General features: G+C 34.9%; 1 protein-coding gene and 1 non-coding gene across 4 annotated transcripts; both read left to right on the forward strand.

The window, feature by feature from the left end:
* Positions 1-71,591: 71,591 nt before the first annotated feature.
* CDH10 (cadherin 10) lies at positions 71,592-185,117 on the forward strand. Of its 3 annotated transcripts, none has more exons than XM_045888108.2 (11): positions 71,592-71,868; positions 128,948-129,242; positions 130,873-130,992; positions 131,420-131,587; positions 158,164-158,351; positions 159,918-160,171; positions 164,889-165,025; positions 170,434-170,555; positions 175,455-175,563; positions 181,540-181,791; positions 184,627-185,117. In XM_045888108.2, the coding sequence occupies exons 1-11, from the start codon at positions 71,638-71,640 to the stop codon at positions 185,115-185,117; spliced, it is 2,367 nt and encodes a 788-aa protein (XP_045744064.1). In that variant the 5' UTR covers positions 71,592-71,637. The 3 variants fall into 3 exon arrangements, with proteins under 3 accessions (XP_045744064.1, XP_045744071.1, XP_064451681.1); XM_045888115.2 differs by having other exon boundaries at positions 184,633-185,117; XM_064595611.1 differs by lacking the exon at positions 130,873-130,992.
* Positions 185,118-265,024: 79,907 nt separating this feature from the next.
* Positions 265,025-265,215, forward strand: LOC123836880 (U2 spliceosomal RNA). The gene has a single exon (XR_006789104.1). It is a non-coding gene; the product is annotated as a U2 spliceosomal RNA (small nuclear RNA).
* Positions 265,216-288,358: the final 23,143 nt, after the last annotated feature.

Here is a 288,358-nt window from a genome sequence, read left to right on the forward strand (position 1 = left end):
GGAGGAGGAAGCAGTGTAGACAATCTTTACATTCATCTCATAGCCATAGAGAGAGAACTGGGTTTGATTAATTTCCTGTGATAGTGGAAATTGATATTATTTCTAATACCAGGAGAAGGAACCCAGGAAAGGGTGGCTGAAAAGCTATTGATTTTAACAAGTACGTAGCTCTTTAGTAAGTGACACCTGAAAAATTGACATTTATTGTCTAGCAACAGCATGACAACTTTTAGACATATAAGTCCACACAAAATAGATGGTTGTTTTATTTAACTGGTTTTAACAAAATTACAAAATTGAGTATTTTATGCTTGCTGAAGGGGGTCAGCCTTCAGAGAGTCCCATTATTATAATGACAGAACGCTCTTCAATTTCTTGAGTGTTTTATGATTAGAGTAAGGTGTCTTCTGTGCAATTTCTCACTTAGTTTTAAAAGTATAGAAATACGGGCACCTGGGTGGCTCAGTTGGTTAAGCGTCTGACTCTTGATTTCGGCTTAGGTCATGATCTCAGTGTTGTGAGATAAAGCCCTGCACGGAGCTCCACATTGGGCATGGAGCCTGCTTAAGATTCTCCCTCTCCCTCTGCCCCTCCCCACCCCTGACAAAAATCTTTAAAAGAAAGTATAGAAATACATTTTTTTCAAGTTTTCATCAGCTTTTGTTTTCTTACAATGGACATGTGACCTCTCCTTACAATGAAGGACACTTATGAGCCATGAGTCATTCATCCCATTCATACAGACCTTACTATCTCTTTTCCTGACTTTTTGAGGCCTACCATTTTTAACATTGGTGACTATAAGAGTTTTATCTAATTCACAGGACTAGTTTACATAATATTTCTAGAAAAAACACAAAAGAAATAGAGGAATTAGCAGAATTCCAAGTTAACCCATTTACAGAGTGAAAAAAAAATTAATTGAAAAGTGATATTATTTAATAAAACAGAACTCCTTATCGAAGGTTTTAATTTTTAGGTAATGCTCTGTTCTGTATTTTAATTGTTATTACTAAAGCTTATATTCAATAAGATAGCATATGAGGCTCTATTTTAAAGGAGTGCATTAAGGAAAATAGGATGAGGGTTTTTTTTAAGATTTTATTTATTTATTTGACAGAGAGAGAGATAGCGAGAGCAGAAACACAAGCAGGGGTTGTGGGAGAGGGAGAAGCAGGCTTCCTGCTGAGCAGGGAGCCCAATGCGGGGCTCAATCCCAGGATCCTGGGACCATGACCTGAGCCAAAGGCAGACGCTTCAAGACTGAACCACCCAGGCACCCCCAAAATGGGATAAGTTTTAATCCATTCATTGTTTGAATGCTCTCTCTGTTTCTCATATCTTTATCTCCTGAACTTTGGAATACATAGATGTTTTATCATTTACTAAATATATTACCTGATCCTAAAACAAAATGCAGTAACAGGCAAAACCACTGTTTCATATTTTAAAATATTATTACAATCATTTTGCACAGATACCATTCTCCAATATCATGACAAATTTTAATTTTAGACAAGAATAACATTTTGTTTTTTTCTCTAAAATACCAGAAAATGTACTACTATATGATACATTGATATGACAGCACTGCCATTATTTGTATCCAATTCGGTTATCTCCTCCTCTAATAGTATCAATGACCTTAGCTGGGCAAATGGCTTTCCAGAAAAAATACTATTTCCAAGTCTTTCTCACAACCAATTTGTGACCAAGTATCTAGTTTCCAGCCAATGAAATCATAGAAGAATCCAGGGGCACCTGGGTGGCTCAGATGGTTAAGCGTCTGCCTTCGGCTCAGGTCATGATCTCAGGGCCCAGGGATCGAGCCCCACATCGGGCTCCCTGCTTGGCGGGGAGCCTGCTTCTCCCTCTCCCTCTACTGTTCTCCCTGCTTGTGCTCTCTCGCTCTCTCTGTTAAATAAATAAATAAAATCTTAAAAAAAAAAAAAAGATCATAGAAGAATCCAATGGAAGGGAGCATCCTTTTCTTCTTCATTTTATTCCTCATTCTAAAAAGCAAATGGGGTGGTGACCTCTCTTGAATCATATGTATGAGTTCAAGTCCTTAAGAATATTTAAGCATGAAGACAGAAGAAACCTGAGTTTCTGATGACTACCCAGAGCACCGCAATGATATCAAGTCAGCAATTTATGTAAGAGAAGAACAAACTTCTATCTTGTTAAGAAGCGTCATATTATTTTAGGAATTTTTCATCACATCATGTATTTTCATGAATAAAATAGCATTTCACATCTGATCTCAGCCTTTGGTTATTTTTTAAACTAGATCCATTTAAATGTAATCCAAACAGCTCCTCACATCATGCAGCCATTTATTCTGAAACTAACAACAAATGTATAAAATAGTTAATCTAATAAGAGGCCTTCATATGTGTGCACACCAGCACCCCTGCATTTAATCAAACACTGTATAACATATGGAGAATATGATATTCTATAATTTTTCTTGACAACCAACTTTAATATGTCCATGGCAGTAGTATAAAAAATACACACGTATATTAATGTATATTAACAAATACATTGCAGGAGAAAAATGGAATATTTATTTACATATTTATTTTATTTTTACCTGACTCTAAAGTCGAGGCACTCTGTTGAAAACAAAAACAAAACAAAAACAAAACAAAACAAAACAAAACAAAACAAACAAAAAACTATGCGTAAGCAATCCAGAGATGAGTTTTAGAATTCTAGCTCTATTGTCACACACGTTACAGTTTTCCAGATTTTTGTGCCCTCATCTGTGAAATCAAGAGTTTCAAAAAGTCTCTTTCTGCTCTATCATTTCGTTGAGCAGAAATATTTGGTATTTTAAAATACAAAACTAGGGCGCCTGGGTGGCTCAGTTGGTTAAGCGACTGCCTTCGGCTCAGGTCATGATCCTGGAGTCCCTGGATCGAGTCCCGCATCGGGCTCCCCGCTCGGCAGGGAGTCTGCTTCTCCCTCTGGCCCTCCTCCTTCTCATGTGCTTGCTCTCTCTCATTCTCTCTCTCTCAAATAAATAAATAAAATCTTAAAAAAAAAATAAAATAAAATACAAAACTAGTTGGGAACATGGGTCATATAATAACATTTGCTATAATAAAACTTTTTTGAAGTCTAATTTAATATCTCCCTCCCCGTCTCTGTTCCCCCCAGATTTTCTTTCCTTTCTCATTATGCTGACTGTATAAAGGAGCTACTGATGTTGCAATAACCAAATATGTGCCTAGGAGGTGATATGACATCTCAGAAACAGTACTAAACTGGAATTATAAATATATGTAAGTATGTATGTTATACTTATATAAACATATTTACATAAATATAAAATATCAACTCATTACAGTTTTAACTCTATCACTAGTTAGCTTTGTCACCTTAGGCAAGTCATTTAACATTTTTCAGCAGTATTATCTATTCTTATGAGAGTCATCGCTAGACAAGATTATCTTCCTAATCCTTCCTCCAGCTTTAAAATTATTTTATAATATATTATTATATCATAGTATGTGTAAAAAATTTATTTACTTTAAAGAGAAATCTACATGTAGCCAGAAAAATATAAAGGTGTTCATTATTTTGTGGAGCTATACTGACATCCTTTGGTAAGGTTTTGACTGAATACAACTTAATGTAGAGAGAGATGAATAGAGAGATGGACAATTAGATAGTTAATAAATAGAATCGCCCAGATGTATTTACATCTACCTCCATACGCATTTGGGCATGAAACTCAAATTTCTGAGAAAAAAAAAAAGGAGATTGTGGCAAGTCCAAAGTCTAAATATTTTAATAGCATTAACTGCATACTTAAATCATGAATACAATATTTTATCTATAGAATATAAAAATGCAAAGCATGTAAGATTAAGGAGACAAGGCTGCCTCACAGACATCCCAAAACGGTCAGTAAGGTATGTTCTCGTATGACAGTAAGTAATAAAAATAAGGTATTTGGAGAACCACAAAGAAAGTTCACTGCACGCAAAAACAAACAAAAGTCGTAAACCTCCACCAAAAATCACTCCGGAAACGCATCCGATCTGTTGCAACGTGACCTGGCACTCCGTTCATACTTGTATTTCAGTAGTCTGGTGGAAGGATGGTGCAGGAATATGTATGTCAGAAGAAGCATCTATTAAAGGATTGCAAGCCGCAGTCCTCTTCCTGAGATTGCGTTGCGGACGCAGCCGGATTAGATTGGGCTGATTACCTTAGCCTCCAAACAGAGAGTCTTTCTGCCCTGCGGGGGAGGGGAAGCCTTCCATCCACAGCCCTCGCCCCAGATGCGCCCTCCCCTCGCATCCACTTGCAAAGAGCTGTGTGCTCGCTGGAGCCGGCGCGTCCCCGGTCTCTAACCTTCCCAGGGCGAGTGCTGCAGCTCTAGCAGCAGAACCTTTCTCTCCCCGTGAGGAAGGGCTTCTTCCCCTCCCCTCGCTCTTTTTTCTTCCCCCCCTTAATCAGAAGCCCTGAATGAAAGCCAATCAGAGAGAGCTCGCCCCCGTGTTCTTCGGTTCCCTGCCGTCCAGAGTTGAAAGTGATGCTGAGAGAAAGCTTGAGTTAGATTGAAGTAGCATCAGTGATAGAAAATAACAGCCGAAAACAAACAAAAAGGGGACGTAGTGACAATTTCTCCAGGGTGATTTTGGCTGGAACCAACTTCGGTTATCCAGAAGCTGATAAAAAAAGGTAGGAAGACTTCATCCCTCTCCCCCACTCCTCCTTTTTTTTTTTTTTTTTTCCCCTAACCCCCGTAAGGTCTTTTATTTTCTTTCCTTGGGGGTGGGGAAATGTTTGTTTTTAAGTTGTATTTAGCAATTATTTTCTAGTAATTATCTTTAACACATGAGAAATCAATAAGCATAAAACTATATTAGATTCTAGAAACAACTGCTTTGAATATCTGTAAGAGGTAATGTGAAACTAGATAAATTGTATATTATGTTCCACAGTGGGTCTTGATATTAGAGTTTGTGAATTCATTCACTCTGAACAAATGCTAAAAATGTATCATGGAGTGTAATTTGTCATGCTTATACTTGTTCGTCTTTATTTTAAAAATCAGTTGAAGAGATAACCTTGTTGCTGTGAACTCTAACATCATCTAACATTACTTTGCATTCCATATGAATGGATTCACTCTGCACTTATTCATAGTCGTAGTTCATTGTACGTTCAATATAAAGAGAAATGACAGGCGGAAGACAGATCCCTTGAAACTGTCAATGGTCACTAAGCATCTACATAAATAAAATAGATTGACATTCATCAGAAATAGAAGAGGCATAATTCCTGCATTCACATTTTGTATCTGAGTCAGAAGTGAGAGGGGAAAGGGGAAGAAGGGAGACTAAATGCATGTAGTCAGCAGTTGCAGCATTTATTGTCTCTGCTGCAATAAAATCCATATTTTATGTGGTGTTAAATTAATGCAGCACATTGCAAGTCTAAATGCTTGTCCCCAACAAGTAACAACTGATAGCACTGTTAAGTATGGGCAAAAGCAGTAGTCCGAAAGTGTTTTTATGTCGCTACAATAGAAACCTACCATCTCCTTATCATTAAAAAGAGGAGGGGGGGTCTACAGGTGCAATCAAAGAAAAACATCATTTTAAAACTGCCCTATTATCTTTGCTTCATAACACCCCCCACCCCAGAAATCTCTTTCCTATAATAGTGGTTCTTCATTCTAGTAAAAGCTTCTGTTATCTAAAACTGTACATCCATTACTCTCAGTTGTTCAGAGATGCATTATTTCTTCTTCTTTTTTCTTAAAGGATCGATATTAAAAATCATCTGTCCCTCCGATGCTGACAACTGTTATACTTCAATGCATATGTTAGTAGACTTTCTCCCTCCACACCATCCCCCTCTCTATCCTTCTTTAAAATGTGGCTACAAGAGCTTCTCTGTGGTGAATAACACTTGGCAAGAGTGTGCTCATTTTTTAGGTCTGGTATGGTGAAGATTTTTAATTAGTAGAACTTTCATGAAAACATTATGTCATTGACAAGAGCTCTAGGTTCATTTTTAGTTAAAGTGATGAAGAAAAAAGGAAGAGGTTGTATCATAGAGAGATAAGTAAATAAGTTGCATAGATCATCTACCTCGTCCCCATTCCCTGGGGTGTAGTAAATGAGGCACTTAAGTATTCAGTGTGTGATGCATAAGGAAATAGTAATTCATGGGGTGGGGGGAGGACACAAATATAAGCAGAATGTGTCTGTGTTTTAGGAACCTGTCAAATACAAATCCATTCTGATGATAAAAACATAAAGAAATGCTTCTTTCATTTGCTTTCACTTTTTTTCAGCTGTTATTAAAGTATGAGTCAATGTCTGTTTTCATGAAATCAGATACTTTTTTGGTCAAATACTTGCTGCTAACAAATGACTTTCCTGGTGAATGTATATATTCCCTGACCCCAATCAAAGAATAGAATTCCATACACTTATATGTCTTGCGGGGGGAAAAAGCCAGGAAAATAAGAAAGCAACATATAATGTGTATGGCATCCACATGCATATGTATGTTTGTGAGGTCAGTGGTTAAATTCCGTGGTACCTGATCAGTGGTTCAGGTGATATTCCTAGATGTTGATAAAAACTAGCTATTTGGTGATACAAGTACTAGACAGGTATTCAATTTAATATTACACTGTTAGATTTTTTACTACACTGAGATTTTCCTTAAAAAAGAAAAAAAAAAGGATAGAAAATTAATTTTCTATCTAGGGAGATATATATTTCTGGCACAGTATTAAGAAAGTAGTGTGATCTGAAAGAGGTATGATTTTTTTTTTTTCTTGTTGAAAAAGAGTATATTTGAAACTGAAAGGTTAATTCCCAAATATATGAACCCTGTTCAGACTCTAGGATTCATTTCATGATCTTCACTTAATTTCCCATATGAATAAATAACTGAGGCAGAATATATATTATCTAGGGGATTTGGGGACATATGACTTATTCCCTATGTTTCTTAACCTACTTTGCAGCGAGTGATAACACTGTGTCCTCCTGGAATATGTCATTTTTATACCAAATCATTCCGCTAGGCTGCAGCACAGGAACAGCCTTAACTCCAATGATGCTGATTCAGCAGCAAAGTGAGCCATGTTTTTGTTAAGTGTTATTAGCAGTAAGAGTGTTGCATAGTAAGCAATTAATACAAATCATGGATATAAACCCAGCTATCTCTAGTCTAGCCCTTGGGTTTTAAAAGTATCGGCCATACTGCATTGTTATTTTGACTACGCAAATTGCATTCTAATACTGTTACCACATTAGAAGTGTTTATAAAATACTGAAAAAAGAGTAACAAAGTATGAGCAGAGAAATACAAATATTATTTATACCAACCGTAAGTAATTTTATGCAGCTATTTGACCTCCAAACTTCAGGTCTATGTTTGAAAACTCTTCTTTGATTAACCTAAAATATTATCTGGTTAGGGTTTCCGAAAAGTCACTTTACTAACCATATTATATTTAGCAGTCATGTCTGAAATAGGATGAAGTTAAAAACCCAGTAGCAAGAATGGAGCCCTCATTCCTGTTAGGCTTATACTGAGCAATGGTGATATTGATGAAGCATTGTACTAAGTATATATGGTCCCTCTTACGAATATTTTGAAAAGAAAATCAGAGCCCAAGAAATATCATCATGAACACATATTTGAGAAATGAAAGCAAACATAGCAAAATATATTTTCCCTTTCTTGACACTTTGTTCAGACCAATGAGTTCACTGAGAAAATTTTCTTTTGTCATAATTAAAATAATTTGAAATATGCAGGTAGAAAGAGATGTCCTATATTTGAACATTTTAAAATCTGCCCTCTTTTTTTCTAGTTGAAGCATTTGGATTATGTCCACAGAGCACTAATATAACATTCCCTGCTTTTATCTCTAATAAGTCCAACACTCAAAATTACAGATCTTTTTCATGCATAAGAACGAGAAAATTTCAATCAACAAGGAGTGCCTGTTTTCTGAGATAACAATATCAGCTCAGGGTCACCTCTCTTCTCTTCTTCCTTTCTTGCTATACAGCAGCCTCGCTTCACTTGACATTTTAGTATGAGACGTGGAGCCCTTTCAAATTCAGTTGTGTTGTCTTTCGTAAGGATATCTAAAGCATGAGGTCATTTTCGCCTTTGCCATACCTCCTTTGTCACTGCTCACTTCAACTAACTCAAGAGGCAAACATTGTAAGAAAGCATCTATCACATTAAAGTTGTAGATTGCTGGGAATGCATTATCCTTAATGTTATGTTAACATTGATCGTTAAATAATCTGACAGTTTCATAAAAATGGTCTCAAAAAATAACTTTCACTTAACTCTTTACTATCAGTGCAACTTTTTGCAAAAAAAAAAAGTAACTTGATTTTTTAAAGAATAAAGATGCTTTGTTTTCAAAAATGTCTTTATATTTTTATCCCATTTCTCTCTTGCAGTGCATGTGATGGTCTATCCTCTATATTACTAAGAGACATTTGTTAAACATTACCACATTGGTGGTGGATTTAAAGAAAGGGGATACTAGAAATTGAGTAAGAGTGAATAAAATAAAATTACCTTTTACCCCATTTTAAGAAATCAAATGTAGCATTCCTTGAAAATAATGACTGTCTTTGGGAGTTGAAATGCCTTCATATAAAAATCCCTTGTAGTAGAGGGATGTAGTAGAGAGTTTGTCAGTGACATTATAAAGCACTAAGCCACGTGATCTCTGTATGCTCCCCCCTTCTTTTAGAAAGCAGCCTTTATTCTCCATACTCTACATGATGCACAAATATATAAGTTAAGTAACATTTTGACTTCAAGACAGAATTAAGCAATAGGCTATAAGGTATAATACAATGTTGCTTCACAACAAGGGATTCAGCGTTAAATGACATGTCTAAGCACTTCAGAGACCTGCTGATGCTCAGAAATTTTGCAGTGCACACACTCTCTCTCTCTCATCCCCCCTCCTCCCCTTTCCCCTTCTCTCTGTCCCTCTCCCTCCCTCCCTTGTCCCCTCCTTCATTTATGGCAATTACCAAGGTCCTTGAATGAGTGTTCCATGTGCTTTTAAAAAATACTACCTTATATGAAATAATATTTCTGTAAATCCTGTGATTTTATAGCCAGTAATATATCATTGTCACATTATATATTTGATTTATTACATTATTAGCATAAAGTGTTATATATAGCATATAGCATAAAGTGTATGACAGTTCAGTTGGCTGATTCATGTCCTTTAAAACGAAAGCAATTCTTTTAGATGTCCTAACACCTAGGCTTTTAAGAATTGAAATTGGCACCAATGTAGTTTACTGCACTAGCAAGCCAAGTATGGGAAATTCAGCATTTATTAATGAACTTCTCCAAAGATTCAGAATGTAGAATGCATAGACATTAGTTATTATATTCAGTACATCAGTTTATTGATTGGGAATCTTTGTTGATTTACTGTAACAGAAGATATTGAAATAGTTTGACAGTCTTGGTTTTAAAAATAAGTTAAACATAAATTGCACTTTCCAGGAAGCAGTCTTTCATTAGACATGTTGATTCTTCTTTGTTGCATGATACAAATATTGCCAATTTGTAATGTAAGAATGTAAACTGATATATAATGAGCAAGTGTCTATTGTAGATATTGTAAAGAACTATCATTGCTCCTTCTCATTTTCAGTAGAAAATTTGAGAAATGTAAACTGTAACCATAATCAAGTTAAGCAGAATGTATGGGAAATTAAAATAATCAATAAACTGAATAGAGTAAATGTTTTAACTTGGGTTATTCTGGTAATTCTCTGCAATGTTGATGCAGGACTTATAAATACAAGAATCAAAGTTGAAATTTGACATAGTTATATGAATAGATCAAAGGCAATCAATATATTTGCCTAGGTTATTGAGTAAATTTTTTGCATAATGCTAATATAAATTTTTAAAATGTGACTGATTCTCTTTTTGTATGTAACTCTACTCCCAATAAAACCAAGTTAAATCAACTCCATTTGAAAACCATGGTAACTTCTGGGATCTCTAAAAGTAATGCATGTTTCCATAATTCTTGAATCAGACTTTAAATTTAGATAAAGCACATATTTCTGGATAATTTAACTTACAAGCATTGGTTTTAAATTAATAGTGTTTCATTTAGGTAGATTTGAAAATATTTGTACTATCTGAGAGACTTTACTGATTTTGTGTTTACCATGTAAATCTAAATGTAAAATATATTTATTATTTTATTTAAAATATTTGCTTTAAATAAATTAAAATATTAAAATTTTACTACCTCTAACTCATTGGTTAAATCTATTGCTGATAAAATAAATAATATGAATTACATGTACTTTTAATACCAACAGTATAGTATTTATTTGCTTTATCAATTACATAAAGAAAAGGAAAGAAACCATTGGAATAAAATATGTCGACTTATTTAATCAAATAAACAAAAATTGAGTACACAATGACTAACAATTAGCCTACTCAAGTATAAAATTTTCTTCTTTTCTTTTCTTTTTTTTTTCTTTTTGGACTTCTTCCTAAATAATGGTAAGTTGGGGGTTATTCTTGCTCTGTAGTCTTGAGCAGTATTTTGTCATTAGAGTGACTTTTTGAAGTTTAGTCTCTGGAGAGAGAAAACCACTAACATGCACATTTATTCTGTCTACATCTAGCTTCCTAAATTTGAGTACAGTGCCCCCCCGCATCCACAGTTTTGCTTTCCACAGCTTCAGTTACCCACAGTCAACTGTCATCTAAAAGCAGATTATCCTCTGACATATCCTCACAAGGTCACTAGTAGCCTAATGCTATGACACAGTGCTGACGTCATTCACCACATGGGCATCTTACCACCTAGAAGAAGGATGAGTACAGATATTTTGAAAGGGAGAGAGGGAGAGACCACATTCATGTAACTTTTACTATAGTATATTGTTATAATTGTCCTATTTTATTATTCAGTGTTAATCTCTTACTGTGCCTATATAAATTGGAATTTATCACAAATATGTATGTATCAGAAAAAAACAGTATGTGTAGCGTTTGGTACCGTCTGCAGTTTCAGCCATCCACTGGGGGTCTTAGAAAGTTTTCCCAGCAGGTGAAGGGGGACTGTTGTAAAAGCCTTTGCCCATAATTAAAAACCTATGGAAAGTCTTATTTCTTGATCAATTCCTTCACCAAGGCTTCAGCTATTCTTTTGGTGATTTGTTCAACATTACATCTTAAATACAAGCATGTACCTCGACTTTTTCTTCGTGAGTGTGTGTGTGTGCGTAATATGTATACATATATTATGTGTGTATATGTATACGTATGTGTATGCATACATATATTACACACATATATGTACATATACATACACATATACACACATATATGTATGTACTATATATATATATTCCTTCTGAAATAAAGAGTGGAGATTTTCTATAGCATTTCTCTATGAAACAAAGGATGGGGTTTTTGGGTTTTTTTTCCTACTGACATAAAACTTTTTGGATGGATGCAAGTAAAAAAATGAGAACTCTCCATGTTGTCTAAGAATCTCTTCTGTTCTGGCTATTATGCCTTTTAAAATATATGCCCAAATTTTCTGCATTTAATATCTAGGTAATTCTACATTTTGAAAATTAATTTGTAAAAGTTCACTATCTTGGGAATAGACACAAATATTCTTTTCAATACTAAAAAATACTAAATACTAATACTAAAAAAATAAAGGCTGGGAAATGAATTAGCCCTAAAATCTAAGTTACAATGAAACATTTCTTCACTGAACTTTTTTTTTTTTTTTCCCCTAGAATTGGATTAGCATCAGGGCACCTGGGTGGCTCAGTCGTTAAGCGTCTGCCTTTGGCGCAGGTCATGATCCCAGAGTCCTGGGATCGAGCCCCACAACGGGCTCCTTGCTCAGCAGGAAGCCTGCTTCTCCCTCTCTCACTCCCCCTGCTTGTGTTCCCTCTCTCTCTGTCTCTCTCTGTCAAAAAATAAATAAAATCTTAAAAAAAGAGAAAAGAATTGGATTAGCGTCCATCAGAATATGAAATCTGAACAAAGTGGGGGGAAAACATGTTTTCTTTTTTAGGACAAAGCCATCTGATTGTTAGGTGTACAACCTCTACTGGGCGTCCAGCCCAGGGGAGATATGAATTTAGAGAAATGACAACCATAATCTTGACTTCAGATCAAAGACATCAGTTCACTTTATTTTATAGGTAGGGTCTGGATCAAACCCATTTCTGGGCAAGTCCAAGATTTAAAAAAAAAGTGTCTATGAGAAGAGCCTTGTCCTTTGTAGAAGCAAACTAAGATGTCCCATATAAACCATCATCCTCAAAAAATCCTTATGGGAATTATCAATTTTTAATAGTGGCAACAGGCTAAGCACTATGATAATGTAAAATTCACAATCATTAATTTAACTGTCTTTGGTCTTAGGCTATCATATTCTTTTGCATGTTATATTTTTCATTTTCATTTTACTTTATAAATTTAAATAATTTCCTAGAATCTAAACAATAACTTACTCAATTTTCCCTCAGCTTCTAATTGATTTTATTCATTTTGGAGGAAGTTTCTATGAGCCAGTCCCCTAGTGCCACATCCAGAGATATAAAGATTAACCCAATGCTAATTTTGTACTTGAGGAGAGGTGGTTCTAATGTAAGATATTCACAATAAATATTCACAATAAATATATTCACAGTAAATATTACATGAGTTATAATAGAAATATTAGGCAGTTGTCTTAAATGTTTCAATTTTCATAGAATAGCAGTGAATTAGGTACCAGATTGTCATTTAGGCAGTCACCCATTTCTCCACCTAACACAAAATCTTCAGTTTTAATTTTCTATTCTTTAAACTACTAAAGAAACCTCTCAGTATCTTGTTTAATTCATTCATTCTTTCATTCCTCCATTTGGCACATACACTTTAAGTGCCTACCATAAGCCAGACACCACAAGCATCCAGAGATACACACATGGAGAGAGAGAGAAAAACCAAACCAAACCAAACAAGACGTCTGCTACAGTGAGGCATGAGATGAATAATCGCATGATTTGTTATTATTGCCCAGTTTTGATTAGAAGGATGAGTACTACATACTTTTAAAATGAATGATATGGGGCTCCTATTTTTTGAAAAATTGTGTTCAAAACCACATGATATCTTTCAAGAAAATGTCAGAATGCATTAGATTAGTTTCAAGAAACATTTTTCTGTACCCTCAGATTCATTCAGCGGACTCCTGAAAGTGGATTCTGAATTGGTGCTTCAGTTAGGAGCCACCATCTTGGTTGGTGATCTATGTTATACTTCACGTTTACAGTAGCCAATTGTCATCTTGCATCAAGGACTCAAATTTGAGACTAATATGCCCAACCCAAACAAGAAGCCTAATTGAAAGGATATATCTGAAGATCAAGTAGACACCCAAATTCTGTTGCTAAAAATTGTTAACAGAAGCTCTCACATCCCCTCAAGTAATTAAAATATTCACTGCCAGGGAAGCCTTCGAGTTTGAAACTTGGTCACTCTGTGAAAAAGTTTTTCTGATATGATATTCTGTTTTTGTGAGGACACCTGATGAAGGTCATGTTTAATAGGGAGACCGCATAGTGATAAGGCTACATGCCAGAAGCACTGAGATTGTCTTTCTTGGAATAATAAGATTGGCAAGATTGCCTTTCCTAGAATTTCTTTGATGAATAAAAGCATGGACCGTGGCACCAAGCTGTCTGGCTACAAATCCTGTCCCTTACTATGTATTTAATATTTAATATTCCTGATAGGTTTTCATCTGTAAAATGAGGTGAATAATTGTACTTACATAATAGTCGATTGTTATGATTTTTAAAAATTATACATGTAAAATACAATCCCTGAAAATAGGTGTTCTAGTGCTACATATTATTGTGACCTATTATTTTTACTGGTATTCTTATTACTATATATAAATTCATGTGATCTATGCTTTTTTTTTGAAAAATTTTTTTAGAGATTTTATTTATTTGAGAGAGAGGAGACGGGGAGAGAGAGCAGGAATGAGGGTGGGAGGGGCAGAAGGAGAGGGAGAAGCAGACTCCCAGCTGAGCAGGGAGCCTGATGCGGGGCTCCATCCCAGGAGGACCCTGGGGTCACGACCTGAGCCAAAGGCAGACACTTAACGCACTGAGCCACCCAGGTGCTTCTAGTCTATGCTTTTTAAAATTAGTATCGAAAGCACTTATTTTAAAGCATAGCATACAATATGACTTGGGTTACCACTTTTTCAAAGTTCTTGAAAGTTTTAACTTACCTCATATAATAATAATTATGTGCTTGAGTTGAAATGAAAATCCTTGGTGTTTTAAATCAGATTCTGCCACTAATTCTACTGATAACATCATAAACTCTTTATTCCAATTTTTTTTTTTTGTTTGTGAAATGGAAGCTGTTAGGTTCATTCCCTAATGATTGTGAAAATGTTGGTTGCATAAAGAGATAAGGTAACCTGAAAACTTAAATTACATTCTCAGAATCACATATAGTAATTGCATGGACTAGGGAATTAATGGATATGAATTTTGAAAATGGTGTTAAGGACCCAAAAAGGGGACAGAGGAGGGAGAAAGCATTAGAAAGATAAAGACTTACAGTTATGAGTTCCATAAGCCACATAAACTCATTCAGGTGAAACAACCATTTCTGAATACACTGCAGTAATAGTTCTTTTCACAGATTCTCCTTCTTGGGGTCAGAGTAATGAGAATTAGAACAAGAATGATGAACAGAAGCAGTGCATTACAGAAATAATCCCATTAAAGTTTGGATACCCATAGATCTCAAGAGTAATTCTGCAGTCTATATTACAAGCTGAAAGGTCAGTGGACTACCGCTTTCTTAGATGAGGTTCCAGAAACTGTCTGATGAAAACATAGAGTCTGCAGCAAAACGTGAAAATTTTAACAGGTTTTATTTAGATAATTCTTTCTTTTCATCCTTCATATTTAAGGTGATATGAAAATCAACTTAAAATCACTTTTTTTTTCTTCCTGTCTTGGGGCTCTATATGGTAATTTAAAAAGCATCTGAAATGAATTTTATGGATTACAAAAATAAACCAGAACATTAAGGTCATAAAATATATATTTCTGTGAGTCCACAAATATCTTCCATTTTAAAACTTCATTTTTAAAATCTAACATTATATCACAGTTTTCATTTTTTTAAGGTTTCTTTATAACCTGGGACTAATTAATATACTTATTTTAGAAGTTTACATGTTGAAAAAATATACTTAGTACTTTATTATCCAACCACATATGAAGGAGAGGTGAGTCATCATAGAGACTATAAAACCTAGCCAACAGATGTAATTTTCTGAACATGATAATCTTCATTTTTTGTCATAGCTATAGATTTATATTTATTATATATTTATTTTACTTATTTAATCAAATTCACTGTCTTCTTATGTCATCATTATTAAATGCTGTGATTATTTAATAGCATTCATTTTTTTCCCCTGACTTCATTATATTTGGCTAAGTGATTTAATTTTATGGCTGATTAAGATGTCTAACTTAAAATATGTTAATGTTATACATTTTAGTTTACTAGATTTTCTCAAAGTATGTACTTTTAGAATTAAGCCTTCCAAAGATTAAAAATGAGACCAGCTTCCTCTTCAATTTTAAAATTCTTTATGCTAGAGAAAAATTCATTAACTTGCAGGTATTTTCATTCAGTTGGAAATCAAGTGAAAATCAAATTGTACAAAATTAGATGAGACATTAATTATAAAACCCAAACAAAAGGGATGTTGTCGAATAATTAACTATGCAGGCTAAATAATCATTTCCCTTCAAAATCCTTCAAATTCTTCAAGGTTTTCAACAATCTGATGTGTTGTTTTGAATAGCTACATTTTAAAATACTATAAATTATACTTCAAAAATTAATTAGACAGTTGAAATGAGTTTATATTTCTGAAGTATTGTCCCATTTATAGGGTAAATTATTGCTGATATTTCCGGTAAAATTCTATTCACCGCTCAAGAGGTAAAATAATATACTTAGGTCTTTGGAGACACCTTGTGGCCATATCATAGTATTTTAAGGAATGCTCTGGTTTCAGATTCTTTTCCAACTAAACATTGCCTTGGAAACGTTGAAACTGATGTGAACCTAAAGGTTATGACCTAGCATTAAAAATGGATCCTTTTAGATGAATCCAACTTAGTTTTTACATGTACATGTGAGGTTATAAAGATATTGTTTTGTAAAAATCCAAACAAGATATTTTAAACGACATTTTTGAAGCAAGATATACTTTTTAACCTAAAATATATGCTGTTGTGTAGCTGCAGATCTACTCGAATGACTCCTTAAATGTTTAACTTTCTCAAGCAAAATTTCTTCCAACATCTTCTGGTGTGCAGCATAAAGAAATCAGAGACTGCATTATTGCAAAACTTAAATGTAAATATGCAGACTGCATGAAAAGCAAACATGATTGCTACTGAATGTGCTTTTCAATTGAGCTCATTGGAAGTTTAGGGAGACAAATTTGTTTGCTTTCATTTTCCTTAAATACTAGAATAATTTGTACTTTGTGTGTCATAATGTAACCTCCAAACGTCAATCCTTTTTTACTTTTTTTTTTTTATAACCTAATAACAAACTTGGATGAGAGCACGACCCATAGTTACTGTTTCTCTTATTTACAAGGTAATACCTACACTTAAAAACAGAACAATACAATTATTTTCCAGAAACTAGAAATAAGCACTTCTAGATTTTTAAATCTGGAACGGTCATCACTTACACGGTCTTACTCCTCATTGTTTACTTTATTCTCTACAGGTAAAAATAAAGAAATTTGATTAGAATAAATTTTCTTCACACATTGCCTATAGCAAAATATGAGAAAAAAAATTTTCCTTTGATTTATTTCTATGTTTAGAACTATATCTATAGTTACCTCTATTTCTCTATTTATCTGTCTCTCTGGGCACATTTATGTTACCATCCTGAAGTAACAGTGTTCATCATCATCATCTTCATCGTCATCATCATCATCATCATCACCACCTGACTAAGACTTCAATTCCAAGACTGGTTGTGGGATAGCATATTCACATTTACAGCCCACAGTGTGAACAGTTCCTGAATTGTCTGTCTTTGGGTCACCGGGATGATTAACTTTAATTAAAAGAATAGAGCTCAATGAGAACTGAAGACAAACTCATAAAATTACAAAAAAAAATCTTATGACGGTTATCTCTATGTTACATCTTTTTTTTTTTTAAGATTTTATTTATTTATTTGACAGAGAGAGATAGCGAAAGCAGGAGCACAAGCAGGGGAGTGGGAGAGGGAGAAGCAGGCTTCCCGCCGAGCAGGGTGCCCGATGCGGGGCTCGATCCTGGGACCCTGGGATCATGACCTGAGCCGAAGGCAGACGCTTAACGACTGAGGCACCCAGGCGCCCCTCTATGTTACATCTTAAAGCCATAAGGTGTCCATCTTTATAGAGCAAATCATTTTCTCTCTCTATTTTGAACATGCCAGTTTGCCTCTTAATGTAAATCAAGTGGTCAGGGCATGTCATTTCTCATGTACAACCCAATAATCTGACTGAAAACAAAGATTACTTTGCTTCCCATTAAGCTATATTCCCTCTGTCAACAAAAGTGCTTCTATTCTAAGAGATATTACTATTGATTTGCTTTTATTCCTAAAAGACTGCTAGGGTTTGTTTTTTTTTCTGTGCAATGCCGCACACTGTGTTATTTCAGATAAACATATGAAGTATTTATTCCAACTCCAAAAGGGAGACAGAAATTGAAATGTTGTGTTTAAGAGTTTAGAAATGTTTAAAATTTAAGTTAAAACTTTTGATCGTGTCATATTCACATTTAGTGCTCTTGATTTGGGCAAAGTTTTTTTTGCAGAATGGATAGTAAATGGATAATCATAAATATGGAGAGAGACTTATAAAAACACCTGCCCTGGTGGTAAAAACCAAGAAACAACCCAAACCACTTTGAGTTAAAAATTTCTAGTTCCTTCTTAATTTTATTTTATTTATTTTATTTTTTTTTAAGATTTTATTTATTTATTTGACAGACACAGCGAGAGAGGGAACACAAGCAGGGGGAGTGGGAGAGAGAGAAGCAGGCTTCCCGCTGAGCAGGGAGCATGTTGTGAGGCTCGATCCCAGGACCCTGGGATCATGACCTGAGCCGAAGGCAGACGCTTAACGACTGAGCCACCCAGGCGCCCTCCTTCTTAACTTTAGTGTAAAACATAGCATACCTACTTACCCTAGATAATTTAGCCTCAAGTGATAAGAGAGATGTCCATCATTAACCATTGTTCCTAAGACCATATTGAAACATTTTATCATTTTTACTTAGGGCTAAAAATAATTGTAAATCTTAACTCTCCCCGCAGTATGATTATTTGATTAATCTTTTTAATTCTAACTCTATAAAAATTATAAAATTGATCCTTTTTCTGATTCCAAATCAATGCTACAGAAGAGGTTCAAATTACATCTTTCCTTCTCAGTTCAACCATGTATTTTTTAGAGCTTTTAATATGTTTTATGGAGTTTGCTAGGAACTTGGGAAACAGTTATGGATAATTTGGTCCTTTCCTCAATGAGATGAAATTATAGTAGAAGAAAGCAATATTTAAAGTTAAATACAGGGGTGACTGGGTGATGCTTTTGGTTAAGCATCACACTCTTCATTCCAGCTCAGGTTGTGATCTCAGGGTCCTGAGATAGAGCCCTCATGTTGGGTTCTGCACTCAGGGTGGAGTCTGCTTAAGACTCTCTCTCCGGGGCACGTGGGTGGCTCAGTTGGTTAAGCGACTGGGATCGAGTCCCACATCAGGCAATTTAATCATAGAGGAGATGAAGGGGAACTTGAAAGGTGTTATTTCATTAATATCATTCATTATTTAATTGGTTATTAAAGGTGAAACTAATGAAATAAGAGACATGAGTATGTGTAGATCCAAACGTCCTACGTGATTTCTCTCTCCCTGTTCTAATCGTTCTTAAAATATATTTTTCTTCATTTTTCTTATAATTATTCAGTTACTATTACTGATTTTTCATTATGAAGAAGGCAATAAATTGGGTACCAAGATGTGATGGAAAATAAGTAATATTCAAACTTTCTAACTCAAATGCCTTCTGGAGGCAACTTTAACAAATATGTATTTAAAGAAAGAAAAAATATTATTGATTCTATAGAAAACCATTTACCAACTGTAAGGACATTGAAGTCTAGCTCAAGACAAAAGCTGTTAGAGGCCCTGGCAGTCTGTCTGTCCATCCTTCCCTCCCTCTGTCCAGGACCCCTGGCCCAGTAGCACAAACAGGAGGCTGGGGTCCGGGAGGGTCCACGCTCCCCTAGGGCCTCTCCTCCCTCTCTCTCTCTCTCCTAACTTCTCTGCGTCTCTCGAAGGATGTGCCTTGCTTGCTGCTGGGCTGTGTCCTCCACACCGCGGAGCTAGTGGGGAGGGCTCCCTGCTCTCCCAGGGTGCTGGTGGGAGGTGCGCCTGGGCTTTGGGGGAGCTGTGCGTGCAACGTGGGCACACCAGTGGGGTGACGGCGGTGGGTGCAGGGCGTGCATGCCAGGCTGCGTGTGGCCCGTGTGAGGGGGTGCCTGACCCTCCCTCCCCAGGGCCCTCCCCCATCCAAGTTCTCGCGGCCGCTTTTTTTTTTTTTTTTAAAGATTTTATTTATTTATTTGACAGAGAGATAGCGAGAGCAGGAACACAAGCAGGGGGAGCGGGAGAGGGAGAAGCAGGCTTCCCACTGAGCAGGGAGCCCGATGCGGGGCTCGATCCCAGGACCCTGGGATCGTGACCTGAGCCGAAGGCAGACGCCCAACGACTGAGCCACCCAGGCGCCCCACTGCAGACGCTTCTGCTCATGGTCCCAGGCCTGTGTTGTGTGGTCCTTCTTGCCCTCTCTCTCTCCTCTCTCTCCCCTCTTTCCAAAAAGTACTGACTGGCCTCTTCTATTGTGTTTGCTGATCCACGTGTGTTGGGCACAACTTTGACATTTCTTAAAAAAAAAAAAAAAAAAAAATTCCAGGAGACAATCAAAACAGAAATCACAATATAGTCTGATAATTGCAAGGAACAGTATCAGCACAGGGTACCATGAAGTTAAAGAGGAGGGCATAAATGTTAGATTCTAAGAAAGACTTCCTTCAGAGATGAGGTTAAAGCTAAACCCATAAAGCTGTGTCACTCATTAGCTTAAAAATTTTCCTGTACATTTCCATTTTGACAGACACTACCATGGAGTAGTAAATTATTCTCACTTCAGAGTTGAGAGTTCTCACTACTTAGTTTTACCTCTGCCACCAAGGAGCATGGAAATCTTGGCCAACGTATTTAATCTAGCTAAGGCTCAGTTTCCTTGTCTAGAAGATGGAATAATGATGGCTACTTCTTACACCTGCTAAAAGGATATGAAGCTGAACTTGTAAAACACTGAGAGATTTGTTTTGCAATTATAAATTCCTAGTAAATATCACCAACATTATTACTGCATGCAGGGTGAAATCCAAATTCTTTAACCTAATCTGATCTATTTCACTCTTCTTTTAAATCACTGTAGGTCCTTTTGCATGCCCCACCCTGCCCCCACCTAATAACTTGTCTCATCAGTACAGACAAATTGACCAACTCTCAGTTCTAGAATTCTCCTTGTCCTATATATTATTTAATTATCATTAGTTTCCATCACTCTGACTTCATTTATATTGATCACTCTGCCTCAAGGTTCTGCTTACTAAAACTCTTACCATTTAGGTAGATAGGCTTCAAATGTTACTTTTTTCTTGAGAGGCTCTTTGAATTCTCCTGCGAGAAAGTCTCTCTAGCTTTAGAAAAATCTTAAGTCTTGGGGCGCCTGGGTGGCTCAGTTGGTTAAGCGACTGCCTTCGGCTCAGGTCATGATCCTGGAGTCCCGGGATCGAGTCCCGCATCGGGCTCCCTGCTCAGCAGGGAGTCTGCTTCTCCCTCTGACCCTCTCCCCTCTCATGCTCTCTCTCTCTCAAATAAATAAATAAATAAAATCTTAAAAAAAAAAAAAAAGAAAAATCTTAAGTCTTCATTTACACTTCTTTTTTAGCATGGGTCATCATCTGTCGAGTTATTTTTTATTTTTTTTTTTTGTATATGCCTTCTTTCTTTTTTTATATATTATTACTTAAAACCGGGATCATTTTGATTTTTATCTACAACACCAACACTCAGCTCAATAACTCCCACATAGTAGCAAATGTGTGATAAGGAAATTCATGCATCAGATAAGTAGAACATATATTACAGATCATAATTTAAAGATCAGTGTACTACCATAGAGTAACTGAAAGACTAATTCATTGAAGATACAAAAGGTGTTTTCCTTTCCAGTGGATAATATTCACTATCTCTTCTTTTTTTTTTTTAAGATTTTATTTATTTATTTGAGAGAGAGAATGAGAGAGAGAGAGAGAGCACACGAAAGGGGGGGGGGGTCAGAGGGAGAAGCAGACTCCCTGCCGAGCAGGGAGCCCGATGCGGGACTCGATCCAGGGACTCCAGGATCATGACCTGAGCCGAAGGCAGTCGCTTAACCAACTGAGCCACCCAGGCGCCCCCACTATCTCTTCTTTAACCAAAGGCAGTTTTCTCTTTTAGAAGCACAAACTCTAAAGCAGTTTTTTTCTCAAATTGATTGATTATCTTATTCACTTAATATGCAAAACTGACCCCATCCCAGACCTACTGCATTGGAATTTTTGGACTTATGGTATGGCCTTTCATATTTTAAAATTCTTGCTGGATGATTTGAGCGTGCACACCAGATAAATAATTGTAACTAGAAAACACTGTGTTATTTTTATGTCTGAGCCTATAGACGGATGACAAAATTAAAAGGGAAAGTTTCATAAATACTTTGAAAATAACAAGTATTTTTTTTTCTTGAAACTAACCACATTGAAGGGGATATTACTCATTTTGAAATATACACATTTTTATTTGATTATTTTTAATTGATTATTGCTTTATAGCCATTTATTGTTTTAAGCACCTATACTGAGATAAATATAATAGAAAAAGTAAGAGACATAGTATGTTATTTAGAAACAAAGTAGCACAGGCAATACTTGGTGGTATATAATTAAGCACTAAAATGACTCTAAATCGCTAAGTATTAGGAATCATTACTATAATTTCGAAAGTTGAAGTAATGGGGGAGATAGATTTGTTATTTGACCTCTGCCTGGAGGATGTATAGAATGTATGCAAAAGGCAGTCATTTCACAATTTTTATCACTGTGAACTAAAAACAGGACTGAATATGGAAAATTGGTTGGTTGCTAAGGAACAAAGCTGGGTTTATGCTGAGAATACTGTATGTATGAAGAAACTTGCAAACAAGGGGTTCAGACATGATTAAAAAGTTCACAAAAGATGTACTATTTTAAATCTCTTTTAAGAAAGGTGTTGTTTTATCCCGAATTCATTAGGACAAATAAGGTTGAAAAAATAATCAACCATTATTCTTGGCATTTTAAATGACTCAAATGGTGGTGTTAATATCAACTGAGTGCTTCAAAGTCAACCAGCAAACGTGCCGATGGAATTATGCTAATAAATAGTATGTCTTGATCTATCTTCCCATTCTCCATCACTAGCAGTTTTCTTGTATGTGCTCTCGAACACATGTATGCTCTGAGTCACGACGTGATGTCTGAGATTTTCCTCCACTCCATACATGGTTCCTTATGGCTTGGTCGCTGTTTAGCACATTCTACCACTAATAGAAGTATAATTTTCTCTAGTCTATGTGTGCTGATGGGATCTGGTGTTCCAAAGCTATTAAAACTAGTGATAGTGACAGTAATGAGTTAGCATCTTTGATGTGTCAGATAGCTTCTGACAATCAATTAAAAAATAAGTAAAAATGTGTATATTTCAAAATGAGTAATATCCCCAGCTTGCATTCCCACCAACAGTGTAGGAGGGTTCCCCTTTCTCCGCATCCCCGCCAACATCTGTCATTTCCTGACTTGTTAATTTTAGCCATTCTGACTGGTGTGAGGTGGTATCTCATTGAGGTTTTGATTTGGATTTCCCTGATGCCAAGCAATGTTGAGCATTTTTTCATGTGTCTGTTGGCTGTTTGGATGTCTTCTTTGGAAAAATGTCTGTTCATGTCTTCTGCCCATTTCTTGATTGGATTCTTTGTTCTTTGGGTGTTGAGTTTGATGAGTTCTTTATACATTTTGGATACTAGCCCTTTATCTGATATGTCATTTGCAAATATCTTCTCCCATTCTGTCGGTTGTCTTTTGGTTTTGTTGACTGTTTCCTTTGCTTTGCAAAAGCTTTTAATCTTTTTTTTTTTTTAAAGATTTTATTTATTTATTTGACAGAGAGAGAGATAGTGAGAGAGGGAACACAAGCAGGGGGAGTGGGAGAGGGAGAAGCAGGCCTCCCGCGGAGCAGGGAGCCTGATGCGGGGCTCGATCCCAGAACCCTGGGATCATGACCTGAGGCGAAGGCAGACGCTTAACGACTGAGCCACCCAGGCACCCCAACAAAGGCTTTTAATCTTGATGAAGTCCCAATAGTTCATTTTTGCCCTTGCTTCCCTTGCCTTTGGCGATGTTTCTAGGAAGAAGTTGCTGCGGCTGAGGTCGAAGAGGTTGCTGCCTGTATTCTCCTTTAGGATTTTGATGGACTCCTGTCTCACATTGAGGTCTTTCAACCATTTGGAGTCTATTTTTGTGTGTGGTGTAAGGAAATGGTCCAGTTTCATTCTTCTGCATGTGGCTATCCAATTTTCCCAACACCATTTGTTGAAGAGACTGTCTTTTTCCCTTTGGACATTCTTTCCTGCTTTGTCAAAGATTAGTTGACCATAGAGTTGAGGGTCCATTTCTGGGCTCTCTATTCTGTTGCATTGATCTAGGTGTCTGTTTTTGTGCCAGTACCATACTGTCTTGATGATGACAGCTTTGTAATAGAGCTGGAAGTCCGGAATTGTGATGCCGCCAGCTTTGCTTTTCTTTTTCAACATTCCTCTGGCTATGCAGAAAACAGTATGGAGGTTCCTCAAAAAGTTGAAAATAGAGCTACCCTACGATGCAGCAATTGCACTGCTGGGTATTTACCCCAAAGATACAAAAGTAGGGATCTGAAGGGGTACGTGCACCCCGATGTTTATGGCAGCCATGTCCACAATAGCCAAACTGTGGAAAGAGCCAAGATGTCCATCGACAGATGAATGGATAAAGAAGATGTGGTATATATATACAATGGAATATTATGCAGCCATCAAAAGGAATGAGATCCTGCCATTTGCAACGACGTGGATGGAACTGGAGGGTATCATGCTGAGCGAAATAAGTCAAACAGAGAAAGACATGTATCATATGACCTCACTGATACGAGGAATCCTTAATCTCAGGAAACAAACTGAGGATTGCTGGAGTGGGGAGTGGGGTGGGAGGGATGGGGTGACTGGGTGATAGACACTGGGGAGGGTATGTGCTCTGGTAAGCACTGTGAATTGTGCGAGACTGTTGAATCTCAGATCTGTACCTCTGAAACAAATAATGCAATATATGTTAAGAGAAAAAAAAAAAAGGTAGCAGGAGGGGAAGAATGAAGGGGGGGAAATAGGTGGGGGAGACGAACCATGAGAGAGGATGGACTCTGAAAAACAAACTGAGGGTTCTAGAGGGGAGGGAGGTGGGAGGTTGGGTTAGCCTGGTGATGGGTATTGAGGAGGGCACGTTCTGCATGGAGCACTGGGTGTTATGCACAAACAATGAATCATGGAACACTACATCAAAAACTAATGATGTAATGTATGGGGATTAACATAACAATAAAAAATTAAAAAAATGAGTAATATCCCCTTCAATGTAGTTAGTTTCATGAAAAAAATGCTTGTTATTTTCAAAGTATTTATGAAACTTTCCCTTTTAATTCTGTCATCCGTTTATAGGCTCAGACATAAAAATATCACAGTAATTTCTAGTTACAATTATTTATCCGGTGTGCACGTTCAAATCATCCAGCAAGAATTTTAAAATATGAAAGACCATACCCTAAGTCCAAAATTCTGCTTCAGTTGAGGCCCATTTGTGTGTATGTGTGTGTAAGAAAACAACTTGTTCTTAATCTCATAGCCGGTTATTGGCAAAATCCAAAGTAGAATTTACGTCTTAAAATTCCCAACCCTGTGTTATTTGTACCGTGCTATAAAAGTGGTAAAGGTTTTCCTCACTATAAAATGGAAACTCAGACAAAATCAATTTCATGTGCTTATTTATTTATTTATTTTAATTTTTATTCTTATGTTAATTCCCATACATTACATCATTAGTTTTAAGATTTTTTTTTTACATCATTAGTTTTAGATGAAGTGTTCCATGATTCATTGTTTGCGCATAACACCCAGTGCTCCATGCAGAATGTGCCCACCTCAATACCCATCACCAGGCTAACCCATCCTCCCACCCCCCTCCCCTCTAGAACCCTCAGTTTGTTTTTCAGAGTCCATCGTCTCTCATGGTTCGTCTCCCGCTCTGATTTCCCCTGAGGTAATACATGTAATATGCTAGTGTTAATGGCACACACTACATATTCTTCATCTAATAATTAAAGCTATCATTGTGCTTTCACTAACACTGATTATTTGTAGGAGATGCTAGATCTGTTATTAGAAAGTTTTAAAGCAAATGACTGAATATTAATAATCCTCATAATAATTATAGCTCTCATTTATTGAGAATTTTCTAAGTGCCAGACATTGTTCACAGTGATTTACATCTGGGATGTTTCTTTTTTTTTTTTTTTTTTTAAGATTTTATTTATTTATTTGAGAGAGAGAATGAGAGACAGAGAGCATGAGAGGGAAGCTGGTCAGAGGGAGAAGCAGACTCCCCCCGAGCAGGGAGCCCGATGCGGGACTCGATCCTGGGACTCCAGGATCATGACCTGAACCGAAGGCAGTTGCTTAAACAACTGAGCCACCCAGGCGCCCTAGGATGTTTCTTAATCATCATTAAAGAGATGAAAATATTATCTTCATTTTTCAAATGGGAGATGACTTTCACAAATCCCAGAGCTGGTAGGTGATAGAGCCAGAATGCAAACGAATAATATGATCTCTGCCCCTCTATTCTCTTTTTTTTTGTTACCCAGAATTTTATTTTTTCCAGTTTTTATTGTTATGTTAATCAGCATACATTATATCATTAGTTTTTGATGTAGTGTTCCATGATTCATGGTTTGCGTATAACACCCAGTGCTCCATTCAGTACGTGTCCTCTTTAATACCCATCACCAGGCTAACCCATCCTCCCACTCCCCTCCCCTCTAGAACCCTCAGTTTGTTTTTCAGAGTCCATAGTCTCTCATGGTTCATCTCCCCCTCTGATTTTCCCCTTTCATTCTTCCCCTCCTTCTACCTCCTCCTCCTCCTCCTCCTTCTACCTCCTCCTCCTCCTCCTCCTCCTCCTCCTCCTCCTCCTCCTCCTTCTACCTCCTCCTCCTCCTTCTCCTCCTCCTCCTCCTCCTCCTCCTCCTCCTCCTCCTCCTCCTCCTCCTCCTCCTCCTCCTCCTCCTCCTCCTTCTTCTTCTTCTTCTTCTTCTTCTTCTTCTTCTTCTTCTTCTTCTTCTTCTTCTTCTTTTAACATATAATGTATTATTTGCTTCAGAGGTACAGATCTGTGATTCAACAGTCTTGCACAATTCACAGTGCTCACCATAGCACATACCCTCCCCAATGTTTATCACCCAGCCACCCCATCCCTCCCACCCCCTCTATTCTTACCATCTACCTCATGTTCACATGTATGCACAGCTGACAGAGAAAATGTATGATCTATTTTTTTCTACTCCTGTTTTCTTTTTTGTAAAAGTTCTATTTATCCATGACTATTTTTATTTTCTTTTTCAATGAGAGAAAATAGGCCTAAAAATAAGTGCGGTTTAACATATAAAAGTACAACAAATGTGCCATATTTTCAGCACTGCTTTATTAGAATATACAATTGAGTTATCAAAATTTATGAGTGATGAAGAGAAGGAAACGTAGGTAGGAAAAGTTTTGCCAAAACATCCAACCTAAAAAGTAGCCATAAATTTCTCATTGATGTCATACCATGCTCCTAACATACTATGGTAGTTTATTCTTTTTAGTGCCTCTGAATGGAGAAATAAGGCCCATACTGATGTTTTAGAACATATGTAGAATATTTTTGAAGTAGAGAGAAAAATAGCCACAATTGTTGCCTCTAGGTATGGGGTAAGGGATTCATGTGTCTACAGTTAGAGAACCATCTTAATTGTACATTGTACATTAATTAATACATTGTACATTGTTTTATTAGAAAGTGTTATGAATATGAGTTAATTTTCAAAATAATATTTAATTAAAAAAAAACTTGTCAATCATCATGAAGCTTATTGAGCATAAGAGGAATGAAAGATTCCAAACTCTTAAACTCATCTTCATAACATAAATTGACTCACTCATTGTCTCTTAACATAAAGAAAAAAAGCCCTGGTGAGTGAATGTACATACAAACACTACTTACTGAGCTTTAGTAAATTGAAGAGTTATCACCAGGAAAACACTCAGTAATGTTGTTTTTCCCCATGTGGTTCTAACCATAAGAGGAATTTTATATTTTTATAAAGATTAATCATTAGAAAACCATGTTGAGATTCTGACATAAACCAATGTTTCTCAAACCTGATTCAGGTTACATGAGTTTTGAAAACTGTGAGCTTTCATATGATACTATGGATATATTTAATATAATCATATGTTGAAGGTGAATAACTATCTTGTAACAAATTACTCTTATGTTATTCCAGGCCCCACTTCTCCATTGTGCTCATCGTCACTTTCATGCTTATTTTAAGTTTCTGAGAAAAGAATAGAGGTGGAAATATTAAATCTTATGGGCTTTGCCAAGTGAGCTGTAAATGCTATTGTGATGAATTATATGAATTATTTGAAAGTTTTGCCACAATAGAGAAAAGTGAACCAAGAATTTACTTTGTTCTATATGTTCTATCTCTGAACAATTTCTGTTTTAATAATCAGTGCCATATTCATACTCAACCAATTAGGTATTGTGAACCAAAATAATCTGTTCCATAAGATTGATATTAATTTGAATGCTATTAATTCTGCCATTTTGCTCGCAATTACTACTTTTTGTGTTGTATTATAAGTACAAATGTTTGTCATTTTACCAAAAAAGCTCTCTTGTTTAGTTTATACACGTTCCAGTAGTTCCAGTAACATTATCTACAAGTCATTTACATTGGTGTAGCAGCAGGAATTATGATAAGAGAAACACAATTCAACGTAAAAGCCCATGATAAATCCAGAATTATCTCTTGATATTTAGTGTCTGCAAATCACCATTACTGAGTGAGAGTAATATATAATGGTGGTTTTTTTTTTTTTTCTGCAGCCAAGATTAACATTTTAAAATGTGATAGACCTCATGGTATTAGAGAAGTTTATAAATTTCTGACACCAAGAGACTAAAATGTTTCAAAATAGAGCCTTCCGTGTACCAAAATCTGGTAGAAAGTACGTGTTTCTAATAAAACAACGTACAATGTATTAATTAATGTACAATGTACAATTAAGATGGTTCTCTAACTGTAGACACATGAATCCCTTACCCCATACCTAGAGGCAACAACTGTGGCTATTTTTCTCTCTACTTCAAAAATATTCTACATATGTTCTAAAACATCAACATGAGCCTTATTTCTCCATTCAGAGGCACTAAAAAGGATAAACTACCATAGTGCATATCTGGTAGAAAAGTAGCCTTTGATATGTTTTAATGTTTGTGGGTATAGGAATATATGTGTGTATATATTCCAGACCAGACAGATCTTGCTGCTACAGGTAAAGACTTAATCCAAACATTTGAAGAGAATGCACCCTCAGAGAGAGTTGAGTATATCTAATCACATTTTTATAATGGTCACTTGGAAATTTTATCCTGACTATAAGAAATTAATTCAGTCAACAATTAGCTATTGATGTGTAAGACTGATGAAAATCAGACCTGTACCTCTGAAACAAATAATATATGTTAAAAAAAAAAAAAAGAAGATAGTAGGAAGGGAAAAATGAAATGGGGGGTGGATCGGAGGGGGAGACGAACCATGAGAGACTATGGACCCTGAGAAACAAACTGAGGGGAGGGGGTGGGCGGATGGGTTAGTCCGGTGATGGGTATTAAAGAGGGCACGTACTGCATGGAGCACTGGGTGTTATATGTAAACAATGAATCATGGAACACTACATCAAAAACTAATAATGTAATGTATGGTGACTAACATAATGTAACATAACATAATAAAATTAATTTAAAAATTTTAAAAATTAAATTAAAAAAAACAATAAGCTATTGAGTAGTTATGTGTAGACAACTGCACCACATCGACTCTTGCTATTTAGCCCAAGTTATCAAGACACCTGGTTCCTTAATTTCAGTGTAAAAATGTTCAAGCTTGATCACTTCAAATATAACTAAAGAGCAAGAAGAGCCCTGTACTTTGACAAAGATAAAAGCAGTTTTAATGGTATATTGGGCCACTTCCCTTAGTCTATGATTGATTTATTGTATGTTTTTTATCTAAACCTTTTATGAACCTATTGTATTTTCAGCCTGTGTTACTTCCATAAGCACTCTATCTAATAAATAAAGTAGTATGGCACTTCCCATTATTTGTCCTAAATTTATCTCTTTTAAACTTCAAAAGATGCCCTTAGACCTTGTATAATTGAAGTTTGTGGATAGCTTGGCTTTCACACTATCAACCTCCTTCATGATTTAATAGATGTCAGAGTATCCAGATTGAAGATTCTAATCTTTAAGGTCTTCCTATACAAAGTCGCTCCCTTTCTTTAACAATAGTTTCATTGTCTTTCTGTAAGAATTTTCTAGCTTTACTACATTTCTTGGAGGCAATGTAGTCAGCATTGCGTGAGAACATTCAGGCAAGTGGGCCATAGAAGTTCATAATAAAAAGAGTGAGCATTTCAGAATATGAGTTCCTGTCTTGCCCTTTCCACCAACCAAGGGATCTTTAACACATGCCTTTATACCTATTGGGTTTATTTTGCTTTCACCAAAAATTGGAAATTTAGAAGAGTTGACTTCTAATTTCCTTTCTAAATTTAGAATCTCAAAAATGAAATTATAAAATTATTAAAAAATACTTTTGGATATGGTTGAGGTAGGAAATACAAATGAAATGATTTAGATCTCACCTTTGTGTGGTGATTAATAAAGAATTAGCCTCATAATTTTATATACTGACATAGAAACCTCATACCTCCATGACCATCATTCCTGGTCTCATGTCATCTCATTATAGCTTTCTTTAAATGTCTCAGAAAGAATGTTTTCCTCCCTCTTTGTTTATGTTTTTTACCCACAATTTGATTAAATAATTTTCAGCAATTTTGGCAACTTTGTATTGATTCATTTATATATTGATTGAGCAGTAGGACAAAAATCCATATGTAAAAATCTATGACCTCATGGAATTCACATTCAAGGGTGGGGATCACACTATAAAAATCTAACAAAAATATTTAATATGCTGATGGTGATAAGTGCTACAGAGGAAACAGTGCAGAGGAGGGGTGTTATTGGTCTAAAAGTGGGTCCTTCCTCACCATAGGATGGCGCTTCTTTGATGGCTGGATTTTTGTCCCTACTATACCTTGGAGCACCTAGTGAGCTCTCTAAAAAACAGTTGCTGTGTGGGTATCTGGCTATGTCCTGTTTTTTTCTTCAACTTGCTGTTATACTGTGATGGTGAAGAAATGTTATAGAAATGTATTTCATAGGGGGGAAAAAGAGAACTCTCATTTCTCACTAGATAAGGTACAGTTCCGAAAATGCAAAAAATAGTTTTGAGTGATACATTTTTCATTTTCATCACTGATATAGTTGACAATTATGTGAAGGGAAAAAAAAAGGCACATGCTGTGTGGCAAATCCCTAAAAACATAGATGCGGTTATTGAAAAGTACAGCTCACCCTGCAATTGCATTTGGAATTCAGCATTGCCTTCTGCTTGCTTTGTTTTTGATAGCTTTCCTTTTCTGCAAGGTAAGAGATAACTCTGACCAGAGGGTTGTTTGATTTCATAAATATTTTTGTTCACATGATGCTTAAATGCTATTAAAAAACTCCTGCTGAACCTGCAGATCTCTCTATTTGGGGTTTTCTTATTCTCCCTCACTGTCGTTGCATCATTTTTCCTTTCACGTGGCTTTGAGGTATTTGAAAAGAGAAGTTCTCTGATTGTTGAAATGATTTCTGATTTGAAAGAAATACTCTACCATAAGAATGCACATTACAGTGGCATTCTCTTTTAAAATCTGTTATGCAATTTACATGTTTTGGGCTGTCACTGCTCATTTGTTCTGTTATTTGTCCTCATCGTATGTCATATTTTATATGCAGTCACCAGACACTTGCATGCTCGAGTGGTCATTAGCTGTGTGCTCTCCAGCTGTACAAGTTGTGACATAAAACTAGTCCCCCCATCGGGAGTGAGCCTGACTAGCTTCCCTGCGTCTGCAGGAACCTCTGGCATGGAATTGGCTGTGAATGAGCACGAGGAGGCTGCCCTGATCTAGTAGCTTCACTTCCTGCAATCCTGTATCTTCTTCCTGTAGGACACAAAGGGCAGGTGAAATACTACTCGTTTCTGGCAGAGCCGCACCATTTTTTTTTCTTCTTTTCCACATACTTGGCATTATAAGTACAGCACTCTGAAGCTACTTCACATTTTTATACGTCCTAGAAAGTGCCAGAACTAAGGTCAAATATGCAAGTTGCAGAGCTTTATTTGGTCTCAGAATCCTCTTTTTGAAGTGAAAGAATGGAATTAAATGATTTCTATCTTTTTTTTTTTATTTTTTTGAGTTTTACAAAATGGAGTGATTCCCAGTAAAGATTTGTTTAAAAAATAGGTGGATGTTGGTAAAATATAAATGTGACATTAGAGGGTTTCACCCCAACCCTAGCAACCTGTATTTTTCTTTGTAATTAAAATATATGAAGTAATGGTTGGTGTTTCATAAATACTGAGAGCTGCCGTACTACCAGCACAAATAAATGCCTCCTCTATCCTAGAAATTTTAAGTACTGGGGACCTGAAGAAGAGTAAGACATACTGTGTATCTAAGAGTTTATGTTAGCAGATTTAAAATGCATCCTGATCATCACTGTCAAAACTGACAGGGATTAAGAGTGGCGATCCATCTTCTCATTAGAACTAAGAGTGATTTGGCTAAAACACATCTGATTCTGCACATTCTCATCCATCCTAGTGCATTGCAAATTTTGCAGCCTATCAGAACAGATCTTTTAATATCAACAGACCTAATCAATCTGATGTGGCTAGCTAGGAGAATGTCCCTTCTTCCCTCATGATCCTATCTTCTTCCTCCTTGCAAATTCTCACAGCCCACATATGATGTATATATTCTTCATCCATCATTTGTACTCTTGCTTACAACATTCAAAGGCTGGAAAAATTTCACCACATTAAATGAATATGTTTTGTCAAGGGTCACCTGTTTCTTTTGAATTTGTTTATACTGACATTTTTCTGGAGTCTTCATTCTAACTGAATTGAGTAGCATTCAAAAGGATCTCTTTGTTTCCATTGCCCCACCTCAACCTTTTCTCAGCCCCAATAGGTGAGCTTATGTTACTCCTCTGCACAAATGTCTCATTTGGTGTAAAAGCCAAAGACTTTAAGGAGCTGGCAAGGCCCCACTATGGTCTGGTCCCCATTCTCTTTCCAAGCACTTCTCCTGCTTTCCCGGGGCTGACTACCACCTCAGCCATTTTGGTTTCTAGCTGAGCATATAATGTTCTATTATGCCCCTGCTTTGGGTGGAGCTTTTGTATTTTTATGTCCCTTCTGCATGGAAAGATTTTCATACACAAACACACACACACATAAAAAATATACACACATGTATATATAATATATCTACTTTACATATATATTTTTACACACCTATATTTTACATACATATACATCATGTATATATGTCTATGTATATGCCGAGCCAGGCTCGCCCTCCTTTCCTTTGGGTCTTTACTCAAACATGACTCCTTCAGAAAGGTTTTCCCTGTTATCCCTATTTAAAATAGAAATCCTTCAACACTTCCTATGCCATTTATCCAGTTTCAGTGTTTCCTAAGCATTTCTCATGTCCAACATACTATATATTTAACTTATTCCATTTGATTGTTATTGGTATCCTCCCAATGAAATCAAGCTTCTTGATGACAGTGAATTTGCTTGTTTTGTTCCTGCTGTATTATTTATTGTGTTTTTGTTTGTTTGTTTGTTTGTTTGAATCCTTCCAGTAAAAATGTAAGCTCAGGGCTGGCTGAGAATATTGTTTGATTTGTTCAGCTCTGTGTCTTCACAATCTATATGCATGGTTGAATGTTTAAATAAATGAATGGATATGGGGATTCTGTAGGGTTTTTAGGTGATGACCAGTCCTGGAGTTTGCAAGGAGACTAGATCACTTCTTTGGTTTTCTTTCTCCCCACTGATGCTCTGATATCCCTCAAAATGGTGGGCAAGGGGTGAGAGGCAAGGGCACGGATCCCCTGACCGGGGAGTTCTGACTGTCCTTGAGTAAACAGGTGATGGAAGAGGTGCCTTCTTGAATTAAACTGCCGCAGAACTACCAGGACCTGCTACATGTTGGCAGATATATCCCATTTTCAACCTCAAAATACGAAGTCAGATGCTGATAGGTCGAAATGTCCTGTATATTTCGCTGACAGGTAGGCCTTGACAATAAGATGAAACTAAAAAGAATTTTCCATAAACCTTCAAAAGTTAAAACAAACTGTCCAGAGCTAGTCAGTCAGCTAAATTGCTGCTTTCTGGAATTTGTATATTTTGTCTGCACCTCTTCTGTCGACATTCTTTATGTCTCATATGAATACTGGCCGGTACAGGAAGCATTTACAGAACTGTGGCTGTGAGAGGGGGACAGAAACCCGCTTTGCCCCACGACTGTGGTCATATATAACTGGCCTATTCAGAGTTGACTGCCTAGAGTAATTCTAAACAATATATAAAGGTCAAAAATGTAGAACTTTGACAGGTGTATGTCCTGTCCTTACCACCCGCCTAGAAAAATAGTTTGATTTATATGATTTTATATCAAATGCAGTGTTCATGTGCTGCTTCATTTTTAGAGAACTTCCTTTATTCAGAGGCCAGATTTTGAGGACAAAGAGCACTCAATCACATTTTATATGTCGTATACAAGTTTTGTTCTTATCTTAATTGATTCATCATGAAGGCTTGTTAATTCTACACCAAATGAAAAACGTTGCTTCTTAGTACTCCTCTTTCTCAGTACATTTGGAGGCCTAATTATTGAAGAAGATTATGTACATCTTAATATGGAATATGGAATCTTCTTTTAATGTATATAGTTTTGTCAAAATGTAGCAAGTATAAATAATTAACTGCTTTATTTTGAGCTGTCTGACAAAAGGACAATAGGGAAATTTCTAAGTTCAGAAATATTAAAAAAACTATTGTTATGTTTACTATGATCAAAAAAATGTTAATATCTGTGAGAGATTAGAGCTTTATGTCTGGGGTCAGTATGGTAAAACTGAAAAGGAAAGAACTTACAGGATTTTTCAGAGAAGTGTCTAGGCCAATACATGTGAGTATACCACATTCATTTTATTGCTAACAGTATTCCTTTTTATGAACAAATCTCAATGTAACAAAAATTTAAAAAAAAAGTCCAGTGCTGTACTATATAAGTAGAGACAATACAAAATTAAGCTATGTGTTGTTTTTGGATACATACATTTTAGCAAAAATAGAAAAAATATGCATCGAAATACACTAATTTTTATGGCAGTGTTGTATTTATAGAGGGACAAGAAAGAGAAGTGCAGGATGATACTTATTTTTTTCTTTTAAAGAGAGACATTCGAAGCATTTGTGATGCTTAAAATCTGATTTTTGGTTATTTGAATTTGTCTTGCGATGTTTGCTATATTTTAAAATACAGGCATTAATATAAACAGTAAAATGTGTGGACTGATAATATCAAATTGCATTTGTAGAACTTATTAAAAATTTTTGAAAGATTTTCAAACATTTTGGCTTGTGTTTAATTTTCTCTTCATGCATGCTATTGAGAAGAAATCAAATAGTAGCTTCACTTTTCCCAAAGTACTTATGGTTCCATATTCAAATATATTACAAATTTTATATCAACATGAAACATGACACAGTTTTCTTTCTAAATACCAATGCACAACCCATATTTCAATATACAGTTTTATCAGTATGCAACCTCTATATTCTGATACACTTTCTAAGAATAACACTTTTTTTTTTCCTATTTAAAGACATAAAGGGAGGAATATTTACAATTTTTAAGGCCTTGGAAAATTTTTGATTAGGAAGAATTCCTGATGCTTAAAAATATCAAATCCTTTCAGTGAATACTTTTGGGGGAGATTAAGGGTTAAAATGATTGATAATGGAAGATTATACCTTTTGTATTTAGTGAAATTTATTTGAATTTAACATGCTCAATCTTTTCTCTTTGGATGTGGGAGGAAGGAAAAATATCAGTCGCTGTGAGTATATGTGAAAACTTCTCCAAGATGCTGTATGGTACACTCTTTTTTGTTTGTTTTTGTTTTCTTTGTTAGATGTGGTGAGGAGTGGTATGGAGGTAGATAAAAAGATAAATAAGAAACTACAATTAATTTATAAATTAGATAGAAATTTTAAAAGCCTATGTATATAAAATTATATATAAAGATGTATATAATTGGGTACCTAATGTATGACTCAGACCACAGGCAGATATAGGAATTTTTTTTTCTGATCAATCGATTGATTGATTGATTATTTTTAATTACTATATGATGTATTATTTGTTTCAGGGGTACAGGTCTGTGATTCATCAGTCTTACACAATTCACAGTGCTCACCATAGCACATACCCTCCCCAATGTCTATCACCCAGCCACCTCATCCCCCCCACCCTCCTCCCCTCCAGCAACCCTCAGTTTATTTACCAAGATCAAGACTCTCTTATGGTTTGTCTCCCTCTCTGGTTTCATCTTTTTTTCATTTTTTCTCTCTTCCCCTATGATCCTCTGCCTTGTTTCTTAAATTCCACATATCAGTGAGATCATATGATAATTGTCTTTCTCTGATTGATCTTATTTCGCTTAGCTTAATACCCTCTAGTTCCATCCACATCATTGCAAATGGCAAGATTTCATTTTTAATGGCTGTGTAATATTCCACTGTGTGTGTGTGTGTGTGTGTGTGTGTATACACACACACCACATCTTCTTTATCCAGTCATCTGTCAATGGACATCTGGGCTCTTTCCATAGTTTGGCTATTGTGGACATTGTTGCTATAAACACTGGGGTGCAGGTGGCCCTTCAGATCACTACACTTGTATCTTTGGGGTAAGAAGATTCGTTAGGACGTTACTTTATTTCATCACCATCAATATACCTACAAACCTAGTTAGCCACCTTTAAATGGGTTCTTGGTCATAGAGTCATACAGTTTTAGAATTATAAGAGATCTGCTATAGACTGAGGTTTGTATCCTACCAGGATTTATGTTGAAACCTAATCCTCAATGTGAGGGTATTTGCAGGTGGGGCCTTTGAGAGGTGATTAGATGAGGAAGGCATAGCCTTATGAATGAGATTTGTGCCCTTATAAGACGGACCCCAGGGGCCTCTCTTGCCCCTTCCACCATGTGAGGACACAAAAAGGAAATGGCCGCCTATGAACCAGGAAGTGGATTATCAGCAGACATGGACTCTCCTGGCACTTTAATCTTGGACTTCCCAGAATCCACAACTATGAAAAATAAATGTTTGTTTCTTAAGCCACCAAGTCAATGGTATTTTTATACCATAGCAGTCCAAAGAGACTAAGAATTTTAGCAATCTCTCTCCAGCTTTATTTTATATACCATTGTCAAAAATGTTTTGTGATTTTTCTGTATCTCCTGCAGCTGTGAAAAAGGTAGATTATACCCCCCAATTCATCAGTGTCCAATCTCAATGTGCCTTTAGTAGGAGTTCATTCCTCCCCTCATCCATTTTATATAGATCATAAGGTGATTTATCATTTGTTCATTCAAGAGCCCATCTCTGAAAAAAATGAGCTATTATTATAAGCATAATTTGGGGTGATATTGGGTTAAAATAATTTGACATGGTCATGATGGCAGTAATTTTTTGGTCCGAGGAAACCGCACTCTTTGGAATGTTACTGAAGGCTAATTAGTTATGAAGCAAAAGTTCAAACCAGTTAAGGGGACAACTGTGGTTGAACATGCAAATTCTGTAAAGTTGGTTGCTGAGTGCTTTATTGCCACTTATATTTTACATATTTTCAATTAACATAATATTTACTTAATTTAAATGCACTATTAGGATTCATTTGACTATACTATTTGTATGCACAAATATTAAGTGGACAAGCATGAACCCCTTTTTCTTTTTTGAATTTTATATTTTTATTAAGGATCTAAATTTGTACTTACTATATCTTTTAAGCTCTGATCTTAATTATATTCTGACTTAGTGATTTCAAGGAAGGACTGGTTCTATCTGAGAACCATTTAACTGTTTAAACAGGTGGTCCATTAATTGATGCTGACCACTTCATAGAATTATAGATGAAAAAAGAAGTTATAGTGTATAATTATCTAAGTAATGCTTGAATATTAGAACAGTTTAATCGAATGTTTATTCATGATCTTGAAATCAGTATCTAGAAGACATTTCATTTTCTTTAATTAGACTTCTCTTTCTTTTGTAGAGGTTATTTTATACTGAAATTAAATGATATATTACGAAGTATCTAGAGGCATTGCATAGTGTCGGTAATAAATTTCCTATATTCTTAATCATCCTCAATATGTATTTAAAATTTTTTTCTTGATTTTTAAAATTTTCAGTTATTTGTAAATTTCAAGAGCCTCTGTCAAACTTTTAATTTTTATGTGTTATTCTTTATTGTTTTAGTGTGTTCTGTAGGATTGTTCAGTAATCTACGAAAACAGTCAAACTTAAAAATAACTCAAAACATGAGTTTATTTTTTAATTATTAAGAGTATATATAATAGTGATGTGAATTTCCTAATCCTTAAATATTTATACAAGTGTTTGTTAACTTATATCTTTAAAATGAAAGGGCAAGAGCATGGAAAGGGTAACTCTAAGCACCCATATACACATTTCAGCAAGATGTAAATTAGATTCTTTTCTACAAAATTGAATATAAATTACATGTGAGCATCTCAACTTTAGGAAGAAAATTGGATGTAAATTATTTAACTTAAAATACCTGACATTGTGTACTAGATTTATGAATTATATTAGTGAAGTTATAGGTTTTAAACTATTCACTGGATAAATTTGTGGTTTAGACTTAAGACTCAAATGTTCAAAATTTCAAATCCTTATGTTTTTTTTTTGAAACTATTTTTAAAACCTTTAAATGACAGGTAAAATCTATGACACAACATTAATAAGTAAGTCCTTTGATAAATTTTAAACCCCTTATGAAATGTCTTAGTGGTTCTAATGAATAGGATATTACCTTTAACACAACACACCCTTAGGGATTCAAATGGCAAATTCTCAGGAAGTATAAATTGCACTGAAGTGATCATTAAATATCTTCTTAACTGGAAATTTATTTAGAAATATCTCTCATTTACCAAGTGAGTAATGGTATCGTGATTTTTTTTTCATATTCAATGTTAAGATGGCCAGAATTCTTCTTGTTTAATAAAAAATTGCTTTCTCATCAAGAAAAAATTAAACACCTGGGCTAGAAAAAATTTCATAATCAATGTAATTATAATACATTGTTCTGTATATAGAGTTAAACCAACAAATGCCATTTTATTTTCAGTTATGCATCCGCAGCTGGTCACGGAAAGTTAGGATGATTTTGTTTGCAAATTTTAGTGAACTTCTAGTTAGTGAATCTAGTTCCATTTCTAAAATAATTTATTGGTTCAGTTAACTAGAAGACCAGAGAGGGGTCAACCTTACAGTTGTCTGATATAGGGATTCTCTGCTGTTTAAGAACCTGGTTTCTTCTGCATCTGTTTTTCCATTCACAGTTCTGAATTCTTCCAGTGATGAGGCCCCTTATGGTTGTAAAATAGTAGTAATCTAGGTTACATGCTTTCTTCTTAATGACTAGCAGGCAGGACAGAGAGAAAGAGTGAAAGAGACCTGTCATAGGAATAACTAAAGAGATCCTCTTGGAATTCTAGCTTTGAAGCCATCAAGAACAAGGGGCGTGGGGTTACTGGAATTTGTAAAATTGGACATGGTCAAGTCTTCCCTTTAGGTACATGAGCTGGGGTTACTGGAATTTGTAAAATTGGACATGGTCAAGTCTTCCCTTTAGGTACATGAGCTGGGGTTACTGGAATTTGTAAAATTGGACATGGTCAAGTCTTCCCTTTAGGTACATGAGCTGGGGTTACTGGAATTTGTAAAATTGGACATGGTCAAGTCTTCCCTTTAGGCACATGAGCTGACAAGGTAGGAGTGGAGGATAAAAATCTGAATATGAAATTAAATATTTAAAAAGAAAGAGGAAAAAGGAATGAATGCTAGCTATCTATTGGGGATTTTCTTCCAGTTTCTGACCATGTTCATTGCAATAATATGCCCAGAAACTGTGAACATTGATATTGGATAGGTTTGAGGCTTCACTGAGCTGATCATGAGATGAAATTAGATCAAAAGTCCATTTTAACACTCATTTGTCCCCATTCTGGGTAGTGGATCAGAAAATCCTTTAGGTCCCTAAGTATTTTCATAAGCTTGAACATTTTATCAAAGTTCTCAAAATGTCTAGCTATTTCTGTCCTCCTAGTTCACAGTTAACCCAGAAAATCTCATTTGGAAAAACTAGGTAGAAGATATTTCTGCTATTATCATGGTTATTACCAGGTGTGGTTAAATACTTAATCATTCACTGGTCTCTGAGTCTTTGAAGTGACACAGTTCTGAAATTTGGCTGGACACAAATCTCTGTTGTAGTTGGAGAGTCATTTTTCTGCCTGACCAACCTAAAGGATTTTCAGTTATATAATTCTTTCAGACCTTGAAGGGCTGTACATCTGTTTCAGTCCTAGAGACTATATCAATTAGTCATTGAAAAATGCTCTTTTGAACCACTATTAATTATAGAAATTACATCTTGCATCTGATGGTCCATTGGTATTATTTGCTCTCAAATACTCTCAGATTTGCTCTCAAATACCAATACTCATGGGTCTAATCATGCCCATGGAAATAAGGAAGCTTTTTTAACTGAATAATCTCTTAGCAGCATTCCTAGCTAACAGGGAAAAACCTCTACAATACTTTTTGAAGATACGGGTATGCCATCGTGTATGTATTTCTTAATATGCAGTTTAGAAAGGATTTTTTATCCTCTTTTAAGATACATAAGGAGTAAATTGAGTGAATTACATATGATAAAACTACTCTACCATTCTCATTTCCTTAATTCAATGAATCTCTTTATACACAAAATAGCAAAGAGTTTTGGGCATCTCAGAGTCTTTATTAAGTCCATGTTTTAATTAGCTAATAAAGCAACAAAGCAAACCCCATTATCATGTGCTGAGGTTAGCACAGTAATTCTAAAGTTTACGGGAAGGGCAACATATTAATAAATGTTGCATTATAAAATGATGTTCTGTAATCCTGGGTTTATTACTTCCAAAATTTAATCCTATATGTATTTTTTAGATTTTTGCTGATACAAATCCAAAAATTCTTGCAATGTTTTTATTCTTAATCATGTCTTCTGGAATCTGAATTTGTAATTGTCTCCTTTGGGCACATCGGTTTCTAATTCTAATTTAGATCAGGAGGTAATAAGAAATGGTAGAAGATGGACATAATAAGAATAGTTTTCCCTTGTAAAGTAACTCTTTCAAATGAGGTCCTTATTGGATTTTAAGCAAAAGCAAAAAAAGGGCCTTATTGCACTTGGAAGGAAGGGTTGCTTTTGCTAAAAGTGAAGAGTCAGGGATATTTGGGATTTGGGGGGACACTGAGCCATCTGGATCTTACCACATTTCCCTTCTCCAATATTCAGAATCTTACTTGTTCTAAATTAATTCACTAGTTTTCATGCTGTGGTGGTAACGAGGCTATGTGTGAACCAACTTAACATTTTATAATTGGCAGGATCAAATTTTCGAGTTTAGTGCTCTGCCTTAGGTTTACAGTTGTAGATGATACAAGATTATTTTATTAGTCATAAAACTTCCATGGTTTCTCTCTGTACCCTGAGCCAAGATTTAGGTCTTTGAGCTTGTTATTCTTCCTTCAGCTGTCAGTACAATTTGAAACAACCAACTCTTTCACAATTCACACATTCCTCATGCCTTATATATTGATCTCATGGAACAGCCACCTAATTCCTCAAAGCCTTGTGCTCAGTGAGCATTTTACTGTGGGTTACCATAGGTTATAATTTAATAAGCTATTTTGCTACTGCAGACCATGGGATGATAGCATTTCATTTTTAATTTCAGCTGGATTTTTTTTTTTTTGAGCCATCAGCTCTACCAAGCTTGATAATAAAGTCAACATTTCCTTTATTGCCCTGAGGTTCTTTTGCCTGCAAACACTTTTACCAATTTATGTATCATTTCAGTTTGTGGTGCATCAAATTTGTGCAGCCAAATTCATATGTGGATTTCCTAACTGCAAAGGAGGCTGAGAAATCTGTTCGTTGGAATTCTGTCTTGGGATTCAGGAATTAAAAGACAGGTCATTCAATCAATATTGAAAAGGTATTTGAAATAGACTTGTCAGCAAAAATAGTGACAAATATATAATATACTGATTTACTCATTTTTTTAGTGTGGTTCTCATTTTTTTATTAATTTGTCAAAGTACTTTGTCCCTTAGAAGTATTAAATCTTTTATTGTATATGTTGCATATAGTTTTTTCCAAATATGTATGTTGTCCTTAAAAATGTGTAGGTTTGTTATTATTACAGCTTTTACATCGATTGTATTTTTATCTTATTTAATATATTCAGTTTTTTCTTTAAAGATGTTTTAAAAGGTCCTTGTCTATAATGGTGGTGTGATATTTTTATAATTACCTTTCAGTTCATTTTGATTTAGATTCCATCAGGATCCTAAGTTGTGTTTTTTTTTCCTCCAGTTTTTTCTCAAAAAGTATCCAAATTATCTTTTTCCTACTGATATGAAATTAATGCATATTTGGAAATATAGTCAAAGCTGTATTTGTCAGCTATTTCTTTGATGTTCTTGTGTAAACAAAACAAAGTCTTAGTAGTCCTCTTGATCCTGAGGCTGCCAGTCAGCTGGCCTAACCAAGTTACATGACCAACGTGAAAGGGAATGGAGTAGGGACGTGGGTGTCATTAACTCAACAAGGAGGCTCTTCTCTTTAGAGGTGCATGGTAAAGAGTATAGATATATAGCCCTAACAGAAAAAGCAAATGAAGACTTAGAAGTGGTTGTTTAATTATTCTTTGGTAGCATCTTCCATTAATTTGTGGCTGGATATTTCTCTAGTCTTCTGTTTTCCTTCTAAGATCTGAAAAATATTAAATGATAACTTTGCTTTTACATTTCCTCTTTAAGTCATTTGGAATTTATGTTGACATACCTAGGCTATGAGAATCCAATTGTATTTCAAATAATCAATATAGTCATCACTAAATTTGGCTGAATATATGTTTTTTCCCATATTTTAAATTAGTATCAACTGTTTCTTTTTAAATGTGGGGCAGTACTGTACCTATCAGGTAAGCCGAGATCACTAAGTCATCAAAAATACCACAAATATTTTATTGTCATTATTGCGTCCAAACCAAAAATGAAGATTTTCTTTCAAAAAGCTATGTTGAGTTAATGCATTCTAATGAAAACCAAGGGAAGAATAAAGATAGATGGTTAGACAGACTCTTAGGATAAAAACTCTAACAAATATTTACTGTATGCTGTTCCTTACAAAAAGCGACTTTTTGAGCTTCCCTGAACCTAAGCATTCTTGCCTCTACCTTCTCCCACATTCCTCAATTGACAGTTTTTCAGCTAGTCTCTATGCCAATTATTACAGAACTTACTAAACCATATCAATCACATACTTCAGTGTAAAAGAGCTTTTAGATATTTCCCTGAGTTTTGGTTCAGTGTCCTGCAGGGGAGAGCCTGTGTTCGCCTGAGAGCATACGGAATGTGTTAGGGAATTTGGGGTGACTGGAGTTTTGGATTATTAGATTAACTCTGCCAGTATGAACCCTTGGGGGAATAATTTACCCCTATGATGACTCATTTTTTGTATTTATACAGTTGCTGATTTGGATTAGAAGAACTCTTAGGTCATTTTGAACTTCAAGCTTTTATAAAAATAGCTTAGAAATGGGAAAATAGAATGATATTCTATAAAAAAAATTGACTTACCTTCTAAAACCTATGCCCAATGCATACCTACCCAATGCATACTTACCTTCTAAAACCTATGCCCAATGCATACCTCTTTTCAGGACTTTAGTCAGCTTCTGATTTCAGCTCTCAATTTTCCTTTCCTTTTAAACCTACACAGTTTATTTAGGGTTTGCTTTCAGTCCTTAATTAAGTTATTCATCTAAATATAAATATTATAAGTGATGTTACCATTGTGTGGTTCTTTTTTTTTTTTTTAGAGGTGATTTTTTTTAAATTTTTTTTAAAGATTGTATTTATTTATTTGAGACAGAGAGCATGAGGGGGGGAGGGTCAGAGGGAGAAGCAGACTCCCCGCGTAGCAGGGAGCCCGACTCGGGACTCGATCCCGGGACTCCAGGATCATGACCTGAGCCAAAGGCAGTCGCTCAACCTACTGAGCCACCCAGGCGCCCTGTGTGGTTCTTAATTGGGGACAATTTTGCTTCTACTTCCCCAGGGAACATTTGGCAATATCTGGAGACATTTTTGTCTGTCACGATTGAGAAAGGTGTCGTTGCTCCTGGCAGCAACCCTGGCCTTTATTCACCCACTGCCACAGAGTAAACTTAGCTGACATGCAAATTGATAAACACAAGACTTCAGCCTTAGTCCAGTGGTTTAATAGATAAGAATTTGAGTCCTCTGATTATCTAGAATCAATGAAAGCATCTGAATGCCTACTAAAACATTGTGGAGAATAAATTTCATTTTGTTCCTCATCTAAATTTTCACAAAACAGGAACAATTGATTTTGCAATACTTTTTTTTTTTTTTAATATAGAGAGTATTAGTTATGTCCAGGGTTTCCAAACAATTGCAATCTAGTAATAGCCCCAACTTTGTATTAACTTCATTCACATTTATCAATGCTACCAGTTGTTTTATACCTATTAATTTTATGCTTTCTTCTTTTTATTGTCTTTCAGCTTTAAGAAATCCCCAAGTATAGAATCCATATTCAATGTTCTTTCCTAAAAATGCAAGAAATCTTGAAAACCATAATGCTAATAATAATCCAAAGTTATTGCTTAAAAAAGTCCTAATTCTCATTACATACACACAAAAAATCATTTTTCTTTTAATGAGTTAAGTAGTGAATATTTAAATATTACTTGGCTTTTGCAGCAGAAATATGAAATAACTGGTCTACTTTTCTTTTTTAACCAAACCTGGATATGTCTTGAAGATTACTACACGCAGACCCTCCTCTTCTTTTGAACCTGCTGAAAAGAACTAAGCCCATGCAATGTCATGGAATATATATTTTCTTTCAAAAAAGCATAAGATAAAATAATTATAGGTAACATTGCATGAATAGAGTATGGTTCTTATTGAAATAATTTAAAGTAACAGAAGGGATGCTTGCTTGACAATGTGGAAAGATAAATTACAAAATGCTATAGTCAAAATCATAACCTCTAATTGCCAACAGATTTGGGTAGTGAACATCTGCCATGGCTAATCACAGTAAGGACCACTTCATGCTTCAAGGCGTTATTTCCAAAAGACATGACTTGATCACTTTATGGAATCACATATATGAATTAATTTATGGCATCATCAGTATAAAAAAATTCAGTCTGATGGATAGGCTTGAAAATGAGAATCTAACTTGTACCTGGAGGTCAAGTCAAAGTTAAAGAGGTATGTCTCTATTATTTGGAGCTTTATACTCATGAGAAGAAGCACAATTCATGATAGATAGAGAAGACTTTAAGGAAACTCCCTAGATTTAGAAAAGACTTAAGTTATTCACTCATTCTCCATTTCATTTGATTTTTTGCTAACAGAATATTGTTCTGCAATGTGCTAGGCACTGCTCTGTGTTTGTGGATGCAACAAAGAACAATAAATATTAGTTCCCTATAGTCATGTAGATGTAATTTAGAAATAGATGACAAAGAGTTAAATAGATAAAAATAGCACTAATATCACTGCGTGATACAATCTGCAAAAGAAATGAATGAGGCTAAGTGAAATAAGTCAAGCAGAGAAAGTCAATTATCATATGGTTTCACTTATTTGTGGAACATAAGGAATAGCATGGAGGACATTAGGAGAAGGAAGGGAAAAATGAAGGGGGTAAAATCAGGGGGGGAGATGAACCATGAGAGACTATGGACTCTGAGAAACAAACTGAGGGTTCTAGAGAGGAGGGGGTTGGGGGATGGGTTAGCCTGGTGATGGGTTTTAAGGAGGGCACGTACTGCATGGAGCACTGGGCGTTATACAAAAACAATCAATCGTGGAACACTACATCAAAAACTAATGATGTATTGTATGGTGACTAACATAACATAATAAAATACAATTTTAAAAAAATGAATGAGGTGAAGTGAACAAGAATGTCTTTGATGCCTAGTTTTAAGTAAGACAGAAATTTCTGAGGGAGGTGATATTTGAGTTGAGACTTGAGAAATGTGAAAACTGTTATATGCAAAATGTGAACAAAGAGCTTTCCACAGCAGGAGGAGAAGCAGGTATAAAGATCCTGATGCAGAAATGGTCTTGATGTATTGGTGGAAATAAATGGAGGGAGAAGAAAACCAACCAAGATAAATAGATGAAAGATGACATTAGAAAAATAGAAACAGTTTATAATGCATTCTGAGTAACTTGGGCAACTTGAGACAATGTAGGGAAGAGAAAATGGAGAGTTGGTATTCAATGGATATAAAGTTACAGTTACAAAAGATGAATAAGTTCTAGAGATCTGTTATGCAATATAGAGCCTATAGTTAATAATACTGTGTTATGCATTTAAAAATTTAAAAGGGTAGATCTCATGCTAAGTGTTTTTACCAGACACACACACACACACACACACAAACAAACAAAAAAACAAAAAAACAAAAAACAAGGGATGCACAAAATCTTTTGGAGGTGATGGACATGTTTATTACCTTGATTGTGGTGATGATGTCACAGGTGTGTGCATATATATCCAAACTCATCAAAATGCATACACTAAATATGTGCATTTTTTACATATAAAGTATACCTGAATTTAATTTAAAAAGAAAAAAAGCCTATTTAAGAATGTATATGAGTGGTAGTGGCCACACTCGCTGGAGACACCAGAACATGTGAATGCCTCCAGGTGCTGATCTCCTGCAGTTGGAGATGGCGTGATGGTTGAAGCCAAAGCCTGCACATTTCGTCAGCTACTATTCTAGGCAATAGAAAAGCAGGGTGGGGGATTACATTAAAAATATAAGCCCTGTTCTCTTGGATGCGGCAGGTAAACAATGAGCGAGCAGGGGCAAAATGAACGAAAGCTGAGATAAATATGGATCTTGTGTTCTGCCTCAGTTTAAATAGTGGCCAGGATTCATCCCCAAATATCAGTTTAGTTGGCAGACAGAATTATTGCAGACACCAGTAGCCTGATAGTTGTGCCTGGGTCTCTGCTTATCTTGTCTGAAATACACAACAAAACTAGCTTCATCAGATGGTGGTCCGGGCGATGAAAAGGTTGTCAAAGGCAATGCCAGAGAAAACATAGTGGGACTGATTCTTCCCCCATTTCACCAGCTTCCGCAGTGTCATGCTGGATCGTTTACCAAATACTTACCAACTCTCTTATTATTCCGAATTTTTATTTTTATTTTTATTTATTTATTTTTTAAAACTTCTTTTTTTTTTTTAAGATTTTATTTATTTGCGAGAGAGAGAATGAGAGACAGAGAGCATGAGAGGGGGGAGGGTCAGAGGGAGAAGCAGACTCCCTGCTGAGCAGGGAGCCCAATGTGGGACTCGATCCCGGGACTCCAGGATCATGACCTGAGCTGAAGGCAGTCGCTTAACCAACTGAGCCACCCAGGTGCCCCGATTATTCCGAATTTTTAAAAATTCCTGTGTCCATCCTCAATTACAGTGAGATCAACAAATACAGTTTCATGATTCTTGCTTTTTCTGTTCCAAATTTATGTTGTCTAAATTCTATACCATACAATCAGGAGGAAGTGTGGCTGTCATTGAAAGGGTGCAAGCTAGAATTAATTTCATGACAGTAATAGATATTTTTCTATTTCTCTGTGAGTTTAGGAAGGGAATATACTGCATGTTGTGTTATGCCAGGTCCCATTATTTGAACATGCCTTTCATCTATACTTGTTTCCATTTTCCCACTCCATAAATTATCATGGCAATGATAGGGTCTGTCCTTAGATCTCACAGTGTTTGTCCTATCAAGATGAGTAATTATTTTTTTAATACTTTCAGATCCACTGTGTTTGTATTATAGCCATATACTAACATCAACCATACAACAGAACCAGAAAACACCCTGTCAAAATTATGAGACTATGTGCCTTAGCAGTCTGATCTGACTTTAGTCAGACTCTTCTAGAACATATATTTTTACTCTGAAGATCATCGGTTAGTTTTGGTGTTTAGGTACCCTACAAGTAAATAATTCCTTAGATTTTAGGTTGCATCTGTATATTTTCTATTCTTAAACAAATGCTTCACTCAACAAACATCTACTTATTGAATAGTTAAGTCAGGGTGTTTTCAGTGGGGATGGGAGAACAAATAGAAGCCCATTCACAAAGGCCCTTCTGTTAGAAGTCTCTCTATTCAAAAGATAATATAAACATTTCATCTGTACTATATATTGTATCTTTGCAAGAGATGGGTTCTTCAATGACCAATAAATTATGTGCCCCCAAAATAGTTCATGTAAAGCTTGAGACAATTGTTACAACATCCTATGTTGCAACACGGTCCAAATTCCTACTTACTGAGAATGTCTATACAAGCTGCCTTAAATACTTCCAAGGACTTCCTTTCATTTTTATAGTAAATAAAAGCTATACTTCATTTTTTTCCCATTGAAGAGGATGCTTGCAAGCCAAAGAATAGGACAAAGAATGCAATGGAAACAATGAACAAAATTTTGAAAACTATTATACGTGAAAGTAAGAGGATACATAGAAAATAAAGATGATTTAATCTCTCTCTTTTTTTTTTTTTTTTGCTAGCAAGGCTATAATAGTGAATCAAATTGCTGTAAAAATGAGTCTTATCAACCACTTAGTTATTTATACTTGCTCATAGATATATTTACAGCAGGTCATAAGAAATAGGGTATATACAAAAAGCAAATGACTGTTTTTGAAAAATTTTCTTTTTGAAATACCTTATTGCAATTGGAACCACATAAAATATGGCATTTATTGTAGTTCAAGTAACTATTCTTACTTCCAATAGGCCTTTAGGACACTTTGTCCCCTTACTACATATATTTTCATGATTATAAGCAACTGATACCTTTTTCTAGAATATATGATTCTTTTTAAAAATTAATTTTTTTGAATTTTACCTTATAAGTTATATATTAACATGTAACAAATCATCAGAAAATTTAGCTACTTAAAACAGTGTACTTTGATTATATTACAGTGGTGGTGGGTCATGAATCCAGGCATAACTTGGCTGGATCCAATGCTTTAGGATCTTTCTCACAGTCAAAGGAGGCATGAGAGGGACTGAATAGATGGTTGTTGGCAGAACTCAGTTCCTCACAGGTTGTTGGACAGAGGGCCTCAGTTCTTTGATGGCTCTTGGCCATGGGCCAGGGTCAGCTGCTTATCACATGATCCTCTCCAACATGGCAGCTTGTCATTCGAGCATGTAAGCAGAGAAGGCAATAGAGAGAGTCTGCTAGCAAAATGTAAGTCACAATCTTTAGAATTATTATCTCTTCATGTTTCTTGTATTCTGTTGGTTAGAAGCAAATCACTAAGTCAGCCCAATGTTCAAGAGTAAGGGATTACATGCACGATTTTGAATACCAGGAGGAAGGGATCATCACTGGGGACCATGGTAGACATATACCTACCAATTAATAAAACCTATGCTGAAAAATAGGAGATAGGAATTTTTAAACAACATTTCTCGTGATCCTGTTTTATACTCTCTTGCATAACTATGTTTATTGCTATTTTACAAGTTAAACAGTCTATTGTTAGAAGATAATATAATAAAGAGGAAGGAAAGAGACTGTTTTAAAATCTTAGTTTAGTCTTACTTACTAGTGATGTCACATGAGACATGTTACATGATTCCTCAGACTTGTGTGATTTATCAATTAAATGGGATTAATAGTTTATATGATCTAGTTGTGGGTATCCTGACAAGGAAAAAATATGTGTTACTTTCCAATAATTGTTTCCAATAATTTATTGAGTGACTGTATATCCGAGGATCCATGCTAGGTCCTAGGGATACAAAACAAAGTAATAAATAGTCCTTTCTCAAGGTGCCTGGGTGGCTCAGTTGGTTGAGCGACTGCCGTTTGATTTCGGCTTAGGTCATAATCTTAAGGTTGTGACATTGACCCCCTCAACCTGACCCCAGGTGGGGACACTCAGTGGGGAGTCTTCTGGAGATTCTCTCCCTCTTCCACTACTCCTCCCCCTGCTCTCTCACTCTCTCTCTCAAATAAATAAATCTTTAAAAAAAAATAAAGTCCTTTCCCAGAACAGTAAATAATTGAAAATGGGAAACAGTATTTAAACTATATAGAAATATGTCTGGCCTATAATAGTCACTTAGCCAATGTTGACCCTTTGGAGGTTTTTTGTTCTTTTTTTATTGTCTTTTAATAAGTACTGATTGTTGATCCTTCAGAGACGGTCAAGGGGGGAATTGTTATCCTCTTAGGAGCTCAGTAAAAGGGGCGGCATCCTTATTTTGTTCAGTACTCTCACCTGTTTATGTTTCTTTACCTCTTTATCATTTCCCATCTTTCTTCTGTACCCCCAAATGCATGTAAGTACAGGCACTTAAAATCTTCTTGAGGATTTGGACTGAGAAAAATAAAATTAAGAATGAGAATATTGCCAGGAAGTATTTATTGATGTTAGTATGAAGATTTCACCAAAAATAAATTAAATCAGTATATAATCTCTATATTCAGGGATCATAATTCCATTTGTTAGAGCTATTTAGCATTGCTATTCAAAGAAAATGTAATGTTTAATTCATAAGTGTTTTTTTTTAAATGGAGACCAAACATTCATATTTATAATATGAAAAAATATTAATATTTAAATATCTATCTCTAAATTTAATCAACTACAATTAGCATAGTGGGAGTAAAAATACAGATGACCCTAGTCAATGCAATTTTTAAATGGCCTATAGAACTACTGTTTATTGAAATTAAGATTAAAGAATTCAATTTATATTTAAGAAGCTATTTAATATGATGTTATTTTCTATAGCCCAACACATGCATCTTAAGTATTTTTGCCTTATTTTTCTCAATTATATAATTAGAAATCTAATTCACAGTATTTTAAGAATTAACAGCATTTGTGAGAGAGAGTACTTTGCTCAGTGGTTGGAATGTAATAATTGGTCATATATGAAAGTCGATTTTCCAGAACTGTCTCAAGATAAAATTAGGCCCTACAAAAAAAAAAAAAAAATCAACTAGCTAAAAATATCCAGTGTATGTATATCAATATGGAATATTTCTGAGTCCAGGAACCCCTTAAAAGACGCTGATTTTACTTTCTAGAGCCTCTACTCTGCACCACTGTCTTGCATTATAGTGCTTACCAGGTGTTATCGCCTGAATTCTGGACTGGTAGGGGAAGAAGTGAATAGACATCTGACAGCTACCAACATGATTAGTAATTCTGATGGGTGTCTGATCATGGAAACAGAGCCAGATGACCAGGGGGATTAGGAGATGGTCAGCGGTGGTGCAGATGACTCAAGCCAGGCTGAGGAATGTGTATGCAGGCAGGAGTCTAATAGGAAGAGCAGAAAACAGAACATTTCAGGGAAGCTCTCATAGTCTTGTGGTGGCAGTGCCTGGTCTCTTGGATACCTGTTGGTCTCTGTTGCAAAGTAGCTAGTCCTTAAAAACTATCCTGTAATCATTTCAGGGATGCTCATTTTGGTAGATACTCCCGGAGTTGTGCTAGTCTCTGATGTAGTATGGCTGGCTTCATATTTTATGGTAGTGTCCTGTCGTAATCTTGTGACTGAAGTCTGTTGTCCCACTTCCTTGTCTTTTCCTCTCCCCCTTCTAATGTTTGTTCTGGTTCACAAGTTGATTCTTCAGAACATGCTTGATTTTATGGGACTCTGTCAGGCTGCCCTCTGACTCACCCACCTAGACACATTCATCAGCCATTTCTATCTGCACCCAGTCTGTCCTTCTGACTTTCCCCTCAGCCTTAGTGATGTTGACTAGAGGCATAGAAGAGGAAGAAATTGTCAGGAGCCAGGAGACTAACCCTCTTTGACCACTTGCCATTCTGTTTGTTTTCCTGAGAGCCCTTCTTCAGAATTCCTAGTGGTTTCTTCCTTTCCAGTAGAGTGAGAATTCTGCATTTTATCCTTACTTCTCTCCATACTAAAGTTCTTAGTAAAGCTTTACAAATTCAACAATTACTGACTTTCTACAGATACACCAAAGAAAATACAATTTGAAACTCAGTGCTAAATAATCACCACTTTATTCTATCCAAACCCTTGGAGCCTAACACCCAAAATCTCCAGTCCAAAGAATGGTGTTAAATTCAATTAGCAACATGTGTCATGAGAAATTTTTTAAATGCACAAATCTTAATAACTTTAAAAATGCTGTTTTTCAGTTTATATTATTAATACTCTTTTTCCCTGTTGAACATTAAGTTTGTTTAAAAGAATTTTGTTGTGCCATTAAATACTGATTATATATCACAGTATCTGGTTTATACTAAGTACTAATAGTTGTTCATTGAATGGATTGATCAAGTGATGGGATAATAAAAAATTTAATTTTTTTTCACAAATACTGAGACAATGCAATTTGCGCTAATACTTTATATTTTGAAATCTTTTGTTAAAATATTCAGAACATAAGTAAATCAAACCATTAAAGAGCAACACATATTGTGTTGACAGGTAAAGTAAGAAAAGTCAAGGAAGTTGGTTAATTTTGCTAACAGAATCCATTACTCTTCCATATCTTTTTTCATTACTGCTGATTTAAAATGTGATAATTCTATTTGCAATCTCCTTATTTTGAAGACTATGTCTATGTTATTATTAAAAATACAAAATATTGTGTCACATACACTGTTTAGTGTACTTCTTCCTAATACTAACATTTCTTGTCAAGGATATTTCAGTAGCAAACTAAGAATTCAGTTTGTCAGGCATCTAAAATGTCCAGGTTGATGTTATCAAATAAAAAAAGGGGGGGCTTCTTTAAATATAAAATTACCTTTATAATAATACTGAGTTGATGATTTTTTATCACAAGATAATCTTTAATATTTAGGTTAGACTAAAAGATAAAATATTTAAAGCATTAATAAAATACTTTTATGAAAATCATCACAGAATATTTGCTTTTGCTTCAATATTAACAAAACTTCCATCTGTATGATCTCAGATGAAAAATTCTTCCTAGCTCTGTGAATGATACATAATTCAACTCCTCTTAAGAAATTGTTAATTTGACTTTTTCAGATATAATTTTGAAAAGTATAGCTAATAGGCATCCCTAGATAGTAAAGTGTAAAATACAATATATGGAATTCTAACTCACGGCTCTTGAATTTCTCTGGGATTTACAAGAGATTGTTAGAAAGTTTACTATGTAAGTCATAAAAATATTATTCCTTATTTATAATTTATGTTAGAAATTTGTGTGTGAATAAAGTGGGAACAGTGGGAGCCTGGTGGTGTCTTTTATAACTTTTGTTTTCATTTATAATGCAACTCTGTCGAGTTTGTTTCTCTAGCTGGCTCTCCCTGAAGTGTGCCCTTCCCTATTTTTGTTCAGTTCCATCAGATACTTGAAAATCTAAATCCCTTTGAGAATAACTTCCCACCTTTGCGTCTGTCTCCAAGAGAAAATGTAATCTTACTTCAGTCATCTAATTAGCAGTAGGAGTCTCTGTGCTGTAGCCTTGAGATCAACGCAAGTGTGATGAGCCAGGGCGCTGACATCAATGAACACTTTATTAAATTACACACTCCCATAAGCAGGCATGGATTTTCAGAGCCCTGATATTTTATGCACTATTGCATGCACTCCCTGTTTTCTGAAACTGTGAGTGTCAGGCCAAACTCAGGTTATAAAGTCTTGATGAGATTATGTAGATTTTAAAGATACTTGGCACACTGTTAAGTGTTAGGTTTAGTCTGTTGTTTTGAAGACTGATAACTAACTAGAATTAAAGAGTAAGAGGAAGCAAGATGGGGCATATAGTTTAGGGCATCTTTTTCTTTGGACCATCAATGTCTCAGAGTAGAATAAAGGATCCACTGATCTGAATAAAATTTCAAAATAATAAGCCTTTCCTGGATACTACCTATTTAGATTTATAAATACTATGTAGTAGTTAGTTTTATGGATAATTTATAAAAGTACACATTCTTAATGCTTTTAAAATTATTAAAATATTTAATATTTGATAAAGGTAAGTACAATGAAGCTAAATATCCTTTGTTGGAAAATTACATTTATCCTTCTATATAATAACTGTCCTGACAAGTGCGAGGTGAGATTTCATTGTGGTTTTGATTTACATTTCCCTGATGGTTAGTGATGTTGAGCATCTTTTCATTACCTATTAGCCATCTGTATGAAGGTATAATTTACATAGAGTAAATTCAACCTTTTTAGTGTAAAATTCTATGAATTTTGACAAATGTATACAATCTCATTGCCACCCTCACAGAAAAGATAGAGAACATTTTCATCTCCCCAAAAGTTCCCTTATGTCACTTTGTGCTAATTAGGGACCTACAACCACTAATCTTTTGTGGTTTGAGTCCCTATATTTCTACTTTTTCAAGAATGTCATATAAATGGAGTTATACACTATATATGATTTTGAAGTCTGTTTTCTTTTAATGCATTTGAGATTCATTCGTGTTGCTGTATCAGTAGTTCACATATTTCTACTGACAAGGATCATGCCAGTGACTGGTTGCACCAAAGCTCCTTTGCCCAGCACCCATTTGAGGACATTCAGATTGTTTCCAGTTTTTGATGGTAATGAATTTTGAATAACGTGGGTATGACCATTTACATATATTATAGTTTCATGTGAACAAATGTTTTTATTTCTCTTGGACAAATACCTAGAATGAGAATGTTATATCAAATGGTAAGTGCATGTGTAACATTTTAAGAAACCTCAGTTTGTTTTCTAAAGTGGCTATAATATTTTGCATTCCCACCTGCAAAGTATAGAAGTTGCATTTGCTTTGCATCCTTCCCACACTTGCTAATTCTTTTTAAAGTTTATTGTAGCTATTTAATGTAGTATAGTGGTAAACATTGTGGTTTTACTTTTCAAGTTTTTATTAATGGTGAATGATGTTGAACATCTCTTTATGTAATTATTTGGCATAAGTATTTTGTTGTTATTGTTGAGATGTCTGTTCAGGCCTGTGCCCATTTTTAATTGTGTTGTTGAGATGTCTATTCAGGCCTGTGCCCATTTTTAATTGGGTTGTTTAATTATTGACTTTGATTTTTTTTAATGTAATAAGGATAAATGCTTTATCACATATGTGTTGTAATTATTTTGCCCAAGTTTATGACTTGTCTTTTCACTTATTATGTCTCTTATAAAAGGCATAACATATATAAGATAATATACTATATCATTATATATATTAAATATATATTTTTATGTGTGTATATATATCTTTGTCTCCTTGATTTAAGATTTTAATAGTCTAAAAAAAAAGCTTAGATAATTGAATTGACATGGCATGTTTCTCTTTACTGAAATTGATATTTAATGCTATAAATATCCTTCTAAGCACTTCTTTAGCTACACCCTATATATTTTAAAATATATCATTTTTAAAAATTTTATTCAGTTTAAAATCAACAACATAAAAAATAACAGGTGTTGGCAAAGATGTGGAGAAAAGGGAACCCCTTGTACTCTTGGTGGGAATGCAATGTGGTGCAGCCACTCTGGAAAACAATATGGAGGTTTTTTAAAAAATTAAAAGTAGAACTACCCTATGATGAAGCAATTGCACTACTAGGTATTGACCCAAAGAATACAAAATTACTAATTCAAAGAGATACATGTACGCCAATGTTTACAGCACCATTATCTACAATAGCCAAATCATGGAAACAGCCCAAGTGTCCATCAACTGATGAATGGATAAAGAATAATGAAATATTATTCAGCCATTAAAAAGAATGCAATCTTGCCATTTGCAATGATGTGGATATATACACTAAAACTATTTTTGATTAGCCTCCAAAATTATTTAATTTTTTCCAGTTGCGCAATTTCAGTTGTGATTTTGTAATCACACTGCTATTGCAAACTTAGGATGTACATTCGCACTACACACCAGACATATACAATATTTGGGGGGATGGAATTGGAAAGGACCACTTCAAGCTTTATGATCTTAAACGATATTTTGTTTTTTGTGTGTCTTGTTATATGGTTTTTTCCTTTTTTTTAATTATGTTATGTGAATCACCATACATTACATCATTAGTTTTTGATGTAGTGTTCCATGATTCATAACACCCAGTGCTCCGTTCAGTATGTGCCCTCTTTACTACCCATCACAGGCTAACCCATCCCCCCACCCCCTCCCCTCTCAAACCCTCAGTTTGTTTCTCAGAGTCCATAGTCATATGGTTTTATCATCCTTCTCCCAGTGCTATGGATTCTTATTCTTTAGAGCTTTAAAGTAAATTCAGCATTAGATATATGAGTCCATTGTTGATATATGTGTATGTACATGCTTGAGTGCGTGTATCCTGCTTGGTTTGCTTTAGAATCCATAGACCAAGAGTACAGGTTGAACTGAATGGTCTTTATAACTAAAGCTGAGGAGGGCAGATGCTGATACCTCGACTTATTCACAGTGCTGCTTCCTACACACTCTGATCTCTGTTCCTATGGATATACCACAGATGTTCTATCTCTTCCCTGGTAGTTGTCCTACTCCTATTTTAAAAATTGAAATCAGGGGTGCCTGGGTGGCTCAGTCAGTTAAGCTGTCCACTCTTGATTTTGGCTCACGTGGTGACTCAGGGTCCTGGGATCAAGCCACGTGTCGGGCTTCAGGCTATTCGCCAAGTCTGCTTGAGGATTCTGTCTCTCCCTCCACCCCCCCCCCCGATCATGTGCATGTGCTCTTTCTCAAATTAAAAAAAAATAATAATAATAATAAAAAAATTGAAGTCAGCTCTGGTTTTAGAGTTTTATCATCAAATGAAACTGCTATAATCCAAGATAAATTGTTGAAGTGATCAATGTGTTGTGCTTAAAGGTGAATATTCATGTTGGCAAAAGAAATCAGGAGAGATCTTGAATGAATACAGGAGACTTCCATTTTAGAAAATTAGGACTTGAGGTATATGCCTTCTTTGTGACCACTTATTCTCATTCCATAGCTGACTTATGAGAAAAAAAAAAAAAAAGGTGAAAATTTAATCTACATTCAACTTCTTTTCTATATCCCCTACTCATCTCCCCACCCCCAGGTATTTATGATTCTTTCTTGGTGGTTGTAGGAGGCAGGAAGATAAGTTAAAAAGTCCCCAAATGGAAATGCATGCTACATAATATTTCCTTTGATTAACTCACTCCATTAAAAGCCATTCACACAGAAGAACACACACACAAACACACACACGCACAAAAACAATAAAAATATGCCTTTTTCCAAGATGTGGAATTCATGTTTGGAGGGATAATCAAGAAATCAGGATGTAACACCATATAATAAGAACCCCCTTGCAGAAATTCAGAACGTATCATGCACACATGGAAGGGGTTATATGCAGAAGATATACCAACCATCCAAGGGAGTTAGGAAATGCTGAGCAGTGTTCTTAAAGTAGTAGTTTGCAGTTAACTTGAGTCAAAGTCATTTTATAGACTGTGTCTTAATGGTCCAGAATTTAGATGCACTACTTTGTTTCTGGCACTGATCTTAATTCACTAAATTCTTATTAAAATGATGCATCTTTCTAGTTCCCACAGTGATTGTGACTGAATATGGGTCAAGTATATAATTGTTTCAGGAACCAGTTGTTTCCTTTAATATCTGAAAGCTTATAAATTTAATTGCCTTCAATAGTGTAGATTTTTGTTATAGTGACTTTTTTTGTATTACACTGGATTTAGGCATAAATGATTCAGTAAAACAGACTTATAAACTGTAATGCTTTCTAATGGTTAAAAATAATGACAGACAGGTGTTGATTCCTCCATTGGTGTTTGCACTAAAAAAAAGGAAAAAGACAGATACACATACATGGAAACCAAAACTTTTTAAAATAGGTGGTCATAAAACTCATCACATGAAATACTGAGAGCCCAATTCAGTTGGGATTCCAAGAGGCACAGCTGAGAATTGGCTGATTGTTAGTGATGAGGCCAGGATCAGGGTGTGAAGTTAATCGGAGTAAGGGACAGAAACTACTATATGTAGCCATGCTTTTTAAAGAAAATTTTCACTATTTTTTAATTAACTAATTTTCAGTCTTAATTCTAACTTTCCTTCTAAAGATACAATTCTTTAAAAAGAAAGACTGCTACTGTACCTTTGTTCTCAAAGGGACTTGAAGAGAAAATTTATACTTAAAATTAAGGATGTCAATGATACGGTTTTTTGTTTGTTTTTATAATTTTATTTAATTATTTGAGAGAAAGGGGGGGGCAGAGGGAGAGAAAGAAAGAGAGAATCTCCAGCAGACTCCTCCCTACTGAATGCAGAGCCCACCTTGAGGGCTCCATCCCAGGACCCTGAGATCCTGACCTGAGCCGAAACCAAGAGCTGACCACTTAACCGACTGAGCCACCCAGGCACCCCTGCCAATGATATGTTTTAAGTCAAAAACAATTTGTGGAATTTTACATGTCCAAACACATTTTTACTAACATTTTTAATAGATATTCTTTATCCAGAACCTTACTATATATGTTCAAATAGTTTCATGGTCTATAGTTCAAACACTTCCTGTGGTGTCAGATCTCCCACTTCGAGTGGGTTCATCTTTTCTGCACTCAGCAAACTGGAAGCTAGCCAAGATGTCTTCTCGATAATGGTATTTAAGTGTAAGTTTTAATCATGATAACATCTATTCATTATTAAATTATGCAAGACATTTCAGAACAGTGCAAGGGAAGGAAATCTGGTGACCTGAGTTATATTTCTGGTTATGACACTAACTATTTGAGACTGAGCACATCATGTAACATTACTCTTGAAACTGTTTCCATATCCATCAGATTAAATTATGGGAGAAAAAATTTATTTCTGAAGCTCAGTTCAAAAGTACTTGATCATACGTTTGCTGCTAAGATCAGAGCCAGTTCCTCCATTAGGCATGACAGTGGTTTTATTTCTTTTCAAATCAGAGGTAAAATTTGAACTTTTAGGTCAAAGACAATGCTTTAATATGTGATATTAATATATGTGTCTTTATATGAATGCAATTGTAAAATATATTTGCTATTATTATTTTATCGAGGAAAAAGCCCACAAAGGTAAACTACGTAGGGCCCGTGAAAGTCATAATGAAGTGGGAGAGGGAGATTCTTGCCTTGCAGAGTTGAATGAATCTCACGGACAACGGAGAGTGAGTAAAGCGATAGAGTTTTATTAAACAAGGATACAGAAAAAGCTCTCCGGAGTGAGAGGGGTCCCAACAGGGTTGCCAACGTGGGCCTCCACCAACAGTCTTTTATTTCGAGCTGACCGGGGAGCTTGTGGCCTTAACATTCTCGTGACATCTTGGTTTGAGTAAGGACTGATGATAACACCTTTAATGGTTTACTTCCTTTTTAGGGTCTGGGAATTCTTTGTTGGTCACAAGTGACTGTTATAACAAGACCCTACCTCTGACACCTAAGGCAGGGTGGTTTGGTTTGTTCCCTTATCTCTGGTTTCCTTACACCCCCTCATTTTCGGGATTTCTGTGAGCCTGATCCCTTAGCCCCTTACCTATCTCTCCCTATCTAGCCCTGCCTGTCCCTCACTCAGTGAGACCCTTTGGATATATATCGGTGGGTCATATACTTTGTGGATGATTGCCAATGTGTATCTTGGGGTCGGGGGGTAAAGATAAAGGAAGTTTCCAAAGGAATTTTTATATGTTAGAGTAGACTTACAGGATCCTGGGGTTCAGGCTAAGCTTGCTTTTGCCCTTAGCAAAGTGTCAACATCCAGGCAGTTAAGTCCCTAGGGCATGGTCACTTTGCCTCTTTCAAGGACTTGTCAGTGGATTGTAAATTATAAGGAAATTTTATTTCCATTCCCTTCTACCTTTGTTTCCCACATCACAATGGATAGGTGGGTGATGTTAGGGCTCCAGGAAATTGAGTCTGTGGGTCTCTGGAAGTTAGGCTATTGATAAGAATGCTTTTTTATCTTGTAAATCACTAAGACATTTGTAAACTGAGGGAGACTCCTGTCCTGCAGGACTGTAATCTCTAAATTAACCATTTGTTTTTGCTTCCCTTAGTTTCAGCTCAGGGGAGAGTGTCTGAGGAATGTCACACATATCCCACCTGGGGTGTGGGAGGAGATTGCGGGGTGTAAGCTTGTGCTTTGTCCTCAGCTTGCCTTCTGCTTCCTCATTAATAAGACATGCCTGAGATAGAGAAAATTGTGGCTAAAGAATCAGATGACTTAGGCTCTGCATCATAACAGGCCTGGACCTAAATTCAGGTTTGAGTTTAGGCATCTTAAGAATTGTCTCATAGAATCAAAGTGAAGTGATTTCATTTTGTCAATGCGTATCCTCCTTTTTTCCCCTGAGCTTTGCACATTCTTTTCCCTGTTTGTGACCCATTACATATTCATGACCCATTATTACAATTCATGGAGCACAATTCCATCCCACTGTGTAGCCAGAACTCAGTTTAACTACCTGCTGGTTTGCATACAACATGCACATACATACACTCAATGACACCGTTTCCTCTTCCCTGTGTGTCATGTAGGATATGACTTCCTGCAGAAAGATTTCTCAGACCATCCATGTTTGGATTTGGTGCTCTTGTCACTCATCAACACTTAGTTCTTAGAGGGTGAGTGTTGTTTTGGCTTTGTTCAGATTTGACAGCTTCCATATAGCAAAATGTATAGCACACAGAAAGTGCTCCATAAACATTGCTGAGAGAACAGTTCTGAAACTCAGTGACCCCATCTACATAGTGAAAATTCTAAGCACACTCCACTGAGATTGTGGGGAAAAAAAAACCCACACACATCCACACACAACTATTGGTACAACTAGTATATTGGGGTGCTCATTATAATCTAGCTTAATACTACAAGTATCTACAAAACTCATACAATGTTTTAGAGTCTAGAGTCTATACTTAAGCTTTGATATCTTGAAGACTTAAAAACATGAATAAATAATAGAAAAATAAAGAAATAGACCTTGTATTCTTTTTAGTTCAGTTGAAAACTACGATGAAAGTCCTATTTAACACTGAGCCAAGCATTATGAAAAATAGAAAATAAATTACAACCTAGTCCTTTCTGCCCTCAAGAAGATGAAATTTAACGCAATGCTATTCCAATTTTATATTTCAGCTACAGATGCATAATTTAGGAGTTAATCCTTTTTTATGTAATGGGCCTCCACATAGATAAGATAGGCTATCTACAAATGGGCTTTTTAGTATTGTGCAAATATTGAAGCATAATTAGAATTAAAAGTTAGTGCTGATAAAATTGTCTGCTTCTTTTATTTAAGCCAGACCGTCTCATAAATGAATGCCAAAAAGATCTGTCTTCTGATTACTGTGCTTATCCACATGTAATAACTATATTTATAACTGAAGTAGATATTTTATGACCGATAATGTATCTCCACATTTGTACTTTTGACTAATTTTACAAGTTAATGCCACGTCTTCTTGCACTTTTAGGTTTAACAGCAAGAACACAGCTTGTATGTTTGATCCCAAGTTAGAGCCTATGGTATAAATCCACACAGCAGAACATGCTGAAGTGTGTAGTGATTGTTTGCATGCTATTTACTAGTACACACACAGGTCTTCACATAAGTAACTTTGAAAGGAAATTATCTTTAAGCATTTTTTTCTTCTAGCCATGGAAACTGTTTCTTGATGTTCTACTAAGCATGCATTAAATGAGGGATGATGCCCTATGTTGGGAAGGAATTCCTAATGAAACTCTCAAGCCCTCTCTCCCCATCTCTTCCTTCATTGCTTTTCAGAAGCAGTTCAAGTCCTGGATCAAAGAAAATTGGGTACCAGATGGCTTTTATCCTAACATCTTTAAGTCACCCTGAGAACATTCTTGCTACCAATTTCCACATGGTGAAATAAATCCTAGCTACAGTAGAATGAGAATTCCAGGAAGCTGCAGGTGTAATGTCACTGCTAACTTGATTGAAGATCACGGTACATCTGGGACTCTGTCACTTGCTACTGAAGTTAAAAAGGCTGCTGAGTGCAAAGCAGGAACTCTTAGGTGTGATTCTTTAGCTTATTAGTGGGAACCTTAGAGAAAATGGCCACACCAACTTATGTGTCTCACTCAGCAATGCTCTCTTTACTCTTGCGACATGCCCTATCCGCCCACTGCCCCAAATCTATGTGCATTGTATCTGGTTTTGCTAATTATCGTGTTAAAATGTTAGCACGTAGTATAGTGGAGAAGTGTATTGCTGGTTTGTGTGCAGGTCACATTCCTGGGGAATAAAATTAATTTCAAATGGTTTTCCTTGAAGGGGAATTTTAATCTGAGAAGAATTGCAAGGGTCAGAACTTCCTGAAATTCTGTCTGCATTGGTAACAATCCTAGCAATGTTTGATAACTTATCTGATACCAGCAAAACTTTGTGTTACATATTTCATTCAATTGATTTCCGATTTGACTGATGTTTTGTGTGAGTTCTGTGATGTTATATACAAATAGGATATGAGCATAAAATGCTAAAAATGGCCCTTGACACATTGTTGTGCTTTTTTAGAAAAAGAAACCAAATTTCCTTCTCAGTGAAATTTTTTTGAAAGAATAATAATATTCAGTCCAGTTCCAAAAATATTTAATACTTTGTGCAATCCCTTTATTTTAACTTGTGATTCAAGACATAAGACCCTGCTTTAAACTTAACAGTCTAAACAGAGTTACATATGCAGACACATACTTAAGATAGAGTGATAAATATTCAACTTAGAATTATATATTTCCTGTGACATTAGAGCATAGTAGGTAATGTGTAATGAACTCTTGGAAAATATGATCAAGCATATGGACTCATAATATTTGAGTCCGTAGTGTAGTGCTTTGATTCCATTATCTCCCAGTGCTTTATACTAGATGCATAAAATGGTATCAGCTGCATAAAAAGGAAGAATTTAGTATGCACTGGCTCATTTAAATTGTATAAACACACCTGAAAAATGTTCCTTTCTTTCTTTTTTTTTTTTTTTTAAGATTTTATTTATTTATTTGACAGAGAAAGACACAGCGAGAGAGGGAACACAAGCAGGGGGGAGTGGGAGAGGGAGAATCAGGCTCCCCGCCGAGCAGGGAGCCCGATGCGGGACTCGATCCCGGGACTCCAGGATCATGACCTGAGCCGAAGGCAGTCGCTTAACCAACTGAGCCACCCAGGCGCCCTGTTCCTTTATTTCTTGATGTTGAAATGTCATTAGGCTTTATTGGTGCTGTGAAACTCTAAAAGGATTAACATTGTTCATCCATAGAGGCTTGAATTTAGTCTTAATAATCTTTAGGATTTTCTATTATGATTAAAAATGGCAAAATTGAAGAGAAATTTAAAAGCTAGTACATTGAGATCTTAATCAACATAACCAACTGACTGAAGAATGACTAATTCCTTTTATTAGCCAAGATGGATTACAGCTTAATTGATCATCTGTGATGTGTGGAGACCTAATTAATAATTGAGATGTGTCAAAATGTCTATTATATTATATTCTGTAATCTGCCATTCTTGGCTTACATATTTATAAATAAAATTAACATGTTTTAGAGAAAACAATGGTTTTGATAAATATTTCAGAAGAATAATGAAAACTCTCTGGTTGTAAAAATGAAATAAAATTCAGAAAAAGATTTGAAAATGTACATATAAAGGAAAACACAGTTTATAGTTTGAGCAGATTAAATGCTGTAGTGTGCTGACTTGAATCAAACAGGTTCTTCTGATTAAAAAAATCTGGAAAAAAGGTGATTATTTGGAAATAATAATGATCTTCCTGCAGTAGTCACCTTATATTTTATTTTCCCATCAGTGTAACAGGCCACATACCTAGCTGTGAGTCATTAAACAGGAACAAGTCATAAACACATTCTGAAGATGAGTTAGGTTTAGAGAGGTCTTCGGGGGCTTTTCTTTCTTTTCTTTCTTTCTTTTTTTTTTTTTTAAGATTTATTTATTTGACAGAGAGAGACACAGCAAGAGAGGGGACACAAGCAGGGGGAGTGGGAGTGGGAGAGGGAGAAGCAGGCTTCCCGCCGAGCAGGGAGCCCCACGCAGGGCTCGAGACCAGGACCCTGAGATCATGACCCGAGCCGAAGGCAGACGCTTAACGACTGAGCCACCCAAGCGCCCCACTTTGGGGACTTTTCTATTCAACGTGTGTGGTCCAAGCTCATTGGCATTACAGGGGAGCTTGTTAGAAATACAGAATCTTGTGCTCCACCCTAACTTGCTAAATAAGAATACTGACATCTAACCAGAGCCCTAGGAGATGTGAATTTACATTAAATTACAGAAATGCAGAATGCTAAGAGATGGTTCAATAATTTTTAAACTTCATGTGATAGTCATACTAAGTTATTTTTGAGATTAAAATAAGGTACTGTGGTTTTGAAAGGATTTCCTGAAAATAAATTTATTAACTGGAAATGACATTATAGAATTTCATTAATTTTTAGCATCTTCATATCAGGAAATAGTTTAACTGTGGTCTCAACTCACTTGATTCCTTCTAATTATAATTCTGTTTACAATTTCAAACAAGCATAGCTCCCTTACATGATTATTTTCATATTCTAAAATTTAGCTTTTATTTTTCATCATAAATAATCCAACCTATTCAGAAAAACTCTTTTATAACATATTTATTACTTAATTCAAGAAATGTTCAGTTAGCACCTATATATTCAAAACAAAATTCACTAGTGAGGGAAATTCAATAAAGTATAAATACCTAGACATGATTTGGAATTATATATTAGTGAGGGAGCAGTTTATATATGTAAAAAGTTACATGTCAGACTTGAAATAAACAATTAGAAATAATGTAATATATATATTTTTAAAATATCACCTGGTTCCAGACACTGCAATGAACTGTAAAGATGTACTTGATTTAATGGAAGTGTCAAAGATATTCTGTATTTTGAGTCAGGTTAGTGGAAGAGTAATTATTTGTGGTATTTATAATGAAGGAGCAATATTTAAAAATGCTAATAACTGGGATTCTAGCTACATAAAACATACCTAGGAAGAATTAACATTGGACAAATTAACTGTTTGTTTCATTAATTTCCTGTTTTTATCTTGTGTGTGTTTATGAATTGTTCTTTTTTTTTTTTTACAGCATTTTTAGGTTTCTAAGAAATTTAAGAGGAAGGTACAGAGATTTCTGATATACCCACTGCCCCCACACATTTATAGTCTCTCCCATTATCAACATCACTTACCAGAATGGTATATATCTAGATAGATAGATAGATAGATAGATAGATAGATAGATAGATAGATAGATACAGAGAGAGAGATTTGTTTGTTTGTTTTTTTTTTAAACCAAGGATGGACCTACATTGACACATCATAATTGCTTAATGTCCATAGTTTACCTTAGGGTTCAATCTTGGTCTTATATATTCTAAAGGTTTGGAGAAATATATAAGGATGAATATATAAGATTGATGGGGATTTTATTGCTATATCCTCTTGATCAGAGATTCTTTTCTCAGCCTTGTCCAATCTACTAGTGAGCCTATCAAAGGCCTTTTTCATTTGCATTACAGTGTTTTTTATCTCTTTCATTTCATTTTAGTTCTTTCTTAGGATTTCTCTGCTTGCTGCCCATCTGTTCTTGTATGCTTTCTACTTTATTAATCAGAACACCTAACGTATTAATTATAGTTGCTTTAAATTCCAACTCTGATAATTCCAACAGTCCTGCCATATCTGATTCTGATGCTTGCTATATCTCTTCAGTTTGTGCTTCTTTGCCTTTTAGTATGTCTTGTATTTTTTTTTTTTTTTTTTTTTTTTTTTTTTTATAGCTGGACTTATATGGGGAAATGGAACTGCTGTGAATAGTCCTATAGTAATGTGATGGGTTAAGTGTAGGGTCGGGGAAGCATTTTATAGCCTATGATTAATACTCTCATTTAGTGAGTCTATGCCCTTGGATTGTGAACTTCACAAACAGTCCTCAGTTGTTTCCTTCTGTAGGTGAAACATGATGGCTAGATAGGACTAAACCATATATTTCCCTTCCCCCAGGTCAATTAGGCTTTGATAATACTCCAGTAAAGTAGGCTCTGGTTAACTAGTTTCCCCTGAGGGCAGATCTTGTTAGGAACAGAGTGATCTGGGCATTTCAAAATGTTTGTTGAGAGCATAGGGGATTTTTCTCAGATTTTACTAGAGGAATCCTCTCAAGCTCCTGCAGGTAAATCTCATAATATTGAGGAGGCCCAGCCCCATCACTGGATGGCCCTGGAGTTTTTAATTTTCAGAGTTGTGTGCACTAAGCCTCCAGTAATTTGTCAGTTACAGTTCATGTTTCCGATACAATACTGGTTCCAAAATGGTTTCTGCTCTTGAGTCTCTGCTGGTAAGTCTTGTTTCCTTTATTCATCTGTCTGTCTCTCCAATCTCAGGAGTACTGGTTTGCCCAGAATCCTTCTATGGATCTTATGGATCCAGAAGAGATGCTCATTTTTCAGTCTGTTCAGCTTTTTGTTGTTAGGTTGGAGTGGTAACTTCAAGCTCCTTACTTGTGGAACAAAAATAATCATTCTTTTTTATTGCTTAGTAACATTCTGTTGTACAGATATACTATACTATAAATTGTTTATCCATTCACCTATAACGTTTGGTTTATTTCCAGGTTTGTTGCTATTATCCATAAATTTCTATAAACATTCATATACAAGTTTTTAAAGATTTATTTATTTATTTGAGGAGGGGAGGGGCAGAGAGAGAGAATCTTTTTTTTTTTTTTAAGATTTTATTTATTTATTTGACAGAGACAACAGTGAGAGAAGGAACACAAGCAGGGGGAGTGGGAGAGGGAGAAGCAGGCTTCCCGCTGATCAGAGAGCCAGATGCCGGGCTTGATCCCAGGACCCTGGGATCATGACGTGAGCCAAAGGCAGACGCTTAACGACTGAGGCACCCAGGCGCCCCAGAGAGAGAGAATCTTCAAGGAGACTCCCCACTGAGCTTGGAGCCCAACTTAGGGCTCAGGGGGCTCGATCTCACACAACCCATGAGATCATGAGCCAAAACCAAAAGTCGGACACTCAACTGACTTGAGCCACCCAGGCACCCCTCATATATAAGGTTTTAGATGAGCATATGCTTTCATTCCTCTTTTAAAAAATATCTGGGAGCAGAAGACTGGATTATATTGTAGATGTATTTTTACAATTTTAAGCATCTGCCAATCCTATTGCAGCTGTAACAATTTACCACAAACTGAGTGTCTTACCACAACATAGATTTATCTATTGCATATCTAGAGGTCAAAAGTCTAAAATTAAGTTGTCCAAAGGGCTGTGTTCCATCTGGAGGCTCTAGAGGAGAATCCACTGCTTTCCTTTTTTTTTTTAGCTTCTAGGCTTCCTGCATTCTGGCTCCTGCCCTCTTGCTCAAGACACTCTGACCTCTTCTTTAATCTTATCTTATGCTATTGACTCTGATCCTCCTGCCTTCCTCTTATAAGGATCCTATGATTACAGTGATCCCACCTGAATAATCCAGAGGACTCTCCTGAATCTCTACAGTCTTGCAATTAATACCATCTGCAAAGTCCCTTTTACCTTATAAAGTAATATATTCACAGGGTCCACAGGTTCCAGGGGTTAGAATGTGAACATCTTTGAAGGGCCATTATTCAACTTACCACATTGTCGTCCAAGGAAATTATACCATTTTATGTTCCCATCAGTACTGTAGAATAGTTCTACTTCCTCCACATCCTAACACTTGTCATTTTAACTTGTTTTTCTCAAATAATGTACAGTGTTAGATATGTTTTCATGTACTTTTTTGCTTTTTATATTTTTAGGTGAAGTGTCAGTTCAACTATTTTCCCCATTTATTTATTGGGCTTTGTACCTTTTGATTTTTGGATTTTGAGCATTCTTTGTATATTCTACATATAAGCCTATAATCAAATATGATTTGCAATTTGTTATTAAATATTTCTGGCTTGTCTTTTTTTCTTGAAATATATTTTAGACATATCTTAATGATCTTAAATCAGTATTAAATAATGCATTTTACAGTGTTCAAAGTCATCAAGTTGTATATATTAAACATGTATAACTTTTTGTATGTCAATCATATCTCAAATAAAGTGGTTTAAAAATAAAAATAATATAGCAACAAAAGTATAAAAATATTAGGGTTATATTTCACAAAAAGTGAGCAATATTTGTGTACTGAAATCTGTAAAACATTACTGAGATGAACTCATCAACATAGAGATATACAGGGTTTATAGGTCAGAAGAATCAATGTTGCTTTGATGTCTATTTTCCCCAAATTCATCTAAAGATTCAATGCAATCCCCATCAAAATCCTCACAGGCTTTTATATAGAAATTTCAGGGTAATTATGATTTTTAGAGATTTTATTTATTTTATTTATTTATTTATTTGAGAGGGGAGAGTGAAAGAGTACAAGTGGGGGGCAGGGCAAAGGATGAGGGAGAAGCAGGGAGCCCAACATGGGGCTTGATCCCAGGACCCCAAGATTATGACCTTAGCCAAGGCAGACTTTTAACTGTTTAACTGACTGAGCCACCCAGGCACCCTGAGGTAATTACAAAATTTAAATATAAAAGGCAAAACACCTAAAATAACAACACACACACACACACACAAATTAAAAGAGGAGCAAATTGAAGGACTAACATTATCTGATTTCAACACTTAAAAATTCCGGTAATCTGGGTGGCTCAGTCCATTGAGCGTCTGCCTTGGGATCAGGTCATGATCTCAGACCCAGCATCAGGCTCCCTGCTCAGCGGGGAGCCTGCTTCTCCCTCTCCCTCTGCTGCTCCCCTGCTTGTCCAGGAGCTCTCTCTCTCTCTCAGATAGATAAATAAATAAAATTAAAAAAAATAATAATAAAGTACAGTAACCAAGACAGTGTGCTATTGGTATAAAGATGGACAAATAGATGAATGTAGTAAACTAGAGAGCCTAAAAATAGACCCACACATATGTAGACAAACTGATTTTTGACTAAAGCACAAAGTGGAGAAAGAACAGACTTTTCAATAAATGGAGCTTGGACAACTGAATATTCATAAGCGAAACAAAGAACTTCAATTCATATCTCACACCATATACAAAACTTGAATTAAGTTGGATCATAGACCTCAATGTAACAACTAAGACTATAAAACTTTGAAAAGAAAACATATACATTTTTTAATTTTTATTGTTATGTTAATCACCATACATTACATCATTAGTTTTTGATGTAGTGTTCCATGATTCATTGTTTGCGTATAACACCCAGTGCCCCATGCAGAATGTGCCCTCTTTAACACCCATCACCAGGCTAACCAAAACATAAGAGGGAAATTTTCTTGACCATCAGATAGGCAAAGATTTTTAGATATGGGACCAAAAGCCCAAGGTACTAAAGAAAAAAATAAAAAAAAATCATAAATCAAAATAATCAAAATTAAAAATTTTTGCTTTTTAAATTTTTACTTAATCTTGTCATTGTTTGAAATGGTTTTATCAAATAATATTTATGTAAAATATATTTTAAACATACCTTAATGATATTAAATCAGTATTAAATAATGCATTTTACTATAGACCCTTCAGGTAACTTATCATTAAATAATAGAAACTAGAGCAATGATGAAAAAAAAAAGATCCCATGCATATGTGGAGCTCCAGTTATTTACCAAAAACTCTTATAGGTAGCATCTCCACCTATTCCTTCCCCAAAATATTGGTCCTTATACTTTTAAAATTATAGATAATGTTATAATTGCATTAAAAATGATCACCAATATATCATACAGGTGTTGAAATATATTTTTAAAATAAAAAAGAGATGAGAATGACTCTTCCTTCAATAAATGTTAAAGCTTTTACAGCAAAGAGCAGATACTCACAAATGACACTCTTCTAACTCTTAGGAACAGTGTGCGTGTCTGGAGAATACCATCCATCATGCCCCATTACATAAAAAGACAAGACATTGTTTTGGTAAATGTTCCTATTACTTAGAATCCAATCAATTTAAGTTTCTGTAAAGTCAGTGCTTTGTAATGTAAAATCATTTTATGTATCAGATAATTTCTATACTCAAAGTATAGCATTACCTGACGTTGTTTTTTAATACAGTTTACATGTATCATGTTGAATGCTGTCGAGAGCTCCACTGTCATTTAATACACTCAAGGGAAATACTGCTTTCCCATTAATCTTATTTGTAAAGCATGTTTGCATTAATCTTTAAATCTTCTTAATGAAACAAAACCAAAAAGAGTAAGCAGATTGCTTACAGATTGTTGTGGATGAAAGCATAAATGTCAGTGTCAATTCTGGAGTACTTAGAATCCATTGCCATGTTAGAGAAGAGGAATTCAATCCTTTCGGCCCCCAAACCACTTTTTTATAACAAGTATTTTATCAGATTCTGAAATAAAAACCATGCCTAAAAGAAAACAAACAAAGACAATCTACAGGGAAGATTTTAAAATAAAAATAATATTGTTAGGATTAGCAATAATATAAATGAAGAATAAAATAATTGTGATTTCAAAATATGTATTTCCATACATAAATGTTGGGGCATAACTATATAGAAAAGGGGATGGTACTCAGATTTTTGAATCAACTTACAGTGTGTTCATTCGTTCAATTCAAATGTTTATTGATCATCTGTGTGCAAGAGTCTGTTGAAGACATTTATTACAGTAACAAAACAGCAGGGAGACAAATATATCCCCATAAATAAATAAAGCACTTGTAGTATATTCGTACATATGGAATATGAGGGGAGGTTTCAAGAAAGACCTGAAGGAGGCAGGAAACAGAAACACACTAGCAAAATAAAACCAAATAAAATCACATGTCTCTGCCTCCCACCCCTCCACTCTCTCCCTCTCCCCAGTCTAAAAAATAAATAAATACATAAAAAACATTTAAACATCCTTGCACTGCACAACAGATACATGTTTTCTATAGTTTATTTAAGTCACTATTTTGTTTTCAGTGTTTTCATTTATGTTGTTACACTGAAAAAATTGACATGCAAAATTAACTACATCTCCACTTTATGTACGTTATAATTCTTGAACACTGTTATGACAAAAGAAAAAATAAATGAAAGCATAATATGTCCCTTCCTTAGAATTTGTTTGAAAGAAGTTATTTACCATTATCTTTTCATAAACATAGACATGTTACTAGACAAGTAATGTCTCCCAAAACTACTCATTATTTTATATAAAAGAGGGAAAGTAAATATTTTGGTTGCTATTAGTTAATCTTTATCACTTTAAGTTTAAAGTGACAGATAACATTCAAAATTTGTCCACTGACTTTTTTTGTTTGTTTGTTTGTTTGAAGCTTTTGGAAACATGTCCAACACTTTGATGAGATGTTGGAAACCAGTTGAAACGCAGTAAAATTCAACCCAGTAAAATAAGACTGCTTTCTTTTCATCCGCGTTGGAAATTTTCAAGAAGTGAACTATGACAATATATCAACTTTTGGTACTGTTTCCACTCTGGGTCTGCCTGCCACATTTCTGTTCTCCAGAGATAATGTTCAGAAGGACTCCCACACCCCAGAAAAGAATTTTAGGTGCACGTGTACCTAGGAGTGATGGCAAAATTCTGCATCGTCAAAAACGTGGTTGGATGTGGAATCAGTTTTTCTTACTGGAAGAATATACAGGATCTGATTATCAATATGTGGGCAAGGTGAGTCTACACTGAAATGGCAAAAACTTATCTTCTTTCCTTGTATGTTTTAAGAATATTTGATGGTTTTTAAGATCATCGTTCTAAGAAATTTGATTCTCTAAATATCCCTAAATCAATTATTGTTTATGGAATATATATTATAATTTGAAAAACTGTGGAATACATAAATCCAGCATGATAAAGGTAGAAATTGAATTTGCGAGAATTAATTCTGTCCATTTCCTTATGGACTAAAGAAGTACTAGAAATTGCACTGTTAGAATTTGTAGTTAGAAATCAATGATAGTGAGAAAACTGTATGTCAAGATACCCATTTAAAATGACTACATATATATATTTCACATTGCTCTTGATTTCAGTAAGGAAGGAAAGACAGTTAAAAGTTGTTTAATATTCTATAGAATGAAAAATCAAATGTCATTAAAAGTATGACCTAAGGCCCCCCCAAATAGCTTTTTTTTTTAAGAAAATTTATTCCAGATATGAGTGTTATTTATTTTTCTTAAGTGTTACTATGGGCACATTTATATAAAGGAAAAATAAATAGAAGACAAGCAGGTAGAAGTAGTTTACTTATTTGCGATATGTGCACATAGACAAGTTTTCATCCTATTTTATTATAAAAGTTAGTGAGGAAAGTTAGTTGTGGTTGGGAGTAGAATGAAAAGTAACAATGAATGCTTCTATATACTACACTGTATTCATTTTCAGTTTTCTTTTTTGGCACTATCTGAATGTGCTAGAAGTTAGATAATGTCTTAAGAAAGAATTCATGTTCATAGTCATGGTTACTTTTATGGACAATATGAAAATATATCAAAGAAAACAGAAATACACTAGCAAAAATAACCAAATATAATCACATGTTAATACATGATTTGTTAACACTGTAAAATTATGATACATTACCGTGATGGAGAATTTTGTATTAACCTAAACTTTAATAGCTTTGTTCAAATGATTAAAATTGTGCTAAAAGTTTTCATCCTCTAAGAAAACTATTTTTAAACTATTTTTAAAACAATTTTTTGAAAGTATTTTTTCATTGATTTTAAAACACTTGGATATGTTTTTTCATGTTCCAATTATTTCAGTCCTTTTTTAAATGTCTGGCAGTAGGACAAAGATGACATTAAAGGTTAAATGTTATGTTGAGGGAGAAGGAAAAGCAACAGCAATCTGAGCAATCTTATGAGAAAGCACATCATAGCCAGACTTATCACGGGTCTCATCTGACTGGATGCCTAAGATCAGAGGGTTAAGGTAAATTTTATGGTTGTTGTGATAGGCAACTTTTAGTTTATGAATGCAATCATGTGCAAATGTAATAACAAAAATCTAGACCAAAGAAACTATAAAGTAAATAGTTTCCTTTGGTTCTTCCTGAACATAGCACTTATTTGACTTATTTGCATGTGTTTTCTATCATCTAGTGCATTTTAATGATTTAATGTGTCGATAAATTACCATTACATTATATACTCTCACATGATAGTCAAGTGACTTCTTACGTATTTTCATTTGTTCTCTCCCAGAAGAATGTCAACACCTTGAGATCAAAGACCTTTACTTCATACTTCACTTTGTCTCCAGCTCTTTGAGTAGAGCTTAATATTTAGTTGGTTGAATTGACCTGCATTGCACTGAGTTGAATTCCCAGAATCATCTGGTACTACATGGCTCTTTGGTGGGGAAAACTAGTCTAGAATTTAAATCCCTATGGGCAATTAAAGCTGATAAATACTTGAGATATATGCATCTCGATATATAACCCAAATTTTATTCTTCCTTACTCTGCTTGATAAAAGCAAATTAAAAACCTTATTTAGATGTAAACATGCAGATCTGTGTATGTCAAAAAGGCAATGTGCAATATTTTAATAAACATACATTAAGATGAATATAAAAATTTCAAATCCCCTAAATATTCTTTCCAATAGTACTTACAATAAATTTATTATATAGTCATCCTTTCTTTCAGAAATTTCACTTCCAGTTTTACTACCTTTAAAGTAGGAATGTAATACTGATGCTATGTGATTTAATGTTTCTAGGTTAGTTTTGATGTAGTAGTAATACATGTTCTAATTACTTGACATATGGGAAGATGATAGATATCCCATTGTAGTGGGAAATATTTGGGGAACTCAGAATAAGAACAGAGAAGAGAGAATCATACTGATGGAGTGAGGACAACACTGAAAGCACATGTGTGAAGAGGGAGAACTTTTTTTTTTTATACTAAACTATTTGGGGCCCCTGGGTGGCTCAGTCAGTTAAATGTCTGCCTTTGGCTCAGGCTGAGGTCATGATCTCAGGGTCCTGGGATCTAGCCCCACATCAGGCTCCCTGCAGGGAGCCTGCTTCTCCCTCTCCCCCCCCCCCCCCCACCCTGCTTGCACGTGCACTCTTTCTCTCTGTCAAATAAATAAGTAATCTTTAAAAAAAAATTAAATACTAAACAATTTGCCAACCAAATTCAATAAAGAATGGATGGCATATGATTTCTCAGATAAAAGCCCGTTACTACTTAAGGGGTTAAAACAGGGGGATATAACAATTGCTTCTCATTGGGTAAAAGCAGAGGGAAGCTTAGGAAAACATATAACCAACAATCAGAGGAGCTAGGATGTAACCTTGTTTCTACCACTGTTTGTCTCAGAGTTATTCAGAAACCAAGCCAACCAAAAATGAACTCAAAGCATTTCTTTGTTCAGCTCTCAATGATCAAAATTTTCCTCTACATCATTCAATCAAATACATTCTAAACCGAAATATATTTGTTGTAAGTTCTTTTTTTTTATTTCCTTCTCAGTGAGATAATCACAAAATTGACTTTACCTTCCATAGCAAGGGGTTTAAAACTTGAACTTCAAGTAATCTACTTCTGTACTATGTTGTTTTCATTTTACAACCTTCTATAGTTGTATTACGGTTTTCCAATTTAAGATTTGAGAAACATTGTGATTATAAACTATTTTTATTAGTTTAAGCACAGCTTTTAATCACAGTTTCTTACTGCCTAATTCAGTTGCCCTGGACAAATAATTTTGAATCTCTAGGTTTCAAATATTCAAATAAAATAAATAATGACATTAAACTAGATACTCTTGAATTTACTTTAAGCTGTAACAGCAAGACAGTTCTAAGAGAAATACTAATTTTATTTACTGAAAAAAAAATTGTCTGCATTTTATGTAATTATTCCCAAGTGGAGAAGAGTATGTTAAAATTAGATTTTTAATCAAAACCAGATACTGAGAAAAGTCCCCAAACACCAAAAATTTAATAACGTACCTGGGTAACAATAAACCTGATTCTGAGTCAGCATAGTAAGACAATTCACTCCAGGAAGTGAAAACTTAAAAATAATTAGGGTAACTCTCTATATTTCTTGATATAATGAAAACAACCAGATGGTGGCAGGTGAGGGGGGTGCTACTGGCCTCCAGTTGGCAGAATCCAAGGATACTGCTAAAAATCCTACAGTGCGCAGGACAGACTTCTGTAGAATTTATGGTTCCTAAGTGTAAACAGTTCCAAGACAGAGAAATCCTGTCCTAGTTTGCCAGTCCCGTTTACATTTTCCCAAACAGCTCAATTTTTACTTTAGTTCTTTCTGGGTTCCTGCTTCTGAACCTGCTCTCAATTATAATTTTATTTCTTCATTCCAGAGTTGCCATGAGTATTCGCTTTTTGAAACTTAGATTTCTTTCAAGGTCTCCTCTCCTTCATGTCCTCTCTAATCCTTAAGGCATACATTTGGTTCCAGCCTCTTGATCATCATTCTCTGTAGACTTGTGGGCTCCACAAACCTACTAGGAATGAAGTATACATTCATTTTTTTCAGTAAATATCTAGAAGGTGTACTACTCAGATACTACTCTCTGCTATTAAGTATATGGTGGCAAAAATATAATTTCTCTGCTCACAAATTATCTGCCTTTAATAGAAGGGAAAATAATAAAGCTAACAGCAAGTTATGGGCTCTTTTAATCTCTGATAGAGCACAGAACCCAAAAGCCAAGAACAGAAAAATAAATGCCAAATATCCCTATGTTCTATCTCTGCAGTACTTGTAAGTAAAGTGGAAATAAAACAGTTTTGGGATTTACATGACATAAATCAATGTTATTAAAAATTGAGATTGGAGAGTCGAGGTATGTACTTCTATTTTTTATTTATCTGTTTATTTCTTTGGAGGTCTTTTAATGTACAAGGCCTCATAAAAGGTGCTCACTGCAGATTTCTGGAAGAGAGATCTTCCAAAAACTGAAAAAAAATGTGATCCATGAAAGAATAACTCAACTTTAAACAGAATACCAGAAATGCCAAGTGTGCCCACCATATTAGACCATGTTCCTTATTGCCATATGGTTACAATCAAGTCAAACCTGGTTACAATGGAGATAGAGTAGTTGGAACTAGATAGAGACAGGAAGCTGCCCCAGCTTCCCCACTGCAGTCTTCCTGGGGTGAACAGATCTGAATCGAGTATGTGGAGAAACTTACACTACATAAGAGTTCAGGGAATTGCAAACATTTTAATGGACATTGAATGTTCTCTTCAGATAGTTGGATATTTTAATAACTGTAATGATATTGTTCTTGAAACTAAAAATTCCAGGTGACTATATATATATTTTTTTTTAAATCCAAACAGGACCAAAAAGACCTACATTAAAAAACAAAAACAACAACAGAAAATTGTTTAGCTGTTCAATATATAGAGACCTGATTTTAGTGGTGGTATACAATTATTTTCTATTTGGACCTTATTAATTGAAGCCCTGGAAGAAAATAAATCAGGATGATTTGATAGACATTGGCAGAGAATCCTTTAGATTAGATGGTTATAGACCTTCCTGATGAAGGGACTCTTGGACTTTTGGATGAACAGAGACATTATTTCCCTGATACATAAAGACCACAAAATAAAGTGAATATGCATTAGAGTTTTTAAGACCTTTTTACACTAATCCTCAAGCAAGAGGTAATAAAAACATTTTTAAATAGGGACATGCCCTGCAGAACCTTGATAATGTTTTCAAGGCAGACGACCTCTTGGTTTTTAATTCTCAAAACACATATAATATTTATATCTTTCAATACAATGATATTTCAGCCAGCACTTGTATAGGGAAAATATGCTTACATTCTCAAAGCTTGCTATAATATATTAACAAAGCAATATTTATGAAGGTATTGAATTGCATTCCAGATACACTTGCATTGAAGATAAAACTTCAAAACCACACATAGGTGTTTTGAAGATAACAAAGGCTGTCAAAAGGAATGTATATCCAAGATTTATAAACACAAAGAGAAGCCATATTCATTCATATTAACCTTTAGATGATCAGGTAATACGGGTTTAAGTATTTTACATATTAACATTATAGCATATTATTTGTATTATACAGGTCTTACTGTATTTTTTAGGAAATTGGTTTTGAGTTTAGGTCAATGTGCGAGTGTTTTGTTTTTTCCCATTTAAAATAAGAGGAAATAGGCTCCCTTTTAGCAGTTTCAAAATATAGCAAAAATAGCAAAATGTCAGGTGTTGAATGTTAAAAAAAATAAGATAAATAGAATTAAGTATGGGATGCTCACATGTAAATAGCAACCACAGTCATCCTTTTACTTATAAATTCTTACTGATAGTAGTGATAACATATGTTTACTACACTCTTCCATGAAGTTATTTACATGATGTGTTACCAAATATCAAGATTATTCATATATACATGTCATGACTTCATTTTACAACCTTCTTGAAACACGTACACACACATACCACCTAAACACATTTACCACACTCCGCTGTCCATACTGTCCTCGAGGGATTTGTGGGAAGTCTACCCTCCCATCCTCCGTCTTTTCCCCCTTGAGTTTCCCCCTTTGAGTTACTAACTCAGAAATGCTGTGAATGTTGTGATCTTTTGTTTCCCACCAAAGCCTTCCTTTTGTATATTCCTGTCTCATGTTCACAATTTTATTAATTATTATACACCAATTGTATACCCACAGAAGCTGCTGCTTCTCTTTTTCTTCAGCTTGTCACATAGCCTCTTTTAAAATCTACCTCCCTATGTTATATCACTTGAAATTATTTTTATTGGAATATATTTTAGATAAAAGATAATTATGGATTTATTCTCTAATTTTTTTTCTGTTAGGCCAATGAATTCACAAAGACTAGTAATACTTGGAAGTAGATAGAAGTAAATATTATTAAAATAATAATAGACTGATAACACAGAATGACTCAAAATTTTTCTGTGCCAAATAAATTTTGAAAAGCTTTACCTATTACAGAAAAATAGTCAAATTCAAATAAAAATTTAAATTACAATTTGACCCATCATTTTTCAAATATAAACTTTTAAGAAACATAATCATTTTATAATGAAGATTATGTGAAAAGTCGATTACTTTTAGCAAAAACTTGAGAGAAATCTCTATAGATGAAAAAATGCATTAAATCTCACATAAATCAATGTAATTTATCGTAACAGGTGCATGTGTAATGGTCATGAAGCATGGGAAATTATTATTACGGTATTATGAATTTCTACCAAAGCCCTCTCATTTTCTTTCTTGGAGACAATACATAATTATATATTCAATTAAATTTTGTCTCCATTGTACTGAAGAATAAGGTTCTATCAGTAAAGAAAATCAAAAAGTGGGGTGGTATGTTAGTATTTGCTCATCTATGTCTCATACTTGGGTATATGTTCATATATTCAAATTCTCAGTTGCTTCTTATGAACACATGAAAAGGAAGGGACACTTTAATAAATTTTCTGAAGTGAATTGTTAAATTTTCACGTAATGTAGTTACATTTTTACATTCATTTTATTAAAGAATATTATTTAATCTTAATATTTTGTTTTATTATCATTATTATTACTATTGCCATTGTTATTGTGATGTTAATTGGGTAAATGTTCATGGCTTCTCATAATTGTAACTAAAAGCTAAAATAAAGAACAGTATGAACATGTAAGTTTCCATGTAGATGGACTAAATTTAAGAAAGGGAGCAGGGGCCCCTCGGTGGCTCAGTTGGTTAAGCATCTGACTCTGGATTTTGGCTCAGGTTATGAGTTTGGGGTCCTGGGATCAGCCACGTGCATGTGTGGGACTCTGGCTCAGCGGGGGTCAGCTTCTCTCCCTCTCCCTCTGCCCCCCTCCAATGCATGCATGTGCTCTCTCTCTCTCTAGCTTTGAAATAAATAAATAAATCTTTAAAAAAAGAAAAGGGAGCAGTAATTTTGCTGGGATATGATATATACACCTTTGGTTCTCTCTTTAGAACCCAAATCTACAATAGGCAAAGGGTATTTTATGTAAATTTCATATTCCCTCTTTAGGTAAAATTCTTTCACTAACTTCACATTTTAAACCATACTTTATGTGTTTATGGATTATATAAAACTATTAAATTTAGAATTTTAATTTAAGATGTTAACTCTCATCACAGTACTAAAATTATTTTACCAAGTAGGAAATTCTACCAAGTAAGAACATATACTATTATAGACATTTTTTCTAAAGGAACATTTCCTATTTTGGCTGCTGTTTAGCTTAAATTCCATCAGTGAACTTCTCAGTTCAGTGTTGTGTCTTCCAAGTACCCCCCCAAAAAGCTCTGAGACCACTGAGTTTTTCAATTTTCCTTGACACCAATTTTGTCACAAACCTGCATCAAATCTAGTACCAAATTTAGTTTGTACATATGCATTTGACTATTCTGAGTCTAGCAGAGCAGAAGGATGGAGTTGTGAGTCATGAATGAACCGAGCTTCTGCATCCGTGACGGTTGAGTTGAAGGGAAACAATAAAGAGATAAAGTAAAGATCAAGGACATGACTTTTGATTTAAAATCAAGTAACAGAGAGGTAGAGGCAGAGAAGGAGAAGCTGGGTGGTGGGGAAGAGGAGCAAGAGTAGGATTATTATAGAGGCCAAACAAGAGAAAAAGCTCCAAGGAATAGGTAACTAATCTTGTTGTGTAAAGCAAATGCAACCGAAAGACAAGTGTAGCAACTTAAACAGTGTGGACCAAGGAGAAAGATATTCTAATAATCTGAGACAAATGGCAGTCAGATAGATAGCTTTGGTTTAGACAGAAGAAGGCAACACACAGTTTCTCATAGGCATGTTACCATTAGACAAATTAAGTGAAGAGTGAGAGATATTTTGAAATGATGAAGAGCTAGAGATAGGATATTATGATGTGGACAGAAAAAGAGGATGTGAATGTGCACAACAGATGCACTCACTTTCCTTATTAAAAATTAGAATTGAAGTGGCTCCTGGGTGACTCAGTAGGTTAAGTGTCTGCTTTCGGCTTGGGTCATGATCCCAGGGTCCTGGGATTGAGCCCCATGTCAGGCTCCCTGCTCAGCAGGGAGTCTGCTTCTCCCTCTCACTCTCCCTCTGTGCTCTCTCTCTCTCAAATAAATAAATAACTCTTAAAAAATTTTAAAAACATTAGAATTGAAAATATCTATTAAACTGGCAGTCAGTATCACACATAATCATAATCACCAAACAAAAAGAGTATTCTCACTTAAATCACCAACAGAAATAAAACAATTAAAAACAATTAGCACCTTTCTTCTACTAATATTTAACATACTTCTGGAACCAAAAAAAAAGTGGTGTAAATATTATTACATATAGTTTTATGATATAATTTATAATAATCTGAAACATCCTGAGATATCCTGATAATGATAATTATAAAATTTGTTTTATTTATGATTACTTAATATTCTAGTAATCACATCAGGTAGTTTTTTATTATCTCTCATTTACAAGTAAGAAAAATATGTCCATATTGTCTAAATAAGTTTTCTAAGGGCACCAATCAAGTAACTTGTAGAGCTGGAGTTCTAACCCAGAAAGTATGACTCCAGAGTATATGCTAACCGCTATTACACCTCATTACACCATTCTTATTTTTTTAAAGATTTTATTTATTTATTTGAGAGAGAGAGAGAATGAGAGAGAGAGAGAGAGCACATGAGAGGGGCCAGGGTCAGAGGGAGAAGCAGACTCCCTGCTGAGCAGGGAACCTGATGTGGAACTTGATCCTTGGACTCCAGGATCATGACCTGAGCCGAAGGCAGTCGCTTAACCAACTGAGCCACCCAGGTGCCCCTACAACATTCTTATTTTTATTAATATTATGTGTGTTACCTCACCAAAAAAATTATATTCTTATTTAAGCAGTAGAATGGTGAGTATGTTAGCTGACTTTTCTTAATGACATCAACAGAAAACTAAAATTGTGTAGGTAACAAGAATATTCCCTTTTCTTTCTTTCTTTCTTTCTTTCTTTCTTTCTTTCTTTCTTTCTTTCTTTCTTTTCCTTCCTTCCTTCCTTCCTTCCTTCCTTCCTTCCTTCCTTCCTTCCTTCCTAAGATTTTATTTATTTGAGAGAGAGAGAGAGCATGAGCAGGGGGAGGGGCAGAGGGAGAGGGGGAAGGAGACCCCCTGCTGAGCAGGAAGCCTGATATGGGGCTCAATCCCAGGACCCTGGGATTATGACCTGAACCAAAGGCCAATGCCTAACCAACTGAGCCACCCAGGTACCCCAGGGATATTTCTACCATATTACAGAGATGTCAAATTTATTTTGTCATGTATTTATTATTTAATTTATATATGGAATGGATAATGCTTTCACTTTGTATAAAATTTGAAGGGTAAAATCGAGTATTCAGTTAAAACTAAGACTCCCGCCATGATCCTCATACATCCATAGTTCTCTTCCTAAGAACCAATTGCATTTCCCAGGTGCTTTTTGGCAGTGGGTATATGTTTCAAGAGACATTATAGAACTTCGTAAACACACATGTATGATGTATGTTTTTACATAAATGGTGATGTACTTTATGCAATCTTATATAATGTGTTTTTTTAACTTAAAAATATGACTTGAGAATCTCAGTTTCAGTACATAAAGATATGCTACATTAAAAAAAAAAAAAACTTTAATAGCTGCATAGTATTCTTTCCTGTGGATGTATCATAATTTGTTTTATCATTTTCCTTTTGACAGGCATTTAGTTATTTTAAAAAATCATTTAGTAATAATAGGAAATTTATTTCACACATTGCTAATATATCTTTAGGAATATGACTAAAAGTGGAGATGCTGAAGCAAAGTCTTGAGAAATTTTAAACTTTCATAGGTATTGCAAAATTGCTCTCCAACGATGTTTCAATTTATCATGCCAACAGCAATGGATGAAAGTAACTATTTCCCCACAATTGTATCCAATCTCTGAATTATCATTTTAAAATTTTTCCAGTCTTATGAATGAAAACATATTTCTCTTATTTTAAATAAGGATGGATATTTCTTCATGTGTTTAAAGCATTTCCCATTTGTTTAAATGAGTGTTTATATCTTTTACCAATTTTTCTACTGACAAGGTAGGTGTTTTTATCTGTAAGTTCTTATTAACTGATCTTTATTTTTTTTTAATTTTCCAATGTAATCCATACAGAAGTTTGAATAAAACACATATCTACACTTTAATGAATAAATATAAATCAATGGAAATGGAAAATTGCTAGCCTTATGAAACCCTCTCTATGGATGTATTAACAACACCATTTATCCCTTATGAAGGTGTCAATAAGCTTCATTTTGTGTTAATAATGCCTTGCTTTTCTTTACAGTTTGAAATTCTATGTAGCCATTCCTAAACAAAATAATAGAGTTTTAAATATTTCTGAAATTAGGTATAATCATTGTTCATATATTCTTTTGTGTCTTTCTTCTTTTGCTCATCTATATGAAATTAACCCATATTGTTATGCAGAGGATCTCTTTATATAAATATGTTTGGATTTAGTGATATACTATTAATAATGGATCTATGATGTTGTTCCTCCCCACTAGCTTTGCCTATCACTAACAGTGCTTCTTTGAACATCTGAACATGCATCCTGATACGTATGTATATTGAATTAGTTTAGTGTATATAATTAGGAGTAAAACTGCTCTGTGTCTAGCTTCAATTTTTCCAGATAGTGCCATATTAGTTTCCTAAATTTTAACCAATACATATTCCCACTGGCAGTATATGAGAGTCCCCGTTACTCTAGACATACAAACTTGTTATTTAAAAAATCCCCCCCCGAATCTAGTGGTTTAATTTGCATTTTCCTAAATAATAGTGAGATTTCATTTCTGTGAAAACATTTTTCAAGTGTTTTATCAATTATTTCTCTAAGTCATCTATTCTTTTCTTAGGGATTACTTCATCCCCAAATCCATAATATGTGTGGATCAGGCACCTATTATTTCACTAGGTCACTGAATAAAAGACACATCCTATGTCATGAAACTCACATTTTTAGTGGAAATGAAGGCAAGTTAAAATAAACATAACAAATCCATTATTGATATGTTAGAAGATGAAGAGTGCCATAAGAAAAGAAGAGATAAAACAAGGGGTGAAGAATATTGGGGGATGAGACATAGCAGATGGTAGTCAGATACTTCCTCACTGAGAAGGTGATATCTGAGCAAAGGATTTGAAGGAAGTTAAAGAGGTAACTAAGCAGTTATCAGTGGAATATATATATAAACACACACATATACATATATATATAATTTTTTTTTTTGCACGAAGAAGAAATAGTTACTGCAAACACTCCAATCAGGAGGTTTCTTGTGAATATTCAAGGAATAGCAAGAACGTGAGTATGGAACAAAGGAACAAGAAACAGGTGGTGGAAAGGGAAGGCTGAGAGGTAATGGGATGCCCAGAGCTTGTAGAGGATAGTAGACAGAATAATGGCCCCCAAAGATATCCACATCTTAATTGTCAGAATTTGTTAATATGTTATTTTAAATAGCAAAACAAGACTATGCAGCTATAATGAAATAAAGGACATTGAAATTGGGAGAGTAGCCTGCTTTATGCAGGTGATCCCAATGTAATCACATGGGAAGAGGCAAGAGGGTCAGAGTCAGAAAAAAGATGTAACAGTGGAACTCGAGGTTAGGGTGATGAGCTTTGAACATGGAGGGAGCAGTGCAAGCCAAGGGGTGCAAAAAGCCTCCAGAATCTGGAAACCTTGAGGAGGTACCTGAAGCCTCCAGTAAGAATGGAGCCCTGCCAACACCTTGATTTTAAACTTCTGCCTTCCAGACCTATAGGAGAATTAATTTGTGTTGTTTTGAACTACTGAGTTTGTGGGAATTTGTTGCAGCACAAATAGGGGGCTGAGTGTGGACAGGACCTTGTAAGTATTCTGACTTTTACCCTGAGTGAAATGGGAAGATATTGTAGATTTTTTAGCAGAAGACTAGCATTACATGAATTACGTTTTAAAAATGCCATTCTGGCTTCTGGCTTTAAAGTTGATACAAGAGACATTTCTGCAGTATTATACATGGAATGTTAGGGATTGTTGTGTATGACTCAAAAAATTTTGGTCCAAGCAACTGGAAAGATGGATTTGCTTTTACTTGAAGTAACTGAGCAGTAGGACTAAGAACTAGAGTTTATCTTTTAGATGTATTAAAACAAATGGAGTTTTGGGTGCCTGGGGGGCTCAGTTGGTTAAGCGACTGCCTTCGGCTCAGGTCATAATCCTGGAGTCCCGGGATTGAGTCCCGCATTGGGCTCCCTGCTCGGCAGGGAGTCTGCTTCTCCCTCTCCCGCTCCCCCCTTTTGTGCTCTCTCTCTCTCTCACTCTCTCTCTCAAATAAAAAAAAAAAAAATCTTAAAAAAAAAAAAAACAAGTGGAGTTTTGAGAGTTTATATAAGTTCAGGAAAGACTTTCAAGCTGGAACCTCTTAGGAGTCATGAGCATATAGGTGATGTTTGAAATCATGAGACTGTATGATATCAAGAAAGTGAGTGTAATGAGAAAAGAGAATGTAGGCTGTTTTCAGGGGCAAACCCACATTGAGATACATGTGAGGTAGAGGAGGATATGCGGGGAGAGAAGAAAAAACAACAAATGCAATGGAGGATGAATATTCCTTGAACTGCAAGGAATACTAAGAGCCTGGGGGTCTTAGAATACAGGTGAAGAAAATGTTTGGAGAAGAGAATGTATTAATTGTGTAAAGAGCTGCTGGAGTATCAAGTATTTGGGAGTTTTGAATTGAATGCTAACTTTGGAGATTATAGGGGAACTTGTGTTATGGTTTCAATGACATGGCCATTCAGAATTCTTATTGCAGTGGACTTAAAATGGAGTGAAGAGAGAGAAATTGGAGTAAGTTCATGCCAGCAACTTCAGAGAGTCTTTCAATAAGGAGCAATGTATGCAGCAATATCTAGCAGGAGAGAATGTTAGTGGGATCGAGAAAAAAAAAAAGGAGCTTTTTTTTGTCTTTCTGCACTGAAGAAAACTGTAATGATATATTGAATAAATGATATGAAAGGGAGCATCTTTATTTTGTTCATGATTTTTTTAAAGAGTTCAACATTTTACCATTAATTGTGAAGTTTGTTAGGGTTGTTTTTAAAAATATTTTTATTATGCTAAAGATTGCTTTTTTGTCCTAGTATGCTTTGTTTTTAAGTCATAAGTGAATACGAAATGCTACCAAACATATTGATGTATCTATTGAGTTGTTTATTTTCCCTTTAATATGTTAATCTGAGGGATTAACTTAAATGATTTTTCTTATTCGAACTAAACTTGTAGATTTGAAAAAATGCACATTTGGTAATGATATAATAGCTTTCCATTATGATATTCCATTTGCTCTTATTTTGTTTAAAATCCTACTGTTGTAAAATCATGTATTTTTATCCAAGTATCACCCTGTGAAATATCTTTGGGTGTATTCCTACCATATTTAGATATCAAAGTTATGATAATCATATAAAATGAGATAGGAAATATTACCACTTTTTCCATTACCTTAAATAATTTGTATGTATGAATTATAGCTTTCATGAATGTTAGCTAGAATTCATTAAAAATACCCTATGATAAGTAGTTTTATTGTAAAGAAACCTGGACTCTTATTTTGCTTAACCCTCACAGGAATACTCAAGTTCTCTTTCCTTCTTAGTTTTTGTAAATTGCATTTTTGCTATCTATTAAATATTTTTTGGAAGAAACAAAACAATAATGCAGAAGGGAGTCCCAAAAAGACCAAAAAATATATTGTTTTATTTAAAAATTATTTTAGTTTTACAGAAGAGTTGCAAAAGTGTAGAGAGTTTCTATTAACTGCACACCCAGATTCCCCTATTGTTAAGATTTTAAATGACTACAGTACGTTTGTCACAAGTAATGAACAATATGTATACATTATTATTAACTATACTCCATACTTCACTAAGATTTCATTATATCTTTCCTAATGACCATTTTCTTTTCCAGGATCCTAATAGGAGACCCTATTGCATTTAGCTATCATGTATTCTTAGGCTCGTCTGGACTGTGGAAGTTTCTCATGCTACTTTTGTTTTGGTGACTTTGACATTTTTGAGGTGTACTAATCAGGTATTTTGTAGAATGTCTGTCCATTGAGTTATCCTGATATTTTTCACAAGAGCAGACTGTGATTATGGGCTTTGGGGATTCTGAAGACCACAGAGGTCAAGTGTCATTCTCAGCATCATATCATGGCCTGGGCAAATGTACAACTTAGAAGTTATTAATTCCAAAAAAAAAAAATGTTTACAGAAATACTATTTATAAAATAATGGATGGAAACCTATCCAAACTCCCAACAACAGTATTAGTGTTAGAAGGTAAGTGTCTAGCATGACAAGTCAGATGTAGTTCTGACCTTCCTAAAACTTATGTTTTGACACAACACAAAACATTTTAAAGGAATATAAATAGAGTCAAATGTTTGTTAATTTTTAGACAAAATACCTTTAATTAATTCTTAGAAAGATGGAGCCATAGATTGCTCTAAAATTTCAGACTGAGGATGAAGGGTATACTGAGGGGCAAGTTTACATTTTTATCTCAGATCAGTTTGAGCAACTATTAAGAATTTACTTGAAAATAGTCTCCTTTTTTACAGTTATTCTTCATTCTAGTGGAGACACTTTCTTGGTAAAAGTTCAAAATGATGCATTTCTAAGTTATATATTTAGGTATTCAGATAATTTACTTTTAATATGATTATTGATATGTTTAGGTTTGAGTCTATCATCCTGCTTTTTCTATTTGTACTATTTGGTTTTGTTGCTGTTTTTCTCTTTTTATACTTCCTCTTGAAGGAATTGATTTTTTTTTATAATCCTGTATTATTACTTTCTGTTTCAGCTTATTAGCTGTAACTCTTCATTTTGTTATCTTAGTGCAGAAGTAGGTAAGCTATGGTTGATGACCTAATTCCAGATGGCAGGCTTTTAGCCAATGACCTAAATAAACATAATTTAAACATGTTTTCAAGGCTGGGTTTTCAAAAAAAGGAGAAGAAGAATATGGTATAGAGACTGTATGTGGTTTTCAAAGTTGAAATATTTATTATCTACCCCTTAACATACACACAAAATGTGCATTGACCCTGTGTTTGTGGTTTGTTTGGGATAATAATACAGAAAGACCTTTTTCTTCATGGTGGTATGGGACTATAAAAATGTCTGTGCAAGCTGAAACCATGTAGTGTGTTCTTAATAATCACTGAGTAAAATTACAACTGTTCTATAACTTTTGAATTGCTTTATTTTTGTCAAAGCTTTAAAAAAACCTGTCTAATATTTGCTATAAATTTATAGGACATGAAAAAATATAAAACTAATATTACTGAGTCTGCTATAATTTAAAGATTAGAAATATTGAGAATTAAAGTGTTCTATTTATTTTAAGAAACTTAGAGTAGTTTGAATAGTGCTTACATTCTTCTCATCATATACATGATACGGAGTGAGCATCTTTTTTTTTAATGCTCTGGCAGGTTCTCACACTCTTTTCTGTTTGTTGTTGTAAAATATCTTGAAGAGTTTCTTTAATCTGTAAAGTGAACTAGAGGCTGGATTGTACAAGTATCACAGAATATGTTAGTGCTGTTCATCTCCAACATGAATTACACTATCATTGTCTTTTATGTTCCTTCTTTGCTTTAGATTTACGTATTTTGCATTCTCTTCACTGTTTCTTCTTAGATCTCAGACATTCGTTTAGGAATCAGTTGCCCTAATATTTATTAATACACACACTGGTGACGATATTTTCAGCTTTGTTTATCTGATGATAGTTCTGGCCTTGTGCTAACAAGTCAATTTTTGTGGGTATAGAATTTGAGAATGGTGACCACCTCAGGTAACATTTTTCTGTCTCCTGCATTGTTAATGAATTGTTGCTATTGAGAGATCACCTGACAGTCAGCCTCCCCTTTGATGATAACTAAACTATTTTTGTCTGACTGCTTTCAAGTTTTTATCTCAGAGTTCTCTGGTTTACTCGCACATTTTTAATCTGTTTCAAAATATTGGTGAGGGCCAGCCTTTAGGCAGAGCTTCTCCTGGTCAGTTGTTTTCTCTTCACCTTTATTATGTATGCATTGACTTTCCTTTATTCCTAGAGCTTCACTTAAGGTAAATTTCTCTCCGGTTCCATAGCATGAGCAGCTGTTCGTAGCTGTTTAATTTTTGCATGTTGAATCTATATCTTTGGCATTGAATAGTGTGCCTGTTACCCAAGGCAGGCCACAAAACTGAAAAGTGAGTTTTCCTGTATAAACATATTCTCATAGAAAAAGCATCTTTGTGATCTGTTGTTCTACTAACTAGTCTAGGTTTTTACTTTCCATTAGATTTTGTTGCTGCATCTTGTCTTTATTACTTTTACCAATTTATTACTTTTACCATTGTTTATATTCTCTCCAGCATTTTAAATTGTTTTCAACCTAAGTTTTTCCAAGCAATTTATCTACCATGTTTGAAAATGGGAAGTCTCTAAGAGTTTTATTATGAGTTTCAACTATATTTTTACCAGTACATATTGTATTTAGCCATTTGAGTATGTATTCCTACACAATTTGATTATTTTTATGAAGTTAAAGTATTTGTTTTTTTTTTTTTTTAAAGATTTTATTTATTTATTTGAGAGAGAGAATGAGAGAGAGCACATGAGAGGGGGGAGGGTCAGAGGGAGAAGCAGACTCCCTGCAGAGCAGGGAGCCCGATGCGGGACTCGATCCAGGGACTCCAGGATCATGACCTGAGCCGAAGGCAGTCGCTTAACCAACTGAGCCACCCAGGCGCCCCAAAGTATTTGTTTTGTTACCTGAATTTTCTTCCTGATTCTCTTCTTGGAAACAACTTCTTTTGTTCTTTTTTTTTTTTTTTCTCCCTCTCAAAATCTTTTTATTCCACATCCGAAAAATTTAGCAGTTATTTTCTTCAAACGAAGGCTTTCTCTTACACAGGTTCCTTATTTTAATGGTTGTGTTGTGATTAACACTACTGCAGTACAAACATCTACCTCAGGTCCCATTCAAATTTTGCCCCTTTTCCCAGTGACATCCTTTATAAGGAAATGATGCAGCTCACTGTTCTACATCGCATTTAGTTTTCATGCTTCTTTGGTTTCATTCTGTGTTCTGATACAGTTCTCAATCTTTCTTTGACCTCATAACCTTGACATCTTTGAAGAAGACAGGCCAGTTACTTTGTAAAATGTCCTTCAGCTTGGGTTTGTCTGATATTTTCTCCCGATTAGATTTAGGTTATGCATCTTTGGCAGGAGATCACAGAAGTGATGTTGCTCTCATTGCGTCCTATCAGGTGGTACAATATTTCAATGTGTCCTGTTACTGGGGACAACTATGATGATTGGATAAAAATGGCATCTCCCCTGTAAAGGTTTTCTTATTATTTATTCCCTTTCATATTTTAATTTTAGGTTCACAGCAAAATTGAGAAGTACAGATATTTCTCATAGAAACATGCACAGCTGCCCCATTATCAGAATGGTATGTTTGTTACAATTGATGAACCTGTATCAACACATCCTAATAATCCAAAGTTCATAGTTTACCTTATACTTTACTCTTTATATTGTACATTTTATGGGTTTGGACATGTATAATGACATGTATCCACCATTGTGGAATCATAGGGATTATGTCACTGCCCAGTGCTCCATCTGTTTATCTCTCCCCATTCCCTAACACTGGTAACCAATGATCTTTTTGCCATAGTTTTACCTTTTTCAAAAATGCTATATAGTTGGAATAAAACAGTATGTAGTCTTTTCAGAATGGCTTCTTTTATTTTATAATATGCATTTTTTAAGGTTTTACCATGTCTTTTCATACCTTTATAGTTCATTTCTTTTTAGTACTGAATGATATTTCATTGTCTGAGTGTACCACAGTTTATTTATCCATTCATCTATGGAAGGACATCTTGGTTGATTCCAAGTTTTGGCAGTTATAAATAAAGCTGCTGTAAACATCTGTGTATTGGTTGGACATAAGTTTTCAACTCCTTTGGGTAAATACCAAGGAACACAATTGCTGGATCATCATATTAAGAATTTGTTGTAAGAAACCACCAAACTGGGCGCCTGGGTGGCTCAGATGGTTAAGCATCTGCCTTCGGCTCAGGTCATGATCCCAGGGTCCTGGGATCGAGTCCCGCATTGGGCTCTCTGCTCCTTGGGAGCCTGCTTCTCCCCCTGCTTCTCTCGCTCTCTGTCTCTCATGAATAAATAAATAAAAATCTTTATAAAAAAAAAAGAAACCACCAAATCGTCTTCCAAAGTGGCTATAACATTTTGCATTTCCACCAACATGTATGAGCGTTCATGTTGTTTCACATCCCCCCAAAACTGGGTGTTGTCAGTGTTCTGGGTTTTGGCCACTCTAATAGATCTGTGGTGGTATCTCTTTGCTATTTTAATTTGCATTTCCCTGATGACATATGATGTAGAGAATACTTTCACATGCTTATTTGCCATCTGTATATCTTCTTTGGTGAAGTATCTTTTAACATCTTTGGCACATTTTTATTTAGGTTGTTTGTTTTCTTATTGTTGAGTTTTCAGAGCTCTTTGTATATTTTGGATATCAGATTTTTATTGGATGTGTCTATCTAATCTTTCTAATAAATTTTCCTTGCTTTTCTTTGTCTAGACTTCTCTTTTGTTTACTGTTTATAGAAAGTTCTACTGTCTCTTTTGTTGTTTCCACTGTTACCGTCCCTTTTTTTTCATTTTATTTTTCTCATTTTTTCCTAGATTCTGTGTATATTTTAGCCCTCTTCTGTGTTATTGGAATATCTTCTATCAAGTCTTGTGTCAATCATTTGGACTTTTTTTTATAGAGAAACACATTTTCTTGTTACAATTTTTAACAATTCATGCCTGTTACCATGCATGTTGTGTTTATCATTTTTATGTGGCTTAAAAAAACACTTCCTACATTAATTAGTACCTGTATGATATTTTGTAATTCCATATAAATTGTGTTACACTGTAAAAAAAATTCATACCTGTTTCATCATAATTTTCTAATGACCTTTTTTTTGTTTGTATTTTTTGGTCCTTTTTTTTTCCTTAGTCTAGTATAATTATATAAATTCTGAGCTGGTCCCTTTTAACTCATTACTAAATAAAATGCTTTTATCTGGCCCACTTATTGATATGAAATAAATGAAGCAGAGGCAAGAGTGCAAGGAATTCTCTGATTATGTGGATATGATGTGAGCTAGACATGAGAGTGATGTGAATAAAAGGTAAGATTTTTGTTTATTTGTTAGATTTTACTTCTTTGGAGCCTTTCAAGTTTGTGGCTCTAGGACTGTTCAAAATGTAGATTTCTCTTATCTTTCAGTCTCCTATTAACATAACTTCCTGCAAATATGACTCTTCTGTTTGATTCATTTTACCCTGCCATGCATGTGTCAAAACAGATCTTCTGTACTCTTGCCATCAACCCACATAACCATTCCTTTTTTTTTCTAAATAAGAAGATGTTGATTTTTTTCTTGTTTCTTGTCATGTAATGTCAAATACCTTGTCAAATTGAACTCTACCAGTGTTTCCTTAGCTCCTCAGCTCCAGTCATTCTCTCTTGATGTTTTTTCTCCTGCCATTTACAATTCACTGAATTGGCTAGCCTTGGCGTATCACTTGGTTTCTTCAAAGATGGGGCAGATGTTGTTCCATCTAGATTTCCTAAATTCCTTTAGGTTTTTTTGAAGATGAGGAAGAGGAAGATTTCTCTACGTATTGTTATTTTTTAACTGGAATCGTAAGGCAAGTTTCAAAAACCCCATTCTGGGTGTGCAGAGAAAGATTGACTTAATTCCTCTAGCTCTGTCCCTTGGGTCATTTTAAGCTCCAAATTAATTTTAGCTTCTGGCCCAGCCAGAGTTCTGGAATTGTACTGACTCCTCCATAGCCATGCAGAAACCAAGGTTTTTTGTTTTTCCTTAAATCTGGTTTAGTAAAAATATCATGAATTTTTGAACCAGAGAAGTTTATATAAATCTGAGTCTACCCTTTCCTGGATTTATTATTTGTATTAGTGTCTTTGTTTTTAGACTAGTCATAGCAGCAGTGTTGTGGTGGAACTAGTTCATGTCTGCTTGTAAGAGCCCATTGTTAATTTTTCAGGATGTTTACATGTCAGTTGATGCCACGGTGGTAGTTTTTTTCCTTTTTTAAATATTTTATTTATCTTATTTGAAAGGGAGAATGAAAGAGAGAGAGAGCATGAGTGGGGAGAGAGGCAGAGAGAGAGGGAGAAGCAGACTCCCGGCTGAGCAGGGAGCCCGATGTGGGGCTCGATCCCAGGACCCTGAAATCATGCACTGAGCCGAAGGCAGATGCCCAACCATCTGAGCCACCCAGGTGCCCCAGTAGTTTTAAATTAAGTATAACATGATATTTACACAACAGAAATTGACAGACACTACACATCAGGCCTCCTGCCACTGGAGAGCTGGTTGTTAAAGATTTGCCAATTCACCACTATATAGCAGCATTTTTTGCCCCCCAGGAAGATATCACTGGAACTGAATGTAATAACTTATGGAATATGTTAAGTATGTTTTCTAGCATATTGTAAATACTCAGTAGATGTTAGTAAACTCTTCCCCTTCATGCCTTCCTGCTACTTTACTCTAACCAATATCTTTAGTTCTCACTGACTTTCTTATTGTTTTATTGTTCTTATACTGATCTTGACTCAAAACTGAATGATAATACTTTCCTGGTCTCTGACTTAAATTAATTTATTTTCCTGTCACATAATTCCTCACTTATTCCTTTCTCTGAGGCATTTTCTTTCTGCTGACCCCTGTAGCTTTTAGCATTAATAAATCTCTTCTGAATTTGTCTGTTTATTGTTTTATTTTAATTGAAGCTGTTCCTATTATTTCCTACATCTTGGTTTTTTCCTAACTGCTTAAAATATTTCCCTTTGTTTCCATAATCTTCAAGGCTCCTTATGAATTTCACTATTAAGATGCACTGAAGCATATAAATTATTAATATATTTACCCTGTATATAACATCCACAACTGACTACCAAAGATGCTGATTATGATGGATGCCACATAAAGTGAGAGAGGATTGTTTCTCCATAAAAACTCTTAAATTGGATTTTAACTGATAACAGAAATTCCATTCTGAGTAACACTCAATGTCTAAAAGAAGCAATGAGTTAATGGACACTGTTTCTTTTCTTCACATCATGTTTTAGAAAAAGTCATTAGGAAAAAATCTTTATAGGTAATAAGCCAGCAGGCCTTCAAACCAGCAGCTACTAACACACTCTTCATCTCATATGACTGTAAGCTTGGCCAGGTCATAACTTTCTTTGGAAAAACCAAAGTGATTTCAAAGCATTCACAAAAGTAAGCTTGTAAAATTGGTAAAAAAATTAAATGGTTCCAAAGCAAATTAAGTAAAAAATGTGAAGCACAAATGTATTATGAGCAGAATTTTCTAGATTTCTCTAGAAGAGACAGTTTTGAATCTTGAAGTCTGATGAGATAGAAATGCAGAGAGCATTTTACTAACCATAAATTACTTGCAGGAGTGGACAACAAGCAAGTAGTATGTTTTGTTTTGTTTTGTTTTCAGGTAAGGATAACTCTAGAGCTTTGTTTGTTTCAAGTTTTTATATCAATTCTAGTTAATTAAGATACAGTGTAATATTGGTTTCAGGAGTAGAATTTAGTGATTCTTCATTTGCATAGAACACCCAGTGCTCATCACAAGTGCCAACCAAGTAGTATGTATTTTGAGTGTTGCATGATGTAGCCTTTCAGAATGTGTATTAGGGAGTTCCTTGGCATGAACACCTATGAAAGGAAGTGTAAGAATTAGAATTGAACGAAGAGAGTTTGTCAGTGACACAGGCCTTGGAACCTCAGCTCACCGCTTTGGTGGAGCTTAAATAACCTATAAGAATCTTCTTTCATTGAATGAAAATGGCCCTATCCTTATACTTTTACCCATTTTCAGTTAAAATTGAATAGAAATATTTTATCACTGTTAAAATCATATGTGGATGTTTCTGCAAATTAATATTTCTAAGAAAATAGCAGATCCCCAATGTAACAGAAAACTGGAACATTTTCAGAAAAATATCTCAAGGAAAGCACATACTTGCTCATACAAACACACACGGGTGACAGTATTTTCCCAATGTAGAATAAAGATTTGAGAAAAAAAAAACTATATATTTGAAATAAATTTACTAGGCCTACCAAAATTTTATAAAAACACCAAATAATTTCTACTAGGAAAAAGTATAGAGTCATTTTAAATATAAATTTGCACAAATTACTTTAGAATGACTTTAATGGTTTTAAGGAAAACCTATGTTTTTGACAATAGAAATTATTTTGAAAAATTTTAGTGAGTCTTCAGGGACATGGATTTATTGCCTTTCTTTTAGCATATATATGAAAAGCATTACACATCATGTATATTAAAATTAGTATGATAATAAAATTCCTAAAATTATTTATTTTATACATTCCCACAGCAATGCGAAAACATTACAATTTCTCCACATCCTTGCCAAAACTTTATTTTACTTTCTGTTTTTTAATAGGCATCTCAGTGGATCTCATTGTGGTTTCGATTTTTATGTCTCTCAAGACAAGTGATAGTGGACCTCTTTTCATGGGCTTGTTGGCCATCCACATATCTTTTTTGGAGAACTGTCTATTAAGTGCTTTGCTCATTTTTTAATTGGGAGGTTTATTTAAAATTCTTTCATTTAAAATGATTTTTAAAATGTGAATTAAGAATACATTCTCTATATCCAATATTCCTTTATAGAGATAATATGTTCAATACATTAATGTTTTCCCTTTGATTCCTATTCTATATTTATTTATTTGTATAACAAACCCACATAAAAAACGTTTGAAGTTCCTTATAATTAAATATAAAACTAAAAATACATAGTTAAGGCAAACGGTCTTGCAGATAATTTTTCTGGAAAGTAGATCACAGCACTTGTGTAGAATACCATGCTCTGCCTCTAATTCTGTTTATGATTATGGGCAAACACTTACTACCTTGGATTTCTGGTTTGACTATCACTAAAAATGGAGTATTTGGGTGAGACCAAATTTGGGATACCATTACATTCTATAATTCTATATTAACATAGCTGATAAAATAAAAAGCAAAGAAAAAAATATACACACAGTTACAGAGTTAGAGAAAGGGGATATACTATTTGTTGGCATATTTAAAGTTTTTCAATAAATCTCTTCAAGAAAAGCATTTTTGAATTTTTGTACTATAATTTACCTATAACAAAGCACACTGATCTTAGGTGTAGTCTCATGTGTTTTGAAAAATATATATGCCTCGGCAATCACATGAAGAGTAAAGCACTTGCATCACTCTAGAAAGTTCCTGTGTTCCTTCTCAGTCAACCCCTCATTGCCTCCCAACAGGCAATGACTGTTCTCATTTCTTCAAACAGAGATTAGTATCTCCTCACTTAGAATTTCCCATAAATGAATTTAGAGCAGATACTCTTTTATGTGTGGTTTCTTTTTCTCAGAATATTTTTTGAGGATTTTGTGTGCTGTTGTATTTATCAGTGGATCATTGCTAGTTATTGGTGAGTGGTGTTTTGTTGGATTAGTATATCACAATTTGTTTATCCAGTTTCCTGTTGATGGATATTTGGGACCTTTTGTGTACATATACTTTCTCTTTTTTCTTTCTCTCTTTCTTTCTTTCTTTTTTTCTTTCTTTCTTTCTTCCTTTCTCTCTATAAATGCATAAATCCATAGAAGTGAAATTTCTGGGTCATGAGCTAGGTACATAGTAAACTTAATGAGCAAATTCTACTTTTCTGAAGTAGTTTATGTACCATTTGATACTCTTGTTCCTAATATATGAGTGCTCCTGGTTGGTTGTTCATCATCTTGAATAACATTGGTGGCTAGTGTCTTAAAAATTGAACCATTCCTTAGAGTTCATAGTGGTAACACAATGTGGTTTTATTTGCATTTCCATGATGACTAATGGCATTGAGTATCTTTAATATAACTTAATAAAATGGCTAATGGCCATTTGTAGATATACCTTTATGTAGTGTTTTTTTGAGTTTTGCCTAATATTTTATTGGGTTTGGGGGCTTCTATAATTGAGTCATAGGAGTTTTCTTTTTTTTTTTTTTTAAGATTTTATTTATTTGACAGAGAGAGATACAGCAAGAGAGGGAACACAAGCAGGGGGAGTGGGAGAGGGAGAAGCAGGCTTCCCGCCAAGCAGGGAGCCCGATGCGGGGCTCGATCCCAGGACCCTGGAATCATGACCTGAGCCGAAGGCAGACGCTTAACGACTGAGCCACCCAGGCGCCCCGAGTCATAGGAGTTTTTTATATGTTTTGGATATAAATTCTTTATCACATATATAGTTACTCTGAATGATTTTTTTCCCAGGGTCTCTGGTTGGCTCATTCATTTTCTTTATGTTGAAGAAAATGTTTTAATTTTAATAAAGTCCATTATATATATATACATATATTCATATATATATATGTTCTTTTGAATATATATATTCATATATATATATATATGTTCTTTTTTCCTTTTATAGAATGCTTACTGAGTCTTGTCTAACAAATTTTTGATTACCTTAAGGTCATGAGGCTTTTCTTCTCCTATATTTGCTTCTGGAAAATTTATAGTTTTATATTTTCTATTTAGATTTGCATACATTTTTGTGTGTAGTGTAGTACATGAATAGAGGTTTCGTTGTTGCTGTTGCTGCTATTGTTCTTCCATATAGAGAATCAGTTGTTCTAGCACAATTTGTGAAAACATTTTCCTTTTCTCACTGAAATCCTGTCATGCTTTAGTCAAAATCAGTTGACCCTGTCCTTATAGTCTAATCATGAATGATTATTTCATTCCATTGATCTACTTGTCTATTATTATGCCATTATGATGTTATCTTGCTTACTGTAGATTCAAAGTAGATTTTGAAATCAAGTAAGTGTACCAATTTTGATTTTATTTAAAGTATTTTTTTCTGAGTGGGAGGCAGAGGGGGAGGGAGAGAGAGATTCTCAAGCAGGCTCCACACCCAGCACAGAGCACTACCCGGGGCTTGATCTTATGACCTGGAGATCAGGACCTGAGCCGAAACCAAGAATCAGACACTTAACATACTGAGCCACCCACATGCCCCTATTTCAAGTATTTTTGACAATTCCATGGCACTTGTATTTTAAATATACTTTAATTTCACCAAAAATATATTTAATATATACTGAGTATTATTTAGATTTTATTGGATTTATAAATCAGGTTGTATAGAATTAACACTTACATTAATCTGCTTGGGCTGCCATAACAAAATAATATAGACTGTTGGCTTCGACAACAGAAATTTATTTTCTCACCATTCTGGGTTAAAGGTCCCAAATCAAGGTCTGGCAGATTTGGTTTCTGTTGAAAGCTCTCTCTTCCTGGCTTGTAGGTAATTGCTTTCTTACTCTGTTTTAACATGGCCTTTCTTCAGGGTGTGTGCTCATGGAGGCAAAAAGAGAGTGAGTTCTCTATGTCTCTTCTTATAGAGACTTCAATCTTTTAGGATCAGAGCCCCACACTTAGGACCTTATTTAAGCTTAATTACTCCTTAGAGGCCCCATTGCCAAGTACAGCCAAACTGGGGATTAGGGCTTCAACATATGAATTCGAGGTGGACTTAAACATTCAGTCCATAACACATCTTAACATCAAGTCTTCCAATCTATTAACATGTTATATTTTTCCATATATTTAGGACTCTTTAAATTATATCAATAACGTTTTATATATTTAAGTGTAGAGATCTTACATATATTCTGTTAGAGTTTTCCTTCAGTGTTTTATGTTCTTTAATGCTATTATAAAAGGTATGATATTTTAGTCAATTTTCCAGGTATATTTTGCTAGTATGCAGAAATACAAATTATTTTGTATTTGACCTTGCATACTGTGGCCTTGATTAATCTATCTAGCAGATCTATTATTTTAAAAAATAGATTGCTTAGGATTTTCCACACAATTAGGTTGTCTGGGTAAAGATCATTTTACACCCCATTTCTTTTCTCTTTTCTCTTTTCCTTCCCTTCAACTCTCTCCTGGACAATTCATTTAAATCTATTGGGGACGGAGCAAACTAGACATTCCCTTCTAGGATGGAAAAGGCCTTAGCTGCACAGATGAGGTTTCAGAACCAAATCAGGGTAAGCAAGCATCCTTAGAGATGGCAGCCAGAAATAGAATGTAAGAGACTGTGTAAGGTAAGTAAACTTATATAGGGAGTTGAACTGACAGAGTCAGAGAAGGATGAAGTGGGCATATACAGAGTGGAGTGGCCCAAAATAGGAGTCAGAGTATAAGCAGAACGAGGCATTCTGTGTATAAGATGGACCAGTATGAGGTATGGGAGCCTGGGCAGGGAGATGCATTCTCCTTTGGCGGTAGATATGGGAGATTTATTACAAACAGGTCTTATTAAATAAGGATAGAGATTAAGGATTGCAGTGAATCTATAGATCAAGTGGGAGGAACTAACACATTAACAATATTAAGTTTTCCTGTCCATGAACATGGATAGATCTTATATATATTATAGTAGAATTATGCCTAAGTATGTTATTTTGGGAAGTGCCAATGTAAATGGTATTAGGTTTTTAATTACAAATTCCATTTATTTATTGTTGTTCTATAGGAAAGTGATTGACTTTTATATTTTAACCTTATATCCTGCAACTTTACCAAATTTGATTATGGGTTCCAATTTTTTTGATTCAGATTTTCTATGTAGATAATCATGTTATCTGTGAATAAAGACATTTTTTTTTCCTTCCTAATCTCTATACCCTTTATATCCTTTTCCATTTCTTGTGTATTGAATTACCTAGAGATTCCAGTACAATGTTGAAAAGGATGGTGAATGGGTATATCCTTTTTAGTTGGAAATCTTTGACTTTCTTATTATAAATAAGGTATGCGATTAGCTGTAGTTTTTTGTAGATATTCTTTAATGAGTGAAAAAATTTCCTCTATTTCTTATTTACTGAGAGTTTTTAACATAAATGGGTGATGGATTTGCCAAATGCATTTGTCTATCTATTCATATAATTATGTGACATTTTTTAGCCTGTTGATGAGATTGATTATTTTAATTAAATTTTTGAGTGTTGGATCAGCCTTGCATATCTTGGATATATAAATCCCATTTGATTGTGGTATATAATTCTTTTTATTCATTGACTGGATTCATAATATTTTGTTGAGGAATCTTACATTTATGTTTTTGAGATATTGGCCTGCAGTTGTCTTATAATGCCTTTGTCTAGTTTTGGTATTAAGGTAATGCTGGCTTCAACGAGGAGTTACAAAGTATTCCCTCTGCTTCTATCTTCTGAAAGAGATTGTAGAGAACTGGTGTAATCTCTACCTTGAATGTTTGGTAGAATTTACCAGTGAAGCCAACTGGACCTGATGCTTTCTGCTTTGTAAGGTCATTAATTATACCATTTCTTTAATATATATATGCCCTGAATATATATATGCCTATAATATATATATATATATATATATATGTGCAAAATATATATTTTGCTTGTGTGAGGTTTGGCAGATTGTGTCTCTCAAGGAATTGATCCATTACATCTAGGTTATCAAATTTGTGCACATAGAATTACTCATAGTATCCTTTATTACACTTTGGTGTCCATGGGATCTGTATGATGTCCCCTCTTTCATTTATGATACTAGTAATTTGTGTCATCTGTTTTTGTTTTTTTTTTTTCTTTAGTTAGCCTAGCTAGGAGCCTATCAATTTTATTGAATTTTTTTCATAAAACCAACTTTTTTTGAGTTGATTTTCTCTATTGACTTCCTGTTTTCAATATCATTGACTTCTGCTCTTTTTTTCTCTTCTACTGCTTACTTTGAAATTAATTTGTTTGCTCTTCTTTTTTTAAGTTCCTAATGTGGAAAGTTAGATAATTGATCTTAGATATTTTTTTCTTTTTTACTATATGCTTTCAAAGCTGTAAATTTCCAAGGATTGCTTTCACTGCATCCCACTGATTTTGATATTTATTAAAAATACTTTTTAAAATTTATCATAATATTCTTATACATGTGTGTTATTTAGAAGTAGGTTGTTTAAAACTGCTTATTTGGGAATATTCCAGTTATATTTCTGTTATTGATTTCTAGTTTAAAATCAATATGTTCTGGGCGCCTGGGTGGCTCAGTTGGTTAAGCGACTGCCTTCGGCTCAGGTCATGATCCTGGAGTCCCGGGATCGAGTCCCGCATCGGGCTCCCTGCTCGGCAGGGAGTCTGCTTCTCCCTCTGACCCTCCTGACCCTCCCCCCACCCATGCTCTCTCTCTGTCTCTCTCTCTCAAATAAATAAATAAAATCTTTAAAAAAAAAATCAATGTGTTCTGAGAGCAGACATTGTATGATTCTATTCCATTAAAAATGTTAAATGTGTTTTTTATGGCTCAGATTGTGGTTTATTTTGATGAATATTCCATGTGAGCCTAAGGAGAATATGTCTTCTGCTGTTGTTGGATCAAGTAGTCTATAGATATCAGTTATATCCAGTGGATTGGTTGTGTTGTTGAGTTCACTATGTCTTTATTGATTTTCTGCCTGTTGATCCTGTCTATTTCTGATAGAGGAGTATTGAAGTCTCTCTGATAGTGGGTTCAGCCATTTCTCCTTGTAATTCTCTCAGTTTTTGCCTCATGTAGGCTGATGCTCTCTTGTTAAGCATGTACACATTATGAATTGTTCTGTCTTCTTGGAGAACTGACCCTTTTATCATTATGTAATGCTCTATTTTATCCCTGATAACTTCCCTTGCTTTGAAGTCTGCTCTGTCTGAAATTAATATAGCTACTCCTTTCTAATACAAACTAAAACTGCTTTTGTTTGATTAGTATTAGCATGGTATATTTTTCTCATTTTTACTTTTAATCTACGTGTCTTTATATTTAAAATGAGTCTCTTGTAGACAACATATACCTAGGTTTTGTTTTTTCATCTACTCTGACAGTCTCTGTCTTTTAATTGGTGGATTTAGACCATTTATGTTCAGAGTGATTATTGATACAGATGCTATAGATACCATATTAGTTACTGTTTCCTATTTGCTGCCATTGTTCTTGGTTCCTATTTTAATCTTCCACTCTTTTTCTGTGTTTTCTGGTTTTAATTGAGCATTTTATATGATTCCATTTTCTCTCTTAGCCTACTGGTTGTACTTTTTTTTTTTATTTCGATTTTTTTCTTAGTGGTTGACTAAAGCTTGCAATATACATTTACAGCTACTCCAAGTTCACTTTCAAATGACACTCTACCACTTTTCAAATAGTATGAGAATTTTATAATAACAAAATCCTCATTTTCCCATGTTTCCTTTGTATAATTGCTGTTACTCATTTTACTTCAATATAAGCACACATAAGCATTTATATGATACATGCATAATCATACACAATCAAATACATTGTTGGTATTATTATTTTGAAAAAAAGTTATCTATCAGATCAATTAAGAATAATAAAAACAAAAAGGTTGTATTTTTCCTTCACTTATTCCTTCTCCAGTGCTGTTGTTTACTTTATATAAAGCTGAACCTACAGTATTTTCCTTCTTTCTAAAGATATTCTCTTAACATTTTTTGCAAGGCAGGTCTACTGGCAACAAATTCCCTCAATTTTCATTTGAGAATGTCTATTTCTCCTTCACTTTTAAGGGATAATTTTACAGAGTACAGAATTCCAGGTTAGGTTTTTTGTTTTGTTTTGTTTTGTTTTGTTTTGTTTTTTCTGTCAGCACTTTAAATGTTTCCTTCCACTACCTTCTTCTTTGCATAATTTCATTTCTTTTTCTTTTCTTTCTTTCCTTTTCTCTTCTCTCCTCTCCTGTCCTCTCCTCTCCTGTCCTCTCCTCTCCTCTCCTCTCTTCTCTTCTCTTCTCTTCTCTTCTCTTCTCTTTCTTCTCTTCTCTTCTCCTTTCTTTTCTTTTCAAGTAGTCTCCACGCCCAGCATAGAGCCCAATGTAGACTAAAAACATGACCCTGAGATCAAGACCTGAGCTGAGATCAAGAGTCAGATGCACAACTGACTGAGCCATCCACTTGGGTGGGGTGCTTGCCCCTTCCTTTCATAATTTCTGAGGAGAAGCCAACATGAAACTTATCTTTATTCCTCTATAGGTCAGACTCCTTCTCTTTTCAGTATTATAATTAAACATATGTTATACCTTTTGTGGTGGCCTCTGGGCCTTGAATATTTTGTTCTGCTCATTCCAATCTTTTGTTTTTGCTTTCCAGTTTTTGAAGATTCTGTTCATATATACTCTGGCTCAGAGATTTTCTCCTCAGCCAAGTTCAGTCTCCTAATCAGCCCATCAAAAGCATTCTTCAGTTTTGTGACAATTTTTTGTTGTTGTTATATCTTGCATTTCTTTTTGGTTCTTTCTTGGGATTTCCATCTATCTACTTACATTGCCCATCTGTTCTTGCAATCTGTCTACTTTCTCCATTAGAGCATTTAGCATATTAATCATAGCTATTCTAAATCCCCATTTTGATAATTCTTACATCTCTAATGTCTGGTTCTGATGCTTGCTCTGTCTCTTCAAAATGTGGTTTTGTTCATTTTGTTTGTATTTTGCCTTATAATATGCCTTGTATTTTTTTTTCATGATTGTTGGACCTGATTTACTGAATAAATAGTCCTTTGTTAATGTTATGATGAGGTGTGAGGGGAAGGAAAGCATTCTATAAGTGATCCTGTACCTCTGGACTGTGAACCTTACAAATGTTTCTCAGTTCTTTTTCTACCACTTAGATGGGTCAGAATGGCTAGAGGATCCTGGAGTTGAGTGATTAAACTCTCCCATGTGGAAGGTTAGAGCTGCCTGAAATTGGGTATTTCCCTTTCCTAGGAAAGTTAGGTTCTGTTAATACCCCAGCAGGTTAGGCTCTAGTTAACTAGTTTCTCCTGAGGGCAGGCCTTGTTAAGCAGAATGCAGTCTCTGGCAGATTTCAAAATAGTTCCTTCTCTCCCTCTCCTCGGAGCCAGAGAGGATTTTTCTCAGATATTTACTGTGGAAACCTGTTCAAACTCCTGGAGGTAAATCTCACGGTATTGTATAGGACTCCCTATAACTGAGTCCTCTTGGTGTTTTTAACTCAGAGTGGGTCTTCACTATGCTTCCATCAATTCATAATTATAGTTTAGGTGTCCACACCCAGCACAGGTTCCTGTGTTGGTTTCAGCTCATGAATCTCTGGTTTGTTAAGCTGAGTCCCCATGATTCCCTTTCTGCCTCTAATCTTGAGGGCAGTAATTTGCCCTGTGTCTTTCCCTCTTTTAGGGCCCCGAGAAGAGCTGTTGATTGATTCTTTAATCTGTTCAGCTTTTTACTTCTAGTTAAAAGGGAGGAAACTTGTAAGATTTTCATAGGCTGAACTGGAAACCAGAAGTCTATTTATTTATTTATATTTAGAAAATTTTTGATTATGAAGTAAATGCAAATTTATACCAAACAAATATTTATGAAGTAAATAGTAAATAGTATGAAATTTATCTTAAAACCCTTGCTATTTCTGCTTTCAAATTCCATACATATTATGTTGCATTCATATATTTTACTATCTATAAGTTTAAACATTAAATGATAAAAATAATACTAGTTAATATTTATTGGAGGCATAGTATATGCCAGTTATTGCCGGGCACTTTCAATGCTAAATTCACACAATGCTTTGCAACACAAGGATTGCTATTTTTACTTTGCCAAGCAGAAAGTGAGGCTTAGAGAAGCTAAGTAATAAAGATACTTATTTAGCTAGTAAATTATGTAGCTAGAATTCAAATGTGGTACCACTATAGTATATTAGTAAATTATGTAAAACATCACAGAGAAAACACAACTTTATTTTATTTCTGTGGATATTATTTTTATTGAATATATAAGTTTATAAGCATTAAATATTCAACCTGAAATTGCTTTACTCTTAAAATACTGACAACTATTTATAGACTCAATAGCTTTGAGTTTCAACTTCAGTGCACATTAACAGCCAAAACTCCTTGAAAACATGATTTAAGCTCCTACAGTGTAGTTTTCATATTTTTAAAGGAAATAATAACATCTGTTTATGCAAGTTGCAATTTTGAAAATCAAAATTAGATAATGAATATGCAAACTTTTTAAAGTCTATCAAGCCCTCTCCAAATGTCCAGCTTTATTACAATTTAGGGCACACACCAGTGAAAAAAACACACTAGTTTATTTAATTCAATGCAAGTTTAATTAAATAAATGAAAAGAAGAATCTAAAGGAAATATTCAGAAATGGAAGTGGCAATATAAGTAAAGATTACCTGTTGGCCATGTGTTATGTTGGTGGTAGGGCTTCTTTCCCAACATATTTTCCTACTGGCTTGTTTAATATGCCAGAAACATGTAAGCCAAAGGAACTGTAGAGAATATTGCACACATACACACACACACTGAGAACTGGAAATATTTCCAAAGGAAATATCATTACCTTATTTTAATTTAATCAATAAAAGTAAAGAAAATCTTGCTTTTATTTTTTTCAAAGATTTTATTTTTAAGTAATCTCTACACCCAACGTGGGGTTCAGCCTCACACCCCCAAGATCAAGAGTGGCATGCTTCACAAACTGACCCAGCCAGGCGCCCTTAAGAAAATCTTGCTTTTAGCTGAGCAGCTGGAATCATGTCTTGCTAAGGTAAAATCATCAAAAAGTGTTAAGTTAAAGAAACAAATAGGTGTACACAATTTGGAGATATATTAATGAAAACTGGTAAGTCATTTAAGAGCAATGATATGAAAGTAGCAAAATATTTTTAAAAATCACACTTTAAAACATGGAAAGTATAATCACACATTTTATTTATTCTCTGGCCTAAAACAGTATTACAACTGAAATCTGGCCTATTAAATAAACTTTTTTTTAAAATTTTAATCAGTTAAATAGTTCCAAAAGAAAATTTTCAATCTTTGTTTTTTGAAGAGTGATATTAAACTAGATTGCAACATTTCTTTCTTAGAAAATTGGATTTATGTTCTCAAAGTGTCATTTTGCAACTAGTTTTTTTTTTTCTTCTTCTTTAAAACCTATCAATTACTGTTTTAACTTGTTTTGTTGTCAGATGTATCCATTTTTGGTAATATTTTCACCACAGATTTTCTTGTATTAGAACAGACTGTTTTTCTCTTCCTTTCCCAAGATATGTTTTCAGTTGACCAGAAATTTTGAATTTTCTCTTCCAATAAACATATTTCTCAAGATGGAGTACTACAGTGTGAATCAGTCCAATAGTGAAATGTTTAAAGGAAGTGTTGTTGATTGGATATTGATCTAGGATCAATTGCATTCATTGGTTAAAAAAGGCAATTCATTAAGAATGTTTCTTTTATGTGCCTAGATATACATTTGTATATACAGATTCATAGCTAAAAAATCTCAGAACCAAATAATAAATTTCAACAGATGTCTACTCATTACTAAAGTTGGCTGTGATATGCAACTTGGCTAAAGCAAGTTTGTAGGATGATTTGTCTGAAGAGTAAAATAACCATAGCCTATTTTCTTTATCTGTTTATTTCTATTAAACAAGGGGAAAATAATTCCTTTGATATCTATTTTCTAACAGGATGTTTATTTGTGTGCCCTAATAAAACAAAATAGGGAATCAAGTGAATGTTTTTATGGGAATAACTGTCTAAAGAGGCCGGTTAAAACAAATAATTCATTCTATGCAGAACTCCCTCCCCCCCTTTTCCCTCCCCACTAAGCCACCCTAAGCAAAATGTTTGTTTTAAAGGATAGGATAAACTACATCAAAAACTAATGATGTAATGCATGGTGATTAATGTAACATAATAAAATTTAAAAAAATAAAATAAAGGATAGGATACAAAAAAATCACTAAAAAATAAAAAATAAGATCAGGATGCTGAATGAACTAGGATTAGGACATGCAAAAAGACACCAAATCTTAAAACACTTTAATGTAAAATATTTCAATAACTAATATGATACATTATATTTCATATTGGCAGGTCACAGCAGGGTAAAAATGAAGACTTCTCCATTATCGAACCCTGGATTCTAACATAGTATATATGCTTGTAAGTGTATGTTGACTCAAACTGATCTAAATTATAATAATCTGGATACCCCTTCTTATAATTTTTCTTTGACTTTTTCTTCTCTGTTCCTTTTTCTCTTTGTGTTTCTATACTGACATCTTCATTTCTTGACTTTGACTATTTTCTTTGTTCAATCTCAAAAGCGTAGAGAGAAGGGTCATGAATTTTAATATCTCTTAAAATATATACTTACTCCTTTTGAGGACTGAATAGTTTTCAATATAAAGTGTAGTCATCTAAAATAAAAAATGTAGTATTCTAAATTAGTTCTCCAGACAAATTAGGTTTTTTAAAATTTTCATCCCAATAGATTTTATTACTTACTTATTTCCTTATATTATTTTGTCATAGTGACCTTGCTTGCTAAACATAAATAATAGTTTGGAAGAATATTTGAAACTATGAATGTTCCAGAAAAATTCAGAATCCCAATAATAGCTTATAATGAACTACTAAAGAATTACAGTTATCTAAATTTTATATGTAATTTCTGTATAACCAAATGTTCTAAGGTGATAAAATATACTAGCACTGTATTAAGCAAGTTCAGTTACAGAAAATTTGCCCAAAAACATAATAATTCTCAGCATTACTTACTGAAAGTCTTATAGATTTTCAGCACTTAAATGGTCTTTGTTTTAAAATATCCTTATTTTATTATTCTCAATTTAAAGCATACACTTTGTCTTTTTTTTCCCTGTGCTTATTTTGTTTAATATTTCATAAAATTATAATAGGCACAAAAGTACTTTTATACTTTGCATCTTGTTTCAAAAAACTTGAATTCTGGGGGTGTTAAACATTTTAAGCAAAATACAAAATTTCTTTTTTTAGAAAAGATTTTATTTATTTGTCAGAGAGAGAGAGAGCACAAGCAGGGGGAGCAGTGGGCAGAAACAGGCAGAGGGAGAAGCAGGCTCCCCGCTGAGCAAGGAGTCTGATGCAGGACTCGATCCCAGGACCCTGGGGTCATGACTTGAGCTGAAGGCAGCCGCTTAACTGACTGACTCACCCAGGCATCCCCAAAATATAAAATTTCTATCATGATTTCTCAAAGGAGTTAAAAACAATTAAATTCAATTCTTGCTTGAGAAAACTAATATGCATCATTAGTTACATCTTCAACCCATTCCATTCATCTTATTTTGTTTCATGACTATGCCAATTTTAAAGTAATTGTTAAATTCAGCAGACAGAGCTTTGTTGGAACATCATCAGTTGCTAAAAAAGCTGAAGTACTTATTTATTCTTGTGGACAGAGTTACCTATTGGCAACCTCAGGCCTCTTCCTCCTCCTCCTTTTGCTGCTGTTGTTTGTTGTTGTCTTCCTCCCCCTTAGCCTCCCCCTCCCCCTCCTCCCCCTCTCCTCCCCTCCCCCTGCCCCTGCCCCCCTCCTCCTCCTCCTCCTCCTTCTTCCCTTCTTCTTCTTCTTCTTCTTCTTCTTCTTCTTCTTCTTCAGACTGGAAATTCATTTCATTTTCTTTTTCCTTGACTAATGGCTAAAGGATGCAAGCAAACAACTTAGTCAAAAATGAAATTAAGCTACGAAATTTTAATGGGGTGTTATCTTTATTTTTAATTGGAGAGGATCCCAATTGAAATTAAGCATGAAATGATATGGGAATATATTGAACCCTTTTTTTCAGCCAGCAATAGGTTCTATTTTACTAAAAACAGAGAGATACTAAAGTAATTACAAAAGAAAAAAGAGACAGATTTTAATAACCCAACTTTTAGCTGTATTCAAAGTTGTAGAATACAGTACTGACCAACAGAAAGCCATCAAACCCCCCTCACCACATCGCCACCACATATACACATTAACATTTTTCATAGAATTTAGGCAAAGGAAATGAGGTGGTCTACCAATTTGAAAAGAATACTTTAAGGTATAGTTTATAGTTATGATTTATATAGAAGAAACATGAAAAAATTGTGATTAAAGTTTATCAGTTTGGTTTTAAATCATTTCAAATGCATGAAAATATATGTAAAAATATTTTTGTGAACAACTCTAGAACAAAAGTGAATGTGTAATAGTCATCAGTGTGCAATAAGAAGAATAAATTGTGCTCAATTAATACCCACTGTCACATACATTGATCTCTGGTATAGACCAGTGGACTGCTTTTTAATAGAGATGTATTAAATATTTTATTAAATTTTATTAATATTTTAAATCTATTCTTGATAGTTTTCTTGTCATTAAATTTAAAATGTCATCCAAGAAATTACTGTTTAATGGTTATTTCAATCAAAAATTTTGTTTAATCATTAGAGGTAAAAGAACCTTTAATAGATTTTTCAGTAAGAATGGAGCTTTGACTTAATGATTTTAATTAAACCTTATAAAGAAGGCCTACTGAGCTCATTAATCCTAGAAAATAACTACATTTTATAGACTTTATTTATTTTTAAAAGTTTTTATTTTAATTCCAGTTAGTTAACTTGCAGTGTTATATTAGTTTTAGGCGTGCAATATACTAATTCAGTGCTTCCATGCATCACTCTGTTCTCATCACAACAAGTGCATCCTTAATCCCCATCACCTATGTAACCCATCCCTGACCCACCTCCTCTCTGGTAAACCATCAGTTTGTTCTCTATTGTTAAGAGTCTCTTTCTTGGTTTGTCTCTGTCTTGCACTACTAGTTATTTGCCCAAAGAATACAAAAATACTAACTCAGAGGGATCCATGTACCCCAATGTTTATAGCAGCACTATCTACAATAGCCAAACTATAGAAAAAGCCCAACTGCCCATCCACTGATGAATAGAAAAATAAGTGGTATATATACAATGGAATATTACTCAGCCATAAAAAGGAATGAAATCTTGCCATTTGCAACAACATGAATGGAACTAGAGAGTATTATGCTAAGTGAAATAAGTCAGAGAAAGACAAATACCATATGATTTCATTCATATGTGGAATTTAAGAAACAAAACAAATGAGCAAAGGGAAACTTTTTATAGATTTTAAATATGCTAGAAATCTGGCTATTCTACAGCAAAAAAACTAAAATTAACACAACCTTCACAACCTGTTATATTTTATTATATAGTATATTAATTATTATTTTCATGAATATATCTTTTATTTAATAATGTAATTCAAACCACACTTATTTATAGAGCATTGGGAGCCTACACTTTCAATCTGATGCAATACAATTGCACTATTTTTTTTTTTTTTTTGAAGGTAGGTCAGTCTTGGTTATTTCCTTTCCGACCTAAAAAAAGAAGAAAATAAAAAGATGTGTACGGATTAGAAACAGAGAGAATGATGAGACTTCAGCTGAACAAAGATTATGAAGACTTTATAGGCAACTAAAAGTGGAGTGAGTCACAGGGATAGCTACACCAATCACCAGAACAGAAGTAAACATGTAATGAGAGTGGTAGGAAAGAAAACTGAGATGGAAGTATTCTTTTCAACTTTAATTTGGACTCATCAGTTATTTAGTTTAATTCCTCCTCAACAGTCAGCTGTATTAATTGGTTTTTCCTTCTGACTGCCCCTCCTCCTACCTCTACTAACAACGTAAGCAAAACATCAATCAGATATCTTCCTAGAAGTGATTATCGCTCTCAAGTGGGTATTACTAAGACCCAATAGTTGTGCATGGTCGTGGCAGTGGAGCTTCACTTCATGTTTCCCATTCGCACAGTTTATTTTGAAGTTCTCAATCTCGATAGACATACTCTATCCTTGGAAGACAATTTTTCGTAAATCTCTTACATTTCTTTACTTCTAGATATTAACAGCCAATTTGCTTAAATTAATTTTCATTACAGAATAGTACAAGTAGAAAATAACTCACTCCCCAGTGGTATTTCAGAGTAGTAGGTAAAAAACTCTGTGTCTCTCTTCCTGGTAAAGATTTGCTTATTCCAGGGCAATAAAGGTAATGCTAGAAATTCTCGTGGGGATTTTCTGGGCTCAGTGTCTTTTAGCTGTGAGACAGACCCACTGTGTGATTCTGCATCACCCCCTTAGGAGTTGGGGAGCAAGGGAAACCAGTACAAACATCAAGTATAGGCAGCCTGCTCTGCTTAGAGTAATAAACTGTCTAAATCTGTTGGGCTCAGTTTGTCATTAGCGGCCAAATCTATGGAAGCATGTCAAGCTAACCTAGCAACTGCTACCAAGCATTGCTTAGGAACTGCTTGGCTGCTTGATGATCTTATCTGGACAGCATGTTGTCCGCATGCTCATTTAATGGTCAGGCTTTTAATGAAGGAGAAAACTCATTTAAGCCTCTAATGAACCTTTTACACAAGTGTAGAATAACAAAATGTCACTAACAGTTTAGGTAATCCTGTAGCACAAAAAAAGAAGTACCTTATTTAATAAATAGAGCATCACTCTCTGGGGGAACAGAAGTAAGTTGGAGAATAGTTAAGAACTTTAGAATAATTACATAATAAAATTAAATTAAAAAATAACTTTAGAATAATTAAATTGTATCTTCTAAGAGAATGGAAAAAATGTAGGACATTTTTATAAAGGAATCATTTGAAACAAATTTTATTTCAAATAATAAAGCAAATTTTAAGAGGGGGTGAAATGGATAAAACAGGGAAAGATACATCCAGAAGATCTAATAAGCTACTACAAACCCAGAAAAAGAGAGAGAGAGAAAGAACAGAGAGAGAGAACGAGAATAAAGATCAGAAAATGCAGAGATATACAAATATTAAACAGCATGTTTTTCCCCAAAGCTGAGGTCCGACATCAGTGATTAAACTGAAAAGACCACATAAATGATTAAAATGAAGGCACTTAATTTCTAGAACTATTGTTATGAGATTTTAAAACTATGAGGACAAGAACTTTGGATTAAATATACCCAGAATATCTTTTTTTTACTATAATCAAATAAAAATCAGATTCTGACTAGACTTTTCAACAGCAAAAATGAGTGTTAGATTAAAATGGCACATTTCTAAAATTTTCTGAGGAAAAATTATTTGGGACATAACATTATATATCTAGTTAAACTATCAATCAAGACATTTGAAGAAAGCTGTTATTATAAATCATACTGAAAAAATACAAAGCAATTTGAAGGAATTAGAGAATATGTACAGAAAAACTCATAAAAACAACTTTTACGTGTATATAAGATTAACATACATTCATATATAATGTATATATAATATAATGTTAATGCATATAAGTGCATATATGTTACACTCAAAAAATAAAAGATTAAGGTTAGCCATTGCTGCCTAGCACCACAAAATGTAATGACTTGTCACAACAATAATCTTATTATTTGCCATGGTTCCTCCTCTGTAGGTCTGTTTGTCTCTTTGTCTGTCTCTGTCTCTGTGCTTCTCTCTGTGGTTTCTCCATGTGTAGCTGGGATTCCGTAGCACCTGATAGCTTCACAACTGGATTGCTTACGCGGTGGCTCAGGGCCATAGTCCGAGTGTTACATTTCAGAAGGCAGTAACTTTTTCACTTCTTCTTCCCCACCTTTTCTGACACAGCCTAGAAAATTATGCAGCATTACCTCAGCGACATTCTGTTCATTACAAGAGATTCAAGGGGAAAGGATTTAGACTCTGCCGCTTGATGGGGATTCCAAAGTGGAGTGTGGAGCTATTTTTCTTGATTAGGCAGTGGCAAGTTATCAGAAGGGGATATAGGCTAGAAATATTGTTGCAACCACCAGTGGAAAATGTTATGTGCTGCATGTGTATAATTTTTAAAAGTGAATGCACATAGAAAAAAGTTGTCCTTGGAATATAAAGGTATCATATCAACTACAAAATCTCGAGAGGGCATGGAGAAAAATATTAGGAACATAACCTAGAAAGTAAAGCAACAAGACCTCAAGTTGGAAAATCAGAGCTGAGTCACAATAAAATTGAAAGGAAAAACAATGCAGACTGATATCTGAATAATAGGAGCTCCAGAACAGGGAAAATGGAGTGAGAGAGGATATCAATGAAAAACTCTAATTAGAGGGGCGCCTGGGTAGCTCAGTTGGTTAAGCAACTGCCTTCGGCTCAGGTCATGATCCTGGAGTCCCTGGATCGAGTCCCTGGATGGAGTCCCGCATCAGGCTCCCTGCTCGGCAGGGAGTCTGCTTCTCCCTCTGACCCTCCCGACCCTCCCCCCTCTCATGTGCTCTCTCTCTCTCTCAAATAAATAAATAAAAATCTTTAAAACAAAACAAAACAAAAACAAAACTTTAATTAGAGTGTCCCAGAACAGAGATAGCAGAATGAAAGCACTTGGTGAGAATCCTGCAATTTTGATAGAAATATACAAACGCTAAAGAACAATAGTATACATTTTCAGAAATCTAGACAACAGATTTTTTAAGTTTCCAGAGAAAATAAACCTCTGAGTCTTATACAAAGATCAGACATCAGAAAGACCTCAGATTTCTTTTTTAAGATTTTTTTTTTTATGTGTGTGTGAGAGAGAGAGAGAACAAGTGGGGGGCAGAGGCAGAGGGAGAAGCAGACTCCCCACTGAACTGGGAGCCCCATGCAGGCTCGATCCCAGGACCCCAAGATCATGACCTGAGCTGAAAGCAGATACTTAACCAACTTAAGCCACCCAGGCGTCCCTAGACTTCAAATTTCTTTCTTTTTTTTTTTTTTAAAGATTTTATTTATTTATTTGAGAGAGAGTGAGGGAGAGACAAAGAGCACAAGAGGGGGGAGTGGGAGAGGGAGAAGCAGACTCCCTGCTGAGCAGGTAGCCCGATGCGGGACTCGATCCCGGGACTCCAGGATCATGACCTGAGCCGAAGGCAGTCGCTTAACCAACTGAGCCACCCAGGCGCCCTAGACTTCAAATTTCTTAACAGCAATACTACTAATAAGACAATGATGGAGTAGTGTATTTCATATTCCCTAGAAAAATAATATCCAGCTTTGCCTTCCCTGCCCAACAAGAAAATACATGTACATCCAGTATTTAGACGTTACCCCAAAATCTTATAGTAACAACAAAAAAGAGGGAAACATCCTGGAGATTGGAGAGGCAAAGTATTCTGGTGAAGAAAGATCTGAAGATAACAGCTGTAAAAAAGTGAATCTCAAATAGCCCCTTTGGGAACATGGCAGGGGCTCTGGGAGATTGTCTTCAGAAGGATGGAAACTGTTTAGCCTCAGCAGCTTGAGAAGAAATACACACAGCTGTGGAAGAGTTTGTGGTCAAAGTAAAGGAAAACACACACACACCCAGAAAACTAAGGATTTCGACAAATACTATTAGTGAGGAAAAGAGAAAGTATGAATAGTAACAAAGATAATGTATGGGAAAGTAAAATTAATCATCATGGGGCTAGAGAAATAGACCCCAAATCAACTCCGTGTTTTAAGAGTTGACCTTAATTATATTAACAAAGAAAGGTTGAAAGTAATGCATGGAAAAATACTAACATTTAAAATAAAGAATGGGGTGCCTGGGTGGCTCAGTCGTTAAGCGTCTGCCTTCGGCTCAGGTCATGATCCCAGGGTGCTGGGATCGAGTCCCACATCGGGCTCCCTCCTCGGGGGGAAGCCTGCTTCTCCCTCTCCCCTTCCCGCTGCTTGTGTTCCTGCTCTCGCTATCTCTGTCTCTGTCAAATAAATAAATAAAATCTTTAAAAATAAAATAAAATAAAGAATGATTAGCAATAAGGTAATAGAAAAAAAGAATTGCTAAAGATATAGTGAGATGGTGCAATCAGAGTATAGAAAAAAGAAGAAAATTATGAAATAAGGTTTAGTAGAAAACTTATTATATTGATTATAATTGATCGATGTTGAGCTGCATATATAATGAATTTTCTTCAAATTACTATAATTCAGAATAACACTTTTGCACACTAAAAGCAACTACACTAATTTAAAAAGTACATAAAATGATCCTACTTGATAGAACAGTCTCTGGAAACCTCAAAAGTAGTCTCATGAATTCAGATGGTAAAAATGAGCTAAATGTTAAAACAAAATGTAAAATTATAACGAAGGGCATCAAATGTCCTTAATGTATGGAGATAAAAACAATATTTGAGACTAGGAAGTGTTCTTATGTTTAAGATTATACTCTCTCCAACTTAACCTATAAATTGCAATACCATTCAAATACTTAGCAAATTTTGTATTTTTTGTTTTGTATTTTTAGTAGAAAGGAACATGCTAATGTAAAAATACATGTGATCAAGACGAAGAATCCCAAGACAATTTTTTAAAAAGTGGATAATAAAGGGGACTTATTTAAACAGATATCAATCATCATAAAGCTTCGGAAATTGAGTGTGTTTTTAGGTACTTATGCTACAGTAATGCCAACAGACAAATAGAACAAAATACCTGTGGTTATCTAGAAAAAATATTTTTTTTGGGGAGAAGCATCAACTTTTTTGGTCATTTGTGCTTAGAAAAGTGGAGGCTTGCACACCTGAGGATGGTGCTGGGCCTCTTCCCAGTCACTGCTGGTGAAGGGCCCAAAACCAAGCCATCCAGCTCCCTCATGATGTTCAAGAGCAGGGGTGAGGCCCTAACTACTTCCAGCGAAGCCTGACACCGTCCAGCTGCGCATGCTTAGCGGGGTTGTTGGGGTTGTACTTCTCCGGGAAGGTGAACAGCAGCCCGTTGCGGATCTGCAGCGAAGAAGGCGAAGCTAAGTCCTTCTGCTGGAAGTCGTCAGCTGTCCACAGCTTGATGTCCAGCAAGCCCTCGGTGGTGCTCTTCTTTTTAGAGCAATGGTAAAAATAAATAAATAAAAAACAAAACATATGCGTAGTTACATAGAATAACTTTAGGTGATAGAGGGAATTAAAATCAATGGTTTAATATCTACTGTAAGTCTTCATTAGAGAAAAATAGATCTGTTGGTAAAACCGCGTGCACACACACACACACACACAACATTCAGATGGTAAAAGTGAGCTAAATGTCCAAAGAAAAGCTTTAAAGAAATTAAAAGTGAAGAGAATGTATGAGGTCATATATATACGACTTTGGGTTAGGAAAATATTTTTTGAGTAAGATACAAGAAGAAATTACCATAGAAGAAACGACTGATAAATTTGACTACATTAAAATTAAACATTTTCTGAGACAAAAGAAACTATAATCAATGTTGAAAGAAACATACTGGAAGATGACATTTGTGATGGCTTAAGAACAAATTACTAATATTCACATATACAAAGAATTTCTTGCAAGTTGAGAAGAATATGACGCACTGTGCAAGAGATACAAAGGAAAAAAGATACAAGAGATAAACTGAATGGTTTATAAAACTTAAGTGAGGAAGTGTGTCTCATTCAAAGCAATGGCAAGTGCAAAAGCCTGAGGTAGAAATAAACTTAACATGTTCAAGTAACAGGAAGGTCAGTATGAGTTTAAGTGGTTAAAGGGAGAATGGAAAGAGATGAGATCAACATGACAGGCAAGGGCTCCATCATTAGGAATGTTGTAAATTAGGTTGAGGTGTATAGAGTTCTAAATGGGATGGGAAGCCATTGCTGAATTTGGGGCAGAGTAGTGGTATGCATCAATTTGCATTTTTCAATAATCACTGGCTGGTGGGTGGAGAGCGGCAACTGCAAAAGGATGGAAATAGAGGTGGGAGACTGAGTGGAAGCATGGTGACAGGTTAAGGTGATTTATATTGGGATAGCAGCTGTGAAGGCAGTGAAAAGGGATGGGAGATAGATTTTGAAGTCAGAAAGGATTTGCTTATGGAATAAATGAGTAGTTGGGAGGAAAATCAATGACCCCTAGATTTTTAGTTTGAACAACTGCCTTGATAATTACGCAGTTTGCTAAAATGAGAAGAGTTGATTTGTGTGGAGGGTGGAAATGAAGCATTCTGTTGAGAACACGCACTAATACTCAAGTTGTAAACATATAAAATATGGAAGAAAAAGGTTCTTCAGGCTGGTGGCATGTGTGAGGATATAAGGAAAGGAGCGAAAGGACAGAGAAGGGTTCAGTTGTATGAACTGCAGTTTATTTTATTTTTTTCTGCTTAAAGCAAAAGGATCTGACATAAATTTGGCAAAATATTGACATTTATGGAATCCTGGCACTCAACTTTTTTGGTTTATGATTCTCTATGCTTTTCTTTATATCCCATTACGGTGGCATCCATTTTCTTTGGGAATTAAAGCCAGATTTGTAAGCCCGGAGTTGATGGTGCATGAAGGGGTCAGATGGAAGGTGGGGAGACATCAAAATAAATTATGCTAACTTTGTAATGAAGTATAATAATCATGCAGAAAAATGTGCATATCAAAACTTCACAATTCAATGTATTGTCATGAACTGGTTTAAATTTAGAATACTCTGATCTTTTATCCCCTCTTCTTTATTTCTATTATGTTATTGTCATGTGCTTTATTTCTACATCCAAAGACATTACTCTTATTACTTTGTAAATTCAGTAATCTTTATATTTAACATAATTACAGTTTTGATGTTTTCATTCCCTTCAGAAATTTTATTTGAGATCATTTTCTTCCATCTTGAAAACTTTGGTTTCAGATTTCTTTTACTGAATGCCCATTGGGATAAATACCCTTAGTTTTTTATCTGAAAAATAATTATTTCACTTTCCTTTGTGAAACCTATTTTTGCACAGTGTAGAATTTTAGGTTGGTAGGTATTGTCTGTCACTGCTTTAAGATGTCATTCCATTGTGTTTTCGCTTCCAACATTTCTATTGAGAAACCAGCAATCGGGATTAAAACTTGCTGCTTTGAAGTTAATGCATCTTTTTTTTTTTTTCCTGAATACTTTTACAGTTTTCTGTATGTTTTATGTTTTAATTTAAAATGTGACTATAATGGGATTAGTTTGCTTTTACTTTTATTTGTCCCTTTGGAGTTTCTCAGATCTTTTTGTACCTGTTGGTTGTATCTTATACTAGTTTTAAAAAAATCCTTCCCCATTTTCCCTTCAAATATAATTTGTGCTCCATTCTCTCTTTTCTCTCTTCCTGGGAATCCAATTTCATGTGTGTTGCAACTTTTGATTTGATTTCACAAGCATCCGATGATCTTATCTATTTTTTCTCATATATTTTCTCTCTGCATTTCAGTTTCTATATACCGAACTCTAAGTTGGCAACCTCTTTTTACCTTCTAAAAGACTAATCTTGTGTTTTTCTATACCCAATCTGTTGTAAAAACTCTCTGTTGATTTATGAAAGCCAGACATTATATTTTTCATTGTAGAATGCTCTTTTGATTTTTTTTTTAAGATTTTATTTATTTATTTGACAGAGAGAGAGAGACACAGCGAGAGAGGGAACACAAGCAGGGGGAGTGGGAGAGGGAGAAGCAGGCTTCCAGCCAAGCAGGGAGCCTGATGCGGGCTTGATCCCCGGACCCACGACCTGAACCGAAGGCAGACACTTAACGACTGAGCCCCCAGGCGCCCCTTGATTCTTTTTCATTTACATTTTCACTTGTTTTTCCATCTTTTCCTTTCATTTTCAAATGTACATAATTACCTTTCAATTTTGTCTGCTAAATATGTTATTTATAGTCTCTATTCTGTTTTTACTCTCGCATAAGTCATATGATCTTGCCTTTTTGCATGTAGAATAACTTTTTATTCTATTACAAATTATGTATAAAGAATTTAAAGCCTCCAGAATAGGTTATTTTTCACTGGGAAGTCTTCTACGTTTATTGGATTATTTGGTTATCATCTGTGATCATTAATTTTATGTATCAACTTGACTAAAACAGGATGCTCAGTTGTTTGGTCAGACACTAGACATTTCTAGGAAAGTAACTTTTTGATGTAATTAACCTTTATAATCAACAAATTATAATTAAATCAAATTATTCTCCATGATATGGGCAGGCCTCATCCAATCAGCTGGAGGCCTTAAGAGCAAAAACTGAAGCTTTTGAAAGAAACTTAAAACTGTGACATAGAAACCTTACCCGAGTTTCTTGCCTGCTGGCTTGACTGAAGATTACATCAACTCAACTAAATTCTGAGACTTCTGTCCTTCACTACTGATGTTAGCTTTTCTAGCTTTCATTCCCATGAGCCAGTTCCTTATCATTCTCTCCCTGGGTAGAAAAGATAAGATAGAAAGAAAGATTTATAGATATAAATCTCCCATTGGTTCTGTTTTTTTGGAGAACCCTAATACATTAACACATTTTTTTTTAAGATTATTTATTTATTTATTTGACAGAGAGAGACACAGTGAGAGAGGGAACACAAGCAGGGGGAGTGGGAGAGAGAGAAGCAGGCTTCCCGCCGAGCAGGGAGCCCGATGCGGGGGCTCGATCCCAGGACCCTGGGATCATGACCTGAGCCAAAGGCAGACGCTTTACAACTGGGCCACCCAGGTGCCCCACATTACCACATTTCAATCAGGGATTGAGGAAGATCAGGCTAGAATAGCTGTTTGGTAAGACTGTGTCTACTACAGTTTATTCCTTTCCTGAGAGGGTGAACCCTTCAAGTAAGAGTGGTTCCTAACTCCTCTGCCACAAAATTCTACAGTTCTACCCTTCAAAAAACTAATCATTTGATTGAAGCTGATTCAACAATTGACAGAAATCTCTAGGAGAATAAGCTGTGTTTTGCCACTTAAGCTTTGCATGAAAAAAAATGCATGTCCTGCTTTCTTTTCTCCCTGTTTGTCAAGAAATCAAGCCTGCACTTTTAGCCCGTAGAGGTACTGGGAATTACTGTATGCCCCTAAATGAAAAATTCCTGTATTTCTTCAGGTACAATTTGACATGCCCTGGGAGACTTTCACAGTTCACCTATTTGCTATTTTTTTTCTTTTCAAGTCTAAGAACCCCAAGTCTCTAGGAATGTGGACAATTATATTCTGGCTTTCAGCCTGGACCTTGAGCCATCTACAGACCCATAATTCAACAAATGTCTTACAGAAAGGCATTTGAGGACCTTCATTTCTCCCATATTTTTACTCCATTACCACAGGAACTCTAAAATCTTTTCTGTTTTCTTCTTACCCCAGAGATATCCTTTTTGGACAATCACAGATTTTTACCTCCACATCCAGCTCAGAATGGGCAAATTCCCAAAGGGAAGAAGAAGCTGCCAGTCCCCAGTTCGTTTTTCTACCATTCTCTCCTCCCAAGTTTTCGTCCATTCAGTTCTTGTTTACACAGTGACTTGGCCTTGCCAATCTGTTTTCTTTGTAATTTATCTGGTTGTTCTATATGTTGGCAGTGGGAATATTGTCCTGCTATTATTACCTAACTGCCTTATCCTACTTTTAAGATAAATTACAGATGTTTACAATGACTTACCATATAGTTTCAGAGACAAATTTGGTTTTGCATTTCTATCCCTGGCTCTTCACTGAAAAACTTAAATTCTCCCCCTGGTAATCTATGTATATATCTTATTATCACTGATCCAGTCTCATAGTTAACTGGAATTTCTACTTGCTTATAGCTCCAATCTTTTTCCATATAAAGAATAAAATTTTCTTTACATGCGCTAAAAATACGGAGTTTTCATTATGGACTTCTACTTCCATTTCACTCCACTCAGAATATTTAGCCTTTCCAAGAAAGTAGTACAAAATGAACTCTTTAGTCCTCATGCCTGGGGCATTTGGTGCTGATGTTCATTTCCTTCCACAAATAAATAATTAGGTATTATGTTCTGTGAAATTTTAAGAGTCCAAAGGAATAGAAACTTGGTTCTTATCCTCAAATAAATATATTTGTAGTATATTTAGTTCCATAAAGACTTAAATAAAAATAATAGTTGAAAATTTCTACAGATGTTATGAAATTTTACACACACACACATGTAATACATATATGCACACATATCCATATATATACATATTATATATATACACATTCATGCAAATACACAAAAATTATAATTGGAGCACAAAGGAAAAAGAGGTTAATTCAGCCTTACAAAGGAATTTGAAATGACTATGAATCAAAGAAGTGGGGAAGGAAACAAGTTATAGAGGCATGATATTATCTGGGAACTAGGTTTCCTCATTTAATGAAGATGTAACAGTCTTTCAGTCAAGTGAGCAATTCCCTGTCCTGAAGAGAATATCCATCCTGATTTCTCAATTTCCTTTTTCTGTGTGTTGAAAAACATAGAAAGTTGACCTCGAATAGGAGTTTTTAACTTAGTGGTCTGTGACCATATTTCAGAGCATATTTGTACTCTTTTTTTTTTTAATATTTTATTTATTTATTTGACAGAGAGAGGCACAGCGAGAGAGGGAACACAAGCCGGGGGAGTGGGAGAGGGAGAAGCAGGCTTCCCGCTGAGCAGGGAGCCCGATGTGGGGCTCGATCCCGGGACCCTGGGATCATGACCTGAGCCGAAGGCAGACGCTTAATGACTGAGCCACCCAGGCGCCCCATATGTGTACTCTTTGATACTACATATAACATTGTTTTTGTATTTTACACACACACACACACACGTTTATGTAATTTCTTTTATAAGAGCATTCATAGTCCTTTTTAGATTCTCATTTAAGCAGTGCTTCCAAAAATCCAATGCATGTAAAGATCCAAACCCCTTTTCATTTTTCTTGACCATAGCACCTAGAGACAGCAGGTAGCTGCCTGGTCCTTCTCCTTTGGGCATCCAATCATGTACTTGCTACTCTATAGCTTTCAAGATGAAAGCACCTTTACAAGTCTTAGAAACCCAACAGCTTCAATACTGCTTCTGTAACAAAATCTCCAAAACTTCTAAGCCCTAAAATATCGCACTTAGAATTCTCACCATTTCCTTCGACTTACATTAGTTCAACCCAGTTCAAGAAATACTTATTTAAATAAATTTCTTCAATGCATAGCTATCCCTAGCCCTTTCTTTCCTTTTACACCTCCTATTTTCAGCCTTACTGGTGAAAAGGAGGGAGGAAGGGTTCTTAGCTGCCCATATAGCCCATAGAAAAGAAGTGATTGTCCTTTATTAATTCTTGTCTAATTTCTTTTCACCTTATTGATTGAAAATGAAAATCTCTTAGTTTTAGTTATTTTACATTTCCTTAACAACTATTTAGACATGTATTTACATATATTTGTATATTATAAATACAAGGTGCTTAAGAAGACTTCTCCAAGTTTCGGGGAAAAATGAGGTGTAAAATGTTTGATGTCATTCTCACACCACGAGGGGATACTTTGCACAATTTAGTGATTTTCAAAACTATAAGAAGGAAGATGCCAGACTTTTAAAAGAATACGAACCTCCCCTAAAATATTTCCCCAATTATTCTCTTTAGAAAGGATAAACTAATACATCAGAAAGAATATGACTACTGTGTATTATACATACCATTTAAAGCCTTGAAGTAGACAATGTCCTGTAAAACTATGTCTATGGAAAACTTAAATAGATCCCTTCAGTGTAATCTTTGTATCTTTACAGTACTAGCAAAGCAATGCACCCAAGTTGAGACACTTCAAGATGTGTGTTAGCAGCAGTTCTAAAATTGATGTCTTCTTGAATTTTACAACACTCTCTGTAAAGAAATCTGACCTGTTGCAGGGTCTCAAGTAATTTCTAATGGCTTTAAAGAATGCCCCCAAACTACAGGATGATTCCAGATTAGACTCACCAGTTAGGTGGTCAATAAGCAAAAATAACAAAACAAAGCAACAACAACAACAACAACCCCACACAACTTTCAACAGGCTGTACACTTAGAAGACCAAATAGGAAAAGGAAGCCCTAGTTATTGAATCTAGACCCCATTTTCTTCTTGGAGGACCTTCTCTAGGGAACCTCTCAAATGTGGATAATAAACCACTTATTTTCTCTTTCTTCTTTCTTTCTTTCTTTCTTTCTTTCTTTCTTTCTTTCTTTCTTTCTTTCTTTCTTTCTTTTTCTTTCTTTCTTCTTTCTTTTCTTTTCTTTTCTTTTCTTTTCTTTTCTTTTCTTTTCTTTTCTTTTCCTTTCTTTTCTTTTCTTTTTTTTTACCAGACCCAAAGCTAAGCAGACATCATTATCCATCCATCATGTAATCCTCTATGCTTGCCTCTGGTCCCAGAATAAGATTGTTCAGTGAAGTATTTACCAATCTAAATCATATATTTGGGGTATTTTAAAAGGATCATCATTGTTTTAGAATCCATTTCATTGATAAGCTTTAATTTCTTCTCTCCATTTCTATTTTTGAAGGAAAAATTGTTATATTGGGATTGATAAAAATTGGCTGTATTTTTTCTACACCATTAATATTAAAATAATGCCCAGTCTCAATCTGTAAGCTTTTCATCCTCTAGTTCAAGATCTGCAATCCCTCTTCCCTCTTCTTACCCATTCTCAACAAAATAACTATGTATTTATTTCTGACCAGACTCTGTTTACTTGCTTTAATATGCCTTCAGCTGCTTTCTGATGCCAGCCCATCTTTACTACTATTTTTTTATTGGAAAAAATTTGAAGTATTTGATTCAGTGTCTTATTTTGCATTTGATATTGTATTACTCACAAGAGCAATGAGAGCAAAATGCTAATGATGATGCTGCCAGGATAGCACAGCATATTTGCCACATTCAGGATTTTTTTAAAACAAATATAGATATTGTCTGTTTGAAGGAACAACGGGCATAAAATTATCACTGTACATTAGAAAATCCATTCAACAGTTTCTAATATTTTTAAGTCAATGCACACACACACGAAAAATTGTTAAATTCAGATAGTGAATGTTATAGACCTTGTGACTTGTTCATCAAAATTTATCCTTCAAAGAACTAGTCTAGAGGTGCCTGGGTGGCTCAGATGGTTAAGCATCTGCCTTCGGTTCAGGTCATGATCCCAGGGTCCTGGGATCAAGCCCTGCATCGGGCTCCCTGCTCAGCCGGGAGCCTGCTTCTCCCTTTCCCTCTGCTCCTCCCCCTACTCATGCTCTCTCTCTCTCAAATGAATAAATACAACCTTAAAAAAAAATACCTAGTCTAACTGTTATGAATATAATTCTAATATTTTATAAACATAATCCAAATTTTCTCTGCTGCCTTTTTCCAATTTTTGGAATGGAACCAAATATCAACAATTACTAATATCCAAAAAAGTATCTATATTCTGAATGAGAAAGAATCTCACACAGCAACATAGATTCCTCTGAACTAGTAGTAATCACTTTTCTTGGCAGTACTGACAGATATGGTTTTTCACTTTTTTAAAACTTGTTCATTTTCTTCCAGCCAAGGCTGAGAACATAAGGTAAAATCTTTTATCACTTATTCTTTTGGTAATAAATTATTAAAGGGCGCCTGGGTGGCTCAGTTGGTTAAGCGACTGCCTTCAGCTCAGGTCATGATCCCGGAGTCCTGGGATCGAGTCCCACATCGGGCTCCCGGCTCGGCGGAGAGCCTGCTTCTCCCTCTGACCCTATCCCCTCTCATGCTGTATCTCTCTCTCTCTCTCAAATAAATAAATAAATAAATAAATAAATAAATAAATAAATAATCTAAAATATATAAATAAATAAATAAATAAATAAATAAATAAATAATTTAAATTCCCAGTACCTTATAGATACTTTGTTTTTTTTAAAATAATATTTCTTTACTTAATGTGAGGAACTGAAAAATAAAAATGAACTGATATTAAGAGATAAAGATTCCACCAACATAGCAGCTGTCCTGAGGTATAATTTTAATTTAACTTCTGTGTCATAAAACAAAAAAAAACAAAACAAAAAAACAAACTGATCATATCTCAGTTTCTTCCTCTTAAAAAAAAAAAAAAAAGTGGCCTTAAACTAGATAAGCCACAATACCTCTTTTAGGTTACAAACTTTGTTTTAGACAAATACCTTAAGATGACATTTTACATGAAATGTTGTAAAAGTAGAGGAAACCTGCCACATTTAAAATTAACAGGCTTTCATTAAATAACTTGTAGTTAAAGTATTTCTTTAAAATCAATGGATTGTTTAGTTTTAATTATTAAGCACGCTACTCGATACAAGCAAATGGGTTATATAATTAACTACATCTAAATAGAAAAGTTAAATAATAGGAAAATGACTTTTAAATGTGCAGCACAGGACTAGTTGTTCTATTTTCATTAATTGTCATGTATCTTGCCATGTCCTTTATCTGCTTGTGAATTTACAATGAACACAGCAGGTTGTGAATTTTTAATAGGCTTTCCTCAAGGAAAGAAAAGGTCAGTATTAACATAAAATTCTTCTTAAAGATTTGTGGCACAAATGTTTCACACAGGAGAACAGGTGTTACTGAGGAACTAAAGCCACAATAATCTGACATTTTTTTCTATGTTTAAAGAAAACTTAATGTCTCACATAATAAAATAGCACAAGGTCAAATCAATACAAAAGTTATTTCAATGTGGATGCTGTAAGTTACTTGGCACATGATCCATAATCGTATTTCTTGGTAACATAAACAACTGATTTTGTTCAATTAAGTATTTAATAAATCCAAGTATTGATACCTAACATCCAAATAAAAAAAAAAAAAGAGAAGAGTAATGTGAAAGCTATCGTTGCAAGGACTAACTAACCCTGGTCTGATCTTTACTTAGTTAGTAAATGAATCGGAATGTGAAATAAAATTCTATCACACATACAAGGAATGAGGAACAGAGACATTATACCAGGGTAAGGGTGGGAAAAATATACAAAAGAAGGATAATTAAAATAATAAAGAGCAACTTAAAGAGAAGAGAGGACACTTAAGCAGGAGAATATAATTCAAGAATTTTGTCCACTGGTCTCGTTCTGTAACTGTAAGAAATCAGTAATACCAGCATACCTGCTATGAGTTCGCTCTTGTCTTGTGAGCGTTTCAAACATGGTTTCAACTCCCCAGGTCTCAGGGGGTCTAGAAATACATCTCTCTGCCTTACAGTAAATATCTGTTGCAGTTTCTTTCTTGTCCAGTTCCCAAACATGTTTATTTAAATCATATTTTGATTAACACAGGCCAATGGTAATTTGGGCCCCTTATTCTAGTGTTAGTGTTCTGCAAGAAAATAAGATACTTCTTTTTTTTTTTTTTTTTCCACAAGCTCTAATGGTTTAAGAAAAATGCTTTATAAGTCTGGCTTTTTAAGACCAAAACTTATAAATGCATAGGTCTAATTTGTTTCCCTTAATTATAAGGAAGTAGAAATACTTTCATTTCTTAGTTGCGTATAACACCCAGTGCTCATCACAGCACGTGCCCTCCTTTTTTTTTTTTTAGATTTTATTTATTTATTTGACAGAGAGAGAGATAGTGAGAGAAGGAACAAAAGAAGGGGGAGTGGGAGAGGGAGAAGCAGGCTTCCCACTGAGCGGGGAGCCCGATGTGGGGCTTGATCCCGGGACCCTGAGGATCATGACCTGAGCCAAAGGCAGACGCTTAACGACTGAACCACCCAGGCGCCCCCAACACGTGCCCTCCTTAATACTCATTTCTGATTCCTCAAATCACAGTCCAGCTTTTAACCCTCATCTCTCTGATTTTGTTCTACCATGTGCAACTTCCTAATCCCACGGAAACTTCCATAGTATGGGGCCCAATTACAAGACGTAATTTTCTCTTTCTATAGTATAAGTGAAGGTAAAAATCCTGCTGTGATTCATATTTCAAAATTGAACTTTATAATAATTAAGATCTCATCATTCTAGCAATTTTTTTTGCATGTCTAACTGATTAGAATAGCAGAACTGGTCTTAATGATTTACATCTTGCTGTATATCCTTCCCCACTCCAAATCTACATTCTGTATTCACCTAGTGTTCTGTACAGTTTGTAAAAAGCAAAAATTTCCCTAGTTTAAACCTCTACTCATTCTTTATCCAGTAGTTTAAATGATAGTGCCGTAGGAAAGCCTCACATACTGCTGTGGGCTAGTTTTGGAGATGTCTTGTGAATTTCATTTGAATTTTCCATAGCACTAGAATAGAATTGCTGATTAACTTTTAGAAGTACTTGATTCTTATGAGAGTAAGCACATATTTCTCAATTACAATTGTGAATAGACAAAAATGAATAGACAATAAAAGTCATAACTGTTTGCCTCAAACCACAGTTATCTGATCAAATGATTAATAATATTAATAATATCAATAATCTTTTCTTGAATTATTTTGATTCCCAGACAGAATAAGAAACATGCAATGCTTATATCTGCCATTTGGAAAATTGCCATGGTTGCACACTCATGTAATTGGAAAGGTTCCAATTGGCAACTATGTGTATTTTCAATTACTAAAAACATCAATCTTGTGACTTTTTGAGAGTGGTTCCCTGGACAACACAGTCATATGTTACTTCTGAGAGCTTTTTAGCTAACAGCAGATAGTTCTTGAGTTTCTCAACCTTACCTTGTTGTTTATGAATAGCTAAAAATGCAGTAAAAAGCTATTTGTTCCCTGACTTCTCTTTTTCTTTAAAGAGCATATCCATTTGGGTTTTTTTCCCCCATTATATCTGTAATAATGAGTTATTTGTCCAGAAATCAGAAAAACTGAGTTTGATCCAAATTTGATGGCTTAATGTTAATTACTAAAAACCATTAACTAAAGAGTAGACTGCTTTTATAGACCCAACAATAGCCAGTAATACAACATATTAGTTATAGGTGTATGTTTCTAACATGTATTTATTTTAAACAGGTTCAGGTTCATGTAAAAATGATTCCGCAGCCAAGTCCATTGACATAAGCTCCAAAAAAGAAAAAGAAACTTTCAAATAAAAAAATAAAATTCTACTTTAAATAGAAAGTAATCAGTTTAATATTCATATATGCAATTAGATGAAAATGTCTGTTGATGTAAATAAGCTAAAGCAAAATACCGAACCTTATTTAGATAAATATCTAATTCTCTAATTTTTTGCATAATTGAAGGATATTGTCTCCAATTTTAAATTTTCTAGGTTATACCTCATTGTGCCTATTCTGATTTATGACTACATTTTACATGAATTCTTTAAAAAAAATGTTTGCAATGATGTCTAACTTATAATAAATGCCTTATAGAACTTTAGCAAATCTACACATTTTTTCATATTTCTTATCTGATAGAAAAGCAAAATAAAAATTTTAAAAACATAATCTCGTACTGCAAATAATCAAACTATGATCCCAGCATAGAAAATGTTTATTGGTTGGATGGTACAATTAAAGAAAAAGTTACAATCCTTGTATTTTACAAAGCCGTGCTCTGTCCCTCCTATACCTAAGCTCCATCATTCAGGGTAAGAGTTCCATGGAGAGCAGGGGATATTCACATTTGGAACCTACACATCAATTTCCAGATTATATTCAAGGTACCTGGGACCCATTATTCCCTGCCTAGACATCCCCAGCTTGCTTTTAGGTCCAAGGAGGCTCTGTCCTTCAGGTCAGTCACCCAAAAGCCGGACTTACCCACTGTTATATGCATCCTGAACCATGGGGACAGTCCTAGTGGGCATCTATTAAAATACAACATAGATGGAATTTGCCCATGAAAATAAAAATAAATAATAAATAATATATATATTATATATAAGTAAAAATATATATAAATAAAATAAATAATAATAAATAAAAAATGAAAACATGGAATCCTGGGTCTCATTTGCACTGGGATGGGTGACACAGTGGGCTGAAATGTCCACATGAATGCCTGCAACACTCTTTGACATGACGAGTGAATTCTGGAAGATAAGTGTTGTGGGCATAGACAAAGGGCAGGAAACAGACATGTTTTGTATTTATTGCCTTTTTCCTGCACAAAACTTGTTTGAGGTTATTAAGAAGATAGATTTGACAAGGTAGGAGCCTATATAGAGCATATTTTATTGTAGAATTTATTAACATGATTTATAATTTTAAAATAGAGACATCTATTTTTACTCTTTCCCTGAGTCCCAAAAATATCTGTGGGGCAATCTTTTGTGTGTGTGTGTGCATATGTGAACCAAAAATACATAGTGTTTCTAAAATAGGTGCTATGTCTCTTACAACTTTGCCTGTCTTACAGTTAAGACATCTCTAATTCTCCCATGGAAATGCAATAACAAATAATAAATTTATAAGAATTTCCTCAATAATATGAGAGTAAAAGAATTTGCCACTCACGGAAAGAGATGAGAGAAGTAATGTTTACACAAGCATGTCAAGACTGATGATACATGTCTTTGTCAAGAGTTAATTGCTTATGAAAATGGTTATTTACCAAGCAAAGCAAAGAGGGGAACTTGTTTGGTTTATTTTTATTACTTTTTTCCATTTAGAGTTAAAATCATACCGGTATGTGAGAGGCTAGTCTTATTGTTTAAGACATATAGATGAGTGTGTTCATACTTATTCAACTCTCATTTCAAGAACTAAGATAACTGACCCCATTATTTAGTGATGGGACATGAGAGACTTTTAATTCTTTCAGCATTATGTACTTTTAGACATTATCATGGATGTGCTCTTTATTTCCCCTAGCTTCATTCAGACCAAGATAAAGGAGATGGATCACTCAAATATATTTTATCTGGAGATGGAGCAGGTACTCTTTTTATTATTGATGAAAAAACAGGTGACATTCATGCCACAAGAAGAATTGATAGGGAAGAAAAGGCCTTTTATACTCTGCGTGCACAAGCTATTAACAGAAGAACTTTGAGACCAGTAGAACCAGAGTCTGAGTTTGTGATCAAAATCCATGATATCAATGACAATGAGCCAACGTTCCCAGAAGAAATTTATACAGCTAGTGTTCCAGAAATGTCTGTTGTAGGTAAGTTCATTTATAAGTGTTATCATGGTATACAAAAAGTATAAAAAATAATTATCAAGAAATTCTTAAAATACTATGATCATTTAATTGACATCTTCTTTGATTCCCTCCAAAGAGTACTTATTTAATTTCCTCATGTTGAAAATGAGTCAGAAAAAAAAAATCATTTCTTACGTTATGGATTTGTAAATCTTTACAAATAAGTAGATACTTCCCTCAAAAACCCAAGAAAATACCACTGAACTTTAGTAGAAAACTATGAAATACATCCTTGTCACTCAGATTTGTATAACAGCTGTGTAAAATTCTGACACGAAATATATTATAAGCACATTCAGAACGCTGTAATGTATCTGATTCTTTCATATTAAGTATTTTAAAACATCTTTTAATTATAATCATTATATGTAAAACTCCGCTGATATAAATCCGTTATTCAAATAAACCAGTTGAAATTCCACAATCACATACTGATACAGAATTGAAAATTTAGGTTGTAGAATCTGTAAGACAGAAGGCATGATAAAGCTGTAAGTATAATATTCAAGATAATGAAATTTTCTTTTTCATTGGAAATAAATGAAAGTTGTATTTGTAAGCAAAGAAAGTTCAGACTACTTTATTTTTTTTTTACTAAATAGAGAATGACAAAAAAATAATTATCAGGAAGCAATGATAACATTTTTTAGAGATATATATTTAGCTTTGTAGAATAGATTTATTTCTCAAATGTGGGAGAAGTCATATAAACCGATGAAATAATTCTGATACTTTTAACAGTTGTAACAGCACATTTTCAATTCTGCATTTCTCAAAAGCATTGTTCTGGGATTATTATTATTTTTTTAAAGATTTTATTTATTTATTTGACAGAGAGAGAGACACAGCGAGAGAGGGAACACAAGCAGGGGGAGTGGGAGAGGGAGAAGCAGGCTTCCCGCGGAGCAGGGAGCCCGATGCGGGGCTCGATCCCAGGACCTGGAATCATGACCTGAGCCGAAGGCAGATGCTTAATGACTGAGCCACCCAGGCGCCCCTGTTCTGGGATTATTATTTAATATTTACTTCACTAAATCCCAAGTACTTTGGCAATTGCTTTAGTATAAAGCCCTTTTATATTTTTTGAACTTTATTAAATAGCTTTTAATAGTTCATGGAACTTGGGATCATCTTGGATTGTTTCTAAATTTAGAATTTAATCTATTCATAAAATTGTATTCTAGAGCAGATGTTAATTATTTTTACAGTTAATTAGTGGGCAGGAGGAAAGAAGAGCACACCTACTCCTTTGTGATCAGATATGCCCTTTACACTAAACAAATATATTATGTGAAAATGAATTTAAATATCAAACCTGAGCATTTGCAGAGTAACTGCATTTATTATAATCTGATACATTGTAGCATTACTTATGCATGCATGAAAATATACCTGTTGGCTAACTATGTAGCTGAATTCACAATTTTCCTGTAATAACACTATAAATATGATTTTCTTGTCAATTATATATAAATATTTCTTTAAGAGGTCATTATTAAAGCCAAAAATCATTCAAGTCTTCCATGAAAACCAGTGCTTTTGCTCCTCCTTCTGGTACTGTGCAGAACTAAGCTGAATTTGGATACTTCAGGTACTTCTGTGGTGCAAGTCACAGCTACAGATGCCGATGACCCTTCCTATGGGAACAGCGCCAGAGTTATTTACAGCATACTTCAAGGGCAGCCTTATTTCTCTGTGGAGCCTGAAACAGGTCAGGAATCATGAATCAGTGTTTGTTCATTTAAGTCTTTATGATCTTTATAAGTAGAAAAAAGGTGGGAAAATAAGAACATTAACAGTAATACTTACAGAAGAATAATGATGCCACACTTAAAGATTTAAGAATTCAAAGTTGAATGATTGAGTGAGCTGATCAAAATATACCTGATTTTTATGTTTTTTTTACCTATGAGTTTAGGCAACTAAATAGCACATATGACCTTCTTTAGGTAATAGAAAAACCACGCAAATGGTAAAATATTTACATTGAATCACTTCTGCAATTTCTAGACAATAAAAATTAATAGCAAAAGCATACTTTGTCTTTCAAAAATCACTAGATAGATAATTTGTGGTCTTAGTCAACTACTAGTTGAGATTTTAATGAGGATAACAGAAGTTTTTATATTTTCTTCAAGGTATCATCAGGACTGCTTTACCAAACATGAACAGAGAAAACAGGGAGCAATATCAAGTGGTAATCCAGGCCAAAGATATGGGCGGCCAGATGGGAGGCTTATCGGGGACTACCACGGTGAACATCACACTGACAGATGTAAATGACAATCCACCTCGCTTCCCCCAGAGTAAGCTGCCTTTCATGGTCCTTTCCATAGGGCAAAAGCTTTGGACTGAAAAGAGAAAAGTAAAAAGCAATTGTCAATCATCTAATTTTCAAAACATTGAAAATGTGCTACAAATGTGAAGAAAAGGTGCATATGCTGATGAATTCACTGTTACTAAAATATAAAAATTAAATATTTCAGACATATTTCATTTACAAGCTGGGGATCTGTGATCACAAAACCTGCATCTATGACTGTAATCCAAGAACTGTTTCTTTTAGTTAGCAAAAGGAAATAATGTTTTATTGGAAAACAAAGCCCTGCTTCTACAATGAATGTGTTTATTTCCACTTAGAATTTAATAAGAAGGATCCTAACTTGAGGGTAAAATTTTTCAGTAAAATATCTAATTTGTCATAATATGAAGACTTAGCCAGAAAGGGCGATAGAGGCCAGAACCTAATAAACTAATCAGACTTGCATTTAATATCACTGGGTCAGACTTGCAGTTACTATTTCTGTGTTTGGAATGGTAATCATACTATAAGATTTTTTTATACTAAAACATTTTGTATTCCTGACCTATTTAGTTATAAAACACTAAATCTATTTAATGCTACTGTTTTCTACTTCGATCTATTTTTGTTATAAAATGAAACCTTCAAATTCTCAAAAGAGATCAAGAATAGGTTAGGAACCATTAGATTCTGACCATATAATACATGTATTTATTCTCTCTTTTTATACAAATTTGGTAGAAATGAACGGGCACTCCCAAGAATCAGAAAATTTCCCGCTGACGTGAAAGATCCTATACTTCAAGATGAAATTTATGTTGTTAGAAAAGTGGCATAGGGGCCCCTGGGTGGCTCAGTCATTAAGCGTCTGCCTTCCGCTCGGGTCATGATCCCAGGGTCCTGGGATCGAGCCCCGCATCGGGCTCCCTGCTCAGCGAGAAGCCTGCTTCTCCCTCTCCCACTCCCCCTGCTTGTGTTCCCTCTCTCACTGTGTCTCCCTCTGTCAAATAAATAAATAAAATCTTAAAAAAAAAAAAAAACTGAAAAAAAATGTGGCATAGTATGCAGGCTGTAGTAGGATCTGTGTCCTTAAGTTTAGAATTTGCTATGTATTAACTTCTAAATTGATCCCCCAATTTTAGTTTGGTTTTAGCTTAAATACTTGTATGATACCATATTAAAATGTAGCTTTTTGTGATATTTATATTTTTATACTAAAGACTACAATGCAGAAGGATTTAGGGTCTAAGAATTCACTCTATTATTTTGACTGTTTAAAAGCATTTTGCTTTTTTTCTATGCTATTTTTATCTAACTTTGATTATTAATAATAGTGATGATTTTTTTTTTAAGATTTTATTTTATTTTTTTGACAGAGAGAGACACAGCGAGAAAGGGAACACAAGCAGGGGGAGTGGGAGAGGGAGAAGCAGGCTTCCTGTGGAGCAGGGAGCCCGACGCGGGGCTTGATCCCAGGACCCTGGGATCATGACCTGAGCCGAAGGCAGACGCTTAACCGACTGAGCCACTCAGGCGCCCCAATAATAGTGATGATTTGAATTGAATTGTTTAAAATCATGTGTATAGGAAAATTATAAAATTCACATAGAATTTTTTTTGAGCAGACTAATCTTTTGCTTATTATTTGTGATGATCCTTTTGTTGGATATTAAGTTATATGCCCATTAGGTCTGCTGTTGTGGTGTTTGGCCCAAAACACAGAGCAAAGAGTATTCATTTATGCCCTTTTCAAATAATCAGATTGCAGCTCCAGATTACCTGTAGCATGGGCAGGGAAAAGAAAACCAATAACAATCCCTAATGGTTCTTTTAGAATAAATCTGAAGATATGCCTAGTTGCATTAAAATACAAATTTCACATTTTGTATATATTTCTGACCACCTCTTAGCATGAATTTATTATCAGGAGAATGAACATGCAAATCTAGGAGAATAAACCATAACTAATTAATCACATTATCCACAATAAGCAAAAGTAGTCCTCAAAAAAGTATTTTGTCAATAATAAATGACCATTAAGGGGAGTATTATATTTTAAATGCTCAGGAACATATATACACATATGTCAAAAACACAGCTCATCTAAAAATGGTGCATCCAATTAAGCAAATTAGTAGATTCTAATTAAAGGCAAAAAATAGATATTTGAAAAATAATAATGTCCAATGAAAATTATTCATTTTATATTCTTTCATCTACTACAACTACCTTTATTAATTCATTCGATAATTATTTCCTTTCCTTTTGTGAAGTCAGAATTTATGATTGGTATCTGATAGTCACCTTACACAAGCCCTAACGTAATTATAATAGTCATAGCCCTGGTAATAATAATGATATAATAATAATAATAATATAATGATGATAATAAAAAGAATCATCAACATAACCTATTTTCTGAATAACATTTTTGGGGGGACACTGTACTGAGTTATTTATTGACCTACTTTATTTAATCCCAAAAACTCATTCAGCTCAGTATTATGATCTCCATTTTACAAATGGGGAAACCAAGGTTATAGATGCTAAGGCCAAACTATAAGTAATGAAAGAGGTGGGTTGAAATCCATGTCCAACCCCCTATGTACAATACAATACATTTAGTGGAATTTTAGAGTACCTTGTATCTTGCCTCATTATTTTTTAATTATAGATAGAAACATAATTTGTAGATTTTTATTTTCTCAATTATCTTTTCTGCTATGAATATTTGAAACCATATCTTACTATTGGGAACACTCAGTCATGGCAATTAGAATGTTACTTGATAGTCTAAGTCATCTAATATCCAGAAAACTAGTTTTTAATTTCTAATCATTTCATTAAATAACCAGTGTTTGGAGAGAGTTCCACACTTTATGAAGACCATATGCAGCATAACATTGAGAACTCAGAACTAACCTATTTAGACCCCTTGTTGTTGTTATTATTATTATTATTATTATTATATCCACTGTATGGAAAAATGAAGGCGATTCAGAGTGGAAATGATAAAGACAACAAACAAATGCTGCTTAATAGAAATATAATGCAAACCAAAAAAGTATGTGTCACATATGTAATTCTAAAATTTTTTATCAGCCATATAAAAAAGTTAAAAGAAGCAGAAGACATGTATTTTTACCATATATTTTCTTTAGCCCAATATTGTCCTTTATACATACCAATATGAAACTTATTCAGATATTTTATATTCTTTTTTCCCCATAATTCTTTGAAATACCCACTTATATCAAGTATTTTCTAGTTGTTCTCAAGTCTCAATTCAGACTAACCACATTTCTTGTCAATAGCTACATGAGGTTTAGTAGCTTGGCTAGCGGCTGCCATATGGGACAGATCTGCAGCAGACTGTGAGTCATTCTGCATGAGTCCCAATGCTGTCTTCTTCACTTAGTAGCTTTCTCATGTTGGTCAGTTAAACTGAACCCTCTATTTTTCAGTGCCATTCAGTAAACCTGGATAGCAGTGCATACTCCGTGGAACAGTGTAAGACTGAACAATTTGACATCTGTGAAGCACTTGGCTCAATGGCTGGCACTAGCGTACTTATGGGTTCAGTAATGTTGATTTGTGCAAGTACTGCTCTATTACTATTATTAGTCAATGTTATAAAAGTAGCCTCAGAACTTAAATGTCCATGTAGATTGGCTGATCCAAATTCAACATTTCCCAGAATGCTATATCTGTGGAAGATAAACATCTCAGTCATTTAGAAGGACAGGGAGAGGTGGAAACTCAGATGTCCTGCTTCATTGTTTACCTTATTTCATTGTGTGGCTCTACAGCAGTCATTCTCAGTCAGGGACAATTTTGCCACCCAGAGAACATTTGGTAATGTCTTGAGACATTTTTGCTTGTCTCAACTGGGGGCTACTCCTAGCATCTATTGGGTAGAAGATAGGAATGCTGGTTGACATCCTTACAACTCACATGAAAAAGAGTAACTTGGCCCAAAATGTCAACAGTGCTGTGGTTAGGAAACTTTGATATGTTATATGAGGATCTGTTCAAGTAAAATCATAAATTCATTTACCTAAAAATATTTATTGGGAAAACATGCTTATACCAAACACTATTATAGAAATGAGATATATGAATTTTGTCAAAAAAAAAAAAAAGAAAGTAAGTCCTGGTTTTTGTCACTATAACCTTTCATTACAGTAGGGGAGGCGGATCAGATGTAAGTAAAAATATTATATACATACGAGGTCTTGGCTCAGTCATGGATAAAAATATGAACATGTGTGTGCCACAGGGAAGAATAAGGGAAGGTCTTGTTCAAGAGGTAATATTTTATCCAAACATGGCAAGATGAAATAGACCCAGCCATAGAAAGAGATGGGAAAAGCCACCAACCAGAGGTAATGGCATGTGAGAGACAATAAGATTGGAAATTGAGTGATGGATGTCAAGAACTAAAGATGGTGTGGCTGGATCATACCAAACAACAGGAGGTTGGTGGGAGATTAGATCAAAGAGCTCTACACTCACAGGGACTTTGACAGTAGTAAATTTTTATTGGTATTAACAAACAGCGAACTTAGGTCAGGTATGCCTGACGTAAGTTATCATCATGGTCTTGTGCTGTTAGAGGTGTATGGAGAGGTGAACATTAATATAACATGGGCACTCGCCTTTGGTCTGATTCCAAAAGAGGCAATGGGTTAGAAGATTAGGGGGCACCTGAAAACTGAGTTCCAAAAGTATTTTCTGCTATTTTGCTCTAGATACTAACTTGTATTATCCACTCTTAAAAAGATACCTCTGTTGAAATTGTCTCATAGTCCTGGGTTAGTTCAAGTGACATAATTTAATTTTTAAAACAATAAGTGAAGAACAAAAATCTATTGCTTACCTTCCACTGACAAGCACTGTGTTTGCACCTAGCACATGAAGATTAATGTCTTGATTCCTGATTACGAGTGGCTTATTGTCTAGCAGGGGAGAGAATATTTCATTAGGAAATCGTGTGTGATAAAGGAAGTATGCACAGAATGCAATGGGCAAACAGAAGAGCAGCACTTATCCAAACAGGGGGGCGAGGGTCTGAGTACATCATTTACAGTGGAAGCTTTTTTTGGAGAACTTCTCTCTCTCTCTTTCTTTTTTTAAAGGCTTATTTATCTTAGAGAGGGAGAGAGTGAGGGAGAGAGCATGGGCATGGGGAGGGGCAGAGGGAGAAAAAGAACCTCAAGAGACTTCGTACTGAGTGTGGAGCCCAACATGGGGCTTGATCCCAGGACCCTGAGATTATGACCTGAGCCTAAGAATCAGATGCTTAACTGACTGAGCCACCCAGGAGCTCTTGGAGAACTTACCTCTTGATTTAAGTCTTTTCTTAAAATTACTACTTAAAACTATATGCCATAAAGAGAGGAAAAGAAGAGTTCACCAAGTTGGAAATTAACAAGGTTCTAATTTATGAAAGGGCATATTCTGTGATTCTGTGCAGGAAAAAAAAAATGACAAATGCTTCAAAGTGGTCGTGAAGATTTTTTGGTGATGAAATAGTACATGCTTTTAATGTTTGTTTTTCTGTATTTTTTTATTTTTATATATTTTTGTAACTCAATAATGCTAAAAAAAAAAAAAAACACAGAATAACAGAATAGAAAGGACAAAAGTGGCAGTTGTTTCCAAGAAGTCCAATTAAAGGAGCACAGGATAGCAGTTATTGGAATTTACATAATGGGAGTAATCGTGGATGATCTTCCCCAGTTGGTTTTAGTTGCAATCATTTTGGAAGAAGCTGGCGGATATTAAGCTGAGGAATAAAAGAAAAGCAGGAAGAGGATTGAAGAAATAATGCCCGTACTTTAAGAAGCTAAGATGAACAAGAAAATAAAATAGAAAAAGAATATATTATAGTAGTTAGAAAGAAATCTTGAATTAAGGGTGGTTTGGTAGATAATTTCTGAAAGCCTCCTATAGCCCAGGCACTAAGTGGGAATTAGGCTACAGTGGCCAACAAAGGACTGAGCTCCTGGTTCAAGGTGTAGACAATAAAGTGATAAGGACATGAATATAATGTGATGCCTGCTGGTATGGTAAGGGCTGTGAGGAACATAAAGCAGGTAAGGGGCTAAAGAATGGCAGGGGTGGTCTTTTAGGGAGTATGATTGGGGGGCTTGTCTAAGGAGGCCTGTATAATTTCAGAAACTGAAAATGCATAAAATTAGGCAATTTAGCTTCTCTAGACCTGGGTTCCTACATATAAAATACTGAGGGTGTTACAGCTAAGAAATAAGGTCACATATGTACAATGTCTTCAGTAGTAACTGTGATATATAATAGGTTCTTGATAAAAATGGATTTCCTCCCCTTCCCTTTTCCTTCTCCAGGAGTATAACTAATGTTTCTGATCTTACTGTTTTCCTGTCTCTGATGCCCTGCTGCTGTTCTTTTGTGGCCAAAGATGAAATAAAAGCACCTTAAGCCTGGAGAGACCTATAACCTCAGAAGCCACAACAAAATGAATGTGCTTAGCTCACAAGAACAAATGAATACTTGCATGAATGAGGCCTCCAGAGCACCTTTTCCCGCTCTTCGACCAGTCAAATGTTCAGTGGTCCTTGAATGTTGCGGTTTCATTGTGTTAACACAGAAGGTGTTACACTTCCTCCTCCGAAATCTAAGCTCCTGATATCCTGCCTGAATAGTTAGTCTCTTTCATCCCATTTCCTTTCTTCTTTCCCTAAACTCAGAAAAGCAAAATACGCTTCATGGAAGAGGTCTATGAAAAGATTAAAGTACTGAAACCTGATCACTGTAGGGCTTGGCAAAACCAACTGGGACAAGATTTGTGTCCAATGGCTTTCTTGTTTTTAAAGATTTATTTAGGGGTGCCTAGGTGGCCTGGTCAGTTAAGCATTTCCCTTCCGCTCGGGTCATTATCCCAGGGTCCTGGGATCCAGCCATGTATCGGGCTCCCTGCTCGGCAGAGTCTGCTTCTCCCTCTTCCTCTGCCACTCCCCCTACATGTCCTCTCTTTCTTTTTCTCTCTCTCTCTCTCAAATAAATAAATAAAATTTTTAGAAAAAGATTTATTTATTTGAGAGAGAGAGAACAAGCAGGGGGAGGGGCAAAGGGAGAGGGAGAGATAATCGCAATAGACTCCCCGCTGAGGGCGGAGCCTGACTTGTGGGTGGGGAGGCAGGATCTCTTGACCCTGAGATCAGGACCCCATCATGACCTGAGCTGAAACCAACAGTCGGACGCTAAACCGACTGAGCCACCCAGGCACCCTGGCTTTTTTTTTAAGCATCTCTTGGAAAATGTTATGATAACTGATTTTCACCCACAACAGTGTAAGTGATTAAGGAATATCTGATCTGCAGAGACCAGGCTAGTCCCACTATCTTTGCCTTAATAATAGCAGAGAATGCTGTTGGATGAGACTCTCAAATCCATTAAACATAATAAAAGAGACATCAAGAAGGAAGGTCCAGGCTTAGAGAAAAAGCATTTACAAAAGCACTTATGCAGCCGCTGGTGCCTAGGTCTTGGCTCTAGTTTTTCGATGAGACAATATTTCACTAGGACTCAAGAAGAAGGAAGGAAACTAAACATCTGATACCCAGGCAAAAAGCTCTAAGCCACAAATGAGCCTACTCGAGGGCATAGTTCAGGACCATTGCTCTTTATTCACATTTAGATGATTTCCCACACATCCTATCACAGAAACAAAAGGCAGGGAGAGTAGATTATTTTAACATCATCTTAACTGTGGGTATGGGCTCCTGAGAAAACCAACTGTTACAGAAGTATGCCCTTCATCTACTTAGTATTGAGTCACAGACATGTTTGCACCAAGCTTACAAGTGGGCATCAGGGAGAAGTAAATAGTACATTTCTGTAATGTCAGTTAAGATGAGACTTTTTTTTGGGGGGGGGGGGAGATTTATAAAATGCAAACAAACTGAGTGATAGTTTTATTTGTATTTATTGTTGACTCTCTTAAGATAAGTTTTAGGACATTTTGCATGTAGATAATCTTCAAATATATGAGAATTTGACATGATAATGTATGATGTAAGTTTCCAGCTCTATCCCAGGCACACTCAAAAGAGTGAATTTATTGCTGTCTACTATATTTTTTTGCCATGAAATATTAATAGTAACAAAAATCAGTTATTCATTGGTGTCAACGTCTAGTGCGTTGGGGTCCCTGGGTAAGGGTCTACGAAATCACCAGGACATAGGGGATGCAGAGCAAAGGCAGCACTTGCAACTGCATACTGCCGTTTATTTCTCACATAGCTATATACTCGCAGAGATCAGATAAACATAACAATGTATACTTAAAGTATCAAGCCAACATCTGTGAAGTGAAATATACACGAAATGCAATAAGAACAAAATACATCCTGTTTATGCTTGCAGAATAAAGAATTCTCTTAGCCATCCTTCCTTTGGAGACATGTTCTTTGTCTTTAGAAAGAACACTTCGGTTTAGAAAGATACACTTTAAGCTAGGCAAGAGCCACTTCCTGCTGATCCAGGCATTTAGGCCTTGCAACATGAGGTAAGGGGAAGAGAACATTTTCTCCTCCTGGCCTAGGCCTGCCTGGCCGACCTTAACCTCAGTGCAGTCCTCAAATGACCCTGGCCTGCAAGGGGTCTACAAGCCTACACCATCTCACATTGGGTTATTCATTCTGAAAATTAACACAGAATTTCCCTCTTATAGGAAAGTTTCTATTAAGATAAATTATAGGTAATGGGACACTTTGGGTGTACAAATAAACTTAATGAGACTCTAATTTTCTGACTATTTTAATACCATTTCTGTGTATTCCCATCAAAGTATATCTAAAGATTATACACAACTATAGCCAATTCAGAAGCGATAGTAAACAATTCCAGAATCACTCAGAGTCTACAGAAAGATTTCATATGTGTATTTATGTGTTTTATCTGATGACCTAGATTGGCCACTGACTTTTTTTTTTATTTATTTTATGTATTTGACAGAGAGAGACACAGCGAGAGAGGGAACACAAGCAGGGGGAGTGGGAGAGGGCGAAGCAGGTTTCCCCGCGGAGCAGGGAGCCCGATGCGGGGCTTGATTCCAGGACCCTGGGATCATGACCTGAGCCGAAGGCAGACACTTAACGACTGAGCCACCCAGGTGCCCCAACCACTGACTTTATTTAGCCTATTAAATTACATAAATATGGGTTATCTGGTTTGCCTAAACTTAAATAAAATAAAGCAGAATTAAAAATAATAGTAATAGGCACAGTGTTACAACATTTACTAAACACTATAAAATATCATACAAGCATCAGTTCATTAAAACTTCACATTTATATAATTATAATAATATAACAATATAATTGCTTATGCCTTTTTATTAATTAAAAAAAAAAACAGAAACTTGTCAACTTAAGTTACTTGTTCGAAGTTATACAACTGGGAAATAAATAAAAGTCAGATTGGGGATCAAGTTTCTTTGGCTCAAAAACCACTACACCAAGAAAGAAGCTGGTACATCAGAGATTCTCTTTATCTTCCCTGGAGCATTTTGCTTTTCATTAATTCCGTGATTCACTATTTGCATATAGATTATATAGACAACTTTAGATAGAGTATACTAAATTCTTAAAATGTCTATGAATTTTATACAAACAGGGAAATGAAACCTTTATTGGTTGGTGCTTTTGCAATACTCAGGGACCAAACATGACTGACTTTTTTGCTGGGATCCTTATACTCCTTGGACAGATAAACAAGTTTGCATGAAACAAGGTCTTTCAAGGAAATGTCTATATGATATACGTAGGGATTTAAGACCCGTACATTCAGTGAGCTGTGAGACTACCATAATCCCTGCCTGGTACAAGAGAGATTTGATTTAATAAGTGCTGATTTTCGCTTTGTAAATAGAGTCAACCTCTCCTCTACTGAGGATTCCAAGGTAATGTAGGCCTCGGGCTGATCTGCATATTTTAAAATTATCAAGCACCTTTCAACTAGAGCAACAGTTAGGTATGTCCCAAGGAAAATGCTTTAGCATGAGAAAGAAGGAACGGAATTGAAATTTGTCTCCTTTTCCCTTTTTCTGTTCTATAATTTATATTGGTTAGATATAACTGTGGTTTTTACTGTGACCACCAAAATATTTGTAGGCTTCTTCCCCATGGTTCTAAAAACTGTAGTTTATAAGAATTACAAATAAATGGTGTTATAGAAGCATTCCTTGTTTATAAAACACTGACTGAAGCCCTACAGTGTGGGCAGGAACTATGCTAGGAAATATTAATAAATTAATAAATAGGGATATGAGATACAGGATACATCCACAAATGGTTTGTATTTTGAAAAGTTGTATAGACACAAGTTCTCTCTTTCCCTTTCTCTCTCTCTCACACACACACATGCACACATATACACATATCTAGCCTTGTTTGTTACACTGTAGTTTCTCTCACACCCATTGTCTTCCTCACTTCTTTTCTTTCTTTTGTATGTAGATATAGATTAAGTGTATATACATATGCATAAGTATAAGTATATGTACACATATATGTACACATGCACATGTATGTGCCCATATGTATATGTTATGTGCACACATAGAATTGGAGAATGATGCAGTACGATCCATGCTATAACTGCCCATTAAAGTCTAAATCATAAAATGATAAACTCTTCAGATGTAAATGGATCAGGAAAGAGAAAATTATTTGGGAGTTGTCTAGGTAGGAAAACTAGGGGCATGGTGGGGGGGGAGCTTTTCGTTAGGAAGGACAGGAAGATAAAAGGTCGTATCAGGGAAATGAGTACGATTTGGTGTGACTGGACCCCAGGGTTGGCAGCAGGGATGGTGAGATGAGAAGGCAGTGTTAGCATCAGGAAAAGGGATAGATATAAAAATAAAATGCCATATATATTATCTAAACGAACATTTTTTAAGAGACCACCAGGCACCTTCTTCCTTTTGGCTAATTATCCTGGCAACAATGTAGCACACTGTCGGATCACAGGAGCAAAAGTTGATGAGAGTCTGAACAAATGCTGAGGAGAAGAGGGGTTTGAGATATATTTAAGTGGGCGATCCACAGGACTTAGTAATTAGGTCGGTAAAAGGTTTGAGGGAGAGAGGAGGGTGAAGGAAAAAGCTATTTTCTAGCTTTCTACCAGAAGAACTTGTTTGAAGAGAGAGACAGGGATTTCAATTTGATTTGAACATTTTGAATTGAGATGCCTGTGGAAAGACAGTGGGTTTTAAGTATCTAGTAGTGAGATATGTTGATCTCAGGTAGACACATGACATACAAGTGAAAACAGACATGTATGATCTCAGCTAGGCTAAATGCTTAGAGTGACAGGACTGGGGAAATGCACAATATTCCAAGTGTGCTGAAATATATAAATCCCTCAGAGAAATAATGTGCATGGAAATTATACAAAAATCCACTTGACACTCTCCTGTTATCCTATGGAGAGTTGCCTTAGACTAAACTATTTGGCATTTTTGCAAAATGGGATTCAAAGTTCCTCTGGATCCTCCAAGGCAAAGTTGAAAAATACCCCTGGATAGGTATACATATAAATACTTGGATACAAACTAGCTGTGCAAATATGTTTAGCTGTTACAGAGTTTTTAGTGTGCCTTCTGGGAAACACATTGCAAACAGAAGTAGTATCTGATACAATGTAATCTGTTTATGAATGACTAATGTAAGGTTATCTTAACCTCCACAAGTCCTATATACATTCTTGCTTCTATACATTGCAATTGTGTGCATCTATGGATGTCAATTACCTTGGAGACAATTTCCAAGATATGTATCAAGATGGATTTCCTACCCTCTGGAGATCAATGGCAGCTTCTCTAAAAGCTTTGTCCTCTTGCTTTCCTCAGTGAACAGAAAACTAAGACATCACACAAGCATCTCCTTTTGCTCTAATTTAACTTCAATGCCCAAAGCGAAGTTGGCGATCCACGTCTCCAGTACTCACAAATTTAGGTTTCTGCCTTTCCTCTGGTGAGAGTGTTCAGTTGCAAAGCCTCATTCCTTTGTCAGTCTCTGGTGTGACTTTCAGCTCCCCTCTCCTTTCTCCTAAATGCCCATTTAGCATTGCATAATTTCCTTAACTACTGTGCAGTTTCCTCCAAGGAGCTTTATCTTGTTTTTAATTTCTTCCTGTTAAGCTCGTTAAAAAACATCTTTTAAACATTATACAATGGAATGGTTTATAATTGTGTCATCTTTCTTAAAGCAAGTATTGTTTGAGATTATTACGCAGCATAGAGATGTTACAATAAGATTACACACAAAGCAAATAAAAAATTAAACTAACGTTAAATTATTTTGTTGATTCATATATGTGGTGCTTCTTTTTATCACAGTGCTGGAAATGTAGACAGTTCTTACGTAAATGTGAATTGAAACAAGGGCAGGGAACAAAGGAAAAAGACAAATTATATCTCTTTGAACCTTATTGTTTTTTATAAACAAAACAAAACTGCAGCTATTTGTTGCTGAGCTCAAAACCTGAGTGTGCCCTTGTTGCCCTCCCCATTGTTTCCTGGCACCTCTTTTATGGTTTCTGAGGATGTCACTTTGTCACAGCAATTACTTTGCCTATCTTTTGTCTTTCCTCCAAAGTGTCTTACCTCGAGCCGTCAATTATTTCTAATTCTAGTACACAAATCTATAGTGTTTTTAATATTCAAGTGCAAAGGTCCTATTGATCAAAATTTTGGTAAAATAAGTGACCTGAAATGTTTAGTCTTGAATCCTAGAAAACCAGAAATACATCAAAATTGTTTGAAATCTTCAATAATGAAAATTCAGATGTTGTGAGAGGTTGTCAATAATGGTCTCAAGGTGCACTTACCACGTATTTTTGCCTAGTCCTTGGGAAATCTTTGTAATATTACCTTTTAGATTTGTACTTCTAAGTGCGACTTTCCGTATGTGATACAGAAATGTCAGTGCCTCCTTGCATGCCTGACTTTGTGCTTAAGTCGATAACCAAACTAGGAACATACTCACCAGGAAAAAACATTTATCTGCTCTAAACATTAGAAGAGAAGCAAATGATTCAATCTGACACCTGGGAATGAGTTTAAAACAATTATAAATTGGAATTGATAGGAAAGCGTACCACATAATTAAAGCTCCATCAACTGTAAGATAAAAAATAAGGAGCATGCAAATAGATGTCTTTAAGGAAAAATGAAACGTAAGATGGGTGACAAGAGCTACTTTGCTTTTGTCACCGTATGCATAACAATGTCTGCTTTCTGACGCCCCGCCTGCTGCTCCTGCTATATGGTAAACACCCTTTGAAGCTCTTAGTGAAAGTAATTTCAGTTTTTTTGACAAACTAGGATATCTGTGTTCAATAGACTACTCTTGGAAATGAATTAGGAAATGTAAATGAATAGCTCTTTCATACATTTAAAATACAGAAATGCAGTCTATTAACTTTGAAATTGACCAAATGAATCTCCCTAAATAGGTTTATGAACATAAACATAATTCCAGAGAAAGCATTATCAAATTATATATGTTGGGCACTGAATAAATACTTCTTGAACAAATTAATTACTGAAGTTGCCATATAATTAAAATAATTATGAATGTGTGTATTTTATGTATACAACATATGTATCTTTATAATATAGCTGTTTGAATTACTTAACAGAGAATTGAATCTATACCATTTTGATGAATGGGCTCAATCTTCATCATGACTTTTCTGGAAAGTATGAGACACCTTGAAAACACTTTTATTAATGTTTCAGGGATAAATAAATATATGTATGTTCATGTATGTACACACACATTCACAACTCACCTACCATATGTGTGTGTGTGAGTGTGTGTGTGTGTATGTGTCCCTTCCAACAAATTACTGTGGAAGAAAATGGATATCTATATATCTATAGATATAGATATATAGATATATATCTATATCTATATATAAAATTTAGGCTTATTATAATACAAACCAATGGAAAATGATTGCTTTCCTGTCTAAGTCTCAGAAGGTACTAAAAATTAACACAGATAATGCCTACTCTCCTCAAAAAGAAATACACTTTGCAATGGAGATAAACCCTGCACCAACCACGAAATGAAGTGATAAATAATTTTGGATCCTTGACCAGAACTATAATGACAAGTTTAAAGCGACAGATTTTCAGAATCTAAGCATGTGTCTAAAAATACATGCAATCTCAAAAATGTCCAAGCTAAAAATAAAAAGTGGGAGAACAAATTCCTGGAGACAACACTCAGTGAAATCTATGTGACAGTAAAATTAATGAAACAATAAAACATTTTGTTTTTTTGTTCTTGCTTGGTCTGTTAAAAGAAGATCCATGATATGGAAACCTTTCACCAGAACCTGATAATCCCTAATACCAGGAACATTTTCTATTTATTTATTTATTTTTTTTATTTGAGAGAGAGAATGAGATAGAGCATGAGAGGGGGGAGGGTCAGAGGGAGAAGCAGACTCCCTGCTGAGCAGAGAGCCTGATGCGGGACTCGATCCAGGGACTCCAGGATCATGACCTGAGCCGAAGGCAGTCGCTTAACCAACTGAGCCACCCAGGCGTCCCCTATTTAATTTTTAAAAAATATTTTGCCTCAAAGTATTACGTTTATAGATATTTAAAAAAAAAAAAAAAAGGAAAACAAGCTACCTCTTCCATTCTTCCTCACCTGTAGATCTAATCCTTACAGAAAACAACTTTAAACTTGTTTTTTGTTCATCTAGGTTAAGCTGCAATTCCTTAAGCAATATCTTATTATTTGATGAAATATTTTTATATATTACCTTTGACTTCCTTTTACTATTGATAAAAATGAAGCTCAGTAACATTTCAACCTATTCTCCCCAGATGTAATTATATCAGTGTTTTGTTTTGTTTTGTTTTTTTCTTCCCCATTTCTCTATCGGTTATCTTAGCAAATTTAAATAATATGTGATTAAATTTCTTTTATATCCACCATGCTCAGTCTCTCTTTCTCTGTCCCAGCAGCATTTTCATAGAAGGACTAGATATATAGAGATTTTTTAATTGTCTAGAAAAAAAAACTAGCAATTTTCAAAATGAGCTTATCAAAAAAAAAAGTATGCAAAAAATACCATATTATTAACTATGTAAAATTTTGATCTTTTGTGCCAAAATGTTTGCTGGAGCATGTCCTGGCTTTCAGGTGTCTCAGAGACAAACCCAGACATTTGATTTCCCCATGAAATAATTTCAGCTGTTGAATATTAGAGATCCTCTTCAGCAGAGTTGTATTTTTCCAAGATATTATAGCTTTGTGCTTTTAATGTGCTGTGTGCACAGCTGCTCAGTATTTGTCAGTGAGCAGCCCTATAACATTCAGCTTCATTTTGCCAGCCTTCAGGGTTACACACCTAGAGCCCTCAGTAGTCCCATTCCCACATGGGTGGCTAATCTCTATAGCTTAGGAAATCCTGCCATCCCAGACTTACCCTCTTCGCTTCTGTAATTTGGATACAAAGCTGTCTAGATCTCATGTATTCCCATATCTCTATTTAGCCCCTTATTTTCCTGGAATACATTCTTAATTAGGTACTTTAAAAAGGCCCAAAGGGAGAGAAATTTGCTGAGTCTAAAACTACCTTTATTCGGTTATCACACTTGATTAATATGCTGGAGAGGTCCAAAATAATTCTATCATCGAATTTTGATGACATTGCTCAATACTTTTCTAGCATCAGGGGTTACCTTGAAAGGTCCATTGACATTTTAATCTATATCTTTTTTTTTTTTTTCTCAACCTCATAGTTAAATATTTGTTTTCAGTTGCGTGTATTGTCTTCCATTGATCCTCTAGCTCACAAATTCCCTCCTTGGATGATCATAATCTTCAGTTTAGCCCATCCATTATTTTTTAACTTCAACTATTATATTGTAAATATCTATTTATTGTATTTGGCTTTATATCAAAAAACCCCAGCCATTTTTTATATTCTCTGGTGAGATTTTATGACCGCTTTTACTTCTTAAGGCACACTGAATATATTTGAAAATGTTTTTTTATGTGATGACTCCACATTAATTGTTTTGTTGATCTGATTTAGCTGTAGGATTTTATTTGTTTCATTTTTTTGCTTTTGGAATTTTTTATTGTTGTTGCTTTTTAGTGCTTTGCTTTTGTGTTCCTGTGATACTCATGTTTCTTTGTGTTGTTATATATATATAATTGTTACTAGATATCATAATATTATATTAATTTATAATTAATTTATATTAATATCATATAACATATTATACAGCCTAATATATAATTAATATTTATAATATATTATATAATTATATAGATAATATATGAATCCCAAATATATATTTAAATATATGATATAATGATATAATATATTAACGTATATTATTATAATAATATGTAATATATATAATATATAATATGTAAATCTGGAATATATATTTGAAATCTGTGAGGTTTTTGTTGAATCCTAAATGGAAGATGTCTGCATCTGTTAAGTGCTAGGAACACTACCAACACTTTTAAGTGATGCTTGACTTGACAATTATTTGTGGTGTAAGTGGGTTTGCTTGTTTGCTTTAACTTTTCACATAGTATATAATAATTACAAGAGAATATATGTAGTACCACTTTAAATCATTGTGAGGACTTTAAAAATAGATTGCATTAACATATATGCTCCTCAAATTTAATGTTATTTGATATATATATTTATGTATATATAGAGATTATTTATAAATATACATATAGCATTTACATATCACTAAAACATATTCTTGCGTTCTTATTGTTTATGGTTTGTGAAAATAATATCACACTGTATATAATTTTCTGATATATGCCTATTTCCACTTATTAATATGTATCTAAGTTTCATCCATATTTTTCCCACATAACTATAGCTCACAGTTTTCACTTTTGAATTATGTAGGAATGTGTGTTATGTAAAAAGTTTATTTACCTATTCTCATGCTGTCTGACATTTGGGTTCTCTCTCTCTCTCTTTTTTTTTTTTTCATTTTACAAATAGTAATTCCATATGGCATTTCTGCAACTATTCTCATACGTATTGCTGGATTTTATTTATGCTACTATTTAACTTCACATTATATAATCCCATATTGTTTCCTGTTATGGGTTGAATTGCGTCCCCTAAAAAATATTTTTCCTCTTTTTTTAAGATTTGTTTATTTATTTTAGAATGAGAAAGAGAGAGAGACCTCAAGTGAGGGAGAGACAGAGGAAGAGGGGGAGAGAGAGAAACTCTCAAGCAGACTCTCTGCTGAGTGTGGAGCCTGATGCAGGACACAGGGCAGGATCTCACGACCCTGAGATCATGACCTGAGCTGAAACCAGGAGTCAGACGCTCCACCAACTATGCCACCCAGGTGCCCCTAAAAAGTATATTTTTAACTATTAAACCTCAGTACATCAAAATGTGCCCTTATATAAAAATAGGGGCTTTATAGAGGTAATCAATTTAAAAGGAGGTCTTTAGGGTTAGGGCTTAATCCAATAAGACTGGTGTCCTTATAAAAAGGGGTAATTTGGACATAGAGACATTCACACAGGGGAGACACAGGAAGAAGATGGCCATGTAACTGGACTGATGAGCTTTTAAGTCAATGAACACCAAGGATTGTTGGCAACCACCAGACGCTAGAAGAGGGAAAGAAGGATTCTTCCCTATAGCCATGATGGAAAGCATGGCCCTGCCAGATACCTAGATCTCAGACTTCTAGGCTCTAGAACTGTAAGACAAATTCCTATCGTTGTTGTTTTTTTTTTTAATTTTTATTGTTATGTTAATCACCATACATTACATCATTAGTTTTTGATGGTTTTAAGCCACCCAGTTTTTTGTACTTTGTTAAAGCAGCCCTAGCTAATTAATACATTTCCCAAAGTCATTGTGCCAAATTTAACACCCATCAACTCTGCATAATAGTCCCCATTATATCACATACTTTTTTTTTTTAAGGTGGTTTTTTTTTTAAAGATTTTATTTATTTATTCATGAGAGAGAGAGAGAGAGAGGCAGAGGCAGAGGGAGAAGCAGGCTCCCCGCGGAGCAGGGAGCCCGATGCAGGACTCAATCCCAGGACCCTGGGATTGTGACCTGAGCTGAAGGCAGACGCTTAAGCGACTGAGCCACCCAGGCGTCCCTATCACATACTTTTAATACTTAGTTTTGTCAGCTTTAATTTTTGTCAGTTTAGTAGGTATAAAATGGTATCACATCATGGCCTTAATTTGCATTTGCTTGATTAAAATCCAGTATACTTTTGTTTGTCTTTCTTGTTTCCTCTACTATAAACTGTTCATTGTTCATATCCTTGACTAATTTTTCCAGTGGCTTATCTGTCTTTTCTTATGGATCTTTAGAGATACTATGTTTGTCGATATGAAATTATTCTCTTTATTTGTAACATGTGTCACTTTTTCTATATTGTCTTTTATTTATAGAAGTTGTTAATTGGAGCATAGATTGATTTATCAACCTTTTATTTTATGCTTTGTTAATCATTTGTCTTATTTTAGATTTCTTTCCCTTACTAAAGATTGCTAAATTATTGGCCTACATTTATTTGTAAATTAAAGTTCTAGAAACTGTGTGTGTGTATGTGTGTGTGTGTGAGAGAGAGTTGAGGATTGTTGTAGATAACCAAAAAGATACTGGCTTAGAATTTTTAACTAAAGTTTTGCATATGTGAAGGAAATTAAAGAGCAACCTTTGCAGGATAAAGTTGGAAATTAACACAGCTCTGTGTCATCACTCTCCCATGTAGGTTAAATCTGTCTTTAGCAATAAAATAATTTGATTAATATACAGATATGACTTAATATTTTGTAGTTCAAGAATTATGCTGAAACATAAAGGAAAAAGAGGAAACTTACAATATTAATTCGAAGAAGTAATCTTATCATAATCAAGGCATAGAAACCTGCAAACTTCTGGAAGGGCTGAATTAATTTTCATTAGTAAATTTCAAAAGCTTATTTGTAAAGATTGTTGTTAAAATGTTCCATTAAAATAATTTTTTTTTAAAGATTTTATTTATTTATTTGAGACAGAGAGAATGAGAGAGAGAGAGCACATGAGAGGGGGGAGGGTCAGAGGGAGAAGCAGACTCCCCGCCGAGCAGGGAGCCCGATGCGGGACTCGATCCTGGGACTCCGGGATCATGACCTGAGCCGAAGGCAGTCACTCAACCAACAGAGCCACCCAGGCGCCCTGTTCCATTAAAATATTAAAGGACTATTTGTTTGCTAAGAATATGTATATTCATATAAGTACATATGAATATATATCTATATGTATGTGTTTGTGTATCCATATGTGTGTGTGTGTGTGTGTGTGTGTATCTCAACAGGCATTTGAGGCATTTGGTATGTTGTCCTATATCTTATGGCACCTAACTCCATCATTTTCCTTCCTTTGTGTCTTTATGAGCCAAGTATTTACGACTGTATTTTCATGGAGCTATAATGTCTTTTGTCTTAATGTCTCTCTCCCTTTTGTAAAAAGCACTTTAAAAACAAAGGTGTGGCAAGTGGTAGTGAAGAAGGGTCCTCCCAGGTGGCATAATTTCAGTGGTTTTCTCATCCAGACACAGACTCTCCCGGAAGTCACTGTAGACTGCCTGATGATCCTCTACCATTGTGTTGATGGAAGCCATAATTTCAGCTCTCTCCCCTAGCTCTTACATCTGTAAAAGCATTCTTTAGGTTCATTTGAACCCATAGTATGAGTGTAAAATGTCGTGAGGGGTGGTTTGTGTCTAGACCATGTTTCCATGAAAAACATGAGTCCTACTTTATTGTGGAGACTAGTTGCTGCTGTAGAATTAGTCTGTGGATGATTTGGAGGTTGATATATGTCCTCCTTTCTTCAAGAGGCCATAAAAATAATGATCAATGTTATGGAAATAGTAAATATCCTCAGGTCAAAAGGTGACTTCAGTTTTCTAATTACTTTTGTAGTTTCTCATTTTCCATCAATTTGGGGCTTGTACTTTTTTAAATACCTTTGAATGTATATTTCTAGCTCAATTTATGATCCACAGTTATTGTTTTTCAGTTGAACCGAGTTATCTAGCTTGCTTTGCCAGAAGCCTGATTTAATGTTTTTTAATCAACTCATTACTATATTATTGTTGATTAAATTTTCAAAATGATGGACAGTAGTAACAAGTTGATTTTTGTGTTTTTCTATGATCCCATTAATCTGATATCTCAATTTCTGTCTGAGGAAATCCTGATCTTTTTTTTTTTTTTAAAGATTTTTTTTATTTATTTATTTGAGACCGAGAGAATGAGAGACAGAGAGCATGAGAGGGAGGAGGATCAGAGGGAGAAGCAGACTCCCTGCCGAGCAGGGAGCCCGATGCGGGACTCAATCCTGGGACTCCAGGATCATGACCTGAGCCGAAGGCAGTCGCTTAACCAACTGAGCCACCCAGGCGCCCAGGAAATCCTGATCTTAACTTTCCTTTCCATTCCTCCAATTTAGAACAGCAAATCTCCAAGAAAATTTAGTTTATAATAAAGAAAACACTTGTGACCAGCATTTGGGCGTTAGGGTTGTGTTTCATGCTAGTGGAATAAAATTCTAGACCTTTTCAGAGACAGCGATTAAAATAAAAATGTACAGCTAGTTTCTAAGTGTGAATTTATAAAATCAGTTTTAATATTATAGTAATATTATAATAACATTATGAAATAATTTTTCTATTACAGTACAGGATTTTCCCTTATGCCATAAAAACTTAAACATTAATATTATAAATCATAGCATCTAAATTCCTTTTGAAGGATACAGATATTTTATCTTCAAAACAAAGATCAATCAACAAGTTGAAAGACAATAACTTACTGTTATATCTATGTTTATGTCAAAGATATCTTTAGATTTCTTATTTCAAATATGAATAGTTACCTTCCTTCTGGCTTTTTGACACATTTGCACATTATGAAGCTAGACTTATTCCATTTAAGTTTTGAATACTACATTATATTCGAAATTATGGTTCTATCTCTATTAAAAGGAACTAGGACTTTGAGATACAGCCAATTTTAGGGCTTGGTCACAGAAAATATAAGATGAACCTGTAACATTTTGTGATGCCAGATATTAAGGAAGTACTCAAAAAAAAAAAAAGTATCGGGGCATCTGGCTGGCTGAGTTGGTAGAGCATTTGACTCTTGATCTTGGAGTTGTGAGTTTGAGCCCTATGTTCGGTGTAGAAATTCATTAAAAAAAAAAAGTGATGGAAGCATGTTGAAAAGGCATTGTAAACAACCTAAAAGATCACCCACTGACAAAACCTGTAAGAAATTGCACAAAACGATATATAGGACATAGTATAAAATAAAATGTCCTTGAGTCCATACTGATAAAAACATATACTAATATAAATAAATAAATGGGGAGAAAGAGTAGCTTTTCCTTTCAGGAGAATTCCAAGTAGTAAATGTGAAAAGAAGAAACAAAATAGAAAATCATCATTAGAAAACCACAGTATTAATTATTAAGATCACTGATCAGTACTAAAATTCATGGGCAGATTTTTGAGGAGAAACAGAATATTTGCATAATCTTAAAGTATATCTCCCAAGATATGCATTAATTATTTTAAAAATTCCTTATTAATAATGGAGGAAACTGACAGAAATACCTTCTTAACCAAGTGATCAAGACATCATATGGTCTCTGGTATATGATACACTGAGAACAGATCACTTCTGTGTACTGTTGACAAAAATATAAAACCTCCTTCTAATCATGAGAAAATATAAAACAGACCCAGACTGAAAGACATTTTACAGAGTAACTGACTAGTATTCCTTAAAAGAAGATAAGGAAAGACTGAAAAATTCTCACAGATTGGAGGGAGTAAAAACATGACAACCAAATGCAAAGTAGGATCTCTGAAAAGGCTTCTTTCCTTCCTTCCTTCCTTCCTTCCTTCCTTCCTTCCTTCCTTCCTTCCTTCCTTCCTTCCTTCCTTCCTTCCTTCCTTCCTTCCGCCTTTATTTTTTGAGGGGGTTGGGGAGGGGGAGAGAGAGAGAGAGAAAGAATCTCAATCAGACTCCACACTGAGCACAGAGCCAAACGGGATTGACCTCCTGACCATGAGATCATGACCTGAGCCTAAATCAAGAGTCAGACACTCAACGACTGAGCCACCGAGGCACCCCTCTCTGAAAAAGCTTTGGAAAAGCTGGTGAAATCGAAATTGGAATTAGTTAATAGTAAAGTGATTAAAATACCATTTCCCAAAACTAAACTTAATGTAAATGATGGTGAACCAAAAATTAAAAATGAACTTGCTAAATGTTATACAGTTAGGTGTGGTGGATCTTGAATTTTAGTCCACTCTATATAACCACTGGACTCTTGTCTGGTTTTGGTATCAGGGTTTAACTGATCTCATAATGAGCTGGGAAAGAGTCCTCATTTTTCTTTTCTCCAGAAGACTTTACATAAGAAGAGAAAATAAGGAATTTTCTGCTTCACGAATGTTCCTTAAAAATATTTGAGCTGCTAAGGGCACCTGGGTGACTCAGTCAGTTAATCGCCTGGCTTTGCCTCAGGTCATGATCCCAGGGTCCTGGGATCTAGTGCTGCATCGGGCTCCATGCTCAGCGGGGAATCTGCTTCTCCCTCTGCTCCCCCCCCTCATGTGCACACTCTCTCTCTCTCTCTCTCAAAAATAAGTAAGTAAAATCTTTAAAAAATATTTGAGCTGCTAGTATTTAAGAGGCTAGATCATTTTAAATCATATATCATATATTAAATGATATTTAATCATGTATTAAATCATATTTTAAATCATACTTTATTTCCTCTTTAGTACCTTTGGTATATTTTTAATTATCTTTAGGAATTTACCAGTCTAGCTAACTAGTTAATTTTATTGACATATAAGTAATACTCTCTAATCTTTTAAATCACTACATTTTCTGTAGTTGTATTTCTTTAAAATAATTCCTAATACTTTTTGCCTTTTCTCCCCTTTTCATGAACCATTTTGTCATATATATTTATTTTGTGAGTCCTTTAAAAAAACTCACTTTTGGCATTTTTATTCTCTTGTTCCTATATTTGTTTTCAACTTGATTACTTTCTGCTTTTATCTTAATTATTTCCTTCTTTTTCTTTGATGGTTATTATGTCTTTCTTTTCTAGGTTCTTTTTTTTTTTTTAAATATTTTATTTATTTATTTGAGAGAGAGATGAGAGACAGAGAGCATGAGAGGGGGGAGGGCCAGAGGGAGAAGCAGACTCCCCGCCGAGCAGGGAGCCCGATGCGGGACTCGATCCCGGGACTCCAGGATCATGACCTGAGCCGAAGGCAGTCGCTTAACCAACTGAGTCACCCAGGTGCCCTTCTAGGTTCTTTTAATGCTTAACTTATTATTTTCAGCTTGTCTTTTCTTTGCATAAAAACACATAAAGTTGTAAATTACCTTCTCTAAGTAGAATTGTTTTCTCTGCCCCATGTTTTAATTTCTTTTCATGGATTTTTCGATTATTTTTAGGTCTCTATTTTTGTATATTATTTGAAACATCAGTTACATAGGAATTACTTCTAATTTTCTTTTAACTTTTCAAGAATATGAGTATTTTGGAGTGATCTTTTTCATATTAACTTCTGCCTTAATTGTAGCATGGTCAGAGAATTTAGTTGATGTTGATTTGTTAAAATTTATTCAAACATGTCTAATAATTTAATTTTTGATCAAATGGTTCATGGGATTCAATGGTTCATGCCCGCTTCAAAAAAATCTGTATTCTCTAGATTGTGCAGATTTCATATCAAATCATTCATATTATTTTTAAATATTACATATTCTTGGTCTAGTTAAATAATCATTAATTAAAAAAAAAGCATTATTATGGCTATATTTCACATATACTCTAGATCTGAGAATAGATAATCGTGGTATTGAAGATTTTAACAGAAAACAACTTTTATAGATGTTATAAAGTAAATAATGAAATTTTAAAAATCTATCCTAATATCAATAATAAGTGCTTTCAGTAGAGCAGTGATATTATTTTTGTATTTTAGAAAAGCTATTTCTGATACAGTGTAATATATAAATTTATCAAGGTGCTGCTTCTATAAAATTTAATTTTTTAGAGAATCTTCTTGCTGTAAATAGGTTGAGTTGGTGATGTTCTGTGATAGAAGTATTGTGAAACAGATATTTTCAAAAGGAAGAGTCAGAGGTTGCCAGGCAAAGAGTTGTGTGGAAAATCAAACTAAGAAAAGCATACTGGAAAAACCTAAACCTAAAAAAAAAAAACAAAAAACAGTGTCATAGAGAGTATTAATTAAGAGAAAGGATGACAAGACAGAGAAGCCAATTTATGGAGAAGCAGCTTATGTATGTTTTATTTTAAGTATAATGGGACCAATCAAAGAAATTTGAAGCTCTGAATAATTATCCATAAGAGCATTGTTTTCAAAAAGATACTATGGCTGCAGTGTATAATGAGATTATCTGAGATTTGACTGGATTTAGTTAAGTATAGTTGCTGGTAGACAAATTAGAAAGTTTCTCATTTATCCAATACACAAATCAGTATATGGTGGCTACTACATTCAAAGAAACAGAATGAGAAAACAATGGTGGAAAAATACAAAGTCCCTGTTTCACATTACATCTTCATGGTACATATGAATAAATAAGTAAATAATATCATGACTAGCTATTGCAAGTAATATGAAGAATGACTGGGAGTGGTATTTTCAATAAGGTTATTTTCAGTAAGGCTATTGATGAAAGCTTCTGAGAAGGTCACAACTGAGCAGTCATCTGAAGAAAGTGAGTGAAAGCCATCTGAATATTCAGGGACAGGGATTTCTAGAAGAAACAGCAAAGGTAGAGAGCCAACAGGACAGTAGCCAAGGAATGAGTCGAGAGTTGCTCTCAATAGTGTGTAACCAAAAATAGATGGAGAGGAAAGTGTAAAAACAAACAAACAAAAAGAACAGGCTCGTGATTCCCTGGGGTGTAGTGGAAGCCGAGTCTTACTGATGTCTCCTAGGAAACGACTTCCCAAACTGAGCAGATAGAGGTACCTGTGTTAGGTTGTTAGGGCTGCCATAATTGGGTGGCTTAAACAACAGAAGTTTGTTTTCTCACAGATTTGGAAGCTAAAAGTCTAAGATTGAGGTTCAAGATCAGCAGGGTTGGTTTCTTCTGAGGCCTCTGCTTGGCTTCTAGATGGCTGTCTTCTCCCTGGGTCTTCACATGGTCTCCACTCTCTGCCTGTGTCCCGATTTCCTTTTCTTGTAAGGACACCAGCCATATTGGATTAGAGCCCACCCTAATGATCCCGTTTTACCTTAAGTCCCTCAATTACTTCTTAAAGACCCTGTCTCCTAAAGCAGTCACATTCTGTGGTACTGAATGGGGGTTCGGGCATCAATATATGAAATTTGAGGAGCATAGCCCCCAAACACTTACTGTAACACTGTAACAGTGCCATTTTCTCAGATTCAGTAAATTGCATTGTGATTACAAGAGGATAGTGGGGGGAGAATCTTATGTGAGGGGAAATGTCATGTGAGAAACAGAGAGAGAGATTTAGGAAATTGAACTTCGACAAGAAAACTTTGGAAAGTCCAGTTTGGTGCAAATCTTTCATAGAAGTGACTAAAGGAAAATACACTGGGAAAGATATACTCAGGCAAGAATATGATTAGCTAAGAGGTCTGGGCTTTATTGAGTATTTTAAGGAGAATTACTTAGGGTTTATGAGCATGAAGAGGCTATAATCAGAAGTGTGCTTCCGGTCGATTAATCTGTCAGTAATACGTAGTTTATGATCAGGAGCTAGAACATAAATCTCATTAGCAGTAGAGATTGTTCCCACTGAAAGCTCATCTAGGTGCACTAGGAGCTTAGCTAAAGTCTTGTTTTGCTGTGGAATAGAGAGGAGTTTGTCAGAATTGAGTGTTTTCACAGTGGCACTCTGAAGGGCCTCTTTGTATTTCTCCTACAGACTATACTTTGTTTCTCCTGTCACAAAGATAAATAGGATTCCTCCCCACTACAGCTGATTTCATGGAATTTCGTAATGTTCTGTCCTTTAGCTCAAATAACCTAAGAGTAGTTAATAACTAAATACAGCAAAGGGAAAATAATTAAATATAAATATTCACTATACATTCTGGGATTTGTTGTGATTGCATAAGCAAACACAGGTACCTCTCTGCACTCAAAGCTGATCTCTAGTTATTTGTGCAAATGCAAGAAAAGACAATGTGCTCATTTTCAAACCAGAATTCTTAACACTCTTAGAGATTGGTACTCAGTATTTGTAATATGCACAGACCCAAGCCTCCCAAATGCCACATTTTCCATTCCTAGACCTTAATTTCGGGTTATCCATACCATGTGTATTCAACTCATTAATCAGTCAACATTGATGTAGAGCTTAAGATTTATAATGTTTTCTCATACACAATTTACCTTTGAATATTCTATTGAGAAACCTCTCTCTCTCTCTCCCCCTCTTCTATATATTTTGCAGACACCATCCACCTTCGAGTTCTCGAGTCTTCCCCAATTGGCACAGCCATTGGGAGCGTAAAAGCAACGGATGCTGACACAGGGAAAAATGCAGAAGTAGAATACCGAATTATTGATGGTGATGGGACTGATATGTTTGACATCATAACTGAGAAGGACACACAGGAAGGCATCATAACTGTGAAAAAGGTGCACAACATCAGTTTAAATAAGCACCTGCCCATTTAGCAAATAGAGATTTCATTATGTGCTATCCCCTCACGCATTATCCATTAGGAGATGTCACTATCAGTCCAAATGTGATTTATATTGTGCACAAGTATGAGAAACATAAAGCCAAAGTCCTCCTTGAACATTTTGACCAAGTGCTTTTGTTGATTGAAATGTGAAACCTGAGTTCTTACAAAATTTAAAAGGCAAATTAATAGATGTGTGACTCCATTTCTGAGCCTTGTGAATAAAAGCCCCCCGCCCCATAAAAACATTGTTTTCTTAAGAAAAAGCAGTTAATAGCTAATAATGGCAATATATCATCCCAGTTGGAGGCATAAAAAGTAGCATGCCATCTATCCAGATGTATGAAGCAATAATTAGAGCTGCTAATAAAAAGAGACGGCGTATTTTGAAAGATAATTTAATTGTTCACATTTTCCCTTCCGCTATGTAAATTAAACTTTTCTGCTAATATGTGCTCAGTGATACAGTTTAAAGGTAACTAGTTTTTTTATTGTAGAGTCAGTACCACCATTATAAGAAAAAATTAAGGTCCAGTAAAAGTTAAGGTCCCATAAAAGTTAGATCATATTGAAATGTGCTAAAAACTCTATTGCATGAAGTAACCACTGAAACACTGAGTAATCACAAAACTTTCCAGAGTGTCAGTTGCAAAGGCCAAGGTAGGCAACCAAATGTTTTTAAATGGACAGTGACCAGCAAAGGAGGAAGCAGCTTCTTTGTTGTTTTTCATGCCTGGAAAGTAATAGTAATGCAAGTAAAATCTACTGCTTATCAGATAAAAAAAAAAAAAAAAAAAAAAAAAAAAAGGAAGGTTGAAGGAATTTGAATCAACAATGTCTTTTTCTGTTAACAAAACATACCTTTTAGAGGAGTGAGGGAGAGGAGCTTGATTTTATACTTGTGACAGTTACAACGCATCGATGTTTAAGTTCCATTTTTTTGTTTCATAATGTAACCTAATTACCAAGTTGCTATCAAAGTTTTTGTCTGTTCTCTTTACTCAAGGTTTTCCTTATCTTCAATGTTTCCTACAATGGTTGAAAGTTTTATATTAGTCTTCAAAATTTTATAGTTTATGTAGTACCTTGCCATTAAACTGAATGGAAATAATCACAACATAAATGTAAAAAGATAACTGAATTTTTTGCTTACAAACATTAAGCAGTCGCCAACACCTCAGCCCACACACATGCACACGTAAACACACAGTCTCCCAGCTCATTTTTTATAACGAGTCACCACATTATGAGAAAGGTTTTAATATCCTTTCCAATTTGTCCAAGATTCAAAATCTAATTTTCCTATGTTCTGAAGTATTACTCATTGAATACATAAAAAGTAAAAATTGAACCCTCTCCGATATGTAAAGGTTTTATTACTATTTTTTATTACTTTTAATCATTTACACTGAACAACCTGACAGAACTCAACCAGGCCTTAAAAATCACACTGTGACTTGAAAGGAACATATAATCCAATTTCCCTCACTCTAATTTGGTGATTTGTTTATTTACACAGCCACTTGACTATGAGAGTCGAAGACTTTACACTCTGAAGGTTGAAGCAGAAAATACCCATGTGGATCCACGTTTTTATTACCTGGGACCATTTAAAGATACAACAATTGTAAAAATCTCTGTAGAAGATGTGGATGAACCTCCTATTTTTAGCAGATCCTCTTACCTGTTTGAAGTTCATGAAGATATTGAAGTGGGGACGATCATTGGTACTGTGATGGCAAGGGACCCAGATTCTACTTCTAGCCCCATCAGGTAAGTATGCCTATGTTTCAGATGAAAGAATGGGAATTAAAATAAATATAGAGATCATGAAATTCTATTTATAGCATTTAATACATTAAAATATATGACTCTTTCCATAAGTTGTACATAAATTTGAGGAGCATAGGTGTTTAAAGTAAATTGTCTCTGAATGTTTTGGGGCAAGGCATGCACAGCTTCAACATTTGGTCCAGTTTAAATCATGCCTTTTAGCCTAAAATCTAGCTTGTATCATCTATCTTTTAGGTATTTGTTGTTCTGACCTGGGTACAGATAAAGGACAATGTGTCAGCTGTGCATTTACAATGTAACCGAATCACTTTATTTGTGCTTTCAGTTATTAAATGATATGTTAAGTTGAGAGATGTAACAGTTAAAAGAATATAATTACAGCAATATTACAATGCAGTTATATTACATTTTAGAAACTCTCCTATACTCCTACCATCAAAGAAGGAAGGTTTTTGTTTGTTGTTTTTGTTTTGGCTGTATCAAAAAATATTTAAAAAAATATTAGAACATTCCAGAAAGATCACAGTAATTTCCATTTTTTTTTCTTTTTTTGCTTTGCTTTTTTATGGCAGCCTAAAAATATATGGGATGTAATAAACATGCAAATGAGAAAGACTCAAAAGTTTTTATTGACATTTGGTCTATCATTTTAAAGAAATACAGATATCTGTATATAATATTGACCATCAAAATGACTGTTCATTTTAAACTGTTAGTACACCATGTGTTTTGGATTTCATTCGTTTCCCTATTCTCTACAGGTTAATTTTGTCTTCCCCTTGTTCCACATGGACCAGTCAAGTAAGGGTTTAAATGATGGTTAACAATTTCCAAGCACACTTTTTTTCTGATTCCCAAGAATACAACAGCAGAATGTAGAGAATCTCTAATTTTGTATGCCATGTGACTCTAACTCAAGTTAAAGTTAAAAGTGCTATGGGTTCTGCCACATCTTCAAGTGAAGTCATATTTCATATAATTAAAATTAGCATTTGATTTATTTAGTTTTATCTAAATACTTTCTTTTTTGCTTTTATGTTTCTTTTAGTTCCAGTGTAGTTAACATACAGTGTTATATGTTTCCAATGTACAATATAGTGACCCAACCGTTCCATCTATTACTCAGTGCTCATCAAGATAAGTGTACTTTCAATCTCAATCACCTGTTTGACCCATTCCCCACCCACCTCCCCTCTGGTAACCATCTGTTTGTTCTCTATAGTTTAGAGTCTGTTTTTGGTTTGTCTCTCTCTCTTCTTTTTTTGTCCATTTGTTTTGTGTCTTAAATTCCACATATGAGTGAAATCGTATGGTATTTATCTTTCTCTGATTGACTTACTTCGCTTAGCATTATACTCTCTGGGTCCATCCATGTTGCTTCAACTTGCCTAAATATTTTCTTATATTCACATAGAGCATCACAGGTTACATATATGGTAACCATGTACAGCTCCCAGCTGCCAGCATGACTTCCCCATAATTGCCTCTTCCCCAGTCCATTTGTCTTCATTGAAATTGCTGTATTGCTCAGATATTTTTTTTCCTTTGAAGCTTTTATATAACCAATATACATGTTTAATTTTACCCATTCAATACTTTCCAAGCATTTTCCTGGCATAGCTCCTAAGTAACTGTAACAGGCTATGTGCTGTATTCCTGGTTTTAAAGTGGTCTTTTTTAAATTAAATATAATATTTTTTAAAAAAAGAGTTCAACTTAAATCCAGTGGTGTTATAAAGTGGCTATATAAAGATATTCTCCTCACAAAGAAATAGATTTTGCATCCTCTTACAGACTGATGGTTATTATATGTCAAAATATGTCTGGATTTTGAAACAAAAATGAAATATTTAATCAGAATGCGAGTCTAAGGAAAGAATCCATTTATCTATACTATATGGTAACAGAATTAATGCTTATTAATGACAAAGTCTATGTCATAAAGGTTGTAATATAATTGAATTTATGCTAACTTGATGCATAAAATGCAATTGAATATTTTTGGATAATAATAATGATAGAACTACAGGTTTCATATATATATATAACTATGTTATATATATATATAACTATGTTATATATATATATATAACTATGTTATATATATATATAATCAGGGATAAAATAGCTTTACTAATGCAATGTATTTATGGGATAGATAATATAATATAATATAATATAATATAATATAATATAATATAATATAATATAATATAATATAATACTGGGCATATTATAAATTGTTTAAGTCATATTATGGATGTTAATGCAATAATCAAAGGGATTTACTTTGTTCTGGAAATGATCTTAAAAAGGAAAACAAAAATTAGCACACATAATTTGCCAATAGAGAATTAGAAAATATAATTATATCATGTTTGAAAAAGAACCAGGATCTCTCTGTATCTTTAAGATAATTTTCAGGGCGCCTGGGTGGCTCAGTTGGTTGGGCGACTGCCTTCGGCTCAGGTCATGATCCTGGAGTCCCTGGATCGAGTCCCACATCGGGCTCCCTGCTCAGCGAGGAGCCTGCTTCTCCCTCTGACCCTCCCCCCTCTCATGTACTCTCTCTCTCTCTCATTCTCGCTCTCTCAAATAAATAAATAAATCTTTAAAAAAAAAAGATAATTTTGCATAATCCTCTAAATTTTGACATTAGTTTTTAAACTAAATTATAAGAAATAAGACAAAACACACATAAAATGATTTGGCAAGGACAATAATGCTTTATATTGATTTACATATTGCAACTTCACGTCATATTTCTATAGAAATAAGAAAACTTATTTGCCAAAATACCAAAGAATTCAGTTATTCTTTTTTTCATTTAATAAATATTTGTGCATCACCATATCAGATATTAACATATTTCTCAAGAAGTTCTCAGTCTGTTAGGGAAGAAGATTCAGTATGAGAAATAATATTCATTGAGTGCTTACTATACTTCAAGAATGATGCTTGGTTTTTTCATGTTTGATTTTCTGTTTGAAATGTAACTCACATTTTGATGTTGAATTCCTAATACAATGTGGTAAATGATACATTATGATACTACATTTAGAGATGAGTGGTAAAAGATACTTTGGGACAGAAGGAGACAAATAAGCTTCTACTTTAGGTAATCATGAAACACTCAAAAGAGGAGGTAAATTTATGTTGAGTCTTTCAGTAGTAAAATAATTTTGTCAACTTGAGAGAGAATTTGTGAATTATTCCAGATATAGAGATTCAGTGTTTTGCAAACTTATGTGTGAATGATAAGACATGCAGTTTGAATGCAAAACTGAATTCATATCGTATTAATAGAGAGGGCTAGAGCTTATTAAGGAGATTTGTTAAATACTGGTCTGTTCCAGTTAGAACTGATTTAAAATAAAAACCCCAAATAAGCAGTCCTCCAAAGTAAAATCACATTAGCTGTATTGATGGCTTAAGTTGTTCTTCTAATGCAATTTATTCAAAACCCAGAATAAGGACTGTAAGTTTCAATTGATTTTTGGAAATATCATACAGGTTTGGAACATTAAAAGAGAAGAGTTTTATGGCACTTTAAAAATTATTTTTTATTATGACTCACAAACTACAATTTAAAAATAGCATTTCATAAAGTTTTCCTAAAAATAAGTGACAGTTGTGGCTTAGGAAAAGATATGCCGTTACTGAATGCTACTCCTGGATTTGTCATCTTTGTTTTGCTTTGTTTATTTTTTTAATATGGAGCATTAAATATAACTTGAGGATTATGCTTGCTAACTCAAGGACTATACAGCATTTGTAAGCCACTAGGATTGTGAAGTGGCAGAAACTGATGAGGGATATAACTATCTTAAACCTTGCCTGACAATCTCCCAAATAATGGGATTTGTCCCAACTATAACAATCTGATTGACAAACCTGGTGTTAGGCTTTTGAATGACACTCAACACAATGTCTTTAATCAATTCGCAGCATAGTTGGTTTCTTACACATATGCTAAGACTTTATTTTTTGTTATTTTTTATTTGTTTTCTGAGGCTTTACTTGGTAAAAATGTGTGAAAACTCCTACCCCAAATTTTCTGTTTTTAAAGCATCTTTAGTTAAAATGTATACATTTTTTTTAATGATACATATGGTTAAAAACTGAAGCTACATGGGTATTATACCATGAAGTTACTAAACATCATCATAGATTGATAACCTACTCGTCTGTTGAAACTAATGTTGGCTCCAATTTCATCACTATGAAAAAGACTTTGCTTCTGGGAATGCTTTTTTGCATTTGATCCTTACAGTAATTCCTTAACAGAATTTTCAACTCCTAGGTAAGGTCAGTTGGTAATGCAACCATCTGTAATGCCAACTACTTTGTGGAACAAAAAAATACTTCCCAGTCAGTTGATATGGCAATAGATAGTGATTTAATAAAACAAATATTCAGAAGGCCATCATTTTGAGTGCTGAACAAAGTACCAGCTCATGCCTTGGGAAGAGGAGGAAGGTAGAGATGGCGGGTGTGTGTGTGGGGGGGCAGTTCCTGATGTGTGTGTGCATGTGTGCGTGATAAATCAATGAAACAGTTTTCATTCTACATCAGTAATAAGTACTCTTACAAAATTATTACATGTTACTGTGTGTGTGTGTGTGTTTGCATTACACCATTTTCTCCTACAAACCAATAATATTTCCATGTATTTTTCTTTGCTTTCTATGTTCAGATTTTCCTTGGATCGCCATACTGACCTTGACAGGATTTTTAACATACATTCTGGAAATGGATCCCTTTATACATCAAAGCCACTTGACCGTGAACTATCTCAATGGCACAATCTTACTGTTATAGCTGCTGAAATCAGTAAGATGAATTTTATGTATATAATATTTAACATATATTAGGTTTTATTTCATATTAAAATAATTTATTCTCATTATACACATGAATTGTAATTTTAATCTGTTTTTAAAAGTCTTCAAACTAATACTACAATATATATTAACTAACTTGAATTTAAATAAAATCTTGAAGAAAAAGAATAAAGCATTGATTTCAAGCAAAAAAAAAAAAAAGGCTTTTCAACACCTATAATTCTTTTCAATGGTTTCTTTTTTTTTTTTTTTAAGATTTTATTTATTTATTTGACAGAGAAAGACACAGCGAGAGAGGGAACACAAACAGGGAGTGGGAGAGGGAGAAGCAGACTCCCTGCCGAGCAGGGAGCCCGATGCGGGACTCGATCTAGGGACTCCAGGATCATGACCTGAGCCGAAGGCAGTCGCTTAACCAACTGAGCCACCCAGGCGCCCTCTTTTCAATGGTTTCTATATATACTGAGGGATAGTTATAGGTATCCCAAATCAACATTTAATATTGACTAATAAAAATTATCTAGAATTGGGCACTAAAGATATCCTCTTTTGGGGAAAAATAAATGCATTAGATTTATTACATGGACACTATAATTTAAAATCTATGCTAAATGGTGGGTGCACACCATTTAACAACAAACATGTATGTAGGTATCATTTCTTCCTTTTTACAGATGAGGAAACCAAGGTATTGTAATAATAGTTAACATTAAGCACTCTATGCCAGATATTATCCTAAGAATTTTATATTAATTTTCTTCTAGTAATATTTTTATTGACCTTATTTAACAGAGAAGGAACTAAGGCTCCAGAGGTTTTGGTAACTTGCCTGAAGTCACAATGCCAGAATTAGTAAAACTGAGATTTAAAACTAGTCATTCTGTTTCTAGATCCAGTACTTAATTCTACATCTAATTTACAAAATTTCATATAAGTAATAACAGGCAAAGCCAGTATTCAAAATCATATCTGTCTCTAATTGCAAAGTTTCTTGCCCATTCACAGGACTTGCGACGTAATTTGTGGAGCCCATTATAAAATAAAACGTCAGACCTCTTGTTAAAAAATGATTAAGACGGGGCGCCTGGGTGGCTCAGTCGTTAAGCGTCTGCCTTCGGCTCAGGTCATGATCCCAGAGTCCTGGGATCGAGCCCCACATCAGGCTCCCTGCTCAGCGGGAAGCTTGCTTCTCCCTCTCCCACTCCCCATGCTTGTGTTCCCCCTCTCGCTGTGTCTTTCTCTCTCTGTCAAATAAATAAAGAAAATCTTTAAAAAAAAAATGATTAAGACATTTAACGTGGCAACAGTAGAGCCTTAAAATAAGCATGGGGCCCTTCTTAGAGTGAGGCCCGGTACAATTACACATGCCTATGAAGCCCCTTTGTCCACTCATGCAAACGTGTTCATGGTCTCTAATTTCTGTACTGTGATTTACTGGGTAAAGCAACTCTATTTTTAAAAGAAGCATTAATTAGGGACTGAATCATGGTGAAAAACTAAGCCTATAAATCCCAGACCTAAAATACGAAGCTGAATCCACAAACACCTATCAGGGTCAAATTATTTGAAGTGACCATTGCAGGATTTGGAAGGCAGAGCAATGGGGCCAAATCGCCAAAAGTCTCAGAAGGATGGAATGAGGCTGGATGGATCATTAACAATGAATTCAAAACTTCAGGATAAAATAGTAGACTTAGCTTTCTCCTTAAATCTGGCTCCGAAATACAGATTAACTCCACCATCCAAATGACCCAGTTTTTCCATAGTGAGTTATAAATGGCTGTGCCTTTTAAGGCCAACTGAAGATTTTTTTGAGTTTTTCTTTTAAGGAAAGCTTCTATTTCTATTATCCGTTTCCACATCACCACAGTTAGATGTGCCTCACAGGGTCCAATCTGATCATTCCAGAATCATGGTTGTTTGTGCTCTCTGCTTGATTCAAGATCCTAATTCAAGCCTAATGAGTTAGGAATTGCCTTTTCCATTTCAGATACTTTGAGAAATTTAAGTTCTAAAGCTAGCTGAAGTAATTACAATTCTGTAAAAAGCTAAGCCAATTATGTTCTTTTTAAGAACTAAACCTATTTTTTGCCCTTAAGTGAAATCAATTTATGGAGTAACTGCTGGAAATGCCTACCTGCCAAGCCACAAGCAGTCAGAGGCCCATTATGCTGGCCTGGGTATTAAATGGATAAGGGAGAGAGGGAAACAGCATATAGGAAATTGTTTTTACTAGATTTTAAGCACTGGGTTTGTGATAAGTGTGCATTACAGCAAGCCCTAAGCAGGGCAGAACGACGTTTAAATGTACTTCTTACGAATGTGTTTTCAAGCCCTGCCTCTAACAGTTTAATTCTACATTCCACAGCAGTATATCACATCATATGGCAAGTACTACCTCAGGTAATTATTTAGTGCATTATACCATGAAATAACCTCTCTTTTTCTTCTTCAAAAATATTTTTTAAATGCCATTTGGAAAATAAAAAATCTAAAATGAAGGTCATAATTGGGTCTTAGAAATCCATTGTAGAAACTAATGAGTTCCTCTCACCACATCTGAAAACTTTACTGTAATCATTGCAATACAGTCTGAGAACAGTAGAGCAAAGCTTATGACCAAAGAACTCCATTATCTATACTTAGTCCTTGAGAGTGGAAATTCTTGCCCTAAGCAGGTAGAAAAGATACATCTTTCTAAAGGCTAGGATTTCTAGAAAACCATTTAAGCTTTCCTTTTCTTGGATATGGAAAAGACTGTGAATACATCGGAATGCTTTCACATTATAAGATCCTTTATTGCTGATACATTCTTGCTATAGACGATTGTGCCTGGATGACTCTGAGAATCAGGTGGTAAATATGCCAACTACCATTCCATATGATGCTTCTTGGAATGCTTTATGTTTTTACTTGTACATGAGCTGCGACATCTACCAGTAAAAAGATTAATGTAGGCACTGTTGTTTGAATAGTTGACTCTAGGCCTGATGTTATACAAACACATTTATCCTTGTGGATTTAGCTTTTGATTTGAAGACTTTTTGAGCCATCTGTAAAGAAGCTGAGAATCTTCATTTTGTGTCAGGGAATGGACTGACAGTGCAGTATTTTAGATCTGATATTGCTCTGATATTGTTCTACCTCTCTTGACTTCCAACAAGAGTTATATTTATGTCAAGACTATTGAAAGAAAATATTTTGCTATGTCCACTAACTATATTAGATGAAAAGCTCTTGCTAGAAAATATGGAAGAATCATACCTTCCCATTCATACCCATAGCAATGCGTAGCTCTAGGTAAGTTGTGGATTCATTTGTAGGTGAACCCTTTGTAGGTGAACTCTGGCTACTTGCAAATGGTTTAGGACTAGGGGAGGTAGGAAAAGAGTGGGATAGATTTTTTTTTTCTCCTTTCTCCACTGCTCCCCAAATGTAGTCCTCTTCAGACCTGTATGAACTGTAGGGAAACTAGTTAATATATATATATATTTTTTTATTGTGTGAGAGCTTTGTGTGGAGCAACATAGCATAAGCTGTCAAGTAATGTAAGAAAATGAAAAAAGGTATCACGGTGATAATAAAGATGATCTTAATAGTTGACATGTATTGAGTGCTTACCAACAAACTAATACTTTGATAATAGCTTTTGATAGCTCTCATGCATTAACTGACCTAATTTTTCAAATAACTCCATAGATTAGAAGTTCTATTTTGATTTCTATTGGGTAAATTAAGGCATTAGAGAGATGGAGTAAATGGGCCGAAGGCACACAATGAGTGAATGGCGAATCTGGGAATCCAAGCAGCTCTGTTCTATTCCAGGGTCTGGACTCTACAACCACCTGACATAGGAAGAAGTGAACAATAGGCAGCAATGCATTAGCAAATGGGAAATCAGAACCTGAGAATGGAAGGCACATGGGTGAAAAAGACTGAGTAAGACTGGAAAGGAGTGTTAAAGAGAGGATGCCTTTCAAAGTTTCTCTTGAAAAAAAGAAGGCAGATAAATACTCTTCGCATGGATTTAGAATTCTATCTGCCTTCCTTCATACGACTCAACCTTGTAAACGTCCCTGCTGAGTAATCAGTTCTTCCATATTATTTTTAAAAGTGCTGACTCCATTATTTTAGTAACATTATAATTACCTGGAGAGAAAGGAGGAGAAATAAATTATTTTGCATAATAATATCCTCCCTATCTGTACATGGCGATATTTTTTACCCTTGTATTTGAAAATTATATAGATAAAATTAGAAAGTCAGATACATTTCACAAAGACAAATAGTATGATCCATAACCCATGTTAGTAGAGGCCATTTAATAAGATTGCTATTGCCCCTCACTTCATCTGTTATTTGTTTTATTTTGCTTTGTTTTTAGCTAATTACCTCCTTTTCCCTTTTCTATTGATCTTCAGTTTGACTTTCCTGAAGTCCACACAGAAGTTGAACTACCAAAGCCTAAGATTTTGATATCACAAAGGTTGATAAATATCAACTGAATTAAAGATGTCAAAACACTCTCAGATACCAATACTAGTGCCTAGAAAGGCCCATTTGTGAGAAAATGCAATTTTGACTAATACAAGGGTGTTACCCAAGGCTAAGCTAAATAGACATTCATATTTTAAAATTCCACTTACAAATCAAGACAATTTTTAATGCATATTTTTATGTGAAAACTTTGATGCTCTTGATTTTAGAATTTGTAGCAAAAAAATCATAATTATTATACTATATGTTACTATTGAGCTAATTTTGTTATACAAAATTGAGCCTGGATTGTTGAAATGGTACCAGTGACAATTAATGAAACATTCAAGTGCTTATATTTTCCTGTAAATTTCCACCCAACTTGTAAAACTAGTAGCTATATATTAAAATTTCCAAAAGGGGAGTTCGGAGTAGCTATTGGAACACATTTTCGCTATTAAAATAGTCAGGAGGGTAAGTTGTAATATAACAACTACCACTTAGGAGTTAATGACCATGGGCAAGTTAATAGTTTATTTAAAATTATTTCTTCATCCAAAAACTCAGTAAAGCTTAATATAATACTGCATGACAAAGATTTAATAAATATTTGTTCTTATTTTACATATTTGGACCAAGGACGCAAATACAATATGAACTCAATTACACTGGATTGTGCTCTTATTTTAAGAAGATTTTCCAAAATAATAGTAGTTCTCTGGAGGCCAATAATAACTGAATTTATAACTACTTAATTAGACTCTGTAGTAATTTTCTTTATTGTATTTGCTCATTATGTTGGCAGTTTGAACGCGATGCTTATTTTTATGTGAGCACTTAATATCCACAAGATGCTTATATAAATGAAATCTGGTGCACAAATGTGTCTTCCTAAACAAATTTTTCCTTTGCCTTTTCTAGACAATCCCAAAGAGATGACTCGCGTGGCTGTTTTTGTGAGGATTTTGGATGTTAACGACAATGCCCCACAATTTGCTGTGTTCTATGATACTTTTGTATGTGAAAACGCGAGACCAGGGCAGGTGAGCACCCATAGGACTTAAAACCTTTGGAAAATTTTAACAGCTTGTTAAATGATTTCTTTTCCCAATCTTAAGAAGAACAAGTAAACAGGGATAAAAATGCTCATGTAAGTCCCAGTCATATAATTAAAAAAAAAAAAAGGCTGATATTTTTAGGGTTCTAAATGACACTGTAGCATGTCTCACATTTCTTTTGTGAAGTTCTAATGAAAATATAAGATTTTATTGTTGCCACAAAAATTAAGGCGTAAGAAGAAATAACTTTCACTTTTTAAATTTTCACAAACAAAACCGGGGCGGGGGGAAAACAAACCTCTGCTGTTTCTCTAGGTAAATATTGATACCTGCTAGAAGAGATGGGAGATGGAAGTTAGGAGAAACAGGGCAACAGATTCAATGGATCAGTGAAAGAGTGCATCAATATTCCAATGTATGCAAATGATTTCAAAGCAGGACCACAGGATTCACTCCTTAAATTTATACTTGTATTTCATCATTATAGCAACACTTAGAGTGCTTAATGACTTAGGTTTTGTCCTTTAAAACATTCTTCCTACATCAGCTTTGTTTATAACTCTTTAAGTCTTTTCCTCAGTGGACTCATTTTGTTGTTTGAAAAGCTCCAGTGTATGTGGCTGAAAGAAATGCTCGTAATTGGTTTGAGTGCTATCTGCACAGAAAGAAGCTGCATGTTATAAATAATAATTGGGAATCAAATGTGTTTTATTAAAGAAAGAGTAGCCATCACAAAACCGCATTGTGTTTTGACATCATTTGATGCTCTTTATAAACATCAATGTCGTTGTTACATTTTTATGCAAATTACATTATGGGATAACACAAATTCTTCCTTCTGAAGATTCTAACAGGAATTCAATAGCCTGTCTATTGTTTGAAATGGAGAAATTGCTGCAATTGGATTCATTTTTTTTTATTTGAAAATGTTATGGAAATGTTTAATTTGGAATATTTAAATGACAAAGCAACTTCCGACCTACTTCGTCACGAAACCTTGTTTGCCCTGAAAATACCATTCCAAATAGTCCTCTGCTTGGCAGGCTCAGCATGATATAAGTTGAAGCCTTTTCTCTAAGAGATAAATTACCCGCTTTACAACTGCCGCATGCATAGCTTCCTCTATGGTTATTCTATTTGATTTTCAAGAGGTATCTTTTCAGAGCATTTGAGTCATTTTAAATACTGATTTCCAAATGTATTCACAATATACCAAATAAGGGATTGTGTTTTTTTTTTTTTTTCCTTATGCCTCTTTAAAAAAAAGAAACTAAACTAAATCTGGTTCAGTAACTTTATATTTTTTGGATTTTAAAAACCAGTTGGCATATTGCAGGAAAATAATAAAATCAAAGACAATTTTAATTTAAAAAGTAGCCTTTTGACAAACTTGATAAGAACAACATGATTAGTAATTTTTGTCTAATTGGCTGAATGTGCAATAGCCTCCCATAGTAGCTATTTTTAATAAGATCAGTTTGTTAAATGTCATTTTGGTCTCTTGGCTGATAAATGGTCGCTTAAACTAAACTGTTACGTACTCAGTGATGGAATTCTAGATTACAGCAGCCCAGCAGGCAAAACCAAGGTGGTTATTTGGAAAAGTCCTTCACTGAACCTTCCTTGAGATTTATTTGTTAACTCTTGTCTCCCCTCCTTCTAGGAAAGTAGGAGCTTGTTAGGACTTCTGGGTGTAATTTAGTTATTTATAGAGTATTTCTTTTTTTTTTTTTTTTTAATTTATAGAGTATTTCAAGCCACGCAATTCTCCTCTGAATTAAGTACTGTTTTAAAACAGCACTGAACATAATAAAATAAATAAATAAATAAATAAATAAATAAATAAATAAATAAATAAAGTAGCACTTCGAACAAGGACATAGGAAATGATTCCATCTATTTGTATGGACAAAATGAGAGGACAGATAAAGTTAATTGCCATCCCCTCTTCCTTTTCTGCCTCTTCCCTTCTCTAAAGTTAGAAGACTTTCCTCCTTGGAAAAGATGCAACTTAAAATTGATGTAAATTAATAGTCACCTCTTGTGCCTGAACTAGGCTACCTTACTCCCCATCTTTTCCACCTCAGAAAGAGTCCCTTGGGAAAGGAGAGGAGAGAAGACTGGCTGTTTCATTTTTCTTTCATTTTCCATCATGCATGCCTCACTCCTTCAGTCAATAAAGCATATTTTAATAATTTTAAATCTTTATGGGAAGGAAATAGTATTTCAGTCTCACAGATTTCCCAGAGAATCTCCCCAGGGAGGACTGCTGCTTGTATTTACCTGAAGATAGTATCTAAGCTCTAGGCCTTTGTCAGACCCCAAATATCCCTTTACATATTTCCATGGAACAATGTGGAGTTACTTACCTAACTGCTACTCTTCCCACTGCAAAACCTAAAGCATTAAAACTTAGTGACCAGTTTTCTCACTTAAATATCTCAAAATCCATTTGTCATCCCACATGCCATCATGGTAACATCACTGAAAAAGCCCTCAAGTTGATTTGAGATTATTTTAGAACAGCCTAGTAAAAATATGAACCAATTATATAACAGCTAAGAAGATAAAATATAAATGACTTATCTGGGTCTATTCTTCATATGCTCAAAATGAATACTGGACATCACCAGTGTGTTTTTTTTTTTTCCTCCATAATTGTGACAACTTATTTTATTGGAAATGAGTCAAAATGAACTTGTGTCCAGTAGGAATAAAATAGCGAGTGCTTATATAGAGAGACCAGGGAGGTGGTTTTATCTCCTTCATGTTGCCAACTTCTGATTTCTATTTTAACACATACTTATATGTATATGGTATATGTACATATGTATATATGTACATACCCATATGTATGTGGTATATATACCAAAACAAATAAACAAACATATACCAAAACAAAATACACTTGATTCTTGAACAATGCAGGGTTTATTTCTTTTATAACACTTAAAGAAAATATATCAGTGAATCACTAATTTTGAAACCAACAATGCTATAATCTTTTATTCAAATAACATTTTAATTAAGAATTTTTGTGTAAACCATTATAACTTCTTATAGATATATGCAAAGATGTGGCCATTTTGTTCTCTGAAATGTATTATTTTGGTTCATAAAAATAAACTGAAATTGTAATTTGTAATCACAGTTGAAAATGCATATTTATTTTGAGACATTATATTTTTTAAAAGACCATTAGCTCTACTTTTAAATTTCTTTCATTTTTATCTATATATATACTGACATATTAATCTTAATGATATATATATATATAAACATAGAAGTTTTATTAAGTCTTCTGCCCTTCTTGATGTTTCATTTGTCATTTTCCCTTCAATTTATTCTTATAAATCACTATTTAAAAATAAAAATCTTTTAGACTGCTCGACAAACAAGTCAGTCAAGAATGATTTTGTAACTGAATTGATACCTCTTAAAGGGCATTAGCAAACACTTTTTATACATTTTTCTCTTTAATTCCTTCACATATGCACCATTTTTGGTTTTGTATTGGATGGGTAAGCCATTAGCAATAAATCCTTGCTTTCTATTTAATCTTAAATTACCTCTAAAATTTCATTAAATAGTTATGTTACATTTTAAAATATACTTTAAGATTATTCAAAGTTTAAATGATTTTTTGGGCTGCTTATTCCTAGAGGATAAACATTTATCTTTGTTTGATCCAATTATATTTCTTGTATTATTTTGAAATAAGTGGTTAAAGTTGTAATTAAATAGGGAGTAGCTAAAATTTGTCACATTTTTATTTTTATAAGGTAATTTAAAAGAAAACTAATTGAATACAGAAGAGTTAAAATAACTCCTTAATTTTTTATAATTATGCAATATGTTAAACTTGAAATCTCTTTTCATATCAACAAAACATCAGTAACAAATATTTTCATCAAATATCCACACCCTGTTAAATAAATCAAAGCAGTAAAGCATATTCCTTTTAGTTAAGCATAAATTTGGCCATTTATATAGGTATACAAATTGAACAACTTCTGAAGCTCTCTTGCAATATTAAGATATGCAAAAATTTATATAAAATGTTGTTATACATATAAGCTAAGGACAAATTAGATATATATGCAAAAAAGTACATAGCCGTATGTTTCATATATATTTGTATAATATTGATCATGTATGTTCAAAGAAGTGATCTGATTATAGTAAAAGGTGTTACATTTTATGCTTTGTTCCCAGATAGCTTCTTATATTGTCTCTTACCCTAAAATAAATCAGAGATGATCTTTATAAAATAACCATTTCCCATGGTATACATATAGTGAATTAAAAAAATTAATTTTATTGACAATGCAAGTAAAGTGAACCATTACTATTAAAGTAGATAATAATCCTCAAGTCTTTCCTTTAAAAAGTTTTGCATAGTATTATCTATAAAATCTGTCCATTCTTCGAATAGTTTTCACTTTTGATAAAGAGGAAAGCCATAATCACAATAGTTTTCTAAATTTTTCCTCCATTAGATAAACTTTTCTAGATCAATGTTTAAATATATATGAAATAACCTATTCATGTCAAATGCTGTATCTAAATTAATAAGACTGCAAAGAATATGATATTGTCATTTATTATTTTGAAGCAATGGATAATATGTAGGAGAAATTGAGAAGGAGGGAGAGAAAGGAACAGAGACAGAGAGAAGCAGAGAGGGAAGGAGGGAAAGAAAGAGAGACTTTGTTAAAGTCAAAGTAATAATAAAAAAGATGGAATAAAATAAAGATACATGCACAAGAAAGAAAATCAACTGCCTTTAAATTTAGACAAAATTGAATGTTAAAAAATTACATATTGTAAAGCAGATTATACCCTCAGAAGTTTGATAAATATGCATTTTTCTCTTTTTTGCAGCTAATACAGACTATAAGCGCAGTAGACAAAGATGACCCCTTAGGTGGACAGAAATTTTTCTTCAGTTTAGCTGCTGTCAATCCAAACTTCACAGTACAGGATAATGAAGGTAAATTTTAGAATGCTGTCATTATGATTTCAGGTGACATTAACAAGAGCTGTTCTCCAAAGGAACAATTACTATATGTATTAATTTATTGATCTGTGTTACAAAATGTTGTTTTCATCAGATATTTAATGAGATATTAATTTCTTGCTTCTTTATATATTAATAAGATATACTGTTCATTCTCTTAAATTGCAAAATAATAAAGATGTGAGAGGAAGTTTCAATATGAGTACTAATGAAAAGACTGAATCTTGAAAACATTCGAAAGGCTGGAAATAATCAGACACACTGGGTAGAGAAATGAATGATTCAGTGAGACCCTTGTGCAAATTTCAATGAGATTTAGCAGCAACAGATTCACCAAAGCCAAAAAGGCATGGAATATGGGTGAGAAGAAGTATCCATATTAGTCTGTGAGGGGTTTAAGTGCAAAAGCAGTTGCCAGGGCAAGATACACTGTTCTTCTGTGCAATATGTAAATTTTATAATGTCTCTGTGATAAAAGATACTGAAATTATATTTCTTGCATTCCCAAAGAGGGCAAAAACGTATTTTAGAGGAAAAAATATGAAAATGCTTACTATTTTGAAAAAGCTGCACAGCTTTATTCTTTGAAAAATATATATGGTAATTATTCTAAAGAAAAGTGTATAGTTAGAGCTGTTTCCCCTTAATAAATTTATGTTTGATTATATCAGTGGATCTTTTGTAAAAAAGGCATACTTGTCTTAGAGTGAGTGTAGATATAGTTATTCTTAAAATACATTTAATAACTACATTGACATATTTATAATACCTTCATAACAATGTATATCCACTGGCAGAGCTAGATTGCTATATCACCTCTAGGTGGCTTTCAGAATATCAGAAAGAAGTTTAAGATAACAGATAGTTTTACATTAACCCAATTATTGTTTGAGGAAACTGCACAAATCAGTTGAAAAGAGGGCATCCACTGGTAACATCTGTATACTAAATCGTAGTTTCTGAAATGTCTCTTTTCCATCCCTCTGAATATCTAAAAAACTGCGATGTGAAAAATTCTCATAGAGTTGGTAGATAAGATACAAGATGTCTAGTTTCATCTGATTATCAGCAAAACAACACCCATCATTTTATTTGCTGAATCTGGCATCCTAAATATAGAACTTAGATTAGACATCCTTCGTACTGATTTGACAATATTATACCGCTTTCTAAGTGCATTTTGTTTTATGTTTTTGTTAAACTGGACCCCAACAAACCACGTCTCAATTTTAAAAAGCAGTAGAGACTTGAAACAGTGTTATCACAGCATTTCACAGTTACTAGGTAAGCACCTCAAGGCTAATCTTAATTAATTTTTGATAAGTAGTGCCATCTTCCTATATTCAGAAGAGTTCCTGATCTTATATGAGTTACTCAAAGCAAGAGTTGAAGCCCTATGAATATAAATTTGAACATGTCACTATATAGAATACCACTAAAGTCAGATGGAATAAACTCAGTATTCCAAAACTCATTATTCCAGAGTGCATAAACTCACTATTTTGTTATTGAGTGCATTTTGAAAAAATCCAATGACATAGACATCACCTTATTGCGCTTCTTGAGGAAATGCCCTTGTGTTTCTCTACATGTTCATCTTAGAAAACGTTAATTTTATGGTATCATTTTTTAAAATTAATTTCCTGCTTCTGTGATACCACACTTGGAGCTTTTGATTCTTAAGATTCCCATGCTTTTCACTAACTTATAGGTCAAAAGTCTAACTGTATGATGACTTTCTGAATATTTAATAAAATGATTTGAATAGAATGGTTAGTTTAGGGTATAGCTTCGTTTTATTCTTCAATATATTAAAAGTATTGTAGACAAGATTTAAAGCCTTTTGAAAAGTTAAAAAAGAATAAGGCAAGAAGTTTCTAAATATACCCATATACCAACATCTGTTGTTTCTTGTGTTGTTGATTTTAGTCATTCTGACAGGTGTGAGGTGATATCTCATTATAGTTTTGATTTGTATTTTCCTGATGATCAGTGATATTGAGCACCTTTTCATGTATCTGTTGGCCATCTGTATGTTTCGTTTGGAACAATGTCTATTCATATCTTCTGCCAACTTTTTAATTGGATTATTTGTTTTTTGTTTTTGTTTTGGAGGGTTATTTGTTTCTTGGATGTTGAGTTTTATAAATTCTTTATATATTTTAGATACTAACCCTTTATTAGATACGTCATTTGCAAATATCTTTTCCCATTCCTTAGACAGCCTTTTAGTTTTGTTGACTGTTTCTTTTCGCTGTGTAGAAGCTTTTAATTTTAATGAAGTCCCAATAGTTTTTCTTTGCTTTTGTTTCCTTGGCCTCAGGAGATGTATCTAAAAGGAAGTTGCTATGGCCAGTGTCAAAGAGGTTACTGCCTATGTTCTCCTCTAGGATTTTTATCGTTTCAGGTCTAACTAACATTTAGGTCATTTAGGTCTTTAGTCCATTTTGAATTTATTTTTATGCTTGACATAAAAAAAAATCCAATTTCATTCTTTTGCATTTTGCTGTCCAGTTTTTCCAACACCATTTGTTGAAGAGACTGTCTTTTTCCCATTGGATGTTCTTTACTGCTTTGTTGAACATTAGTTGACCATATAGTTGTGGGTTCATTTCTGGGTTTTCTATTCTGTTCTATTGATCTATATGTCTGTTTTTGTGCCATACTGTTTAGATCACTATAGCTTTTGCAATATAAGTTGAAGTCCAGAATTATGATGCATCCAGATTTGCTTTGCTTTTTCAAGGTTGCTTTAGCTATTTGGGGTCTTTTGTGGTTCCATACAAATTTAGGATTGTTTGTTCTAGTTGTGGAAAAATGCTGGTGGTATTTTGATAGGGATTGTATTAAATGTGCAGATTGTTTTGGGTACTGTAGACATTTTAACAATATTTGCTCTTCCAATCCAGGAGCATGGAGTGTCTTTCCATTTCTTTGTGTCATCTTCAATTTCTTTTAACAGTGTTTTATACTTCTCAGAGTAGAGGTCTTTCATCTCTTTGGTTAGGTTTATTCCTAGGTATCTTATGATTTTTGAGAATTGATTCCTCAATTTCTTTTTCATTATTGGTATATAGAAATGCAACAGATTTCTGTACATTGATTTTGTATCCTGCAACTTTACTAAATTCCATTATCAGTTCTAGTGGTTTTTTGCTGGAGTCTCTTGGGTTATCCATATAGAGTATCATGTCATCTGCAAATAGTGAAAATTTTACTTCTTCCTTACTGATTTGGAGGCCTTTTATTTCTTTTAGTTGTCTGATTGCTGAGGCTCAGACTTCCAGTACTATGTTAAATAACAATGGCAAGAGTGGACATCCCTGTCTTACTCTTGACCATAGATGAAAAGTGCTGTTTTTCCCCATTAAGGATGATATTAGTTGTGGGTTTTTCATATATGGCCTTTATGATGTTGAGGTATGTTCCCTCTAAACCTACCTTGTTGAGGGTTTTTATCATGAATGAGTGTTGACTGAGGATGTGGAGAAAGGGGAACCCTATTGCACTATTAGTGGGAATGCAGGTTGGTGTAGCCACTCTGGAAAACAGTATGGAGGTTCCTGAAAAAGTTAAAAATAGAAGTATCCTACGATATAGCAATTGCACTACTAGGTATTTACCCAAAGAATACAAAAATACTAATTCAAAGGGATGCACCCTAATGTTTATAGCAGCGTTATCTACAATAGCCAAATTGTGGAAACAGCGCTAGTATCCATCAACTGATGAATGGGTAAAGAAGAGGTGGTATATATATAAAATGGAATATTAGCCACAAAAAAGAATGAAATCTTGGCCATTTGCAATGACATGGGTGGAGCTCCAGAGTATTATGCTAAATAAGCCAGGTAGAGAAAGACAAATACTATATGATTTCATTCATATGTGGAATTCAAGAAACAAAGCAAAGGAGTAAAGGGAAAAAGAAAGAGAGGCAAACCAAGAAATAACCAAGAAATAAACTTTTAACCACAGAGAACAAACTGATGGTTATCAGAGGGGAGGTGGGTGAACAGGTAAAATAGGTGATGGGGATTAAGGAGTGAACTTATGAGGGGCACCAGATGTTGTATGGAAGTGATGAATTACTAAATTCTACACCTGAAATTAATATTACACTGTATGTTAACTAACATATAAATAAAAACTTAAGAAAAAGAAAATAGGAAAAATATATACCCATATGCATATAAATATTTATTTTAGTGTAAGTTAGAGAATGGAAGAATTATATCCTAATACTTTTTGGAAGATAAGTCAAATTTGAAAAATTATTGGACTAAATTTATTTTTTAAATTTGCTTGTGTACATCATCTATTTTGCTAATCTTCTTTCCTATCTTTTATAGTTAACTGATGTAGTAGAAATAACTTTTTACTAATAATTTAGGAGATTACTGCTTTATGTTCAACCACTATACCTGCCAGAAATGTTCACCTTTTTTTTTTTCCTTGTCCTATTTGATTTAGCAATTGGCTGACTCACTCCCTTCCCTACATTAGCATTTTGAACAGGCTTATGGGATTGGCTAAAGAAGACTAAGTGCATTGGACAAACAGAATAGGAAATTGTCATCCAAGTACATATTGATTTTTAAAAAAATATTATGGGCGCCTGGATGGCTCAGTCGGTTAAGCGACTGAGCGCCAGAGTCCTGGGATCAAGCCCTGCATCGGGCTCCCTGCTCAGTGGGAAGCCTACTTCTTCCTCTCCTGCTCCCCCTGCTTGCTAGCTCTCTCACTCTCTTTTTCTGTCAAATAAATAAATTAAAAGAAATAATCTAAATATTGATTATAAGGGTTAGGTGAAATCTTTTTTATTAAAAGCACAACCTCCATTTAAGGATACTGGGTGTTATTAGATTAAAAAAAAATATCTGTAGCAATATATTAGTTAGTAGGATGCTTGGGTTTATTAAATCCTTACATCTGCCTGTGCATTTATTAAGTAATCCATATCAATAGTCATCCACCAATACTTTGAGTTATAGATTGTATTCATTTCAATGGGGAGAAATCAAAGTTCAGAAACATTAAATAACTTGCTGGGGCACCAGGGTAGCTCAGTTGGTTGAGCATCCTACGCTTGATTTAAGCTCAGGTCATGATCTGAGAGTTGTGGGATCAAGCCCTGCATTGGGCTCTGTGCTCAGTGTGGAGTCTGCTTGGGATTCTCTCTCTTTCCTCTCCCTCTGCCCCTCCCCCTGCTCACACTCTCTCTTTCAATCTGAAGTAAATAAATAAATAAATAAATAAATAAATAAATAAATAAATAAAATCTTTGAAAGAAAGAAAAAAAGGAAGGAAAAAAGAAAGAAAAAAGGAAGAAGGAAAGAAAGAAAGAAAGAAAGAAAGAAAGAAAGAAAGAAAGAAAGAAAGAAAGAAAGAAAGAAAGAAAGAAAGAACTTGTTCACCACTGTTCATATATTGTGACTCTTGAATGGTTTTGAGTGAATGATTGATTTTAAAAGTGCAACTACACGTAAAATTTACTCATTCATATTTTTCTTCATGAGTATTGGATTAATGTGTGTTTTCTCTGTGTATGTGTGTGCATATGTATAAACATATATGCATATACAAATAAAAACAATTTACTATGATTTTTTCTTGGTATGCTTATTTATATTTTCTGAAAACTCTGAAAAACAATATGCCATTATCCTCACAGTCCCGGTAAAATGTCCACTTATAAAAATTCACCATCTTAAAGCATTATCTGTGAAAAAGTTAGAAACCTGTCAAATAAGCAATCATAGTCAGAGACTCCTCAAATTAATTTATCTTACCTGTATTTTCAAATATTGCATTGTAGGCATGTTACAGGAAAATTGATCTTCATTTAATATTTTACATAAACATCTCTTGTATTGTCAAGCCTTGGTGAGCAGGATGAGAGAAACTTACGGTCCCAAGCCATCTGTAATATGTTAAAATTTATTTTAGATAATACTGCCCGGATTTTAACCAGAAAAAATGGATTCAATAGACACGAAATAAGTACCTATCTCTTGCCTGTGGTGATATCAGACAATGACTACCCGATTCAGAGCAGCACGGGTACTTTGAGCATCCGAGTGTGCACCTGTGACAGCCAAGGTAACATGCAGTCCTGCAGTGCCGAAGCCTTGCTCCTCCCCGCGGGCCTCAGCACGGGAGCGCTCATCGCCATCCTCCTCTGCATCATTATCCTACTGGGTAAGAAACCTCAGAGAGAACGTGATTGGAAGGACGCCTGTGTGGCTCAGTCAGTTAAGCCTTCTCCTTTGGCTCAGGTCATGATCCTGGCGTCTTGGGATTGAGTTCCACATCGGGCTCCTTGCTCAGTAGGGAACCTGCTTCTCCCTCTGCTTGTGCTCTCTCTCTCTCTGACAAATAAATAAAATCTTAAAAAAAAAATATGAAATAAAATGTGATTATTTCCTGGACTGTTTACATTAGTGTATTTGTAAGAAATTCTCTTATTAAAATAACTCCTCCCCCATTAACTCCAATATCTAAGATAGACCTAAGTTAATGATGGGATGTTGTTTATATTGAAATATTTTATGTGATCAGATAGTTATTACTTTTCTCTCTTAAATTATAAGACCGAAAGTTAGAGATATTCAAAACATTTTGCAAGGTTACACAATTCCTGAGTGGCTCAACCAAGGCAAGTTGCTTTGCTGTCCGTTTAACTAGTTTTTCAGGAAATCTAAAGTTTATTTCCAGTTTTTTTTTTTTTACTCAGATGAGGGCTGGTTGGAGGCTTTCCACTGAAATCATGTTAAAATAGCTCTTAACCTGGTTCACTTTTCCCTGCAACAATAATACTTGATTTTATAACCTAGAGCAAATTGCTTTTTAACTGCTTTTGAATGAAAAATCAGATTCAGTTTAATCTCCAGTTGCATCATCTTAAAACTATTGTGCATATTCCTATGACCCTACTAAAAAAGCATTGTATCTGACATTTTAAGAAGCAGTAAAATGAACTTGGATTTTGGAGCCAATCTTAGTTTCATTAGCCTCATTATTAGAACATTTTTTACCGGGTAAGATCACTTGGCTGACAATAAACAATCTAAGGTTTAAAATCTTTACATCATAAGTTTATGTGTGTGCATGAATATATGAATTTAAGCAAAGTAAAATGTCATATTTTTCTCAAAGACTTGAAGAATAAACACTTTTTTTCTCTCTTAGTGGTGGCCTATTTATTTTTTAACAACTTTGAAGGTCAAGAATACTTACCAATGGATTAAAACCTTATTTTTTCTAGGCATTAAAAAAGTCCCTTCAGAGAGGGTTGAAGGCAGGTAGACTAACTGTCCTAGGTTAATAAAAGAGAAAACAAAAGTTAAGAGCCTTTCCCACACTAATGTAATTCTCTTAGTTCAGTCTGCTATAACCATACCATAGACCCAATGGTTTCAACCCCAGAAATGTATTTCTCATAGTTTTGGAGGCTGGAAATCAAGGCACTGGCAGATTCCAAATTTGGTGAAGGCAAATTTCCTAGTTTCAAGATGGCGGTCTATGCTGAATCACCACATGGCAGACAGCAATCCTCTCTCTTGTTTCTTTTCATAAAAGCACTAATTCAGGGCGCCTGGGTGGCTCAGTTGGTTAAGCGACTGCCTTCGGCTCAGGTCATGATCCTGGAGTCCCGGGATCGAGTCCCGCATCGGGCTCCCTGCTCTGCGGGGAGCCTTCTTCTCCCTCTGACCCTACCCCCTCTCATGTATTCTCTCTCTCTCATTCTCGCTCTCTCAAATAAATAAATCTTTAAAAAAAAAAAAAAAGCACTAATTCAATTCATGAGGGCTCTACCCTTTGACTTAACTACCCCCTAAAGACCCCACTTCCAAATGCCATCACTTTGGGGATTTAGGCTTTAACATGAATTTTGAGAGGACACATTCGGTTCATAATGATAATAAATCCCATATCCTTTAAATATTTCTTCTAAAGAAGCTAAATAAATATAGATATTTCATCATACATATACCCGGTAAAATATTTTCCCTCTCTTTTCTTATTTAATTGAATTCAGACCTGTTTCCCTAAATCATCATTTTCAAGGCTCATGTCCCAAGTATTTGGGGATAATGAATGAGGGTGGAAAACTAGTAACAGCCAGAGAGAATTTAACATTCTCCTATCTTTTATGCTATTATCATCATGATTAGTAAAATCATTATATTATTATTATTGATACCTTCTCAGGTATCAGTAGTAGGGAGATGTCCTTTCTGAATGATATGCATTTCTATTTGTAAATCTCCAGTTGTTTGAGATATATCTAGCTAAGGTTCCTACATGCTTTCTGTAGGTAATTCAATGTAGAAATCGAAATTCACTCTTTGCTATCATGTGATCTGATAACTTTCTTTTTGGTCTCATGTGTGATATATATTTCCATGTAATACCTCAAAGATTGCTAAACCAATAGTGCCTAATCAGGAGGTCATTTGCCCTTCACTTCTTTTAACAATGTAAGAAAAAAAATCCTATGTAAATCCATCAGCAAAGCTATTTAACCAAAACCAACACTGTATCTTGTGAAGAATGCTGCCTTTTCAATATTGTATAAGGATGTGCAAAATATGGGCATATTTTTGTCGTCCTTAATTGTTTTATTTGAAGCTGAATTCAATTTGTGTTATTTTTTATGTAACACCTTATGTCACTATTCAATGCAAAGTATAAATAATGTCTGTGCAATCAGGAACTAACTTTAAACAGTTCTTAGAAAAACAGACAAAATATCTCACTGTATTTGAGAAATATCCCAGATGGCTTTAAAAATACATTAGAAACACTGCTTGCATACCCCACCCATCCTGGCTAAATCCTCAACTGCCTCTCTCCTTCCCCCCCGCGCCCCCCCCTCAACTGATGGAAGTTCAAAATTAATCTAAAAATCCTAGCCTGTCCCCGAAAACCTAAATAACTCAAATTCCTCCCCAGCACTCCCACTCGTTATTTATATAGTGTTTTAGACGGACAGCTAATGAATCTTCTTTTCTTTTTCTTTTTTTCCCCAAGTTATAGTAGTACTGTTTGCAGCTCTGAAAAGGCAGCGAAAGAAAGAGCCTCTGATCTTGTCTAAAGAAGACATCAGAGACAACATCGTGAGCTACAACGACGAAGGTGGTGGCGAGGAGGACACCCAGGCCTTTGACATCGGCACCCTGAGGAACCCCGCAGCCATAGAGGAGAAGCAGCTCCGGCGAGATATTATGCCGGAAACTTTATTTATACCTCGGAGGACTCCCACGGCTCCAGATAACACGGACGTCCGGGATTTCATCAATGAAAGGCTCAAAGAGCACGATCTCGACCCCACCGCGCCTCCCTACGACTCCCTGGCAACTTACGCCTACGAAGGAAACGATTCCTTTGCAGAATCTCTGAGCTCCTTAGAATCAGGTACCACTGATGGAGACCAAAACTACGATTACCTCCGAGAATGGGGCCCTCGGTTCAGTAAGTTGGCGGAAATGTACGGTGGCGGGGAAAGTGACAAAGACTCTTAACCTAGGAGACACACACACACATATATATATATATACCTATATATATATATTCTATTCAAACAAGAGGAAATAACTCGACGGACGCCGTCTCCACCACTTCACAATATGTGATATTCAGGAGAATTTTCCTGCCACTCAGCACAATTTTCCCCCATTTACTTTTTAATTTGTTCATTAATTACATTAATTCTTTTTCCTGTAGGATGTCTCATGCAATATATACGAAATTTTATTTAATCACTTCCAAGAGCCAAAGCTATGGAAATTCAGTGTTGTCCATCTTAGAAATAAAACATAAGTTCAGAAACATGAACAGGATAGTTCTCCCTTAAGCAACCTCACAAACAAGCCGCTTCTGTTAGATACACGTCCTGCCCTTGCAAATGAAGCTTTTAAAAAGGTGAAGAAAAAATTTAAGGTATATCCTGTTCTGTACATTAAATTAAAAAGAAAAAAAAACGTACATGTGGTGTTAGTAGGTGTGATTTGCAACCTGGTATACAAACGTTTGTGCAATTTCATTTCATCAAATTCTATCTGCTAATGTTTTATATTTATATTTTTGTATTTATTTTTAAAAAAAAATAAACAAGTTTTTACAACTACCTTGTCTCCAGATTCATTTTTTTCCCTAGGGAGAAAAGTTTCTCCATGGACTCACGATCTTGGTACTACATGACATTGGATGCAGGTAAGGGCACAAAGTCATTAATGGTTACTATCGAGACCTCTTGCCAAATTAACAGGATTTACGTAAGAATTCTTCTGCCAGTGAGTTTTGTTATGCTCTGACTTGTGAAAAAGTTGTCATATTAAAAGTAATAGTCATGTATAGACCACTTAAAAATTTATCACAAGCCAATTTAAAACATGGCCATCTTTATGCTAACTATCTCAAAATATCAGCAATATAGTAATTTTGTTTTGTTCTATTCATTTAAATAATAACTGAAAGAATATAACATTTCTTATTTTTGTATGACATTTGTGCTACTGAGGGTAATAGGTAATAATAGTTTAGGCAGATTTCAGACTGAAATAATCCTTTAATGGAAAATACACTTACCTCCCGTGGTGACTTTGAAAATGCATAGTAATGACAACAATAATGCTGAATATTCCATTAAGATACAGCATTGTGATTATGTCAAGTTTTCAGAAATGCATTACATATTTATTTGTAATTAAGTCTGTTTTTCTGTCAATGAATGATTCAATAGAAAGGAAAAAAAAAAAAAATACTGGCAGTTAATTATCTGGAGTTCCCGAGATTTACAGAGGCCACCTGCCACCAACCGATTTCTTGTTTCTCAAGCTCCAAATATGATTTATTTATAAATGGAGCACTCTGTTGGGCCTACACTAGGAAGTCACATTCCCTGCTGAGTATATCATAAACAATACCAAAGATTTATGTGCTTTCCAGTTAGTGAAAATGCTATGCTTTTGGAGTGAGAGTACAATACTGACGTATCCTTAATGCAGAATTATTTATTTCAGTCTTCTTGAATGATATCCCCCCCCCCCCAACTTCCAGGGTGAAAAGGCACACACTTCTCTGACTATAGACATTTTAGTTTGCATGGTGATATAATTATAAAAGAAAAACAACCCACGTGCTCTAGTTAAAATCAGTCACATTACAAGGCTGACGTATCAAATCATAGTAAAACTTGTTTGACTTCTCATATTCCAAGAACCCATTCATACAACCAAAAGCCTGACTGTTAAAAGGACAGAGCTTAAGGGGAATAACAACTGAAGTGAGGGGACAGAAAACCCTCGATGCCCTAGGATTATTCATTCAAATAAAATCAACAAAAAATGGAAAAGTTAGAAGAAGGTATATCTTATGAACATTTCACATTAATTATGATTCAAAATATAATATCCATTTGATTGGAAATTAGTTTAAAAATTTCCGGTGTTAGATATTTTTATTAATATTGCATATCAGTAATTGGAATTCTTATTTGAATATTTTTAATTATCCTCATTCAGATAATTTCAAACTGATATTAACTTGCCCTGTCACTTATTATCACCCACTTTTAATAAATTTAAAAATTGTAGCAGTCATCTCTAGTATCGTCAAATCAAGTTTCCAAAAATTATCCTGAAGGATATTGATTAGCAGGTTTCTTTGGCAATAGAGGACCTATGTTGTACAGAAACCACTTTTTCAGAGTTCTGAAACAGTCCTTAATGACAGATATCCTATTATTTTTTGATAATGAAGGTGATATGTTAAATTTCTCAGAGAGCCTGAAATTAAAAAGTGTCCCTACAATGACTCTCATTGCTCAAACTCTCTCAGTAGTCTCCCTTGTATGATGCTTTCCCAAAGAACGTCCAATACAGAGATTACTCTATGTCCATTTTTTTTTTTTATTGGAAATGGGGAAAATGCTTCTCAGTATCGTGTAATTGATTATATCAGACAACTGTGGGTCTTTCATTTATTCATCCATTTATTCATTCATCAAATATTTTGAGCACTTTTTATAAAAATCAAAGGGTGTTCTAGACCCTAGAGATGTAATAATAAATTGTAGATAAGTTTTATATATGTTAATAACTCCTCTATTAGTGAAAATGAAAAAAATGATAAGACAGTTATTAAAACACTCAGAATTTTTAACAAAATACCTAACTTTTACTGTTATTAATTTTTTTAAACACAGAGAAAAATTATTCTATCATCCTTTTTCATGTTTTAAATATTCAGATAAGTGAATAAAATGATTTATAACCTTTGGTCATTAGAAATGGTGATTAAGTCAATTCTCATTGGTTTTATTTTCAAAAAAATATCAAAGAAAGTTTGTGGAAAGATAAATTCATGCTCTTAGGCTGAAGTTTTTCTCAATATGTCAAGCAGATACTGTCACACAAGTGCAAAAGTTCCAGAGATTTATCAGTAGACTTGAACATATAAATGATGAGTAATTAGATGTTTAAAATAGTCTAAAATAAAAATTTTAAAAGCCCCTAAGATTTAGGATTGAGAATTAGGAATATCTGAGTTCAGTGATCAATACATCTACCGAAGTATCTATATATAATGCCTTCATTATGCCTTCACCAGCTACACCCCCTCTCTACTGGCCATCTGCTGCCTGAAACCCGCTGACCATAGGCTGCAGTTCCCTTGTCCCAGGACCTTGCGCTTGGGCAGCACCCCTAGGCGGCGCTGCAGGAATACCTCGGCAAGCTCCCTGGTAGCCACAAAGCAATCTCCCTGACTCAGATCTGCCGGGAGTGAAGCTTGTTACCCAGTTTGAAATAAAGTGGACCGTTGGTCTCCTTGTATCATCTCTCCAGATGCTGGGACTCTCCCATTGCTTTGAAAGAGTGCAGTATTGGCTCACGGAGAGGGGTTCAGCCCTTCCACTTGGTCCACCAAGTTTTCCTGCAGGTTGTAAATAGTGCAAGACAATAGCATCTATTTGCAAGGGCTGTCTTTCCCCTCTTACTCCGTTATGCCCAAGTTCAAGACTTTGCAATCATTCTGGACCCCCACTGTTTCTTGTAAATCCCACATTCAAGAAGTTGAATTCGTTTCATTTTTAAAACATGCACAGGATCCCATCACTTCTCATCCTTTCCATTACTCTGCCCAACACCCCTTTTCTCAATTACTAGGAGCAATTAACTTCCTACCTGGTCTCTCTGTTGTCACCTTCCCACTTACACTCTACTGTCAGCATTGAGGTCTCTGAAATATTTTCAAAATAAATTTCCCATTTGGTTGTTCCCTGGTTCTAAGCTCTACTCTTCCCTCATTTTATTCAGAGTCAAAGGCAAAATCCTTATAATATCCTTAAAGCTTCTGCAGAGTCCTTTGGTCTCTTCTCCCATTTATTCACTGTGCCACTGACTCTGCTGTTTCTCCTTGCCTTCACGAGTTTACACTGACCATTTCTCTTCACCAGCTTGTGTCCCTACCTTGTTCAAATTCTTTATCAAATAAGAAAAATATCTTTATTAAATGTTATTTTTAAATTGAGGTCTTACCCTATCCAAACTACTTGAAAGTTACAGACTGTCCTATTGCTCTTATACTGCATATGTTTTCTCCCTAACACTACTACCTTTTTAGCATGTTCTATGATTACTTGTTTACTATGATTACTTTCTGTCTCTCTCAAATTGAATGTAAAATTCATAAGAGCATGGATTTTGTGTTTTGTTCATTGTGATGCACAATAAACAGAATTAGGTCTGTTTAGGTGCTCAATAAACATTTGTTGGAAGGATTAATAAATATTGTACTATTGGATCTATGACATCTTATCCTTAATTTTACATGTATGTCTATAGATATACATATTCTTTGCATCTGAAAATTCTGCTTCCTTCTTTAGATAGTGAACTACTTAAAGTTAAAGGAGGAATCTCAGTGACTTTTTTGGTTATTTACTAGAAAACTTTTTGCTTCCAGACTGGTTCCGTACTTGGCCATCATTTTAAAGATAAATGCTAATTGTCCAATGGTTATTTTGGCTAATTGCTTTAGGAAAGCAGAGATAAATCTTAAAGGACATAGAAATCTGAGAAAGTCAACATTGTTTCAAATGAAGTTACATTGCAAATGTGTTTGGAACATTTATGAAGTCCCAAAAATTATGATAGTGGGAATTGACATGACATAACCGAAGTGCTAGAAACATAGATGACTACTTTTTCAGGTTTTGTTTTGGTGTCACTGGGGTCTGTATCACAATTTGGGGGACTTTAATAGTGCTGTGAGAAGGCCAAATAAAGGGACTGTTGATCAGGGAAGGTTTTGAGGAAGATTATGATGAAAAAGAATGTTGAAGTAGAACAGAAGACTATATTTTCTTGATTATTTTTAGAAAATTTCACTTGTAGCAATCGCGAAAAACATACCAAGTTACTGACAGACAATGAGGACAGCCTTCAAACTTAAACTGAGTAGGGACTCTAGGGACAACCATGAATCAGGAACCCACAACAAAACCAAGGAAATGAGCCGAGAGAACTGATATGAATGAGCGAAGATGCTTGGAGCCAAAGTGCACTGATGGTTAAAAAAAAAAAAAATTAAGTATATGTACATATATATATCTTTTTATATAATATCCCAAACCAAAGCTAGCAAAACAATATATGTCATATATAATTTATATATAACACATATAATTTATTTTAGTCTACTCAAACATTTATTATAAATATTATAGTTTGTATCCAATTCCCCTGATAATCTCACTATTTTTTTAAGGCTACAAATATAGGATTTACCTCTATGCTGAACGAGCGATTTCATTTTCAGACGGAAATTAACTAAGCAAAAGAAGAGGAAAAAAAGGCATTTTCCACAATTCTAAGTAGTAGGAGCAAAACCAAAAAAAGGCAAATAAAGATAATTTGTCCAACCCTATTTTCTACTATTATTATAAATAGGATTATTTTAAAGTATGCATAAAGTATCACAATGAGCAGCCTTTATTAAATTAAGGGATTTGTATAAGAAAGGATTAACAATTAATAAGAGCATAATAGAAAACTGGTAGACAGTTTGTGAAAACTCTTTTCCAGCTGTGGAATTATCCTGAATTTGGAACATGACATTTACAACTCCACAGGAAGCGCTGTGCAGCAACTTCATTCCCAAATTTATCTCAATAAACCTCCTACACAATGTGAAATATTTAGAAGCGTTCCTAAGACTCTTGCCATGAGCTTTGCCTCTCTCCTTTCACAATCAAGAGGATTTTAAATAAGTTTGTTAAACCAATGTGTAAAATCCATGCCATTGTGTTATAGTTTATATTTATTTCCATTATCCACATTACTAATATAGCCTAAGATAAGTCTTTCCTAAATAGTTTTGTTAATATCAATACATCTTTATAAAGAACAGCCAAGCTTAGTGATTGATTCTACTTCTGACATACTTTTCTTTTAGAAGAGCATGTCTTTAGTATTGCAAGTTTTTTGTTTGAAATTATTATTTTTTCCAGCTTTCTTGAAATATAATTGACATATAACATTGTATAAGTTTAAGGTATACAATGTAATGATTTTATATATATATATATATATACATATACATATATACACACACATCTTAACTGCATAAATTTCATATTTCTATTTCTTCAAAGAGTGAAATTTTATTACAGGCAGAATTTGATTCTGCATTTGTAATAATTCTGAGCATAGAAAATATTCATTCAGAAGTGTGTAGGTACTTCAGTAGTTCCAACATATGGAACATTCTCTTGGCAGATCTATATAATTTAGGTTAAAGCAACTCCTTGATTTTTAGGTTTCATTTGATTAAACACTTATACCTGATAAAATGCTAGTCCTGAACAGTGCATGGGACACCTAAGCAGGTATTACACAAATACTTGTTGAGTGATGGATTAATCTTGGCATTTTAATACTTTGTTTTCTAATTTTGGCACTGTGGAAAATGTCAGGTTCCATGCCTTCCCTACCCTCAACCAAAAAGGCAACATGTTTCATTCATATTTGAAAAAGCATATTCTAGAAATGTCACAGTAACCTTTTCAGATGACAGTCTCTGCCTAGGAATTCTTGACAACAGCTTTGCACAATTATGCCAACTATATATTGAAACATTCTTGTATCATCTTCCCAAAAGTGATAGACAGCATTTAGATAACTAGATGGAAGGAAACCCAAACTCAATGCACTCTTTATAAACTTTATTTTTGAGACAAGAATGGAAAAAAGTGAAATTCAATTTTTAGTTTATTTGTTGGCAAAGTGAATAACTTAAGTTATTTAAAGATAATCACATTGTGTCTCAGTGTCCCTATCTATGAAGCTAAAATCTCAGTGCATTATTAATATAGAATATTGAACACAATTAATTTTGTATCTTGATACATTCATTAGTATACACTTTATTTTTTAAGGTTTTATTTTTTATTTATTTGACAGAGTGAGAGAGAGAGAGCACAAGCACAAGCAGGGAGAGGGGCAGAGGGAGAAGAAGGCTCCCCACTGAACGAGGAGCCCGATGCAGGGCTTGATCCCAAGACTCTGGGATCAAGACCTGAGCTGACGGCACACACTTAACTGACTGAGCCACCCAAGTGCCCTTTAAAGTTTAATTGAAAAGTAGGAAAAATAAGGACAAACCGAAAGGTTATTCTCCCAATCACTTAAAATGCAATGGTGCATTTTTAAAATGATAAATTAAGTACTAACTGTAAATTAAGTACATGTCAATGATTAAGTACATGTCAATGATTAACAGTATCTTTAATGTGTGTGCATGGAAAACTTGTACATATAATTGTAAGGCTGTGTCCTATTTACCATAATAGTAATGATTAAGATGATAGAGATGATGATGATGATGATAACTAACATTTATGTGCCTATTAATATGGCAAGAACTGTTCAAAGTGTCTAACATATACTAACACATTTAATTGTCACAATGACTCTGTGAGGTAATTACTGTTAGTACCTCCATTTGACATATTAGAAAAATATAAGTGAGAATTACATAAAATTGCCCAATGTTCTACTCTTTTTACATAGAGGAGCAGGGGGCCTCAAGTCTAAGGTAGTCCTCTTAAACCCAAGCCTACTGTTGGTGAAGATAAAATAATCAACCCATATTGTGGGTTAGTGATGGTAGTGAGATTTCTTTCAGCAGTGTTATGGAGAACAAACCTTCTTTTTTTTTTTTTTTTAAAGATTTTTTATTTATTTATTTGACAGAGAGAGACATAGCGAGAGCAGGAACACAAGCAGGGGGAGTGGGAGAGGGAGAAGCAGGCTTCCTGCTGAGCAGGGAGCCCGATGTGGGACTCGATCCCAGGACCCCGGGATCATGACCTGAGCCGAAGGCAGACGCTTAACGACTGAGCCACCCAGGCGCCCATAGAGAACAAACCTTCTAATAACAGAAAAAACTGGTAGTTTTTAACCACACACATTTGGCCTGAACTTCACAGCTGATAGTGGGCCATTGTCTGGGCCAGTAAAATCTGTATACTCATGCTCCCTAAGCAATTTGGTAGGGCTTTGTCCCCTTTGGCTCTCTGATATGAGAGTCATAGCATACAATACACCTTTGACTGGGCGTCAGTATGTAGAAAAAATCAAGATGGTGAGGGAGCATTTATTTGGTGAGTGGATGTGAACTATGTCCTCTCTAATGTCAAGGGTATAAGGTAAGGTTCCCTGTTAAGTACCAACAAGGCAGTCCTTAGAGGAGACTGGTAGTTGGTATGCGGAGGTTGGAAAATCTGAGGACCAGAAATTAAGCTGTATTAGAGCTTGGGGTAAAATATCTGTCCATTTGGGGGACCATTTATTGTTTAAAAGCTTACGTAGCATATTTCTGAGTAGACTGTTATGTCTCTCTGTAAATCCAGCTGCTCGGGACTAGTAAGCTAGATGGAAATTCCATGAGATTCCATGTTCTACAGCCCACGATGGAACAGCTTGGAGGTGAAATAAGAACCTTAACCTGGATCTATAACATCTGGTGGGCCTAAAGAGACAAGCACATATCTGATTAAGAAGGAGTTTACATGGGGGCGCCTGGGTGGCTCAGTCAGTTAAGAGTCTGCCTTCGGCTCAGGTCATGATCCCGGGGTCCTGGGATTGAGCCCCCCATCGGGCTCCCTGCTCAGCGGGAAGCCCGCTTCTCCCTCTCCAACTCCCCCTGCTTGTGTTCCCTCTCTCGCTGTGTCTCTCTCTGTCAAATAAATAAAATCTTAAAAAAAAAAAAAAAAAGGAGTTTACATGATGTGAAGCAGCATTTCTGGAGGAAGCAGTCCCAGGAACCCCATGAAAGTATCAATGATGGTAGCTGCATACCTACTAACTTTTATTGGGCACAGTGGCCCAATAAAATCAATTAACCTTCTCCAATAGAATAGGGTCTGTTGCCCAGGGGTACATGTCCCCACCTGGGGCCTGCTAGAGTTTTATATGGGACCCAAAAGGGCGATTATTTACCACTACTTTGGCTAGAGCCAAGGTGGAAGGGGGTTATACATCTGTCCGCCCAATCAGTGAGTGCTGTTACTCCATTACTTGATGCAACGTGGATCCACTCTGCTAATAGATAATGGCATCTCCGGGGGGAATAGTTGTATCTGGAGTTGTGACTGATGCTCTAGGAGGTGGCTCATGTGGGGCAATTTGGATAAGGAGTCTGCAATGTTATTATAATGTGCTTCTGGCGTTGGTTGGCATGTATGCACAAACACAAGAGATCATAATCAACATATGTGAATTGGCTATCTCTTTGCAAATGGAGGCACCGCAGAGAGACTTTCCTTGAATCATTACATTATTATTTTGCCATTGTCCAGACCAAACTGTGAGCTTATTGGCTACCACCCAGGAATCAGTAAAAATGCCTGTCCTTTGCAGCTTTATTTTTATGGCCTCTTATAGAGCCAAGCATACTGCCACTAATTCTATCAGAGGCACCAAGCCAGGAGAGGCCTCCTTGACTGGGGATATGCCTCTAGCAGGATGAAATGATGCAACCTCCCAGCAGGCTGCACTGTATATAATGGTGGTGCTGCCATTGTTGAAGAATACTGACTCCCTTCCTATGTCAGTCAGTTGGTTCCTAGGAGGTCTCCTGACTGCTAGTGGGGCCATTCCGGGGGGTACCAGGAGCTGCACCTCAATGTCAGTGGGTAAGAGGCTGAGCATGGGGGATGCTACATTCTCCTATTATCTAGAAAGGCCCTTGATATCAAATTTAGCCCTTTCCTGAAGGTACCCCATCCCCTTTTAACAGTGAGACCTCAGTCGCCATGCTAAGACTGCCAAGGCAGGATGGGGACTTGTGTGAAGCAGAATGAGCCATGAGCCTGATAGTGCCTCTGTCTCTAAAAGGGTCCAGTGGGCTGTCAAACCTTGGTGCTTGAGTGGTATGTACTTGGCTGCTGTCTGGGGCAGGCATTTGATCTAGAACCCCATGGGCAGCCAGATGGAATCACACTTACCTCCACGAGATGTCACCTGTGACTCAACTCAGAAATCTGAGCCCCAAGGGCCTAAAGGCAGGGCTTGCTATATGGCTTGCTGGGTCATCTTCAAAGCAGTTTGTTGAAATCCTCTCTAATGGGAAGACACGGATTTGCATGTAAGAGCAGAAGTAGTCTTAAGTGGAATGGACAAGTGTGGAACGTGCTGCCTCTGAAAAACGAAGAGACCTAATATGTGCTGTCCTATACTGCACAGCTTGATTGTGAGCTGATGTTTTACAGGGAGAGGAATTTTGAGGACCTCCGCTGAATGAGTCCCTTCAAGTCAACTGATTCAGTGGCCGGTCCTTTGATCTTATGCAGGGCAATGGCCCATCCTCTCTGCTGTAAATTTTGTGTTACCGGTGTAAATTTCGGAGAGCATCCTCAGAGATGGAGTGGCATGTCTCAAGACATTGGCTTGACTCATACTTGGCTGATTGCCTCTCCAGGGTGTCCCAATCGACCTCACTGGGATTGAGGTCCTAGTGCAATGGCAGCAGGATCTTGAGGACTGGCCCCTAGGCCTTAAAGAATGTAGAATCAGAGCACATTGTTCTGCTGTGGCCCTGAGGGGTGCCCAGTCCTTCCATGGGCATTTTAGACTTAGTAAGAAGCTTTTTAATTCCTTGAGAGCTTTAGCGGGAGCTAGCACTAGGTGTTTCAGCCATTTGTATTCAGCCATTAGAACTTGTGACACCATGTGCCAGGGATGGGGCCCGTGATATCCATGGGGTCGGGACATAAGGTGTGACAGTAGCAAGGTATGCAGCGACAGAGGGACCACATGACCCAACCAGTCCCACCTTTGCCAGGGGCCATGACTTCCTGAGCGAGGGTGCCCCACATGTAGTGGTTAGAACTCAGGGAAGTGGACTCTCCCTCTGCTCCTTCAAAGGGCACTGCCTGGCCCCTCTATACAGCAGCCCACACTTGGGCTGGGGTTGCCACTCTCATGTCCCGGCCATGAACTAATGCAACAGGATTATGAGAATTGACTAAGATTTTTGCAATCCTGTTGCATTAGTTCATGGCCGGGACATGAGAGTGGCAACCCCAGCCCAAGTGTGGGCTGCTGTATAGAGGGGCCAGGCAGTGCCCTTTGAAGGAAGAGAGGGAGAGCTGGGTTTGTGCTTAGAATCAGGAAATATACCTAAAGCCTAACACCCACTTGGGGATTTTACCCCATGAGGTGTTAATGGTGGAAAGCACATTCGTGGCACCTCTAACCAGCTCCAATGAACAATACTCTGAGGTTCAGGAGGATTCTGGTTCCTTTTTTCAGAGCTTGTATTTTGGGATGAGAGGCCAAGTTAAAACCCTGCACAGTAAATGCAGCAAACAATAGCACAACTGAAGGCCAGCAAGCAGTGGACCCCTCTCAGATGGAATTACTCATCTAGGAGAGCCAGTCAGAAAGCCATTTGCTGCTAAAAGGCAAACCCTGTGGTCTATCGCAAGTGTGACTCAATCTATCCAGTTCTGTTGGTGAAGCCAATGGTTGTAATTTTGTTAATTAATTAACATTTGTTAAGTAAAGCCTTAAAGGGTCCAATGGTGAATCAGGGTACAACAAGGCAGAGTGAAATAAAGAAGTTTAATTCACGGGTTCTGGAGGAGGTGCACAGCATACCTTGAGGGGCCATAAAACGTCATGATGGGGTATAGGCAGGAGGAGTGGGACAGGATCTGGGACACATGCTTTTAGTAGGGTCCACAGGGGAAGTGCTTTGTGGTTCCTGGGCTAAGGCCAGGTTGGTCAATTCAGATCAAAGGAATCAGGTCTTGGTGAGCTTCTTGGGGGTCCTACTGGGGGGGCACATGAGGGGAAGATCCTGGGAGGCAGGAAAAAATGCTTCTCACAAGGTAGTTGGGAGAGTCCCATCAGGAACTTGCACACACTTGTGGATCATGGGCAGGGCTAGTGTCAGTTCAAGGTTGCCACAGGTTGCTTGATCAGACAAACTGGATGCCAAGGCAGCAATGTTATGGAGTGTCCAGTTAAACTCTCAACCATGGGCAGTCCCTGAGTGTTTGTCTTTTCAAAATGTTGCTTCTGAATCCATTTTTGATGGAATATAAAATCCTTGGCATTTGTTTCCTGAGTTTCTTGAAAGTCTACTGTCCCATTGCCCAGTTTTATATAAGGCATTTAAGAAATCTAACACCAGTGGAAATTCACTGACTTCTAAGTCGTTGTGTATTTTTGCTTAGAGTTTCCAAGATCATTTTTCTTTGTCTTTTAAGATCTAAAACTTTAACTAAAACATATCTCAGGATTGATTTTTTGCAGCCCCGTTTTTCCTAGGTATATGGTGGACAATTTCAATAGATTCATTTAAGGTTTTAAAAATCATTTCCACAATATTTTTTTGCACTATAGTTTTATGTATTCCTTGTTTGTTTCGCTTTTTTCGTCAAGGACTTCAACTACATGGATAGAGGACTTTCTTTGCCCGTCTCTGTTTAAATCAGAAACTTCTGACATTTTACTTCTGACATTTCCACTTCTTTATTTCATTTTCATTCCTCTTTGTTTCCTTTCATAAATTTGTTTTATCAGATATCATCCTAATCTATCTTAATTTGACAACTTTAAATACTATTTTTTTTATTTCTGACATATATTTTTCTTTTTTCTTGACTTACCCGAATTCTATCAAATCTCTTTGCATTTATCCCTTTTTTTGTGTATTATTCTTAATTTGGATATCTGATTTGGGGGTATTTTTGTTACTTTTTAAAAACTCAGAATGCTTATTTTGGATATTTATTCGGATGCTTTATTTGGATATCAGTATTAATAAAATTTACTTCTGCTGTGTGTGTGTGTGTATGTGTGTGTTGGGTGTGTACAGATTTTCCTATAACCTCAAATAATTTCTCAATCACCACTGTTTTAGGCACTGCAATATCTTTAGCCTGCAATTTTCTGTTGTAATTGACAAGCATTTTGAATATGATGTGTGCTGGGAAGTAGATTTGGAAAAATAAGAAGGAACACACTGATATACTTTGCTTTACACATTGCTGGTACCTAATTATCCATACGAGCTCCAGGACTCTCCCATTCTTACTTTGCTATATGGCATCTGCTGCACTTGCTTGTCTTAGTGAGCCAACAGTAGGATAAGATACCTCTTGGTCAATTTGCAAAGGAACAACCACACAGGTAATATAATTACTGAAGCCTGTTCTATCATAATGTGTGTCCTCTTGTCTTCTCTCACACAAAGGTAGTGCTTTCTCTAATGTTGGGTTCCATTTCTCCCATTCCTCCCACATAGGCTCCTCATATATTCCCACAAAGTTTTCAGCATTTGGTGGTATTACTAAAGCCAGTTCCATCAATTTCAGTCCCTCTCATGGGTTCAAGGTGGAGTCTGGGACCCGAGGTGTGTTTTTCCTTTGGTCAAAAGCTTGATTGTTGGCTCAAGTTTTTCTTAACATTCTACCATCTTATGTCTTGGTTTATATCTTCTCAGTTATTTGAGAAAAGAGGATTTGAAATTATAGGAAAAGAATAAGATTAAAGGAAATATTAGTTAATACTTTCTTTTTTTTTTATTTGCCAAAGAAGAGAAAAAAGAAGCAGACTTATATCTACTTACTAAGGCTTTAAGTATGTTTATGATTAAGACTGTAATTATTAAGAATATTTTAGGATTGTTTTACAAGGAAGAAAAAAAAAACCCTATATTATACTGTTATAATAAAAAGCAAAAAAAAAAAAAAACCCCGCAAAAAACTGCTTTTAAAAAAATAATAATATGTTAAGTATACAAACAAAATTTATCTCCTTAAAATGATCTGCGTGAATCACCAACATATTAAAAATAAGCTTTACCTAGGTGTGGAGGAATAATAACTATGTAAACATGCTTTTTAAGATGTTGAATATATTCAAATGAACTTTTCAATATGTGGTCGAATAACTGAAGATCAGGCTTTAAAATCTATTTAAATATGTATTGAATTTTCTTGTTTATTCTTAACCATCTTTTTAACATTTACTGGTGTATCCTGGGAGACATATCACATATATTACATACATACACACACCTGTATATATGTATATAAATTCATACAAATATATGCATATCTCCTATATAATGCTGTTATATGTATACATATAAAACTGTCATAGAACTACCTGTAATTATTTATTTACATAATTATATAGATATTATTATGTGGTTTTATATATAACGCTTCCCTGTAACTGTTTTTTGTTATAGATCAGTCATAGATTAAATTATTTTGCTTTTACGTGGACTGTTTTTTGTTTTGTTTTGTTTTAGTTTTTTATAAGGTATGTTTTAAGTATAGAATTTGGGGAGGAGTTGCCAAATACATGCAATATGCAATCCCCATCCCAATTCACCTTAGAACATTTTCATCACCACTTTACGTTTCTCAGGTCCTATGTCAGTAAATCCACACTCCCAAGTCCTCCAGAGCAAAACAATTTCTGACTTCTCACCATTACTTAGATCTGCCGGTCTAGAACTTAATATAAGTGGAATCATGCAATACACACTATGTTGTAATTGGCTTCTTTCACTTACCGCAAAGTTTTGAAATTCCTCGATGTCACTGTATGCATCAGTTGTTTGTCCATTTTATTACTGGATATGAATTGTTTGAATGCCTCAATTTCTTTATCCATTAGTGGATAGAGTCATTAATGGATATTAGTGTCATTTCCGCTTTTGGTTACTATGAAAGAAGCTTTTGTGAATATTCTCTTGGGAGTAATTGCTGAGTCATGTGTTTAGTGGATTGGAATTGATGTGTCATATTATAGGTCTTATTTACAAGAAATTGCCAAACTATGTTCTGAAGTGACTGTAATATCTAATACTCCCAGTGGAAAGGTGAATGGGATTCAATAGCACTCATTCTGACTAACATGATAGTTTCAGACTTTAATTTTTGTTATTAAAGTGAATATGAAGTGCTTTTTCATGGTGGTTTCGATTTGCATCCCTGATGATTGATATTTTGAGCATCTTCCATGGGAGTCAGAAGTCTTTTGCACATTTTATAAACTGTTATTCTTAAGTTATAGATACGCACACACATGCAAACACAGACATAGATAATTCTGGATACAAGTGTTTTGATAGCTTCACATCTATTAAGTGTTTTTTGCTAATTTGTGGATTGCCCTTTTGTTTTATCAATATGTATTTTGAGGAGTAGAAATGTATAATTTTGATAAAGTCAATTTATCTATTTTTTCTTCCATATTTAATGATTTTGGTAATTTTATAAGAAATCTTTACCTACTTAGCAGTTGCAAAGATATCATCCTAAGTTTGCTTCTGAAGCTTTATAGTTTGAACTTTTATATTCAGTTCAATTATCTATTTCAATTTAATTTTTATGAATCATTTGAAGTAGGGATATTGATTTATTTTCCCACATATGTATTTTCAGTTGTTTCAGAACATTTGTTGAAGAGAAAAACCTTTCCCCAGTTAATTACCTTATTACTTGGATCAAAATTTAATTGATTTTATCTGTTTATGTCTATTTCTGGAATCTCTATTCTGTCCTATTGACCTATTTGCTTACCGCTACATTCTCCTAATTATTTATACTAACTATGGTATTAAAATTAAGCAGTATAAGTCTTCTCTTTTGGTCCTTTGCTTTTGTGTGTCCATTTCAGAATCAACTTGTCAATTTCTTTCTTTTTTTTTTTAAAGATTTTATTTATTTATTCATGAGAGACAGAGAGAGAGAGAGGCAGAGGGAGAAGCAGGCTCCCAAGGAGCAGGGAGCCCTATGTGGGACTCGATCCCAGGACCCTGGGATCATGACCTGAGCCGAAAGCAGACGCTTAACCATCTGAGCCACCCAGGTGCCCTCAATTTGTCAATTTCTACAAGAAAGCCTCTTGAGTTATTTACAGGGATGGACCTTGAATTTTTATATTATTTTTTGAGAAGACTTATGTATTAATAGTATTTAAATCCTTTAAATTTATGACATAAACTATCTCTCCATTTATTTAGATTTTCTTTAACTTCTCTCTGCTCTATTTTATAGTTTTCATTATAGTGGGTTTATCGTATTTATTGCAAATATATATATATATATATATTAGTTTAAGCATTAAATTAAATTAAAAATAAATTGTGAATGGTGTTTTTAAAATGATAATTTCCAATAGTTTACTAGTATACTAATATATAATTAACTCTTTCATATTGATTTGAACCCTATGATCTTGATAAATCCATTTATTAGCAATCTTAGTTCCCCCCAGATTAATTAGTATTTTATATAAATGCAATCATGTTTTCTGCCAATTTTTTTTTTTATTCTTCTGTTCTTATCTGAACTATTTTTTTTCCTTCCTTTTTGCATTGGCTAGGAACTCCAGCACAATATTGAATAGAAGTGAAGGCAGACATCCTTGCTTTGTTCTCAATCAGCTTAAGGAATTTTGTAGTCTGTTTACTAAGTATTATGCTAGCTATAGATTTTTCGTGGAATATTTTATCATGTTAAAGATGTTTCCTTCATAACTATGTCACTGAAGGTGTTTATTATGACTGGGTTTTGAATTTTGTTAAATGCCTTTTCTACATCTATTAAGATGATCAGATCGATTTTATTCTTTATTCTGTTAATGTGGTAAATTACACTGATTGATTTTAAATGTTGAACACATTATTCTAAGTCATTTACAGATGTCAACTCATTCAAACCCCATACCATCTCAGTGTAAAAGTTACTGTTAATTTACCCAAGGTCACGGAGATAATAATAATTTGTCAAAATAAGATTTGACACTGTAAGTTTAACACCTGAATCTACGTTCTTAACCACTACTATATTTAGCAATCTTTTCTAATCAGTCAAATGCATACCATCATTTATTACTTTCACAGAAAATACATACAACTCAAATCTATATTACATATAAATTTGTGTAAGCATTTTGAAACTTTAAAATGATACAACTTTTTTCTAAAATCTCTAAGTTTGAGTATTTGGTGAATTAAAGTGTCTAATCTCTATTACCTTATTGAACAAGAAATAACAAATGTTTCTTCTTGGCAGATATCCTTGTTTCTGTCAGCGTCACTTGGTTTCATGATGAGAAAAACAATAATATTTAAAGACTCACTGTCGGTTTGGCAAGCATTTAAACATGTGAATACATTTTTAAAACCTAATGGTGATCATTTTTTCAATGTGGAAAGTTAAAATTTGTAACAGGTTAGCCCTCCTGGGGATTTGCATTGAATTTTTTAGTTCCTCGGGCCATTTATCTACTGCATTATGTGAACTCACTTTTTTTTCCTTTGATAGTAGTAATGTCAAAAATGCCAGAAGATTATAAAAAATATAAACCTGAAACATATAATTATATTTGTATTTTCATACCAAATGAAATAATTTTTGAGACTTTATCTTATATTAATCTTACCCATTAAGGGATATTAACTGCAGTAAAATGCAGTTATTTTTAATGTTTTTAAAATATAGTTAAATATATTTATTTCTATAATAAATAATACTTTATCTTGTATAGAATGTTATTTCAAAGTACAATAATATACATTATTTTATTTGATCTCTAATCATTCCTATAACTGATAGATTCTGTTGCATGCTTATTTTATTAGCCATATTTCAAAGGCACCTGCCTTCTGCTGATTTTGAGGTTTTATTCCCATACTGATTCCTTTTCCTGAGTAATTTTTGTCAGTCCTTAACCCTTAAGGATGAGCTACAAATCAACTCATGTCTGGACATCACTAAGTGTTGGTCTCAATTTCCTTAAGAACTTTGTTCAAAGGTCATGGTTTCAAAGCCAAATTGAAACTGTGACCAGGCAGTCCCTTCCTCCAGTCAAATTCTCCTGCTGAATTCTGCCATCCTGCAGCTGTTCCCAATAGGAAGCACCCTGGATGAGGGCACTGTGTTGTTCCCAATCTGCCAAGTACTACTTCAATATTGAGGGTAGGAAGTCTCTCTTCCCATGTGGTGCTCAGACAGCAGCTTCATGCCAAAATAGATCAGGGCTCCCACATGAGAAGCTGTAAGCAACCTGTAATTTAATTCATTGGTATGCAGCCATAGACTAGTGTGGTGGAGTCCAGAAAGATACCAGCAATACCCATACATATTATACCCAATATCTAATATAGCTAATTATATATATATATATATAAAACTCATATATATATATATATATATATATATATATATGAGTTAACTGTTGGTCTCGTATATTTTATGGGTTATGATCAATGCATGATTACATGTATTTGCCATTATAGTGTCATACAGAATAGTTTCATATATATATATATATATATATATATATATATATATATATATATATATATATATATATTTTCCCCCCGAAAACATGTTTTCTTCAATAACTCAGTTCTGATATTTGACAGGAGTTACTATCTTATACCATAAGCTTTCTCAGGTGAGTTGACCCTTGCAAGGACACTTGTCCTCTTTTCCTAGATTTGGCTTCATTCGGAGTCTACTTAGCATATGCTTTTAAAAAATAAGATTTCTGGTGGAATAAAGATTAAAATGCTTAGGTTTATCTGGATATTGTGAGTTTCATAAAAAAATGAGAACTGGGCTCTACCTGAATAGTGTATGAGAGTCCTCCTAGCTATCAAAAGTGGTGAAGCCTGATGAGAATTCATAATGGTATCACTATTCTAGAAAACAGTTTGGTCTTTTCTTATAAAACTAAATATACTCTTAGCATCCTGCAATCATGCCCTTGGTATTTATCCAAGGAAGCTGAAACACATGTCCATACAAAAACCTGCACATGGATGTTTATAGAAGCTTTATTCAAAATTGCCAAAACTTGTAAACACCTACGATGTCTTTCAGTAGATGAATGTATAAATAAGTATGGTTCAGCACTAAAAGGAAATGAGTCATGAAAAAACAAAGTTTTGAATGGATTCTACTAAGTGAAAGAAGCCAATCTGAAATGGCTGCATACTGTATGATTCCAAACATATGGCAATCTGGAAAAGGCAAAACCACAGGGATGTAAAAAGATCAGTGGATGCCAGGAATTAGGATGAGGGAGGAAAGGATGAATAGGTGGAGCATAGAGGACTTTTTACGTGGTGAAATTATTCTGCATTATACTATAATGGCGAATATATGTCATTACGCACTTAATCATAATCCATAGAATGTACGAGACTTACAGTTAACTCAATGCAAGCTTAGGATTTGGGGCAATTATGATGTCCCAGTGTAGCATTATTAATTGCAACAAATGTCCCACCGCTCTAGTCAGGGGATATTGATAGTGGGGGAGGCTGTCCTATGTGGGACAGAGGGGTAAAAGGAAACTCTGTACTTTCCACTCAATTTTGTTGTGAACTTAAAACTCCTCTAAGAAATAAAGTCTATTTTCTAAGAATGACTAAAGCCATTTCAGCCAGAAAAAATATCTTATCTGAATTAAATACACAGTAAGAGGTAGATCAGCATGCCAGGTGTCTGATAGACCAAACTCTGAGCAGTACCATATCATCACCGGAGATGTAACAATGTAGAGACAATAACTTTTGCTAGTATTTTGTAGAATGTAATACTTTACATACTAGGTTAAATCACATAACATTGGCAAAATCTGACATTTTTGACTAAGAAAAAACTGTTAATTTTATATGGTTCAATCTGATATCAGAAAGTTAACTCTGATTTGTGTTTTCTATAGGAGGGTGAGGCACCAATGTAATTTCTTAGCTTGGTGGTGAATAAAATGAGTCAAAAAAAGGGTAAGTCCAGTGGACTATTTGTGCTTTTCTGAGAGAGTTTTATTGTTGTCGTTGTTGTTGTTGTCTTTTCTTTTCTTTGATTACTGAGAAGTGTACAGAAAACTGAAGCCAAAAGTGAAATACTTAGAAAGCAAGAGAGAGGGAGAGTTTTAATAATGGTACCAAGAGTCCACCTGATTAACATTTAGGGTCTGTAATCAATAGGTATTCAAGAAATTAAGAGAGTATTTTTCTGAAGAGGCATCCATTTGTACACTAGTGTGACTAGATGTCTCAGTTGTGATCTATGCACAACCGAGATTATTAGAAAGGGTCTGGAAATCAGAGAGAACTCCAAATTTAATGGATGCCAAGAATGAGTCAGAGAGATATGAACTGAAAATCATGAAGGATTTTGTACTTCATTTAGGATGATAGGTCATTCTCTAGAGGCATTGGAGATTCATGGGAAAATGAGATCTGATTTACACTTTAGGAATAATTTTATCTGCTGTAAAATTAATTAGCTGGGCACATTAAAGAAGTCAATGACCATTGAGGTGAATGCAGTAGACCAGTCAAGAACCAATAGATGTGGAACCAAACAGTGGTAGTGAAAAATGGACAGTGAAGGAAATTTTGAAAACATTTAATATAGAGTATTAGAGAAAAAAAAAAAAAAAACAGTTACAATTAACAGATTAAGAAAACCTCACTGGAGAGTTTAAATGCAGGGGATAGGATTAAAGAGGAAACAAGACTTTAAAGTTTTGTGTAGGGATAGTGAGGGAATGTTGTTGTCATTCTTTGAGGAAAAGAAACAAAGAATCAAAGAAGCCCATTTTCAAATAACAACCTCTTTATTAAAGGAACAAATTGTGTTAGGAAGGGTATGATGTTCAGGGTATTGAAAGATAAATATGAGTTTGCAAAAAGGAACAAAATAATAAAGTAAGAAATATATACACTCGGGCGCCTGGGTGGCTCAGTTGGTTAAGCGACTGCCTTCGGCTCGGGTCATGATCCTGGAGTCCCTGGATCGAGTCCCGCATCGGGCTCCCTGCTCGGCAGGGAGTCTGCTTCTCCCTCTGACCCTCCTCCCTCTCATGTGCTCTCTCTCATTCTCTCTCTCTCAAATAAATAAATAAAATCTTAAAAAAAAAAAGAAATATATACACTCTATCTCTCACTTAACATTCCGTGAAATGAACCAAAAAAGTATTTCACAAGTAAGAATAAACCTATGATGTCTAACAAAACAATGAAAAGCGATGCCACTTTACAGAAATACTGAGGGGAACCCCAACGTTTAGAAAGTATACATGTTCACATCTCAAACCTGAAGAAACCACTTCCCGGAATAAGTACAGCAGATAATTACTGCAAAAGTAGGGGCAGCATCAGAGAGTGCCAAACTGACTCGATGCATGCAAGATGCAGCAATGAACTTAAGAAACATCGGTTGTCTAGGCGACTAATGGGGAAAATAGATTTGGTATGGAGAGACCATTTGAGTTTTTCCCATTTTGCTCAGAACTCACAGTAGTGGCACTTGATCGTGAGCTGGAGCAGTGTCATTCCTGAGAATGAGGAGATAGAGAAATGTTCTTAGAAGCTAATTATACCCTGAAGGGAGGGAACAGCTCATATCCAGAGGAAATGACCCTGGTACATACCTCTCAGTAGGAGCAGTACATTCTGTTCATCTTATGTAACACCTAGGAACAGACCACAGCAAAGTAGAACTGGAATAGGATTTCCAAATAATAATGTTATTATTAATAATTATATAATAAAATATATTAACAATTATATTATTATTATTAAATTAAGTTAGAGTCACCCAATATTGGGAAAAAAACTTTTACAGTGAGACTAAAGCAATGAATTAAAACAGTAGAATTAAACAATAAATATAGGAAATAGAAGATTTTAGGATAGATATCATAAAAAATCTTCAAAGATATGTCTTTGGATATTGCATATATAAAAAAGAATCAACTGGGGCCCCTGGGTGGCTCAGATGGTTGAGTGTCCAGCTCTTGATTTCGGCTCGGGTCATGATCTGAGGGTGGTGAGATGGAGCTCCCCCTCCAAGCTCCCCAGAGGTCTCTGAGCTTAGTGGGGAGTCTGCTTGGGAGTCTCCCTCTCTCTCTCTCCCTTTGCCCCTCCCCCTTCACTCATGCGCACTCTCTCTCTAAAACAAACCAATAAATCTTTAAAAAAATAAATAGGAATCAACCAATGAGTTGTAGATTACATTTTTACTTCAACATAATGTAAATTATCAATATGTATAGCATATTGTATTTAAAATACAGTTTAAAATAATTGTTTTCTTTTAATGTAGAAATTTGTAAATTCTTTTATCATGTATTTCCTTATAGTTTCCTAAAGCCTCTTTTTAGTTAGGAGCATACCTAAGTATTTTCAAAATAATGTTCATTGTGTAAGAAAAAGAAATGGAACTCTTTTGTAATACAATCAAGACATGCAACACGTTTTTTTGAATTTGAACTTTTATTTTCTTTTAAGTCTGCATATCTTTAGTTAACATGAATAAAGTCTTATAGTTCATGCCATAGATTTTTTAATGTGAAAATTGTCCAAAGTTATAAGAATGGAATTAAGTTTTATATTGGCACCTAAATTCTTTGTCGGTTGAGCATGTAAAGTGCACATTCCAACCTACATTTCTGAATGTGATTATATTAATTTCTCTCTTGCTAGGTGTAAGTTCCTTTGAGAGTAGGCACCATTTTTTATTTATGTTTTTTTCACAGAAACTGTGACTAGGACCTCCATATATATAGTAGACATTCCAACAATGTTTTGTGAATAGATGAAAAAATATATATTTAAAAACTTCTTTAAAATATTTTCTGCATGAACAATGCAGCATCTTCTACAAATGAGTCTTTAAGAGAGTAATTACGTTATTGTGCTAATTTGTTGCACAAAACCATTTTTTAAAGAAATAGTGTTATAATACAGTCAATTGTAAAGCCAGCTCCAGTTGAAAAATGTTCAGGAAGCAGGCTACTTCATCATTTTCAAAGAGAAAATAGCAGAAAATTACTTCTTTCTCACACTGTGCTGTTTCTTATCTCATTCTTTCTACATATGTGAAGATATCAAGAAAAGTTTTCCTTCTTTTTTTTTTTTTAATTACTAGGAGATTGTCTGACATCTAGTGGGCACTCACTAAATGTTTGTTGAATTATTACAAGAAAGAAAGTTGAAAATACAAGAGAAAAAGAAATGAGGGCAATGTTATTATGTAAAGTGTCTTAAAATGCCTTAAACTATAGGTGAGATAAGAAGAAGGGGTTGGCATCTGAGAAGCTCCCTGGAGGCACTCTGAGAATGTTCTAGAGGCTAATGCGAATCCAAATATGCACATTCATTTTAAGAATAGGATACATTTATAAAAGAAACATATATTTAGGATTGAGTAAAATAGCCTAATTATAACTTGTTATTTATCCACATAATTTAATAATTTAGTAATAAAGGAAATGTAAAGTTTTGATCCGAATAGGATATATTTTGTATTTCACAGACTATTATTGAGTTAGCAATTCTGTGTTTATTCAGAGGCTTAAAATTAAGAATACTTAACACTGCAAAGCAATCATTTAAAGAATAGGAGAACAAAGAAATAAACATTTCACCTAGAACAGACTAGGTCAAGTGTAACCAGGTTAATAAAGGTTCTAACATTAGAATATGCTGCATACTAAAAACATTCTTTTATCTAAAAACATATATTTTCTATGCTTCTTTAATGTGGATGGCTGTAAATAAACTTATCTGTGCATCTCTATTATTCACAATGGAATTATTTTTTAATGAAAGTTAGTGAGCGTTCTGTTTCTCTTTCTGGAATCTTATATGCCAATATTATTCAAATTTAAGGCCTTCATAAAAGAAAGTCCTAAGTATTTACCCAATGTGCTGCTCAAAGTTGCTGCTAATCCATTCATTTCTGGCCTAAAACCATATACAGGTGCAAAAGTGAATCAGAAAGTGGCTCCAGCTAAGAGGGGAGATCTTATGCTCAGTCATTGATGTGTTCACTGGCTATGCAAGCTGCCAAGTACAATTTCACTGGACACCTCTATGTGCCTCTGCAAGTCTCTGACCCGCTTCTGATGTGGTCCAAGGCTGCAAAGACAGACGGAATTTCAGGACCTTGAAAGTAAATATATAGATAGGAATATAAAGCAGAATATAAGTCACAATATATAAATATAAATATATAAATCCACACTTGCTCTTCCTTCCAAATACATTCATATGCATTATCATTTGAGCAGAGTATGTACTTCTAAAGTTGCTATTATTAACTAAATGTTAGCCATTAGAATTGGAATCAATTATTTGATTATAAAATTTTCAATTGTAGTACAATATTATATAACTATACCAAAATATTAGAGAGCCACCTCATTTTCCTGAATTAAAAAAATAAAATAAAGAAATACCTGGGTGAGATGCCTCCCCACAAAAAAATGAAAACACAAAAGACTAATTTGTTTGCCCATGAAAGGAAGTAAATGTGAAAGGAAGTAAAGCCTTTTCTAAAGCTGAATGTATTCAGTAATGCAATATATACTAATTCCTTTCCCCCTTTATTTATTTTTAGACTTAGTTCAAGTTATACCATAATAAACAGTTGTATGTATCAATTGTCTTTTTTTTTCTAGCACATCTAATCACATGAACATATAGGAATAAGAATGATATATAATTTGGGGTCAACACTGAGACAAACCAAACACAGAGAGATATGAATGAGTTCAAGCACAACATTTTACTTTACGGTTATAGTTCACTTTATAGGACAGTCAACCTATTATTTCATACTTAAGCCAGATATTTAAAAGGATCCATAAATCTGTCATAATATTTTAGAATCCTGACCAACCATATGCATACTTATATTAATAAAATCAAGAGATTAATCTTTATTTGTTCAAGAGTGGCTTGTTGCCCAGTGCTGGGGACCGAGCACTCTGTGAGCTGCTGAGTGTACAAAGCTGGGTCAGACATGGGTCCCCATCTGCCGGGGGTTGCTGGGGATTGTGACAGCATTGATAAAGCTGTGCCTATAGACACAAGGGAAAGATGACTAAGTGTGCCTGGAAACTCACAGAAGACTTCACAGGGAAGACACTAGTCTATCTAAAACTTGAAGGAGGAGTTGGTTGCCGTGTGTGGATAAATGTGGAAAGACATTTCACGCAGCAGGGATGATATTTGGAAAGGAAGAAGGCAAAGAACAATTATTTTTTTTCCATCCAAGTTTTTTACTCAGGGAGGTAACAGGTTGATCTTTGCAGGACTCAAACTTCTGTGATTCAAAACACACCATTTCTTCATCCTCCACAATCGCTCCTTTTCAGATTCTCTCTACCAGTCACCTAATCATTAAAAATGAACTATAAGAAACAATTTAATGCTCCCTCTGCTTTCTCATTCCCCTCATGTAGACAGAGCTGTCACATGGGTTCCCCCTTCTCCATATCTACTCCTATTAGGAGACGGGATGGCAGATGGGACACATTCTGAGTATGAAGTCAGACAGCCAGGGGCTCAGACACTGCCTCTCAGACATCTCACATATTATCAGTTAAGGGTACTAAACCTTGGTTTCATCAGCCTTACAGTGACAGTTAATTTAATGTGTCAACTTGATTAGGCTATGGTGTCCAGTTGTTTGGTCAAACACCAATCTGGCTATTGCTGTCAAGTTATGTATACTTTTTAGATGTAATTAACATTTACAACCAGTAGAATTGAATAAAGCAGATTATCCTCCCTAATGGGAGGGCCAAACAGTTAAGGCTTTAAGAGCAAAAACTGAGGTTTCTGGAAGGAGAAGGAATTCTGCCAGAAGACTGTAACATAGAAATTCTGTCTGCATCTCTAGCCTGCCACCTACCTTGCAGATTTCAGAGTTTCTAGCCCCCGCAATCATGGGAGCCAATTCCTTTTTTTTTTTTTTAAAGATTTTATTTATTTATTTGAGAGAGAGAGAATGAGAGAGAGCACATGAGAGGGGGGAGGGTCAGAGGGAGAAGCAGACTCCCCGCCGAGCAGGGAGCCCGATACGGGACTCGATCCCAGGACTCCAGGATCATGACCTGAGCCGAAGGGAGTCGCTTAACCAACTGAGCCACCCAGGCGCCCCATGGGAGCCAATTCCTTAATATAAATCTCTCTCTACGTCTTTGCTTCCCTCTCTCTGTCTCTTTCTTCTGTTTGTCTCTCTTTTTATCTGTCTCTCTGTATCTCTGAGTGTGTAAAATACTGGTCTGTTTCCCTGTACAAGGCACTACATGATTTGATATAATGTTTTTGTTGTTATTATCAATGTTATTCTGCTTTGTTCAGTAGACTGGGTGGTTGTAATACTCGATAAAGAGATTCCCTAGCTAGTAGTGTTTTTCTCTACTGATGAGTCCTCTACACAGCTGCTGGAATGATCTTCCTATGGAATAAAGCCCTAATAATAGTTGTAACAATAAGAATAGGAACCATATTGATAGTTGAAATCTGAGTAGAATTCAGCACTATGTTCACCACATAAATTTTATTATTTTATTTAAACCTGAAAAACCTATAAATGGCATATATATATACGTATATATACATATATATATATATATATATATATATATATATATATATATACTCACCCACATATTTCCAATATGAAAACCAAGACATAGCTGTCAAGTAATTTGTCCAAGGTGAAGCAGTTGTCATGGTGTAGAAGGAGGATTCAAGACAAGTTCTGCCTTTTCCATTGCCCACAATTCAACCATACTTCAATGTCCCTTTCAAATTTAACATTTAAAAGTTGTTTTCTTGCTAAGCCACCTGCCAGATACCCTTCACCTTCCTTTCCCCCAAATAATATTTTGCTCACTCTGCTTGAAAAATCCATGCACTTTAAGATATCTGTTTTTTTCGTGTGTGTGCCTTTTCCCTATATCCTACCTGGTACACTTGGCACACTGCTCCAGATACTGTAGGATTCTGATTAAAAGCAGCCTTCTCTGGGAAAGCTCCCCTGACCACCAATCTACCTGCAGACCAAGTGTGTCTTCCTCTTCCTCTGTGTTACCAAAGTAACACATACACACCTCTGTTAGAGTGTTTATTACATCCCACTTCGGCTATTTGTGTCTACTCCTTTAGAATATGTAATATATAAAGTCAAAACAAGGACATGCCGTATTTATTTTTCTATTCAATTACTTACCTGAGTATCTGACACACAAAATGCATAGTTGATAAATGAACGCATGACTGAAGTGAGTTTGGGAACAAATGGTGTAAAATTAAAAAAAAAAAAAAGTCTTGCTTTTTTAAATGCCAACAATGTAGTGATTAAAATAAAATTTTAATTGATTATTTTTTAGTATATAGGCTAGGAATGTTGATAATAAGAAAGAAGTAGGCTAGGCAAAGTGAAATAAAATGTTATTTATTAATTCAATTACATATGAAAGCCTTTATATTTTCCTGAATTCACAGATTTTGAAAAAAAAAAAGAAAAAAAAGCCCTATTTAATCACTTAAATTGGTTAGACATCCTAGAACTTTTAAAATCCACAGGATAGGGCGCCTGGGTGGCTCAGATGGTTAAGCGTCTGCCTTCGGCTCAGGTCATGATCCCAGGGTCCTGGGATCGAGTCCCATATCGGGCTCCCGGCTCAGCGGGGAGCCTGCTTCTCCCTCTGACCCTCTCCCCTCTCATGCTGTTTCTCTCTCGCTCGCTCCCTAAAAAAAAATAAATAAAATCTTTAAAATCCACAGGATAATTATATAAATTTCTACTTAGCTTTATATCTCTGACCCAAGAGTCAAAAGGAAGAAAAAGGAAATTTCTAACTTCAGGCAAAAATAAGCATCCTACTAGTTACTATGAGTCAATTATATTATATAAGCATGAAGTTCTGATAATAATGAACTACATTATGTATGCCTAATGATTCCAAAAATGGAAACAGATTTGCGTAAATACAAGGACTCCATAGCAGTTATATAAGAAAGTACAAACACAGGTTATCAAACAGAACATCAGCATGTGAAGTCCGACAGCTTCAGTTACTTCTTCATGTGATACAAATTAAAGAACTCTTACATGAAAAAAAAAACACAAGAATTTTTTAGTGTGAATATGCATAATGATTTGAGATTATTCAGGCAAATAAACTTCTAATTTCCTTTTAACTCCAAATGATTAGTCAAACATAAATGCATGGAACAACTAATAATAAAGGAAAGCTCTGTGAGGTGTTGTCAAGAGTATGATTTTTTTTTTTTTAAGTTTTAATTAAAAAAAAATCCCAGGTTCAGTCTCTGACCTTTTCCTTTAGTATTGTTAGGCTTAAGGGCATACCATGTCCTTAATATGCCTCAGTTTTCTCATCGGTAATATGAAGATGAGAATTATTTTCAGATCTTACAGAGCTGACATAAATGTCAAGTATATTAATTCCTATGAAAGTACTTTGACAGTAGTAAAATATAATATTTATATTGCTATTATTAACATTGCTCTTTCTGTTTCTATGATTTTTGACCAAAAGAAATGTGATATGATCCCAGAGTATAAAGCAAAGTATAAGGGAGGGGAAAATAAGGGAAAAAAGAACATTTCATGTATGTTTCTGGAAAAAGTATTTTTAAACTTGGACTTAGAAGTATTATCCATGCTTAAATTTTAGAACGGTATTGTGAAAAGTACACTTGTAGGAAAAAAAGCTTTGAAAGGAGAATAAGTCATAAATTTCTCAGATGCCTGATGTAGTCCAACCATCACTAAATGACTCTGCAGAAAGTTGAAGCTGAAACAATACATTTTAAAGGCATCTGATAAGGGAGTAAGACTTAGAGACGGAGTGCAAACCATTTGTTCTGGAGAAAGGTCAAGATCTGAATTCAAGCCTTCTTACCGACCTCAGGGACAAGAGATAGGATTGAGTTTGTTGTCTAAGATGATTCTGGAATAAAACTGAAGAATGAAGGTACTGAGAAACAGGTTTTGCTGACATTTTCCTTCAGACTCTTAAAGCACAGAACTGTTTTTTTGAAGGTGAATCATTGTGGTCTGAAAATATGCAGTGAATAATCTCAATCTTTTGGTATCAGTTGAGACCTGATTTGTGACCCAGTATGTGATCTATTCTGGAGAAAGTTCCATGTGCACTTGAGAAGAATGAGTATTCTGTTGTTTTAGGGTGGAATGTTCTGTATATATCTATGAAGTCCATCTGGTCCAATGTGTCATTCAAAGCTCTTGTTTCTTTGTTGATCTTCTGCTTAGGTGATCTGCCCATTGCTGTGAATGGAGTGGTGAAGTCTCCTACTATTAGTGTATTATTATCAGTATGTTTCTTTATTTTGGTTACTAGTTGGTTTATGTAATTGGCTGCTCCTAGGTTGGGGGCATAGATATTTACAATTGTTAGATTTTATTGTTGGATAGACCCTTTAAGTATGATATAGTGTCCTTCCTCATCTCTTATTATAGTCTTTGTTTTAAAATCTAATTCGTCAGGGTGCCTGGGTGGCTCAGTCGTTAAGCATCTGCCTTCGGCTCAGGTCATGATCCCAGGGTCCTGGGATGAAGCCCCACATCGGACTCCCTGTTTTGCGGGAGGCCTGCTTCTCCCTCTCCCTCTGCTTCTGTTCCCCCTCTCACTGTGTCTCTCTGTCAAATAAATAAAATCTTAAAAAGAAAAAAATAAAATCTCTCTAATATGAGGGTTGCTACCTCAGCTTTTTTTTTTTTTTTTTTTTTTTTTGAGGTCCATTGGCATGGTAAATGGTTCTCTATCCCCTCACTTTCAATCTGGAGGTATCTTTAGATTCAAAATGAGTCTCTTGTAGACAGCATATAGATGGGTCTTGCTTTTTTATCCAATCTGAAACCCTTTGTCTTTTGATGGGAAGATTCAGCCAGCCTGTTCACACTGAGAGTAACTATTGAAAGATATGAATTTAGTGTCATTGTATTGCCTGTAAAGTTTCTATAGATTGTCTTTGTTAATTTCTGATCTATATTAATCTTGGGGTCTTTCTTCTTTCTAGAATCCCTCTTAATATTTCTTGCAGGGCTGGCTTGGTGGTCACATATTCTTTCAGTTTCTGCCTGTTCTGGAAACTCTTTATCTCTCCATCCATCCTGAATGACAACCTTGCTGGATAAAGTATTCTTGGCTGTATGTTCTTCTCATTTAGTACCCTGAATATATCTTGCCTGCCCTTTCTGGCTTGCCAGGTCTCTGTGGATAAGTCTGATGTTATTCTGATGTTCCTCCTCCATATGTAAGAAATCTCTTCCCCCTAGCTGCTCTCAGGATAGCTTCCTTGGCTTTAAGATTTGTAAGCTTCATTATTATATTTTGGGGTGTTGATCTATTTTTACTGATTTGGGGAGGTGTCCTCTCTGCCTTGGGCATGCATGTTTGTTTCCTTCCCCAGAATAGGGAAGTTCTCAGCTATTATTTGCTCCAATATACCTTATAGTCTTCTCTCTCCACCCCCTCAGGGATCCCAATTACTCTGACATTGGAACATTTAATGGCACAATTGATCTCTCTAAGTCTATTTTCATGGGCTACTAGCTGCCTATCCCTATTTTCCTCAGTTTCCTTCCTTTCTATCAGCTTATCTTCTAGATCTTCTAGAGCACTGATTCACTCTTCTGCCTCATTTACCCTGGATGTTAGAGTATCCAGTTTAGACTGCATCTCATTCATAGCATTTTTAAGTTCAGCCTGATTAGATCTCATTTCGACTCTTAGAGATTCTATATTGGCACTAATGCTTTCTTCAAGCCCATTGACTTTGTGATTGATATCCTGAATTCTATCTCTAACATCTTGCTTACATCTATATCCATTAGTTCTGTGGCAGAGGACACTGTCTCTGGTTCTTTTCTTTGTTGAGAGTCCCTCCTCCTAGTCATTCTGTCGAGGGATGGTTGAGCAAATGAACAGAGTCCAAAATATCAACCACAACCAAAACAAAATGCACCCTAGAAAAATTCCAGAGTGGTCAGAGGCTACCATAGACATGCAACCAAAGCCAAGATGATCCAAAACAATTAAAAAACAGGAGGGGATTATAATCTCTTAAGGTGGACAAAGCAGGGCGATCTGCCTGTTCCTGATTAATTTTTGGTCTCTGTGTTAGAAGACACTATACTCCAAAATTGCAAAGAAATCATAAATTATATATATATATATATATATATATATATATATATATATATATATCAAGATAAAATTGAATAGAGTGAAAAACCGGCTAGTATGGGGCATAAATCTATAAAACGTAGATGTGAAAAAAAAAAAGTTAAAAAGCGACTTAAAAACACAAGTTGGAAAATAAGAATCTATTTGAAACGGGAGAAGGTAAAAAAAAAAAAAAAAAAAAAAAAAAGAATAAAAAAAGAACAAAAAAGAAATGCAAAATTTTAGCCTGAGGTATAAACAAGTCATGAGGGAATACCTGAAGCTCCCTATATTATTTTCCCCTGGTGCTGGAGTTTTATAGTCCTGTGAGAAATAAGCTTATCATTCATTTGTTCTTCCAGTCTGTCTGGGGGATGAGCCTGCTGCTCCACTTCTCAGGGGTTTTTGCGTGGTTGGAGTTGCCCCACCCCTTGTCAGGGGGATGGGCTTAATGTGAGCTGGTCATTTTGGCTTTCAGTGCCTCTTTAGAGGATCAGAGCAAATATGGCCCTGCGAGAGTCTCTGGCCCAGAGCCACAAGGTTGAGGTCCCCTTTCTTCAATAAACCCTCCGAGTCAAACTGTCTCCACCTCTGTGTGTATCAAACTCCACAGACTCGTGCTATTCATACCCACTGCAATCCCCCACCCTAGGGAAATTATGGGGACCTGTGAGCATCTCTGTGCTTTGTGACTTTGTAATTGCTATCGGTAGTGGGCTCATGCATGCACCCTTTTCTGTGGATCCCAGTTCATGGCTGGGTGCTGCCCCAGTGTCCTTTCATGGGCCACACTGTCCTGAGAGCTGTTGCACTGTCGTGGACACAAGCTATTTTATATCTCCCTTGGGATGTTAAACAGCCCACACCTTCTAGTATTTTCAGGGTGGTCAGGCAGAGAGTGGTCTCCCCACCAGCCTGGCTCATGGTTTATGGTGATTAGAGCTGAGAGTCCCTTCTGGGCTCACTTACCATAGCCAGTCTCCCCACTCCACTGCTTGGGCACACTATCAGTTCAGGCTCCCCTGTTTTTTCCGAGTCTCCTGGATTCCTGAGACCACAATGATCCACCTAGAATTCCGCCCTATTCATCCCCTGTGCCTTTTTCAGAAAGGGGTGTCTCTCACCAGAGCAGATTTCCAGGGGTCCCTGTTTTTTGCTCTGGTATTATACCACTTTCCAGTGGCTGGCTTATGGAGGCTCCCTCCCTCCTCCATTTATCTTCTAATATCTCCCCTGAGGGTTCAAGATTCCACACCTCCTACCTTGCAAAAAGCTGTTTTTCTGCTTTTAAGGTTATATTTGTAGTGGGTTTTTCATATATGGCCTTTATTATGTTAAAGCATGTTCCCCCTAAACCTACTTTGTTGAGGGTTTTTATCATGAATGGATATTGTACTTTGTCAAGTGCTTTTTCTGCATCTATTAAAATGATCATATAGTTCTTATCCCTTCTTTTATTAGTATGGTATATCTGGTTGATTGAATTGCAAATATTGAACCACTCTTGCAACCCAGGAATAAATCTTATTTGATCTTGGTGAATGATTCTCTTAATGTATTTTTGGATTCAGTTTGCTACTATTTTATTGAGAATTTTTGCATCTATGTTAATCAGTTATATTCTCCTATAGTTCTCTTTTTTAGTGGAGTCTTTATTTAATTTTGGTATTAGGGCAATGCTGGTCTCATAGAATGAATTTGGAAGTTTTCCTTCCTTTCCGATTTTTTGGAATAGTTTGAGAAGAATAAGTATTAACTCTTCTTTAATTGTTTGGTAAAATTTGCCTGTGAAGCCATCTGGCTGTGGACTTTTGTTTTTGGGAGATTTTTTTAATACTGATTCAATTTCTCTGCTGGTTATTGATCTGTTTAAGTTTTTTTTATTTCTTACTGTTTCAGTTTTGGTAGTTCATATGTTTCCAGGAATTTATCTATTTCTTCCAAGTTGTCCAATTTGTTGGCACATAGTTTTTCATAATATTTCCTTATAATTGTTTGTGTTTCTGTGGTCTTGGTTGTTATTTCTCCCCCTCTCATTTGTGATTTTATTTATTTGGGTCCTTTTTTCTTTCTTTCTTTCTTTCTTTCTTTCTTTCTTTCTTTCTTTCTTTCTTTCATTCATTCTTTCTTGCTAAGTCTGCTCAAGGTTTATCAATTAAAAAATGGGCAGAGGACATGAATAGACATTTTTCCAAAGAAGACATACATATGGCCAAGAGTCAAATGAAAAGATGCTCAACATCACTCATTGATAAGGAAAATCTGTGTCCTAAGATGGCCGACCGAGCCAGCGAGAGAGTCCCAGTCCTTGCCCTGGGGCTCTTCCAGGTTCTTCTCCCTGCTCTGCTTCACGCATGTGCCAAAAGTGCCAAGTATGCGAAAGTAGATGTGTATAAATTGCCCCTTTTGTTTGTGCTTGGGGCTCAGACCTTTAGAGACCACTCTCCTCTGAACCCACTGGCATTAAATAAACATCCTATCCTCCAAGGTCTCTGGGTGCCACTTGGTTCTTCTGTTGGGCAATCCAGTCCAGGCTCCCTAACATCATCATCAGGGAAATACAAATCAAAACTATGATGAGATATGACCTCACACCTGTCAGGATGGCTAAAATCAACAACACAAGAAACAACAAGTGTTGGCAAGCATGTGGAGAAATAGGAATCCTCCTGCACTCTTTGTGGGAATGCAAACCGGTGCAGCCACTCTGGAACACAGTATGGAGGTTCCTAAAAAAGTTAAAAATAGAACTACCCTATGATCCAGCAATTACACTGCTAGGTATTTACCCAAAGAATATATGCTAGGTATTTAGCCAAAGAGATACATGCACCCCAATGTTTATAGCAGCATTATCTACAAAAGTCAAATTATGGAAACATCTCAAATGTTCACCGACTAATGAATTAATGGATAAAGAATATGTGGTGTATATATATACTCAGCCATAAAAAAGTGAAATCTTGCCATTTGCAACTATGTGGGTGGAGTTAGAGAGTATTATGCTAAGAAAAATAAGTCAATCAGAGAGACAAATACCATATGATTTCACTCATATGTGGAATTTAAGAAATAAAACACAAATGAGTATAAGGGAAAAAAAAGAGAGAGGCAACCAGGAAACAGAGTCTTAACTATAGAGGACAAACTCATGATTTTCAGAGGGGAGGTCGGTGGGGTGATGGTGAAATAGGTGATGGGACTAAGTAATGCACTGGTGATGAGCACCGGGTGTTGTATGGAAGTTTTGAACCACTAAATTGTACACCTGAAACTAATATTACACTGTATGTTAACTAATTGGAATTTAAATAAATCTTTAAAAAATAAGGTCAAAAAATAGTTTGTACTAAATGTTAAAATAAATGAAGTACTATAAATTATTCATAAGAACCTATTAAGAAATACAAAGCAAATATTTTTTCTTTTTCTAATTGTATAGTCAATTTTAAAAAAAATAAGTAAGTGGAATATTGTTAATGAAATGTAACCTAGTGGTGGTGAGAAACTTGAACCAGAGGAACTTTCATATCAATTAGTCATGAGCTGCCTGAGAAGTCTTGCTTGATTGGAACAATGGATTTGTCTCACTTTAGGTCTGTACTGTTAGGTAATAGAAATTACTGTTTGAGATATTGTACATTGTGCCAATTCCAATACACTAAGAGCAAGTGGCTATAAATTTCAGGAAATCTATTCTCTGGCACCCTGGGGAAAAGTTACAATAAGGCTGATGAAGGTTAAACAGACCATATATTTTAGTTGAGGCTACAAATCTATAGTAAGCTCCAGCCAATAAAAACAGGTAATATCTCCAGTTGAAAAGAAAAGAAAAAATACCAAAGCCTCCTTAGGGTTATTGTAAAAGATAAAATCTTTTTAAAAAGTGAAGAAATCTTGACATAATAAGAATTTATTTTCTTTTGCATTTATTATATCTGGATCCCTTTTATTCTGTGTAAATTATTTAATGTTTATGTTTATCTACCTGTAACTGTGTTTTATTTTTTTAAGGAAAATAAAGACCCTTTGGAAAATGATTCAGCTTAGTGTTTCCTTGGTTTATATCATCTATACCAGTAGTTTGTGTGTAGTGGTCACAAAATATCTCAGTGGTGATAAATGGCATCTATTGAAAAAATATGATTACTAAATAAAAAGAAAGGTCAACAGATCAGAAGAAACCTCCTTTGAATATTCTGGCAAAGGAGAAGAAGCAAGAGCACTTACAAAAAAAAAAAAAAAAAAAAGGCACTGTAGAAAGAACCTGCTACAGAGAAGATACTGATTATCATTAAATTTTAATTAATGGGAACATGTAATGTTAAAGAGGGATTAGACTTCCTATTCTATTTGTTTCATATTTTTTATTCAGGATGTCACCTCAACTTCTGCTTTCTCTTAGTTGATTCTCAAATATTTTGATTTATGTTTGTTTTTGAAGGCCATCTCCCAAGGCATTTTTGCATGGCTTGTGATAGCTTTTGTTGCTAACTCTACTTTCAAGGATGTTTGTATAACAAAAAGCCTTGGATGATAGAAATCATGTCTCCCTTTGAGGGTAGAGGGCAGGTATGTTTCCTGACAAGTCTGGTAAAAATGATGTCTCCATCTGGGGCAAAGTTTGGTCAGGTTTGTTAGCAACCCCTTCATAAGACAGGGTTTTCTTAAGCTTGGAGTTCCTTAGCTGTTGCAAAAATCCACTGTATGGTCTTTGTACAATTGGGGCCACTTCCAGATTAACCCAGTAATCTTGGTTGGGGGGACAAGTGGAATCCAATGCAAATATAGAATCATACTGCCTAATGCTTAGTGAATAATACAGTTCTTTATTTGTGGCCCAAGAGACTCATGTCCTCTGTCAGAATCTGTGGAACTGTGGTAGATTAACTTCATAGTTCTCTACACTTGTAATGGTATATTCCTTTTGTGAGGAATGGCAAAAAAAGAACACAGGCAGAGTGTACTTATGGCCTGCAAACCCACTGCTAAAAAGCAGAAGTAATAGCCTCTTGAATGTGACAGGAAAAATGCTTATTTTATTTATTTATTTATTTATTTATTTATTTATTTATTTATTTATTTAAAGAATTTATTTATTTATTTGACAGAGAGAGAGATAGCGAGCGCAGGAACACAAGCCGGGGGAGTGGGAGAGGGAGAAGCAGGCTTCTCGCCGAGCAGGGAGCCTGATGTGGGACTCGATCCCAGGACCCTGGGATCATGACCTGAGCCGAAGGCAGACGCTTAACGACTGAGCACCCAGGCGTCCCGAAAAATGTTTATTTTAAATATTTCAAAAGTTTATGGTAAGAAGAGTTCTTGTTTTTAAATAAATAGTTATTTTGGATAAAATAGTTAAGCAAAATATCTACTTTTGATGGGGTAATGTTTCTCAGTGGCCAAAGATGAACAGACTATTTTTGTGATAAGGTGAGGAATGTTCTTTATAGAGGAGATCTACACTAAAAGTAAATAGTCATCATTTGCAGGGATTGCTATAGAACCTGCTGCTTCAGATAACATCTTAAAATCAAAATTTCCCACTTACTTCCCCCTTTTAAGCAAATGGGAAAAAATTCCCAGTGTTGGTCAAAACTACTGTTAAATTTTAGTCATTCACATCTCTGTTCCTAGCCACATTCATAATGAAGGTGAATGTTCAGATCATAAAAGCCTTCTGCCTGGCAGAAGCTCATGATCATTTAGTTGGATGTTAGCTTTAATTCCCCCTTTAGGTGCTGCACACAGTAAAAAACTCCAGCCACATCATATGGTCTCACTCATATGTGGAACATAAGAAATAGAGCGGACGACCACAGAGGAAGGCAGGGAAAACTGAATGGGAAGAAATCAGAGAGGGAGACAAACCATGAGAGACTCTGGACTCTGGGAAACAAATTGAGGGTTACAGAAGGGATGGGGGTGGGGGTATGGGGTAGCTGGGTGATGGGTATTAAGGAGGGCACGTGTTGTGATGAGCACTGGGTGTTATACACAATTGTTGAACACTACATCAAAACCTAATGATATACTATATGTTGGCTAACTGAACATAATGTAAAAATGGGAATGGGATAAAAAAAAAAATTCCATCCCCTCCATTTTTTCAGAACCTGATATTGAGTGATCATTCCTGTTGGCATGTTTTGGCTATTGTGAAAATTCCTCATGATGATTCTGTATCTAATAAACATTAGATAAACTAAAATATTTCATGAATGTTTCTGAGTATTACTTCTGTCTCATTTGCCTCCTTTTTTCCTGATTTACTATTTAAAAATACTGGGAACATTGTATATGAAAGGGTCATATGTGTAATTAAAAATATAGAAATTCTCTTGCGAAGTCTAAATTCACAGTTTATGATAAGCAGAAGCATATGTTTTGTTGTGTATTGTAGTCATGAGGACCCAGTGATTTTAATTTTTTTATGTATTACCTTGTCTTGTCTACTCTATGTGTAGCATGATTTGTATTGAATTGACCTAGAACACTATGTATGCATATTTCCTTATGATCATGGTCCCCCTTCTTGATTGTCTCTCATAATTAAACAATCAGATGATGGCCCTATAACTCATCTTCACACATTATCTGATTTCAGCCCATAATCAAAGAACTCTTCTATTCACCTAAATACAAATATATGAGGCAGTCATTTTTGTACAATGAAGCTAAGTGAAGATCTGTGACAGAATTTCTTACTCTTTTTAACTCATCTTGAGTATTTATATTTGTTTCTCAACCTTAAATATATTTCTTTCCTCTCCAACCAAAATGAGATAAATGTCAGACTTTGGATTTGATTTAAATTTACACCAACCTCTTTCATCTCAAATGCACACATCTCATCTGTGACTGCTTATCACTGAGATGACTGAAAGCAATTGCTTTAAGTGCCTAACTCAATTTATCTACATCCATCTGTAGAACTTCGGTGCCACACTCATATATATCACCATGCTCCATGCTTCTGTGATTCTCTCTATGGAGACTATAAGTCTCATGAGACGTGCACTTGGCACTTGTCTTGAATCGCTGTATTAACCTAACCCCACTGCCTTTCCCTTACAAGACTGAATGAAGAAATTATAGTCAAGTGTCAAAATTGAAGACTTAGGAAATATTGAGTATTTGTTATGTGAATGAAAGCTAATATGCATTTTGAAAGAAAAAATAACATTTGAGAAGTTTATTCCCTTAACTATTAAAATATTTTTCCTTGTCCACTAATCACCTTTCTTGTTCTTCAACCACAGCAGATCCAATATAATTTACACACTTAACTTTTATCTATGTAAATACAAGAGATGAGAATGAACAAAATAAATAATGATCAAAATCCTCTTAGAATAACATCAATTTTAATATGTGAAATTTAACTTTGAATATCAAAAATAGTTTTCACCTTAACAATATTAAAAATTAACATTACAGTAATCTGGGAGTGTTTTTGTCTAATGTAACCATGTCAAATTTAAACTTGTCAAATTTCTCTTTATACATAAAAATTTCATAATACTTTGGTCTACAGAATAATTATAGATTTTGATTCAAGCTAGAAATAAACAAAATGCGTTCTTTAAAACAAATGTTTATCTCTTTTCTCAATAAATTCCAGTACTCCTCTATGAAAAGTTTGCCTAATAGCTTAAAAAGACTACAAAATAATGTCATACTTATAGTTTGACTATAGTCCAACTTATTGTTGTTTTAACGAGAATTTGATTAGCTTAATAGACATTGCAGCAAACCAAATACTAGTTAATTTCAAAGTAGGAGAGTTCTTCCATAAGTTTTATCCTTTGAAATTACTTTTATATGACTGAATTGAGTGTAAACATATGTCACTAGATCTTCCAAGTAAGGTAGCATTTACTGTTACATTGAACTATTTCCAAACATGATCTAACACCAAACTATTATTAAGCCATATCCTGGTACATTTCTTAGTTAAATATAACAGTATATTTTACCGTCAAGGTAGCAGGTCCAGGACACATTGGCAGTGGCATGAGGGGAAGAGGGAAATCCAGTGACTCGACACCTGTGCAAGCTTAGGAGCAGTTCTGCCTTGTACTCCCGGGGAAAGTTGAGAAACCTCCCTCCAGCACCCCACTCCTTGAGCTCAGGAGAGGCCAATGTATGAGCCTTCAGTCCTAATTTGAGGATTAGGGTGGATCTGCAAGTGCCTGCCAGATATGGTTAGGGCAACTTCAGTTCACAAGCAGTGAACTTGCTTCTATACTCCTTTCTTCCAGCCATGCATTGTTTTCATCAGTAAAATTCACAGAAGTTATTCTCAGGTCACCTGTTTGGTTAAGACTCTGCTTCTTAATCTTAAATTAGTTGACCTGCAACAGCCCTAAAGAAAATGAGGTTCTGAGCAGAATCATGATTTAAGTAGAACTGTACCTTAGGAAGTAGTGTTTGTGATGGACTGAAGAGAATAAAGGAAGACTAGAGGAGTAAAAGAAACTATTTTAGGACTCCAGGTAAGAAAGGAAGAGGCATGTGAACACAAAAATTGATAGAAAAATGCAGAGGAAAGGATGCTTTGAGAGGACACTGACTTCTTTAGGGTTTGCCATGGAGTGAAAGAATCTACCAGATAGATACATTGATTTTAACTCAATATGTACATAATAACAATACTTCAAAATTATAAAGCATTAATTGATAGAACTAAAAAGAAAATTACCTGTTCCATATTAAGAACAGGAGACATTAATTCACTTTAACTTGTAGATCCAACAGACAAAAATAACCAATAATAACATAGATTTTTCACAACACAGCTAATATACTTGAGCTACATTTCAGATGTAAAACATCGTGCCCAACATCAACAGAAGGTACATTATTTTCATGTAAAAATGAAATAGCTTCCAAAATTGATCATATGATAGATTATTATACATTCGTTTTTGAGATTCAATATATTTTATTTTATTTTTTTTAAAGATTTTATTTATTTATTTGAGAGAGAGAGAATGAGAGAGAACACATGAGAGGGGATAGGGTCGGAGGGCAAAGCAGACTCCCTGCCGAGCAGGGAGCCCGATGCGGGACTTGATCCAGGGACTCCAGGATCATGACCTGAGCCGAAGGCAGTCGCTTAACCAACAGAGACACCCAGGCGCCCGAGATTCAATATATTTTAAAGATGTAAAATCACTTAGAAAATGCTCTCTAATCACTGTGGATTTAATAATTACTAGATATTTTCTGTTTGAAAATGAAGTTTTGGATCAAAGAAGAAATCACAAAGAAACTGAAAATAATTTGAACTGCCTGATCAGAAAGAAATGACAGGGGGTACAAGTAAAGTAGCATTTAACTAGGAGCTAAAAGCCATAAATGCATATATTAAAAAAAGAGAAAGACTAAAATCCAATGATTTAACATTCTTTTATAAAAGTAGAAAAAATAAATCAAACTCAAAGTAGAAATAATTAAAAATATAAATAAATAAATAACAACAACAAGACCTACAGTAGAGAAAAATCAAAACCAAAAATCCATTCTCTGAAAAGATTAAAAAACTTGATAAATCTCACATACGGCTGTCAGCTCAATCTACTAAAGCTGAGCCTTGTTTTTCAGCACTTCTAATTCTGGGCTTATATGCACCTCTGCAAATGTAAACATATGTTCACCAAAAGACTTGAACCTTAATGTTCATAGGAGCCTGTTCTTAATAGCTCCAAACTGGAAATTGACAAATGTCCATTAACTATAGAATAGATAAAAGGTAGTATATTTATATTATTTAATATCTTCCATAAATGAGAATACATAACATATAACTACACACAATAACTTGGATGGATCTTACCAATATGATGTTGAGCAAATAACCCAACCCAAAGGGATGCGTCATGAATTATTTTCTTTATCTGAAGTTGAAACACCACATAAAAGTGAACTCTATTGTTTAAGAAAAAATAGTGGTAAACCTCATTGAGCTAGAGATTGAGCCTGAGGAGAAAGTAAAAGGGGATTCCCTGGAAGACTGGTGAGTGCTGGTTATAATGGTAGGTTTCACTTTGTGAAACTTGGAGAAAAATAACATGTGCACTTCTCTGTAGACATTTTATCACTTAATACATTTACTAAAAATATAAATCAATCATATTTAGTGTAATATTTGTATATGTACTTCACTGTACACATATAGTATTCACATTCAGTTGAAACCCATAGTATTAAATTTTCTGAATACACCTGTTTTGTCTTTTGAAGTGCCTCCAGAATAAAAGCAAGCACAACATTTAAGAGTGACATAACATGAAGATCTTACTATGAAGTTCTTTAATATATAAGCATAACAAAGACACTTTTGTACTAAAACAAACCCAAATATGAAAGATTATTTGATGTAGATAAAATATTGGCAAAAAATGGGAGAAAAGACTAACACTTTTAAAGTAGTTTATTTCAAAAAGGCAGCACTTTTATGTTTGAAATCTTTATTCATCTCATAGTATTGATATGGACATATACCTTCAAGTAATGTTTATTAATTTTTTAATACTGCTGGATTTAACATGATAAAAATTAATTTAGTAAAATATTATTTGAGGGTATATATTTATACCATCACTGTGAGATAAATAAAAACTCCAAAAATAAAAAAAATGGTACTTCTTTAAAACAAGAGAGGCCACCACATGGCCCTTGACATGGAACTATCCCTTACAAGTCCAACCAGCCAGAAAAAAATTGCCCACAGGAACCATGAAAAAGCTGCTTCCTGAACTTGTATGGAGAAGTAAGCAGTATGCACTATGCAAGACATGAAAATGCACTGCTCAACTCTCATGTTGGAGGATCCTAAGTGACTTGCTGACCCTCTGTTTCCATAGCTATGCTTGGGCCATGTCCACATTTCCTGTAGACCACCAGGGCCAAAAATAGGAAGAGTATTAAGGTCAGTCTATTAGAAAGAGAAGCAGGGTAACTTTAATGGGCAACCTTGGCAGTGTCTGTGGCAGTTGAAACAAGGTGTCTATGGAGGTTAGATTTCTATCTTCCCTCAGATTGAGAGGGACATTATCTTCCTTCATGATTACATTTCAAAGAGATGGGCTCCAGGTCCTTGAGAAAGACAGGCTAGTTTCCCTTCTTACAGTTGCATTGTTAGTGTATAAGAAAGCAACTGATTTCTGTGCATTGATTTTGTATCCTGCCACATTACCGAATTGCTGTATGAGTTCTAATAATTTGGGGGTGGAGTCTTTTGGGTTTCCACATAAAGTATCATGTCATCTGCGAAAAGAGAGAGTTTGACTTCTTCTTTGTCAATTTGAATAGCTTTTATTTCTTTTTGTTGTCTGATAGCTGTTGCTAGGACTTCTAGTACTATGCTGAACAATAGTGGTGAGAGTGGGTATCATTGATGTGTTCCTGATCTTAAGGGAAAGGCTCTCAGCTTTTTCCCATTGAGGATGATATTCGCTGTGGGTTTTTCATAGATGGATTTTATGAACTTGAGGAATGTTCCCTCTATCCCTATACTCTGAAGAGTTTTAATCAGGAAAGATGCTGTATTTTGTCAAATGCTTTTTCTGCATCAAGAGAGGACCATATGGTTCTTCTCCCTCCTCTTATTAATCTGTTCTACTGATTGATTTGCGAATGTTGAACCAGCCTTGCATCCTGGGGATAAATCCCACTTGGTCGTAGTGGATGACCCTTTTAATGTATTGTTGGATCCTATTAGCTAGGCTTTTGTTGAGGATTTTGGAATCCATATTCATCAGGGATATTGGTCTAAAATTCTCTTTTTTGATGGGGTCTTTGCCTGGTTTGGGGGTTAAGGTAATGTTGGCCTCATAGAATGAGTCTGGAAGCTTTCCTTCTGTTTCTATTTTTTGAAGCAGCTTCAGTAGAAAAGGTATTATTTCTTCTCTGAATGTTTGGTAGAATTCCCCAAGGAATCCATCAGGTCCTGGACTCTTGTTTTTTGGGAGGTTTGAATAAACCTAACCAAAGAAGTAAAGGATCTATACCCTAGGAACTACAGAACACTCGCGAAAAAAATTGAAGAAGACACAAAAAGATGGAAAAACATTCCATGCTCATGGATCAGAAGAATAACATTGTTAAAATGTCTATGCTACCCAGAGCAATCTATACCTTTAATGACATCCCGATCAAAATTCCAATGACATTTTTCAATGTGCTGGAACAAACAATCCTGAGATTTGTATGGAATCAGAAAAGACCCTGAATTGCCAAGGAAATGTTGAAAAAGAAAAACAAAGCTGGGGGCATCATGTTGCCCGATTTCAAGCTGTATTACAAAGCCATGATCACCAAGACAGTATGGTACTGGCACAGAAACAGACGTATAGACCAATGGAACAGAATAGAGAACCCAGATATGGACTCTCAACTCTATGGTCAAATAATCTTTGACAAAGCAGGAAAAAATATGCAATGGAAAAAAGACAGTCTCTTCAATAAATGTTGCTGGGAAAATTGGACAGCCACATGCAGAAGAATGAAACTAGACCCTTCTCTAACACCATACCCAAAGATAAACTCAAAATGGATGAAAGACCTCAATGTGAGACAGGAATCCATCCAAATCCTAGAGGAGAACATAGGTAGTAACTTCTTTGACATCAGCCACAGCAACTTCTTTCAAGATACATCTCCAAAAGTTAGTGAAACAAAACCAAAAATGAACTTTTGGGACTTCATCAAGATAAAAAGCTTCTGCACAGCAAAGGAAACAGTCAACAAAACAAAGAGGCAACCCAGAGAATGGGAGAAGATATTTGCAAATGACACTACAGATAAAGGGCTGATATCCAAGATCTATAAAGATCTTCTCAAACTCAACACCCAAAAAACAAATAATGAAGTCAAAAAATGGGCAGAAGACATGAACAGACACTTCTCCAAAGAAGACATTCAAATAGCTAACAGACACATGAAAAAATGTTCAACATCATTAGCCATCAAGGATATACTGAGGGTTGCTGGAGTGGTGGGGGTGGGAGGGATGGGGTGGCTGGGTGATAGACATTGGGGAAGGTATGTGCTATGGTGAGTGCTGTGAATTGTGCAAGACTGTTGAATCACAGATCTGTACCTCTGAAACAAATAATGCAATATATTTAAAAAAAAGAAGAAGAAAAAGATAGCAGGAGGGGACGAATGAAGTGGGGGAAATCAGAGGGAGAGACGAATCATGAGAGATGATGGACTCTGAAAAACAAACTGAGGGTTCTAGAGGGGAGGGGGTGTGGGAGGATGGGTTACCCTGGTGATGGGTATTAAAGAGGGCACATACTGCATGGAGCACTGGGTGTTATACACAAAAAATGAATCATGGAACACTACATCAAAAACTAATGATGTAATGTACGGTGATTAACATAACAATAAAAAGGTAAAAAAAGGGAAATTCAAATCAAAACCACATTGAGATACCACCTTACACCAGTTAGAATGGCAAAAATGGACAGGGAAAGAAACAACAAATGTTGGAGAGGTTGTGGAGGAAGGGGAACCCTCTTACAATGTTGGTGGGAATGCAAATTGGTACAACCACTTTGGAAAACAGTGTGGAGGTTCCTCAAAAATTAAAAATGGAGCTACCCTATGACCCAGCAATTGCAGTCCTGGGTATTTACCCCAAAGACACAGATGTAGTGAAAAGAAGGGCCATATGTACCCCAATGTTCATAGCAACAATGTCTGCAATAGCCAAACTGTGAAAAGAGCCAAGATGCCCTTCAACAATCAAATGGATAAAGAAGATGTGGTCCATATATACAATGGAATATCACTCAGCCATCAGAAAGGATGAATACCCAAGTTCTACATCAACATGGAGGGGACTATAGGAGATTATGCTAAGTGAAATAAGTCAAACAGAGAAAGTCAATTATCATATGGTTTCACTTATTTGTGGAACATAAGGAATAGCATGGAGAACATTAGAAGGAAGGGAAAAATGAAGGGGTGGGGAAATTAGAGGGAGAGAGGAACCATGAGAGACTATGGACTCTGAGAAACAACCAGGTTTTAGAGGGGAGAAGGGTGAGGGGATGGGTTAGCCCGGTGATGGGTATTAAGGAGGGCTCGTACTGCTTAGAGCACTGGGTGTTATACGAAAACAATGGATCGTGGATCATCACATCAAAAAGTAATGATGTATTGTATGGTGACTACCATAACATAATAAAATATTAAAAAAAAAAAAAAGAAATAAAGAAAGACAGGCTAGGGTTGTAAAATTGCCAGGAGGTTATTAAAAAGATTTACATCTCAAAAGAGCAAACAAAGAAATTACACAGACATGTTTTCTAAAGAAAAGAGAGGGAAGGGACCTCTATTTTTAGGCCATTTGGGTTCTGTAAGGGCTTTGGTATTCTATAGGAAATGGGACCATGGCATGCACGTAATTGTGACAACAAAGGAGGGTCAGGGAACTAGAAACCAGTCTAAAATTTAGTCCAGCTGAGGGGAATGTCAAAGGCATCTTGTTTACCTCCTAGGACTTGTCTCCACTTCTGTTCCCTTCGTCATCTCTTTATGTATGTCCCATCTTGAATTCTTCTCAGTGGACCTAAACTATCACAGCACAGTATTACATTCATCTCTCTCATGAAATAAACTATGTAGCTTTCTTAAAATAATATCTGCCATGCACAATATGAGAGTATCAGAGAGCTTGCTGACACACAAATAGCTCATGTGAATAAAAAACTTGCTCTAGACTGACACAGTTAATGCTCTAAGGCTTGAGTTTGTTGAACACAGGGTACCAGATTTCAGTTCCCCTGGAGTCCCCAGATCATGGATCCCGTGGTTAGAACAAAAGTCATTAGCTTTGGCTCTTATAGTTATCTGTGTTGCCACTAGTCCACACTACTAACTGATCTTGTTGACTGCAGTGGTCTTATCTTCCAATTTCATTCTTCTTATCATCTGAATAAACACACACACATACACACGCACACACACACACACCTCACATGGGCACAAACATCCTCTTTAAAACAATCACTGTATGTATTCCTTTAAAGTTTTATTGGATTTAAACAAATGTGATTCTAAAGTAAATATTGTATTTACCATAAAGGATAGATGGTACACAAAACCGGATATATACTTTCTTGATTGTATATTACCATGTCAGTAATATAGGCATGAAAAATGATAATTTCTCACAATATTTATATCATTTTCTAGATTTTATTTTTAAGAACTTCATTTAACCTACTATGATATTAATAATGACTTACATTAACTGCTAAACCTTTAGTTAATCACTGGTATGCTTTCAGTTATTTGAATATATTGGGCATGAATAATTAATTTTTTCAGTTCTCATTTTAATATCTTTCATTATTGAGCCTGCAGAAATTCCCCACCTTCACCCATGACACACATACACACATGCATGTGCACACATACACACACACAGGAGTAAAGCCATTTCTACCATACTTTCTTTTCCCTTTCACTGTTTTATGTAGTGTTAGGGGAAACTTGAAGGAACTTAATTTATTTGGGACTTATGATATGCCTAGAAATCTCACATGTCATCTCAAATATGTCAACTCGGTTATTTTTCCTAATGATATTAACACACACTGTGTGGTTAGGATTACCATTCATATTTGTAAAGAGTTTAAAAGCTAAATCTGGGAAGAAAAAACTTGTTCAGGTTCTCCATTAGAAAGGAATTAAATTCAGGCCTGTCTGACTGCAAAGACCATGACTTTCCACTCTACGACCTATCTCCATTTTCATTATACTATTGAAGTCATCAACCAAGGAATGCATATAAACTTAGCAGTATATAGTAGAGTGACATGTTTAGATATTTTATTAGCATTAAAATAAGCTAATGGGTATTGCCATATTACTGAGATATATGTTGCATAGTCTTAATGGTTATTGCAATATTAATAAGATATGAAAGAGAATTTTTGTAGTGGTGATTGCAATTTTAAGAAGATATATGAGGAAGTTTATAGGCTACAAAAAATAAACATGCTGAAGGAAAGTACTGTCATAATGCATATTCCAAGAATAGCACTGCTTGAATGGTTATGGATTACAAAAGTAATTTCACTGGAAAGTTTTAATGTCTGTTAAGTGTAAATTTAAAATGATATAGAAAAGATACACATAAATGATCTTCTTGTCTTCAGTCTCTCCCTGTTTCAGTCCATCTACTAGAGCTGTCTTCTTCCTAAAATATAACTTTGCTTTTATTAAATCAGTTTTCCAAGTTACACCAGTTTCATTGCCATCAGCATTGACAGGAGAATAAAGGCCATTTCTGTAAACTGAGATAATAAGCCTCTCATGACCTGACTCTCACCTAAATTTCTCCTGTTCAACCCTACATTGTTTCTTTCTTGAACAAATTTTATTTACTTGCCGTGTATAAACCCTCATTATGTATCTCTTTTCCTAAGCTGTTGATGATAGCGTAAATTTAAAAAGTCCTTCTATGTACTTTTAGCCTTTTCAAATTATATGATTTAAAGTTTAGTCCAGCTGAGGGGAATGTCAAAGGCATCTTGTTTACCTCCCAGGACTTGTCTCCACTTCTGTTCCCTCTCTCATAGCTTATCCCTCCCTAGTTTATCTTTCCAATAAGCATATGTTAGAAATATTTTCTGAGTACTATTCGAAGTAGTATTTTTTCCAGCACAGTTTTTAATTGTGTATTGCTTAGGTATAGAAACAACTGATTCTTCTACAATAAATATATATGGACTCTTTGGTTATATTTTATGGTTTGCAGATTGTATCTGACATGCTGATGACATAATCTGCAAAGAAGTCAGCTTTGCTTATGTCTTTCTGATCCTCAGGTGTATCATTGGGTATACAGGCAGACGTCATTTCCTTGTGCTTAGAGATATTGCATTGTTCACAAATTGAAGGTCTGTGGCCACTCTGCATGCAGCAAGTCTATCGGTGCCATTTTCCCAACAGCATTTGCTCACTTCATGTCTGTAGCACATTTTGGTAACTCACAATATTCCAAAACTTTTCATTATTATTTAACTTGTTATGGTGATCTGTGATCAGTGATTACAACTCCCTGAAAGCTCAGATGATGGTTAGCATTTTTTTAGCAATAAAGTATTTTTAAATTAAGATATGTACATTTATTTATTTTTTTTAGACACAGTACCATTATACACTTAGTAGACTACAGTGAAGTGTAAGCGCAACCTCTACATCCACTGGGAAGCCAAAAAACTTCATTTGACTAACTTTATTGTGATCTTCACATTATTGAATTGGTCTGGAACTGAGCCACCTTATATGTGAGGTAAGCCTGTCTGTGAGCAAGGCTGGGAGGGCTTGTAAAGAGGCGTGGGCGCAGGTGATCGCATGGAGCTCGCTGCCTCCACCAAGATGCTCAGCACAGTAGCAAACACAAGTGATCAGAGAGGGCACCTGAAAAATGGTGCTGATTATTCTAAAAAGTGAAAAGCTTACAAATGTTTACTATTAACTGTGGCTGCTGCAAGGTTTGGTAGATTCTCCTATTATTAAGGTAATTAATTTCCCTTCTATTCCTAGTTAATAAGATATTTTAATTTAAATCCTGATTGAGTATCTTTAATGACATCTCTGCATATTTTGAAATGATCTTATATTTTTCTGGTGGTCTGTTAATGTGGTGATTTGCATCACTAGCTTATTTAGTGTTAACTTGTTCCTGCATTTCGGCAAATAAATAATAAGATCCTGTTTGCTTTTTAACTATTGCTAATTTACTTAAGGCCTCTGTATCAAAATTTGTAAGTGAGAGTAAACCATTATTTTTCATTCTCATTCCTGTTCTAGTCCAGTTTATTGATAGAAAAATAACACTCTTGATGCCTAATAAGGCTTTTTCAAGTAATTAAACAAGGAGATCATTAGCCTGAAGTGGCTGTAAAACATTGGTTGCCTACATAAGCAAATGAAACTTAAGCCAAAGTCAATACACTCAAATATGAGGAAATGAAACTTAAGAACAATTAATCACAGGGATGCCTGGGTGGCTCAGTCAGTTAAGCATCTGACTTCAGCTCAGGTCATGATCTCAGGATCCTGGGATCCATCCCCATGTGGAGCCTCAAGCTCAGATCCTCACTTAGTGGGAAGTCTGCTTCTCCCTCTGTTCCTCCCCCCACTCATGCACTCTCTGTCTCTCAAATAAATAAATAAAATCTTAAATAAATAAATAATAAATAAATAAGAACAACTAATCACAAACAGCCAGATAGGCTTTCCCAAATAAGGCAATTGCTGAAACAAGAGACGAACAAATTATATATACATGTATATATACAATATAAAACTATATATATGTATATATAATTTGCTTTGCTTCCACATCTTTGCCATAAAAGCTTTTCACTACCTTCTGTCCATGGAGTGCTCCTAACCAGTTTTGGTTTGGCTCTATCTCATTGTAATTGATGTTTGTTCAAATAAATTCTTGTAAATGTAATGTGCCTCAGTTTATCTTTTAACAGACTTTTGCTTTAAAGTTATTTTTTCTAATGATATTATAACAATGACAATTTTCCTTAGAATTTTCCTGCTATAATATTCTTAAAACACATCTACCTTGTATGTGGCAATTTAGACCATTTTTATTGTAATTTTCAATGTGTTAGGACTAATTTCCACCATTATAATTTGTGTGTTCCTTTACTCAGTCTTTTTATGCTTTTTTTTTTTTTTTTTTCTGATATCTTTGGCCTTTGGATGTTTCTTTATTTTTTCACCTCTCCATAGACTTGTTTAAAATTTATACATTGTTATTCTTTTCCTTAAAAGGCTACTTTTGAAATTTTATCATGTACCCTAGACTTGACAAAATTTATTTATTTATTTATTTATTTATTTGACTTAACAAGTTTTAAAAATAATATATACGATCTTAAAATAATCTGCTCTGGGGTAGCACAGATTTGGATATGATACAATTGGTAACTAATTTCTTTCCTCAGCAATCCCTAAGATACTATATTAATGTTTCAATAACTTACTCTACATATTGATATGCCAGGATCTAATTGCTTTAAAAACTTCTCATCACATTTAGTTCCCTGAAGTTTTACTGAGATACACTGACATTCAGATTTATCCTACTTAAAACTGCCTTTTGAATCTGAGAAGTCATTTCTTTCATAAAATTTTTCCTTTGCCATCTCTCCATTCCTTCTATTGCCTTCCAAGACAATTCCTACTAGGCATGCTAAATAGCCTCCTGGTTCATTATACTCCCTTTTATATTTTTCCTTCTTTCTGGCTATACTATAACGTGTATCGCAATTTTAGGTCTTTTTATTTTTTCAGCAGAGTTGAGTTTGCTGTTTAAAATTCAGTAAGCTTCAATGATTCAAACTTAATAACACTCTTAGAGATCCCATTTAAGTAATTTTAAAATCATCTTGTCTCTTTGGATATTTATATGTTTGAATTTCTTATATGTTTAATTTCTTTTTTTTTAAGATTTTATTTATTTGAGAGAGAATGAGAGAGAGAGCACATGAGAGGGGGGAGGGTCAGAGGGTGAAGCAGACTCCCTGCTGAGCAGGGAGCCCTATGTGGGACTCAATCCAGGGACTCCAGATTGTGACCTGAGCCGAAGGCAGCTGCTTAACCAACTGAGCCACCCAGGTGCCCATATGTTTAAATTAAATCAATTAAATGTTGTTACTTAAAATTATATTAAATACTTCTATAATCTTTGGTTCTTGAGAGTTTAATTATTTTACTAATATATCACTCATGATATATTTTCTTTTTTCCTTTGGCCTAGATATTAATACCTTGTCAATTTTATATAGGTACAGATTATTTCTTTAAAAATGTTATTTTTAAATCATTGTCTATGCAAGCACTTTGTTTTATACTATTATTTTTAATATTGATATAGTTAACTTTTAGATGTTGCTAATAAAAGCTCTTTTTTAGTTATAAACACATTTTTTCCAATACTTTTTGAGTTTTTCTATTTATGATTACCTCTCTAATTTCCATTAGTTTTTGTATATGCAAACTATAAACTTAAATTTAATTTTCTATATGCAGAAGGCATTATCCAACATCAATTTTTGAATACCTAACATTTACCTCACAGATTTGAAATGTCAAATTTATGATATAATAAATTTCCATATGGGGGAAAAAAGAAAGGGATAGCCAGCAAGAGCTGCTGGCTTTCTGCCAAAAATAGGGATGCTTCTTCAGAAGTGCAAGGAGAGAAAGAAGTATGTGGATCTGGAAAACTGACATAAAATTCTGTGTGAAAATCCTTTAAGAATAGAAGACATTTAAGAAAAAATGTCATCAGGATATAGTGTGTGTCTTTGGGGTATTATCAGAAAAAGGTAATAGTAGAAAATCTTTCTATGTACTGCAGTGCTTTGTTTAAATCTTGGACTGTTTTATTGCAAATGTCTCATTTGTAATCTACTTTGTATTTTCCTATATTAAAGAAATATTGCAGTGATAATATCAATAGATTCAGAAAAATATTTTGATAAATTAATTTTACATGTGTGATTTTAAAAAACACACTCAATATAAAGGAATAAAAGGGAATATTCTAAACCTATGATGCCTATATTACATGCACTTAAAACAATTATTAAAATCTGTGGAGTAACTAAAATGCATTTCTTTTAAACTTGGAGAAAGAATTTATAAAAGCATGTCTGTCATTACTGTTATCATTCAAGTTGAACCTTGCAAGTCTTTTTAAATACGAAATAACGCTGTGAGAAATTGTATGATATCTCTTAAGGTGAGAAAAAATTATTTTTTTTTATTATTTGCAGATTTTATCAGGCACATTTAAAAAATCTATCATCCCCAGTAAGTTATTTTATGGATATTGACAAACTGATTCCAAAGTTTATATGGAAAGGCAAAAGACCCAGAATAACAAATATAATATTGAAGGAGAAGAATGAAATAGGAGGACAGATGCTATCCAACTTCAAGACTTATTATAAAGCTAAAGTAATCAAGAGAGTATTTCACAGGTGAAGGAATAGACAAATAGATCAATGTAAAGGAATGCAGAGTCCAGAAATAGACCTCCACAAATATAGTCAACTGACTTTTGACAATGTAGCAAAGGCAATGCAATAGAACAAGATATTTTCTTAAACAAATCGTGCTGGAATAACTGGACATCCACATGCAAAGAAATGAATCTAGACAGAGCTTACATCCTCCACAAATTAACTCAAAATGGATCACAGACCAAAATGTAAACACAAAACTACAAAACCCTTAGAAGATAATAACATAGGAGAAAACTGGTATGACTTGGGTATGATGCCTTTTTGGATACAGTATCAAAGACACCACCCATGAAAGAAATGACTGATAAGCTGAACTATTACAATTGAAAACTTCTGCTCTGTGAAAGACAGTATCAAAAAAATGAGAAGACAAGACACAAAGTGGGAGAAATTATTTGTAAAGGACACATCTGATAAAGGACTATTATCCAAAATATCCAAAGAACTCTTAAACATCAACAATACGAAAACTGTGGTTAAAAAATAGGCTAAATATCAACAAACATCACGTAAAAGAAAATATACTGGTGGCAAATAAGTACATGAAAAGATGAATAAGTACACATATCATCAGGGAAATGCAAATTAGAACAACAAGGAAATCACTGCACACCTATTAGGATAGTCTAAATACAGAACACTGAGAACACCAAATTTGGTGATGAGGAGAAGCAACAGGAACTTCCATATTTTGCTTGTGGGAATGCAAATGGCATAGCCACTTTGGAAAACAGTTTGATGGTTTCTTGCAAAATTAAACAGACTTGTCAAAGAATTGAGCATTCATGATTCTTGATATGTACCCAAAAGAAGTGAAAATTTATGTCCATGCAAAAAGTTACACATGGATGTTATAGCAGCTTTATTCATAATAGCCCAAACTTGGAAGCAACCAATATGTCCTTCAGTAGGTGAATAAATAAGTAAATTGTAGTATTTCCAGACAATGAAATATTATTTATCACAAAAAAAAATGAGCTATCAAGTCATGGAACAACATGGATGGACTTTAAGTATATTACTTTTTTTTTTTTTTTTTAAGATTTTATTTATTTATTTGACAGAGAGAGACACAGTGAGAGAGGAAATACAAGCAGGGGGAGTCGGAGAGGGAGAAGCAGGCTTCCTGCTGAACAAGGAGCCCGATGCGGGGCTCGATCCCAGGACCTGGAATCATGACCTGAGCCGAAGGCAGACGCTTAACGACTGAGCCACCCAGGCACCCCAACTTCAAGTATATTACTAAGTGAAAGAATTCAATCTGAAAAGCCTATATATTGTATGCTTCTGACTATAAGACATTCTGGAAAAGGCAAAACTCTGAATATAATAAAATAATCCATGATTGCCAGAGTTGGAGGCAGAGAGGAATGATTAGGCAGAGGACATTTGGGGCAGTGAAAATACTCTGTGTGGTATTATAATAATGGGTATACATCCTTATACATTTACCTAAGCCCATAGAATGTACAACATCAACATTGAAGCCTAATGTTCTTAGGGTGATTATGATGTGTCAAAGTAGGTTTATCCTTGGTAAAAAAATTAACATTCTGTTACTGATGTTGCTGATGGGAAGGTTATACATGTGTGGGGGCGGAGGGTATTGGGAAATCTCTGTACCTTCCTCTCAATTTTGTTGTAAACTCAAAGTTCTCTTAAAAAATAATAATGTCTTAAAAAAATACATCAGAATCTGAAAATAAGAATTGATGAAAGTTCATCATAATTGTAAAATATAAGTCAGCTTGCAAAATTTAATTTTATGTAGAATAGCACTTTTTTATATAACCCAAAATGAAGATTGATATTATTAGAAACCAAAAAAAGTAAATTATTTAAGAATTAATACATAAAAAAGGCACAAGACAATAAGAAAACATGTCAGTAAGCAATGTAAAGAAGATTTGATTAAAAAATAGACAAACTAGCTCATGAGTTACACATTTTTTCATTGTAAAGTTTTAATTGCCCATCCTCCCAGTAACAGATAAATATATTTAAATTAAAAAATCCAATTATGTATCTTTAGCAACTCTACACATTTATATTTTTTTTAAAAAGTAGAAGTCCATTACAAATTAACTTCTTAAGAGCAAAGAAGTATATATAAAATGAAGGTCTTATTTTAATTCCAGTATTGTTAATAGACAGTGTTATATCAGTTTCAGGTTTACAATATAGTGATTCAACATTCCCATACAACACCCAGTGCTCATCACACCAAGTGCACTCCTTAATCGCCATCACCTATTTCATTCATCCTCCACCCACCTCCCCTTTGGTAACCATCAGTTTGTTCTTTAGTTAAGAGTCTGTTTCTTGGCTTGTCTCTCTCTCTTTTTTTTCTTTGCTTATTTGTTTTATTTCTTATATTCCACATATGAGTGAATGCATGTGGTATTTGTCTTTCACTGACTGATTTATTTCACTTAGAATTATATTCTTTAGTTCTAGTAATGTTGTTGCAAATGGCAAGATTTCATTCCTTTTATGGCTGAATAATATTCCATTGAATATATATACCACTCCTTCTTTATCCATTCATTTACCAATGGACACTTAGGCTGCTTCCATAATATGGATATTGTAAATACTGCTGCAATAAACATACCGTACATGTATCCTTTTGAATTAGTGTTTTTGTATTCTCTGGATAAATACCCAATGGTGTGATTACTGGATCATAGAGTAGTTCTATTTTTAACTTTTTGAGGAAACTCCATACTGTTTTCTTCATTGGCTTCTCCAGTTTGCATTCCCATAAACACTGCAAGAGGGTTCCTTTTTCTCCACATCCTTGCCAACACTTGCTGTTTCTTTTGTTTTTAATTTTAGTCATTCTGACAGGTGTGAGGTGATATCTCCTTCTAGTTCTGATTTGCATTTCCCTGATGATAAGTGATGATGAGCATCTTTTCATGTGTCTGTTGACCATATGTCTGCCTTCTTTGGAGAAATGTCTGTTCATGTCTTTTGTGAACTTTTTAATTGAGTTATTATTAGTAGTATTTTTTTGGTGTTGAGTTGTATCAGTTTTTTATAGATTTTGGGTACTAACCACTTCTTGGGTATGTTATTTTAAAATAACTTATCCCATTAGGTAGGATCTCTTTTAGTTTTGTTGTTTTGTTTTTTTCCTTTGCTGTGCAGAAACTTTTTATTTTGATGTAGCCCTAATAATTTATTTTTGCTTTTATTTCCCTGTCTCAGGGAAATAAAACAGGTCCTCTGGCTTTGCAGCAGGACAACAGGATCCTAGGAGAGATTGAGTAGTTTCCTCTCATCCAGGGTGCAAAGTAATCTTATAATTTTAAAAGTGTAAAAGTCCATTACAAATCAATTTCTTAAGGGCAAAAAAGTAAAAATCAACATAGGTATAAAAGTATACTACAAAGCCATATTTTTTTAATTGTTCTGCCAAAAAAATCAGGAAAATAAAAGGCTAAAGAAATATACCAGAAAGTTCAGAAATATAAGTGCATAGGTAGATATATGACAAAGATGTTAACTGAAATATATAGAAAGGGGTGGAATTTTTAGTAGTTGGTTTAAAGCAATCTGACACATTACATGCAAGAAAATAAATGGCCTATACAGTTGGTAACTATAGTGTATTTTGGGGTATGAAAAGGAATTTGGAAACAACATAATTTTTTATTGCAGGACAATATCAGACAAACACTAAGGAATATAGTGAACAGGAAACTAGATGTCTATTCAGCAATGTAGATTGAACTCACAAACATGATGCATGAGAAAGATCAAGAAGTGAAAAATGTACATGGCAAAATATTCATGTAAATTAAGCACTACATACCCAGGATAAAAACTACAGCTAAAGGTATGTGCTCAAAGGCATATACTAAAGGACATTTAACGTTTTTTGAGGAGCACATCTACTGGAGTTAGGGAAATAACAGTGGGAATTAAGAATAAAGTGGAACGAAGGAGGAGGAAAAGATGGCAAAGGAGTAGGGGACCCTATTCCAACCGTTCCCCTGAATTGAGCTTCATATCCACCAGACCACTCTGAACACCCACAAAATCAGCCTGAGATGTAAGAAGATATATCTGGATCTCTACAAACAGAATATCTTAGGCAGTTGGTTTCAAGGTATCAAGTGGGGAGCTATGATTGCACAGGCAGATATTGGAAGATAAACAGAAAGGGGAGGGAGCTGAGGGGATCTTGAACCACTGGTGAGCAAAAGCCTCTCATGCTGGGGACCAGGCACAGCCTTGAAGACTTGTAGCGGCAGGGAAAAGACTTTAGGGCAGCCCCCCAGACTGAAACCTGGAGTGGCGGGGCTGCACCTATAAACTGGGTGTGGCTGGCAGTTTTAGAGGCACAAAGGGCAGAGACATGCCCCCATGCCCCACCTGAAGGTGAGGACTGGGAAAGCTGCTGAGGGTCACACAACCCAGGGCACTGCAGTTTATAGCAGCACAGACAGAAACAGAGATAGTGTGGCCTGGAGAGCTCAGTGAAGAACAGACTGTGATCTCTGCTCTGAGTCAGAGAGTTAGAAATGATCTCTTCTGCTCTGACTCTTGGAAGAGACATGGAAAGCCACCAGAGAACAAAAGCCCAAAAAAGCAGTTTTCACTGAGCCCATTCCCCCCCAACAGGGGGCAGGGCAACTCTGTCCAAACAGGGTTGCCTGAGTAACAGTACAGCAGGCCCCTTCCCCAAAGGCAGGCTGGGAGAACAAGAGGCTGACAACCCTATGGTCCCTATAAAACAGGTGCATCTTGCTTGTGTTGTGGTCAATAATTTGGGTTCTGTACATTCCCTCAACCACCCCTCAACAGAATGACTAGGAGGAGGAGCCCCCCAAATAGGAAAGACTCAGAGACTGTGATTTCTGCCACAGATTTACAAATGGATACAGATATAACCAAGTTGTCAGAAATGAACTTCAGGGTAACAATTATGAAGACAATAGCTAGAATGGAGAAATCGATTAATGGCAACATGGAGTCTCTAAGGGCAGAAATGAAAGCTGAACTGGCAAACTTAAAAATGCTATCAATGAAATACAATCTAATCTAGATATCTAACAGCTAGGGTAAGTGAGGCAGAAGAACGAATTAGTGATCTAGAAGACCAATTGATAGAAAAGAAGAAAAAAGAGGAGGCCAGGGAGAAACAACTCAAAATCCATGAAAACAGAATCGGAGAAATAAGTGACACCATGAAAGGTTCCAATGTCAGAATTATTGGGATCCCTGAGAGGGTGGAGAGAGAGAGAGGACTAGAAAATATATTTGAGCAAATCATAGCTGAGGACTTCCCTAATCTGGAAAATGAAACAAACATTCAGGTCCGAGAGGTAGAAAGGACCCCTCCCAAGATCAAGGAAAACAGGCCAGTGCCCTGGCATGTAATAGTAAAACTCACAAATCTTAGAATCAAGGAAACCATATTAAGGACAGTTAGGGGGAAGAGATTCCTTAGATACAGAGGGAGGAACATCAGAATAACGTCAGACCTATCCATAGAGACCAGGCAAGCCAGAAATGTCTGGCAAGACATATTCAGGGTATTAATAAGAGAACATGCAGCCAAGAATACTTTATCTGGCAAAACTGTCATTTAGAATGGATGGAGAGATGTAGAGCTTCCAAAACAAGCAGAAACTGAAAGAATATGTGACACTAAGCTAGCCCTGCAAGAAATATTAAGGGGGGCTCTATAAAAGGAGAAAGACCCCAAGAGTGATATAGAACAGAAATTTACAGAGACAATCTATAGAAACATGGACTTCACAGACAACATGATGAAAATAAATTCTTATCTTTCAATAATCACTCTCAGTGTGAACAGTCTAAATGATTCCATAAAACGGCACAGGGCTGCAGATTGGATAAGAGAGGACCCATCCATATGCTGTCTACAAGAGACTCATTTTGAACCTAAAGATACATCCAGACTGAAAGTGAAGGGATGGAGATCCATCTTCCATGACAAACGACATCAAAAGAATGCTGGGGTAGCAGGAAACGACAGATGTTGGTGGGGATGTGGAGAATGGGGAACCCTCCTACACTGTTGGTGGGAATGCAAGCTGGTGCAACCACTCTGGAAAGAAGTATGGAGGTTCCCCAAAAAGTTCAAAATAGGGCTACCATACGATCCAGAAATTTTACTACTGGGTATTTACCCCAAAGATACAAATATAGGGATCCAAAGGGGTACGTTCACCCCGATGTTTATAGCAGCAATGTCCACAATAGCCAAACTATAGAAAGAGCCAAGATGTCCCTCAACAGATGAATGGATAAAGAAGATGTGGTATATATATATATATATATATATACACAATGGAATATTATGCAGCCATCAAAAGGAATGAGATCTTGCCATTTGCAATGACGTGGATGGAACTGGAGGGTATTATGCTGAGTGAAATAAGTCAATCAGAGAAAGACATGTATCATATGACCTCACTGATATGAGGAATTCTTAATCTCAAGAAACAAACTGAGAGTTGCTGGAGTGGAGGGGGTGGAAGGGATGGGGTGGCTGGGTGATAGACATCGGGGAGGGTATGTTCTATGGTGAGTTCTGTGAATTGTGCAAGACTGTTGAATCTCAGATCTGTACCTCTGAAACAAATAATGCAATATATGTTAAGGAAAAAAAAAAAAAGGTAGCAGGAGGGGAAGAATGAAAGGGAGGGAATCGGAGGGGGAGATGAACCATGAGAGATGATGGACTCTGAAAAACAAACTGAGGGTTCTAGTGGGGAGGGGCATGGGAGGATGGGTTAGCCAGGTGATAGGTATTAAAAAGGGCATATTCTGCATGGAGCACTGGGTGTTATGAACAAACAAGGAATCATGGAACACTACATCAAAAACTAATGATGTAATGTGTGGTGGTTAACATAACAATAAAAAACTTAAAAAAAAAGAAAGCTGATGTAGCAATTCTTATATCAGACAAATTAGATTTTAAGCTAAAGACTGTAGTTAGAGACACAGAAGAACACTATATCATTCTTAAAGGGTTTACCCCCCAAGAAGATCTATCAGTTGTAAATATCTACACCCCCAACGTGGGAGCAGCCATCTTCATAAGCCAACTGTTAACCAAAATCGTCATATTGATAATAATATGTTAATTGTAGGAGACCTCAATACTCCACTCTCATCAATGGACAGAAAATCAACAAAGAAACAAGAGCTTTGAATGACACACTGGACCAGATGGACTTCATAGATATATACAGAACATTCCACCCTAAAACAACAGAATACTCATTCTTCTCAAGCACACACAGAACTTTCTCCAGAATAGACCACATACTGGGTCACAAATCAGGTCTCAACTGATACAAAAAGATTGGGAGATTATTCCCTGCAAATTCTTAGACTGTAATGTTTTAAAACTGGAACTCAATCACAAGAAAAAATTTGGCAGAGATTCAAACACTTAGAAGCTAAAGACCACTCTGCTCAAGAATGTTTGGGTCAACCAGGAAATCAAAGAAGAACTTAAACAATTCATGGAAACCAATGAGAATGAAAACACATTGGTCCAAAACCTATGGGGTACTGAAAAGGCGGTCCTAAGGGGGAAATACATAGCCATCCAAGCCTCAATCAAAAAAATAGAAAAACCCTAAATTCACCACCTAACTCTATAGACCTTAAAGAACTAGAGAAAAGACAACAAATGATGCCTAAGCCATGCATTCGAAGAGAAATAATTAAGATTAGAGCAGAGATCAATGAATTAGAAGCCAGAAACACAATAGATCATATCAACAAAACTAGAAGCTGGTTCTTTGAAAGAATTAATAAGATCGATAAACCACAAGCCAGACTTATCCAAAAGAAAAGAGAAAAGGACCCAAATTAATAAAATTATGAATGAAAGGGGAGAGATCACGACTAACACCAAGGAAATAGAAACAATTATTAGAAATTATTATCAACAACTAAATGCCAATAAATTAAGAAACCTGGAAGAAATGGCTGTCTTCCTGGAAACCCATAAGGTACCAAGACTGAAACAGGAAGAAATTGACAACCTGAATAGGCCAATAACCAGTAACGAGATTGAAGCAGTGATCAAAAACCTCCCAAAAAACAAGAGTCCAGGGCCTGATGGATTCCTTGGGGAATTCTACCAAACATTCAAAGAAGAAATAATACCTATTCTACTGAAGCTGCTTCAAAAAGTAGAAACAGAAGGAAAGCTTCCAGACTCATTCTATGAGGTCAGCATTACCTTAACCCCCAAACCAGGCAAAGACCCCATCAAAAAGGAGAATTTCAGACCAATATCCCTGATGAATATGGATTCCAAAATTCTCAACAGAAACCTGGCTAATAGGATCCAATAATATATTAAAAGGATCATCCACCACGACCAAGTGGGATTTATCCCTGGGATGCAAGGGTGGTTCAACATTTTCAAATCAATCAATGTGAGAGAGCATATTAATAAGAGGCGAGAGAAGAACCATATGATCTTTTCAATTCATGCAGAAAAAAACATTTGACAAGATACAGCATTATTTCCTGATTAAAACTCTGAATTCAGAGTATAGGGATGTAGGGAACATTCTTCAAGTTCATAAAATCCATCTATGGAAAACCCACAGTGAATATCATTCTCAATGGGGAAAAGCTGAAGAGCCTTTCCCTTAAGACCAGGAACACGTCAAGGATGCCCACTCTTGCCACTTTTGTTCAACATAGTACTAGAAGTCCTAGCAACAGCAATCAGACAACAAAAATAAATAAAAAATATTCGAAATGGCAAAGAAGAAGTCAAACTCTCTCTCTTCGCAGATGACATGATACTTCATGTGGAAAGTCCAAAAGACTCCAGCCCCAAATTACTAGAACTCATACAGCAATTCAGTAATGTGGCAGGATACAAAATCAATGCACAGAAATCAGTTGCTTTCTTCTACACTAACAATGCAACTATAGAAAGAGAAATTAGAGAAACAATTCCATTTACAATAGCACCAAAAACCATAAGATAACTCAGAATAAATCTAACCAAAGAGGTAAAGGATCTATACTCTAGGAACTACAGAACACTCGTGAAAAAAATTGAAGAAGACACAAAAAGATGGAAAAACATCCCATGCTCATGGATCGGAAGAATAAACATTGTTAAAATGTCTATGCTACCCAGAACAATCTATACCTTCAATGCCATCCCGATCAAAATTCCAATGACATTTTTCAAAGTGCTGGAACAAACAATCCTAACATTTGTATGGAATCAGAAAAGACCCCGAATCGCCAAGGAGATGTTGAAAAAGAAAAACAAAGCTGGGGGCATCACATTGCCCAATATCAAGCTATATTACAAAGCCGTGATCACCAAGACAGTATGGTACTGACACAAAAACAGACATATAGACCAACGGAACAGAATAGACAGCCCAGATATGGACCCTCAACTCTATGGTCAAATAAACTTTGACAAAGCAGAAAAAAATATGCCATGGAAAAAAGATAGTGTCTTCAACAAATGTTGCTGGGAAAATTGGACCGCTATATACAGAAGAATGAAACTCAAACATTCTCTAACACCATACACACAGATAAACTCAAAATGGATGAAAGGCCTCTATGTGAGACAGGAATCCATCAAAATCCTAGAGAACATAGGCAGTAACCTCTTAGACATCGGCCACAGCAACTTCTTTCAAGATACATCTCCAAAGGCAAGTGAAACAAAAGGGAAAATGAACTTTTGGGATTTCATCAAGATAAAAAGCTTCTGCACAGCAAAGGAAACAGTCAATAAAACAAAGAGGCAACCTACAGAATGCAAGAAGATATTTGCAAATGACACTACAGATAAAGGGCTTGTATCCAAGATCTATAAAGAACTTCTCAAACTCAACACGAAAAAACAAATAATCAAGTCAAAAAATGGGCAGAAGACATGAACAGACACTTCTCCAAAGAAGACATACAAATGGCTAACAGACATATGAAAAAATGTTCATCATCATTAGCCATCAGGGAAATTCAAATCAAAACCACATTGAGATACCACCTTACACCAGTTAGAATGGCAATAATTGACAAGGCAAGAAACAACAAATGTTGGAGAGGTTGTGGAGAAAGGGGTACCCTCTTACAATGTTGGTGGGGATGCAAGTTGGTACAGCCACTTTGGAAAACAGTGTGGAGGTACCTCAGAAAATTAAAAATAGAACTACCCTATGACCCAGCAATTGCACTCCTGAGTATTTACCCCGAAGACACAGATGTAGTGAAAAGAAGGGGCATATGTACCCCAACGTTCATAGCAGCAATGTCTGCGATAGCCAAACTGTGGAAAGAGCCGAGATGCCCTTCAACAGATGAATGGATAAAGAAGATGTGGTCCATATATACAATGGAATATTTCTCAGCCATCAGAAAGGATGGATACCCAACTTTTACATCTACATGGGTGGGGCTGGAGGAGATTATGCTAAGTGAAATAAGTCAAGCAGAGAAAGTCAGTTATCATATGGTTTCACTTATTTGTGGAACATAAAGAATAGCATGGAGGACATTAGGAGAAGGAAGGGGAAGTCGGAGGGGGAGATGAACCATGAGAGATTATGGACTCTGAGAAACAAACTAAGGGTTTTAGAGGGAAGGGGGGTGGGGGGATAGGTTAGCATGGCGATGGGTATTAAGGAGGGCACACACTGCATTGAGCACTGAGTGTTATATGAAAACAGTGAATCATGGAACACTATGTCAAAAACTAATGATGTACTGTATGGTGACATAATAAAATAAAATTGAATTAAAAAATAATGATAATAATGTGCTGTAAAAAGAGCATACCTCTGGCATTTTAAATCAGAATATAAATTATTGAGTAAACTAATTAATATTATTTTGGTTTGGGGCTCTAGCTTCTGTTTCATCTATATTTGGTTTATTTCCACATTAATAACACATTCTTGAACTACTTTTATTCATTTTAAATGTTACCTTCCAGAGTTCTTACTCCCTCACTTTATTCATCATTTTCAAATCTTCTTGTGGAAAAGGTCATCAAGTCGAAGTTAATGCCCTAGCTCAGGTATGAGTCCTAATAACAGCTCCCCTTCAGTAGATACAGCTGATTGGATGCATAGAAAAAGTGGCCACCTTAGTACTTGGTGGGATGGAGTATTGCCAAGGATGCCAGATACACTTGAAATACAACGACTTGATTAATATCATAACAGCTTTTCTTGTATGTTGTAAACAATGCCCAAGGCAATTGACAAAGAAGTGTGGGTCATCCACTGGAGTTCACAAATGTTGAGGGATTATCAAATTGATTATATTGACTCCTCCCTCTAAGTGAAGTTCCTAAATATGCTTTGGTTTGTGTGGATCCTGAATCTGGCCTAACCCAAGTTTACCCTGCTGCTGCCCAAACGAGGCTACCACCATTAGGGGATTAGAAAAACTGTGCATCATGTACAGATACCCTCATTGAATAGACAGTGATTGGGCATCACATTTCAAAGGTCATGATATGCTAGTCTGGGGAAAAGAATATGACACTGAATAGATCTCCCATATAATCTACAAGCAGCAGGGTTGGTAGAAATAAAGAATGGGATATTTGCGCAGAGGATGAATTTACTAACAATAAAACCACATTGGCTGAGTGGACTAAAGTACTATACCAGGCTTTAATAAGTCTGAATAATCAACCAGCAGGGTCTGTTGCCTTATATGCCAGACTGATTCAAAGGGATGCATGTACCCCAATGTTTATAGCAGCATTATCAGCAATAGCCAGATTATGGAAAGAGCCCAAAAGTCCATGGACTGATGAACGGATAAGAAGTCTATATATATATAGGAGTATTAATCAACCATAAAAAAACAATGAAATCTTGCCATTAGCAATGATGTGGAAGGAGCTAGAGAGTATTATGCTAGGTGAAATAAATCAGTCAGAGAAAGACAAATACCATATACACTTACTCATGTGGAATTCAAGAAACAAAACAAATGAACATGGGGAGAAAAAAGAGAGAAGTAAACCATAAAACAAACTCTTAACTATAGAGAACAAACTGAGGGTTACTGGCAGGGAGGTGGGTCGGGGGATGGGTTAAATGGATGATGGGTATTAAGGAGGGCACTTGTGTTGGGCACTGGGTGTTGTATGTAAGTGATGAGTCACTAAATTCTACACCTGGAACTAATATTACACTGTGTGTTATCTAACTGGAATCTAAATAAAAACTTGGAACTACAAAAAAAAAAAAAAAGAAAGAAAGAAATAGAAGTAGAAAAGGCTTTATCTACTAGAATTTGCAATGTGATGTCCCACCAGGATGGGTGAATTACTTTGCACCCTGGATGAGGGGAAACTACTCAATCTCTACTAGGATCCTGTTGTTCTGCTGCAAACCAGACTGTTGAAATGCACTATGCCTGAAATGAAACATGCATCATTGAAAGAAGAGAGGAAATGAGGGGCCTGGTCTAGTACATCTTGCTCCCAGTCCATCTCCTTATCCCTGACTGTGCCCCCATTCCTAGCCAACATGTATGGTATGAACAACCTGGTCAAGTTCCTAAAGCTGCCAATCTCCTCAAGACTAAGTGGCATGTTCTGTTTTCCACTGGTATGATCATTTGGCTGCCATCATTTTTTCCCCTCCATTTGTCTGGAAGATATTTTGGCACACAGAGAAGCCCTCACTAAGTTCATTCAACAAACCTTAAATGATAGTCAACAAACCTGTCCTTATTGACCGTTGGAATATCTCTAATGAAATAAAAGCTTTCCTCCAAAACAGGAATGTCTTGTACATTATTACAGCCTTGCAAGGAGGCATTTATGCCATTATCCATTTGTTCATAGCCGATGAGTCTGCTTATGTATCATCTTTAGTAAATCACATTTTATGTCATTTTACCCTGAGTGATTCAACCACCAGTCTAGAGCCTTAATAATTCAGTTTTTCAGATCATAAGGGTCTTGGTAGAAAAAAAAATGTTACTTATTTTGGGGATCATTATCTTGATCTGTGTATTCTCTTGCATGGACCTATATTGTTGCTGTGGTATCTGCCTCTAATGCAGCCAGATAGCTGCTAAATGAGCCATCTCCAAGATAATGAAACCACTTGCTGACCACTCAGGGTACACTGAAAGAGAAGGGGACTTAGAAGATTGTAAAAGCAGGTCTGAGGGGTAGAGTTTCAGAGAAGGTAATCAGGAGGATGTGATTGTCAGTCAATCCAATAGCTGGACACAGGTAATCGGAATTCCTCACCCTTTCCTATCCTTGCAATGTACATTTCATCTACCATTCCCAGACTCAGAGCTGTTTCAAGGTTGTAGTCTTGAGAGAGTAAGAAATTGTTGAAACTATTGGACTGAATATGTGATTGCACCCAGTGAAACCTCTATAATATACGTTTAGGATTCCAGCAGGTGGATGCAGAGATCTACTCATCTTTTGGCTGCCCAAGACAAGCTGTGTATGTGTTCTCTTGATTATTAAATCTTACAGAACCAACACTTCTAAAATAACACATTTTAGAATTTGCCTGAAATTTCTCTTTTTTTCTGAAAAACTGTTAAATTTTTGTATCTTTTAAAAAATAAATCATTTTGTTGTTGCTGTCATATAATTGCTTAATATACTTGATCTATATTTTCTGCTGCTCTATACCCTTAGCAGTCATGGGATAATCTCTATTTGATAATACCTAGTATTAATTCAGTGTATCCTATATATATGTAAATTGAGTTATCTACTATTTTACTTATTTTGAGCTGTCATTTTCCAGATCTCATGTTAGGGCTCTAAAATAAAATATTTCAAAAAGTTGTTAATTTTATTATTTGAATAAATGATAAAATATGTTTTTAACAGTCCACCTTGGCCAGATTTCTTAGTGTGGAGTCATCTTTGACTACTTTTACGATTATTTTATGGGTTTTTGTGATTCATATGTTCTGTGTTTCTGAAAGAAATATAGCAACTAATTTTTAGGGGACTTTAAGCCTTATTTTAATATTTACTGGAAGAAGTTTACTATTATTAATCTAGTTATACTCTTGTATGCCTTTTTTTCCTTGTATGCCTGTTTTTAAAATGTGTGCTTACACATATTTTTCTTGATAATGTTTACCCAAGTTTTATGCATTTTATTTAAAAATTTTACTATTGTTTTCAATTTTATACCTTAATACTTAGTAACTTCCTCCATTTTTTTAAAAAATTAATTTCCTGAAGAGAAAATTTTGTTGAAATAGATTAAGTTTTACATGTTTTCTGGCAAAACAGCTTTTATGGGTTTTTTTTTTTGGATATATTCTCTTTATAAAAGTGTGTCAGTGTTTTCACTTTTATTACTATGAGAAGATATATTTATACTTTAAAATTAGTTTTGATACTTTTTTTGTAGATGCACTGTCTTCAGGGAGCACAGTCTACAAGAAAGTGCATTTTGAAATTTGTTGGCCTTTCTTCTGTGACCTAGTGCATCATCAAATTTTCTGTGTGTTGTGTATCTTGAGAAAATCAGATATAGGTTTGTTGAGTGCAAATTTGTTTATATGAAATTTGTTTATATGAGTATTATGCTAAGTTTCCTCAAACCCTTTGCATTTTGCTTATGTTTTGACTCCTTTGTCTCTTAATCTCACAAATCAGCCCTTCTGAGACACCTGTATTAAAATTTCTCAGATGCATCTCAGCTGCATAATTATTTTAAGGTCTTTTAAAAATGAATGGCTCACAGGTAATTTTTGACATTTTTAGACTTCATGTTGAGGGTTTCACTTTTTAAAGTGATTTGATTAATTCATAATAATGATAAATTGATAGATATTATGTTTGGATTTGTCCTGCAATCTTATTTTTTATATTATTTTTTTATTATGTTATGTTAGTCACCATACAGTACTTCACTAGTTTTTGATGTAGTGTTTCATGACTCATTGTTTGCGTAAAACACCCAGCGTTCATTGCAATATGTGCCCTCCTTAATACCTATCACGCAATCTTATTTTTTTTTATTTTAGGCTTGCTTTTCTTTTCACATATTCATCTGTTTTTACTTTTTAAAGTTTAAATTTTTGATATCTTGAAAATTTATTTTGATGAACGCTTACGTTAGTATTCAGATTTTTTCTTTAAATCATTTTCCGTGTGTAACAACAATATCAATTAAAATTTTTTTGTATTGTTTTTCAGTTTGTCCTTTTTTGTATACTAAATTTCCATCATATTTATATCTATTTTGTACCCTCTATTATATTCAATTAACCCTGCATTATTTATATATGAGTGTCAAACTTTTCTAATTATTACACCTTTAATCATTTGCTATTCATTTTTTCAGAATTTTCCCAGATATCCAATTATATTTATTATTTGTGTAATATTTATATTTTTTTCTAATTCAATTATCACTTTGTAGGTGCTTTAGCTGAGCTTAAATTTATAGATAAGAGAAATTTCTCTACTTATAATATTTAAAACATGAGTATTTCTACCCAAGAAAAAAAAATTTTTCATTCTTTGAAGTTTTATTTTGTATTTGTTATTTTAATTTTCAGTTTATTTTTATTATTTAACATAATCCTGTATTTATCTAGTTTGGCACTTCCTTTATTATTGTTATTATAAAGGTCAATTTTTTTCATTACATTCTTTTAAAAAATAATAGTTGGTATTGAGTGCTATTTAGTGTTTATTTTTATTTTTTTATTTTTTTAAAGATTTTATTTATTTATTTGAGAGAGAGAGAGAGAGAGCACATGAGGGGGGGGGGTCAGAGGGAGAAGCAGATTCCCCGCTGAGCGGGGAACCCAATGCGGGACTCGATCCCGGGACTCCAGGATCATGACCTGAGCCGAAGGCAGTCGCTTAACCAACTGAGCCACCCAGGCGCCCTAGTGTTTATTTTTAAAAATTACTATATTCCTTCAGTTTAGCTGTGTAACTTATTCTAAAAATTTCCTAAAGTTTGTGTGTAAGCTTGGATTATAAAATAGATCCAAGGCTGGTGATTTGTCAAATGAGTATGTTAAAGAAGAAAAAGCAGTAGAAAATATCAAAAAGGGGCACCTGAGTGGCACAGTCGGTTAAGCTTCTGACTGTTGGTTTTGGCCCAGGTCATGATCTCAGGGTCGTAAGATCGAGCCCCACATCAGGTTCCACAGTCAGCACAGAGTCTGCTTGAGATTCTCCCTCTCCCTCTGCCCCTCCTGCTGTGCTCTCTCTCTCTCTCTAAAATAAATAAATAAATCTAAAAAAGAAAATATTAAAAAGCAACAGGTTTTAATTATGAAATATAAGATTAAGTTTATACAGAAATGGAGGAAGCCAGAACATGAAGGTGGATTGGATCTCAAAAGAGGTAAAATCATTTATGTGAATGTATTTTATCTAGAAGAAAAAGAGGGAGTTAATATCTTTCTGGGAGACTCAGAGTGTAATATTAGGAGGGGGTAAGAAGGTTGAGTGAAGGTCAATAAGAAGATCGGGGTATTGGTTATTTAAGAATGTGGTTGATTCATCTTTGTGAACAATGAAGTTACCAAGCATGATGAAAGGGTTTGTGGGGAAGAAGAAGGTTGTCTCATGAAGTTTCTATTTGTTTTGCTGTATTATTCTGACAGGTTTTACTGACATCAAATTAAATCTTGTGGAAAAAAATCATGTTTCTGCATCTTTCTTTTCATTTACATTACATTTTCTATATTTCTCCTGACTAAAATAAAATCATCATCACCATCATTATCATAATTATATACTTGATATTCTTAATAGAAATACTCTACTCTAATGCTATCATGAGGCTTGAGTATTCTAATCCCATTTTGTTATTTTTTAAGTTATTTTTAATAAGGAGAAAGATTTATACAGACTTATTATACAGATTTATTTCATAATGTGTTATTATGTCTAGGAAATGAATATTTTGTAAAGACATAATGGGATAGATAAAAGATTTAATTTTTTAAAAATGACACTACTTTTCACAGAAGTTCACCATATAAAATTATATATGTATTTAAATTTATATACATTTGTCTGTGTGACCTATGCATTATGTTTTCCTCCTTTACTCCAAAGTTGTCAGCTATATGTGACAACTATATTTTTATATGTGGTGTAATTACATGTTTACATATACACATTCAGAGACTCTTAAATGTACATAAACATGCATATGTATGCATCATTAACACAAAACCCACATTTCTTAATCTGTTTTGGCAACTGAAGTCAATCCTCAAGATAAGCAAAATGGCAGGTCAACTATGAAACAGCCTAACATAGTAACATAATTCACCAAATTGATTGCTGGTCAATTAAAAAAGTCATTGCTTTAAGCACTTTGTTTCACTAAATTATCACTAAGTTGTCCAATGTGTTTATTTCAATTTGTTCATTTGAACACTGTTAAGTAGATGTTTTCTAAAATTCAGGAAAATTGGAAACCAAGATCTAATTACCATTATGACAAAATGAAAGACATTAGTTTTATAATTGGCGAAATTTCTTTTGCACTGTACTAAAATAAAGCTCCATGTTACAGATTGTGAACTTGGCCATTTGAAAATTATTGAAAAATAATACAAACATCAATAAGCCAAATGCAAAAATGCCAAATCATATCAAAAAGCAAATACTGTATACATGTAAGTGAAATATTTTAGAGTGTTGCTAGCATATTTAATTTCAAATGTTTCTGGTTCATGTATAAAATTAAGAAAGTAAAATACCTACAGTATCTAAATATAAAGCACATCTTTGATAATTCACAGGAAACATTTTCCCATATTTTCCTTTAAAGTAATAACACAAAATGAAGATAAAGCATCATTGAGAACTGAATAAGGATATACAACATTTTCCTTCTCCCCTACACTGCATCTGTGTATCCCACACTGCTCTCAAATAAGAAATTCAGAAATTCAAGAACTGTCCCCTGATTTTGGCTCAGAAACAGGCTGTCAGGATGAAAGAAGATTCAGGCTTTAGCAAGATAGGCACTGTACTTGAAGATTAGCCATGAGCTTCAGATACATGCCAATAGCAGCAGCTGGGCTTTTAAAGTCTCACGTGCTCATTTCATTTCTGTTCAGTGATTTGTCTAAAATGAGTGAGGAAGAATAAATGATAAGGAAAGGAATACACAAGTATCTTCATGTTGTTTTCACTGAATTGGAATCAACACATTTAATCATTTTTGTCATTCAAGGATCAGTAAATGTAAAAATGACCGTGAATATTTTGGACCACATCTCAGAAACGTTGTCAGACCACAAACTGCATAGATCATGTACTGTGTGGGTGTATGTATGTATGTATGTGTGCATGTATATGCATACATGTGTACATACACACATAAGTATATATCATAAGGAGTTACAAATAATTTGGAAAAGTAGAGATACTGTATTAAATGCATAATTTACAATCTCTCTTGAATATATACCAATATTATATAGTTTAATTATATGCACAGATACTGATAGGTAACTATAACTGGCTGTCAGGTGTGATTTTAATGCTAGATAGATAGATAGATAGATAGATGATAGATAGATAGATGATAGATACACACATACATATATATATGTTTTAAAGCACTGAGAAATTAGATGAATCCACTAAGGTTATCTCTTCATACCCCTTGCCTTATTCATCATAAGATTCTTCATCATTCACTCAGATGGTCAGCAGTAATGGCTTAGAGTACGTAAAGATCCATTTACTTTATGCAAGATGACAGTCATTATATTAAACTAAAAATTATGTGTCTTAGAGTACCATCGGGATGTTAAAGACATTAAAAACATTAAAGAGATTAAGAAATTTTTGTTTTTTTAGGAATGGGAAAATGATTAGAAATCTCTAGTTTGAGAAATAAAATTTATGTTTACATTGCAATGGACTGTGAGGTGAAGAAGAGTTTGCTTTGAGACGTATCTCCCAAGGATTTAAAACTTTGACATAAAAAATGGGAGATTGGAAGGAGCTTTTGACTTACTATTAATTAAGGTCATTCTAGCAATGAAAACTATCCAAAGAAGATAGAAGGGCTTGGGATGTAGAGCTCCACTGGTATTTAAGAATATGGCTGGGGACTATGCTGGAACTTCAAGTGGCATCTAAGTAGCACAACATGTTTAGAGGACAGTCTATTAAAAATATGTAACATGTCATTTCTAAAGTTGAACAGATTTATGAGAGTGAGAGTGCACTCAATTTTTAAAAATTACCCAAACTCATCTTTTTCCATCTCCCTTTCACTTAGTGAGGTTTGATATTGTACTTCCAAATGATATGGTTTAATTTGCCATAAAAATTACTCCTAATGGTAATGTGTTGTCTTAAGAAGCAGAAGATATGGAAATTCAAGAAGATATCTGAAGTGTTTTTAACAAATCTGTGAGTTGAATAAATTTTGAAATCATTAAAAATAAAGTGAGAAAAATTCCTCCTCTCACAGGATTTATCATAACGGGAACATCTGGCATTTGGAATACAGATATTAAAATAAAATTTATGCAATTTTACAATATGATTCACAATGTATAATTGATTTTTTTAGCAAATTTTTCAAATTAGTCATTCTTGGTTTGCTTTACGAATGTGTATTTTATATGACCAAACATTTTATATTACATTAAAAATACACTAATAAGTGAATTATATTGTGTGCTTTTAAAGAAAATTAAAAGTAACTTCATGGTATGAGGAAATTGTTTGGGGAAAACCAAAATAGGCATCATATTCAAAGGAGAAAAATATAATAAAACTCAAAATATGTATCCTATTCTAAGGACAGAAATGCAATATACAAAATATCCCCACCTGATAAAACCTTATTTCCTCTTTCTCAGATAAGCAGCTGAGTGGTTGTCATCGAAATCTGCTGTTTAAAAAACAAAATGCATAATTAGTGGTCATTAAGACACTAAGGTTATTTTCTGCATATGCCAGGCTCCTCCATGCCCCATACAGGGGAATTCTTGACAAATAGCAAGAACAGAAACGTTATATTTTGAGGGCCATGAAAGACTATGTTCCATCATAATTTAGAGTGGATTTACTTCAAAGTTCTTAATTACAGGTCACTTCCGTGATGTGACAGATGGTAGAATGGTAAAGTGGCCAAGAAGACACAAAGACAGGTGGCCGAGCTGCTGAGGGAATTTCTTCTAAGATAATGTTAGTCTGGGCATTTTGGTGACATTGAGACTCTGAGGGCAAGATCATGGGTGGAGTCAGGGCTGATCTTAAATCATTTAAGAATTGATAATTGCCTTAAGTGTGACAATCACCTGTTACTTATAACCTTGTAAAAACATGCTTAAAGTACTTTGAGTTATCTTTTGAAAACAAAAAAAAATATTCCTCATGGCCTTTAAAAGTTTATTTAGGAATAGACAACATAAATTTTATGTCTAGTGAACCAAAAATAAACACATAAAACAAAGTATTTGGAGAAATCAATTTGTATTAGCCAGGAAGTTTTTAAACACATCCACGAATACCAACATATTTTTAAATTTTATGTAGAAAAATATCTCACGATTTCTTTTAAATCCACCTCTGGGGGCACCTGGGTGGCTCAGTCGTTAACCATCTGCCTTTGGCTCAGGTCATGATCCCAGGGTTTTGGGATTGAGCCCCGCATCGGATTCCCTGATAGGCAGGATGCCTGCTTCTCCTTCTCCCACTCCCCCTGCTTGTGTTCCCTCTCGCTCTCTCTCTGTCAAATAAATAAATAAAATCTTTAAAAAATAAATAAATAAATCCACCTCTGGGGGTGTGATTATGCTCAGAAATGAAAAGAGGAAAATGCAGCCTAGGATGTCCTGCTATCCTTGCTCAGGAAGACCCAACTCCCCTCTGTGAACTGGCTACAGCTCATTTTAAAGGGCAAGAACTGGGTGAGAAGCTTCCAGGGTCAAAAGCAGTGCCAGCAACAGGAGCAAAAACACAACAAAACACTCCTGTTGGGATTATTCAATAAATATTTGTAAATATTTACATAAATTTCCAGTTTTTCTTACTTGCTGCAGTGGATTAAATAGAGTTACGTGTACTAAATGTGTCTAAAACTTTGAAAACAAACCATTGCCTGGCATAATTTAGGAACTTTGTAATGCTCCAAATTCCACTAAACACTTCAGCACAGCAGTACTGCATAAATGCAAACTAAGAGACTATATAGTGATTTTGTGTTTTAGAAATAAGGATCTAGACTCTTGGACATGTCCACTTTTATTTAAAACTGTGACTCTCCTTTCAAAGCAAGAAATACTATTACTTTTTAACAATAACAACAATAAAAACAAAATATGTTTATAAGTTCATAACAAAAGTACTCGAGAATGATTTGGCTATTGTATTACTAAAGGTGATGTGATTAGGCATAGAGGGGTAAGCAAATTACATGGACCAAATAAATAATTTTACAAGGATATTAAAAAAAATCTCCATTTTCTACTCCAGACATACATTAAATTAATTTTGAAACAAACAATGGCATTATTGTATTTTCATTTTTGAGTAATACTCACTTAAGAAAGACACTGGGGAAAACCTTTTCCTTTATTTAGGAAGAAATATTGCTATCCCTCAGAGTTAATTGCTAATACTTTTTTTTTTAAAGATTTTATTTATTTATTTGAGAGAGAGAGAGAGAGCACATGAGAGGGGAAGGGCCAGAGGGAGAAGCAGACTCCCCGCTGAGTGGGAAGCCCGATGCGGGACTCGATCCAGGGACTCCAGGATCATGACCTGAGCCAAAGGCAGTCACTTAACCATCTGAGCCACCCAGGCACCCAATTGCTAATACTTTCTATGTATGATATTTAAGGACTTAGTAAGGACCAATCAAAGGAAAAAAAAAAACACTACCTTGGCAAACTACAGTGTAATTGATCTTTTAAAATAAAATATAATTATAATTTATTTAACATTTGAATTTAAAATAATGCAAATTTCATTGAATGTATTAGAATATGGCTAACTTGAAACAGCATCCTAGTATTATTATCTTGGGAAAGCTCAAGAAGGTAATAGAGATTCATATATTAATTTTGCATGTATCCCACAGTTTCTAATTTTTTAAGATATTATAAAATTTCTAATAAATTAAACGTAATAATATAAATGCAGAACTTTTGAAAGAGAATCACTAATCACTTCTCAAAATTAAAATTTTAATAGATTATATTTCCTTATTAGTTTATTAATCTACCTAGAAAATCTCTATTACAGAAAAATGTCATATAAAGCCAGAGTAATAACAAACTAAATATAGTTGTTATTGTAACCTAAGAGAGACATTCAACTGGTCTGCAAAGGTTAAGATATATTGTTTATTTAAGGGTACTATATATTCTGATTGGCCTGTGCTTCGTCAATGGTTGTTAAATATTATAAATATCTCTGCTGAATTTGGATGTTACCATGAAATGGTAGCAGACTCTCCACCGAGCAGGGATCCCAACGTGGTTCTTGATCCCAGAACCCCAAGATCATGATCTGAGGTGAAGGGAGACACTTAACCGAGCCACCTAAGTGCCCCTTCATCTGTATTTTATGTTGAATTCCAGTGTGTAGGTTTCCATCTCCTGCTAGGTACCAGGTAAAATAGGTACCAGGACTGTGAATGGCTTTGTGCTGTAATGATCTAAGGGCACAATTCTCTTTACCACATGAGAATGTATACTTAAGCTAATACAAATTTATTCATAAAGGAATTCCATGTTTTATGTGATAGGAGCCACTGAGTTGTCCCAGGTCCATAAGGAGTCATGAGTAAAAATATGGTATTTTGAAGTTAGAACAGGAAAGCAGCACTTTCTTCTAGTTAGAGAGTTTTCTCTCTTCTACCCAGAGAAAATCTCCAGTGCAATAAAGATCACCGGGATTTTCTTCAAGAAGTAACTTACGCATATCCCAAAACTTGGGGAAATATTTAGTTGAGATACTGTAATTATAAGTCATCACCTATGGCAAAACAATTTAATTTGCAAAATTTTCAGAGTATTCATCCTCTTTACCCTTATAACAATTCAGTAATATCCCTGGGTGGCATAAATCGGTTGATTTCCCAGCAAAAATGTTTGGGGGCAAATATATCCACATTTCTTTGATAAACTGAGTTAGTTCATGTTGACTTTTTAAATAATAAGGAATATCAGGTATTATAGTCTGAATTGTATTCCCTCAAAAAAGATGTTGAAATCCTAATCCAAGAACCTCTCAAAATGTGATTGTATTTTGATATAGAGTTGTTAGGTGTAGTTGGCTAAAATGAGGTTATACTGGAATAAGGTTGGCCCTTAATCCAAGATGGCTAGTGTTTTATAAGAAGATGGTCATGTAAGAAAGAGAAACACTGGGAATATGTCCTGTGGTGATAAATGCAGAGATTGATGTTACGCACCTACAAAGCCAAAGAATAACAAAGATTGCTGGCAAACCACCAGAAGCTAGAAGAGGCAAAGAAGGAGTCCCTACAGATTTCAGAGGAAGCATGGCCCTGCCAATACCATAATTTCAGGCATCTAGCCTCCAAAACTGTGAGACAATACATTTATGTTTTTTAAGCCAGTCTTGTTTGTGGTACATTATTATAGCAGCCCTAGGAAACTGATATTTCTGGCTAAGAAAATGTTCACTTAATTAAAACCAATGTTAAGGTATTATCTTTTATGCTACTTATGTTAGAAAAATTGTTTTCTGTATTGGTCCTATTCCATAATAATAAAAGCACATAAGTGGAATATAAGATACATGTCTTCCTTTTTCTATGATGTTTGTATGTTAAATTAATCTTTAAAATGTCTGAATTTATGTTCTTACATGAAAAGATCACAGAAACAAAAACAAAGCACCCCTTCATTAAAATATTTCAAATTGTGACATGTCAAGAAGCCATTTCTCAAATTCTTAGACTGATGTGAAGAGCAGAACAATTAAATAGTTACATCTGAAATGGTCTACTTATAAAGTATTTCCATTAATAAAAACCAATAATAGTTCAATGTAGTTTATTCCTTGATTTTTCTATAAAATGGTCTATTACCAGGGCACCTGGGTGGCTCAGTCCTTAAACATCTGCCTTCGGCTCAGGTCATGATCCCTGGGTCCTGGGATCTGGCCCGGAAGTGAGCTCACTGCTCGGCGGGGAGCCTGGTTCTCCCTCTCCCCACCCCCTACTCATGCTATCTCTGACTATCTCTTTCTCTCAAATAAATAAAATCTTAAAAAAAAATCGCCTATTACCTATTAGGCCCTTATTAAATGTTTGTTGAATATATTACTTAATTAAAATATGAATGCAGGTAAAACAAAAAAACAACAAGCAGTAATGGAATTGTGTTCAATATCTGCTTGCTTTCATAAAATACAGAAAGAAAATAATTCAGATAGAGGCATTATCTGTTTTTTAGATAATAGAGCAGAGTTTGAAATGTAAAGAAGACCTTACTCTATTAATTTTGTTTGCCTCTAATTTTACCATTGTAGTTATTCGCTTGGAGGGGGAAACCTTGATCATCTTCAAATTATTCTAAGGGTGCTTGGCTGACTCAGTTAGTAGAGCATGCGACGATCTTGGGGTTATAAATTCAAGGCCCACATTGGGTGTAGAGATTATTTAAAAATAAAATCTTAAAAAATAAAAGAAAATGAAAATCCCCAAACACAGATTGTTCTAGTATTTTTATGTCAAGAATGCTCACGGTTAGAAGGAACCAAATACTAAGTCATTAATAGCATCATCCTTTGTTTGGAAATGAAAGGAAATTTACCTCTAGATTTGAGTCACAAGTGTGATCACAAAATAATTTGCCCACGAAGTGCTAAAGCAGTGCCTCACAGTGGAATGATCCTGTTAATTTGGGTTATCCATGGATGGAGCTCTGGAAAAGCTGCGTACATTTAGGTTCTTTTGCTAGCATATCAGTTGTTGGGTGTATAGGCTTGTAGACATTGAAAAATTTCCAATTTAGGGGTGCCTGGATGCCTCAGTCTCCAATTTAGGGGTGCCTGGGTGGCTCAGTCATTAAGGTCTGCCTTTGGCTCAGGTCATGATCCCAGGGTCTTGGGATCGAGCCCTGCATCGGGCTCCCTGCTCAGCGGGAAGCCTGCTTCTCCTTCTCCCACCCCCCCTGCCTGTGTTCCTGCTCTCCCTAACTCTCTCTCTGTCAAATAAATAAAATCTTTAAAAAAAAAGAAAGAAAGATTTCCAATTTAAAGTTAGGCAACTAAAATGATTTCAGGCAAGTTTTGAGGGAACTGTGATTGTTAGAACATATTGATCTTTATTTCATTAGGAAGTTTATCCAAAAAAATTTTTTTTTGCTAATCCAAAATTTTGAGAAATAAGCTTGCATATTTTATCAGCATTTTTCCAAGATAATTTCTCTGACATTCAAGGAAATTGATATGATTTATCTTTTTTTGCTTCAGTCAAAACCATATTTAGACCTGATAGGAGAGAAAAGAACCTAAAAGATTGGAGAGGATATATATGTATACAGTAATTGAAACTTCTAATAATTGAAACTCTTTACTATGATATACCACGAAAGAGTTAACTTTTATCACACTTTTAAATCCAGGAAACCCAATAAAATGAAAATATATTGGTCTTTATTTTTTTGAAGTGTCAATTAGATTAATCTGTCACCCTTGATGGAGTGCTATCACTAATGTGGGTGAAAGGTCTTCCATTGCGTGGCATAGAGTGCCATTTTGTGTTCCCAGTCTAAGACACACCCTTGAATGTCTCTCAAACTACAATTTTGATCTTTATTCTCCTTCTCATTATATTTAAACTTTAAGCTATTTTTTCACAGGGCGCCTGGATGGCTTAGTCAGTTAAGTGTCTGCCTTTGGCTCAGGTTCTGGGATCCGCACCCGGCTCTCTGCTCAGCGGGAGCCTGCTTCTCCCTCTCCCTCTGCCTGCCCCTCCCCCTGCTCCTGCTCTCTCTTTGTGTCAAATAAATAAATAAAATATTTAAAAAAAAGATATTTTTTCACAGTTTCTAACCAACCAAATTTTCTCCTACTTTTGAGTATATTTTATATTTTTATTATTTCTTAATATCATTTCATAAGTGTATTGGGTTTGACGCACAAAGAAGAGGTGATATGTTCTCAGCTCAGCATTTGAAACTAGTTGTCTTTTGAAAGGTTTAATTCCAACATTTGATAAAAGCCATAAACTTTGACTTCCTGGACTGGAATCAATACATATGTATTAAAACCAATTGTAAGCTACTCCCTGATCCCATCATTACAGAGGCATCCTGTCTCTAGTTCCATCTCTTGGTATTTCAAAACACTCTCCAAGTTGACCCAGTGGAGGTATGTTTCAAAGTACAAAATGATGTACTTGAATGTCATATAGCACTTAAAGTCCATGGATTTAATCTTGGGCCACAAAGAGAGAAGTTACTGATGACACAAGAGTTTATTCTTTTTATAGCTAATTGACTTAATTATTGACATAAATGCTTTTTGGATAATCATGACCTTTTATGCCCAATTTAAAGCAAATATATTTTGTACTTTTGAACCAACAAGACAAAATGATTTCTGCAGCTAATGAAATTAGATCAGTTGTACTAATATACACCTAACGCAGAGGATGTGCAACTGACCGAGTTTTAAGAAGGTGATTTGCTATCATGTGAAAATACATTTGTAGGTCAACTTTGAACAATAACTTATCCCCTCGGTTACTGGAATCTTACATTTTTACTCTTGAAGGCTCTTGACAAATTGGGAAGCAGAGAAGCACTTTGTGCTTAAACATTTTCGCATCTATTATCTTTCCTTCTGTGTGAGATTACTCAAGTTGTCAGGCACAGATAGAAACAGACTCTCTTTTATATAATTATTTCTATGGTCCTAAAAATAGCAGACCTCCCTGCTTGCCAGTATGTGAGGAGGCAACTACAGTTTTCTTTTAGAATCGTGGTGTCAAAATTTATATTAACTGAACTTTAGTTTCTTTTAAAGACATCTGATCTCTGTTTTGGGGAAATTAACAAAAACATTCTGGATGTGTAATTCATAAATCAGAAACTAAGCTGCTTCCAAAGGTTCCAAGATATGAATTGATACTGAGATTTGTTCCAACACCATGATGAACTTGGGTGGTTAGTAAGTAGTGTGGCCATATAATTTGTCATCTAAACCTGCACATTTTGGAGTGAATGAGGACATTATTAATTGTGCAGGAAAACAGTCATAACAGAAATGTCTTGGGCAAGGTAGAATGTATGGTCACCCAATTTGTGATTTCATGAATGCTGCCAGTAGCAAGAGAGCTCTGATGAGTTTTGTGTTCCAACAGACAGAGCCATAAAGTCTTGAAGAAATATACCTCAGATCAAGAATTGCAGGTCAAAGTTATTTTTCACAATTTGATCTTCCACAGGTACAGTTGTAGGAGCTATTCAATCCAGATTAATTTAGACAAAGTTGGTTGCTCAGAATATCTATAACCAAATGCTACTCCTTAATTTCTTCTTGGATCTATCTGATTTGATCCAATAGTATTAAAAAGTGTGTGTGCATATGTGTGTGCTCACACATGTATATGTCAGTTAGTAGATACCTAGATAATAATGTACAGAGATTATCTTGTTTTGAAGCTATTTGACTAATAAGAAAATAAAACCCCAGACCTGGCTCATCTTAATACTATGATCCACTAATTTAAGTAATGGACCTATATGGTAAACGCATTTAAAAATTGCTTCATAATCACTTCTCGGCCTTTTGGCTAAGATCAAGTGTAGTATCTGTTCTTATCAGTTTAATATCTGATACATCCTCTATCCAAGGACAATATATTAAATGGATTTTTGGAATTAGGAGATGGAATAGGAGCTTGCTCTGTCCACTCCATGCATCGACCTGGTATTGCAGTACTTCCAGGAATGGTGCACCCCCTCTGGGGCGAATAAAAAATTAAAAATAATAAAAAATAATAAAAAAATAAAAAAATAAAAATTTCTTCATAGATACTTCGTTATGGTGCCATAATAGTTGGGATGTTTTGATTGAAAATTAATATTGTTACAAATATTTTATTAAGTAATATAAAAATAAAAATGAATATCAATTTGTTAAACTTAATTTTATCATATTATTTATATTTAAGCAAATGACAAATAATGTGTTATGAATATTCTTTCCAGATGTTACACAAATGTACAAATTCTAGTCCATACTAAACATAAATTAGAGATGAATCTATCTTTTTTCACCCATTGCAAAATCTATTTTTTTTTAAAGCCTTACCTGAGAAATTGGTTAAAATTCTATGACATTTTGTATAGTCTACTCCTGAATTATGAAACCAGGAGTCTCACTTTTAGATATAATTGAAATTTAACATTGCTTTTAGTCTAAAGCAATTATAATTTAATAGGCTTGCTGTCTGGAGAAGAACCCACTGAAAACTATCTTTACCTTCTTTTATAGTGCAATAATTATCATTTCTGTTTAGAACATATTTTAATAAAGTGGAGGGCCAATCTAACAGTTACTGTTTTTATTTCATAATTGTATGTGTGCATTATAATATATATAATATGCACATGTTATTTATAATATTCTGTATGTTATAATTTTAAAAACTATATATGGAACATATTTATATTTATAGCTCAATATAGTTCATAGTTTTCTCAGTTGTCTCAGCCTATAACCGAGTAACGAAAATGCTTGAGATGAAATCAATTATTATCAGATGCAGATTAATCAACACCCAAAGTAAAATTTACTTTGCAAATTAAATGGGTATTTTGATGTACAAACTTGTGTTAAAGTTACTTAACCGAATTTTTAATTTTTTATCTTCATTATTTTAACAGGAAGTTCAACTTATGTATAATGCCTTCACAGGCGTAGGTGTTTTAAAATTTAATTATGCATTTTCCCTTTTTACAACCTGTATTATGACCTAATTAAGTTGGTTTAGAAAAGCTATAACCATTTAATAAATGCCGATGGTTTTCGTTTATCCTTTTCATAGGTAGGTTGATTAAAGAAATGAATATTTTTTTCTTTTTGTTTTCTTTCCTACAATGTGAAAAATGCATCCTGATACGAGGTGCAAAATTAGAATAAGATAGATTACAGGCTGAAATGGATTGTAAATCAACTTCTGTACTGTGAATATTTTATAGCAGACATTTGCAAACTAAAAAATCTGACATTTATATAGCAATGCATGCAAATTTTCCTCTTATATGTCATTTCCCTGAGATGAAAGTAATTTTAAAATGCAAGGTCAAAGAAATGATTACCCCTAACAAATAATAATAGAAGTTAAGGACAAATATCAGGAAGCAATTTGACATTTTCCTATTCTATGGAGCATTTAATACCTAATGTACACTGTCAGATAAGAGTAGGAATGGTGAGGTAGGAAATCCTTGTTGTAGTATGGAGATAACTTCAAGGTAGATAAATTGTTCCATTGATTTAATGGCTGTTATAGTTCCCTGGCGAAAAAACTGTTGGAGCTGTTCTTGTGGGACCAGAGTATCTCCTATATCTGATAAATGGTATGACCAGGACAACCTCAGTCTCAGCAGGAAAGACGCTGAACAAATTGTCAGCATGATTTACATACAAGTTGTCAACAGCATCTGGGTTGCTCTGTGAAAGAATGATGGGTAACAGATGTTCTGGGAAATGCTACCATCTGCCCTTTCTCAAAATACATCCCCGGTGAAACAATGCATTTGAATGCATGCCACAGAGATACCTTTCTTTTGAAGAACTTAACCATCCTCAATATTTCAATGTTACTTGTGGCCGTCACAAAAGCAAATGGTCAAGAGTGTAAATGCAATCAGGGTAAGTAAGTAGACAGGTCCTTGAAAGGTCTTTAAGTTTAGTCACATAGTTTGGAAAAATAATGGTTGTTGACTCTCTAGTGGGTATACCAGAAAATTTCCAGCAGGAGGCCAGGAACTCCTTTTGTGCATATCTATTAAGTGATGTCACACTAATATATTATTTAGTTAGTGGTTTGTTTAAATTCTGTAGTAATCCCATGTTATTTTAAAGCCATTTGCTTTACAATTACAGTAATAGAAATGTAAAAATAAAAATGTACAATTCAATAATTTGATGCCTGTGCTCACTTGTTCTAGAGATATAAATACGGCAATGTATCAATGTGCTGAAGGGTAAGTGTGCACTGGTTGATCAGTATTAGTAATAGTAACAGGTCAAAGCTCTCAAGAGTGAAAAATATTTAGCCACTTTCTCTTTGCCTTTTCTCCCCTGTAAGAATTATTTATTTAAGCAAAGAGTTTCTTCCCTCTGTTGAGATGGTGATAAGATTTGTGCTTGCTGGACCTGGAATCTTATATACAGTGAAAAACTCAAAATTTAATGATCTTTAAAAGATCTACCAAACAGTTTTATGTACTAAATTATTAATAAAATGTTTTTCTTCAATATACAATTATTACAAAAAAAACATTCATAAAATTTTCTTCCTTTTGTAGATTTATATTTCAAATTTTAATATATAAACTCCTTATGCATGTGATGATAATACATTTATTAAAAATGAAATAATAGAGGTTAAACTGACAGGCATTTAACAACATATATGACCATAGTGATACAGAGTTTGCTTACTTTATTATGCCTAATTAATGTAGAATTTTTTAAATGATAATCTTGAGGAATTTTATGAGCCAAATACCTTTCAAATGATAACTGATAATTTATGTATATTGTACATTTTATCACATTTAAATATATCTAATTTTTCCTTTAAGTTTGTTAAAGATGATAATTTTATGGCAACCAGAATATAAAATTAATGAAAGCAATTTAATCTTAATAGGCATTCAGAATAAGATGAAATATAGATATTTTGGGGTTGACTATGACTTGTGAGAATGCTAGGCTAGCCGAGGAATGAAATCATCTAACCTTGGATTACATAAAACCTTCATATGGCAGTCAAAGTTTTGATTTAAAAAAGAATTAAATGAACACACACACACACACACACTCAGAAAAACAATAGCCAGCCCATTTGTGGGAACATACATTTAAACCCCTAAAATCTAGCCCTAGCCTAGATTCAATGTTGGAATTCCAAAAAGTATATTTATCTTCTTAGCTTTTATCTTTTAATTTCATTGTATCTTCTTGTTGTAATCACCTTTGACAAAATCAGAGTAGGAATTACCAAAATGAATCATGGCAAATTAAAAGGAAGGGATGAGGTATGTGGTCCTCTTCTTTTAGCTAAGGCTTTCGGAAAATATAAAGCACCAGAAAATTACTGATTAATTTATGTTGTTGTAATTTCATCCAATTCAGTTCTGCAAACACTCATTGAGGAAGTAATGAGTAGTGTTGTGTGTTGTGGAGGACACGATAGGACAATGCAATTGTTGACAGGTGGTGGGGTAGTGAGACAAATCTTGTACAGAAATCCAGTGTGGGTGCCTGAAAAAGTACTATTAGATGAGCTAATGTGTCAATTAACTTAATAGTTTGTTTTTGTCTGTTTGTGTTTATCAGCAACATAGCTAAGAACATCATGACCATTTATCTATGAAAAACAAATAAGTGTAGCTAACTAGCCCATTTTTTCCTAGCCCTAAAACAAAAACAGACCTACTTATAAAGATAAAATATATCATGAAAACTATATGTATCCCTGTCAAAAAGACATATAAAGAAAGAATAAGGGCATAAGAGTCATTAAGTTCATAAATAAAAGACCAGATTCCATTATAACTCGTATCTTAATGATCCTTAAAAGATGATCAGCAGCAGCTCTGTGGTGTTAATAGCTTTTCAAGGAGGCTTGATTACACAGGACTAAGCATAGATATAAATGATTCTTCATAGTACACAATTATAGTCTATAGTAGAGGTTGAGGATGGATGTTCTTTGATTAGAGATAACATGCAAGGTATAGGAGATTGATTGCAATAATGGCCAGCATTCTCCATCTCACTCCCTTATAGCCATGTTTTTTGCCATGTGGCTTCACAATTTCTCTCACTAAAGAGGCTGAGTCTGTTTGCCTAGTCCTGAATTTTGAGTTCAGTTATATAACTCACTTAGGCCAGTGGGGCATTAGGATAGGTGATCCATGCAGAGGCTTGGAAAAAGTGCTTGTGTGTTTCCATTTTCTCTCTTATTTTCTTGGTTTGACATAAGGATATGCTTATGTCTACTTGAAGCAAGGCTATTTTAGATCACCTGAAAGCCAGCTAATCCACAGGCATGTGAGTAAGCCATACAGATCGGTAGACCAAAGATGTATGAGCCAGCCCAGTTGAAATCAATGGAATACCTCAGATGTGTGAGTTAAATAAATGTTTGACAATTCACGTCCTGAAGGTTTTGTGATTGATTTTTGCACTGCTTGACTGTAGTAGTAAATAACCGATATGCATGTGCATAGGTTATTTTTGTTTGTTTTGTTTTTGACCAGCATAATTTTTTAAAATGTGATTTGAATTAATGTCCTTAGAAAGGCATGCATTTTTCAATTAACTGAAGAGTCAATCATATACTATTGTTGTGAACCTGGAACAAATCACACATTGATGTTATTTGCTTGAATTTTGTAAATATTTACCTTTATAGCTCTTGACTTTTTTTTTTAAAGATTTATTTATTTATTTGAGAGAGCAAGAATGAGAGAGAGAGAGAGAGTACATGAGATGGGGCAGGGTCAGAGGGAGAAGCAGGCTCCTCGCCAAGCAGGGAGCATGATGCGGGACTCGATCCAGGGACTCCAGGATCATGACCTGAGCCGAAGGCAGTCGCTCAACCAACTGAGCCACCCAGGCGCCCTATAGCTCTTGACTTTTGAGGGTTTTTATAAAATGTTTATTCTTTTGAAGCAGTAAAGCACTGACACTGACTTTGATTTCACAAACGTATTTATCTATTGAGCTAAAAAATCTCTGGGTTTTCTGCCAAATAAAATATTTCAAGAATAGTTATTCAAATGCAGTTCAGTCTGTAGAGATGAACATTGTTGACCTTTATTGTAGGATTTCCTAATTGTCAGGACCAATGTCATAGAGAAAACTCAGAGAAAGCACAATGTAATTTTTTAAATGACAAAAAAATAAATTAAAGTAAAAGAAAACAAGGAAAACCTGCATTTGGTTGTTATTACATTGAACCATGTTTTATAATTAAATTTTGTTTTCAGTAATCAAAAATCTAGTTCTGAAATTAATTTAATTATGATTTTCTTTGTAAATAATAATGAAAGAGTTAAGGTAATTTTATTGACTAGTATTTAGAGGTAGTTAAAATTGTTTCCTTTCCTTTCATTAATATTTTGAATAGTTTCTTCTTCTAAAATATTATGCTAGATGATAATATACCATACTAACATACAGTCATAAACATACTGCACAGTGTAATTACTTTTGTGTTGTGAAGCATACTACAACTAGTTCCTTTTCTAAGAGTCTCTTTCTGAGCTATTCTAAACTTTATTGGGTTTTTTTCTTCTTTTTTTTTCTTTCAATTCTTTTTTCATTTGGAATATGTATCTATATACTGAGTACATGCTATGGGCTTTACAAAACCAAGCTTTAGATGTTCTCTGCTTACAGGGAGGTGGCAGTCTGTTTAGGAGGTGGACTTTTAAACAAATTAACTCCTATAAGCCTTATTATCTAAGTCACTCCTTTTACACTAAGACTGAACAATCTTGCATTGCTATTATTGATTATCAACTCTTTGAAGTTAGTGACAATGCTCTAGAGCCCTGTAGTTTTGTGTACTGCAATTCAGTGATTCAGTTAATTCCAAAGTCCTAGATCTGTGCATGACATGCAGTAGTTCCCTTGTACAGCTCTGGAGTCCTGAGTTTACAATCCCCAGCCCCTCTGGCTTCCCCTGCAGTTGAGGTGCATACAATCTTTCTGCAGTCTGGCCTGGGGTCTTCTCCAAAGCAGCAGGAACTCATTCAGCCTAGAAAAGTGTCCTCTGGATTATGGAAGAGTGAGCGTCTAAGGGGACAATTCCAAAACAGCTGGGAAAGGGAGCTAGTGGATAAATATTACAGGTAAACAATCCTAGGAGGCCTTCTGCATGCTTCTCAGAAAGTCCAGGAGGACCGAAACATAGGCTTCCAACAGCAACTACACAGTAAACACTCTCCTAAGCTACTTTTTCCTCCCTCCCTATCTGCTCACCCTGATTGGTTGCTCTAGATTGCTGGGTCCACCTCTACCTCTTTATGCCCCATATTTTTTCTCTGTTCTTAGAGGAAATCAACTAAGTCATCCCTTAATATATACTTATTGATAAATAAATGGGTTCCCATTGCTCAGTAACATATTTTACAAAGGAGCTAAATGAATATTCTCAAATAATAATGACACTTGTCACATTCAAAACCTGGGGTCCCATAAGTCCATGATTGTTTGGTTAAATTCTTAGGTGATACATTTAATATGAAGCATGAAATTGGGTGGACTCGATTGTCTTTGATTATTGAACTATTATGAATTCCGTTTTCTTGTTACATAAACATTTTTAGGTATTGCCAGATAATTAACAACAACAACAACAAAAAACTGTGTTCTTGATTGAGTTGAAGACTGAAATAGAAAAATAAATTTCACATCAAATATTTAACAATTAATGACTCCTAATCCTTGCCAGGTGAGAAATAGCTAGGGGACCTATTTCTTTCTCTTATTATGAATTTTTAAAGTATTTTTTTTCAAATGCTGTAACAGTAAAGAGAATAAATTATATATAGTTCCTTAAAATTCAAGTGACTGTACTGACAGCATGCTGAGTTATGATATGTTATTATTTACAAGAAATGTGGCTCTGGGTAAAATTACCTTCATTTATTTCTTGCTGAGTACTGAGAGTTATTGACTTTATTACTTAAAAATAATGAAATAACTTCAATAGATATTTCCAATAATTATCTTAAAATGAGATATAAGAAATTCTAGTTATATGTGATTTTTTAAAAGTTAGTTTCAGTGTATATTTTTGCATTTCCTGTTTCCCTATCTAACAGTCTTCTATTTTATAGAAAATGTATTTTTAAAGACTTTCACTTTTATAGTATTTGAGAGGCGTTATCATCAATGTCTGGTTTTCTGCATGAATTATAATTTAATACTATATTCACAAAAACTAAATTATTAAGTGTTCCCCTTTATATAACTCAGTGTGTTAATATTTATTTTTATTTTTTTAAATTATTATATTGACTTCTCAATGTCCTTTCATCATTGGTATATTTTGAGAGGGTCAAAGTATTTTTTTTTTAAAGATTTTATTTATTTATTCATGAGAGATAGAGAGAGAGAGAGGCAGAGGCAGAGGGAGAAGCAGGCTCCCCACTCCACGGGGAGCCCAATGCAGGACCCAATCCCAGGACCCTGGGATCATGACCTGAGCTGAAGGCAGATGCTTAACCGACTGAGCCACCCAGGCGTCCCAGGTCAAATTATTTTTACTAATATTTTTTCTTAACATCCTACAATGATTATTAAAATATTTGGATTTCATCATTTGTTAGGTATAAATTCATAAACATATTTCTCTTTAAGTTACCAAAAGGAATGATGACAAAAATTTATAAATATCACCATGAAGTAGATGAATATTTTCTTTATATTAAAAATAGTGTGAGATGCAGCACCAACTCTTGATTTCAGCTCAGGTCATGATCTGAGAGTTGTGAGATTGAGCCCCGTATCAGGCTCCATGCTCAGCATGGAGTCTGTTTGAGATTTGAGATTCTCTCTCTTCCTTTCCCTCTGTCCCTGCCCTAATGTTTGCCATTTCTCTCTCTCCGTCTCTCAAATAAAATAAATTAATTAAATCTCTAAAAAAACAAAATATAGTGTGAAATATTTCTTAAGGAAAAACACAAAAATTTTCAATACTTCATGTTTAAATAATATATAACATTTTTTACATAGGTATTTTCACTATCAAAATATTATATATTCTGTATTCTTATACATATTTCTCATACTTCTAAAGTATATTTATTATTACCATTTGCATGACTATAGATCATTACCTCCAGCTGAGGTATTATAATATAACAAGCTGCATATTTTGAATATACAGGCCTATTTAAAATTTTTGTTAGTATACAATATTTTGTATATTTTTTTATCTGTGAAATAAACTTTCAGAGAAGCATTTATAAAAATAAGCTTAATATATAGAATGTATATTTCATGACACACTGGTGACCAAAGTATTATGGAAGTTAAAAATTTCATTAGTCTATGAATTTATCAATTTTACTATGAATGCTCCAATATATATTTTACATCTCTTTTTCTAAATATTGTCTTCTCTAATTTTATTATATCAGGTTTGTTTAATTTACTACAATGTTGAAATATTGTTTATATTTTTAAATTAATAATATATTTTTAATTTTTCCTTTTTTAAACTGAAGGATAATTGATACTCAATGTTACATTAGTTTCAGGTGTACAACATAGTAATTTGAAACTCTGTACATTACACTATGCTCACCACAAGTATAGTTACTCCTGTCGTCATACAATGCTATTATAATATCATCAACCATATGCCCTTTGCTGTACCTTTTCTCCCTGGAACCTATTAATTCCAGAATTGGAAGCTTGTATCTCTCACTCCCCTGCACCCATTTTGCCCATCACTCCACTTTCTGCCCCACTGGCAACCATCAGTTTGTTTTCTGTATCATGGGTCTGTTTCTGCTTTTTGTTTGTTTGTTTTGTTTTTCAGATTTTACATATAAGTGAAATCATGTGGTACTTGTCTTTCTCTGCCTGACGTATTTCACTTATCATAATACACTTTAGGTCCATCCACGTTGTCTCAAATGGCAAGATCTCATCCTTTTTTATGGCAGAGTTACATTCCATCCTATATATATACATATATATATATATATATATATATATATATGTCATATCTTCTTTATCAAAGGATCTGTTATGTATCAAAGGATGCCTGGGCTGCTTCCATATCTTGCTATTGTAACTAATGCTGCAGTAAACATAGGGATGCATATATCTTTTTAAATTATTGTTTTCATTTTCTTTGGGTAAATACCCAACAGTGAAATTACTGGATCATATGATATTTATATTTTTAGTTTTTTTGAGAAACCTCAATACTGTTTTCCACAGTGGCTGCACCAATTTACATTCCCACCAACAGTGCACAAAGATGAACCTTCAATTTCTTAAATAGTCCATCTGTGTCTTTGAGCACACTAATACATACTTCTGTGGGAACCTAATACTTAACCAATTATATCACTTTATACCATCCACAGTGTGGATTTGCATTTTTTGCTTGCAATTGAGTTTGTTTGTGTCATATATAGAAGTCTGGTTTTGGAAAAGTAATTAAAAAGTTATGATGAACATTTAATTTTGGGAAATATAGATTTGAAAATGAAGATTTCCAAATAATTAAACAATGTTTAATATTTAATAGACAACAAAATTTAGTATTATAACAAAATGCAAATTTCTAATGATGCCTCCTCATTTATAGTATTCAAATAGTATCTAATTGGAATAATTATGGGAAATTTTATATGAATATGTTTTATATGAAGTTGATCATAAAAAATGGTAGATCAATTGTAAGGTAAGCCATGTAGAAAGTAAAACTCTTAAAGGATAAAACTATCCAATCTTTATTTTTGAGACAGAAAAGTAACATGGGCATGGCAGACAATTTTTTTTATTCTTGACATTTATTTACTTATATAACAGTATTTGTTCACTGTTTAAAAAAAAATGTTTTCTTGGGGTGCTTGGGTGGCTTAATTGGTTAAACATTCTGACTCTTGATTTTAGCTCAGGTCCTGATCTCAGGTTTAGGAGATCGAGCCCCGTGTTGGGCTCTGTGCCAGGTGTGGAGCCTGCTTAAGATTCTGTCTCTCCCTCACTCTCTGCCCATCTCCACTGTGCTCTCTCTCTCTCTCTCTTTCTCTGTCTCTTAAAAAAAAAGTTTTCTTTGCTACTTTTTACAGAAAGTACATTTATTCTACTACTTACTTGTTAAGATTTAAAAATATATTTTTTCCATTTTACAAATGCCAAGAAAATAATTATAGTTTTATTTTAATAAGTTTTATTTTAACCCATCTTCCCCATTACATAAGATGTAAAGTTTAGAAATAACAGCAATGTTCACAATAGCCAAACGGTGGAAAGAGCAGAGATGTCCTTCAACAGACAAATGGATTAAGAAGATGTGGACCATATATACAATGGAATATTACTCAGCCATCAGAAAGGATGAATACCCAACTTTCACATCAACATGGATGGGACTGGAGGAGATTATGCTAAGTGAAATAAGTCAAGCAGAGAAAGTCAGTTATCATGTGGTTTCACTTATTTGTGGAACATAAGGAATAGCATGGAGGACATTAGGAGAAGGAAGGGAAAAATGAAGGGGGGGAGACTCGGGGTGGGGGAGACCAACAATGAGAGACTATGGACTCCGAGAAACAAACTGAGGGTTTTAGAGGTGAAGGGGTGGGGGATGGGTTAGCACAGTGATGGGTATTAAGGAAGGCACGTATTGCATGGAACACTGGGTGTTATATGCAAACAGTGAATCATGGAACACTACATCAAAAACTAGTGATGTACTGTATGTGACTAACATAGCATAATAAGATAAAATTTTAAAAAAGAAATTGATTAATACTAATCTCTGCAACATACATTTTTATTGCAGTATTTTTATATTGATATTGATTTAAATACCTTAAATTTAAGCTTCTATTTTAAATAGATTTTTCATTTGTTTTGGCTACTATCAATTCGTTGAAAGTATAGTGTCTTTCTTAGTATTTCATACAGTGTACACATATGAAATATTTTTTATGCTCTCCAACCTCTGAAAATTTAATTTCTGCTTTTTGCTGATAGGGAAATGTTTAGTAGAGTCATGAGGTTGTTTTGATTTTATATAAATGCAGTATTTCTCCAAATACGTTTCAACTCGTTTATTCATCTTAAAGATATTCTATGTCAGTAGTGATAGAGACCGAATGCTGTCGTCCTCCCCCCACCAAATTCATATGTTGAAGCTTAATCTCCATTGTGATGGTTTTTGGAGGGGAGACTTTGAGAGGTGCTTATATCATGCGCACAGAGACCTCATGAATGACATGAGTGTCTTATAAAAGAGAACCTAGAGAACCCCTGTATCACATGAGAACACACTGAAAATACTGGACTATGAACTAGGAGGTCAGTCTTCGTTAGACACCAACTGCATCAGCAATACCTTGATCTTGGACTTCCCAGTCTCTAGAGCTGTCAGAAATAAATCCTGTTGTTTATAATCCACCCAGTCTATGGTATTTTTTTTTTTTAAGATTTTATTTATTTATTTGAGAGAGAGAGAATGAGAGAGAGAGAACACCTGAGAGGGGATAGGGTCAGAGGACGAAGCAGACTCCCTGCCGAGCAGGAAGCCCGATGCGGGACTCGATCCAGGGACTCCAGGATCATGACCTGAGCCGAAGGCAGTCGCTTAACCAATTGAGCCACCCAGGTGCCCCAGTCTATGGTATTTTATTATAGTAGCTCAAACAGACAAAATACATTTAAATTTTCTTTTTATTTCTGTATAATATTTACAAATACAAATTGACCTAAGTTTAGTTAACACTTCCTCATTGAGGTACATTTAAATTTTTTTCCCAGTTTAATTGTAATAATTATTATAAACAATTCACTGATTAGTGTATTTTTGAACATTCTTTGATGTGGTCCTAGAGGGTTGTTTTTTTTTTTTTTTAAGATTACTGTGAAATTGCCCTCCAAATTAGCCATAGCATTGTACTCCTACCAGCAGTAAACGACTGCTTATTTTCTAATTCTTTGGATGAATGATCTGCTAAAAATGTTAAAATGTTGACCATCTAATGGTTGGTAAAATGGTTTATTTTTATAAATTGTTATTCATGTATTATTATGATGAAAAACATAATTTCTTATGTTCATTAATCATTTGTTTCTTTTTTCCTACTGTGAATGACTTTCAGCTTCTATTCTTAATTTTGATCCAGATAAATTTATCATATTTTTCTTTATATATTTTGCACCTTAGGAAACCTTGACCTTTAACCTCAGATATAAACATATTATTCTTATTGTTCCTTTTACTTGTAGTATCTTTGGCTTTAGTTAGTTTTTATTTATAAAATGATTGTTTTTGAGGGGTGCCTGGGTGGCTCAGTCGGTTAAGCATCTGCCTTTGGCTCAGGTCATGATTTTAGGGTCTGGGGATTGAACCCTGTGTCAGTCTCCCAGCTTATCAGGGAGTCTGCTTCCACTGCCCCTCCCCTCTGCTCATGCTCTCTCTATCTCTCGTTCTTTTTCAAATAAATAAAATCTTTTTTAAAAAAAAGTTGGTTTTGAGTAACACATTTTTCAAAGAATTTAATCTACTTCACTTAAAATTTCAAGATTATTGTAGTAGCAACTCTATTGCATTCATTTAAAAATTATTCTGTGTACCAATAATCTTCTGGATTGTATTTGCCTTCTCTAATTTTTGTTATTTTTATTTATTTTTAATTTTTTTAAAGATTTTTTACTTATTTGACAGAGAGAAAGAAAGAGAGAGCATAAGCAGGGGGAGCGGGGAAGGGAGAAGCAGGCTGCCCGCTGAGCAGGGAGCCCATGCGGGGCTCCATCCCATGACCCCGGGATCATGACCTGAGCTGAAGGCAGACGTTTAACCAACTGAACGACCCAGCTGCCCTATTTTTTGTTATTTTTTTAAAAATAATTGTGCTTTAGTGTGATTAATTCCTTAAGATGAATTACTTGATGCAGATACTATTGCATTAAGCGGCATATATATTACGAATGCTGACATAACATAGATAGTGGCTATTTTCTATATTATCTGTCCAGTACCATAGGAAATAGGTAAGACTTATTCAGACATTCATAAAAGCTTTAATTCTCTCTGATAGATAAGGCATTTGGGCCCATGTGAAAGTGATGCAATTTTAAGTCATGCACTTTGGCTGGGCAAAGTAAGACAGGTACAGAGCTGAGATAAACAAGTGTTAATCTCAGCAAAAGTCTGGGGCTCTGACAGACAGGGAATTAAGTCACATTCTGTCATATTACAGTTGTGTGATGTTGAGAAAGTCAGTACTGCCTTTGACCATCAGCCTCCTCATAGCTATTCGGGAATGTTGAGTAGAGTTAACAAAGTCCTTTTCCCTACTCTTTGGACAAATATGTTTCCATCTCTCTTTCTCCTATAAAGGTAGGATGTCAGCTGTGGAACCAGGCAGCATTGCCTATAGCAACATGATCTCAAATAAGCAAATTCCATCTGGACAGAAGATAAATTAATAAACTATTTAGTGAGAATATTTAATGAGAAGCAATAGCTTTGAGGCTGTCCTGAGGGCAGTGGATCTTAACAACTGGGCATTGCCCTGTTGAGATCCTGGAAGTCTTGCCTCTCAAACTGTCACAAGAGATATCACCTCCTCTTTGAGACATAGGGCTCCTAAGCCAGGCAAGTGCCACCCACTGTGTCTCCTTTCCTTGCACCTGGCCTATCACATGGGTGCTCCAGAGAATAGCTGTATGGTTTGTGATCTCCTATGAGAAGTCTCATTGAAGAAAAACCCCAGAGGCTGCCCTGCTGCATGCCCTATTTCCTGTCCCATGTCCTTGGTAAAGCCTAGGCCACAGACTGCCTGCCTAGTAGACTCTTGTAAGTTTAATTGATAGGTTGAGCCTAAGGAACCCCAAACAGGGAACAGGAGATAATAATAATAATCACCTCACAGAGTTGTGAAGAATAAATGAAATAATGTAACTAGATCTCTGGCCTAGGGTCAAATGCCTTCTCTGTATCCCAAAAAGAATACCTGTGATTAGCTCTTTTCCTCCTCTTGGAGAAAGCCTGCTTCTGAGCTTCCAGTGTGAATAGTCAAGCCATGTTTTGTTTTGTTTTTCTTTTTTTTTTTTTTAATTTTATTATGTTATGTTAGTCACCATACATTACATCATTAGTTTTCGATACAGTGTTCCATGGTTCATTGTTTGTGTATAACACCCAGTGCTCCATTCAGTACATGCCCTCATTAATACCTGTCACCAGGCTAACCCATCCCCCCACCCCTCCTCCCTCTAGAACCCTCATTTTTCCCTTCCTGCCATCTTCTTCTCCTTCTTCTTTTTTTTTTTTTTTTTTTTTACCATATAATGTATTATTTGTTTCAGAGGTACAGGTCTGTGATTCAACAGTCTTACACAATTCACAGCACTCACCATAGCACATACCCTCCCCAATGTCTATCACCCAGCCATCCCATCCCTTCCACCCCCCACCACTCCAGCAACCCTCAATTTGTTTCTTGAGGTTAAGAATTCCTAATATCAGTGAGATCATATGATACATGTCTTTCCCTGATTGACTTATTTTGCTTAGCATAATACCCTCCAGTTCCATCCATGTCGTTGCAAATGGCAAGATCTCATCCTTTTGATGGCTGCATAATATTCCATTGTATATATATATACCACTTCTTCTTTATCCATTCATCTGTAGATGGACATCTTGGCTCTTTCCATAGTTTGGCTATTGTGGACATTGCTGCTATAAACATCGGGGTGCACATAACCCTTTGGATCCCTACATTTCTATCTTTGGGGTAAATACCCAGTAGTGCAATTGCTGGGTCATACGGTAGCTCTATTTTCAACTTTTTGAATAACCTCCATACTGTTTTCCAGAGTGGCTGCATCAGCTTGCATTCCCACCAACAGCATAGGAGGGTTCCCCTTTCTCCACATCTCCACCAATATCTGTGGTTTCCCGACTTGTTAATTTTAGTCATTGTGACTGGTGTGAGGTGGTATCTCATTGAGTTTTTCATTTGGATTTCCCTGATGCCGAGCGATGTTGAGCCCTTTTTCACATGTCTGTTGGCCATTTGGATGTCTTCTTTGGAAAAATGTCTATTCATGTCTTCTGCCCATTTCTTGATTGGATCATTTGTTCATTGGGTGTTGAGTTTGATAAGTTCTTTATAGATTTTGGATACTAGCCCTTTATCTGATATGTCATTTGCAAATATCTTCTCCCATTCTGTCGGTTGTCTTTTGGTTTCGTTGACTGTTTTTTTTGCTGTGCAAAAGCTTTTTATCTTGATGAAGTCTCAGTATTCATTTTTGCCCTTGCTTCCCTTGCCTTTGGTGATGTTTCTAGGAAGAAGTTGCTGCAGTTGAGGTAGAAGAGGTTGCTGCCTGTGTTCTCCTTTAGGATTTTGATGGACTCCTGTCTCACATTGAGGTCTTTCAACCATTTTGAGTCTATTTTTGTGTGTGGTATAAGGAAATGGTCCAGTTTCATTCTTCTGCATGTGGCTGTCCAATTTTCCAAACACCATTTATTGAAGAAACTGTCTTTTTTCCATTGCATATTTTTTCCTCCTTTTTGAAGATTAGTTGACCATAGAGTTGAGGGTCCATTTCTGGGCTCTCTGTTCTGTTCCATTGATCTATGTGTCTGTTTTTGTGCCAGTACCATACTGTCTTGATGATGACAGTTTTGTAATAGAGCTTGAAGTCTGGAATTGTAATGGCTTTGCTTGTCCTTTCCCCCTTCCTTTCTCCCTTGTAGAGGAAGTCTAGGAGTACTGCAGTCACCTCCTGTTTTCGATGAGGACTTTGGTTAAAGATACCATTTCCTGTAAGAGCAGTGTTCCTGGATTCTATAACAGATATTTCAACCCTGCTGGTCTGTAGCAACTGCTTCTTATACATGACACTTGCACTAGCAATTTGAAGACTGTTCCTTGAAATAAAGCCCTAAATATAAATGAAAAAATACCAAAACTAAATTATTCTATGCCAAATCGTTTACTTGCACACTATATAGAGTTCTATTACAAATGAAAGGGAGATCCAATGAACACTTTATGTGAATACTATAGTTATCTCAAGGTATTGTTTCTTTCTAAAAAAGTAAGATTTGTGAATCTTAGTAGAGATTCAGTGGAGTTTTCTGTATGAACACCACCATTATATTGATCCCCTAGAAAGGAGTTAAAGTGTTTCTCACTTCAGTAAGCTAACCACAGAAAGTAAATGGTTCCAACTTAGGCATATAATCTTACATTAGCCAACGTCATGCACAGGTATATAGATAAATGGAAATAAGAGGGGATGGGTGGAAAGAGAATGATCTGTTATGATAGATACAGTGAGGATGGATAGATTGATGCTAGATACAGATAGCAATGAGAGCAGAGAGATGATGGTAGAATCAACTGGTCTATTTAAAAGCATTGCTTGCTTATTTATTAACACTGAGACAGCGACTGCCAAACAGATTACATGTTGTCTTTAGATGCTTAGTGCCTTTGCTTCCTGAATTTAAGTTGCACTGGAAGCCAAATTCAAGTTACAAAGATTCTTTGTGAGTATGGAGTCATGGGAGGAGAGACTATCTTCATTCATATCTTCATAGATAATTGTTTGGTGTAATTACACTGATGGTTAAGCACATCCATTGGGTTTGGGTTTTCCTATTTGACTCCCAGAGGGCAACCTAATTTCCATTGTGTCTAAACTGATAGCAGGTGAGGTTCATTGTCATCCCTTTGTAACAATAGAACTAGGTTGATCATTATTTATCAAATTTATCAGACACTAGATGCAAAAACTAAAGATTGCCTTGATTTGGTCAATTTCTATTTTAAGGGAAACATGTCAATATTATTTCTTATCACCTTTTTAAAAGAACTGTGATAATGTCACCATGAAGTGGCTGAAGAGCAATTATGACTTAATTTCACTTTTTACATGAGTATTGTGCTTTTGCATATTTTTCTTTTATCTCTCCTCTTCTTTCACATCTGTTAAAACTTAAATTACAAGAGCATTTTTGCTAAATTGAATTTTTTTTTGTAAATTTTCTTTAATGCTTTAATGTATAAAAACTTGGAAACTCAGTGTTTATTTTTCCACAACATTAAGGTTACATTTTGTTTTTTACTGTGTATATGCCTTTTAGAGATATTTATTCTGTAGCCTTCAGTAATGGCAAAATTGCCCACAGTATATAATTTTCAATATAAACCAAATAGAAAAATTGTTAATTCTCATATCTTTCTATTTCTTGATTTCCTTATATACAATTTGTTTTTTAATTTATATTTTCTTCGTGTAAAATTGCTGGGCTAGATCATAATCAATAATAGTATTTAATTTCTTCTGTAAAATGTCAGTATAACAAAGTCATATATGAAAAAATAATATTAATAGCAGTACCTACATTTTTAATGTTAGATTCTGGCATTGTGCTAAATTGTCTCTCTCTCTATATGTATACTATTAGTATATGATTAGCATGAATATATATTATATATATATCTTTATATATTTAATATTTAGAAAAAGCAGTGACATCTATGCAGAATATTTAATCGTTATAGCATTAGTATGAATTCTATTCAGAATTACTTAGGGACCCCAATGAATAGTCTTCTTTAAAAATTCATTGACATAAGAATATATAGTATAGTAACTTGAAATCGTTTATTCAGAAACAATAAAATTCTTAGAGCTAACTTTGTTTTAGTATCATATAAACCAACGTTATATTGCTATAATATGCTCTTCTATCCAGAAGAATACTATATTCTTTCTTCACCCTTTCCACTATTTTTCATCATTTTATTCTTTTTTCTATGTCAGGACAAAAAGGAAGGGCAGACTTATTTTTAGTGACATGAATAGAATCACACATCAATTTTTCACATTTGTGGTGCACAGAGAACAAAAGATAATGAGTTTTATTTAGAATGTAAGCCATCAAAGAGACACAGAATTGATACTTGGCCTTCTGAATATGCATATCAACTATGCCAAATAGACCTGCTATTTAAAACTTTTTGAGGAATTTGTAGACAAAGGAAACTACTCTGGGTATATTTTTTTAAAGATTTATCTATTTACTTGAGAAAGAGAGAGTGTGTGCATGCGTGCACGTGCTCACATGAGTGGAGGGAGGGGTAGAGGGAGAGAGGGAATCTCAAGCAGACTTCCTGCTGAGCAGGGAGCCCAAAGTGTCTTGATTTCAAGACTCTGAGATTATGACCCTGCGATCATGCCCTGAGCCAAAATCAAGAGTGTGCTAGGGTCATGATTGACCTTAACCGACTAAGCCACCCAGGCACCCCTACTCTGGATATTCGTAAAGTGAACTCAAATCATAAAGAAATAAAGCTTAGTTTTATGGCAACAGTAGAGTGTGTCAACATTGTGTAGCATTTAGAAATGTACACTGAGAGATCACATAGCTTGTCTTATTTGTAGAAATAATTAACAAATGCATGGTGATGTCTTTGATCTCTTTCTGTTGCATTTCACTCTGTTTTCTAAGTGGAACGGTGAGAAATCTTTATTAATGACTGGAGTTATGGAAGCTGCAGGAGGAAAAAAAAACAATGAACACAGGAAATGGAGGAATATGCAAGTTATGGGGAAAAAAACAGAAAAATGAATACCAAAGAAGCATAGAAGAATGTAAACATAGGAAAATTATGTCAGAGATCACATATTCAGTGCTGTCATTCTAATAGATACTCATTTTTTTGAGAGATATCTGCCCTGATATATTGTATATATTTATACTAATACTAATATTATACTAATGGTATCTATCTATCTATCTATCTATCTATCTATCCATCTATCTATCTATTTAGCATAATGCCAGAAACTAGTTAACATTAAAAATGTAGGTATTGTTATTAATATTATTTTTCATATTATGGCTTTGCTATACTGACATTTTATAGAATAAATTAAATACTACTGTGGAGTATGATCTAGCCGAGCAATTTTACATAAATAACTTATAAATTATATATAAAGAAATCAATAAATAGGAAGATATGAGAATTAACAATTTTTCTAAGATCTCTGGGAATATATAGAAATACATTTTCCAAATCCTTTCCAGTACAGCTATCTTCCAAATGAAGAGGGTTTGGGAATTTTTAAGGGAGTTTATAAGATAGCCCAACACAGTCAACAATATCACATTCTCAGACAGGACTCCTTTCCTCTTGGTGTTTCTTCTTGGAAAGGTGGCCTTCTAAAATTACTTTCCTTTATGTCCAAGGAAATCCCTAGAGATCATCATTTGTTTGTTTGTTTTTGTTTGTTTCATTTTTTTGCTCAAATACATCACTAATACATTTTAAGAATTCCTTAACAACTCCTTCTCCAAAATATTGGGCCACAAATGTTTCAGAATGCAGAGTGTTTTTGGATTTTAACATAATAATACGTGGCATAAATATCATAAACATATCAAGATCCAAGGCTGCACTCTATAATCAAATATTCTCCTATCGTTGATAATGTATGAATAATCACTGAATGCGGGCAAAATAATTACCAAAAATAGCCTCATGCCCGTGCAAAGCTAGTTTTGCTGCCAGTGAATTGGTACAAAACCTCAGCAGCAACAACAAAAAGCTTTTAGTTTTCAAAGCTTTTAGGGTCTTGGAATTGCTAACGGGTATTGAGAAAAGTATTATTAAAAGGGAGATTTAAACTTTATTAAACTCCTTTTTTTCTTCTTATTAAAAATGATGTTTGATCATTCAAACTTAAAGTAAACATTTTCTGTAATCCAAATATATAGGCAATTTAAATTCCTTAATGACCTTCACTTTACACATTTAATTTTTTTTTTTTTAAAGATTTTATTTATTTATTTGAGACAGAGAGAATGAGAGACAGAGAGCATGAGAGGGAGGAGGGTCAGAGGGAGAAGCAGACTCCCTGCCGAGCAGGGAGCCCGATGCGGGACTCGATCCCGGGACTCCAGGATCATGACCTGAGCCGAAGGCAGTCGCTTAACCAACTGAGCCACCCAGGCGCCCTAAATTTTTTTTTTTTAATTTGGAATCTAGACAAAGTGTCAGGCTACTTTTCTCATCTGCACTGAATGTAATGGACCAAAGTTTACTATTGTTTGTGTGTTTATTTTCTCTCCAGTATAGTGATTCTGAAATAGATTTTTGCTTAAGTTTTATGTAAAGGAATTCAATTCAACAAGACACTTTGAGTATTTTGTGATATGCTGAATTATAACCTGTTTTTTTTTTTTTTAAACATAGATTCAACAAATAAGTGTATTGCCAAGAATAAAGGTGATATTGAACTGAAGAACCAATATTTTGGCAAAGCATCATTACCCATAGGAGTCTCATTAATGCTTTGGCACAAAAATTGCGTAAACAACATGTGGTTTAGTAAATCTATTTAGCCCCTGGGGAGGACTTTAGCATAGGGAGAAAACATGGAACATCAGCTTTTACTGAGTTTCCCAAATGGTCATTGCTATTTTATGGAGATGAGAACACAGGTAGTATTACAAAGTTTCCCAAGTAATAGAATCTCAAGTGTGCAGGCTTTTGATATTGGACACTTTAATAATCACTGTCACTCATTTCCCCAGTCCCACTCCTCTCCGCACCCACGCAAAGCAATGCGTTATAAAGAAATTTTCAGATTTAAAATGTGTTTTTATATTTTCTTTTCATGAATTTCCTCTAAAACACAACTTCCTACTTAAGATGTATTTTTTTTCAGATGGCATTGCAGTATGTTCATGTGCAGACGCACTGCTAGCTTATACTTTTTTGTTGTTCATATTAGGTAAACGCAGCCCTCTAGATGGCTGAATTCAGAGAAGACCATAACAGAGCACAAAAAAGTGTTGTTTTTTTTTTAAAAGATTTTATTTATTTATTTGAGACAGAGAGAATGAGAGAGAGAGAGCACATGAGAAGGGGGAGGGTCAGAGGGAGAAGTAGACTCCCTGCAGAGCAGGGAGCCCGATGCGGGACTCGATCCCGGGACTCCAGGATCATGACCTGAGCCGAAGGCAGTCGCTTAACCAACTGAGCCACCCAGGTGCCCCACAAAAAAGTTTTAAGCCATCACTTGCCGCCTTGGCTGAAGAAAGCTGTGGGAGCGAATGCAAAAGCGATTCTTCTAAGTAAAATATATGTATATATATCCGTATATACATATATATATGTATATGCTCAGGTGTCGTATGTATAAATAATTAATGCATGAGTCAATGGAGGCGATGTTGTTCACGATGATTTTTCACACCACTAACTCCACACTCTTTTTAAAGTGAGTTGAAAATGTCATCACTACAGTGTTTTGTTATGTTTCTTTTAATCTATAATTTTTGTCTGTTTTTTCCCTACACCATCACACCTTAATGTTGAAATAAGTGGACACTACTCTAATGAGAGCAAATATAGGCTATTTACTGAGAACTTGCTATAGAAAAGTTCAGCCACATTACTGTGTTTGGTAGGGATTCGAAGGCAGACAGGGGAATGGGAAAGCTTTAAAGAGAAAAAAAAAATAAAAGAGTTCAGTTACCCTCTGAATAAAGGGTATTGTCACAAGGAAATTTAGGAGGGTTAAGTAGAAGTGGGGTATCTCTGTGTTAAGTTTGGGAGGCATATTTGACTTTCTCTTGTTGGCCCTGAGTTGAAAGTGGGACAAACATGAACAGGTAGGCAGGGGACCTGGCAATCACCAGCCATGTCCTGACAATTTTGGAATTCTGGACAGATTACTTCAATGTAGTTTGGCGTCCTGGGCTGGGTGCTGCAGAGGTTGTGGGTCAGATCTCTATTGTCATAGATGGTCTGGTCATTGCCCAGTTGTATATCCATGCTCCCATTAGGTATTTAATATACACCAGTGGCCGCCTGTAGCAAAGATCCTTGAAGGAATATAAAGTGTTAGGAGCACAGCCTCCCGTCTCCATCCGAATCTGCTTTGAAAATCATGTACAATTTTGGGGGCAGTTTTAAATTCTAGGAAAGAATAGATAGAAATATTTTTTTAATTTTTTAACTGTTTGAGTTTAGGAAGCTTTTAGTATTCTAGATTAGGGTGTTTTTCTTCAAGAACCCAGGGGTGACACCAGGTCTATTCCCTAAATTTCACTGTTTTTCAAAAAGAGGTAACTGTTTATCTAAGCAGAGGGATTATCCTGCTTGAACCGAGGAGTTCAAAAATCCACTGAAAAATCCATTCATCTGCAAGTTTTCTCCATTACAAAGATCATTTTATAGACGAATAATCGAAGGAGCAGAGAATGTCTGTAGTTTGCTTAAAGCCACACAATTTGTAATTTGAAAATTTAACTACTTTAAAATTTTTAACAATGCATCTTTCTATCTTTTATACCACAGCTATGGTACGTAACCACAGCAAGAAGGATACAGAAATCCTTGAGGATTATTCACACAAACTAATGTTAGCTAAAGCCTTACAGTGTTATGCTGTCAAAGGCAATGATATTTATATTTTTTATTTATAATTTCTCTTAGATGTTACTTACTTGACTAAATATATTGAACAATATGGGAAATGAAGTTCTATGAAATCCAGGACTGAGCTGTACCTCTTTTATTGATTTACCACATAGAATATTTTGCATCGTAAATACTCAATAAATAAATGGTGAAGGAATGAATATTTGAAAACTATTTCATTGACATTCACAGTTCTTAACCAATACCTCCTCACCCATACCCCCCACACATTCATACACATCTCCTGCATAAATTATCCATGATTATCATAATCTGTGGGTAAACTTGATTTTGATAAGAGAAAACACATAGGTTCTGGGTTAAACAATGCTGATTTGGGGGGGAAATTTGAATAATCTTACTTTTCTGAATTTCATTTCTTCAGAAAATTTCATACTTTTTAATTATATTTTTCTTGGTTATTTGTTGTCTCTATTTAACCTGCAAGGTAATAAATCCTTAATACGTGCAGTTTATCATTTCTGTATAAGAGTTTTTTGTGTGTGGGGGGGTGGTTTTTGCATTCTCTCTTTCATTTGACATTTCAACAACATACCATGGATCAGATCCTGTGCAAGTAAAAGAGTAAAAAGTAAAAAATAAGGAAAAAGAATGACTACAATCACGGGCGCCTGGGTGACTCAA

Source organism: Mirounga angustirostris, unplaced genomic scaffold (genome assembly GCF_029215605.1).
Source record: "Mirounga angustirostris isolate CCGP_5_RB_7025 unplaced genomic scaffold, mMirAng1.0.hap1 SCAF_7, whole genome shotgun sequence".
Classification (NCBI taxonomy): Eukaryota; Metazoa; Chordata; class Mammalia; order Carnivora; family Phocidae; genus Mirounga; species Mirounga angustirostris.

Excerpts from the sequence above, each read along its gene's own strand:
- CDH10 (XM_045888108.2), top strand. The coding sequence starts at position 71,638 with ATGACAATATATCAACTTTTGGTACTGTTTCCACTCTGGGTCTGCCTG. Across the intron at positions 71,869-128,947 it reads ATTATCAATATGTGGGCAAG|CTTCATTCAGACCAAGATAA; the intron begins GTGAGTCTACAC and ends TATTTCCCCTAG. Across the intron at positions 181,792-184,626 it reads CTGCATCATTATCCTACTGG|TTATAGTAGTACTGTTTGCA; the intron begins GTAAGAAACCTC and ends TTTTTCCCCAAG.